Genomic DNA, 249,897 nt, shown 5'->3' on the forward strand with positions numbered 1-249,897 from the left:
TGCAATTGAGATCCAGTGTTTGAGCCATGCGGGTAAACAGTCATTTGTGCAGCTCAGATGAACAGTTTCATCCCATAAAGCTGTCATATAACACCCCGCTCATCATGCGTATGCGTCTGATTTGAGCACAACAATGTTTAAACTATGAGTTATTTCCTCTGAGAGCCATTTGATGAAGGAGCCAGAGGTTGTTCTTCAACTCTTAACGACCTTGGTGTCTCTTCAGAAAGAGCAGAGCAGTCTGTTGAGGTCTGGGCTGAGCTTGTCTTTCTCCCGATGGAGATGTGAGTACAGCTCTGGATCGATCCCCCCACCCACCCCCGTGGAGCGTACAGGCAGCATCCAGCAGCTTCCAGCAGCAGGCCGCCCCGACCAGCGCTGCCTCTGCAGGAGAGCTCGTTCTCCGGCTCCTGCAGTGCTTAATCTCTCACCCTGGGCCTCTTTTGTGCCTCTTTTGCTGTCTGTTTCATGCACAGGCCTCTGTACAAATACAGCATGGAGACAACTTCTCAATGCTATGATGGAATAGAAGCAATGTTTGCCATTTCAAAAAGGCAAAACAGAAGCTTAGTCAAACTTAAGACACAGGAAATTAAGTCTACGGTTTGCTTAAATGTTAAAATCCCATTTCATCTCTCATGACGCAAATTGCTATCTATATTTAACATGTTTTTCATGTGTATTGCAAGCAGGATGTATGTGTGAAAAACACAGTATCAACTGGAGGAAGTGTACACACCAGTGTTTTTTCAATTTCCCAAAGCTGCGGTGCAGGTTGAAGATCATTTAAATGTCGATCTGAGACACAAGAGCGGAGATATATATCATTAAAACGGTCGTAATTTAATGTGTATGTATTAATGAAACATCACACTGGCTGGTAAAAGCCCAATAACCTTTTATAAGAGGAAATGTCTGACTAATAACTTTATGTAAATTCAACAATTATGAAACCAAGCAGCTTGGGAAGTGATGCCTGGTCTCTGCTGACCTCTAGTGGAGATATGGAGAACATGCACACAAAGTATGAAACCATTGGATTTTCTATTCAACATTCACAAGGTTCAGTAGTTTTTTCTTTGTACATTTGAATATATGTTTGTTTTTTATATATGTATACACAAACCGATACCTCCTTGATTAAATCAAATCATTAAAGTTATTTCCTTTTAAAAAAACAAAACAAAAAAGAATCTTCTCTAATCCACCTGGAGTACCAGATGCCCCCATGTGGCCAAATAGTGACACTGCAACAGTACCACCAATATAAGAAACAAGCTCAGGAGTTTTAAAAATAACTTCCTGACAATATTTGTGTATTTCCTGAAAAAACACAAAACTCGAGCACTTTAAGCTTTTATAAGCAGTGCAGTATAAAAATAACATCATATAAATATTGTTTTACTCACTATAATGTATTTGTAAACAGATAAAAAGATCATATTTGTTAAGTGACAATACTATAACTATATTATAACAGTTGAAATCATATAAAATAGGTATATGAACATTAATGAAGTATTTGACGACAGAGAAAAACTATATCTCCTAATGAAGGCCATGAGTCACATTAAAGAGATCTGGTAAGTAGACCTTTAATTAAAGGGGCACTCCACAGACTTTACATATAAAGTTCAGTTCCTCTGCAGTAAAACAAAGTCGTTGTAAACAGTTGTGTCACGTCTTTTAGTCTAGTTTACGACTACATTATAGTTCGTATATATATATATATATATATATTTCTTACAAGTGCTCAGCAGGGGAGATAAAGTAAAGCTTTACTCATATATGTGAATTGTATGCTTTAATTAAAACAGACACACATAATGAATCACACGGCAGCATGTCCTAAATAAATCTTTCTTATTGTGTCAAGATTTTTCTTTTATTTTGACAGCGTTTCAGAATATCATACAGGTAAACAAGATTTTTGCAAAAGTTAATATATCCATAGTGTTGCATTTCATAAAAATAGTTGCTCCACTTGCAGTCTTTGTGACCATCAATAGTACACGGAGTCATATTTATAGAGATATTTTTGTTCAGGGTCTATACACTGCTATAACACTACACAGTGATGCTGAGCCGTTTGGGTGGGAGTTTATGGTGCTGTTTACTTTCAACACGCACATTTTTTTTTTTACACCTCCAGATGTATTTTTTTTTTCTTACTGTCCGTAGCAAACTACTTACAATTTGGCTCGATGGAGACAGCTCAGATGTGGGAAGCAGTGAGTTGTGCAAAGGTTGAGCGAAACATACGCACATCAGTTTTTTTTTTGTTTCTGCTTCAAACATAAAATGTAGAAGAAGTCCGGTCAGATGATGCATGATGATGATACAGTATGTAGGCAGCATTTAGTCTGACGAATGGAAGGTGTATTTTATTTTATAATATTGCCCTTTTCACTTCATCCACAAGTGACTGAAGGTCTGAGCTGTTTGTGCCTGGCTGATCGTTTTCTCCATATTAATAATTCCCCAAAACCGTCTGAGAGAGATTGTGCTTTAAAGTCAGTCCGCTTATTCATGGTGTAATTACGGATCACAATGGCAAACATAATGACTTGTCTCCCTTTTGCTCTTTTATTCTAGAGGAAACCTTTGTTCGGGTACTGTGACTCTTTTTTTTCTTTACCTCCTGTTGATGTTGTCTCATTCAGAGGAAAGATTTGCCACTCAAGAGTTTTCACATCTGCAGAGATGCTTTGTAAAAAAAAGATTTGTTGATCTCAAAATTGAGTTTGCTTAAGAACCCTGCCCCGAACATCAAGTGTTCAATCACAGCTTAGCAACTGTAACTAGGCGCTGCAGACCTGTCAAGCTTTGGATTTAAGCAGAGTGCATACGGCTGAAGTCTGAGCAATGATCAGCTTTTAAAGAGTTTAACTTGTTATTTTTTAGCCTTTCCAAAACCTAAATCACAGGAGCTCAAGTGAACTAGTAAGCAGGACACACATGCTAACAACTGCAACAGTTCCTTCTTACCAGTTCACCAGCTAGTTAAAGTTTTTTTGCATTTGATTAAATAAGTTGAATTATTCCAGCTTCCCCAGAGAGCGTTACTTTGCTAACAACATCAGTTCTCATCCTAAAATACTTTTTTCTATTAACGTTAAAAGTAAAAAAAAATACCGTTTGGAAAATACAAACAAGCATGAAGGCTAAACAGACAAATTGTGTAATGACAATAAAATAAGTCTGATCTTACATTTGTTTTATTTTTAATCATATTTAATTGGTTCTTTCCTGCAAAAGATTAACTGGTGAAGATGCTAACTTTTTGCTTGTGACATGTAGCTTTTCCCTCTTTTAAAAGATCATGAATGTAGCATCAAGTGGATATTTAAGTCCCCTAATTTGTTTTAGTATGAGTCAGCTGGAGACACAGTTTTCAGCCAACTCCTGGGGCTAAAGTGAGCCTGTTTATCCAGAAAGCTACATCTGATCAAACCAGTCAGTCAGTCAGCCGGCAAAAATGTTCCGTTGCCATCTAGAAATAAGAAACTGCTTTTGTTTACTTCAGTTTTAAATCCAGGACCCATTGTTTCAAGACTCACTAAGAATTGTATCTTTGTAAACTGCACATGTGCTGTGCCAGAATGGAAAGCTTGACAAGCATAGCAACAGTAACTAAGGGGGGCAGGGCTTATCAAAAAGTCAATTATCAGGTTGTCTAAAGATGTACAGCTTAACATTTATGCTGTAGGTTAAAGCCTTCAAATAGAGTCCAGAGCTCCTGTGTCTAACCTACTGGGAGCTCTGGTATGAAGATGTACCCGTTCACATCACACAGTGTCGACAGAACCACTTAAAACAAATCAAACTCAGCCGCTGACGGACGCTCTGACAGGTGTGACCTCCTCTCCTCTCATCTGGAAATGATGATAGAAACGTTTCATTTTCAAATGGCGGGCATTCGTTCATCCAGGTCGCAGGTTGTTAGACGAGCCAGCTTCTGACGTGTGATATTGATTCTTTGACGACTTTATGTCAGATTCCCAGCGGTTTGGTTTGGTTTGGGTGCTCTGTGCTGACATTTGAAAGCACCGTCTCTTATGAGAAATTCTTCATGGAATTTAATATCTTCAGACCTCATTAAGAAATCAGTAATGAAAACTATGCTGAAATGAACCACTTGCACAGATAAGAACCATCAATACCTCTGATAATAGACCTATTTCCACACACAAGCTCGTGAAATAAATCATATATTTCACTTCATCACACTCTTATCTGAAAAAATACAGTTTATTATTTATATATCTGTAAAGTCGATGTTGTATAGCAGCCTGTTTCGACCCTCTTAAGTGGTTTGGAGTTTAACCTTTTTGACTTAAAAGCCAACCTCTCTGTCAGTCTAAGGCACTCTGCCCCTCGATCGGTACCACGCGAGCGCCTTCTCTCGGCGTCCGTCTGGACACCACCGACTCCGATAGCTTTGTTCGTTAAGCACAGAAATGAGAAAAATGGATTGACATGACACCCTCGCTGAACTCGGGGATGATTCAAGCGCAGAAAGATCGTGAAGTCAACCGCAGCGAGGCCGGCAGAGACCTCGGAAACGGCAATCACAGGGCTGAACGGGAGCGTAGAAAAGAGAGAAACGTTGGTCGGGTGGAAAGTTCTGGTCCATGTCGCACCGTTTAGCCTTTCTGAGCATTGGATTAAAGTTTCCATCCAGCTCAACATAGGTTCTGTTCGCTTAAAGATGATCTTATTTACAAAAATGATCCCACATATTCATATTCATTATAATATATCTATGTCTATAATCATCTGATAGATTATTCTAGATGGATTCAGGCCCATTCAGTCTCTGTTAAGGCAAAGTTCTGTTGATTTCATCTCTGCTGTCGCTCTTTGTTTCCTTTCGCTCTCGTCAAAAACAGGCAAACTTTCATTTTTTTTTTTAACATTCCATTTCATAAAAACAGACTCCGTGGTGAAGAGATAAAATATCCAGTCGCATCCGACAGTTGCTTCCCGTCAGGAGTTTTGTATTTGCATGTTTTGTCCCCCAGGTTCTGCTTGGAGGAGAATTCAAAATATAGTTCTTTAAAGTTTGTGTCCTTTAAATGATTCCCCGCCACGCTAAACACACATTCTGCTCGCTCTTCTTCCACTTCCTTTCTTTAAAAAAGTGGATGATATTCCAGTTCTTAAGGTGGTGGGTGTAAAATATTTCTCAAAATAATTTAGAGTACAGTATCATAAATAAAACTCTAAAAACACGTGGTCCAGATCACCCTGCACCCCCCTTTGGTCCTGACTCTGTGGTCAGTGGGAGAACGGGTTAGATTGGGGGAGGGGAAGGGGATGGAGGAGCACAGGAAGATGTGGTGGGTTCATCCAGATGTGGTGTTTTCATCCAGATGTGGTGGTTAAGCTCAGATGAGTGTGGCCACTGTGTTCTGATGAAGCCGCGGTTGTTATCTGCTCAGCGTGGACGTTCCTGCTCGCAGTGTGCTGGGCAGCTTGTCTGATCCGGGGATCTTCCAAGGCCCGGGAGAGACCGTGGCCTTCCTCCCCGCTGCGCCGCCGCCGGTGCTCTTGCTGGGCAGGCTGGGCCGGCTCTCCCCCAGGCCCCGGTCCAGCTCCCTGGTCCTGGTCCTGCTCAGCTCCGATGAGTCCACCTGCTGCTGCTGCTGCTGCTGCCCGCCACCGTAACGCTCCACGTCCATGACGCTGTTCCCGTTGGTGTGCGGGAGCTTGGAGCTGCTGGGAGATGCGTTGGATTCTCTGCTGTCCCCAGTATTCCTCTCCTTGGACGTCCCTCTGGTCATCCTGGAAGGTTTGGGCTCCCCGCTCTGCCCCTCCTTGCCCACTTCCCCCTCACTAGCGGGCTGGACCCTGTGACCCATGTGGGTGGACCTGCCACCTTCCCTCTTGGCTCTGCCGCTCCCGCCGGTCGAAGCCGCTCTCCTCCCCTGGCCGGTGGGATCTGGGTTCGGCAGCTCGGCCCTCTGGGGGCTCTTGGAACGCTCCGTCCTGCCGTCTCGTGCCGCCGGGTCTCGCGGGACGTCCAGAGGCGGCAGGTGAGGCGGGTCGGGGGCCAGATGAGATGAAGGCGATGACATGGAAAGGCTGTCGATGGGAGGGGCTACTTCCGACAGGCTTGGGGAGGCTGAAGGGCGAGCATCCCATGGGGCGGCATTATCTGGAGCACACACACACACACACACACAGTCAATATGAAAACCACACATACTCTCTGTTTAAGAGCTTGCACGCATGCCACTGCACAAACACTAACTCAAGACAAACACTATAAACACAGCAATCATTGCTATTCTACAAGCTAGAAGCATTAGGGTGCATTTCGGAGCAGCACTACAGCTACTTGAGAACGTGTCACGGGGCGACGCTACTTTTAGACAACATCAATCTGCCTCCCATAGCTCTCCTTAAAGCCCCGGCCAATCTAGAACCTTGGCGGAAAATCGAAAACCGGTTTAATGAAATGGATGATGTGCCCAATAGGGTGGTGCTATAGCGAGAATGAAAACCCCTCGTGGGGGGGGGGAGAGCATCTCACTCTCTCTCTCTCTTAAGCCCTGAAGAAGTCTGAATCCAGCGCAGCAGCTGCAGTGAATCTACACAAGCTCCTCCACAGCTCTCCACTCTCACGGACTGTTAGCTTCTGTTTCTGCACCGATGGGTCTCGGTCCCTCGGCCATCAGTCATTTTCAGCGGGCCAGGCAAAGGGAGGGCAGAGGCGAGGCTAGCTACACCCGCGCCACGAGACCCAATTATAGGCAGACTCCCGTGCAGCGCTGGAGCACATAAGATCCAGGACTAAGAGTGAGAGAGAGTACCTGGATCTCCAGAGTCCTTCACCTACAGCATGCCTGCTGCAGTGGAGTTTGTGTGTGTGTGTGTGTGTGTGTTTTTGACCTAAGAAACCTGTGATTATCACATGCTGTGTTAAAGCTCTGCTTAGGTTTCTGCTGAGTCACCATAACACAAACTACCATATGTAAATGTGCTCTATATTAGAGGAGCATTACAGATTTGGGCCTGTACTCATAACTTTCTTAGACCTGCACTTGAACACAACACGGACAAATCGTCGCCTTATAAGTTTAAATGGGGAATTTAAAAGTGAATCAGTTGTCTCATTACACAGCCAGCAGACAGGGAGCAGCATTAGCATTCATTTGGAGTCACGTTTGTGTCCATTTGATGAATGTGAATCCGATACTCACTTCGCCTTATTCACTCCAATATTCCAATATCCAATATTTACAGACTCCTGAGGGAAATATTTGTCTCTTTAGCTGCTAAATGCTTCACCATGTTCACTAGTTAATCGCTAACTTTGTCTGCTGCTCTTCGGTGCTGGACGGGGAGTGTGCAGTGCGGTTTTTAGAGCTTTTTTTGGGCAGAGAACAGCTGACTGCTGCGACAGAAACAACTTTATGAGAGCGTGGAGAGTGAAACCAAACACTAACGTTTGTGAAAAAACCACAATGATGAGCTTAAACAAGCTAAACTACATAGAATGTGACTATGGCCACTTTTCTTTTTGTTTTGTTTCCAACAATTGTGTCCTTTTAATTGATAACTTTGAAGATGTCAAAGTCAATTTACTATTCATAGAAAGAACTTAACTATTCAGCCTGTGAATACAGTTTTGAATGAATTATTTGGCTGTGACGGAAGATTTGTCAAGTCTGGGAAAATCTTTGTATGTAATTCTGGGTTTGAGTTAAGAAACTGCAAGTTTTTTAATAGGACGTTTGCAGTTAGAAACTGTCGGCATTGAGTGGGCGTTTACCTGCAAGAGAAGGTCTGACAAAAGATGTAAGAAACTAAAGGTAATGATATTTTGATTGAACTTAAAGCCCTAAAAATCAAACAGACTTTTAGAGAAAAACCCTTCACAGAGGAAATGTGAGGATTTCTATTTCTAAATCCTAGAGCCTGACTGGCTTTTCCTCTGATCATACATGTTGTGTTTTTGTGGGATGACATCCTTTAGTTTGCTGGAGTGTCACTTTGATATAAAGAGCAAAGAACTTCTGCTATGTTTTAGGCCTTTGATAAATATGCGCTGCAGATCTAACACTAGATAGAGGCACAAACACACACACACACAGACAGGCACACGATAATAGTCATGCACATGCCAACAACCACCATTTTATGCCAAATATATTCCTAAAATGCTCTACTTCGTTTTGCATTCAGCCGTTCCTAAAAAGCACACGACAACCTGACACAAAAATAACTTGCTGCTCTGAACATTAGTATGCTAATGTTTTAAATAGCCAGATTAATCACCGTAGATGATTTGCATAACCTTCCAGTCTGCAAATAAAGTAAGAGTGATGAAATGCTGAATCAAGCCCCCACAGAACACACCGTGTGGGTTACAAAAATGTTGCATCTGCTTTTTGGACAGCGGGGTGGAGCTCAAAACATCTCTAATGATGGAGGACTGTGTCTCCTGGCTGACCACAGTACGACTCCCTGTGCGCATATTTCAAGGCTGCGGAACAACCTCAAGGCAAGTGTTACAAAAAGCTCTCCACGCACAGAGATAAGAAATCCCTGGCCGGAAGAAAAGGGCCAACGCGGGGAAACACCATCACACTCCATTTCCTGTGTTTAAGTGGTGGAATGTGACCGCCGAGGCCAAACGCTGATGAATGTGTATCACTGGAGGCTGTCGCGGCGTTCCCCCTAAAACATCTTTCTCTCTACTGGGAGAATGGGGAAAAGTGAGCATCGTTCTGGTGCAGAACAACAAGTGACGCTTCAGAGTTTTACTCCCCGTGCTGTCACAGAAACAAATTTCCCCTTCCACGCCCAGTCCGTGCAGCTCAGAGATTTCTCTGAGTAAATAATCTGCTGAAATATTTCACGTTTATCTCCTCTGGCTGACTGGTTTTTTTTTGGGGGCCTGTAGGTAGCTGTTGATTTATCTGTTGGTCAGGAGGAGAGTTATGTTCCCCAGCTTTACAACCTCCTGCAGCTTTAAGCCGTATTTGTTGATGATTTCTTAAATAAAACTATCAAGTCTTCAACCGTACAGGGTGTCCAAGGTTACAAACTAAGTTGTTGTGATTTGTAAGCGCTAAGTGCATTCCTGAATAGGCGGTTAGAGCAACAACAAAAAAAAACACACAAAACCACAGCACAGAAAGCCAGGGTTACATGAAGAAGAAAAACATTCGTATGATCACAAACCGTGTCTTTAGAGGGGCCCATTAGGAAGAAATAGGGGGAGCCATGCTTGTCACTTTTCATGCACATGGAGAGACTGGAAGATACCATTCCTATAGAAGGGGAAGTAACAACCTAGACCAATCAATTAGTGATAGGTCACTGAAATGGACAGAAGATAAACTAATGTTAGTCAAGATAGAAGAGACAAATGATTAGTTTGTTTTAACAGCATAGTGAAATACAGAATACAGGGAGAACAGAGTAGATAAAGATCTAACATGATGCATGCTAGAATTATGTTATCAAGAGGTAAAGTGATATTAAGACAGTGAAGAAAGTACAATTTATGAGTTAAAAGAGAGTTAAGAAATGATCTTGAAGACAAAGAATCTGGATTCACGCGTTGATACCTACCGTACTCTGGGACCTGCCCCGTGCCCCTCTTTAGGAGAAGACGGACCCGCCTGCCTCCGGACTTGATCAGCTCGATGGCCCGGGCGTGGGTCATGTTCTGGGTGCTCTCTCCATTGATCTCAATGATTTGGTCCCCAACCTGGACGACAGGAAGTGTGTGACAGAGGATAGAAGGCGATTTAACACCTAATGTGCAGACTGACATGTTTTTAATTCAGATTTTAATCTTAATAAAAACTAGACTATATGGAAAAAACAGTGGGCACAAACGAAGGAAATCTAACGCTACATCATACGATAATATGCTAAACAACAACAGATGAAGTTTGGTCTTTTATCTGCCAAACTCTTTAAGAAACTCTGTTGAGTCATTGATAAACACTTTGTGACTTCAGAGCAGCCAAGTAAACAGCGAGCACTGGATCAGGAGTGAAAGCTGCGTTTAAAGATTTTTTGAGCGTCATTAAAGCTCTTTGACCAGTTACTGTGAAGCACAGGGAAAAACAAAACCAGTGAAAGGGGCCAACGTGCCATGCACCATTTCACAACTGTAATGAAAATAAAAATATTCTATGCAATCACAGTTTGAAGAGTTAAGAACCTTATAATATAGATTGACATGTTTGTGTATAAACAGCATTTAAGGATCCTTGGAAGGGGTTAACTGTAGAAATAATTACCTGAAACACTAAATTCAAATTATATTAGGCGCTAAATTGTTGCAAAAACCCACCAGTCAAGTTCACTAAAGGAGAATATAAGACGAGCAGATTAATGAAGGTGTTTGCATTCATGCTAAGATTGAGTCAATTATGATGTGGCGTTTTTTTGCAAAATGCTCCCACTGTCACTAAATATAAAATGGAATATTAACAAGCTCCTTTGGTAATGGATGACAGTGATTTATAAGCATCACTATGGATCTATAATTCACTGGCTTTTCCCAGGGGCTCCTGTAAGCGCTAATAAGCATTACCAGCCATGAACTGCTGTCAGTCATAATTCATTCTGGCAGTAATGTCCACATCAAATTTGAATGGAATTAAGGCGGACCCTTCTCATGGGGGCTGCTATGGAACATGTAAGCACACTGTGATGAATACCAATAACCTGGCCATACCTGCAGCGGCTCAGTTAACAGCTAATGTAAATATTAACTGGACCCCCTCCTTTCTCCCTTCTCAGGCCATCAAGAGACGGCTCCGAGGGTTGACTAATAGGGAGGATTCACGGGGAACGGGACAAAAACACGCCGGCCAATTACTCTAACAAATGGAGAAGTCCTGCGGTAATGGCAGGGGTAATTTGAAAGTCAGGAGCGGACTCGAGTCAGGAGAGGGGGAGTCATTAGGTGTCATTGCGGCGGTCTGAAGAGAGGTGGAAGGCAGGACGGTTTGGTCATTATTCCTCAGCTCCTTACAGCGGCGGAGAGCGATCTCCATTTTCATCTTTAATAAAGAGGGAGCTGGAAGTTGAATGGACGGCACGTGAATGTCGAGCACAGGGAGCGCGAGTAGGAAATGAAGCAGCCGAGGCCCACGCACAACTCAGTCTCTTATTGAAAGTTTAGAGCTCAAAGGAGGTAATTAAATATGCTGAATGATGTAATAACCAATCACTTTGTACAATTTTCTTAAAAGCCTCTGAACCACCACTTGGAACAGAAAAAAGTGCTTGTTAAAATGTGTTAGTGCTCCTTACTGATTAGTTTGTGACTAGCAGGATCAAAGGAGATCATTTTTTCCCCCTTCTTAAAGATGTGACAAAGTGGATGTTGAGGAGAAATGACTTGGATTAAACTGCAGGGAGTCACGGTGCAAGAGAGCTTTTGGTTTCTGCGCCTTAAAACGTGTCAAAGCACCACCCAAATCCAAAGTGACAGGCACGTCCAATGCCTTTTAGCCGATATCTCACATGTACTTAAAGTTAAATGCAGATTGATTCCTCTCTGCGTTCGGCTGTATGGATCAAGGATTGTTGATCAAAGTGGTCTGTGCACCTCGTTCATTTAAAATATATTCAACAGAACAGTGTTGAGTTTATTTCAATATCCCACCAGCAGAGAGGCTGTCTGGCAAATCAGAGTCAGTGGAGAAAAGTAACTGCTATGTTGCTTTATACTTCCACTCTGCTACTCTGTAAAATATTGTACTTTCTAGGGTTACTTTTCAGATTTAGATTTACAAGAAAAATACAATAAACTTATAAAATACATAACTACCTCCAGTGAAAAAATCTGAGGATGTGGATTTAGAAAGAAGTGAACTGGATTAAAAACGGACTACATCTCTGATTTTGCTGCATTCATTTAGATATATTTTTTAAATAAAAAACTTTTCATTGTGTCAACGATCTAATACTAAAATACTAAATCATTTATCAGTCACAGAGGCCATTCTTCTGAAGTTTAAGTACTTTTGCCCAAATAAATTAATCACATTTTGCAGATTTAGTTATGTAGGATTTTGATTGCAGGACTTTTACTTGTGAAGGAGTATTTGTATACTAGTTGCTGGTACTTCTACTTAAGGAAAGGATCAGAATATTTCTTCCATTACTGATCAGCAGCTTGTATGCTGAATTTTATTGGAGCTCAAGAGGGGATTCCTCCTCCTCTTCCACCTGCATCAAGGCTCACTGGACTCCCATCGAGGCAGGAAAGTTATATCTCCCCCGGGGGCATTTTGCACAAATGATCTTTAATGGGTTTATTGCATATAAAGAATGTAAAGCAGACTGATGCTAAGCAGACTGAAATGCTATCAGTCAATTAAGATGAGCAGGTTGATTCATTCTGCATTGAAAGACAGAGAAAAGCTATTGTGGAAGTTGAAATATGTGTTGCTAGCAGCAAAGCACATGGAGTTAATGAGGGGGGAATTTAAAAGGCAGCATCAAGGGCTTTATTACATCTTTAAAAATTCAGAAAATATGTCTGCTTTCTCTGACCGAATAGTTCAGTAGCAACTATAGCTAGAGGGAGAATTGTGCAGCTATCCAAACAGCAGAGTGTGATTTAAGTTGGCCCACTTAAATGTTTTATTCATCTTTATCTTTCTAAATATTATCCGTTACTAAACGCAAAGGGGAGATGTTTTTTTAGGAACTTGGGAGGAGAAAAACTTAAAAAAAAAACTCAAAGAGGACGAACCATCTCTGCGTTACTTTGACAGATTATTTCGTAATCGGCTCTGAAAAAGTTGCTGCTGCAGCTTTGATAACATCAGACAATTACAGTGAGCTTCTGCCATGTAATCCAAGAAGATAGAAAACAGCTTAATCTTTAAAATGGGGTGTAGTGGCATCCTTAAAGTAAACGACATCATCAAACGTACCCTCATCCTCCCGTTGCGGATGGCCGGCCCGTCCTCGGCCAGTCGTAGGACAAACAGGTCCATCTTGTACTCCCGTCCTCCGCGGATGCTAAAACCGAAGCCCTTCACACTTTTCTCCAGCTCCACTGTGAAGAAGTCAAAGTCCTGGGAAAGCTGAGACAAGCAGCGATCAGATGCGATTAGAGTCGACGTTATCTGAGGAGAAAGTGGGCCATTACAGCGGAAAATAGACTCAAGACTCAGCAAAGAAAAATAAGTGAATGAGAATCGAGTGAATGCAAGGTAAACAAAACAAGACCTAGAACTATATTATATACATATATATTCACATTACCTTTCTCATATACGGTATGAAAGGTAAACAAGGGAGCTGCTCAAGAGGTAAACATTTAGAATATTGACTTTAAAGTATCCTGAAGTGCGTGTCAGCTGTGCACTTTGTCAAACATCAACTAGCTCTGGTGAGTCAGGCTTTCTCGATGCAGTTTTGCAGACTTACAGTTTTGTATTTCACTCTTACATTTCCATTCTTTACTTCTAGTTGGCTGCAAAATATTGTTCTATAAAGAATATAATATATTTAGGCAGACAGTGTCAACTTTAAGCAGAAATATATGAAGTACATTTGCACATAAACAGAATTCCAGCCAAGGTATATAGAGCTGTGGCAGAATGTAGACTAATTTGAGGTAATAAAATATACACAATATACACAAAAGTAGTTTACAGTTTACAGCAAACAGTTGCCTATTTACACATCCAGCAGGAACAGAGCAACATTAACATTCATTGGAGTTTTCTGGCCACCTGAAGAATTGAAGTCCAATATTAACTCTGCTTTGGTCTCCACAAACTCCTCGGGGATCTACAGTGTTTTGCCTACTAGGAAATGTTAAAGATTAGGAGTATTGCTGAGTCAGATGAGTGTTTTTGTTTTATAGAAGAGAGACAACATCACTTCTTTTCTGATATTGGCATGATGTCTCTGCCTTGGGGAGGGAGGTTCAGAAGATGTGTAATGTAATGAAACTGTGCTTTCAACCTAATTTGTTTCCCAGTGATATTGGGTGATGCTACATAGACAGACAGTTATATTATTAATCTGATTATTTTGTCAGGGAAAGTTGTTTCTGGTGTGTTCTTTTTGAACATCACTCAATGTTTTATTATATTACATTTTATTAAACATTATGAAATTTAACATTGGAATGATGTCTTTTAAATAGAAATGATGATACATAAAAAATTTGGAAGGGTAAAAAAGTTTATTGAAGCTGAAGGCTGGAAGAAGTTTGTTTTTAATGAGAGCATTATGTGGGACAATAATGGGTATTTGTAATAAACCTGAACATTTTACGTAAATTACTAAATTAATTTGTACATATGAGGTAGGATCAACATTTTATTTTCTTCTATATCTCTTTAAAAAAAAAGTATTTATTCCTTTCTTCTATGGTTTTATTATAATTCTAATAATTTGTTGGTGTTTATCAGGGTGCATCGGTTTGATTTAGTATTTTGGTTTATTTCAGTGTGATTTTGTGTTGATTGTTTTGTTTTTATGGTAACTTATGTCATGTTTTGTGATAAAATAAAAACATCCTTACTTGGACTGGTGGCAGTCGGTAGTCTGGCATGGTGAACGGCCTGGTGTCGGTAGCTAGCTGTCTGTAGTCCATCAGTGGCGGGTGTCTGTAGTCCAGCGTGGGGGGCTGCCTGTAGTCCGCCACAGGAGGGTGCCGGTAGTCCACCGGCGGCTGTCGGTAATCCGTGAACGGCGGCTGTCTGATGTCTGGTTTAACATCTTGCCTCGCCTTCACCTCTGACCTGTAACTAACACACCAATCAGAATGAAGGAAGAACTTCCGGGAGCACTTCTATTACTGTCATCATTATCTTCAGAAACGCCACAGAACTCGAGTTATGTTTCTGTGAAAATAACGCTTTCTGACAAACTGCTGGGTCACCCAGTGCCGACAGAGACGGCTTGTTTTGCTTTGCACTGACAACCATTAAACAAGACTTAAGTGAGGAAATTAAACTGTTCCTCCACACATCCCATAAAATGTTTATAATAAAAACAAGTTATCTCGGGTGCGGGCGATGCTGAGTACTGCGTAAAGCAGAGGGGGAAAAGCAATGACATTGTAGATTTTGAAACCATGTAGTTCTCGGTAAAATATTCAACAGATCTCTATGAAGACGCAATTTATGTAAATAATTTAGCAGTCCATAAGAGTTAAGTGATGTTATACAACAAGCTGAGGAGAAAGGGAGAGGGTGAGAGATGAATAAGGAGAGGAGACGAGGTAGATAAAAAAAGAAAATGTAAGTGGAAAAAGTTGAAGAATGTATGACAATAGATAAAAGGAAAGAAAGGTAGAAAGAATGGGGGCAACGGGATGAAGAAATGCTCTTCACTCGTACCTGTACTCTCAGAGGAACAGGGTTTCCCCCAGAGACAGATAGAAGGTTTGTCTATAAAAAAAAGTCTTCACTGCAGCTGTAAATCAAGACGGCTGCAAATATGACGCTGTAACTAAGCGCTAGCATGAAACAGCTTTTAATATAACTGTTTACCACCACTTTAAGAGGAGGTTGTCACACTCTGTAACCTGGAATCCTTATCGACGGTGTGTTACCTGCTCTCGTGGGCGTAGGTCTGAGGTGGAGGAGGAGCGGGCAGCTGGGTCACGGGGCTCTGGTGAGGTATGGGATTGGGCTGGCTGACAGAAGGGTTGGGTTCTGTGACCACTGGGTTGGGCTGCGAGGCGGCGGTGCCTGGCTGGATCTTCGGGCTGTGCTGCTGGGCCATGGGGCTCTGCTTCTCTGAGCTGGGGGCTGATGGGGGATTACTGATCTCTGAGAGGCAAAAAGAAGGACAGAGTATGGGACAAATCGAATAACAACATGTAATTTCAAGCTTCACTTAACAAGTAAATTAATTTTTTGATGCTTAAATCTGGTTCTGAAAAGTGAAGCCAATGCTAAATTGCCATGAACTTGCATTCTCTCTACTGGCCATCAGGGGGCGACTCCTCTGGTTAAAAAAGAGAAGTCTGATTGTATAGAATTCTATGAGAAAATGACCCTAATTCTCTCTTGATTCAAAACCTAAAAAGTAAACGTTGTAAACATGAGTTTGTAGTCTAAATCTCTAGTTTCAAATCTTCTTCTATTCAGCATGATGCTCATTTATTAAATGATGGTCCCATTTAGAGTAAAATAGATCATAAAGCAGGGTATGCTTCAGGGCGGTGCTACCTTGTGATTGACAGGTCGACAGATTGACCGTTGTCTGTGTCTTTTTTTTGTTTTTGTCTTGCAGCTTTTACTCTTTGACAGTGTGTTTCAGTTCAACTGTAACACTGTTGACTGTTTAAACAGTCTATGATTATCACCTTATAAAGTGGTTATCCAGCAGTCATGTTTCCGTCCACCTGTTAAATGTTCGTTAAATAATTCCCCTCCTCTAATCTCCGTTTTAGCCTTTTCACACTAAACTACTAATATCTGGCTCTTTAGCTTATAAATGCTCCACCATGTTCACCAGCTAGTCAGTAAATGTGTCTGTCCTTTGGTGCTGAGCAGGTAGAGTATTGTGGTTATTTAGAGCTCCTTTGCAGAAGCAACTGCCTGCTATGGACAAAAACAATGCTAGGAGAGCAGTGAGAGTGAGCCAAAAGACTTATATTACGGACAGGAGCGCTAAACAATGAACTGAGACTCTATATAAAGCTCCATAAAGCTGGGGGGAGCTGCAGATTGGGTGATAATTCTCTGTGCATTCATCAAAGGGAAAATTGTAGTTCTCTCATGCACAATACCAACAAAACAGAAGCCCACTCCACTACTACTAATAGTCCAAACTCCATATGGGTATCTTTAATGCAGCTCTAAATAAGCAGGTTATAAATGTCCATGAAGGAGAAATAATACGACAACAGAGAAGTATTTTAGGATAAGGAGGCAAACAAACCATTATTATCAATAACTATAATAATAATGAACTATATGTCCGTCTTTCAACTTAAACTGAAAGTCGTTCCTGAAATCTAATAAAGTCATTCATGCTTTTGCTTTTGTTATTTTAAGACAGTTATCTGTTCAAAGTGGTCAGAAGAGACGTGAGCACGATGTCAGCATTAGTACAAGAAGAATCACTAAGAAACCTTTTGTTACATAGTCATTATGTATTGTGTATTACTGTGACCACAGTAAGAGACGGCAGCTCTCTTAAAGCACTGGCAAGCAAAAACCGTCGACGAGAGGATTTGCAGAGAGGAACACTCTCACTCGTAAATGTGACAAGTGACAGTTAATCCTAAAAAAGAATCACATTTTGCAAAACTCATATTACAACTTTGATTTAATGGAGCAAAATCAATTACTATCATGAATCACTGTCTCGCCAAAGTATTGCAGTTTCAAGTCCTCGTCTATCATGTCCACGTGTCGTGTGTGTGTGTGTGTGTGTGTGTGTGTGAGTGACCACGTGTTCTCTCACCTTCCTGCGGTATGATCCTCAGGGTGACGCTGAGGCCCGCGTCCTTGATCAGCTTAACGATGTCGGCGTGCGGCATGTTGACGATGGACTGGCTGTTCACCGCCAGTATCCGGTCCCCCACCTTCAGCTTCCCGCAGCGGTCGGCCGGGCTGCCCTCGATGATGCGGCCAATTTTATGGGGCACAGCTGTTGGGAGGAATTCAAACACAACGCGCCGCAGGTAAAGATGCGCTTCGGCAGCAGATTGAAGGATTACGCCTTTTCTGTGCTCATACACCACTCACACACAGACTGACTGAATATGTCTCTGTCTCTCTCATTTTGCTATTCACCCCAGGCTTACGTAAGACATCCAGGTTTTTTCTTTTTTCTCTCTCCGTGTGTGTGTGTGTGTGTGTGTGTGGGCGATGCGCTGGTGCTCTCGGCAGCATAGCAGAGATGTGTGTGACTGACGTGGGAGGGCATGTATAATTGAGGAGATAGAAGGAGAGGCGCTTCACTTTTTATTGGGCCATGACCTCTTATACTTTAGTTTGGCATATATCTTGACACTATACACTCTTCGAAATAAGGTTCTACGCAGAACCATTTGCTTCTTTTTGAAGAAAGCATTTTTCAATGGGTTCTTTCTAAAACTTGGAGTTCCATTAAGAACCGTTTTCGTCCCCCAAAATATTTTGGGAGGAAAACGTTTTGCAGGGATTGTTAAAAGCATGTGTTTACAAGATCCAGAAACTGTGAACAAGAACCATAATTGTTGTTCGTTATCCTTTAAGAGCCTCAACTAGAACCCTCAGGGTGGGTTCTTGATAGAATACTCCAGAGAGAGTTCTGGTTGGAACAAGATCTGCCTGAGACCCACCATTGGCACAGTTGCCTGTTATTTACAATAGATGTATCACTTTTTATCGTCCTACTCTGTCTCGGATTGGCTTGTACTTGTTGCCTTCTTTGCTTATAATAATAATAATAATAATAATAATAATAATAATAATAATAATAATAATAATAATAATAATCTTTATTTATATAGCACATTTCCTAAAGACTATGCAGCTCAAAGTGCTGCACATAAAAAATAAATAAATAAAATAAATGAAAACAGAAAAGCTTACTATTACAGAGCACAGATTTGGATGATTTAATAAGGATGCTAATCCTCTTGTATTGTGCTCTCATATACAATTACAATGTCCTGATTATGGAGGCAAAGGTTATTTAAAAAAAAATTGCTATGCACATTGCCTACATGAATAGACACACTGATAAAAAATGGTATTTCATATCAAAAAGGTTGCCGACCCCTTCATTACAGCAAAGACGGGTTCTTTGTAAAGCCTCTCATGGGGGTTTCTAGGTTGACCCTTTATAAACGGTTCCACCAGGAACCAGGCTCTCCTAAGAGAAGCCACAGAGTCCTTGGTGGATCTAGGTAGCATTTGAGTCTGAGAGCGTTCACACGAGGTTTATCACTTGAAGCACTTGTTATGCAGAGGAGAGGATGACTGATGATGAAGCATCTACTTAACTCCATAATAAAAACGCCACTAAAACAATCACTGGACTCACTGTTGGTGGCGGCCGCCTCGGGCCTGTTGAGCGAGCTGATGATGACAAAGCCGAAGCCCTCGCTCTCCTTTCGGTTGATGATGACATCGCTGGGTTGCGTGTTGGCGGTTGACGTCCTGTCTGAAATGGTGGCGTTGGGAGCCTGGGTGGTGCAGGTGCTGTTGGCATATGTGAAGTCACTGCGTGGGGAGCTGTGCTGCGTTGAGACGGAGCCCGGGCTACGGCCGTTCTCCGGACAGGACTCACCTGCAGGGGGAGGTAGAAAAGCTGAGCATTTACACAAAGACAGTACTGGAAGAGGTATTCAGAAATATATAAATATATATATTTGCAGTCGAGGTGTACAAGGAAATGTTTATAACCAAAACAGAGAGTTCAGTCCCTCCACAGCCCAACAACTTTGCACAGTCCCTTACTTAAGCAAAAGTATTTCATACAACAATGTGAAAATACAAGTAAAAGTATTGAAATCAAAATGCTACCTAAGTAAAAGTACAGAAGTTTTAATAATACAAGGTAGTCAAAGTTAGGCAGAAAAATGTCCCCTGTGAGTGAGTTATTCATATACATTCGATTTTAAGACTTTACTGTTCTCTGATATTGTTTTTCTTTTTAATTGGATAATTCTGCTTCTTTTTGTCTCAAACACAGAGCTATTTTATATTACTATCATACATTTTGATGTAAAATCGCAATCTCAATTCAAGCATTTCTAGGAGATCAAATGCAGCCTGTCAATCACTTCATGTTCTTATCCATAAATTAAGGCAATTTAAGATTCACGACACTCTCTGTGCTGTAAAATTACCAATGTGATACATAATTGCTTTGGAGAATCTAAGGATGATTCTGCATGTGCGAAAACAATTAGTTTTTACAGTCTACTCTTCTCTCATCCTTCTTTAACTGCACAAGCTGGAGCTGAATCTCTTCCTTGTGAAGGATCAGGAATCAAACAGAAGACGGATGTACAAAACAGAAAAGCAGAAGCAACTGTCACAACGTGGTAAAAACGCATCATTAAAATGCAGCATCGTGTCAATCCAGCCAAAGCAAAAGCAGCTTCTTGCACCTCTTGCCTTTTGTGTGTGTGTGCATTCTGGCATACGGAGCAATCAAACCCTCTGCTGCTGTTGTTTCGATAGCTCACAGAGAAGCAGTGCGGTGGTTTTATGTAAATAAACAGTTATGAATTTTAACCGTTACTTCATCTTACTGAATACGAAGTCACGGCGAGATTTGTCACTATAAAAAGGTACACATGTAGTGTTCCCTTACACCAACAAGTGCCCAAATAGTTATTTTAGGAGGAGAATAACAGTCAAAATAAGAGCACGACTTGTGTAAATTGTGGGGTAGTAGGTGCAGGCAGAAGTACGGGCAGACGGAGCAGAGAGTCTGACACCTCGCAAAGTGCCTGTGGGAGTCAGACAATTAGGATAGAAGTAAGGGCCGCAGAAGAGGCCAGGCATGAGTCAGATGGTAGCCTTTGGTGAGAAGAAAATTGACAGAGAGGGCGGAATGGAGTGGGAAGAAGTGGATTGGTGAGAAGAGTGTGTGCATGTGTGTGTGTTTAGGGGGGTGGGCAGTAATAATGAGATCAGGGGAGGCTGGAGTTCACGGGGAGGAAGTGCCAAACCCAGTCTCCAGGCTGAAATGCAAAGAAACCTGAATGAGGACCAGAGAGCAACGGTGTGTGTAAGAACAAGAGTGGGCTAATGTGTTATTTGGGGGGGGGGGGGGGCTTGGGTGTAATTACTCAGAGAGATTAGTGCTGCAGTTTTTCTGACTGATTAAATGCTGTTTCCTGAATCATTACAGGACAAGAATAGTAGCAGTGAACAGAAAAAGGAGAGAGAGGTGAGAGAGGAAACGAAGAGAGGAATTCAATGAAAGAGAGAATGGAGTGAGTAGTAAGCCTCCGAGATCAATTTACAAACCGTTATCCTAAAGCTGTTCTGTAAAGGATCGACCGTGACCTTTAAAAGTCCACCCAAAATGGCATTTGTTGACAAAAAGAAAACTGTTTAGGGATAAATATATATCTCAGGATTTGAAATATATTGTAAAACTGCTTCGTTGTAAACTATGAGGTGTTACAAGAAATGAAACCAGTAAAGTCCCCACAACGTTTTTATTAAACAAGCCTCTCTACATGTTTTTTTCAAATCTAACTCCCTTTCTCTCAATAATAATTATAACTCTTTTGTTTACACTTACTGTCGGCTATATTTGTCATTGGGACTTAATTTGGGGTCATTGTGGTTACGATGCCTAACATGCAATCACAACCTGCTCATCACCCTCACTCTCCTTCCCCATGTCTTCTGTCTATCAGCTATATGTCATCAATAAAGGCTAAGACATCACAGGAAATAAGTAACAACGTAAACAAAGGATTCATCTCTTATTGAATAATGTTTCAAGTTATGATACGATTTCAGCTGGAATTCTTTTTCTTATCGATTCACTGGTGAATATTTTTCAACCGCTATATCACCTGTTTAATAATCCTTAAAAATAAAAATAGGTTAGTGTTTTCACCTGAAACTGATCCAGATCATTAAGAACTGTAAGTTTTCTTTTTTTAAAATAATAATATAGCTATATTATTACACCGTAAAACATCAGAAAATAATTGAGATGTTTGACGTTCCCGTTCATCTTGATGAGCTATTCAATTATCAAATATTGTTGTGAAATTGTCTTTAAATTAAATATATAATAGGTCATTTTAAAGCAAACAACTTTGTTATTTGAAAAAAAAAAGCCACATGTCAACTCTATTCACGCTCGCTCACCTGCAGCCAGCACCCTCCTCCTGATGACCAGATTCACCTGGCCGTTGCGTGCCGCCCCGTGCATCAAGTCAATGACGTATCTGTGTGGCTTCCCACCACGGGGATCCCATCCACGAACAGCAGCTCATCGCCGGGCCGTAGGCGCCCGTCTAGGTCCGCTGGACTCTTCTCGATGATCGCCCCGATCAATATCTGTTATTACACGCAGACTGTTATACAAAGGAAGTAGAGAACCAATGGCTGTGGATGCTGGACTAGGGTCTGTGAGTGTCACATGCAGTGGGTGTTTAGTTTGTGGTTATAGTGATACATAAATAGCTCAATTTACATTCTTGAAATATTGTTTTTTGTTACTTTAACAGACAGCAAAAGACATCAAAGCAGCCAGAGCCAGCACTCTCTCAGGGGTCAGAGGTCAGGGGGTTAGGTGTACACAGTGTGTGTGTAGCGGGTTAGAGAGGAGAAAATGACAGGGTTCCACGCCCATCGCCATACGAGCCTTCTCACGCGTCTCCGGACTCACAGGCTGCCCCGCCTCGTCCCCGCCCAGCACCCGGAAACCGAAGCCGGACTTCTGTCTGCGCAGGTGCACCTCCATGTCCTGGTACTCGGATCCTAAAGCAATAAGACCACAGACACCATTAAAAATCCTGTTATTGCCTTATATTGCTTTCAGGTTATGAGCAGTTAGTTCTTAAACACGGTCCCTGCAGAGCTGAGGTTTTTACCTGAGGAGTCCACGGGGAAAATTGTCCTTGGTTGGCCAGGTTCTGGAAAAAAAGATGTAGAAAGCACCTATAAACAAAAAACGCACGACTATTGTACATACACAGACACCCACAACTGCACACATACACAGACAGCAAACACATTCTCCCATAAAGGCTAGAACAAGGCAGAAAGGCCCTGCCTCAGCATTAATGTCACCACGGAATTTCAGCATCATCCATAAAAGTCAGGAAGTGCTTACGGCGCGTAATATACCCATCTCTTATTTACAGAGTGAGGTGGGATGCAAGCGCTGATCTGCAATCAGGGGATTCACACAACGCCATGATCTGCAAAATGAACTCAAACGCAGACAAGTGGCTGAGAATGAAAAACTGATTCCAATCGTAGCCGTTTTAATCACACCGAGCGCTCTGCTGGGACACAGCGGGAAGACGGGAGAAAGAGAATCATGGCTGCAGACAAGAGGAGTGACACAGCTGTTTCCACAGAAACCAAGTACAGGGCTTCTTATAAAGTAAAGCTGGTTTTGCAGGAGGAGTAACAAAGCAAATACTTTACACCATTCTTTTTGCAGTCAGAAATCACGTCAAATGAATTTCACATTAAGCGTTTTTGTAAGGCAAAAAGTATAAACTGACAAACCAATCTCACCTCAAGGTCCATTTAATAGCAGTTCTGAGCACATATCACCATTTTAAATCACCGATGTAGTTTGCTCCATTGTCAAGATTTGTAGCTGTTTTAATTTTCAATTTTTTTCCCCCCAACACTTCAAGGATGTCTCGTCCTGTCTCGCTTGCCGCTAGTATATTTATTGACGATTTTCTGGTCTACTCAAGCAGCCGTATATCAGATAAAAGGTCAGACATCACAGCTGTGTATGTGTCTGATAAATCTGCCACCTACAATAACCACATACCTTTCTAAAAGCAGTGACCTGTTATTCCGGATAATCCATAGATAACACTGTGAACAGTGTTAAAAGGGACTATTTCTTCAGGAGAAAGTAGCTCCGCTGGAAAAAAAACAATATTTACAGCCTCTTCCACTGGAGGCACTGACTTTTTTTGTGTTTTTTGTGACCTGATCCTTAAACCCAACCTGTTTACATAAATTATGACATTCATCTATTACATTAACATGAACCTACATTAGCTCCCAGTGCTCCACCAGGACACCAGCAGCCTCAGGTTGTGACACTGCCAAAAAAGGTCACACCCGGCTTCACCCACACCAGCTAGAGGGGTAAAAAGAGCAATCCTAAAATCTGTCTGAGCCTATTTCCCGCTGAGCCTCACCAGACCAAACCCCTGACCTTTTGTTGAAAGGAAGACAGCAGTGAATGTGACACCGATGGTTGTATATCCACGACTGAGGAGCAGGGAGACGATGAGAGAGAAAGAAAGACAAAGAGGTTTGAAGAGGAGACTTCCTGACAGCCACGTCCTCTTGAATAACAGGTGCCTTACATAAGAGTGAACACCAGACCTGTCTGTGAAAACTTTTACTATTTCATGTCAGCCGTGGCAACCTCAAAACAAAAGAAACCTCCAAGAAAGTGCAACTCATGCTGACACACCATACACGCACAACAAGACTTCATTCATATTTGTAATAATATTTACGGCGTCCATTGACTCCTGAACGGCACCAGCCTTGACATACTGGAAATACACAGGCAGTAATAACCGTTGACATTACTGAATTAATGTTTTTTTGTCTCTGTGAATTCAGAGCTTTCCTAAAACTACAAAATACCTACTATTAAATAAATTTAAAGCTCACATATGGTCAGTATTTATTTAGATAATTCCAGTATTTCAAGACTACCATTGGACAATAACGTAATTTTTTGAGGATTTGGGATTTTTGGCATCCTGTTTGTAGGTTATATTATACAATTAGAAACTTACACATGGTTGATATTATGATGGCATTTTTATGACATTGAAGCATTTAAACCTTCATGCTAGGAAACACAATCTAGATAGAGTGTATTGAATTTAATAAACTCAAAATAAAGAATGAAAAAATTCAAGACCTACATTTTTAAACTTTCTAGTTGTGGTGACGTGACCTCAGTGTTTCTTACTTTCTTCTAAAATTCTTCCTACAGCCCTGCATACACATACACCAATAAAAATAACACATATAGTAGTTTCTACTGCCGAAAATTCCCACAGGCTCTTAAGAGTTTTTATGGTGGATCCTGATGATATCGTAGCAAGAAGAAAATGACTTTCTCTACATTTTACAAGTCCGAGGACGGTAATAATGCTGGAACCAAAGCATTATGTCCTAAAAAAATCAGCTGCTGTATGGAGTGTTTACAGCTCGGTTTATGATGTGAGCCGGCCCGATGTCAGTTCCTGAATGTAAAGATCCTTCCAGTTAGTAAAAAAGACTGAGCTGAATTGTGTGGACATTAAATAAAGATCAAATGAGATAATATGAGGAATTAGTAGCTGCAGATGCTAATAGAGGAATATATATATAATATATAAAGTCTGATGACAGATCTTTTAGTTCGATAGAAACAGTCATCTCATTTGAACAAGCTTTTTAAGTTTTTTGTGGAACTTCAAAAGTGAACAACAACAAAGAACCTGTGACTCAATTTGTGCGGGTTTATGAGAGAAAGAGAAATGAATCTACTCCACCTTCCAATGAGGAGTCCATCTTACATCAGTGCTAGTGAGTAGTGTTTGTCACAATGCTGCACCTGCAGTATCAGCTCTGGTACTTACGCCTACTCTCATAGATAGCCCTGGACTTCTCATAAAGGTCATAGGGGTCTGGTTTAGCCAGGGCCAAGGCCTCGGAGGCTGAGTCTGGGACCGAGGCCCTGTGAAGATGGAGTGTTGGGAAGGGGGCGTTGTGGGGGATAACTGAGGCTGACAGGCTGGTCTGAGCGGGGCTGCTCTGGCCCTGCTGGGACTCCCACTGCTCCAGCACCTGTAAAGCACAGCAGCGGTATGAGGAGTCAATGTTTCACTAACACCTTCCCCACTCGTGACACTGGATTTTAGATCGGAAACATGACAAATTTGCTTTAATGACTTTTGACCGTTCACTAATCCCCACCACTCTTAATTACTGTCACTACTCCTGTCAATCCTTCTGTCCTTGCACAGCACACATGCATTTACAATGATAGTGATGGAAGACTAATCTCTCACAATTTGCAGTCATTTAAAAAGTGATTTAGTGGATTTTGTTGGCTGAAATGACGACTCTTCCTAATTGATTTTATCAGCTGTAGCTAGCTTCATAAGCTTATTCTACTGCTTTAATTAGCTAGTTTAATAATAAAAAAAAAAGATTAGTTTTAAAATGAGGCTACATAAGTGATAAACTGCTAGATAATTGAGGCTAAAACTCCAAGGCAAAAAATCCCCACACTCTCAGATGATACATAAAAGATGGATACAACTAGTTATCCCGAGAATGATAGTATAAAATTAATTATAAAATGTAATTAAAAATGTTAATTTCAACATAATCCTTGAATGGTTTCGATGATCGTTACAGAAAAAGAACGTTTTTTCTTTTATTCTTACGTTACAGCAGACAAACACATAGTTTAATAAACTTAAGTTTTTTTCTCCTCTGTTTTTGGTTTCTTACAACGAATAAAAAGCCTCTAAACTATTTAGCGTTAGGTTCATTAATACTCTATCGCCCTCTTTGCATCGTGTACGAATGTCCAAGGCTTGACCTGCCTAGTTACGGTTGCTAAGCTACGATTGGACAATAGCCGTTCGTGGGAGGGGTTTAGTGAACGATCAAATCATGGTGGACAGACGGGAAGCCAGGCGGTTAATGTTAGTGAGGTTAGTAGTTGAAAAACAAGCAAAAAAGTTTGCAGCCTCTATTTGCTATTAAACTCTTATAAAGGATGTGTATGCAGAGGAAAACATATAGAAGAATGTGACAAACAGATATATATGGCCTTAGTTTGGAGGGGAGTTTGGGGATGACCGTGATCATTTTGAACTCATCTCATTGGCCAGTGCGTTGGATACTCTGTTTTTATAAGTTAGCCTAGTCATTTCTTTATATCACCTAATTTACATCCCAAAAGAAAACATTTGGAAATGTGCTGTCAAGTGAGGTGACACTGACAGCTTTGACAACACCAGTCAGTCAGAGTGTCAGCCTTGATGTGTCAGATAAGTCAGGTCGCCTGAGTCACACAGCACGACACTAAGCAGATAGCCAAGATGACACGTTGACATGTCAGAAAGACGTGAGAGACGGATCCGGAGGGAGCGACGAGCTTTTTGAAAACCCAGACTGCGAGACTGGCTGCATATGGCACGCTTTAATATATCGAGAATTACAGGGCATCTGGTTCGCGATGTACCGAGAATAAATATCAGTTTCACAAAAAAAAAGCTCCGGGACGGAATCAAAAGTGTTTCCACTCTTTGTGGGTTTTTTTTCTTTGTGTCTGCTATTGATGTGAAGCACGTCTGCACAGGGCAGGCTGCTGAGACTGGGGACCTTGTTAAGGCTGAGATTAGACTGCTGCATCCTGACCTCTCTTATCACTTCCTCTCTGTCTCTTTTTCTCTGTTTGATTAAGACTGTTGAAGCAATCACACTGGCTGTGATGGTCAGATGAACAGATGACACTGCGGGCATGTCTTCTTTATTTGACATCATTATTGATTAAAAACACCTGCACATGCTCCTACATCAAGTAGCTGCTAGGTACAGTATTGGATTTGACAGACGCATCTCAGTGAGCTCTCGAGTACAGTCTGAGCTCAACTGTAGGTCGATATGACAATTAGGCAATTCCCCGCTCCCTTATTAGTCAAATTCTTCCATATTTCATCCCCAGAGCTGCTGAGGTCTTCTTGTAACAAATGATACCCAATTAAACTGAGACTGAACTCCGGTGTGCAGGGGCTCAGCAGCTATGGGGAGAGGGGAAGGGCGAGGTGGGGCAGCCAACAAATGAACAATGGGGGGTAAAGATAGAGAGAGAGAGAGAGAGAGAGAGAGACGCTCTGCATGCCGTCTGCTACTGTGTGACGTTCAAAGCTTTTCCCTCAGCGCTCAGAATTACAATTATTCTGCAGGAAACGGAGGAGGAGGAGGTTTGATTAAAATCGAGACGGAGCAGAAATGATGAGCAACGAAAAAGGAGAATTACAGGTGTCTTAAAAAGCTACACAATGGATGTTTCTTGTGTTGTTAGTTGTGAAATTCTGGTCAGAGCAGAGCCGGGGGAGGACGTCCAGGCATGAAATGGATTACACACATAGTCGCGCTAGGAGAAAACAAAGAAAGATGGGCAGAAACACTCGCGTACAGGCAAGATAGTGCGACAAATACACATGAAGACAAAGTGAATCTGGTCAAAGAGGATGTTTGGTGGATTGAGTATTTTCCGTGTGCTCAGGGACAGCAGATGATACTACAGTAGAATATTTACGGTGGAAGAGGCAGCAGAAGAAGCTGAAAGCAAGATTTTACTTAATGTGAAGAAAGGGAATAAAGGCAAGGTGAAAGATAAATGACCAGGGAGCAAGTGTAAGGTAGTGTGAAAGTGCAAGAAAAGCGTTAAAAAAAATCAGAAATATTGCAAAAATGACTATAAAAATAAGATAAAAGAGGGATGAATGCGTCTGGGCCATGCCAAAGCAGTAAGAACAGAGGCTGAGCAGCACTTTGGCTGCAGCATAATTCAAATGCCCCTCAGTGTGGATAACCCTGAAGGCACTGGTTAGGCTATGAATGAGCTCTGACTTGCAGGATCAAGAGACAAGTGATGTTATGAGCAGGCCACTTGACCTTTTCTTGTCCTGGGGCAAAGAAGAAGGGCGGAGTATCAAGAGCTAGCTGTTGTAAAAGCCACGGACATATAGCGAACCATCAGAAGAGTTAGTACGGCGAATTTCTAGATCTTACAAACGTGTAAAATTAAAGATTAAGGTAATTCTGATGAGCACATACACACGGCAGCCATTGGTTCTAAAGTGAAACTGTTTATTAATGATTAAAAAGCAGAAATGAGGATAGTCCGGGTTTTGAAGGCTGGTGCGTGTTACCTGTTTAGGGATCTTCCAGGGTGAATAGTGACCTGCAATGTTGAGAAAACAAAAAAATAATGCTTTAGACTGAAAAAGATGGTGGAAACAGATAATGAGATGGTTGATTTGATGTCAGCTGTGAAAGCCCTTTCCAGGGGGAGGATAATGAAATGAAGAATAAAAGCATTATCAACAGAATTACAGATAAACCAAATGAAAGTGAGAATGTGACATAAAAAAGTGTTTGTGAATGGTAAAAAGGAAAAAGAAAAGCACAATTGGATGAAAGCAAAAAGGCAGAAGATGGCAAATAAATATCTACGAGGCACCAAATAATTGTGAAGGCAGGGAGATAAAAATAAGAGTGTAGAAAAGGCAGAGCTGAGGATCATGATAACACAGTATGAGATGACTTGATACTGAACTAATGGACTTTATTAAACATGACAGACAGTGATCAACAGGTGGCATAAATGATATGAACTAATGAGAGGGAGAGATGAATGATCTTTTCCAATAATAATTAGGTTTTTCCGTAAGGAGTACGAATTTATGTTCTGTTTTGGGATTTTAGGTGATCTAATATTTTCTGCATTAAGAAAAAATGTTTTCTATCAATAAAGGATAAAAAGCATGAATTGAATATCATGATATTTAACCACAACTAACATATTATTGACCATTTAAAGATGACATTACAAGATTAGAAAGTATCCCCAGTCGTTGTGTGCAGCAATTTAACAATATATGCAAATAAAATGCTCAAAATAATCAATTTCTTTGAAATCTTATGTCAAAATCGAATAAGCTTTTCTTCCATCCTTTTTCCAACCAAAGTTTCGTCATATATCAGCTCCCACAGGAACAGATTTTCTGTTCTTATGTTACCCAAAGAGGCATTAGTGGATCTACCATAAGTCGGTCAGAGGCCTCAGCAATGACAGTGAAAAGGCGGCGGGATTTGAGAATGCTTTCACTTAAGTAGGTTCTGGACGACTGTGCCGCACACTAAAGTGGTTTCGGTTTGTAACACAGCTCAGCGAGGTAAAGGGCACACGTTCTCCTACGACTTTCCCATTCATCTTGCTTTGACCTTTAAAAAGGTATGCCACATTTGTGCTGTTTACAACATTGCTCAAGCACAACACCCATACATCTATCTTGGATAATCAAAGAAAACAATCAGCACAAAGCAAAACAGTAACAGCTGACATCAGTACGTGATAAATAAGTAATGAAACATGTGCTACAGCACCGATTCTATATTGAAATCCACAGGAGCATGTAAAATATGAGGTGCACACTCCATCTCCCAGATTAAATTCCTCTCCTTCCTGTCTTTCAAGTTCTGCCACGGTCTCCCTTATGGGACGCTTCAAGCATATGCAAATCGGGGGGTCGTATTACGGGGTGATTGCTTGAATTATGCGGCAGCCTTCCCAGCGTCGGCCTGGCGAGACTCCAATCACACAAAAAAAACCATTCGTCTCACTGAGCCGCCGGTGGAATGGTGACAACATGGAAATCAACAAAAGCGACACAAAGAAAATTCAGCAATGTTTGTCAGACTGTCAGCTTCTCTCAGTTAAAATAAGCCAAACAAGATTTAGGTTTATTTAACAGCTTATCTGAAACTCAAAGGATATTTTGGAAAAAGCATGACAAAAGCATGCTTTTTCTTCCCAAAAGAAGGTCAATCAATGAAAAGTATTTTTGTCCAAAGTACCCACGTCAGAATATCTTAGACAGTGCGAAGGACACAGCGGGCAAAAGAAGCAACAACAGAGCCGTCCACAGAGGAGGTGACAGAACCTGAGCGGACTAAAAAGGAGGAGCGCTACCGGGCATCACTGACCGAGTTGATCCTCAGGGTAGAGTCGCGGTTAACTCAGGCGTACCAGACATTCATTTGGACATGGGTGTCAGAGTGTCCCCATGGCTGAAAGTTGAGAAGGGACGAGAGACTTAGAAAGAGAGTGAGAAAGAAAAAAAAAGAGAGAGAGAGAGAGAGAGAGAGTGATAGGAGCTGTCCGAGGTGCTGAAAGCTCTTAAGACTCACTGCTAAGCAGCGTTGTCAGCTCGGCTGCAGGGAGATACTGTACATGAACCCTGTGGTGTCAAACTTGCAGTTAGCTTCTGAGCTAACAGGTGTCACGTCCTCCTGTAAGTGTCACTCCTTTGTGATGCATGCAGGACCAGGAGGGCAGAATATCTCATAGCTTATTCAAGCCCCATAATGAGAGGGGTGGATACCCGTTTCAACCCCCAAAACCTCAGCCCCGGCAGGTAACGATGAATGGGATCGATTAAGGTCTCGCATTCGATTTTCAATTTCTGCCCAAAACTCCAATTAAAGAGTTCTGAACAGAGAGCCTTTCTGCTCCAATGATACTAAAAAACAAAACGGACAAAATGGCACACACATACACACATCCGACCTTTAGAAATACATAAGGCTACATTTCTTCACCCATACAAAACGTAGATCTCTTTCATTTCAACGAGAGGCTAATACTAGCCCTTCAATTACTCAAATGAGACAATGATTACACTAGAATAGTGCTTGAATCATTCCCTCCTTTATGAATACGTATCACGCTTACATGAGGGAGGCAGGCAGCTTCACATAACATCCACAGCAGGAAACCGATTCTATCCACTTCTATTCAAATGCCCGTTCAATGTTCGCCTGATGTTCTAGACAAAAATCAGCCTTGTCGATGCTGTGTGAGAAAACACAAGGTACACGGTTGAATATGCATGATCTTGAAGCTCAAAACAGAACAAAATCGATTTAACCACATTCATGCAACACTAGGTAATCACTACGTATCCATTAAAACTCAAATAGGAGCGCTTGATTTGCTTAAGATGCGACCAAGGTTAGTGTTTCTACTCCTCCTAAACACAGGGAGGAGTTAAGTTTTACCTGATCTAATTTTGATGGCAATAAAGCTAAACACCATTAGCTTTGTTTAAGTTTTTCTATTTCTGTTATGATTTAAATCTCAGCGTGTCGTCCATCACGTACAAAACTTGGCTGCCTTCCCGCGGCCGACCCGGACGTGATATTGATCCCTGGCGGGCGGCTCCTCCGGGGTTCGGTAGGGACAGAGCTGTAAGTGCGAACACGGCGGACAGTCTGTGGTCTACTGGCAGCGAGCCGATATCATCACTCTCCTGCTCTCTCCTCCCTTTCTCTTCCTCTCTTTAGTTTCCAACTATCTTGCACACACACACACATCCAATGAATCACTGTCTAGTTACACACCGATTCCCTGGGAGGCTGAAGGAGCCTCAGTGAATCAAACCCTCCTCCTTCTCTTCTTCCTCCACAAAGAAGAACCTTCACCTGAGGCCTGCACGGTTGTTAGAGCGCCCTCTGGACATCCGCGTGCACACAACTGATCTCAGGCGAAGGGGTCAAACCAGGCAGCTGATTCATAATGTGCAATTTAGCCGAGATAGTACGAGAAAGGGGAGTTTATGTAAGAGCGCGGGGGCTTGTGCGCAGAAGGCCGCCTTGGGAATGTGTGCGAGAAAGACGAGAAAAAGTGTGTGCCCGGCCCTCTTGTGTAGGTGTGTGTGTGCAACCTGTGTGAATCAAACCATGTGGCTCGGCGTTTGTGTGAGCGCGTGGGCGGGCTGCAGTGAGGGAGAACGCGGCCCCATTAGTGGAAAGCTAAATGGACGAGCGTACATGTGAACGAGCTGAAAGTCTCAGCAGCTAATTACAGACCCCGTGTGTGTGTGCTGGTGTGGCAGCGAGGACACAGCCTGTTAATGGTCTAGATAGCCACTAATGAGGCTGTATGCCATGCACACACACACACACACACACACACACACACACACACACACACACACACACACACACACACACACACACACACACACACACACACACACACACACACACACACACACACACACACACACACACACACACACGTGCTGACACACACACAATAATTACTGGTGATGAGAGCCCATTTGTTGAGCCAAAAACGGCTCAGGAGTCAAACTCAAATTTAAGGGATGAATAAATATCATAACTATATTATGAGCGGGAGTTTTTCAAGGTGGTGGGGCTTAATTGACTGGATGGTTTGATCATAAAAGGGTCAATGTTTGGATGGTAGAGATGCCACAGACATGTTTTTTTGATGAGACAAATCTGCTGATCCACGGCCCGTACCGATTGTTTATCTGATGTTTTTGTTTTGTTATAGTAGCTGGTGTACAAGGCTCCAGACTTACTTCCAATACTGCTAATTTTACCTCGTAACTTTTAATTAAGGACGCTCAATTCACTGACTGAATGCGGAAAACTAAAAATCTAAAAAAAGTTTGTCATTTAGAGTGGTATTTACACAAAAAACACACTATTTAAATGACCAGAAAATCTTTTTTTGTGTCTCTCTAAAATCTATTCTGTGAAAACATCTCTTCCCAACACCTGCACTTATTCAAGCTTCTCACAAAAACTAGATTTTACAAGGTTACATTTGATCATGATAATGATAAAGTTACGTTCTTGATAATGCACAATTAGGGGCGGGAATGTAGGAGCTATTTATTTGATGTTTGTATTTAGTTATTTTATGCATAAGCAATATTGTTCGATTTATTAAGATAGCTTTTCTATTGATGGTCATTCGTTTAGTTTAATGATATTTTTGTTGTATACTTAGTTTTGGGTTTGGTAATTTATTTTGAATTGGGTAACACTGTGGGCACCTGCACAGTGTCATATAGGAGTAGGCAGGTATAGGACCAGCATGCACCGGGGTGGGCCTATAGTTTTTTACCAGAGCCAGAGAGTCAGTGACAGGATTACCTTTGTTCTTTTGTTTGTTTGCCTTATTTGCTTTGACCAAATAAATCATCAGCAACACGGAATTCTGTTTGGACGTTAACCTCTTTGCCTGCGTAAACCACAAACCCATGGTGCGTCAGTGGCCCTTCGATTTAAGATTTTTCGGACAATTGGCCACTACAGTTCTCTTTTACTGAATAGAGCTTGAACACAACATAATGTAACTCGTTAGCTGTTAGCTCTGTTATTTAGCCAAGCAGGACTGTGCCTCTTGGCGCCCCCTCGCTCTGACTTCTCTCCATTAACGCATGTACATAGGTCATTTTTGCGCATTTATGTGCATTTCAGGCCTTTGTATGTAATGTGTAAAAAAACTTAAAGAGTGAAAAAGTTGGTAAACGGTAAAAGGACGAGCATTTGTACAGCGCCTTTCTAGTCTTCAGACCACTCAAAGCGCTGTACACTACATTCACACACACATTCATGCACTGATGGCAGAGGCTACCGTGCAAGGTGCCCCCTGCAAAGAATGTCTTCTCCTTTATTCAAAGAAAAGAAACATGATAATAAGCTTTATTGAAGCTTTATCAACGTTTTCTAGTCTAACTGCTCCCGACTGCAGCTTCTCTGATGTAATTAGGGTGCTGAAATAATTAGTTTATCCATTAGCTGCCTGATTCACAAGAAAAAAAAATGTCAGAGACAAGAAAATGTTAACAGAAAGTGTCAAGGTTGTAAGAAGCTGCCACTTTTCTGTCTCTTCTGATGATGATGATGATTATACCTGTGTCTCAGAATGATGGTGGCAATGATTTATTGATGCTAAAAACATCATGTGCTCTCTGCATTACAATAATACCTCGCTGCTGCTCTTTTGGGCTGTTTTGCTGTGTCCATGACAACAGCAAGCAAAGCCAGACGAGCTTTGCTGAGCTGAGACAGTAGCACGCTGGGCTCTCTGCTTTTAATTCTCACCCTAGTTGTACTACCTTCACGACATTTCTATTTCTAAGAAGAGACCTCTCGCTTCACTTCACATCCTTTCTGTGTCTTTGTTCAGTGCACATGAACAGATACAATGCTGAAACAAAGACAGGAGGTGTGTGAGAGAGACAAATGGAAATGTTGATGAAGCCCCAAAATGTGAACCTTCCTCGCCTCGCCAGCCATTTGTGGTCTCTGATGCCGGACATTAGGAGTGTGTCGTCTTAGCAACGGCATCATAAAAAAGCCATTACAGTGGTGTTTGTTTGTGGGAGTTGTGAGGGCGAGAAATGGTGCCAATCCCTCTTCCACTTGAATGTGTATGTGTGTGTATGTGTTTTCTCCCCGAGACCAGATGCTAAGAGGCGGTAGCTCTGTCCTCCGCACAAAGAGCAAGTCATTTAAAAAAAAAAAAAAAAAAAAATGACTTGCTCTGTGTTTTCAGTAAAAGTGATGATCTGTGTGCTCGCCTCTGAACTGGGCAGTCTTTGGAGTTTTTCCAGAAACGAGAGCGTGACAGTTGTTTGGTGACGGATATCAGTGGGTTGCCTCTCTCTGTACTACACTGGCCAGCGTGCACAAGCACTTAGCGGCCCGTTCAATTAGACTGTGTGGCCACCGTCCAGTGGTGTAAAGGAAGGGGGGCCAAACGGTGGTGTGTTAGGAGCTGGAACATCATTCCGGCAGCACGGTGACAGCTTTATTACGACGGGTATTAGCTTGGCTAAACGCTCGGAGCTCGCCTTTTCTGAGGAAGTTGGGTGGGAAAAGAAAAATCAGCTGCTACTTAAACCTCGCAGTGGTTGCTGGGAGTCTGACACAGTTCTCATTTTAGTATAGCGTATTAATGTTGCTGAAAATGATTGTTTATGCAACGCAGTCGGCAGAAAGAACGTTGGCATTGTTTGTTTCTGCAAAACACAAGATAATTGAATTCTGCGATTCTGAACCGAAAATATCCGTTTCATATCAGCCTTGTAGGAACAAACAATGCAACGCGGTGAACTTTGGGAAAGGATTGGTGAGGTTTGGGCAATAAAACTACTTTAGCGACGTTTCAAACGTTGCTATTACGGGACAGATTTTTTTAATTACTTATTTTTTAATTTTACCCATCGACTACCTCTCCCTCCTGCCCTAAATGGACTTTCTCGCTCCTCTAAGACTCTGATTCCTTATCAGTTATTCAGTTGATTAGCTTCCAAATAACTAAATATTTATTTGGAAGCTAATTCAGTGGTCTCCAAGCAACATGTGAGCAGTTCAACTGAAGAATGATTTTCAGTTTTGAGATCATTTTAAAAGCCTCAAAGAGGTACAAATTTGAGGAAAAGTCTCAAACATGAACATTCTTCCAACCAAGCAATCATCCTATGAATTCCTCTTTGACTCCTGCGGGGGTCCGGACCCCCCAAGTTGGGGACAAATGCTCAATTTGCTATAAACAGCACCCTAACCCCTCACTGTATAAACATGTTGGAGTGTGTGTAAAGGAGAAACAACTACACAGGAAAAAGTCAACAAAGCTTACATCTCAAGACTTGAAGAAAAATAACAAATCATTAGCTTTGCCACATCAAAAAAATTAGATATGTGATTTTCTCCTTATATCCACTTTCCTTGTTTATCGCCATCATAAAGAAAACAATTGAGAGACAAAAAAATGACAAAGACTATATTGTGATATTGTTTTTCTCCCAGGAGGGTCTGAAGTCTCTGATCTTAATGAGCTTAAAGGCTGACTGTGTTTCTTGGTTAAATCCCCCAAAACACTGAAGACATCTACAATGATTAAAACCCCACCCAAGTGGGATATTTGGCTCCGTTTCTCAGCCTCCGTCATCTCTACACACGTGTCCTCCATATGCGTCATGCTAACGTGTCAGCAGACTGGGTGGCACGGACGTTTTTTTTCCACCTCTCGCACCCACAGCTTGTCAAGTCACAGGAAATCAACACAAACAGATGTGACACTGCACCCTGGCGTATTGTTGTGTAGTGGAGCTCAGCCACATCCAGATTCGGAAAAATGAGATGGAATATAGCATGTAAATAAGGTTGACGTTTTTCTCCACGGGCCAACAGGCTGGTTTTTTTATATGGGAGCGCTTGTTTCGACCTTCTAAAGCTCCCCCGCGAGTGAAGATCCTGGACAGATGGCGGGAGCGCTTCGCTGTTAGCTTCCTGTGCAGATGGGATACTGTGTGTTTTTATGTTTGAGTGAAGGGAGTGTGTTGACAGATTGGATGTTTTTGAGGTGGCGGCACAGAACATTTGACCCCTCCCGTGTGTGTACGTGTTTATTTGTTGGCAGATGACATTTTAGAGGTCCTGGCTTAAATTTATTTATTTTTCTACCTTTTTTGGATAAAAAATTAAACACTACTAGAAGCTAATTTCTTCATTCTGTTTCTCCTCCTCCTGTTTGTTGGCTCCCTGCTCACTGGCAGAGACACGGGCAGCCTAATAAAGAAATAAATGGTAACAAATCTATTCAGAGGGCGCCACTGACCTTTGTGGGTGAGTCTCAGTGGTGTCTGTAACACCAGGCAGTTGACATTATGATGGGTATGTGACATTACACAACACAAAGAGGCAAAATACAGACAAACTACAAAAGCGGTTCCACACAAAAAGCAAGAGCAGAATTGGTTTCCCAATCCAGTTGGCTTGGCTTCCAGCTCGCACTGCGAGTTAGTGCTGGTGCTAAAGTTCATGTGTCGTCACTGAGAGGATGCCCAGATAAATCAAGGACAGGTAAACTCAAAGAGGGGAATCATTCAACGATATTTACCAACAAGGCTTCAGAGACAGATCATATCTGCCTGGTTGATTGAGAGCCGCCGTTGCCGTTTCTGGATTTAATTAAAATCGAGCGGTTTAAATCTTCAACGTCGGAGCTTTGGCTGTGTCATCGCTGGCTGATGAACAACCTCAACACTTCAATAAGAAAGGCGAGCTCAGTTTGCAGGCAGATCACAGCGAAAACACAACTTTGGTTCTGTCATTTGAACCATGCACACATTTAGGGAAGACGTGACAGCGAAGCTTTCTTCTTTTTCTTTCAATGTCAAAAGGCATCGCCATTAAGATGCACGCTGTCTGAAGCCTTTTTTGAGGGGAAACAACACAGGCATTTCTCCACACACACACACACACACACACACACACACACACACACACACACACACACACACACACACACACACACACACACACACACACACACACACACACGCAGAGCAGCAAATAGTCGGCTACCTGTTGATTTTGCAGAGTGCAGTGGATAATTATGATTGTCAGAGGGCCACACATTCGGAAAAAACACAGGGCAGAAAGCACTTCAGAGCCATTTTACAGTATTTTTGTTGAAAAACTGTGCTACTTCTGACAGGCCTTCATTTTGGGGTTTTTATTCATGGCTCCCAAAAATGGTAAAATGTCCAGAAATTTCCACCGAAATGAAAAACCCATACATATTTTTTGACCACTTTGGGTTTTGGGTCAGTGAGCAGAGTGGAGATACTTAAGAAAAGTGAAGGAACAGTTTTCTCCCAAGTAGAAAAAAAAAGAGAAATGGGAAAGCAACTTGAGAAGAGCTCAACCATTGTTAAGCACTGCAGGAGTGCATGTTTCTGCAGCCTTTGGACTAGACACACACACACACACACACACACACACACACACACACACACACACACACACACACACACACACACACACACACACACACACACACACACACACACACTTGGCTACAACAGTAAAAGATGACAAAGATAAATAGGTGGACAGATATGCAGCTAGAAAGGCAAATATGGAGAAGGCCCGGAGAGATTCAAAGGCTCGCGTTGAGCCAAAGAAATCCTCCCACCATCCCTACCTGCAGCCATCGATCTCACCTGTTCCGCCTCTCTGAACCACCAGGATGGTCTCTGCTCCCACGGCACACTCCTTGAGAAGCTCCACCACCTGGGTGTGTACGAATCCCTGCACGTGTTGCTTGTTAATCTCCACAATCAGGTCGCCCTCGCACAGGCCCGGGCAGCCCTGAGGCTCCAGCACCTGTTTGACTCGCTGGCCCGTCGCGCTGTCCGCGATGGTGAAGCCAAACCCTTCCACGCCCTTCACCATGGTCAGGGTCAGTAGTTCCCCCTGGGTGGCCCCCGACGACGCCATGGAGACGCTGTCGGGGGGCGTGGTGCCCGTGGTGGGAGGAAGGGAGCCGTCTAAGTGGGTGTCACCCGGGTGAGGGGTGAGCAGCTGCTGCTGGGCGTTCACCTGGTCCTGACCCGGGTCCGTGACGAAGCGCGCCGTGCGGGAGAGATAGTCCAGGTAGTTGTCGTAGCCCGTCCGCCCGTTCACCATGATGGGCCTCTGCTCCATGATGCCCAGCGGGGAGATGATGGTGGTGGTGGTGGTGGTGTTGTTGTTGGTGTTGCCGGCTTCCTCCGGGTCGTAGGGCAAAGGGTAGCCGCGGCACAAGACGAGGGTGACGCTTTGGCCAATCGGCACCGACTGGAAGAGTTTGACCACATCGGCGTGGGTGGTGCCCAGGACGCACACGTCGTTGATGTAGACAATGACGTCACCTGGACAGACGGAAACATAAAAGGGCGGGTGTGAAGGCCGGAACACGGAAATTCACACAGCTATTTAGCCACAGTGATGTCAAAGATGTAATATCATTGTTTCCCATTTCCCCACAAAACTTAGTCTCGAGTTAACGTCACTAGTTTGACATATTGACTGGGTTTGGTATTAGTTTTGATTGGTGAAACAAGAAAAAATTACAGGTAAGGAAATGGTACCATGTCGCAAATAGTCGCAAATATGGTGAAACTGATGCCAAATAACAGAGACGGGACAGTGCAGTGCAGAGATTACAGCTGGAAAGATGACATTAGTACAGTCGTTCTCAAAGACTGGATCTCGTAGGAGATTGTATAAAAAAATTGGCAGAATTTCTTCCATAGTCTTTTATATAAGATTAATATCTGCTGTACATCTTTCAGCCACATGAGGAAGCCTGAATGTTCATACTGCTCCGATTATTGAAGCCTATTATTAACATTGAATATAATATGAAAAGCGATCATATATTCTGTTGACTTTACTGTTAACTTTGCCTTAATGCATTTATTTGGTGTCATTTATAAAGTATTTAACCTGTGTATTAGTTTTAAGTAACACATGCAAAAAAAAAAGATGTGATTTATCAAACGTATCTCTTTAGAATGGCTGTTTTACCTTTTCAAGATAACACAAGGCGATGCAGAAATGGCAGTAAAAACTGGCCAGGGAACGTTCATTTACGCACATATTTGCTCCCCTTTTGAATCATAGATAAGGCTTATTGTAAACTGGGTCATGATGAGTTGTCATTTTTAAAAAGTGGAGCCCCACAAAGAAAGTTTGGGAAAACTGCATTGGAGGACAGAGTTGAAGGATGAATTATAATACGCCCACTTCAGAAGAGCTGCAGTTGTACAAATGCTTTCAAATAAATAGCTGTTTAACCTTTTTTTAAAGACACAAACGGTTCAAATTTTAACAGCAGCTGCTCTAATATGTAATTAATTATCTTAGAATTAGAACATGCATAGTAAAGTCCTTGTCTGACAGACCCGTAAAAGAAACTCTCAGTGACAAACAGCATTGAGTAACAGATGCTAGTGTTAAACCGAAGGACTGAGTCTGTCTGCAGCTATTCTAGTACTCAATCAGCTTGTCTCTCCTTTGATTTCCCTTTCAGCTATAAACAATTTCTACAGTTAAACATTACCACAGATAATGTCTTATCTGCCTTTCAAGTGTAAAATAGTGCTGATGACAAGTGGCTAAAATGTTTGCCTTTTATGGGGCCAAGTGCTTTTATTTGCTCCCTGCGCTATACTGCACCGTAAATAAAACCTAGCTGACAATTAAACGTTCCCACACAAAGGCACTCTGCAGGCTTATCTTTGTCTCAACCGGATTACTAAATATAGTGTTTTTGTGCTCCGCTGTGCAGACACCATGCAGGGTTTTTAAAACACTGGGCAAGTGGGAACACATGGCACGATCCACTTTAGCGTCTGACAAACGGCATTACCCAGGTTGATTATAAAAACAATTATTTCCTAATTGCAGGTATAATTGTCGTGCTACTTTAAAGAGAGGGCAGGGTGGGAGTGTGAGTGTGTGTTGCAGAGAGAGAGAAAGTGAAAAACAATATCCTTCATCATTAATAAGGAAAGCATGTGCTTCAGTGATTGACCCTCACCTTGTTAACCACAAGCTCCACACCGTCCACTTCTCTTAAAACGTGGGCAGGAGACTATAATAGCAGTAATGGCTGAGTCAACTACACCTTTTCTAAAACAACAGGGGAATTCACTTGGATTTCGTTGAGGTGTTGGCGAGCTGCTGACCTCTAAGAGTGAAAACAGGAAGTTAAGATATCACCGAAATGTTCCCTCATTGTAAACTCTGTCGCCGGCAAACGCTTTCCAAGTATAAACGCTCTGCCGGTATTGACGGAGCGAGCTCACACCTCGAGGCAATGTGACGTGAGGGACTTTTTAATTAATCCGGGTAAACGCGGACGACATTTGCCTTGAGCACTAGTGTCAGAATCAATAGTGGCGCACACTGGCAGAAAACAAATGCCGGAGCCGTGACCTCAGAGCGCCCTCGCTGAGCCCATAGATCTCATTCTTTACGACCGGAGGGGGGGAAAATGCAGCAGACAGGTTTGGTTTTTATGTGCCAATGTTTCGTGACATCTGCCTCTGAAACTTCACTAACCCCAGTACAATGGAGTTTTATTCTGAAGGTTTTTCCTACACTTACCGAGACACTATGTCTTGATAGACCTGTTGAGTTTTTCAATGCAGTTAGCGCCAGAGATTAAATTAATCTCAATCTAAAACATTAATGTAAAATAAAACCCTGAATCCATAGAACACTAGGGCTCAGATGACAAATATGTCTTTTAGTTATTTGGGTAAAATGACCCTTTATAAACACATATGATCACAAGTGAACCAGGACAAAACAGCCCCCTCTCCATCCATTATAATCCCTCCTTTACGTCCCTTGTTTACTGTAAATCCCACTGACCCTGACCGTAAACACCACACTCACTGGGAACAAGGCCTACGCTGCTGCTTCATCTTTCAATGTCCCATCTAGGAATATTCATAATGACATATTCATCCCCGGCTAACGGGTGGTTCAAGAGTCCGTCGACATAATGAGAGGTCTCTGTGGCCTTTGTGTGTGTGTTAGGTCAAATAAGGTGACAAGTGGGCCAAAGTGCACCACGGCTGTGACAAACGTTCAGGCGTGATAAGAATAATTCGTGCAGTGATCGTGCAAAACATGCCTTTTCTGAACAGAGCCGATTGCTTGGCCTCAGGCATCACTGTTTGTAGCTCTTTGGAGAACCGCTCATTGAGACAGCTTCACACTCAACACTGACGCTTCCTCAGCATTGTCCTGAGCAATACGCCCGCCAAGAGTGAAGTAGAGGCGATTAACGGTTGTCGAGAAAATTGCTAATTAATATGTCCCATAGATCTCCAGTCTCTCTTCCTTTATCGGTTCTTGAATGAACTGTAGTGAGCGACGGAGAGCACGCTGAACCCAGCATGCCGTTTGGTGGTGTAACAGCTAATAAAGGACCCCTCTGAATACTATACACAGTGTGAACATAACACACTGCTAATAATTATGTCCTGTAGATCTCAAGAGCTCACACTCGACCTTGGGTCCACAGCGGTTGAAGAGAAAAGGACAGACACATAGACCGAGACCATTTTAGTTAGATAATAGGAAGATGATGATACATGTAAATGTCTGCTAAAGCTTTGGACATTTTTGACATGCTGAAGTGGCATGCAGAGGGCTGTGATAAGAGAGATATTTGGTACAGTTATGAGAGAGATGTGTTATATTCTAGACTTTCCAAAACCATAGACACAACAACAAAAGTGTGTGGTTTGTTTATTTACTCTCTTGTCAGCTTAGCATGTTAGCTAAGCAAACTAACGGTTAGGTTAGAATGAAAAATACTCAGACTTACTATCTCTACACTACAAATAAACAGAAAATGTTTCTTTATTTACATGTCTTCTTCATGGATCATTAAATGTTAAGGATGCTGACTACACTGGGTCATGAAGCTTTAGCCTCTGTCTTTTAGCATGTAGCATTATGTTCATATTTAAGAACATTTAAACAGTAATTCAGCTGGAAACATAAAAACCTGCTTCATCTGCTTGCAACTCCTAGTCATATTAGCCGCAAAAAAAGGAGCCTGTGTCACTCACCAAAAAGTGCAAATCTGAATTAAATCTTTCAAATGTTGTGACTTTTAAACTAATTTATATATATTTATAGATATTTATGTATACCAAAAAGGGAAGTGAAGTTTGACACAGTTTGATGTGTAGCTCGTTTTTTATATAAAATGTAAAAAACGAGTCTTATCTTATATAAAATGAGCACACTCTGTGGTAACACTGTGTGTCACAGAAGCTAGACTCTCCAGTTTGAAGCATATTGTGCCAACTAACCCACTGAATTTTGTATTAAAACGCTGCCTGTGGCATTCAAACTAAGCCTCTCCACTTCAAGCTAACGCAACTCAGCTCTGTACTCCCCCAAAAACATCACAGCTAACACCTCACTTTTCTTCTGTGGAAGACAAAACACAAAATGTCTTGCTTGGACAAAACTGCACTGCATGTGGTCCACCAGTCATAAATCAGACCGTTTTAAAAAAAGAACTTCTACAAGAAGAGCTCCAACATGTTTTCACTGGTGGTGTTATCACGTAGTGGAGACAGCCAGGAGGGTTGATGAAGAAGAAAGTGCCACAGATTATCTATCTGGAATTGGGAATTTCACACCTCTGTAGTTCTGGTTCTATGTCCGTTTGAGCTCTGGGATACTGTGATGGTGTGTTACTGCAGAAGTAGGGCACAGAGTCTGGGGAGGCTAAGTGGGGGGATGGAGGCTGGAGGGTGAGATAGAGATGGAGATGAGCTGAAGGGAGGAAGTGGTGGAGATGAGAGGAGATGGGGGGTGTAGGATAGTGGAGATGTGAGAGGGATTCGTTAGTTATTTCTGGGGGATGATTACATAAAAGAGGGAGGAATTCTAAAAGAAAGAGAGAGGAGGGGATGAGAAGACTGACCCTCAAATTGTTTTATAAGCAGCATTGTCAGGACAAGCTTTATTACTCATCAAGGGATCTATTTTGGAACGGCTGCACCGACACATTTATAAAGAAACAGACATTAATGACCAAATGTTCTGCAGAAAAGTCACAACTGTAATCTATTAGAACTATTCAAAAGTGTTTTGGAGAAGAATAATGGCTTTACTACAGAGCAAACTCCCAGACCAGCTTACTATATTTGTGATAAATGACCGTCATACGCTGCGTGTTTTCTCCAGTGTATACAGATAGAAACATCACTGCATGCTGACCAACCTGCTAGTTCTAGTCCCTTGACCTTAAGTCCAGCTGCTCTGTCCCAGTGTGTGTGTTTGTGTTTGTTTGTGTGTGTGTGTGTGTGTGTGTGTGTGTGTGTGTGTGTGTGTGTGTGCGCTGCAGTTCCAACCGCATCATGTGGCCACAGCCAGGAGTTATGGCACTCATAAAGTCCCTTTTCATGATTAATGAAATGGAAGAACAAAAGTCTGCAGTTGGTGCACAGGCATGTGAACACACACACACACATACAGATACAGAGCTTACACAACACTAGTTTAGCAACTTGCACCTGCACACACACACACACACACACACACACACACACACATGCACACAATGCGTGCGTTATGCATCTGAGGTTGTCGCCATTTCCTCTTGCATGTATTCCTCTGCATACTGTGTTCATATTTGGGTGTGTTTGTTTGGAACTTTTACTTTGTGATGGCTGCAGTGCGTCAAAAAAAGGTGAAATGAGGAAAGATGTTGGGCTTGAAAACTTAAGCTTAACCCCGTTTCTTTGGATGTTTGCTGATAAATGGACCAGATAAGGCAAAATCATACTTTCCAGCCATGTTGCCATGTATGTAGAATATCATCATTTTAAAAAAGCGAGGATAAGTTTATTTTGTGCCCTTCAGGTCCCAGTTTATCGAGCTGCTTGTGAAGGTTGTTCATTGACTGTGTGTGCTCTCATGTGGCCATGTGTTTAGTATTTTGTTCTGCCAGGTATATTTTGAGTTCATGGTTAAATGAAAAAAGAGAAATGTTTGTTTGTTTTGTATGTATGAGGGTTTTTTCTGCCATGCCTGAGGCTTACCTGTGGCCATCTTTCCGTCAGCTGCGGCGGGCCCGTCGGGGATAACGCTCTTGACCTGGAGGAATTCGTCCGGCTCGTCGCCTCCGATTATAGTGAAGCCGAAACCCATGTTGCTCTTTTGGAGTGCTGTGGACAGGAAGCTGCCTTTCAGCTGAGTGGGGTCCCGCGTGAACAGCGGCTTCTCTGCAAAGGACACATAAACAAACAAATTAGCCAAACACTACTACTACCATTTTGAATGCTTTCTAGCAAAGGCTGAAAGGACCTCAAAGCTGGTGCAAGGCGGTGCTCACAGGGTGGGGGGCATTGGGAAAGCTTATCCAGAAAGACATGGGGTGTAGCCGCAGGAAAACAACTGGCAGGGTATGATCTTAACTGCGAACGTGGAACAGAGTTGGGTCTGTGGTGCTGAAAGATGCAGGTGTGGCAAAGGAACAAATGCAACATCCCTCCTGGTTTCACATACTGAACTTTTATCCGTTCCTCTCCTCCCATGCTGGGACATAGTGGGCAGAAAAGGGTGCGGAGAGCGTCAGTGGTTCTTCAGTCCCATCCCAAAGGCTACCAAGGGAGCAGCAAAATTCGGAAAGATGACATGCTGTCAATCAGGGGGTTCAGCTCCAAGAGAGGATGGTTGAGAGGGTTAGGGAGGAACTGGGAGGGTTTCTGGAGAAGGAGGGGGGGCACCATGTGTGGGAATGAGAGGATCTCAGCCAACAAGCTTAGTTACACTCAACCAAGTCTCCCAATCGTCTCACCTCGGAGGGAGACGTGGCTGGTGTGCTGGTTTAGGTCCCTTTGTTTGCCGCCACTGGTCCAGACATAGACCGAGTGAATACACTCTCTGCCTGCTTATGCCAGGCGATTAGACGTGACATGGTAAACGCTCGCCACTCAAATCCTTAAACTGCCTCAAGCGCAAAAAGCTTGCTCGTGAGCTAGCATGCTTACAGTAAGTCAAACGAGCGCAGGCAGCCATGAGAATCGACAGTCGGCCTCCCTTTCTTTGCTTCTCTCTTGGCCTACTTACTGACAAAGTGCCACAGGGAGAAGGGGCTACTGATGGGCTGCTCTAGCACCACAGTGCAGGCGGAGGTGTGAAGTGGCTGCTGCTGCTGCTGCTGATGCTGCTGGTGGTGGTGGTGGTGATGGGGGCACATATTCATCCGCCGAGTCAGGACACGCCGGAGCGGGGAGGCGTCCGCCGAGGAGGATGTGGCGTACGCAGCAGCGGCCCTGCGACCCAGAGTTGGCGAGCAGGAGAGGTCGCCGAGGCTGTGGCAGCGCTCGGGCACGGCGCCGACCTGCACCCGGGGGGATCTGGGGAGGGTGGAGCAGGGGCTGGCATCCTCCACTGGCACCAAAGTTTGGGGTTAAAAAAAGGAGGAGGAGGGAGGTTGGGGAGAAGGGAGGAGAGAGAGCCTCACTGGAATGTACACAAAGTGTAACCACGGAGACGGGCTCTCGCCTCAGAGCGGCGGACTACTACGTTTCTATGGAAACAAACCTCCACTTCACCAGTTCCAGACAGTTTTTTTTTTTCTTACTAGCAGTGCGTCCCACTGCTGTGGCTGGTGGAGAGTGAGCACTGGAATCAGGTAGCAACAAACCAGTCATTAAACAAAATAATGATCACATTTAAACCCACATGTTCACCATTCATATGACAAACAAGTATTATTATTATCAGTCCCACCAGAACGCTGCCGTTCCTCGGACTGTTTGACTGACGCTTAAGAGTGAACTCATTGTTGCGTCTTGCTGTCAATCAACATAAAAATAGCCTTGTTCCTAACAAGAAAATGGGCTTTGTGGCAACAAGCAACACATGTGCATCAATCATCTCCTGAAGGGGAAATGAAGAAAGAGTTTTGTTTCATATTGTGCATACTATATTGATTTAAGATCAATTTATATGAAAATGGCAACAAAAAAAACTTAAATATTATGGTGTACAAATTGAAATGTTTAAGTTCACTTAGATCTTGGTTTTTATTCAGATTTCTCAAGTATTATACAGTTAATGTTCTGTCAGTGATTTATGAATTCTCATGTGGACATGAAGATCTTTATTCCTGGATTTGGCTTGTATGATTTTTCGGTGTTATGTAAGCCCATATTTGTATTCAAAGCTTCATATAAAGAATTCATTGCTGTTGTGACATTGAAGGTGCCACATTACACCTATCCAGTCAGAGAGGTTAGTGACTAGTAAAAGTTATTTAGTTTGAAAGTTGTTGTTGTCAGTTACACAAAAAAACACACTGATTTCAGCAACTTGTCGGATCACCGTTATATATCCAATTTGTTATAAATACGTGTTTTTAACATGAATAAAATCCACCAAAAATGTTTAAGACTGCAACCATTTATATCAAATTATCTTCATATTTAAATAGACTTGGTTATAATACATTTAAAAAATGTGCAATACATCAATATTTGAAGCTAATGAGACACTTTCTGGGGCTGTGAAAAAAAAATCACTGAAACTGAAAAGGTTTATCAAATGACTAGCAAAACTTAGCTGTATTAACTTATATATATATATATATATATATATATATATATATATATATATATATATATATCTCTGCAAACATAGAGACAGATAACAAGTATGACTACATTCTCTCAGAATAGAAAATGAATGGGGTTGATCCTTTAAAAGCTCCTTGGTCTTACCTCTGTAGATGGTGGGAAGGGGCAGTGAGGACAGACCCTGGCTTTGCATCTGCTGCTGCTGCTGGAGTCTCCTTTTAGCCTCCAGGACTGGGTTCTCAAACTGGGTCCTTCTATTTATATGGCTGTGATGATAAAAAAAAAAAAAAAAAGAAGAGATTTCAGATTTCCCTCTCTCCTGCTGCATAAAACGTAGCCCCCCCCTTCTCAGCACAGATCAGATCTAAAAATCCTGGCACTACAGCAGCTATTGCTGTGATGATTAATTAAACGGTCGGTCCCACAGATTATGTAACGGAGCTGCAGAATGGCCTTGCTGGGGTAAAAAAAAAAAAAAAAAAAAAAAAAAAAAAGAACAAACGACTGACTCTGGGCTTCTTCTTCCGGTTTTATGAGCAGAATTATGCGAATCACATATTGGGAGGAAACCTACACATGGGAGAGTGACTTCCTTTAACGTCCCACGTCGTCCTTAATTTAGTTTGCAACACTGAAGATCCACTACAAATAATGTAATTTGCCAGTGTGAAATAATTAGTCATCATTAGAAACTTTCCTCAATGTGGAGTGGAGAGGCTGCATTGTGGACACACACAAACAAACACACACACACACACACACACACACACACACACACACACACACACACACACACACACACACACACACACACACACACACACACACACACACACCGTCTTCCTCCTCTCCTTATCTTTTAATGAACGCCCCAGTATCATGGTGCTAATTACAAAACAGCTTGACTATATTTATTTTTACATTGTTACATAATTTCAAGGTCTCGCTACTTCTTTCATGATATTTACACGACAACAGCGAGACAAACAGATGATCTTGAGTGGGGGAGTGCAACACATAAGACGGAGAGTAGTCAAGTGTCATTCAGGAGGGTTTTTTTCTTTAGCAAAGTCGAGCCAAATGACTCCCCCCTGTAATGTCTAAAAATAGAGAGGAGAGCATCCAGCCAAAGATATGACACCTCTGAAACAAAGAGGGGAGGTGCAGTTCAATACAGAGCACATGCTTCTGCAGCAGTTGCTTCTGAAGATGATGAACAGACATGCAGAGGGGTTTAAAAAGCTCCGGAGCTAAGCTACAGATATAGATGCTGTGAGTGTTTCCATCAGAGGGATCACACAGAAATATGGATAAGCACACAGAGACGAAGAAACTTCCTCCTGCAAACAAACAGCGAACCGTCAGGAAAAAGGCAGACGGAGGGAGCAACTGCTTCCTGTCTGCAGCGCCAGTCTGCTCCGAATGAATATGATTAATACAGCACCAAAAGAAAAATCAACAGCAAGCCATTACATATTAAAGATGCACCAGACTTACTCAACATAGTAGCTGCCGTAAATGGGGTCATCGATTTTCTCCCAGCCGTACGGAAGCTCTGTAGAAAAAGGACAATAATGAAGGGCTTGTTTATTCAGTGAACTTGCAACAGAATATTGATCTTACATGAAAACATCTTTGCGGCAGAATTAGTTTACAGCATCATTTTATTGTCGGTAATCACCAGGATTTTGACGGTGCGATAAGGTGTTAACCGTTATTCACGCTTGTGAATTTTCTGAAATCTTATCTTTTATAAAAAAAAAAGTATTGGATGGCGACAAGACAAAAAAAAAAAAGTGTGTTTCTCAGCGGCTTGTCACATTGATTGATTTAAAGAGGCTAGTCGCTCTTTTAAAGCTGTGCATCAGATGCATCCCTCTCCATGACAAAAAGTAGCAAAATAACACCAAGTATTGATAGATCAAGTGGCTGAATCAGTGAAATATTAATGCTCTGCCTCTTTTTCCGTGCTGTAAATATTGTGTTTTTGATGTGAGAACGTTGCTTAGATTATCAGCTCAAAGTAGGACATGCACAAACCCTGAGGTTGTTGAACCTCCACAGTATCAACTGGTACACATTACTATGGGTGATTAACAGTTAACAATGCAACTGCCGACAAATAGAACATGACGGTCAATTATTGACAAATGACAGACGGATCAAAGAGCAGAAATGCTGTGAGAAGAATTTGAGACATATCAAAGTATGAATATCAATGCTCGAACTTGGATTTATGTTTTAAAAAGGAAAAAGTACGCACACTGACATGAAACGAGGAGGATCTATTAGATATGTTGCACGAAAACAATAAATGGGGTCATCGTGATTTATGGTGTACTGCCTTTGAAGGAAGAAGCTCTTTATTAATGAATACACTTTTGGAAGGGGACATCAATTTTTCAAAATCAATTTCATTAAATACTACTATTTTGTACAGTTTTGGATCCTCCCTGTAGGATTTATGTTTCTTCATGAGTTGCCCAAAGTTATAATATGTTGGTTTGAATTATAAACAATAAAAGTAAAAACATGACTGCAAGTCTGCAGCCGTGTTCGAGGCTCTGTGACACAGTAACAATGCCAACTCTATGATGTTTAGCGTGTAATATTTACCAAACAACAGATTAGCCTGCTTGCATGCTAACATATGCCAACTAGCAGTAAACACAAAGTGCAAATGAGGCTGAAGGGAATGTCATTAGTTCTGCAGGTTTTTGTCATAAACCAAAGTTTCGAGCAAACTGATGGTGGTGCCAATTGAAAAGTTGGATGATCACTAATGCTTTTATTATTTATTCTCTCAAATATCTTCCCTTAAATATCTGTAGCATATTTCACAACCATCTATTCAATCGTTGTCGACGCATTTCACTCAGAACCGCAAATGTCAACTTGTTGGTGACGCCAGAGGAAAAGTCAGGGGATCACCAAGGTCATAAAGGTTCATCCTCTGGGAAACATGAATATCCGAACAAAATGTCACGCCAATCCATAAAGCAGTTGCTGAGATATGTTAAGTCTGGACCGATGAATGAACGTTGTGATCAAAAGAGCAAAGTGGCTAGCGTGGCTGAGAAGGACCTGCTAAGATGCAGTGAATAGCTTTAACTTGGCATTTCTAAAGTGGCCTGTAACTTTTATAAAACTGTATGAATTCAAGGTCATAGATATTTCTGCTCTCTCAGCCTCTTTCAGTATGTGGACTGTACGGCTGAACATGCCGCCTTTGTTCTCAATGATCAAAGCTGAACTTCCTTTTGCCCACAGCTCCCTGACAAAACACGGCTCTTCAAAAACACGTCTAATAGGAGTCCCCTGTTTGCTTTCCAGGATATGAGAAATTTGCATTAAAAGCATATTCCCAACTGGAGATGTTTTAAGCATAATAGTGTGATCATTCATAAACCCACTTGGGGAGATAGCTCATATGCAGCATCTAAGCTGAATCCAGCACCAGAGCTCGGGGACAGCGTGTTCCAGTGCAGCTCGGCTAAGAAGCAGACCGGCTTTGATTAGCGACAACGCAAAGTTAATCAGGACGAGAGCGGAGATAAGAGCAGAGAGGAAACGCTTCCTAATCAGAAAGGGAAGCAACCAGAGGGAGCGCTAGAAACACCGGACGAGCTGCACGAGGACAGCTTGAGAGAAACACACACAGAAAGACAGCCAAGAAACAAGCCCCGAACATACTCTATGGTCATCGCATACATTTGTTTTTACTGCTTGGCCTAGTTTCCAAATTAAAGAGATAGCTGTGCACACTCCCATCCCTCCCACACACAGCAGAAGTATCAAAACAATGCTGGTGCATTGCTCGTGCACGAGCCATATGCTTCTCTGAACCCCTGCCCCCATACCCTCAAAACAAATGATTAAACATTCAGTAGGAAAGACTATTTTTGCCTGCGCACTCACTAAAATGATCACACACACACATACACACACACACACACACACATACACACGCACACGCACACACACACACGGTTGTGAGTGATATAACAGGTTGACAGCCCATGGGAATACCTCCTGTGAACATTCCTTAGCCCCATCTCCACTCATTAAATATGAAAGAGAGTGTTTCATGTTCTCACCTTTACTGGGCGCCGCACACACACATACATTACGTTACTTACTTTACACAAGCACACACTTACCCTCCCCATCATTTTGCATATGCACACACACACACACACACACACACACACACACACACACACACACACACACACTACCACACAGACGCACACAAATGCAGGAGATCAAAGGGCTGTCGTGCATTTCGGCAGTCTTCCTGTGAAAAGCTTTTTCTGTTAAAATGTCCACAAGAAGAGCAGCAGGAAGCCAGAGAAGTCTCTGCTTTCAGGAGAAGGGAAAGACAGACTCGGCAAACAAAGCTCCACACGACGCCAAGGAAAAGACTGTGGGTCTCATTATCCGTACGTTAGGCTCGCTCATTTCGGTCAGTAACGAGGATGTTGTGCTCAACATATTAAATGCTGAAATCTGGGAATACGGCAATGAAGAAACACAAGTGATCAGATGAATCGGACAGATTGTAAACAAGACAACTAGTCGCCATCCATCTCGAAGTGGATGGCGACACACCACCTGAAGCTCAACCTGGACAAAACCGAGCTACTGTTCCTCCCGGGGAAGGGTTGCCCGCACCGAGACCTGTCCATCACCATTGATGATGCCGTGGTGACGCCAACTCGGACTGTGAGGAATCTGGGCGTGACCCTGGACGACCAACTGTCGTTCTCAGCAAACATTGCATCGGTCACACGCTCCTGCAGATTCCTCCTCTACAACATCAGGAGGATTCGCCCCTTCCTCACTGAGGAGACGGCGCAGGTGCTCATCCAGGCTCTGGTCATCTCCCGCCTGGACTACTGCAACTCACTACTTGCTGGAGCCCCGGCGTCGGCCATCAGACCTCTGGAGCTTGTCCAGAAAGCTGCAGCACGTCTGGTGTTCAATCGCCCCAAGTTCTCTCACACAACTTCCCTTCTCCGTTCTCTACACTGGCTCCCTGTAAGAGCTCGCATCCAGTTTAAGACTCTGGTGCTAGCCTACAGGGCAGTGAAAGGAACAGCTCCTTCCTATCTCCAGGCCATGGTCAAGCCCTACACCCCGCCCGACCACTTCGCTCTGCTGCCTCGGGGCGATTGGTTGACCCGTCGCTCAGAGGTCACTGCGGCCCATCCACCCGGTCACAGCTTTTTTTCTGTCCTGGCCCCTCAGTGGTGGAATGAACTCCCCACTGACGTCAGGACAGCAGAGTCGCTGCCCATCTTTAGACGCAGGCTGAAAACTCACCTCTTCAAGAAGTACTACCCTGAGCCTTCCTCGTAGCACTTATTGCATTCGTATCAGTTCGCTGCACTTATTGTATTCGTATTCGTTTATTGCACTTATCCTATTCGTAGTAGTTTGTAGCACTTATTATATTCGTATTAGTTTGTTGCACTTATTGTATTCGTAGTAATTTGTTTCTGCACTGTACTTTAGCTCTGGTTTATGCTCTTAGATGCTTGTTTAAGAAAGGAGATGCACTTATGACTTCTGGTGACTAGTAGTTCTCTTGAATACCTATGTTGAATACACTTATTGTAAGTCGCTTTGGATAAAAGCATCTGCTAAATGACTGTAATGTAATGTAATGTAGTTGATCTAACCCGGTAAGTGGGTTCCGTTAAATCTTCCACTCTTAGAATTTCAAAACATGTTTAATACATGTTAATCATCTTTCTAATACATTTATCATGTTGTTCTTTCGCATAACTCACTATGGAAGTATAAAAAACAGGCTCAAATAATTCCATGGGACATACATTTGAGGGTCAAGGGTTATATTCTCTATCTTTTAAGGGGTCCTTGGCTGAAAACAAGTTGTGAACCTTTGATCAAAATCACTATTTTTTGGTTGAGGTAAGGCCAAAAATGAGGGAAAAAGATGTTGAGAATTTCCAGAAAATGTCAAAATATTCCTAGAAGACAATTGCAAACAGAAATGACATAAAATAAGACCTAAATTGTGGTAAAAAAATTAAAATGTCTGCAGCCACTTCAAATCAAGAGAATGTAACTTTGAAAAAAGAAGGAACAGCATGTTTCTTCTCTTGGAAATAAAAACTGTTGATTCGTACGCAACCAAATGCCGTGTTGCTTAATTCAATACACTCCAGGGGTTTTGCTGATGCAGCTTTACTTGGTCTGGTGTGACTAGTAGCTTATTATGGCAAATATCATCAAATATTACAGAGCCTGATCATGAGCTTTATGTCTCTCCTCCACTGCTACTGTTGCTCTAAGTTTTAGAAATGAATTCCATACATGATCCTGTATTTGTTACTCGCGGCCACAGTGGCTACTATTCCTGCAGTCTGGCTTTCATGTGGTGTCATTGCTGCACAGACTCTCATGTTCACGTACACAACCCGAAATTATGTTACTTTCATTGAGCAGTGATCTAATAAATGCTCAACTTGGGTGGATTGTCTCTTTGGCTCCGCTGAGTGTCTTCTATAACCTCTCTGTCAGCAGCCTGCGATGGAGAGCTAACTCGGGACAAGGAGAGTCTGTGTGTGTGTGTGTGTGTGTGTGTGTGTGTGTGTGTGTGTGTGTGTGTTTATATGAGTGTGTGTGTGTGTGTCATAGAAAGCCAGCACTGCTTATCACTGCCATGCTTCATGCATCCACGGAGGAAATGTCTTGTTGGAGTGAAATTTCCAGGTAGGCGCTCTTATAACGGAGCCCCAAAGCGAGTGGAAAAAATGTTTGCAAAGCTCCAGTCATGCAACAACATCCATCCTGCAGTCACAGGTGGAGGGCCATTTACTACCAGCAGGAGGCATCCTGGCATCTTCCCCACATTTACTCCCCCCCAGTGCCACTCAATGATATCTCTCCTCTTCACCTTATTTCCCCTCCGTCTCCATAGCTACTTCTTTCCTTCCTCAAGTATCCGCTCATCTCACATGCAGTCTCACAGTCAGAGCCCGCCTTTTGATTTTTCTTCATGCTCAAAAGCTTGTGCATTTTTTATTCTGTTTTCTTTTTTTTCTTTCTTCTAATTTGGTTTGGTTTGAGGAACAGGTGGGCAAACCAAACAGCCCATGTCCTGTTTCCTTTTTTCATTTGTTCTCTTCATCCATCTTTTGAGGAGGAATCCGGCTGAACCAAATCACTTTCACTTTTTCAAGAAATTAATAAAAAAGTCCTTTCTTTTTTCCTGGATGCTGCACTGTGCATTGGCTTCACTTATTATGTCACCGTTAAATGCAAGCTGCAAGTTTACTGTGAAAAAAATCACCACAACTGATTAATGAATGTGTGGGCTGGTCCATATGGGCACAAAATCCACTGGCTAAGGTGTGAAGTTTTGGAACACTGATTTAAGAACACACATTTGGCAGCACACACCAATAGAATATACGATATATATAGACTTCCAAACACATGAATTTAGTGGGCTGCTGCTTTTGAGCACTGGTTCACACTCACCTACTGCAGAGCCCTTTTCTTTGCAAGTACAATCCAAACTCAATTATCTAAACCTCAAACTGAAAGCTAAGCTGGGAAAGTCTCTGAAATGCCACCACAGACAAAGAAAATGTGACAAAGTTACAACTCTGGCCATAATTATCCGAAACCCGAAATGTCACTGAAATCACTGATTCATACTTTAAGGGAGAATAACTATGATGTTGATACCTCTTTAAAATAAAATGCACAGTGCACACTGGTAGGTTGCTTCTGCGTTGATGGAACCCTAGAGGAATATATTAGAATCATTCCGATTTCTAAACCTTTTTGGGTTGCAGAGGTCTGTTGAGCTACTAAGTCACTTGAGGCATTTAGTCAGACTTCACACAGCGCCTACTGGAGCCAAAAAGGTTTTATACGTTTTTTGACATATCCTTCACAGTAGTACTCCCCAACACCTTTAAGTTTCATGTTTTCTAAATCGCAAAACTTCATGAAACTTGATGTTTTGCAAGGTATCCGTGTGATCTCCATTTTATTATCATTATTAATAATCCTATTTGATTTTTTTATTTGCTAGCAGACCTCATGAGCGAATGAGGATATCTGTTTCTATAGCGGAGACAGAACCTGCTGCCCGGTTGCCCAACAGAACATTAATACACCCAGACCACCTGTGAATTCAATTCCCACCATGTTCAAGGTGATATATAGCCGTGTTTGCAGAAAAATGAAGCCATTTATTTTAAGATTATCCAGGGTTGCAGGTCCACCGTGAAGATCAGCAGAATTTTTACAAGTGGAAACCTCAGCTAACCTTCTGAGGCTCTAACAACCTCTACTGTATAAAAAGCAAACACGACAGAGTGCTTGATGACGCACTCTTTGCATTCATCCTTTTATTCTTATCACTATTATTTGCCTTTTCAGAAACCACTTACAGACCGGGCTAAAATTACTGATTGTGACTCAGACGTGATATTTTCAGAGGATATGAAAATGCTGATGAACAGAAGTACATGTTTCCTGAATCAGTCCAAGCAATGATTTATAAACTCGGCTCCCTCCTCAGTCAACAAAAGGACCATTTTCCCACATTTGTGCTGATATTCACTCTCCTGCCTGTCACAAACAAAAGCACAATCAAAAGGATTTAAAGTAAAGAAAAAAAAGCTGACTGCCCTGTCAGATGCAATATTTTCTGAGTGTCGCTGAGCTTGTTGTTGGTTAAGCATGAGCTCCTTATGTTTCTCTAGAGGGGGGGAGTGGAGTTAAGAAATAAAGGTAGTTTAAAGGACAGAGGCTGCATGATGAGCCTTTTATGTTAACTTAAAGGCCACCGTAGTTCTCCGACAAGCTTGGAAAGAGGGGGGCATTTAGTTAGCTGCAATCTGCAACCTCACCAATAGATGGCACTAAAACCTACAAACTGCTCCTTTAAAGTCCCTTTAAACTGCAATAACATTGATCTGACATTGTCGCACTAAGATCTTGGTCATGATCAGCATCAGACTTCAGGATAATAATACGAGGCGTATCCATTTGATTGATGACCAAAGATTTAACCACGATTCATGACTCAACTTTTGCCTGGGTAAACCCCAAATTGCACAGGGGCCATTCCTTAAGACTTGACCTGAGACTTGAAAAACAAAAACATACAGTCCTCATGGGACAATAAAACATAAAACAGGGGCAGGCAGACATTGTATAGCCACATACCTTAAATATGTATCTATAAGGCTTTGGCAATGAAGCTCCTGTATGTGCTGACACATGCTCAGTACTTACATATGTTACTATTGTAACTACATAATCAACATGCCTAGGCTCCCTGAGGACAAGTGCACAAGCTCAGTCATACTAATAGATGTCAGAAAATCATACATCTGTTTCCAGTGTGATGAAACTACAAAGGCTGCGACAGGGTTTGACACAGATTGATGCACTTAGATATTGCCTCATATTTTCACATCAAAAGCCAACTGACATCAACCACGAGTGCATTTGTTTTCCGACGGGGGGAAAAAGAAGGCTCATGGTTCAAGTCTTTTAGAAGATCATTAACAAACCAATACATCTCCACTGTGACAGGAAAAGTCAATGCAACAGCCAAGGCGCTGACAACAAATCAGTTAATTGCGTCACTTGCCGGTAACAGTGTCCTCCTCTGGTGAGTTATGCTACATTTCAATGAGATACAGTTTGTTTTTTCCCCACAACTTGTTTTTCTTGTTAAAAAGCACCTGTGCTGCAGAGAAATGCATGTCCTCACATTCCCCCTACCGCACGGTCCCACTGGTCTCCCGTCTCAGAGCGAGCAGACAATAGTTAAGCTCCAGAATGAAAATGAGAAAAAAAAAAGAAAAAAAAGCTACAAGCTCGTAGCTTATCAGGACATTCCAGGGACAGAAGGAGACGTACTGAACTGTGACCTGGCGCTTATTCGCTCCTCTTTTGACTCCAAAGTTCTGGTTTATTTGGCGAGCTCTATGTAAAAAAACGTACAGCTGCACACAAAAACACGCATACTTTCTCTTCTTCTGTTTTCCATCTGCAGTATTGCGCCACTAAACGGTCTCACTGTCCCTGTGGGGTCACGAGTGGAGCAGAGTAAGTGCTTTCTTTGAGAGACCCTTTTGTCAGGTCTTAAATAGGACAATTATGTAAAGTACCGTAGCTTGTTTTATAACAGCTTCCTGGATGCTGTTGATTAGATAGAATTATGTATAAAGATGAATTTGGATTCAACTAATTTCCAACTCAATTGGAGTCAAAACAGACAAATAAAAAATAGCTGAAGTCAAATTGTCTTGCAACATACTGAGTTGAAAGATAATTTGAGCATAATCAAATTCAACATATGAAATTGTATCAAATTAGTCAGACAGGGGTCCATTTAGTAGTAAAAGTGGAAAATATTGATCAAATATTTGAACACAAAGTATGTACAGTAAGTGTTAAACTGTTGAAACAATCATTTGATTAGTCAATTGACAGAAAAGTAATCTGCAAAAATGTTGATAATCAAGTACATTTATAAGTCATTTGTCAGGAAAGTAGGACTAAAAAATAATCAAGGTTTCTGCTTTGTTCAACGGGAATATTTTGAGCTGGACTTTTGTTTTTTAAATCAATAGCCAAATTAACTTTTTCGGGTTTTGGACTGTTGGTTGGACAAGGTTGAATGTGTGCTGTGGGAGATTATAAAAGCATCTTTTGATATAACTTGTGATACTTTTATCTGAAAATTGAGAAACATATCGTAAATAAAATAACCAGATGGGAATTAGCACTGTTGTGCAGTATATATATTAAAGCTACTACGAGGAACTTTCAAACTGGGTTGATTTTGGCGGCCCCTGTGGACAAAACCGGTATTATCTCTAAGCACCAGAGTCCCTTTAGAAAATCTCTCATTTAACAGTCTGCCTTGCCCGGTCCTGGTTCTGGTTCTCCCGTGCCACTAGGAATCACTACTTGTGTAATATGAAGTTGTAATATGAAACTCAAACAAGCAGAATGATTGATTGTTCCTTTTTACGGGGCAAACAGACTCAAACAAACCCAACAATGCATCAGTCCGTTTCTCAACACTTTCTGACTTTACCACAAAATATGTGGGACTCGGCACCAAGCACATTAATCCCTACTGATGTTGTAAATCCTTAACACAGTTCACAAATATAAAATATGTATTATTAAACAAAAGGCTCAGACACTTCCTAGAACAGCTGGGCACTGTAGTTTGTAGCAAACATTACTCAAACAAGAGTAAATAGCGTATTTGTCATGGACTATTTTTAGCTGTGGATTAATACATATTTGGTGCTCTGCTGAGTTCTTTTGGCAGCAGGACGGCGTATGTGGGTGTCGAAGAAAAGTATATTTCAGGTCCAATTCTGTGGCTGGTTCAGATGAGCTTTATGCACTGCGCAGTGGAGACAGAACTCCACATCAAGGTTGTAGAATTCTCTGTGACTACAGTCGGTTCTGGTTAAGATTATATACAGGGTTACAGGAAACAACAGTAAAACAAATGGTGTGGGTTGAGCTAAGCTTCTCAGGGAGGACAAAGGATCTTTGATCAATCAGCACCCAAGATATGTATTCCACTACTACAGACTTGTGAGCCGGGTCTGAGAACCCAACTCACAAGTCTGTAGTAGTGGACTTGCATAGGCTCAATACACGTCTGTCTGGCTGGCCTGAGCTCTTTTCACATTACACCAAAAGGTTTTACTCACAGAGGTTTGTTAATTAATGTAAAATAGTTTCTGGGTTACTGTTACAGACAGAACGGGCAGGAATACAAAGGCAATGTAAAAGAATACAGTTAATACAACTTAAAGATATCACATGTTCTTCTACATGGGAAAGACTCAAAATAAACTGATGAGCCAACGTTAATATTAATGTAGGAAAATGTCCTTCATGTACCTGTATTTTCAATAGATTTTGTACCACAATGGAAATCTGTGAGATATGCTACAGTGTATCAAGTTATGTATCTTGATATTACCATAACAAAGTCCTACACTGAATCTTATATTATGATCTTGATATCATGTTGATTCATAAACAAGCTTGGAAGTGTTTAAAAAAATCCATTGCAGCTGATCCACACACACTCTAACAGCTAATTCAGCATGCACGTATCACACACACACACACACACACACACTGCCACACAGTCTTTTTGAATCCTCCTTCCAATCTCCTGGCCTCAGGCTCGCTCTGCTGGGGTTGTTTCTCAAAATACACCCATCAATCATTCTGCAGACAGCCTCGCCCGGCCCTCCCCGCCACTCCGCTCGCGACTGCCGCAGGAGTCTCAAGGTGAAGGAGGGCGCTGCGTCTCTCCGTCTATAATCACTCACCTGTAGGACTGCACGCACACACACACACACCGTGGAAAGACGGTGTTCTTGCATTCAGTGTCCCCTGAAAAACTTCTGCAAGTCTAAGGTTCCACTGAGATGGCTCAAAGGACAACTGAGTGAACAGGAGAGGTGACATTTCCAAAACTGGAGCCTTGTAGCATCCACATGGACATACTTGATGAAGTATCGGTGGAACTCACACAGAGAACTTTTTATTATAAAACTGCAGACGGGAGAAAAGAAATACGAGTAAAAACAGGAGCCCTGCTAGATGTCCCCTGGAGAGAGGACAAGATGGGAGTTTGAGCCCGACGCCAGCTTGTGAGAAACCAGAATAACTTTTGCCTGTGAAGCTCCTCACATGACCAGAATGTAATTACACGTCCAGGTTTGGTGCTGTCTGTTTTCATTCGAGTGAAGCCTGCTGGGACGCCGGCAGACAGAAGACAAAGGACACTCTAATACGATTAAAATCCTTCAAACCTGAGCATCTTCAAAGTAAGAGTCCCCTTATGTGACTACGTTTATTCATATACTGTACATCCGGTGGCTTTTCTTCCCCCGGATGTCGTCTGATGAAACACGATGAAATAGTGACGAAAAACATCTTACAGTTTTGTCTGATTTGAATTCACTAGTCAGACTTGTCAGGGGGATTCTCGCTACCTGCTTTGGCATACCTGAGGTAAAAAAAAAAACAGGCTGAATAAATAAAGAATACAGTGGAGCAATAACAGGCATGCTAGGTTTTCTTTTTTCTCAGCCAACAAATATTTGGCAGGACAGGGAGGACAAAACAAAACAAGCAACTTTAAGAGAGGAGGGAATTAAAGCAAACAGCGAGGTTCTGTTTGCCTGTCCTAGTTCTATCTGTCCACCAAAACAAGAAGAGGAGACAGGAGGACATGAGGGAAGGGGAAGGGGGGGACGACGACAAAGATGGATGTGGAGGTAGAGAGAGAAAAGGTGGGAAAGATGGAGGCAGAGAAAAAATATAGTGTGAGTTATGTAACAACGAGGCGTCTGTGATGTCGAACGCTCCGTCTTCAGTAGAGCCGTCGCTGCTTTGAACGCACAGGAATGAGCGCTGAGCTGAAACACACATCCTCTGCTTATTTTCACTGAATCTGGTCGTATGTGTTGACTTCCAACATGAGAGGGAACAAGTTGTCTTTACCAGCGGTGGGAACGTTTACTCATGTACTGCATTTATGTACAGTTTTGAGATACTTTACTTGAGTATTTTCCATATTATGCTACTTTATACTTTAATTCCATTTTATTTCAGAGAATGTTTTTGTTTACTCCACTTTCTTTGTTATAGTTATTGTATGTTAAGAGGGTAAAAATAGATTAAGACATCAAATATGTGTCTTATAATAAGATATATTGTTATAGATTAAACAAATCACCAGTGTTTGAAGAGGGTGATAACAATCCAATGATATTATATTTAAAAATATAACAGTAATTCTGCATAATTAGTACTTTAAAGGGATAATTAGTCCTCATTCCATCTGTAATAACAACACTGTAAGTTAATTGCTGAGATGTCCGTTTTATGCATCCATCACAGTTCACAGTACAACAACTTCCTGCTTGAACTTTGACCTACCAAACTTCTTTTTGACAGGACAAAAAACTGTTTTCTTTCTATTAAGAGTATTTTGTGGTGTTGCTAAATCTAAGTAAAGGATTTAAATACTTGTTCCACATCTGGTCTTTACTGTGCACCAATGTGTGTTCAACTCAACACCCAGTGTCCCACTTGATACTCTATCTCTCCTCCTCTTCCTCCTCTTCCTCCTCCTCTCAGCCTGTTGTCCCGTCACAGCTCGCAGACTCCACCCTGCAATCCTGTTAGCGTTTATCAGAGCATGGCTCCGGTCCAAACAAGGACTCACACATCTACCTTCTCCACCAATCAATAGCAAATTTACAGAGACAGCTTTTCTCTCCGCTCAGCTCTCAAAGGGTCATCCGGTGCCGCGAGGGCTGTGGAAGTTTGGAAAGAACACCACACCTCTCATAATGCTGCTTACACAAACCCCTTAAACTGGAAACACACTTTTACTGCTGACAGTCAGAAAGGAGCAACCGCTGAACAGCTAGGTAAACACAGAGGACAACAATCTAAATGATCAGTTATGTCACAAAACAAACCCCTGGATTTATGTGAGAACAAGAAATCTTGCAAATCAGAAACAAACAGACCCTCAACACAATCTGCAGCCTCGCTAGCAGCTCTGTGAAGCTTACACAGGGATGCTCTGAGCTTAATGCTAACATCCTCATGCTAGCATGCTCACAATTACAATGCTAACATGCTGATTTTAGCAGGTGCATGTTACTTTAGCGTGTTGGCATGCTTATTAGCACTACACTCAAACTACAACTGAGGTTGATTGGATTCTCATTAGCTTTTGAGGGATTTGTATACAAACCAATGTATTGGAGGAATTAAAATCTTAACCTGATGATCGTACCAAACCAACAGTTTAGGTCTCACATTGCTAAACAATTTATCTTCAAACATTGTAGTCCATAGCCATGACATATTCAGTCTGGACCACAGTGGATGACCAACAGACCGACATTGCCATCTTTAGAGCTATGCTGCTAGAAAAGCTAATCATGTTTTTCTGTTTATATTTGCACAAAAAAGGTAAAGAAACACCACTGAATGACTCTATTTCCAGACAGTCAGCACCAACTGACTCAGAGTGTGACAGCCTTGGTCCAACATTGTCAAAATTATAAATATCTATTGGCCAAACAATTGCAACGTGTGTCTACACACGAACAGAAGCCACCATTAAGAACTACATTCTCTCCATCTGGGACTAACTGGATTAGTTGCCCAACTAGATCAATAACAGTCCTCACAAATATCAGCACATCTCCTCTGGTTGGTCCTTGGTGGATAAATAGGATTGGAAGTGCTGGAGATAAAAGGCAAAATCAAATTTTGAGTAATTCCTCACAGGCGTCTCTGTCTTTGTTTCTGTGTCATTTCATCATGTTGGAGATCCGTCTCCCTTTAATGTCTTAAGATTGAGAAGGAACGGGGGAGATTCAGCGACAGCGACTTTTTGATTAAATGCAAGATCAGGAAAGTAATTCTAGTGCAAAGATAAAACAGCCGATGTGTCAACAGGAAGCAGTCCCCATGTTTAATGCCATCACACACAGTGCAAATGTTTTCAGACCAGGTGCCATTTCTCCTTCTCTCACTCTATCTTGCTGCAGTCAAACAGTGTCAGCAAATAGCTCGTAACATTTGCTTTGTCCAGGCGACAACATCCGGGTCTGAAAAGTGAAGCTAATGCGTGAACTTGCATTCTTTCTAATGTCCATCAGGAGGCGACTCCTCTGGTTGCAAAAAGAAGTCTGATTGTAAAGATTGTACTTATCACTTGATTTATTCCCTCAGTAAACAATGTAAACATGAGTTTATGGTCTCAATCTCTAGTTTCAAGTCTTCTTCAAAGTAGCATGATGTTCACTTAGTACATTTTGGTTTCATTTAGAGTAAAATAAACCATAAAACAGGGTAAGCTTTAGGGCATGGCTACCTTGTGATTGACAGGTCAATATCACAGCGTTGTCGGTCTGAGAGTTGTCCGTGTTTGGTCTTAGAACTTTAACCCTTTCACAGTGTGTGTTTTTGTTTCAGTTCATGGAAGTTAATTGTTGTTTTAGTCAGCTAATAATTTCTTATTCAATGTTTGGTTGTACGTGGCTCCACACTTTTGTGTTCCCACAAACCAAAATGGTGACGGCCTAAATGGCAAACTCTTATCCTGCACAAGGCACCAAACGTGTACAATGTGAGATTCAGATATTATTTTCTGTGAGACTGTACGTAGTCAGTTCTTTGTGCTAAATGCTAATGTCCGCATTCTAACTTGTTCCCAATGCTAACATGCTGTTGTTTATCGTATTCACCATCTTAGTTTGGCGTGTTAGCATGCTAACATTTGTTGATTAGCCCTAAACACAAACTACAACTGAGGGTTGATAGGAATGTGATTGGCTTTGCAGGTATTTGGGTATAAACCAAAATACTGGAGAAATCTTAACTTGTTGGTAGGCTAAACGATAGTTAAGGGATCACCAAAGTTATTACAGTTCATCTTATTGGCAGCATAAATGTCTGTCCCAAACTTCATGGCAAACCAGCCACTATATTTGAGTTTGAACTAAAGTGGCTGACTGACTTTGTTTTATTTAACTCGAAATGGAATTATTTGGGGTTTTGGACTGTTAGTTAGAGACTAAATAAGGAGTTTGACGGCATCACCTTTTGGTCTGGGAACCGCACATTAAACTAAACAAGTAGCAAAAAGATTAATTAATGATAAAAAACAATAATTAGCTGAAGCTTCACTCACCACTGAAAGGTCCCACACACCTGACACACAAGGCAAATCAAAGCAAAAGACTCATATGAAAACTGTTTTCAGGAGTGCTTGTCCGTCTCTCTGTCTGCCTTTGTGAGCGCGTGTCAGTGCCAAATGTATTTTTAGAGAAACTCTATCTGTGTGGTTACACCTTTACCAGGAATATGAACACAAACACCCCCACCCCTCCCATCGTGGACACACAACACTCACTCAGACTCACACACTAAAAAAATGAAAAACGACTGTCATTTCTCATTTGTTGTCTCTGTCCATCTCCAAAATCCAGATCCAGTCCTCCTACTCAGCTCCTCTACCTCCTCGTCTATAACTCAGGCGATATATCTCCTCTCGGTTGCACACATAAAGAAAAGACGAATGGGGAGAGTGAGGGTGAGGGCGAAAGAGATAGATGACACACTCGTATTTATGTACGCTCGTCTAAAAAAGCCGCTGCATTGACATTCATCCTTCTCCTTTCTTTCTGGTGTATGTTTTGTCGTGTGCGTGGGCGGGTGAAGGACACTCCACATCTCTCTGAGAATAAAGAAGTCTTTGTAACCTCCCCGTCTCTCTGGACCTGGGCTTTAAACACACATATCACGGGGCTTCCTATCCGAAGCGATGGGTGTTAACACACACACACACACACAAACCAACATTGTTACTGTGTAACTCCTAAAAAAAATTAAAATCCAACGCCAGCTCACAAGAATCAGCAAATGGCCCTCCAATGAACTGAAGTCTTGTATGAAATCATCTCACTATGCATCTCGTCAGATCAACAGGCAAAGGTTTAAAGCTTAAAAAATGTATGCTGCTGGGGAACTTGTGTAATTAAAATGGATGAACACGAGGAGCAAAAAAAAATCAGAAGCAAAGGAAAAAATAGGAGATAAAGACGCAGTACTCACCATCCTCTTTGCATTCCTCGGGCGGCTTTGCCTTCTTGGCTAGCCTCGGGTCCAGCCACGATGTTGTCTTGGTGTTGTGGCTGTGAAGAGACGACAGAGAGAGAGAGAGAGAGAGAGAGAGAGTGAGAGGGAGTGTGATAGATGGTGAGAGAGAAGCGACTTGGCAGAAAATAGAGAAGGAGGTTGGTGGATTCTTAATTCGGCCGGAGAATCATTTCACAGAGGAAAGATGACACTCCCTTATGTGCCTGCCTCTAACAAAAGTGACGAGAGAGACGGGAGAAAAAAAAAAAAAAAAAAAAAGCTTTACGTTAACAAAATGACAATCAATACTTTTAATTTGCTTACTGTCTCTCATTAGCAGGCAGAGGAGGAGGAGGGGAGGAGAAGGGGGAAGAAAGAAGATAGAGGGGTGACTGAGGGAGTAATGGAGGGGAACAGCTGTGGGCTTGGCAGATTCATCCAGAGCCTCAGGCACAGAGCTGGATCCAGATCAGTTATGGTGTGCCAGGGAAACTCGACGCAGCCCCACAGTTCAACTGAAACTCTGGGGCCACAATGGCCTCCCTTCATGGTGACAGTAGGGAGGGGGGAGGGCAGGGGAGGAAGGGTGTAGACAACGTGCCAACGGAAAAGAAACTGAGGTGAGAAGATGAGGGAAGATGATCCCGTAAAGAAGCCTCCTTGTATCTTTGTTCTTTTCAAGACTTTCAAGATCTGCACACTGTTAAGTTCCAGATGGTATCTTAACTTAAATGTATTAACCAGCTGAATTTTCTTTTTTTGCAGTTAGGCATTTAAGACAGATCATGTGTATGCACTGATGAGAAGAATAATAATATATAAAAAACACAAACCAAAACAACAAAGCTCTGTAAAATATGAATCTATATTAATGTTACAGCTGGGATAATGATGTTTTTTGGCCGAAGCAGAGCTAAAAACAAGCTGAAAACTGAGACATCTCAAATATTACCACTTATAAAGTTGTCAGGTGAAGGTGTTTGCAAACTGTTTACACAACATGAACATGGGTCCACATTTATTCTGAGTCATGTGTCCACATTACAAATGTAAATCCAGTATTTAGTCTCATTTTAGCTCTGTTTTGGTCTCCACCAACTCCTTAGGAAGATATTTGGTTCTTTAGCTGCTACAGTTGATGTTCGAATATCTTTACCAGCTATCCGCAACCTTTGTCTGTTTTCTGTTGTTGGAAACGTAGTGTGAGCATTTGCAGGCCATAAAACCAAAACAATGAGCGTTAACAGGCTAAAAAGCTCCATAGAGCTGTAGGGTTTGGTATTATAATTTGTGGGTTTGTTACTGAGTGTACACCTTTCACGTTAATAGTCAATTAGTCATTGATAATATGTAAACATTTATTAGTTACCTGACTGTTTAAAAAACATTTGCCAATTAGAACTAAACGAAGTATAATTGAGGCTGATAGGAATGTCTTTAATTAAGGTATTTATATATATACAGTACCAGTCAAAAGTTTGGACACACCTTCTCATTCAACTACTTTGAAGAATCTAAAATATAAAACATATTCTGGTTTGTTGAGCATTTGTCTGTTTACCACATAATTCCATATGTGTTCCTTCATAGTTTGGATGTCTTCAATATTAATCTACAATGTAGAAAAAATTAATAAAATAAATAAATAAAAACCATTGAATGAGAAGGTGTGTCCAAACTTTTGACTGGTACTGTACATCTACATATATATATATTGTAAATTTTGAACTGAGGATGGGGCTGCATGAAACGTTCATGCATCATCAAAGTTATTTCAATTCATCCTGGGGGGAAAACATGAATGACCCCAAAAAATGTCACATTAATAAATCCTATATTTGTCGAGACATTTCAATCAGAAAGTAAAAAGTTCAACCTCGTGGTGGCTTTGACCTTAAGTATGGAGCGACAGGAAAAGTTTAGATATTTTCACCTGGTCCAAAGTAGTGGACCAACAGACGGACATTGCCATCCCTAAACACAGATAAAAGTGGGAGTTTAAGGCCCGCGCCAAATACAGAGCCAAATAAAGTACAGTTCAAGGTAAGGTAACGTCTGTTTTGCTCTGCTCTTGATTCTTCTCCAAAGCATTTCACTCTCTTCCTTCCTCTCTTCTACCGCCATGCATTACTATTTATAGTATAAATATCTACGTCTACTGCATCTTTATGGTCCTCCCACTCAGCTTCTTTTTTTCTGCCCAGTCTTTACTATTTTTAATCACTATGGCTTTATTTTCCTTCCGCCTCCACCTCCCTCCATTCCTCTCCTCAGCCGCCTCACTTTAAGGGCTGCAGGTAAATAAATTGATCTCGTATGGAGGCCAATCAAAAGGCAAGCATCCTCTTGGCAGCTGCTATCACTTTGGCACGGCATCACATACTCCTGGAAAAAAAAAACAAAAAACTAGAAGCTACAAAATTCAGTGGGCTAACTGTGTTAGTTGTGTAATGTGCTTGGTGGGAGTGGGAGCATGAGGTTTGTCTGTTGAGGGGTGGAGACATATGGCGAGTAGTCTGCAGTGGTGGAGGGAATTAAAAGTCTGCCTCTGTGGCGAGTAGACGTGTGCCTGGCTGGATGAATATCACAGCTGTCTCATTTGTTAGGGCGTCAAGCAGTTTATGATGCGTTCGAGTGCACTGGGATTCAATCAATGCTATGGAGAAATTTTGATCTATTGATTCAATAAAAAACAATTTCTGTTATGGCTACATTAATTGATGCTACACAAGAACACAGGTCCGCTTCCATGAACATATTATTCCCTTTCCAGCTACTCAGCTCAGCTACTCCATTACTCTTAAGTAACAAAGACTCACCTCCACCGTTTTACTGCGGCTGTAAAAAGCTAACAACTCCAATGAATTAAACTTTGGAGCTAACACAGTTCTGTGCAGCAAGGTTTTTCTGGAGGACCTCTAAATCTCATTAAATCACCGAGCATTAATTATGGTCTCTGTGTGTGTTCATTTGTGTGTGTACACAGGGGAATATAGAGAAGTACATTTAGTTGTTACCGAGCACTAATGCAGTAACTCAGGCGCCATTTCATTTTGTTACTGGAGAATGAAAATACTAACTCATCTTGCCATCTCTGAAGGACTTGAACAAAAAGCCAAGTTGTTCAAGAACAATTGCATGACTGTTTCCCTTTATACTTTTTTGATTATAGCTTTTTTTGTTCTTTAAAAGCCACACTAATCGATAATTATATATCAACAATGGGTCAAATGAAAGGGGTTATTTTTGGTAACAAACCCAACTCTACACTTTTCTTTATCTTCAAGAAGTTTAGAAGCATCTTTAAGCTCATTGTTTGGACTAAAACTTAATTTCTTTGGTTCACCATCAGCAACAAAACACCTCTTCTTGCCCAGCACCAATGAAAGGCAGACGATGTGAACACAGTGGAGCATTTAGCTGCAAAACAGCCACATATTTCCATTCGCAGTCAATGGAATTCAAATACAGAGCTAAAAGGGAGGTGAATATTGAGTAATGTTTTTGTCCACCATGAAGTCTACTATTTACTCTCCACTTAGCTCTGTTTTCATCTCAACTCCTCAGGAACATATTTGGCTCTGTAGCTGCTACAGTGGATCTTCAAATTTCTTCACCAGCTAGTTGCTATCTTTGTCTCTGCCTGATGTTGTTGGAACAAGGCCTGAGCATAATTGAATATATGAATATCTTTTCAACCCAAAGCCTTTTTTGTTTCACCACTTTAAAGTTGCACAAATCAGTATTTAACATCATCCAAATATAAAGATTTAAAGGAGTATTTTAGCATCTTTAAACTCACTGTTTTGGTTTCCAGGACCTTAATATTGTTCTGGTTCACTCTCACCGCATCATTTCCAGATGCAGGAAGGGAATGAATTGAATGCTAACGTGTATCCATAAAATAGGTAACTGTTTGCTAACATGTTCTCCATATCAACTTTATAAGATTGTAATATGTCATTGTTGTGTTTACAGGTAACCATAAAATCACTGAAAGCTGCTTTAAAAGCCGCTAAGAAGATTGCCTTCCATCTGGTGAGTTTTTATGACCTATTGCAAAGAGTTTTATGAACACCTGAGACTAGAATATGCAGGTTTTATCAGTGATACAGTATGACGGTCCTGTCTCAATGAGACAGTAGATGTAACCATGACACTTACTCTATGAAGTAGACCTCTCCTTTTTCTGTGTATGCCATCTCCCAGTTGTCCGGCAGTGGCCCTAGCTCGTCGTTCTCGTCTGGTTTGGGCAGCGTCATTTTCGGGGACTGTCCGTCTTCTTTGGGCGCCTCAGGTGGGGCCTCTGCTGGGATGCTCTGCGGGGCCGTGTCCCCCGAAGCGTCTGTGCTCTTGTCCTCATGTTCGCTCGACTCTGAGGTGACAAGAGAGCAGGATGTGTCAGACACGAGTTTGTCGCTCAGAGAGGAGAGGGGGGTGGGGGGGGAGTGAAGGACGAGGGAGGTGAAGCGAGGACACATGAAGAGAAAAAAAAATCGTTAGGAGGCAGGGAAAAGAGACTGATTGAGAGCCGGGGGTTAGGATGGAGACAGAAAAAAAAAGGGAAAGAATGATTAGAAAAAAGGTGAGTAGAGGCGGTGACTCAGGGGAGAGAGGTGAAGGCAGGAGAGGGAATGATGGAGGTTAACAAGACAGAGAGTCGAATAAAGCAAAAAGAGACAATAGAGATTGGGAGAGAAGAAGCTGGCTGTGATGCCCTAGTTTGAGTTGTGGCAGCACATTCACACACTGAGAGAGAAATGGTGTGTGTGTGGAAGAAAGAGAGAGAGATGGAAAGTGTGTGTGTGTGATTCCCAGACGAGAGCTGCAGGAGGGAAGTGGAGAGGGGACGAATGAGAGCAGGGGATTGAGAGATAATCTATGGGAGGGAAAGAACGAGCGAGCTATCTGCTTAGATCACAGAGCCTGCTGCGCTCTATTGATTCCCCTTCAGCTCTCCTGGTCAGCCCACACTCCGTCCATCTACAGAGAGAAAACTCCTCCTGAGCCGAGCACAGCGGCCCACTTTAACATCCAACACGGCTCGCTGCACAACCCGGGAGTTATCGAGCATCTCAGCCCCGATAGGAATCAGTTAAAAAATGTTATCTGCATTTTCCCCTGAAGCTCAAGGGAGCACGGTGAGTGTCATCTGCATCATTTTGAGTGAGTGTAGATAAGAACTGGGCAGTGGGCTAGCTGAGATCCTTAGATAACGCCCACAGTAGTCCTAAATCAAGTCTGAAGAGTAATAGAGATTGTGTTTTTTACCATGAACTGTATATAAAGATAGACAATATGAAAGCTCCCCCAAAAGTGAAGCTAAATTATCGTGATCGCCCCCCCCTGGTGGCTAATTGTAGTAAAGATATGGAGTGCATTTAAGTCCCGCCCACATATCGCTCTCCATTGACTTTTCATTGCTTAAAGGTACCGCCTTGTTATTTTCGTCTGCTAGCAAACAACAGAAGAATGCCGCGTAGAGAAACCCAAAAGTTTTTATAAGCTGCTGAACTGTAAAACTAAAGAATACAGGCCATAAAACATGAGGCATCAGCAGGAAGAATGGGATAACTGTGGGATCCTGACACTCAGGACGCCTTTTGTTACATCTGCCGCAAGCATTTTGTCCAAATGCCAGTTTTAGGCTAACTATATTTCTGTCAGTATACAGCTTGTGTTGTATTGGAATGTTGATACATCAGAAAGCTATGCAGTATCGTGTTGCAAGTACCTTAGCTAGCTACAGAAACTATGCTAACACATAGCTGTCATTTGCTGGACGAGTTATTCTTTTAAATAACTGGAAATCCAATTATATGAATTGGCTTTTCTTTCATCTCTTTTTAGCCTTTAAATAACTTTCACTTCTCTTTTGGGAATATTTATTACCTTTTTTTCTATGTACCTTTTAATTTTATACTTATTTGTTGTTGTTTTTATCTAATTCCATGTATTTGGATAATCCTATACTTGATTAACATGACAAAAGGTGTCATATATTGTATATACAGTTATATTACTGTTACATATACAAGTCATTTCATGTTTTCATTTTACAATAAGGGTAAATCTTGTTTTCAAAATAATTTTGGGCATTTAATTAAGCATTCTGTTTTTCCTGTTTTATATTCTGTAAAGCACTTTGTATACAGTAGGAGAGGTGTCATACATTGTAATACTGTTACATATTCATAAACAGTGAGACTGTTATTCTATGTTTTAATTATGCATATCCTGTTTTTATCTAATTCCAGCATTCAAATTATCATATAAAGCATTTAATAAACGAGGAAAGGTGTCATGTATTAAAAGTGTTATTACTGCTACATATTCATCTAAACCTAAAAAGTCATTTTATATGATATTTTTGCATTTAGGGTTAAACTTGTTTTTGAAATAACTTTGTGCATTTAATTATTTAGTCTGTCTTTTCTTTCTTTTGTTCTGTAAAGCACTCAGTGAACATGGGTAAAGGTGTCCTACATTGTATATAAAATTGCATTATTGTTACATATTCATCAAAAGTCAGCATGTCATTTTAAATGTCTTGAATCTAATTTCCTGCATTTAAATGACTTAATTCTGCATCGGTCTTTCTTCTTCTTATTATGGTAAGTACTTTATTAACATTTAGAAAGATGCCATATAAATAATCTTTATTACCATATTGTACAGGATACATTAGCATCTGCATGTATGTAGTTCTCTAGCAAATTAAGTGTCCTACCTTGTTTGAGCTCCCTGCGGTATGAAAATCAAAATCTCATCCTTTTCATAAACACTTTGTCTCTCCGTTCTGTTCTGACTGCTTTGAGATACTCGGCTGTCCTGAGGCAAAGAAACCAGCTTTGAAAGTCACAGGACCAAAGCATGGTTTTGGATTTGGAATCAGTAAAATCAAACTCATAAAGCCTCTTTTATGATGGTCTTTTTCATGTGATCATGGGATGCATTCGGAGGGTTTGTTTGACTGTTTGAAGTGTGTGCATGTGAGGGTGACTGTGTGTGTCTACTTTGATATCTAAACAATGCAAAAAATAAATAAAAAGGCGCATCCTGATGTTTCTTATTCAGCCAGGGCCTTGTTCAGAAGGTTGTTGTTTAAGGAAATACCTGTGCAAAGAAAGGTCTCTTTCTATTATTTATACCTAAAGATGTTTGGCCTCGTTGCATGCTGTGTTAAATGTCACTCTTGCCTATTTTCAGGATTTACAAGGAGCGCTTTGGACGACACCCCGATTCACGAGAGAGAGAAAACACTTAATAAAAATGTCCCTTGTTGTTTAATAAAGAGGGCTGCTGTTGAATTGGAGAGCAATATAGTATGTGTGTATGCCCTCTGGCTATCTGGGCCGAGACACTGCTCCATAATGATACCTAATAAATGATACCGGATTCTAGAGAGAAACCTCGCTAATGCTTTAATCATAAACGGTTTGGTCTGCAGAGGAAATCACTGTGAGAGTGAATTACAATTCACACTTTACATACCATGCCGTTAAATAGCACGTAAAGATATTTGTGTAGCCAATTAAAAGTGATAATCTGCCATAAAATTTTTCCAAGAAAAAACAAGTAAAGGCAATCTGTTAATGTCTGTGTTGCTAGGCAGCCGCTCTACAGCCTGTTGCTCAAGACTAAAAACAAAATTGCGGCCCGACCTGGAGCGTGACCTCTGACCCGGCTGTCATGACGAGGCTTCTGCCTCAGGCGACCTCTGCCTCTGCGCCTGTGGGGGTCGTGTTACGGGGCTGACCTGGGGTGACGGCGACACCGTTGCCGTTGACGACGGGTCTCTCCTCCTCCTCCTCCTCGGGTGGCTCGATGCTGGCTTTTTCCATGTTGCTGACCGACTTGTTACGCTTCCTCTTGCCCTCGGAGGTGGGTCTGGCGCCCGGCAGCAGCTGGTCCGTTACATTTAGCAGCAGAGCGCTGGGCTCGGCCGGCGGCTTCGGGGTGCCGTAAAAGTTATCTGGAACGGAGGGGAGGAAGAGTTGTGAGACATTTGGAGGCATTTGATATGCTTAATGCTTTCATGTTGTATTTTTAGCCAAATGTCTGTCTGTTCGTGTGCCTGTCGACCACTTCAGTCTTAAAGGGACAGTTCAAATAGACATGTTTCCTCTTACCTTTAGTGCTTTTTAGCAATCTAGATTGTTTGTTAAATCTAGTAAATTTGAACTGCTAAACATCAGCATGTTAGCATGGTCATTGTCAGCTGTTTAGCATGCTGACATATATTAAGCTGAAAGCGCCTTTGTGCCTTAGAACAGCCTTATAAATGGGCTAGCATGGCTGCAGACTCCTCTCATCTTGTTTCATTTTCTCTAAAGTGTAACAAGTGAAAACGTTGTTATCAAGAGGGAACAAGGACAAACACGATTTTTGAATAAAATCTGCATTTCCATTTAGATGTTAAAGGAAAACACATTGCAACAAAGATAACAACAAAGCACATAATGTAAATGCAAAGAAAGAGAGAGAAGTGGGCGAGGAATATAACAGCAAAAAAAGCCTGGAGATCGTAGAGAGTAAGGATGAGAGAAGTGATAACATTCAGACAGAGGAGGTTTGTGACACCTCTGAACCAGCTACAGGGGGGTGAGAGGTTCGGAGCCCTTGACAGCCCGTCAAGCTCCACGTTGAAGCCAGCTGATCCATGAACACACAAGCTGGGAGCTCAAGATCGCATCACTTCTTACAATATTAATGATAAAAAATCTGCACGTTTGCAAACAAAGACTCTGACATGCACAGATCTGTTGTTGTCTTTCCATCTTTTCCTCTGCACATCAATCACTTATCAGACCATGCACAGGTTTACCTGGCATATGATTGAATAGTCAGTGTATCTCTAAGTTTCGGTGTCTGGTCAGAGCCAACCACCCACCTCTGGGAGCTGCAGTTTTCCACTTGGCTCGGACTCAACAGCCCGATCCAGTCTTATACGTTAACTTTGAATTTTACTATCCATCCGTTTGCCTGCTGACAGCAGCCCTCAGCCTCCATCAGTCATTTTTAAAACCACATAACTTATCTACTACTTTTAGGTTCACTGTAAAGATTTTCTTTCTATGAACAATTTGAATCTAAAGATAGAAACATGCTGCAGGCTAAGTGTGAGGATTATGGAGGGAACTATAACTTGTTTCTGGGAAGACAGTTAAATGTTAAGCTTTTAAAATGTCATTTTTCAATGAGAACAAACAAAACTCCATTCACATCTTTTGTAATTGCTTTGGCAGCAGAAATAGCAGCGGATATATCAAAACCTCAGCAAATCAAACTGACTGTATCTGCATGGGGGCAAATAAGGAAATTGTGTTTTTTTACGAGTGAACTGACCCTTCAAATTAAAATGTTTTATGTTTCCCTTTGGCTTGATGAAGGTACCCGACTCTCAGGCTTGTAAAAACTGTTTTAAACAGAGTGAAATAACTCCAACATATGTTGGAGTCAAGCTGCACCTCGACTGATATTTTTACCTTCTGAAAAACATTTCAGAGGTTTTAACACAACAACAGCGGGGTTTTGAGCTTGAGAGATGCAGATGCTGGAGTGAGATGTCAAATCATGTTGTCCAAAGCCTGAGAGATGCTTTTTTTTCTTTTTTAAAGATCAGACACAACCCGTCTCCGAGGCTTTTTTAAATCCGCGAGCATGAAAGAAAAAAATTGTCTTCGCAGAATCAGATGAGGGGACATCAGCCACAGTTCAGGTCTGCAGTAGTTTGACCTAAACTAACTCTTCAGCTCCACTCTTAGAGCAGACCCGTCAAACCTGAGAAGACATTGTGTGTTCACTGGGCTCGAGTATTAGAGACAAACTCAGACAGTTTTTTGGGGACAAGAAGAAAAGAAAAGCCAGACAGATTAAAAAAAAACAAAAAAAAAACATCAATTGGAAACATCAAGTTCACGTTCAGGAAAACATGAAGGCTGCAATGAAAAATGGAGGAGAGAGCAGCTGTAAAAAGATTACGGCGACTGTCGGGATTAGAACCACAGACGCAAATCCTGGAGCCTTAACAAGCCGAAGATTTGCCTCTGAGAAGAAAGAAAGAGCAAGTCCAAGTGCTCCACGTGTGAACTTAAATAACCGGCAGCGGCGTCACAGGAACCTGGACCTTTGAAGTTTCAGTAAGTGGTGGAATCGCTGTCACATCTGACAGCCGAACTGATTTCAGTCTAGACTCTCACTCACATGCTCGGAAAACTGAGAAATTGAAATAAAAGGCTCAATTTACAAAATCCCTGAAATGATTCTGGGTAGGACAACATAGAAATGCCAAATCATGATCAAAGTCACAAAACAAACTTATTTTGATGCTTTTATATTTTTCAAAACAGTCCTTTTCATCATTCTGAGATCAAGAGCCTGATTGATAATGCTCGGGCATTTTTATTTTCCTCCAGCGTTTTCATTTTAGAGTTATCACTTAAATTTCTAGCGAGGATGTCAAATATATTCAACACAAAACACATCCATTGTACCCTTTCAGAGGAAAGAACGTTTTCCAAGGACCCCTCTTTATGAGATTGGTACTCTTAGATTGGATCTGTTTGTATTCTAAAACTTCTCTACTGAAATACATGAGGCCTGTTTCCATGTGATGAACAGGAACACATGTCAATTTGAATCATGTTAAAACCACTTTCATTCTTTTAAACAGAGGGTCATTTTATTCAAATTGCATTTGGACTCAACTTGACAGCATTTATATATTACAAGTAATTGATATTAAAAGCTTTCATAAATTGAACTGTAACAAGAGTGGCGTAGTCCTAATAAATTCAGACATTTAAAATTACCAATTTAAAGTCCCTCAACTTAAAAAAACAACAACTTGTTGCTGCGTGTCACAATCATATCAGAGTCTGTATTGGTCCAAAAGGAAAGTGGGTGGGAGTATTGGACATAATAGGCTGGTTTTATTGGCGCAAATGTTCTCCTTCTGTAGATATGCACTTTTTAATGATGCAGAATTCACTGTTTTATAGTTCATAATAAATCATTTTGCCGACCACCGACAGAGTGCTATGGACCCCACTTTGAGAATCACTGTTCTAGTGACCCTGAGCACCGACTGATTCAAGAGTGGTGGACAATTAATTATATATTTGAGATTTCAAGTTTAATGTGAAGGCTACCTGTCTCATCTGCAAACAAAATATCTTTAAAGAGTATGAACTCAAGTGACAGAACATAGTTGAAGGTACAAGGGAGAAAAGAGGGAGTTGAGTTTCTCCAATTTGGTGTGTTTTTAGGTGAAAAGCATTGTTTAAAAAGGTTTAAGGCCCCTATTGATTTAGAGCCACAACAAACAAGATCACTCAGACAGAAAGGTGAAAATGTAAACGTATGTTCCATAACATAACAATACTATATTGCAATATTTCCAAATGATACCCCATGCTTCCTGCTGTGATTCTAAGTTGAGAAACATTAAGGATACCATTAAAAGAGAAGAAAAAAATACTTCACAAAGTACTTCAGTAATTCCTCCCACAGAGTGACGAATAATGAGATGTCACGAGTTCATTCCTTCTAAAGGACACGCGCAGCAGGATCTGAACCTAAGAGCTTCCTGTTCTTTGTAATAACAAACTCAGACCTTTCTTCTGCTCTAACGGCAAAATGATCCTCAATGCAGCCTTCCTTTTAAAATTTCACCCCCTTCTGCTTTCCTTCCACGTCTAATTGGCCTTTAAATTATTAAAATATATAAACCGCTCCACGGCAGGCCGAGTGACCACGCAGAAGAAACTCCATCTCCATCTCCATCGTCATCTCCCTGTGGAAGGCAGCTCCCATCGCTGAAAGGATCTAACGCCGCTTCTGGCAACCGACCGTTAAATTGGCCATCTGCCATTTTTTCATTCTTCCCCTCCTTACTCCCTGCAGTGGAGAAAGTTAGCTGCAGTGAGTTATGAATGCAGGGGTCTCCTGAGCTTTAGAAGCAGCCAGGCGGTCCAGAGGGGCTGCATTTATTCGAGTGGTTTAAAAAAATCCAAGCCTCGGGTCCGTCTGACCACGAGAGAGAGAGAGAGAGAGAGAGAGAGAGAGAGAGAGAGAGAGAGAGAGGGATTTGATGGTGTCTGTTTGTTTTGATTAGCCACTGCAGCTCTGGCTCAAGGGCCAAGCCAAGAGAGAGCCAGCGTGAAGGTACTGCATGCATATATATGTGTGTGTGTGTGTGTGTGTGTGTGTGTGTGTGTGTGTGTGTGTGTGTGTGTGTGTGTGTGTGTGTGTGTGTGTGTGTGTGTGTGTGTGTGTGTGTGCGCTGGCCTCTCTTCATTCAGAAATTATAGAGGATTCCTTTTTTAGTGTCCTACATGACTGAATGACACTCTTGTCTATACAAAGCCAAAAGATGGATGGGTGGAAGCACACTTGCAGCGTGTGGATGTGGAGTGATGAGCCCGTCTTCAGCATTCATTCAAACCGCTGTCACTCAAAAGAGAGAGAGAGAGAGAGAGAGAGAGAAAAAAAACAGCCTGGGGTGGCCGGAGTCCCATCAAAAAATGTGGAATATCATAAAAAAGAGGGAATGGCGTGACTCGACCAAATCCTTACCTTCATATGTTCCGCTCTCTAGCAGGGCTCCACTTTTCTCCAATTCCATAAACCGGTCAATGGTCACGAAATTATAATCCACCCCCGGGACTTCTCCCTCCTTGGGCTGCCTGGTTGTGCCTGCAGGAGATAAGCGGAGAAGGAGTTAGAGCCGCTGGAGCTTTGGACGCCTCATCGCTGCTGAATTAGAAGGAGACTTTAAGTAAGAATGACTCATTGTCGAGTGTTTTTTTTTTTTTTTTTTTTTTTTTTTTTAATGGAAAGATCAGAAAACACCAGAGCTGAAAACACGCCGACCCTGACCCAGCTTTATTCATTAAGTGCCCTCTTTATTCCTTTTTACCACTTTTCTTTCGTACACAGCGGAGATTGAATGTTTGAGCGGCGTGTTTTCAGGGCGGAGAAGTGGCAGAAAAAAACGTCTCAGGAGCTAAGTGATGCAATTTGGACACCAAGAGGAGAAATCATGTCAATTTGCATGGAGATGTCAGCATGTCGAGGGCTCCCTGACAGGAAATGCAGTTCTGAAAGCTGACTGCGATGAAAATATTTTACCCCGTAAACGCCGAGTTTTAAATCTTAACTTCCCTGACACGCTTATCACCCCTCCTCCAGTTACTGAAACAATGAGTGCCAGTGTATTTACGCTGTTAAACTGAGGTACAAACGACTTCCTAAATACTTCCTCATCACCAGATGCTAATTACACTTGTTAGAGCTGATCCCGGCTGTGATAACGCGCAGACACTTTACCCCTGAGGTGCAGAATGGGTTTTTCACATCCGAGCAAGGGTTGTTCACACTAAAAGAGGAGCCCCGTAAAACACACTTGATAGGCCCTCAACGCAGCATATTAAGTATCCATCTGTGTGTTTTAAAGTGAGCAGGGGAACCACTGGGCCACTGATCAGCCCTTGTTGGTGGGCGTGGGGTGATTTGACTTTAAAAGGCCAACTGACATTGCTCCTGGATTACTACACAAGGTTGGAACAATGCCTGTGCTGTCACTGGGCCGGGGAGAGCCAACAAGTTTTTTTATATCTTTGAGAAAAACACTAAAATTAGACCATTTATTGCAGCCAAAAACTGTAAAGAAAACAGACATTATCAGATTGTTTACTTTCTGAACAAATAATGTATGACAAACGCTTCCATCAGGAAAAATAACAACATTTTTCCTTTTTATTATCAAAACCATTCAATCCTACATGTCTTATTTATAATGTTGAAAACAATTATTCGTTTGCACTAACCAGAACCGGTACATAACATTACATTTTGTGCTTCTTAGTGAAACTGGGAAGCCATGAATGACTTGGCTGAGAACAACAGTCATGTGACAAAAACTGATGAAACCTCAAGTGAACTACAGTCTGTTTACACAGAGCAGAGAGGAGAGGACAAGAAAGGGTGTCAAAATGTAAATAGTTCATCATGTTTAACACAAGGACCTCCATTTTTTTCCATATACTGCCAACAACTGTGAGCACTTATTTTTTTTTGATATATAATCTTTTTTGTAAAATAAATTATCAAAGAAATCAACTTGCGTTGTCTTTTTTAATGATTTATGGCATTATAACTGTGTTATACTGCACAGAAGACATATTTGAGTTCTTTCTACATCTAGCAATGATTGTGCTGTTTCCATATTGGTGCAGGACTTCTATACAGGTATATACAGGTATAAAAAAAGCCAGTAACTAAAATGTGTCAGGTGCAAAAAATGCCCTGAATGCTGAAGAGCGTTAAAGTCGGAACGAAGAGCAGCCGTGATAGATTGTGATTGTTTAAATACAGGGATAATGTCACACCGTTTCAGACAGTCTCTCCTGGAAGGGATTCATAGTGTTGCACTCTGTTCTTCAAATGAAAACTGAAAGAAATAGTTAACAAACGAAACAGATGACCAGAAAGTTGTCGGACACAGCTTTACTCATTTCGATTAGGGAGGGGGGAGGTTTCTGAACCTGTACAACCATTAGACAAGCCCTTCTGTAGCGGTGTACTGCCCCTTTAAGAGTGCACAGGAGTATGTTTGAGATAAACTAGTTTGTCTGACCATATCTGAAGGAAACAGCCACACTGCATCACAGTGAGGGATGACTTGTGATCATTATTAAAACAGGAACAACGGCGCACACTTTTAAACATTTCTCTCTTTTCTCTGATGTCACAACTGCTGACCATCCCTGCATCAAATGAAAGAAGATAAGGTCCATCGCACCTAGGTGGTCCGATGTTTGAAGAAAGTTGAATCCATATTATTGGACTATTATTGGATTTTGATTAAAGACGTCTGAACTTTTCATAAGGGGAGGCATAACATCTTTAATCAAGACTCTAGTTCTGAGATATGGTTTCCACTTTCTCCAGACAGCATCAAACAATGTAATGATGGAAAATGAATGCAAATGAGGCCATTAGGCTGCCCACCAAGCCTTTCCAAAGTCGCCTTGTTAATATGCTGATTAAATGGTCCTTAAATGCAGAAACTTAAGCTACAAAAGGCGTTAAAATCAGTCCGTCTGATGGAGGCTACCGCAGTTGAACCCTTGTATTTGTTTACAGAAAAAATTCTGTCGTAAAAGTCGCTTTCTTTCTCAAGCAATCAAGGTGTCAAACACGACTACCGTATTGAATAAAGTGGCACCCCGTATGCACTCTTTCAGACCTCCAAGCAAAAACTTACCGTCGACGACCTTCAAAGTCAAAACATCAAACTGGAACCTGCTGACTGAGTAATTTGATCTTATAAGAGCAAAATGAGCAGCAGGGAATGCTGTAATTTGCTGGAAAAGCTGTTGTGTAAAATGTATCTGTGTGTGCGTGTGTGTTAATGTGTGTTTGTGTTGCACCTCCAGTGAAGAGTTTCTTGATTGTGTCTGTCTGCATGGGGGCTTGTGTACCCGTCAGATTAGCCTCGATGCAGGCAGAGACACTGACTGAGCACACACACACACACACACACACACACACACACACACACACATTTCAAAGAGGACCTTTGATGTTGCAGAAACTATATTTAGCAGCATCTTCTGCCGGGGACTTCTCTCGGGTGACAATTTCTAAAAAGGAGGCGACCAAAGGAGGCGACCACAATGCCTCTCGGTTTCCAGTCCTTTGTATGTAGGTCATGATCCTGCGGTGCAAATCAGCGATTCTCAAAATACGGCAACCTCTGTGAAGTGCAACAACAATGAGTTTGGATATTTTTAGAAAGGTGTATAACTATTTACAATGCCTTGATTACAGCAAATTGGGAAACTCGTTAAGGGTAAATACTGCATCCATCTTTTTGTCAGCCTACAGGAGATTGGATTCTCAAATCCTCTCAGGTGTGGTTTTGGAATTGGGCCATTTCAGGAGTGTGGGAACTAAAAATAAGTATTGATGGGTTTTTTTGCACAGACACCCTCCCTATTGGTCAGGTTCCTGTTAAGTAAGGACACGGAAGGACACGGAGAAATAAAGAAAGACAAATGAAAATAATAAACTGAATCTTATTCAGTATTAAGCTGTTATGGTTCAGCAATGAATTCTATGCAAACTGGAGCTAATGGGCACCGCCTCAAAAAAAGTAACTACATCAGAGCTTTGGTGGCAACAGAGAATATGATTGGTCTGCCTGGATTTTTATGTATTTTCCCCTACAAATATACAATGCAAATGGAGATTGTTGATAGGCAAGTTAGATAATTGCTTTATACATATTAAATACATAATTAACAGTACTTTGATGTAAATATCAAAGAATTTAACATCAACACAAAACGCTCTCAATGTCATGTAAACAACTTCAGTTACACCTGAAGATTTCACTATATCAAACCCAACTTTAGTAGTAAGCATCGTCAGTGGCTGAGTCCGCCGCAGCATTTGCGCAAGGGATTCATGGGAAATTTTAAGTACTGGGCAAAATTTGGAGGACACATGCAACATGTGCATATATCACATTATGACATAATTTAGCTGAGCGGAACTGTTGTTGAAGAGGAAACTTATTCGGGTCAGTACAAATATAACTGAATGGCTGAACAACTACGAATCAACAAAAATAAACTCTTGGACCGACAGTAACAACAAGTGTTGCCAGATCAACCGGGACAGAAATCTTAAGAATGCACAAAAACACAGATATCATTTTTCAAAAGTAAATATGAGAAAAAGAAGTTCACTGATTTCTAGCCAACTCAATCTGCTATCTGCAGGTTTTAAGTAAAACTTCAAGCTTGAAACTGCAAATATGCCTCTTCATCTGATCATTACTTTAGCTATAAGTGATTTCTCAACAATGGTTTGGTTTGTAGAAAGCAGAACTTCTCATTATCTCTCTTTATCACAAAGTGAAGACAAGAAGGTAGTGATTTCTTTGGGGTACACTGCAATTAAAGCATGCCACAAAGCGGCAACAGATGCGATCCAAGGCTATAAATCAATCCCTTCACTGGGACCATCACCTGCCGTGCACCAGTAAACAGAAGTATAAATCCTCCTTTAGACTTTACTGCTGCTTTTAGCAGTCTCCACAGACAACAAACAGATCAGGCCAATGAATAGTGAACAGGTGAACAGATCATTTGTTGCAGCTCTGCAGGAAATATTCATGGGGAACTGTTTCTTCTCTTGGGATGCAATTCAACACACGAGGCAGAAAAAAAAAAAAAGGCCACAAAAAGACAGACAGGGAGGGAGCGACGATAATGGCCGTTGAGATTGTGATAGTAGGAGTAAGAGGTAAGCACGGGTAGAAACAGGTGATGTATGAAGGGAGGCAGCAGGTGTAATGGATGAGAGAGCTGCTTAAGTTCTAGCGTGGGCTGAGTCTCTCGTAGCCTTCAGCCACCCTGCGGTTTTTACAGTGCGTCCTCGAAGCCCGATTCAACTCCACAACCACGGGCCACAAGTCCAACTCTCACTTGTGCAGCTGAGTACCACTACAGAACGCCCGGGTCACAACTAACACCTTTAGTGATTTGACACCATATTGCTCCTACAGGATACATTAACATCGCTCCAAGCTATCCCTATGTTAATAAAAAATACAAAAACACTGTATTAAATAAACGACCTCTATGCTCAAATTCACATTTGCACATTGCACATTAAAAACACTAGAACCTGAGATAACTCTAGGTAATATGAAAAGGCTCAACGGGAACCCAGACAATCTGTGGAAAGCGGAAACATCGGCCTCGATTTGAAACAGCGGATTTATATCCAGAGAATATCCGGAGGCATCGCAGAGACAGATTGTAGCCTACTGTGTATTCATGTCAACACGTGTGTAAAGACCCCCAGGAAATGATTAAACCATGAGCATTTAAACTAATAATTTCCATACAGTAACGTAGCAGGGTGTGAAGCAATTGAAACAAAAAAGAAAAATAAGATGTCTCTAGTGTATTGGTTATACTAATGCTGAATGGTAGCGCTTGTAGTGTGATGTCCTTCTACTAAATACAGACAGAAAGCCAGAGAGAGATAATATAAGTGACATAATGCATGACTAATTAGAAAGGTGCACTCAGTAGCATGAATATAACCAGCAATCAGGGATTGGAACATAATTCAGGCCGGATGTCTAATTTAACACTGAATGGACCTTGTGTTGATGCTTGCATGCATACGTGACCAATTAGTGATGACAGGAAGAGATTCTGAGTGAATATCTGCCTCCTTTAGTTTCCGCTTTGATTTATCAATTCCATTTTTAACACTGGCCTGGCATTGTCGTCCAATAAGCTGGCCAGGCCACCAGGAAATTTGCCCAGTTCTACCGAAGGCCAATTCAGGCCTGCTCACAATTGGTTAACCCCCCATCTAGACTACAAGTGTATCAGATGTCAGATGTGGTCAGATACGCTCTCGTTTCAATCTATGCAGATGACAGTACGCATATAAACCTGAGGGTTATGCCCAATAAAAAAGACATGGAGTGGCTGCGTTGCTGGCAGCAGAGCAGCGGCTAAGCGGCGACGATGCACTCAGAGATATGTAGTTCCATTAGCTGTTAGCTGTTAGCCAAACACACTGTCCAAAACCATAAAAGTTAGCAAACGTTTTTCACCTTCATTGTCTCCGCGCAGCAGCGATGCAGCCAGGTGCCGGTTTAGAGTAATGCGAGTGAGCAATGATCAAAAGCAGTATCAAACAGGCTGTAAAAGATGTGTTGAGAACATGTGAGTCTCAGCAACCACGCAAGGTCCTTGTGCATAAAGCTTGAAATGAGCACCCAATATATAATGTAGTTTGGTACAGCAGAGATTAGCCGTGGACAGATACATAGATGCACACACATCTCCCGGTGGAGATAATAAGCAGATATATAATGTATAACTTTTACAGGCTGAAAGGTAAGGGTTTTAGGGAGAGAAAATTAAGAGAATGAGAAACGAGACAGAATGTCAGGTCGTCCTGTCCTCACATTTAGAAACATCACAACTTCTCTTTCTCAACCTGGAGCAGCTGAATCTGACAAAAACAACCTTATTCGAACACATTAATGCTACAAGTCTGGGTTTTATACCTAGATTTGTGTATATTGTTTTGGTGGCCTTGCCATTAGTTCCTGATAATGTTGTTTTTTAACCGCATTCCCATCAGCCTCTGCTGTGCCAATCAGCAAGTGTTAGCATGCTAACAAACTAAACTAAGATAGTAAGCATTATACTTGCTAAACGAACAATTTTCTACTTTAATTGTTAGTTGAACTCAGCAACAATGACACAGATAATTGGTAGCAGTGAAAGAATACTTAAATTAATTAAACAACTAGCACCACATATAGTTTACTGTTATTGCTGTAGCTTTGGGTGGACATTAACGATAAGCAGCTTGTTAGCATCTTTCATTTAATGCCTTGCCTCTGGTTTAAAATACACACACACAGCAAAATACAGGCCTTGTGAGAAATTCACTGAGTGTCTTTTATCAGTTTAGTGTAGTATATCTGAATGTTATGAACTATGTGGTCAGTGATTGAGCAACTATGTAGCCTGGATGACGGCCAGAGTGGCAGAATAAGACCGTATTCATCCATCTACTGCAGTGCATCATCTCTGTTTAAGTCTCTTTTCTCTCTTCTTTCCATTTTCTCTCTTGTTTCTATAACCATCTTTTTCTATGCTAACTTCAAATGCACAGGATTGAACATTTCATCCTGCAATGTTGTGTCAAAGCATGAAATCAGTCTCTAACGCTCTAATCTATTTGGATCGGGACTTTTAAGGGAAAGTAAGTGTCCCTAAAGTCTTTGTACATTTGGTGTATTACAACCATTTGTTGCTGCTGATAAAAAGAAAGAGCAGTAACATTCAGCTTACATTTAGACATGGTCTTCATTTGTGCGTCATAGAAACAAGGGTAAACTGGAGTCAGGGGTTATAGACAGGCCTCTAGCCTCCAGCGATGTTCGGCACCCCTCTTCATACTTGTATAACAGCCCAGTGTTGTGGACAATTGCCTCGGGCCGGATGTCTAAGGCAGGTCCTGCCCTTTTACACCCTAAACCCTCTGTTATGACCGGCCACCACACTGTCAGCACAGCCCATTGTAACCACCCTAATCCAGCCATTAGCCAATTAGGAAGTGACGGGCAGCCGTAATACCCTTGCATTAGAGGGATGGATTAGTTCGCCATTCAGCGCCTGCCTGCCGCCTCTGGGCAAAATGGACTGATGGGGAGGACGGCGAACCGCTGCAGCGCGCCACCGGAAAGCTGCTTTCACTGCACTTTGGCTTCGCAGACAGAAAAGTGTGGCGATGTGCTTATTCACCGTTTTCACTGATGATGCAATGGCGGTGTCTTAATCAACTGTGATTACATATCATTTAGGTGGTAATAAAGTCTATTGAGCAGGGAGTGCAGAGGAGGCTGCTGTTTTCACTGAGCTGATAATGAAAGCTAATGTCACTGCTTTGCACTCTAATCATATTGACTGGGAATGTTTCGCTTCCTTGGCAAAGCGTAGATTTAAAAAAAACAAAAAACTCACTTTTGGTTCTTGACCAGAGATCAGTCTTTTTTCCCCACACTTAATGAGATTTCAGGTTCATTCAAGTTCAGTGAGAATGACGATGTGTTGCTCCCAGGCTTATTGACAGCCAGTAATGTGGGATAGATTGGAGGAAGCCAGGTAGCGAACCACGCTCCCCCCTACCCCGTGCCTGCTGGCCCTCCGCCGCCCTCCCCTGAATGCCATTAATAGCTGTGCCCTCCAGGAGGTGCTGAGTGGACCGCCTGTAACACAGCCAGAGATATTGATGGCTGCATCCTCCACCCCAAGGAGAGAGGAGAGGAAAGGCAGAGCTGAGAGGGATGGCTGATACAGAGATATTGAAGAAGCAACAGGGGCAATGCATAGGGGGAATCACTATAAACACTACAGACCACATATATAACATAACAACGTACTGTAATCTAACCAAGGGGGTATGTCATCATTTTATATCTGCAATTTTCATAACAAGACTTTCACAAAGTGTTTTAATTGTCATTAATGAGACAAAGTAGCAGGAATTCAGTGGAGAAATTGTAAGATCTCTACTTACGTCGTATGAAACTGTATTTATTCGTGTTTCCTCCGTGCAAATGATCTCTTGGGTTTAGCTCTCTGCAAATCACTTTGCATGATATTCCCTCTGCAACTGTTTTGTGTTGCTCTTCAACTCACAGTAGCCGGAGCTCATTGCCTCACAAATTCACAAATAATACTTTCTGTTCTACAAAATGGGATTGTTTTTTTCAAACTGAATTAATATTGCTTGCATATCTAAAGGGAGTGTTTCCTCTTTGGATCTAGTGTAATTAAGGAACATTCATATATAGGTACTATAACAGAGTTCCAAAGATCCTAGTTGTTGAAAAAAAAAAATTCACAGTGACACTGTTACTGCAAGCTCATGTAAGAAGATCAAGGAGGGCTGCTTGAAATCTAATTTATTCAAACACACATGTCAGAGCGAAGCGGGAGCAGATGCCTCGGGTTCTACCGAACTACATCAAGTAAGGACAGATTGTGGTATCTGATAATATAAATACTCTGTCAAAATGTGATAGCACCTTCATGTAAATGGGCTGAAAACCTATTAATGCAGTTAAATAAGGTATTTTGATGATGAAGTTCAACATCATATGATATTTTCTGCAGATCTGACATCAGTAGGAGTTTAATATCTTGTGTGCATAATTAGATGTAATCATTTGAGCTATAAGTCACAATAAGTTTGAAACCATCAGTTGTATTATTTCAAGTTAACAACATATAATAATTTAATGTGATTACATTTAGAGTTTTCTTCTAAACGAACAGAAAAAATACATTTATTACCAAAACGCTTTGTTTGTCTCTTTGAGATTTAACAATTACATTGAATGCATTTCCACTAACTGTCAATCAGTGGAGTAGCGAGACTGCAAAAATGTGAATCAAGGTGCTCCTGTGTGTGAGATACAAACTAAATGAACTCTGCAGAGTATCTAATTATAAAGTAAAACGAGGAACTTTAATTCTGTGTTGATTTTGGCGGTTCCTGTTGACTAAAGTCCCTTTAAAAAAACTCTAATTTTGACAGTCTGACCTACACAGTTCTGGTCCTGGTTATCAGAGGCTCCACTAGTGTCTACGCCAAAGGAGTTTCTTGTCTCCTGCATGATTTTCATCTAATTTCACCTAAATCTGACCGGTCGGCAGCAATGACATGCATTAATAATAAGTATATAGAAATAGCCAAATGTCTCATTGAGGGTCTTGTTTACTTATAAAGGTCATCTAGAGGTATCAGTGTTAAATTGAGACTGTTTCATAACCAGCAGAAGTTCCCTAAAGTAACTTTAAGTAACCATATAATCAGTATACACAGATATCTGTTGTGTCTATTCATGCAAGAACAACCCCAGAAGAAGTCACCTTCACCCAGACGAAGGTGTGTATATATGAACTAAAGGCTGAGTGATTTATTTTGTTTTCACTAGAAAGTGTTTTCACTTGCGGCATAAGGTTAAAGCCACCTTTAGTTAATATGCATTCTGTCATACAGTATACCTCAAAGAAGGTAGTGAGACAGGAACAAGAGGGCTGCTGAGCTCAGACCAGTTTGAGCCAAAACTGTTAATCAATCGACACACAAATAATCAGCAACTACTTTGATTATTGGTTTATCCTTTAAATCTGTTTTTCAAGCTCACCTTTCGTTGCCATATGTGATAGCGAATTGAAAATCACCATCATTTCAAAGGAATTTTCCATCGTTTTATGGACCAAACAAATCAACGATTAATCCCCAAAACAAATGGCCCATAAGCTGATAATTAAAATAATGAGTGGGTCGCCGTTACCCTCCTGATACCAACAAAACGCAGATAAGACAGAAGCATGAAAAACATCCTCTGGTTAATGGCCACTAATGACACTTTCATCTCAAACTGATTGAATACAAAGTCCCCGGCCCGGTGCACATGTTCCTCTGGAGCCCACACACGGCAGTCAAACACTTAAAGAGAGTGATAAACTACGACAGAGTCCGTGACAGCGGCAGATCGGCTCGTCATCGCAAAGAGCTCCCTGCTTTGATTAAGTGCTGCCTCAAACATATTCGGGACAAGATGTGGCGGCGATTTCCCAAAAGTTGGCAGCAACGATTAAAACCTGACGTTCCAGGATGTGAATCTACTGTTGGCCTTATCCCACACACGTGACACAGTATGCAGCCCGGATAAATATACACAGAGTAAAAACAACCTACCCCTACACAGGGATGTCATCATGATATCTGTTATCATTGAGGCATGAATCAGAGCTCCTCTATGCTCGTTTCCGTCTCCTCTCGTGGGAAGATGTGAATGGCTCCTTTCATCGCATCCCAAGCTCCCTCTATTTTCTTCTTGTTCCTCCAGCGCCGCCACTAAAAAGGATCGCCTTTGGTCTTGCTCCGCATCCCAACTTCCATGGGAATCAAAGCCCCCATGTTTCGCGGTTGGCGGGAGGGTAGAAAGAAAAGTAGAAGGGCAAAAAAAAGGCGCCCTAATAATTCAGAGCTGTGGAGGAGAATCTTGACAGGGCGGCAGCTGAGCGAGCGTTAACGACGACCGGCTTTAATCTGGAGTGATCCACTAAAATATATCGTAGGAAACAGAGGAAGGCTGTTTCATTTTCGCAGCAGCTACTCCAATTTCTTTTCCTCACAATCCAGGGAGGACAGCGGCGTACGTTCACACACACACAAACACAGCCGTCAAATGGCAGGTACAAAGAGAGGAGAAGAAGAAGAGCGAAGAGAAAGAGACCACAGAGATATGGAGAGATTAAGGGAAAAGCTGATGTCATCCGTTTGGATATGTGTGGCCCTGGGGTGTGTGTGTGTGTGTGTGTGTGTGTGTGTGTGTGTGTGTGTTCAGTGATCAGGGATGTGAACGTGCTGCTTTGTCACCCTAATCCCCCCCCCACCACCACCACCCAGCCAGGACCACGCTGGCTCAGGCACATTACCACCCAATGACACAATCTGTTTGTCAGGACGGCCCAGGACCGCTTAGCCCGAAGCCAGTTCTACCAAAATCACAACCCGACGTGTTCCTTAAAAACTCAGATCTCCATCCAACACCCCCTACCCTCCCCCAGTCCTCCAGCGTCAACAGCCGTCAGGGAAGCCAATTTGTGTGTTTCCAGTCTCCTCTTCTGATCCAGCGAAGGGGATTTGAACCAACCGCCTGGTGGGTCAGAGAGGCTGGAATAATCATCACACTCCGCAGGGCGGTAATCACCTCATACGGAGACCTCTTGGCCCTTTAATACCAGAAGCTTAGCTATCTCGTACTGCCATCACCCTTGACCCTTTCATGCTATTGGATCTACAGCGGCTCTATGAGTGTGAGTTTGTGTGTGTGTGTGTGTGTGTGTGTGTGTGTGTGTGTGTGTGTGTGTGTGCGTGTGTGTGTGATAGACCTTTGAAAGCCTTACCTCTACTGTAAGAGAGACAGGAGATTACATCAGTGTGGAATATGCTATTATTCCTGCGGTGTGTAATGTTCAGCTTTAGAACGGAGCTAAGATTACTTTGTGTGTAACGTGGTGCCAGTTTTATCATCTTTTACTTGCCAAAAAGCTTATTTTAGGCAAAAAAACCCGATTGTTATTAGGTTTTACTATTTTTTAAATTGAGAGAGTAACCATCTAGATTCCCAATGTGGGACCTGTTTATCCAATTAACGCCTTTTTGGAAATTTGCGCTGACGTTTTCATAGCTCAACAAACAAAAGCACAAACAGTGTTTTTAAATTACTCTCACTGCCAGAAAGGGGTAAACACAGGTCTGTCTGCACAGAGAGGTATTAAAAATAATGATAACAATAAATTAAATCAAGGACCACCAATTTGGTGATCTTTCTAGCTAGCTATAACTAGCGCTAGATATTATAAAACGGGTGCTTCAGTGCGTTATAGACACAGTGTGGTCAGAAAGGTGCTTTTTCAACACACAACAACATCAACAGTGATGACACAGCGTCCTGGAGTACACCTGTGCATCACCGCGGCTAGGTGAGAAGTTAAACCACTGGAGGTCAGGAAAAACAAGATTTATTTTAAGGGGCTGTTAAGTTACTCTGTTATCATTCAGACACTGTGTTCATGTTAATTGGCCTCTGTTTGGGAGGTTGATTTCTTGTTTTGTTTTTCTCTAACCAATCAGTAGCGAGAGGCTTTTTCATCCTTCAAACATGATCAAAGAAATATGCAGATTTAAGAGTTGTTATCTCTCTAAGGCGATTTACGACAAAACAACATGCACAGCTCTGTCAATCTCACCCACAGTGAAGATGTCCCAATTCTTCATCCTGCCTAATTAGCTCTGATTGGTTGATTGCACACAACCACCTATAAGACTAAATCAGACCTAATTGAATCACTGGACATATCGAGTCGTGTGAAGTAATTGCAGCACAAATCAATGACAAAAAAAAAAAAAAAAAAAAAAAGAAGCTTTATGCAATCTGAAATTGTTTGGGTTTTATCTATATGTACAAAATGCTTCAACATGCACACAGCAAATGTCTGTACATGAACTAATAGAGGAGAATGTTAGCATTCCAGGCAAATATTAGCTATTAATGTCAGAATATCTAAAGATGATGTAAAAGAAAAGAACGCATGTTTCTCCTGGATTTATAATCCTGTTGTTTGTCACATTTCCATTTGAGATCTGTGGCGTTAGGCTTCTACTGTCAGAGTTTCCATCACATTTTGATTGATGTAAAGAGGAAGTATAAACTATGCTATTGCAGTCTCAGGTTGGATGGTATCACATTATATGCACTTTAACCATGGATACACAGACAACAAGCAACTGGATGACTTTTTATATAAGAAAAAAAAGTGCTAAAATTGACAATTATGAAGCAAAATCTGAATTTATTCAGGAATAACTTTAACCTTGATGGACATCAGAGAAACATAAAATCACTGGAAAGAGAACGTTTGGGGACTTACTAGAGACGTGAGCAAAAGGACAAAAATCCTGTGTTTCTTCCTCAAGTTGTGGGCTGTCGCTAGAAGATTCCCCTGCGTTGCAATTAAACCGACAGTGAGGAGGATGACCTCAGTAGGAGAAAAAACATTTTTCGCTGGGACTTTCCTTAAGTGCTGTCTGTGTACACTGTGTTGACGCACTCTGACTTAAAAAAGCTCTAATGATGGCATTTGTGATAAATTAATAAAAACTCCTGTGGCTTTAAGGGAAGCAAAGTTGACGTCTCAAAGAAGAAGCATTGATTTTGTTGTCAGTGTTGCATTCAGAGCTTCTGGGAGTTTTCATGCTTCAACTAAAATTCACTCCAAAAGTTGTTTGAAGGATTTTTAAAGTATCCAAGCTAATACAAAGCCATGAATCATGATTGGTAACTTTTATAAAAAAATGACTGCAAATCATTCATGACTCATATCCTCTTTCTTACTTTCTCACGGTGAAATAACAAAGAAAATGCTTCCAGAGTAACGTGCTACACTCGGTGTAAACAATGTTTTTTAGAAAAATATTTCCATAAATAATAATACAGCTTGTTTCAGACAGAGTCGCCCCTCTGAAGGTGGACTGAAGAATGGAGAGGAGCGAGAAGGTGCAAGGTCGTGAGTTCAACAAACAAAGAGGCTATTAAATAAGTCTGGTAGTTTCGGGGGCCATTTTTTCTCAAACAAACAGAGCCATCAATTTACTCAGCATGATGGACTGAAGCGGAAACACATGTATTTCATATAACTAAATGAACTGCCACATGACCAGCTAGAAAACTAATTATCAGTGATGGATTCAAATGACTTGTACAAATCATTTAAAAGCAAACATTCACACTCAGGCTCTAAATGTTTCTAGCTTGATACAACTTTCGTCTCTACACCTCGCTGACGCTTATGTTGTAAACTGAACAGATTTGTTGTCTCTAAAAGGAAAACTCTGGTTTCATTTTCATCTTATTTCATATGGCCATAATTCCTATTGTTGTTACGCTATACATGACAAATTTGGGAAAGTACAAAAACTTCAATCGTATCGTTTTCACACTTCAGTATTGGATTTCATTATTTGGGTTAAACAAACAAGATATGACAGGAGGCTTGTTGTATGTTTCTAACTTTGGAGGGAAAATTGCTAGCGGTTCTTCTGTGTTTGCAGTCTTTAAGCTCATGCTGGTTTAATTACCTTAAACAATGACTGATGTGAGTCATCTGTGTTTGTTTGGGTTTTAGTCATTCTGTAATATTAACTAACCTCCAAGACAATTATATATCGCCTCTAAATATGAGCTGTGATTAAGACTCGGATGTTGTCGCAAACGCAGTTTATAAACTGAAAGCTATTAATTACTATAATTTATGTGATGAACACTGCATAAGTTAAACTAAATGTCTTTTACTTTGGTGAGTATAATGTTATTATTATTGAAAGAAATGATGGCTAGAAATATGACAATTTGGAGCCACATTGCTCTGTAATCAACTGGAATAATATCTCACTCTCTCTTGTAATGTTTGTGTGTTTGTTATTGTATGATGGCCAAAAACACAATCTGGATTATCATCAAAATATACAACTTCCTTGGCAGCGACTCCTAAATAAATATACTTATAGAAAATCGAATCAAACAGCAGAGCATGCATTCACATATCTCTGCCCCCCCCTCTCACACTGTCACTCCCTTACAGTCCCACTTTGATACAAGTATCCATTCATTCAGGATCCAATTACTTGAATCGCTCCGAGGCCCCTCCCACTCGTCATCCATCTCCGATTTGCTCGGCCAATGGACGGCACTCTCCGCACGGCAGATCAAAAATCCCGTCTCCGCAAAATAATCCCTCACCAGAACGCTGCTGCCAACGCCGCACCAACTTTAATTGGATCCTTTTAATGGCGCTCACTATGGCCACTTTCAACCATGTAATTAGGTTTCTCTTCCTATAGTGTTTAATGGTTGAGGGATGGGCGATGGGTGAGTCGGGCAAAGGGGAGAGGTAAAGAAAAAAGAAAAAGGCCAGACTTTTAGTTTTACACTGGGCTTAATCCAATTTCACCCAGAGAGAAATCATCTCATGCCGTATATACTTCTTCAATGGGGTTTTTATGGGCCACCATATAAACCATAAAATAGTGTTGAATATCCAGCCTCATCGATTTTTTGGCTGTGAGCGCAGTGGCCTTACCTTGCTTTTAGTTTCCCTTTTCTTTTGCCAACACCTTTTCCAACTGGCTCCCATGACTGATGCCAAGCTCGACATGGGAAAAAAACCCAAAACTGATTCCCTAAACGCCGCCAAAAACTCCCCGAACAGAATGCAGATGAGGGGATTTCCGGAATGATTAATTTCTGCCACTTGTGAGGCGATTAGAGAGAGTCAATCAAATGAATAATATATGTATAAGAGCTCCATCAAGAGGCAGTGGCATAGTCGTGGTGGATGAATGGATGATGGGAGAACACTAAGCGGCTTAATGGCAATAAATATAAAGAGACACACCCGCAAGGGATGGAGAGAGAGAGGGCTGACAGAGAAGAGGGGTGTAATGGCATTATGGACAAACAGTGGATGGATGGGTCACTCACCTGTCCAGGTGAGAAAGGACTTTGTGTGATTCTAGGTGACTGCTCTGACAGTTCATACCTCAGCAGCAAAATAAATGAAATGTTTGTTTACACCTGGAAGTCGATCCCAAACTGCTCTCATCATGAAGACTGATCATCTTGCCCTTAAAAATGGCCGCCGCCAAAACCACAGCAGGGCAGTTCATCACCGCCCACAGCGGGGGAAATGATTAGATAGCAATTTCTAAAAGGTTGTCTGATGCAACGTTTATGTAATGATGACAAGTTTATGACTTGTGAATACATCAAGCACTGGAAAACCGGGAAAGTAGATCCGACTTCGAAAATCCAACTTAGATAATATAGAAGTGCCAGAAAAGTCTCACAAACATCGACGTCTCACATCAGCACAGTCCATTGTTCACAGTAAATAAACGCTGATGCAGGGCTCAGCAACAAGATGCCATGTTAAGACTAGTTAATCCAGAAAATGTACTAAGGTGGGAACCATCTCACTTCATTCTCTTCTTTGGTGAGAGTCTGTGTGCACAGTTCTGAATGGGGCGAGATGAGGATGTTGGAGAAACTTCATAATAATTTATTTTAAAGATAAAAAAATGACAATTAACTTTGGTCTTTGTAAAATCCAACCAAATTTTTTTAATATCTGTCTTTTATGGAGCCTCCCAGCAAAGCATTTCACACGATTGTACTTGTATAACTGGGGTGACAATAAACATCTTAAATCTTGAATTTAACATTATTTGATAACCATTTATACATAAAACTATTTATATCATTTATATAAGTGTGGAGTTTTGGTTGCACAAAAAATAAGCTTATTTCATATGGGCTTAAGGAAATAAAAGATTTTGACATTACTGACAAACTCTTTATTGATTTAAAGGGAAAATCGAATGAAAAAGATTGGCACCTGCAGCCGAATGCAGCTCCAAGCTCAAAATACGAGAACCACTTCAAAGCAGCATTTTTCAGCTGAGGGAAAGAGGAAGTCTGTGTGTTGAATCCATCAGAACATATGTGTCTCTCTGGGAGTTAGAGGAGAGAATTCTCAATCACCTGTGTGTTTCTACTTCCTCAGGGATGCCAAGTGGCTTCTGTAAAAGTCAAGAGAGGAAGCATGCAATCAGAGAGAACGAGAAAGAAAGAAGACAGAAGGAGAAGAGTGGCAGTGAAAACAAGCGTTCAACAAACCGCCACGACACTGGAAAGCATTCTAAGGTTACAATGTATGCCATGAAACATACGGCAAGCATAAAATCCCCCAGCACGACCATCTGGCTGCGGCTTAATTAAATACACTTAATCACATTCCAGCATATGCAACACATTGGTATGCCACGGCGGTGCAGCGCGGGAGGGTTAGACCGAAAATAAAAATCCATTTTGATTAAGACAAAAGGACAAATTCCTGAGCGGCACGAACAGCGTCGTCACAGCCACGGTGGCGGAGTGTATATATATATATTTTTTTTTTTGCAAAAAACAATGGCGCTCAAAGTGATTCGTTCATCACTCCTGTTATGTTAACCTTTTCTCCATCACACACACACACACACACACACACACACACACACACACACACACACACACACACACACACACACACACACACACACACACACACACACACACACGTCTGAATGGCAGGTGAGTAGAACAAATGTGCGTGTACTTCAAAAGGTAAACGCATATGCTTGTGTGTGTGTGTGTGTGTGTGTGTGTGTGTGTTGGGGAGGAAGTGTTCAAAAGTGTAACTGTGCATTTATATGATTATTATTGTCAGGGTAGGCAAGAAAAGACACCATGTATTGTACTTCTCCCCTGATGCAATATGATCAATTTATTTGCCGATTGAAGGAAAATACTTCACATTTAAATCAACTGTGAAAAAGTGAATTTGGCTGCAGTGTTTGAGAGGATTTAATTATTATTATTATATTCCTTTATTGATCCCCATGGGGGAAATTCGAGTGTTGCAGCAGCTTAACTACACAGACACAGACAATAAATACACATACTATACAACATGATAAAGATAGAGAAATAAGAATAAAAATAAAAATAAAAATGTACAGTATATCCACATGGGGGGGGGGGGGGGGGGCATTTGGACTGTGTGTCTCCGCTGTTGTTATACAGTCTGATGGCAGTGGGCACAAATGTGGGCACATAATAAACGTTTCCATACATTTAAACACATTCATTTAAGTGTCTCTGAGTCGCTTATCTCTTAAGGCCATAATTTAGACCAACTGACCCTTAACGAGCAAATAAGCAATCAACGAATTACCACTTAATTAAAGGGACATTAGCCTTATTAACACTGTGTATGAAATGTGTTAATGGCGCAAAAATAATGGACTTGTTGATGGGCTGGAAAAAGATAGGTTTGTTGGTAGATCAGCAAAAATGGCGTTTCCAAATGATCTCATCAAAAGTTTGGTAAAAGTTAAATAAATACCAATAAATATAGTTTTTTAAATAAAATCTGTATAATGAGCCCCTTGCTGGATTAATTTTATTGAATGTCTTTGGGCACATATGTGTGTGTCTGCCAATAGTGCATGTGTATGAAACTAGAGTTGTGTGTGTGTGTGTGTGTGTGTGTGTGTGTGTGTGTGTGTGTGTGTGTGTGTGTGTGTGTGTGTGTGTGTGTGTCTGCTGGCAGATAGCATGCAGCGTGCAGCTTAGCGTTCACCTATCTAGCCTGTCCCTGCGTGGAGCTGATGGAAGCCCCTTATCGCGGACCCTCAGAGCCCCACATCCCTCTGCTCACACAGCCTGCAGAAAAGTCAGGCAAAAATAAGATAAAATATGCAGAAAAAGGAAGAAAAATACCCTCCCAGAAACTGATATATATATTTTTTTCCCCTCCCCTGGAGATGTGGCATCCATTCTTGTTTGTTTATGAGTGTGTCTGCCTAGACCTTAACGTCCTGGATGGGTAGAGAAGACGGTCACAGGGAGACTTAAAGGCGATGAAGGGAGGGAGGGGGGTTTTGTTTTTTTGATACAGAATGAAGTTATTACCAGCTGGTGATGGATGATACTTGGAAGGCAGAGGAGGAGAAGGAAGTTGGAAAAGGCAGAGAATAACAAAAAGTTAAGTTCTTATGAAAAAGAGGAGACGGGGAGAGAACAAGACGTGGGAATGTACAAATCCTCACAGTTTTTTTTAAGTGAAGAATGGGATCTGAACACAATCAGTGCAATGTGTGAGTGTCAGGAATAAAAGATGGGTCAACCAGGCATTTCTCTTTATCGCTTATAATCCGGTGGGGGGAGGTGATATAGAGCAAAGCATCATGGGACGTTTGCTTCCCCGAGTCCCAATAGACCAGACAGCTCATTTTCACCTCAGAGCTGCTTTGACTTGAAGAAGAAAGAGAGTTTAAAAAAGGAAACTAATGCATGAGAAAAATGAAGAGAGCAGGACTCTAACAGGGAAAGGTGAAGTTGATCAATGATTGGGCACAAAAGAGTTATTAGAGCTTGTGATTTCTCCTGAGGCAGTGTGAATGTTCCTTATTTCGCCAGGCAGAAGTTAAACAACAGAAGTGAAGAGAGAGAAGACAACAATGAAAAACTAAGAGTTTATGGGTTCTGTTCACACATCAAATGATGAATGTTGAGTCAAATGAACAAACAATTTTAAATATTAATTGATTATTCGAGTCGTTTTTCAATGAAATTGTTAAAAACTACGCTTGTTTGCTTCCTTGCAGAGTTATCAGAGCTTCAGAGTGAAAACAGTCTCGCGTTGAAACTGCACACTGGACAGTGTTGTTTGAGATACCAGTAAGACAATGAAATATGATCCAGAAAGTCCAGTTTGAGAGGCAGATGTGTTTAAAAGCTTTATAAGATGCCAAAACTCACAAACAGTCAGATTACACAAACAAAATATAATTTGTTCACCAAGAACATCTTTAGAGATGCTGATTGTTTGGATTTTTTAATCTTTGGACAAATGCAGGCTAGCTGTTACCCCTGTTTTAGTTCTTTATGCTAAGCTAAGCTAATTGGCTGCTGGCTGTATTAGTATTTTTCATACAGACATCAGAGCGGTATCATTGTTCTCAACCAACTCTGAGAAAGAGAGCGAATATGTGTATTTCACAAAACGGTCTAACTTTTCCTTTAAAGTCTGAGTAAAATGGAAGCTATAGTGTCTTTATCTTTCGTACTGTGACGTATTCTCCACTGGAATGAAATATTTGAGCGCTGTACAGTAACAAGAGGGATTTAAATCAAATCCTTTGCATTTGATTGGACCATTAAAAGTGGGCGGGATTAAAAATGTAGCATCATATGGCGCTACAAAGGACTGCAGCTTCACACATTACATTACAGTCATTTAGCAGACGCTTTTATCCAAAGCGACTTACAATCAGTAGTATATTACATATCATTCACCCATTCACACACTGATGACAGGCTACCATGCAAGGTGCCACCATCAGACTCTAACTAACATTCATGCAACATCCAGTCCACACCGATGGCAAGCCTTCGGGAGCAACTTGGGGTTAAGTGTCTTGCCCAAGGACACATCGACTGCCGAAGCCGGGTATCGAACCACCGACCCTCTGATTGGAGAACTACCTTGCTCTCCACTACGCCACAGCCGCCCCTCCTTTGTTGCTAATGCAGAGTAATTGATCGATTGATTGAAATCGGTTGGTAATAGCTTATTTAAGCACGTCATACTTAGTTTCACAGGAAGAAAAGATTTAGAAATGTATTTTTTGTAAATATTATTGAATTTATTGTTGATTGGGCATGAGATCTAAAAAGGGATTCAAATTAATTTCATCTCCCCAGTGAGTAAAGATGCCAAACATTAGCAGTTTCCACGCAGCTCAAGAGCAATCTGATCATTTAAAAAGAAAACATCTTTGGGTTACGGATCGCTCAGCTGGCTGACAAAACAAGCAACTGAAGACGTTACCTTGGGCTCGCTGAAACTACACTAAGCATTTGACACCTTTTTTTTTTTTTTTTTTTTATATACCAGAAAATGTATGAACCATTGCGACATCACTTCTTTAGAAGCCAAAAAACGCTCTTCCTCCCTGAAGAGATCTGAAGTGATGGATGAGGGGAAGTGATGGAGAGGTTGGGGGGGGGGCAGCATCCTGCACACCTGGCCTGATTATCCTCAGAATATCAACCAGGTCGGCAGATTTTGACAGCACATGTTGATGGCTGCTTTTCCGTTTGAGTGACAGGTGGGAATGGCCCTTAAAAAAACTGACGGATAGGTGGGGAAAAAAGCTGAACAGTCGTCCCGAGAGACGAAACAGGTTGACAGGCTCAGAGAAACTAGTTAGACTGAAAGCTTGGAGGGGAAAGTTAATATATAAGTCAATGGACTGTGTGTTTACGTCAACTGTAAAGTTTCTTTAAATTACATCAGTATATTAAAATGTTACCGTAATTGATTGAAAACCTGTTATTTATGCTGTGAAAAAGTCATGTATGTGTTATTTTAGTGAGCGCATGGGTATTTGTTCACATGAATTAATAAAAATCGTACAAAACAAAGAAAATGATGAATGATAAATAAACCAACCATGATGAAAACTTGTGCACAAGCTCTATTTGGTGCTCACGCTGGAAGCATCTTGTGCCCTTGATGTTTTAAAGCTTGGCCTTGATGTTCTTTTGCGGTTTTTTTCTCCCTTTGGCGACGACTGCACTGATCTCTTTCCAACATAAAATAGTCAGACAAAAGGGCCGGAAAAACAGTGGAGACTAATTAGGAATTCTGGGGTAAAAAATGAGGAGATGAAAGGGAGGAGGAAACAAGTGAGAGCCGGGGAGAGGCTGAAGTGGGCATTTCATTTGAGATAATACAATTCAAATAAATTGTTACTGTATCTTACAAAAGTGGGGTGAGTCTGGATCTGCTTTACGCAACTGCAAATTGAGAGTTAAAGCAGAGCAGAAAAAACAACTCCGGTAGAGCTTAGAACGTATCAAGTACATTTTAGTGCAGCAAATTTGCAGTATTTGGATGATAATTCGTATGGATTTCAAGGTAAAACCTCAACTGCCAGTTCTTAAACTTGATTTGTCATTTAGACTTCCATATGTTATTCAGTTTAGGTCTGTAGCTAATTATTATTTTTATTATTTAGTCTTTAAAACGCCAGAAAAATTACCACAACCATCAAAGGCGACATCTTGGAATAGCTTGTTTTGACCAAAAACTAAAATCTAACAGAAGTCAAGCTGGTGTCTGCATTTCAAAGGGTAAGTTCTGGGTATATCAATAAATATTGATCACACAAACACAAATCACTGGAGGACATGGGAATTTCAAATCTGCTAAATTGTATAGATCTTTATATTGAATAATTGTGACCCGTGTCAAAACTATGGTTCCTTTCCTTCTATCAATAAATGTTTTAACACCATAACGGAGCTGCAACGAGTGATTGTTTTCATTATGAATCAATCAGTTATTTATTAAAAAAAAAAAAGAAAAATGAAAGAAAAAGGCTCTTAATTCCTTGTTTTGTCGAAGACTCCAAAAGCCCAAGGTCATGAATTTCTAATGATAAAAACAAACAAACATCCTTTCATCTGAGAAGATAAGAAACAAGCAAAATGATTGACATTTTAATTGATAATCAACACTGTCGTCGTTTATTCCGCACAAATGGCTTCATCAACTTCTTTCCCTGGTGTTGAGTGTTGAGTTTGCATGTCATCACTGGGAGGTAAAAAAACCATTATGCTTATCCCAACTGGAAGGCAATGCATATTAATGCGCCCCTCTCATTACGTTTCATTAATCCACATTGGGCTTTTGTAACAGACATTCTGTGTCATGCTAGAGACGGCTCATAAAACACTGCCAAGGAGAGATACCAAAACAACCTTGGAGAGAGAGAGAGAGAGAGAGAGAGAGAGAGAGAGAGAGAGAGAGAGAAGTGGTGGGGGGGAGACAAATAGGGGAGGAGAACTGGGTTTTCTTCGCCTCTCCTCCTTTTGATCTCTTATTGAGCAGAAGATGTGTGTGAATTTGAATGCGGAGGGGAAAAAAAAGGATGTGGAGGACAAGTGAACAAGACGTATAAAGACAGAAATGGAGAGAGAGTAAGACGTATCTGTTCCAAACCTATTGCACATCTCACTCCAACCCACTTTCATTACAGTCTAATCCGTCCGGCAGCCACGATAAAGCTCTCTCTCTCTCTCTCTCTCTCTCTCTCTCTCTATCTCTAGACTTGCATCCTCTCCGAATGACAGCGGCGTCGCTACGCTTTTTTTTTACACCATGCTGGTCCTCATTTGCACTGTACCATACTGTGTGCTCCTGGGAGAGCATCTGTCACCACTATTATAACATGCTGTGTCAGTGTGTGGGCCTGCTTCTGCCATGATAATCTTGTCTGTGTGTGTGTGTGTGTGTGTGTGTGTGTGTGTGTGTGTGTGTGTGTGTGTGTGTGTGTGTGTGTGTGTGTGTGTGTGTGTGTGTGTGTGTGAAAGCGCATGTGCATTCCTGCTTAAGCAACTACTGCTTCTGATGTGCTGCAAGGCTTTATTAGCTAAGTTAAACAAGTCTTCAACTCCGTCTGCTGCTGCTATCGAGCGTGCCAGCGCCGATGTGCAGAGAGGCTCCAGCTTTGGATGGATATGCTAAAATGTGTGTGTGTGTGTATGTGTGTGTATGTGTGTGTATGTGTGTGTATGTGTGTGTGTGTGGACTTCTCTGTGAGGTTAAAGAACTAGCGAGAAAGGAAACAACAGAATGCAGAGTGTGCATTTGGGAATGTCTTGGCAGCAGTGAACAACAGTTGATTCCCCACAAATGAAATTCTTCACATTTGGCAGAGCTCAGAAAGAAAATAAACAAAGTGCGTCCCGCGCTGATGTCTGTAAGGAAACGATATATTCGATCCACACAAAACTGTTTTGATAGAACAATTTGAAGGCATCAACTTGGGCTCTAGGAAAGTGTGAGGGATATTTCTCACTACTTTCTGAACTAAATAATGGATGAACTTATTGTGAAACAAGACTAAGAGTCTCCAGCCATGCTAGCAGCTCTGTGAGGCTGGACTCGGGCAGAGCAGCGCTTTGATGCTAACGTTGAGAAGGTACAATGTTAACCACGCTCGCCATTTTTGTTTAGCATGATAGCATGCTAACATTTGCATACAAACGTCACTGCTTTTCAAGTACTGGTGAAAGTTAAAAGCACCTCATTGCGGTGCTGGAGGAAAAGTCAAGAGGCATCAGGATTCATCCTCTGGAGACCATGAATGTGCCAAACATGGTTGGTAATCATTTGATTACTTGACGATGAAGATTAAGATTAGAATTAGATTAGATAAAACTGGTGATATAAATCTTCATTTTTCATTTCTAATCCATCTCTTCTGCAGCTCTAGTGCCACTAAGTCCTTTCTCTGCCTGGGCAGCGACTGTCTTCTCATTAAAGATTTTGAAATATGGTGGCATTTCACAGGCAGCTGTCACATGAAAAAAACAAAACATCCGAAGGTCGAGGGGGGAGTGTACGAGCGGAGGTTAATTGCCGCTGTTCACAAACACGCATGCATGAACCCACGGCTGTAGCCAGGATGTAGAGACACTGAGGTCAGGAGTCTAAACTTACCCCAATGCTAATGAGATCATTTTGGCAAGACAGCAAATAAACGTAGTGATTAAAATGTGTTTAAATGTGAAGCATCATGGTCTAAATGCTCTTTCTAAGTCATTCCTAAACTTAAACGTAAAACGTAATTTATGTTATTCTAATACTTTGTCTTTAATTTAACTAAGTGTTTGCTGGATAAAATGGGGGAACATTAAAATGAAGAGTTGCTAATTTCATGCTCCAACAGTCAAAAAGAACTTCTTCAAAATCTTTGTTTGTTGGCGCTACAGTTCTAAAGCTGAAATATTCAGTTTACTGTCACATGAGACGAATAGCCTTGACATTTGAGATGCTGGAACACCAGATTTTTGGCATCTTTCCTTAAACAAAACAAACCGAAATGAGTAACTGATTATCAAAATAGTTGGCGTTTAATACATTTCTCTTTTGATTAATTGTTTAGCCATTTTTGTATCATTTAACACCCCTTAAATCCTATAAAATACTCAGAAAACAAAACCTCCTCAGCATCCTGAGCTGACATGTGGACACACACACAGGAATGCATGAATCTTCCACAGGATGTATTGAAGAAAGACATGGTGGGGAGAAGAAGATGGAAACTTTTTTCTTTCCTCACAACGGCACCACCCTGCTGCGCTGCGTTAGATAAGACATGAGAATGAAAGAGACGGGTGAGCTTCGGGTTTTCTGGTTCACAAGGCCATTGTTCATTATCAGCCTCTCCTTGATGAGTATCTGCTTTCAAAGAAAAGAGATGGGTAAGAATCAAAATGGCAAATTATGCAAAAAGCACTCCGGGAGCCAAAGGAGTGTCATTCTGCAGAACGCCTCAGATCTGAGGGCACAGGTGGAGTCGGAGTGAAGAGCAAGAGCTTCGCTAAAAAGTCACAGAGGAGTGGATGACCTCCGGGGCGGAGCATCTGGACCACTGATGTAGAGTTAGCAGAGAGAGAGAGGGAGAGGGAGAGGGAGAGTGAGAGAAAGGTGAGGGGCTTTGGCTATCTGTGATCTGTCACAAATTGAAGCAACACTCTAAGAGTCTTGATGGGCCGTCTTTGATGCACCAGTGAGTCGTGATTACAGAGCGCGGTCCCAATTCATCCCACATGGGTCAAACCATTCATTCAGACGGGGGACATTAGAGGCTAAAAGAGAGAAATAGAGGCCCCCGGAGGCAAATAGACCCATATTAGCCAATTAGCTTCCCCTCGCTGGACTACATGGGACAATGACGTGTGGGGTTATTAGCTTAGTGAAGCCCTCCAGGTTGTAATACAGAGTGGTCATTACCTCGTCGGGGGGGAAATGAAGGCTGAGGTCTGACGGAAGGATCACCATTATCTGTTGTTTGGCTTCATCTCTCAGTGAGGGGTTCCTCACACAGGTGGAGGTGAATCGTAAACCCAAACCTGCCACTAATGTGATAGATTAGATTTTATACCAATGGGGACAGTTCTTAGCTCTTGAACTCCTACGAACTCTTTGGTTCAGCTGAACTTCAGAGCTTCACAGTTTCTTTTTTTATATCGGTAAAGTTTTTTTTTTCTTTTTTTAAGATATTCACATTGCTATATCAAATGCATGCAAAATAACAACATTAAATTCATTGCAAAGTGTGTTCAAAGTTTATAGAAGATATCAGACAAGGCTTTTTATCTTTAATGTGTTATTATTATGAAGATTTGATGGTGAAAGATGTTAAGGGATGAAAACGCAGCACTCTGGTCCTGGCTTGTAGCCTATTTCCTATTTTTTAGCATACACGGTTACTAGTACAAGGGTATTAGTAAACTTTAAAAAAATCAATATGTAGTTGGTCAGAAAGGGGCTTGTCCAAGTGTGCTTCCTTTAATCAATCCTTATCTTCTCAGCAAGTCACGTTATTCAGGTATGTTAGGTCTTTTATATAAGTAAGACAATCATGGCATGTTGAAATAATTAAATAATAAAAAATGTCTTGCCAAATGAAGATAAGAACCCAGACTGGCTTATTGTGGGAAAATGCAAAGAGGAAGAATGTGAATAAGCACAAAAATACCAAACTCAAACAATGTGGTCGGTCAAGTTGACTTTAAATAAATGGTAATACCAAAGATCCAGTCATCAAAGCTTCCATATGTGATCCGGTTTGCGTCTCTTTCCCTGTTTTTGAGTCATACGGGATGTGAATTGAATTTATCTGTCAATGTTTGCGTCACGGTCAGTGAGTTATTAGTTTGTTTCAGGCCTGCAAGGAAAGCCATAAAGAAAGGTGAGAATATATTGTGATCTGATATTCAACCTCTCTTGAAGAAGAGAGAAAAAGATGAACATTCTTTGCAGTCCAGTGTGTACAATGCCACATCCAGACAAAGCAATACCTTTAGAAGATGTATTTCTGCCACGATAAAGTGCTGAGCCCAGACTACAGAGGTGATGTTCTCTTCTAACTTGGACGGAGACAGAAGGGGCAGCATGTTATTGTAACTCCGTCTTTGTACTCTGTAAATAAAGCTGCTATCTGGACCGCTGAGATTATGTCCTAGATTTCACTGAGCATGAATTATGCTGCGAGGATGACACCAACAAAGCACAAACGCTGCTCAGCCCGCTTTTACCCAGGCAGCCTCTTCTTCACCAAACACTTCTTTCATTCCTTTTGTTTGGTATGAATGAGCTTCGGGGAAAGCTAATAAAAGCCTCAAAGCTTCAAGCGCACGTTCTCTTTTTTTTCTCCCTGAACCTGGGCAATGTCGACTGATTGCCATTTTGCCTGCTGTTAGTCCGCCGTCGGATGTGGAAGCGAAACATCTCGAAAAAGTCTGGGGACCGGTCCTTCAAGGGGATGCAAAAATGAAGACGGAGAAGTCCCTTTAACTATGCATGCACACGCACTAAACTGCATCTCTCAGTCAACAGGAGTGGGAAGAGTAATAGACCATGAAGAAGAGAGAGAGCTGCAGAACAAGCAAGGCTTTGATGTGGAGTGACTGACGGGGGGGCCGAGGCTGAGACTTCACCGGCGTATTACCACGGATTTGGAATAGACAGGAAAAAGGAAAGACGGGACGGAGGAAGTAAATATGGGGGAGGGAATTACGGAAAGAGGAGCACTTAAGAGGGATGCATGGCGTGAGAGATGAGCACGAGAAAAAACAACGGAGACAAGAGGATGACAGAGGGAAACATCGGTTCACAGTATTTCTGAGCCCCGTGCTTTCATCCCCTTTTTCACGGCAGGAAAAAAATGATTCAGCTTGGCGAGCGAGCAGTCAGGCGTTGGAAGATTTCCGAATCCGAACACGGGATGTGAAGGGAGAGAAACAGAGTGGAGTGAAGTTGTAAAAGTCACAGGAGCGAAAGATGGTGGAGGAAAAAGAGACGGATGACACCAGCGAGGGGCCTTGAGAGGAAACAAAAAAAACATGTTTGTGGAAGGCTGCTGAGAAACTATTAGCTTTACGTTTAAATCATTCATAGAGACAGCTGCAAACACAGCACTGGTACATAAGACGTGATGCATATTTCATGGGTTACGTTACGTCCATGCTTGAAATCAAGAGCTACGACGTGGAGGTTCATGACTGGCCCGTAATAAAAACACACAGTCATGTTGAATTAATGAGAGGAGTCGGTGGAAGTGACAAAGCGGCAGAGGGGTTAAAAGAGGCTTAGCGTTTCCTGCTGGGGCTTGTCGACACTGTGTTCACACCGGCCGCCGAGAGCGCCGGATCCTCATCCGCTTTGACAGCACTCGTAAAGAAGCCATTACGCAAACATCTCCTATGGGGCTGACCACACAGCTAGAGCCGTAGATCAATCAGAGCTTCCCACAATCCCTGCAGGAGACGTGTCAGGGAGAAGACGGGGCGGAGAGACAGTATAAGAATAAAAGGAGCGTTTGGTTTTCACAACCACCAGTTAGTGTATAAGAGATGTTACTGTCCAATGAGAGGATTCTTTATGTCTAGTAATCACAGCTCCCCTTAAATCACAATGATCCACGTGTTTGAAAAGTTACTCAGAAAGCGATACAAGATGGAAAAGAAAAGGTTTTTTAAAGTTGGTCAATTTAATGTTTAGTTACAGGGTTATTTATAAGAGCTGTTTCAGGTAAATACAAATATAAACATGTATGTACCTGCTTCACACAGTGTCTTATCTACGGCTGCAACTTTTCATATTCATTCAATGTGTTAATTGTTGTTTTATTTAGTCTATAACAGGGTTTTAAAAGTAAATCTATTAAGAAATGTAAAAAAAACACAACACATTGTAATTGCAACATGAAAATAACTTCATATAACAGATTTTGTTACTCCTACACTTTATTTTTCTCTTACTTCAGTTTAGTGGATAATCATTCTATAACTTCTGCATCTACAGTCACCATCATTTGGAGGATGTAAACAGGAAGTATCATGTTGCCATGTTACAGTTAACAGATACCTGGGAAATATTTACAACTTAAGTCCCTTTTTAATTTCTTTATTTGTTGAGATTTTCGCAAATTGGTACCATTAAAAGTCAAACCAGTTAGCCATCAGCGGTTCCTGTTTGCAATGTTCCTATGGATGTACAGACATATCACTGGGTTACGTTAGTACTGGAGAAAACTTAAAAACAAGATGATTCCCTGGCAAGATCTGGAGTTGTTCAAGTGTCTTAAGTCACACTGAATCTAAACATATGTGGTACCATGTCTGTGTGTTCAGATTTGATTTATGACTCAAAAAAGGAGTGCAAACTTTGACGCAAATCGCAGCAATTTCACATCACTCGGTTCCTTCGCCTCACTGTTCTTCTTCTGTTCCTCTCTGGCCCATCACAAGTTCCCAGAGCACTTAGTGATGTCTTCACATTGCTTGTTTTGTTCCGACCATCACCAATATATTCTATTTAAGAAGCTGTTTGGCACTTTTGCTTATCAAAAGTTTCTTAACACTAGTTATATAACCGACCAGCTTCACTTCCTGTGTAACCGGAGATTGTACCGGAGTGCCTGGCGGTTCACACCATGGTAAGTGGTAAATTTCACCAATTTCCACTGCAAACTGCTTTGCTTGAAACCATCTATTTGTTTTTTATTAACTCAAGTTATCACATCCTGCTTGTTTCTCTTCTCAACATGAATAAGTACCTGCTGGGAACATATTTTTGATTCGGGGGTCTATGCTTATTTGAGAGCAAAGTTGGCAGAGTCCTTTAACAAGTCATAGATAAAGTGACAAACGCTCATCTCCTCCTGTCTATCATACTATGTCCACTAAAGTTTGTAAACTGGGAAAATTGTGTAAAACCTAAGAATTGTTGCTATGGTTACCTTCTGTTGAACTGTTGGGCATTTGACTTGCTTATGGCTATGATTCAATATGCAGTACTGAAAACCTGAAAAGCAGCCATCATTTGCACTGCCAAGACAATTCCCTCCATGTCTGTTATGGGCGGCTCTGCAGCTGTGATTTTAAGACCGCAGAAAACAACACATTCCCCAGTTAAACACAACGTTTAACCTCATGTTGACTATTTATGATACAGCGGATAACATTAGCTGTAACTTCTGAATATCTGTTTAGTCCACAGCAGTAATCACAAACATACCCTCTCCTTCCGGTTTCATAAATCTGTGCTCTACAGGACTTTTAAACCAAACAGTCATTGATTTACTAAAGTGAATTTGGCCACTAATGCATCTGCATATAGAGAAGGTTGAGATGATTATTGAAATAATTGCTCACCTAGATTTAGATGGTTTGAAATATCAAGCCAAACTGATTTGTGCACTTCCCCTCGTCTCTCTTTCCACTTAAGAGGAGTAGTTAAACACTGAAGGTTTTTCTCTTTCAGCCATTATTTTAAAGTCAGAAATAGGACAAACGTGTTAATGCCACAAAAGCTACTTAGAATTTTCTTCTCTGCTTTTACTTCAGTTACAGCGAGAATTATATTTTTGACTTTTAGTCAAAGTCAAGCCAATAGAAGTACTTGAAAATGAACGGCTACGCAGTACAAATGGTCAAACGTTGAGTCAAAATCACGTTGGCAGAAATCAGACTGACAACCCAGTAAAGCCGTTTATTTTAAGCTGTGTAAATAGATATAACCTGAGGGTGAAACAGAGAACAAGCTCCGTAGGATTCTATATTCCCCCATACATGCTGATCATCCATCAGGTTGCAGTCCAAGACTCCAATTTACAGTGAAAAACACGGCGGGAAAAGACCGGCGGTTTTTCTAAAATACAGTTCTTCAGGAGAGCGCGGGTGGTAAGAGGGAGGATCAGAGGGTAAGAAAGCAAAAAATAACAATTTAATAAGCTCAACCCCCAGGAAAAAAAAAGAGGGCGGGGAAAAAAAGGGAGCAGCTTGTGAGAGTGCTGCACAGCCGAACAGAGCCTGACAGGTCTAAATGAATGTTAGCCCTGGCCAGGTCTCAGAGCTGAAGGTCTACATCTCATCACCTGAATAATTCACCTGCTGGGCTTCTGATTCACCGCTCGGCCCCACTCCGTCGCTGGCCCCCGCAACGGCCTCATCATTGTCAGGATCGGAGTTGTCGGTCAGAAAAATAAAAATTCCCCGGGTGAAGATATACGACTTTTTATTACAGAGCCAGAGCGGGATTGATATCCAGGCGTCTGAAGTGTTTCGGTCCAACAAAGTTATTCCTTCTGCCATGTTTCCAAGATGAAACCAAACGGAGGAAAATGATAACATTGTCCATTTATGATGCATGATAAATATACTTATAATGAATTTTAATCTACTTATAGCACTGTATAATCATATTAATAACCACTCATAAACATTTATTGTGCATAACAATAATCATTTCACATTATAAAGCATTTTTAAATGATTATAATGATGATTATTGGTTTTTTTCAACGATACTGAAGCGTTCTCTATGAGCCTTACGTTGTTGCAGGAGTAACCTGAATAGTAACACATAATAATCTTTAACATAATGCATCATAATATTTTTTATAATTTATCCTAATGTAATTAGAACTTACTTTCAGTGCTAATTATTTGCTTTAAGTCAAAGGAAAATTAACTTTACTCTAGTAGCATTGTTCTTGCATAGATTTAATTTAATTTTTTTCACTTAAGTTAAAGCAAACAATGACTACATTACAATCATATTAAAATGCATTAAAACAGTGCAATGCATAATAAATTATGGAAATTATAGTACACCATGATCCCTGCAACATAAAAAGTCAGTGTTATGATACCGGACCTTATAAGTCATTCTAAAATGCTTCATAATGTGTTATGATTATTGTTATGAATCATTATGAATATTGATGGGTGCTTATAACTATATTATTATTATGATTATGATGCATTATAGACATGGTCTTTATTGAAAGTGTTTTTTTACAATAATCACATTTAAATGTTGGAAGAGTTGACTGCTATTTACTAACAATCCTGATTTATGAGAGACACCCAACACCATTCATCACGGCTGGTTGCAGGAGCTCTTTCCTGTCTTAGTATCGACTACAGGATGAATATCACAATGTGAATAATGTGATTACTTAAATCACTAATGAGCTTTGATGATCGATGATAGTTTGCTCAAAGGGTTTTAGGGTCAATATCGAGCTGTTATTGAAAATCCAATATCGTCTTTACTGGACACCTTCAGTGTGATGAAGTGTAGTTGATTTCAATGGAACTGATTTATTAAGACGTAAAAACAGAAACAAAAGCACAACCAGAAGATTTGAGCCAGTGAATGTATTTTGTCTCAATGGTCGAACAGATCGATCCTTTCACCTCTATTGAAGATTAACTCTGCTTTCTTTCTAACTTTGCACTTTGTTCTATTGAATTGTATTCGATTGTAGAGGTATAAAACCAGTAACAGTCCATCTTCTAATGGTCCCATTCAGCTGCAGCCAAGAATACTTTTTGTTGAAATGAAACAGTGGATGAAGACGTAATAGTCTGTTCAAAGACAAACAAAACAATCAGTTTATCAGGAAGGCTTAAAAAAATACAAAAAACCCCAAAAAGAAAACGTTTCTTTTGATGAAATCTCCATAGACTGTTTCCCTCTCCATTACCCCCCTCACAATGGAAGCCAAAAGTGCTTGTTAACCTAATATGACAATTACTCTTCAGCGGGGCGCTTTCTTTCCACGCGAGCAAACCTTAAAAAAAGCTGCACAAGTGAAAGCAGTTAGCCGGAGTGGTATCGGCTCGCTCGCTCTGTACAGTGTTGATCAAACAAGCCGGGTTTTTTCATAATCGTTATGTGACGGTCCGATGAACATGACTGCCATGCGATGGTCTGATGAACATGACTGCCGGGTACTTCATCAAGGCTTTAGATAAAAGAGTGGGGAACTCTCTTCGGAAGGACAGACAAGGCCAAAGCACTTTTGATTAAAGGGACCAGTTCACATGAAAAACCCAGGAAAAAACAATGTGGAAACGGCAGCATCACTCGCATTTATCATGTTGATGTTCAAACAAAAACATTTGAGGTCAGTTGAGCACATTTATGCTTATTAATAAAACTACATTTTCGCCCAAAAAACCCTCCACATTCCAGATTTACATAAATGAGCTTGATTTACTTTATATTAATCAAAGCAGATGACAGAAACAAATTGTCAACAGAATTTCTTAGTGGCCGAGGTGGAGATGAAAACACCTGACATGTTATTTAGCAGTCAAATAACCCGGGGTTTCTGTTGTGCTCAAGGATTAAAAGAAAACAACCTGGCAACAAATTACTGTGTACAAGGAGTGAAACAAAAAATGGTTTGACATTAGACTTGAAAGGAACATAATGGGGTGCAGGCAGTACAAAACACACAGGAGGAGGCTCCAGAATACTGAATGAGGACGCAATGCAGATGAGTGCGCTGTTGGCAGAAGGTGTCAGCGTTCGGTAGACTGTTGTTGTAACTGCTGACCGGCCATCCTGATCACTCTTCTTCTCACTCGAGGTTTAGAGGGCAGCCAACTTCATTAAAATAGAATAATTTGTCATTTTTTTTGCTACTTGATCCTTTTGATAAATTCTGCTTCATGATGGGAATTACATTAAGTGAGCGACTGCACTTTCTCATTTGGCATTTATTCAAATTCAGATCTCTCCAAAAGCCAAAGAGCAGGAAGTGACTCCGATGTTATAAAATGAGAGAGCGTGTAGACTTAGTAATATTTCACACATTTAATTTACGAGACGTAAGTAAAGGTTTTGTTTAATTTGATTCTTTTAGATATTGATTAATTTGAAGATTATTATGTTGATTAATTGACTAATCATTTTGATATAAAATGTTATAGAAACTAGTGAAAAATGCCAATTAGCATTTCCCACAGACCAGACATGACGGATGCAAAATTGCTTTATAAGATATGACAAGAGAAAAGCATCTAATTCTCCTATTTGAGAAGCTTGTACTGGAGATTTTTTGTAATTTTTGCCTGAAAAACAACCTGAATTTATTATCTATCAATCGAATAATCAATTTAATGAGTAAAGATTACAGCTCTAGTTGAACGATGAATACTTATCAGAAACACAATTCCAGCAACAATGTAACGATGTTAGCCATCGCATCAGCTGTTATACATCTGTCAACATTATTTCCATTCCAGAGTCTTTTTTCCAGGACATTTTATACCATCAACCATTGTTCTTCCTGTCACTGTAGCAAAATGGGATTAAAAATTTTGACATGAAAAGAACTGTGAAGTTTGCAGATTACCGCCATCGGTCGGATTACATGCAACGAAGAATTAATAAAGAGAGAAAATCAATCAATCACTTTCTGTTCAACATCAGTGAAAAAAAAGAGATGTTAAAAATAAGGTTGGAGCTGAGGTGGAGCAAGTTAACAGTTTTAACTTCCTGGGCATCAGCACTGCAAACAACCTTACATGGCAATCACATATCTGCATCCTGTGCCAAGAAAGCTCATAAACAGATGTCCTTTTTTGAGTTAAGGTCCATTTCCACGCCAAGATTTTGTTAACTGTTACAGAGGAGCGATAGAAAGCAACCAGACTGGAAACATTAGAAACTGGACAGGAGGCTCTACAGCGGGTGAATAAAACCGCCCAGAACATCAGTGGTACCCATCTCTGATACATTAGTGATATTGGTGACAAGAGGTGCCTGCGCAAAGCCTAAAGGATATTAAAAGACAATAGCAACCCCAGCCACCACCTGTTCACCCTGCTGCCTTCTGGTAAGAGATAGAGAAGCATCAGCTGCCGAACCACCAGACTTAAGAGCAGCTTCTCTCCCCATATAAGATTGTTCTGCTTTTTGTTTGTGTGTTTTTTGTTCTGTAGCAATTTTGGGACTAAAAACTGCATTTCGTAGCACAATCCTGTTGTACAATGACAACAAATGAAACCTTGATCTTCAAAAAGCTAACCCTTTTGCAAAAGCGGACAAACTTCATAAAGTGCTAGCTCTCAATGCTGCTCTACATCTCTCTCTCTCTCTACAAGTATTTCTCATTGTCTCTTTTCTCATGGCTCCTTTGTGACGTGCCCACTTCAACAAGGTGAAACAAAATCCTCAAATCTGTTCTTAAAGAAAGTTTGCTGGGCCTGTTCTTCTACTGTCACTTGCAAAGCGGGGAAAGGAGTGTGAGTCAGAGAGTGTTAGGGAGCAGAGGATTCAGTTGTCAAGAGACATAAACCGAGGCCGATGCCACGGCGGCATTCAGCAGCGACGAGGCTCGATATGCATTTTTCTTTTCACAGGAGCACAAACTACTTGACATTTGGATGGACTGTTTTCCTTCTCACTGCTTTCCCCCCTTCCCTTCCTCTCTAATGTGGGCAGAAAAAGGAAAGAGCATGGGAGCATGTCAGCGGCACAGAGGAATGGAGCAGGGGAATGGACATGTGCAACCCAGCCTAAATGATCCCATCCTGGGGTGAAATCAGGGCGTAGCACAGGAAGTTTATCACCAATGCTCATGACAAGACGTCTGCATCCACAAACATGTTGTACGATCTTTTGATGCAACTCCTCTTTCATCACTCAGCTATCTGACCGACTATCTTTAAATGGATTCAGATGGGGTAAACAGACAGGTGTAATAACCTTCCTTTCTCCTTTGTCATGCTCGTCCTGATTCCTCTATCTTACTCACAGACTTTTTCCATCTCTTTTTTTTTTTTTCTTCGCGTTTTCCGTCGCTTCCCATCTTCTCATTTTCACTTCTGTAGCCCGTCTTTCTCCCCCTCCGCTGATGGAAATATTCACATACCGGGTCACACAGTGCTTCTAACAACTTCACAGACCTTTTTCGTCACAATAGATTTTGCTCGGCGAAGCACTGATTTGAGAGGAAAAAAGAAAAACTGTCTGCACTGCACCAAATGCAAGAAAGCCTGAAGGTAAACAAACACATTTAAAACAGGTAGGAATCATTGGATGCATAATGTGGAGACGGACTGGACTGCAGAAAAACATGGACAAACCTGCACCTGATTCTGACCTCACTTAGTCCTTCGGAGCAAGTCCAAGTCAAATTAAAAAGCAACTGCAGGTCAAGATACAAGTCTCAATTAAAAAGCCTGACTGGACTACCCTGCAGCCTGAAAGTTTCCCTGTGCTACTATTACTTCCAATTCTTGAAGCGTTCCGTCTTGTAAAACTGAAACATTAAATACTTCCATTTATGTTTCAAGCATAATTGTGTTTGACAGTCGCATACATCTTTTTGTCTTTTTGACCTCCTCATCACGACGCTCCTATTAACATTCTTGGCTGCTTGACAAACGATCCCGTTCTCGGTCTGTTTCTGCAGATTAAACGCTTTGGAGGAGATCATTTTGACTCGTCTGGTGATTTCTATGGCGGCGCAGAATGTAAGGCCGGCCTGTTACTGAGTTATTTATTTTTCTGCTGCTCAAAAGTTGAGTCTGTCAAGTTAAAAACTTCAGGGAGTCAAGTTTTAAGTCTGAAGTCTACAGATCTGCTGTGTGTATACATCTCATAAGTTATTTAGAAGCAGAAAACTACTAAATGTGGGGTGAACATGCCTCAACCACAGCAGCTGAGTGTGATAGGCTGGGAAAATGCATGATCTTTTATGTACTTTTATGTCTATACATTTGTATTCATTTATTTAATTATTTGTCATTTTAAACGTAAAATGTTTTCCAGTCTTTATTCATCTGTTGAAATGTTTTAATTGTACAAAAAATGTGAATTTACTGTTTTCATTTTTTTTTTTTTTTTTTTTTTTTTTTAAATGTGCAGCACTTTGAGCTACATAGTCTGTATGAAATGTGCTATGTAAATGAAAAATATTATTATTTTTATACATATCCACAATACCAACCTTCTCTTGTCCTTAATATCTTCTAAATGGACAAAATCATTTTCAAAAATGCCATATTAAGGAGCAACCAGGCCTAAGGGTCAAAGTGTTAACTATATAATCTATAACTTCCCTGTTTCACATCTGGCCAGACATTTGTTTAATATAATTTCCCATCTCTGTCTGCCCCTTTTTCTTGTCTAATAATGGCTTAAAATGCCCCAAAAATCCACACAAGGAGACTTTAATCTCTTTTGGAGGAAGATGTGTCTTAATTTCATACCTAAAATCTGCACCCCGAGCTTTGTCTTCCTCACGTGCATCGATCTGAGCTGTCTGCCGGCGTTAATCTTCCAGCTTTTTATCTGGGCCAATCACTGGGCCAAACTCGTTTATAGTACGGAATGTCTAGACGTCGTTTCACACACTGTTCTCGTTTCTCCGGGCTGTCACATTAAATACTGTGAGGTCCTCTGTCCTGTTGGGCTTTAGACCCGTTAGATTTCTATATCTGCACATTTGCATGGCTGTAATTGCACATGTGACAAATATTCTGCCCTGTTTTTGGGAACAACATCCTGGAAACACGGTTTCAACTAGCTTCTCATTCTGTATTCTGTATTAGAGGCTTGGTCCAGTAGTGGTTGCAGATGAAAGAGCCATTAAGACTGAACATAAACCTTCAAGGAGGAGCCCTTTAACTGTGGTTCCCCTGAAGCCAACACTTATGCAGTGTAGTTTATATTTCTGGCACTCCTCCTCTCCTTTTAGCTGCTTCTCCTTCATCCACCTCTCCGACGGACATCCAGCGTTTTTATACGCCAGATAACCTGCCTCCTCACTCACTTCATTTGCCATCCGGTTTCTCCCTTGTTGCTCTTCTAGCTTCATTCGGCACGTCTCTTTTAGCTTTTTCTCTTCTCTTTGATACAAACACACACACACACACACACACACACACACACACACACACACACACACACACACACACACACACACACACACACACACACACACACACACACACACACACACACAAATCTGGACAGACACACACACACACACACACAAATACACACACCATTCTCAGCAGTCCAGTCAGTCAGAGTTATTCAAGAGTGGAGAGCATACTGGTATCTGATCACTGTGACTGATGGTGTTGTTCACTTCAGAGGAAAGTAAAAGTTAAGTACCAAATATTGTTTTCAACATAAATGTACAACCTCAAATAGGCACATAGAATAACATGACAGGTTTTCAAATCGTTGTGCTCGGGACGCACTGCTCAGGTAGATATCTGGCAGGTACTGACTCATGCCATTATTCTGGCACATGATTTATTTTTTGCTTCATGCCACACATGGAGGGTTTAAGAAACAAAGCATTTTGCCTGCCTGACTGACAGATTTTGTTGATTTGGACATTCATCCTGGATATTGGTGCTTCTAGCAATAAGATCTTTTCAGTTAAATAGTTTCTATTTGTCAGTTTTAATTGTGTTTATTGTTGTTTGTCACTACTTTGTTGTGCTGTAAAGTACAGACAAAGTGAACGTCGTTAAAAGTCCATGTATGAGATTTTAAGATTTTTTTATGAAGTTGCTGGTGTTATTGAATAATATTCATTTCAATTATCTATCAGTTTGATATTTAAATAGTAATACAAATAAGATAATGAATGTTTATTTATATGATTGTATTTGTTACATTTTGTTATACATAGCTAGGAAAGAAATGTGTTAAGTACCTACATATGAAAGAATGACCCCAGACACTTCAACACAGTGAGGCATTCAACTTATTAATGATGAGCTGAAAGACGATGAAAAGCTAAGTAGAGCTTTCGAATTACACCGTTTTTTGACCCATTGTTCAGAAAAAAAAAAAAAAAAAAAGCTTCAACTCTGTGTTTTGTGACCTAATAAAGTGGCAACATTATGGATCTAGGACACAAACACATATTTACATACAACATAACATCATCAACATCACATAATTCAACAGAAACATAATTCCTAAAGATTTAACTTGATTTGCGAGCTATTTTTTTCAGGTTAAAAAAAAGCCTCTTTATTTGATGGAAATTGCATCAGAGTCATAATTTAGACCATTGTTTGTCATAATCCCCTTCTGCAATGTGGATAAAGATCAGTTCTGTCAGCTTTTAAGCACTGCTGCAGAAATTACCATACTTCTGTACGTCTACTTTCTCATTTTCAGTTAACGTTCTGAAATATGTTGTTTGCCATCAGTGAAACTGTCAGCGGTGGAACAAAGATAAAAATGCGGTTTCATATTTATGCACCAAACAAGCGGAATGAGATTCAGTAAAAAACTATCAAATGAAATGTGCTCATTTAATTTTCATAGTTCACAGCAGCACTGAAGGAGTGCCACCCTAACTGCCCCTGTTTGTGGTAAATGTGTCATCTCCTTCCTCGATTCCTTTTAGATTGATATGACTGCTCAATGTTTCTCTTGTTTTCCTGTTCTTTTCTCCTCCTCACTGACGGCTACTTTGCATTATGAAGAATCATCTACTTCTCATGAATACATACAAGTATTGCTCGCTGGGAAATTTCTTTGCCAAAATAAAGAGATTAATCAAAGAATCACGTGCAAAAACACACAGGAACGGAAAGAAAGAGGGACTTATGCGCATAAGCAAATATGAAAACACACACAGATGCACAGATGTGCAAACAAACAAACTGAACTCCTTTGCTTTGTCCGATAGCAGCCGTAACGCTCTCATACATCTTGAGCAGCAGCTTATTGGCTCTGAGCCTCCGCGGGGAATCGAGACGCTGTTCGTGTTCCCTTAACTCACAACAGCTGACCTTGAGGGAACCGACCTGGGTTTTGGACAAATGAGTCACTGCACCGTGTTCCTACTGGGAGCTTCTATTAAATAGATCTGTTTACCAAGTGCAGAGGGGGTTTAGAGACCACATATGTGTTTGTCTTTGCAGGACGGGAACACATGTTCATGTTGCACTTTGCTCGGAGAGTCCCCGCTGGCTTAAGGAGCTCTTTTCATTTGAATTCTGACGGTGAGAGACGAGGAGTTGCATGAAGCAGACAGGAAGCACATGAAGAAGAAGAGGAAGGATGGAAGGAAGAAGTGAGATTTCAAAGAACTCCGACAACAGTTATCAGTATGGGGGTATTTATAGTCATCAAAGTGATGTCCCTTCATGTCACCTTGAGAGTCATTGAGTGAAGTCTGAACGCCTCTGAGCAGAATATCTAATGATTAGAGGAAGCAAAAACAACGGCTTTTACCTGCTCCACCAGCCCACCACCGATGATTCCTCCTCTCCTCAAGAGGCTCTCAACCACAAAACAAACAGGAACCGAACTGCTACAAGGACTCAACTCTAAAACCCCTCTTTAGCTGGAACGCTGCCTAGTACACACATAAAAACTGCCCAGAATATGAGCTAAATTACTGTGTAAGATGAAGAGATGCTTCTCATTACTAACCTCAAAACAAAGAAATGAAAGCTGCAGCTTTAATTGATTTTTTTTTGCAAATCTGTTAGCAAACGTTTGCCTGTTAACATATTTAGCAGCAGTTTCTACAAAAATGAATGAGAGCTGGGTTTAATAACAGTGTTTGTTAGTATGTCTGTGATGCTGTTCACAGATTACTTCACTTGTAAAATATGTTGTATTAAATTGGCTTTTTATCAGGCTCAATTGAAAGAAGTGTCTAATTCAGGTACACTACGCATCAGGAATAGCAATACCTGTGCGAACAGGCTGTGCTTAATTGATTTGTGCTTAATTCATCGGTAGGTCAGACATTATTTCTGGCTCCGGAGTGTTTTTATATTTTCCTTATTTTCTGATACTTGAGAGAAATAAAAATCTACTCAATTAATAAAAAATAAATAGCTACCAGCTGGTGATTTTATATCGTATAACAAGCTAAAACTTATTGCACTTAAAAGTCAAATAATACATTATCCATGCATAGAAAGCATTACTTTGTTTTAAGTATATATGCATTGTTTCAGAATTAGTAGAATTTAGGGCCCTCAACTAAAGGAAGTTTTTTTTCAACCTATACTCTTACAAGTTTCTCCACAAAGAATCAAGCAAAATCATTGGCATGTTACGACACATATTCCCAGTTTACAACAATATTTAAAAGCATTTTGATCAATTGTCAGGTCCGAAGTGTCAAACATACCTCACACATCTTTTACTCTTCAAACGAAACAAGCTAACAGCACCAGTATATTAACAGCAAAGGCAAGCTAACGAGAGTTTTGACAGTAAGCTAGTTCAGTTAGCTACGCAGCAGTTACGCTTAGCGGCATTCAAACCAAACCAGGCTTTTGGGGCTGACATTTGTGTGACATCATGACAGAGTTGTTCAGCTCTGGAAAAGGTCATCACAAACTTCCATCCGTCTCTCTTCCATCTTCACAGTTCCACGTAAAACAGCGATATGCTACAATGCTACAATGCTACATGGTAAACTGGTTTGGTGTATAACCAGTCTTACTGGGAATAAATATATACTAATCTCTATAAGAGTCTGTGTTTCTAGGCTTAGGTTTGAATTTACAAAGCGCTGGTGGTATCGGCACTTGGTTTCATGTTAAGAGTAAAATATGCAACTTAATCTAGTAGCACACATAAATCATGGCTAATACACACAGTTTATACAAGGCTTCCTTGTTGGCAGAGCTTCTGCGGCTTGGCAGGAGAACAGGCTGCATATCACTGGTCTGTATCAGAGTACGATGCTCTCACATATATTCAGAATTAAGCACATGTTTGACCAACATGTCTGCACAACCCACATAAACCCACACAGACAGGTAAGACACCGCTAGAGGTCTCTCTGCATGGGCGAGGGCGTCGCACTGTGGAAAGCTCATTCCTTTCAAGCAGACCCCAAAGAGGAGGGGGTGGATGGAGGAGATGAGAGGACGGAGCCACTCTCTGGAAGTGGAGCTCTCTGACAGAGAAGCAATGACAGCTGATGTGAGCCGAGCCTCTAATGCCCTCCAGACCAAGACTTCCTTTAAGGTTTACGAAACACTGCAGGTGCAGCAAAGTCAAACAGCTCTGTGAAAAAGCCGTTGGAAGGGGTTTACTGATTATTTCAGCCTTTTTTTCCCTGTTAAAAGCAGACATTTCCATCACAAAAAAAAAAAAGTCAGTTTCAGAAAGTCAGAAATGAGATCCTGTCCAGAATGATATCCACTGAATGAAAATGTCCTAATATTAGGGATGTGTACTCTTTTAGGAAGAACATAGATGAGGATCTAGGTTGGAACCATTATGTAATATTGATTTCCCCTAAAATTAAATAAGGTGATAAAAGAATCAGAAAAAGAACATGTTTGCGCTTTGTGATAATTGAGTTATTGATTGTATGAAGGAATCTTTTTTCATATTAGGTGTTCCACATTACATTTATAGCTACTATAGGTATAAATATGTTACCAAATTATCTCTAGGAAAAATGTATTATAATAATAAATAACATTACATGTATTACAATCACTGATAAAGAGGCGATGACACTGACGTAGTCTTCGATTTTCGACCACACAGAGACATCTGTGCCAGTAATGATGTCAAACATTGTAGCTCTCCGTTTCATCTGCATGGTATTACATAATGACAGAGCCGGGGCCGTTATGTAATCAGTGTTACTGTTGTGCTAGCCTGGTTTTTAATTGGAGACTGAATTGAGGACTAAAGGGAAGTAGAGGGTGCTGCCCTGGTTATAAGGGTAAAAAAATAGGGGTAAAAATGTTAATTTATACTACATCCATCCATCCATCCATTTTCCGTAACCTGCTTATCCAGTTAAGGGTCGCAGGGGTGCTGGAGCCGATCCCAGCTGTCATTGGGCGAAGGCAGGGTACACCCTGGACAGTTCACCAGTCTGTCGCAGGGCAATTTATACTACATGAAGCTTCCAAAGTGGACAACATAAATTAAAGGTTCAGTGTGTAGGATTTGGGCCCTCTAGTGGTGATGTTGCAGTTTGCAACCAACTTAAGAGTCCTGTGTGGCAAGAATGTCAAAGCAAAAACATACAAACGTGAATGGCCCTGAAAGATTACAGAAACATAAATATTCTTATTTTCAAGTGATTACACACAAAAGAAAGAATTTTGCATCTATTTTTTTGTGATATAATAGTAAATATGATAGTAAATAATAAATGTAGAAATGAATATGCAAATGAAGCACTAACTTATTAAATATGTGCTTATTTTGTATACATTTTCAGTGTAGATATTTGAACATTGGATAAAGTCAGGTTCAAATTTTTCTTTTAACTTTGTTGACATATCCAAGTTTAGTTGTGGATATATTTATCTATATCGTTTTATCGTTTTATCACTCCAAAATCAGAAAATATTGTCAGCAGCCATAAAAAAAAAAGTAATTTCGCCATGTTTTTACCATGTTTTCAGGTATAAAATGTTCTATTAATCAGGCTATGAATGATAAATGAATAAACCCCTCTGTGAAAACCCTTAAGAAACAATGATAGGAATGAAAGTGGAATGTTTGGTGTATGTAAGTGCTACTAAAGTGGAGATTTCTGGCTAAGAGTCTGAGAAAAAACTAATTTTGAAGATATGTATTGTGAAATTACACACATTTTGTAAGACACCTCAAGTGAATAGAATAAAATGTTAATTAATAGATACCACCATGAAACCTACACAGTTGATTACAAACAATAAGACAATTATTTTAGAAATTGTTAAAATATGAAAATTAGGTATTATCTTATGAAATCTTGTGGTAAACTTAGAAGAACACTACAGACGCAAATAGACGGAGTAGGAAAATAAACATGGATGTTGTCTTTCCAACTGTCTGAAAGAAGACAGTTATGGAAGCAAAATAGCTAAATGAAATTTAAAAAAAACAATGTTTTTACCTGGGGTGTCTCTCCTTCATCAAATATGTTTTAGCGCCTGACTAATGGTGAATGTGTAAAATGTGGCCTATAGGGGAGTTTAGCCTCAGAAAAACAGTTTTAATCTTAGAATTCAAGTTCATTCATCCCCTCACAACTTCTAAGCTTTACTTCTGCGTGAACACCGTCAGTCGATTTGGACAAGACGAAGTAGAAAAGCTTGTTTTTTCTCGGAGAAGATGTTTTCCCACTACTTTGATGTTATCATGCCAAAGGCTGACGAGAGCGCTGGACATCAGGGTCATGTTTGTTTTCTATGAATCCTCCACAACAAGAAAACAGAGAATTTATGATTTGTGGTGGTGGGAGAGGATGCAAAGCAAACTTTAAAGAACAGCAAAAAAATATATTGACGTGATTAACTAGGAACACATCTGTCACTGTTGAAGATGTTTGAATCTGTCTGCAAATTCATGTCTTTAATGCTGTTGTTCTAATATTTTAAAGTGTCCTGTTATGTTGTTGGTAGCCCCCATTACTAAAACTTGTTCTTGTAGCTGGAAAATATGACCAAAACTATGTTAAAACAAATGATTGTGTACGATTTTTGCATACATAAATGCATGTACTTCCTTTACGTGATAGCTCCCTTCTGATATATTTGTCTAATTCAATTAAAGGAATAGTAGTTAAAAATAATAGGAAATGTGCATTTATTTCCTTTCTTGCTGAAAGTTAGAGGAGAAGATTGACACCACTCTCATATTTGTCCGTTCAATATGAAACCAGATTGGTATCAAGAGGTTAGCAGTATCCCATGGTTACGGTATTTATGCTTAGCTAAGATGAGCATCTCCTAGCTTAAGATTTTATTTGTATCATAGACAAATCGATCTCCTCATGCAACACTCAGCAAGAAAGCGAATAAATAAATAAATACATTTCACAAAATGTCAAAGTATTCTTTAAAGTTAAGTCATAAATGATAAAGATACTGGAGTATTTGATCGATTCTATTCTATTGCTTGTAAGGGATTCTTCACCTGCCATATCTGCCTGTCTGCATTCATCTTTACTTTGTGTTTGAACATGTGCCCGTGTGTGTGTGTGTGTGTGTGTGTGTGTGTGTGTGTGTGTGTGTGTGTGTGTGTGTGTGTGTGTGTGCTGCAAACCCCTTCAAGCGTCTGAAATAATAAGTGTGTGTGTGAGAGAGAGAGAGACAAACAAAGAAAGTGTGTGAGTGTGTGTGGGCTCATCAAAGAACAGCAGCAGGTTGAATCAACTCAAGGGAGGCATGAAGAGCAGCGTATATTCATCATTAGCTTCTCAGCTCAAACACACACACGTATGCAAATATACACAATGCACGCATGCAACGTCTGCCCCCCCATCCTCTCCCCAACCATCCTGCCCACACTGTCGTCAGTGAAACCTGCTCTGAGCAGTAATCCTCACGGACTCCTATAGAGTCATGTTCAGACAGTCGGCAGTCTACATCACTATGGCGATGGCCTAAATTCCTCCTCAGTGTGTGTTCATATTCATGCATACTGTGTGTGTGTGTGTGTGTGTGTGTGTGTGTGTGTGTGTGTGTGTGTGTGTGTGTGTGTGTGTGTGTGTGTCTTGCTAGTCTTGTCTTTGTGTATGTTAACAGAGCTTGTCTCTACAGCACCATGTAAAAAAGACAGAATATGTATGTGTATAGTTTGCATTTGTCTGGACAAACGAGAACATATTATAGGATGTTTGGTGATGACTTCCAATCGGTGCTGAACTAGTGACCCAGCTGGTAGGACAAAGATAGATCAGAAAGTTTAGGGTTGGATCGTCTTCATGATGGAAAGAAACCAACAACTGTTGTTTTTAAAAGATTGGATGCAAATCTCAAAATGTCTCTTGGACGCACGGAGGTTTGTGTCTCTTGCATTAAATTAGTAACATTCCAGTTGGAGGGCCAAGCATTCTTTCATTTGAAAATAAAATACCAGGCAATCTTTAAAAAACCCAGAAGGTTGTTTCACAATACTCACTGCTTTACTGTTAACATTTTGAGAAACCCTAAATATAGATTAATCCAACAAATAATCTACATATACAGTATAAATTCTCCATAAACAAACTGTTGGATTATAAGAGAGTCATAGCTTGGGGAAATGTGTGAAATAAATCTGTTTTTAATGTTTCTTTTTCATCCAGGTGATTAGAGGAGTCTTTGAAGAATCTGAAAATACCTTCAGAACACCAATAAGTGGCCTTTTGGGTTTCAGAAACACTGAGGCTTTGCTCTGTGAGAGGCAACAACTGGAGCTATGCTATGCTCCCTCCAGCTTTACTGCAGAATGTAAACATAGGTCACTATCAGCATTTAAACAAGCTACCGATGCTGTTGTCTCTCTGAGCAATGTCTACTTATTGAGTGTATACTCGTTGTTAATGGTCTCGTCTAGTTAACAATGCTGCTGCTGCTTTGATCCAGTGATCTCATTAAACAACAGCATCTCTTTGACAATTAACACCAAGTTTATCTTTGCAGGTTAACAGCATTAATATTGATCGCAGCTGCAATGCATATTTACCATTCCAATATGCTCTCCTTTAGCAGTGAAAATGCCAGTTGTTGTCTAATTAATTTGCCTCAGAAAGGGTTTATAATGTGCTCGGAAAAGGTTGCACGGAGCTTGATCTCGAAGCTCTCTGACACGGAGCAGACTGAGGACGGCTTCACACTGCGCTCGGCTTTTATCAGACCGAACACAGAGATGAGTGTGTAGGACGAGCATTGTGTTGGAGAGCCACGCAGAGGTCACAACAAAGTCATTGAGAAATCGCTCCATTTAACTGAGGTAAATATGGTGAATTGATTAGTGGAAAGAAGTTAGAAAAAAGCAACAATGAGTAGCTTGATGAGTCTGACAAACCTGAAATAAGCCAGAATAAATGATCAGCCTGTGTGGATTCAAGATGGCAGGAAGGTGGAGGGTGTTTGATAAGACATGGGCACCAGCTTTGAGACATCTATACGTTCTTTTATATCCCTCTAATGTCTTTATTGAAGGAAAAATAAGATTGATGTTTTTTTTGCTGGATGGCAAAGCTCTCCATTTACCAGTCAATCTATGTTACAATCCTCACCTATGGTCAAGACCTTTGGGGAGTGACCAAAAGAATAAGTTCGCAGATACAAGCTGATGAAATGAAATTCCTTCATTGGATGGCTTTGCTCAGTCTTTGAGGCACGCCAAGAAGCTCAGACATTCGGAAGGAGCTAGGAGTTGAGCTGCTGCTTCTTCACGTCAAAATGGACCAGCTGAGGTGGTTCGGACATCTGATCAGGAAGCCTCCTGGACGCCTCCGTTTATTTTTCTGGTTCCGTCAAACTGTTAAGAGGCCCCAAGGTAGACCCTTAACATGCTGGAGAGATTATATATCTAGTTTGGTATGGGGAACGCCTAAATGAGTGCATCTGTCCCATGATTTCGGATTTGCTCCAGAATTTCCTTCCTTGGCTCATGCTACACCCTTCCACCAAGCTCTGTGAGAATCGGGCCAGTATGTAATCCTGCTGACAAAAAAACAAACCAATGCGGAAGACATTAACTTCTTGTCGGAGGTAATAATCTGATGCAAATTGTGCTTGACAATTCTCAAGCACAATTCTTAAAAAAATAAGAATAAATCAGATTTAATGAGCCTTAAAGAAGATGTTTTTTTTCTTGTGTGGCACATTATGCAGTTCAGTGTTAGTGTAGAAGCAAAGGGAAAAATATTTTCTTCAGATATGACGGGGGTATTGGAATGTGAACCCGGTCTTAACATTCATGGTATATGAGTGTGTTTCCTGGATCAAAGTCATTATCAGGTGTGTAATCTCCAAATCCAACTTCTTGTCAAGTTCGTGTAGCTTAACAACGGAAGAATGAAAACAAATGAACGGATAAAATGAAGCCCTGTTTAGCCTTCTGTTCCTCTGAATTGAACATAATGGCGCTCTACCACCTGTGCGTGTTGTAAATCATCCTTTTCCATTTTCTTCTCTAAATAACAAGTGACCTGTGTCTGGCTCCCCTCGCTGCTAAAGTCTGCAAATAAGATGTCTGGTTCCATCTGGGAGTTTATCGATCGCTGGTCCTTGAAGAAAACATTTGATTTAGATTTTTTTTTTTGCGCCAGGTGGTCCAGATAGGTAATGTGCACTTTAATAATCTTTACGGTGACGCTGATTACGGAGAAGCAATGAGTTTATAGTCTGACGAACCTTCCGCAGACCAGCGCTGACATCACGTCTGTCTCCATGGCGATGAGGGAGAAACGTAGGCTGCTGGTGTCTGGAAGCAGGCCGTGTGAGGGGAGGAAGGGAGACGGAGATAGAGAGAGACAGAGGAAGAGAGAGTCGGAAATCCTCTAGGAGAGGCGTGAAGGAACATAGTGTCAGGAAGCTACCGGCTCAGAATACTAATATCGGAGGCTATAGATGGACAGGCCGGCACGTGCACACACATAAACACACACAACCACAAACACACGCACCAGTCAGGGGCGTGCATGCTGCCGCGGTGTCTCTCTCAGTTTTGTCAACAGTCAGTCGGTATCAAGTGAAAATAGCCTTTGAGCACAAATGTCACCGGAGCCAGCGGTGACATTAAACCCTATTGGACTAAAGCTTTAGACTGCTCCCTCCACAGAGAGAGAGGGGTGAGGAGAGAGGGGAGAGAAAAAGGGAAAAACAGATTAATATGATAACCTCTTGACACATAAAGGTGTAAAAGAGAGGCTGTAGCCATTTTGTTTCACTTTGTGCCAAACTCAAAACTCTTTAACACCTTTCGAATGCTCTACTCTTATCATCAAACACGAGAAAACAAAGCGGTTCTGTTTGTGAAAGTGAGCAAGTTATTTAGAAAAAAAATTATTCTTTGATAAATGCGGATTAATCTTTGCAGAAAAGTTCATTCAATTTCCAAGTAATAATTTAAGATTTCCATTTCAATACATCTCAGTGAAGTCACTATTGTTGAAAGAGGTTACACGATGGTGATTGATCCTGTTCTCCACTGATGAAAGTATTACAATATTTATAGTTTCTGTGCCGACATTCAGGAAAAAATTGCTGTATTAATTCACTGCTAACGCAAACCAAACATTGACACAGCTGCAGCTTCACATTAAAAGCATTTAACTGGCCAAACACAAGTTGACTTTCATCATGAAGTATTCACAGGAAATGCAAAGTGTCTTTCAGCTAGCTTGACTCTGACCATTCTATCGTTCGTCAAAAGAACAACTACAAAAGAAGACAGCAATCATTTTTTGACGGCGGATCAGTTTGAAATATGGCAGGAAGCAATCGAACAAGAAGCAGCAGCCACAGCGAGCTGTTAGATGAAAAGCTGCAGGGGACGGGATGCACACCTCTAACTTTTCAGCCAGGAAACCAACGACTTTCATTTATGCTGCAAGTATGACTCATGATGTGTGCAGCATCACATCTTAAAGATTTCCACTTTAAAGCCCAATCCAATAGTGTGAGGACACAACGAGCTTTGCCCTGTAAACATGGCCTCATGATGATGACGACTTTTGTGTTGGTTGGAGTTGACCGGGTAAAAGAAAAGGGATGTGAGAGCAGCTATAACAGATTCAAGAGAGCGTCCTCACGTGGAAAGCAACAGCTGCTCTGAATCTGTTTTCAGAACATAAACATCTGAGATGATGTGATTCTGATCTGTTATGATTTCCAATGTACAAGTAGGTAACTATTTCCCTCTGAGCAAGAGTACAATATTACTGATCTAGCACAACCTGATGTAGATATCAACATCCAAAAGCATAAAAGGAAAAATGAATTACATATCTTTCGGTTATGAATTGGAACAATATCAGGTCGATACGACATTGTGTCTAATGTTTTTCATCTAGACCTGAAATGTAGATGAATGGCCGCCTCAGAAAGTCGCTCAATGGTTGGGTGGGTGTTGAGAAACACAAACTAACAGCTGATATACTTTCATTCATTTTCACTCATACTTTATTTCTTTCAAAGGACATTACTCTGACGGAGCAGAGAGCTACACACAATAAATGGCCATGGGCACATAAAACAGTAGAATATGAAAACAACCATATTGCATGAAGACACACTTGTAACATGCACCACTGACAGAAGATAAAACAGGCCATCAGATCAGTGCACACTCACGTATGGTTAGAAAGCAGGACAGACCAATAATAACTGAGGGGTGTTTCATCCCAATATGATATTACATTGATTCTTTTGACAACAATATGAAATGCTAATATCACAAAGTCTTGATATCCGATTCAATTCAATTTAGGGGACTGCGATACGAGATGAGAGGATGGATCGTATGTGTATCTAATTTAATCAGTTATATTTATATCAACTCACACAAAGCAACAACAATATGAATTGACAATTTTATAACTTGGCTCTGTGGTAAGGAGATGTGCTTGGATGGAATTTCAAAAGAAAGATGATAATGAATCGTTTATGATATAGCAGATATGTGATTTATCTTTAATCCAAAGATCCGTGAGCTGCGGACAATCGCCCACTCTGCATATTAAAAGTGTACACTCTATATCTATAAAACATTAACCCTTTCCCCTAATCCCCCTCCCAAGACATTCTGCAACACCAACATAAACACTTATTCTAATGCACATATATGTGTTTATTGTTCATACTGCAGAGTATCACTCAATGTTGTGATGTTTTAATGGACTACATGCCAGTGGAAGAGCAATCCACTCGGCGCTTTTATCATAACTGCCACTTAGTCACTTTAAGATGCATAATTGCCATGTATTTTGGTGTGGGCATGTTGTCTATTGTTCTCTGTGCCAATGCTGAAGACAGATTTTCATTTTATGCAAATCTGATGGACAATAAAGTCATCTGAATTTGAGATCTTTTTGTAGCAAAAAGGAATAAGAAGAGCTGCGTTATACTCTTTGTATTGAACCCCAAATATAAAGTGAGTGAAAGGCTCCTCTAACTAGAACAGTAGTTGGGTACGACTTACATATCACTGGAGATTCTGTTGGTCTTTTGTTTTCCTCCTGGTATTTAAACTCTCCCCACTTATTCTCAGTCATGGTGGGTTCATTTTGTCTCAGAGGTGATGAGGGGGTTTTTAACAAGTGGAAAGCTGACGTCAATGCTTCCCCTCTGTATTGCACACCAAACCTCCTCTCTTGTGCTTAGTGTGTGTTTGCGGTTTTTATCCCACAAGAAGATAAACATAACTGTGAACAAAAGCAACATTCAAAAACCGGCATAGAGGTAATGTTTTTTAGAATAACAGAAGGGGCATGTGAGACTGCTGCTCTATAGTTCACAGATTTGTCTACAGGATTCAGGACTGGGTCATTCAAGGATACTGATTTTCTGCTTTTCTGCTTTTTGCTGTTAAGAAATGAGGATTTTAATGACAGAGATTGGGGCTAGTGATACAGTAAGTGATTAATGTTTGGACCCTGGATTCAACCTGAATGTCACACAAGAGCTGTGACACAAATGATGCACGGCGTAGAAAAAACAAAACAAAAAACGAGGCCAACCGTTCAGGCTTTTTGGCTACAGCCTCCAGAAGAATGGTGAGGAAATCCGTGCGATATCTTCTTGTGTATTTCTCAACATCATCGACCTATTTGTTTGGTTAAGTCATCCATCTAAATATAGGCGTCGGGGGTGAGACAGGGAGGAGAGAAGAGGAAGAGGCAGAATTATCAAAGCACTTCCTGGTTGAACTCAGTTTGAATTAAGGGGCGGAGAAGGATGGCGACAAGGAGAATGCGAGACAAAGGAATAAAGGAACATAATTAGCTGATCAAGCGGAGCAGGCAAAGCAAACAGAAACCCGTTGGCCTGTTTGCTTTCACGTTCTACTTGACTGCAGCACGTCCTTTCTGCTTCTACCTGCATTTATGCTCCAAATATCAGCAGGCTGCTGACAGTCTCTGAAGTACGGAGCGTTATGTTTGCATTTCTGCAGGGGAATGTTGAATTCAGCAGATGGACACTGTAATGTATTGTACAAGTTTACTGCAACAAACTCTTTGGCTGGTTCATCAAAGTGTCCTCTGCTTGCTGTCTCTTCTTGTTCACATCTAGAAGCACAGAGGTATCCTCTGTTAGGGGCCGTTCACGTGCCGCATTTTTCGAGCCCCATCATACATTATTTTTAAAAGTAGACGCAGGGACGGCGCTCTAAAAAACGACAGCGGCACCGTTGTGATGCGGAAGTGTTCGCAAGCGGCTATGTTTCAGGGTTCCTCGCATGTCGTATGACGAGGAACAACCAATCACAGCAGGCAGATATCTGTTCTTTTCACCGAATATATCAGCCTACGGTAAATATATATATTGTAGAGAAGTAAATAGGTTTAGTGACAGAGCTTTACGATCTGTCCCACGGACAATTTTCACAACATCCGGTTGAAAGGTCAACCAAACTGACAACAGACACATCAAGCAGTAAAGCTTTACAGTGCTGGGAATTCATTTTTCTTTGTTTGGACTTTGTTACTACTACTACTACTACTACCGCAGTAAATTACGACAACTTCCATCATCATCGGCCTTGGCCGTGGAGGTTTTGGTTGCTTAGTAACGGCAGGCGTGACAGGATCGCAACCTCCCGAGCACCGAAAGAAAAAGGATGAAAATAGCACAGCTGGTGTTTTCTGTTGTGTTTTTGGACACAGCACCTCCTTCACTGCAGAGTTGTTGCACTTTAGACAGCTTTTATGCATTGTTTTTTTTTTCTTATGTATGATTTTTTCATGTGTGGGTGAATGTTGAGTTTACTCCGTGCATGTGTCTAGATAAAGCCGCTTGTACATATTTAAGACCTCTTGTACGTGTGCGTGCATCTTCTATCAGTGTTGTTCCTTCCAAAAGGGACAATGCTTGTGCACCTAATCCAGTCCCAGTGCTCTAATTGGCTAACTGCAGCCATTTTCTCTGCTCCGGGGAGCGTGGAGATTAGGGGGAGTGTGTGCTCTGAGCTGCCCGGCGCCTAAATGAGTCACGGTGTGGGTACAATGTCTCGCCGAGGGATAGAAGGAGCACGCCCACACTCACAAAATCAGACCAGAGGAACTTTCTCCAGAATCACCGCAAGACTGCCGGGCCAGAATCGACATGATGTAGTTTTTCCACGTTTCTTCCGTCTGATGTCACACACTGAAACTCTCCCGTGAAGCTTTGCAAAAATCTGTCCGTGTGAGTAGCCAGGGCCTTGTTTGCACTCGCTCACCTGAGCTTACCTGCCTCCTGCTGAGCGACGTCCTGCCCTCATGTTAGTATCAATAATGAATGTGGCCCCGCAGCTAAACAGCCTGTTACTGTGTTCACAAGTGCTCATGGCTCAGCCAGGATTCTCCACACTTCTACTGTAGGCTCATAATGCACTGTTAAAGATGTGGATTAAATCAGCATGCCCAAGTCTAACAGGAGGATTAAAAAAAGGCTCCTTTTTAAGCTTTAATTTGGTCTATTTTAAAACACAGTGACTGATAAAAAAAGATCTACTTAAAAAAGATACAAAAAAGTACTATAGTTTCATGGTACAATTAGAGACGCACAGTTCGACATAGTGAAATATACAGATGCTAAATAAAGAGAGAAAAGAGTGTTGGGTAGGTCATCTGTATTAATCGGTGTTGTGATTTATTTTTAATGGATTGTTGAAACGTTACATCCCTTGTTATAATGCTGAATTTTCAAATTGGGTTTGTTGCAATATAATATTGTATTTCTTTGAATGGAGAGAAGCACAATCACTAAATGCAGACTTGGTCACTCTCCAAACATACAAACAATGCTCACACTCTTTGTTTAAAATACCGTTCCAGTTCCATATTCGTCACTTTTTGTCACACCTGGCATTAACATGCGTCTTTGGTGATCCAGTCACAAGTTTTCAGCTCCAAGTATGTCAGTAGAATACGCAGCAATGCACTTCCTGTGCCTTGTCTGCCCAAAATTAACAGAAGAAGAAGAAGAAGAAGAAGAAGAAATCAAAACCAAACGGCAAGATATCTACAAACTCTTAATATACCTCTATGAGCTTTTTCTAAAAAGTTTCAGACATCTTGGACAAAGCCAGCTCTGAGATGAGATGAGAGAAAAGAGGAACAAAAAGGATCGGCGCCATCGCCACCTTTTATTGATGCATTTTCCTGTCTCGTTTTGTCAGTGACGCATTAGCGGTGACACTGGTTTGATGATCTCCATGCGTTTTGGTGGATTTACACTTGTATTAAGCGCTGTCCACTTCTGATCCGATCGCCCCCAGACGCATATTAGTTCCAGGTGTAAACAGGATCTTTGTCTCATAGATGTTGGAGTGGGCAAAGCAAGCAGCTCTGACTGTTGGTTGACAGACACCTGGCTGTTGGCAGAGCTTCTGCGGCTTGGCAGGAGAATAGGCCGCATATCACTGGTCTGTATCAGAGTACGACGCCCTCACTGGCACAGACAACACATTAGAAAGGAAGCACGGGCTCGTCCAACATGTCTGCACAACCCACATAAACCCACACAGACAGGTAAGACACAGATAGAGGTGTCTCTGCATGGGCGAGGGCGTCGCACTGTGGAAAGCTCATTCCTTTCAAGCAGACCCCAAAGAGGAGGGGGTGGATGGAGGAGATGTGAGGACGGGGCCACTCTCTGTTGTCCTTGTTTCTCTGTCAGAGACCTCCGCTTTCTGAAAACGTGAGCTGAGCATCTAATGCCCACCAGACCAAGACCGGCACTTTTAAGGGGGTCTCTGAGTCGAGTCAAACGGCACAGTGGCAAAAACAGCCAGCAGGCGCTCGCTGATCGCTTAAGCCTTCCAGTTCAAAGAAAACCTCTTCACCGCAACAAAAAAGCCCAGGAGCTCTGCTTCAAAATCACCCCAAAAAAACGTTTCTGTTCACTCAATTAAGAGAGTGGGGAAGTTATGTGTGAATCTGCTCCAGTTTGAGAATAAAAAGATCTATTTACATGTGTAAGTATCTACCAGGAGAGGTTGAAGCTAATCCCATTAATCAGCATAATTGGCTCATAATTGTCTCTCGTCGAGTCCCTACAGATGACATCACTCAAGCCTCACCATTACTGCCAGACAACTTAAACGCACGCTCACTGTCCCTGCAGAGATGATGCAGGTTTGATCTACTCTCTGCTGTTACAGGAGCGACAAAGGCCTGTGTGTCTGTCCGTGGAGGTCAACGCCAGCGTTCACATGCAAACAAACAAAAGCATATACCTTGCAGAGAGTCACGCTGTTATCCAGTAAACAGGCCATGAGTAAATAACCGGCTGAGATGAACGCTGGCTGCAAACTCAAGACACAAACGTCTGCCCATGTATCCAAAAATACGACTTGGAACACCAGCGCCGACAGAATTCAATCATTTTCTCACTGCTATGTGAGTGGAAGTGCGTCTGTGTGAGTTCAGATATGTGTGAGCAGGTGGATCAGTTCGACAGAAGACTGTAATGAAACCAGACGTGAACACCTCACTATGGTGAAGGATGAGCGTTGCCTCCGGGAATCGGTCCTTTCTGGTTCTGAGCACTAAGGTGGCTACTAGAACAGACATGTTGGCCACCTAACACACTAGGGCTCAGGGCTCATATGAATCCAGTACAGAGATGCAACTATCAGAACTGAATCCTTGTTAATAACTTATCAAATATATCTTCTTATTACAAGATGTTTCAAGCATCTGCCAAGCACCAAACGGCAAAACTGAAGTCAGCAACTCGCATGTAAGAAAAGCATTTAGCAGCTTAAGAGCCAGATATATCCTCCATGAGACAAATACAAAGCTGAAAGGAGAGTAGATGTTGGACTTTCTTTAAACCCAGGCTTGGTGTGGTAGCGTCAACCCCTGTAGATTTCGGCGAGCTACTAGCACGCACAAAGGCGAAAAAGAAGCAAGAAGAAAAACAAGTGTTTACGGCAAAAAGCTATAAAACAACCTCTACAATGCCAAAGAGTAACTATAATTAACTGTAAACTCATATCTTTGAATGCCCTGTAAAGAAAAAGGTCAAGTATTATATGCATTATAATGACACAAAGTTTAAACATCATGTAAACTTGATTTTCAGAACAAGTTTACACACTTAAAATGGGATTCAGCTGGGAATTTTTCTGGAACGTGCACCTTGTTCCAGCTTTTCTACAGCGAGTATAAACTAAGTTTATAATTCAACAAGTGTCTATAGAGAATGTAATGAGTCTTAATGAATGCCAGTGCTGCATAATGTTTGCAACATCAGCAGAAATAAGCAAGGAGAGATACAAATTCCATAACTGATGAGTCAGCCCCAGAGACTGGTGAATCTTGGGTAATTCCTCAGCCTGGATCCAGATCCAAAACAGAACCGGCTCTCAAGAAACACTTTATTTAACACCTTTCTGGTTCTGGATAGCCATTCAACTGCCTAAAATAAATAAAAAAAACTGTGAGTGAGTCTGCCTTTGATGCGCAATTGTGTGTGTGTGTGTTTCTGTGGGCAAATGTACTGTACGTTTGTCTGGGGAGGTGCTCTACTCATGTCAAACAAAAGGAAACACGCACTAGCTCTTTGTTGATCAGTATAACAATGTAACCTTGAGCTACCAGAGCATCTTCCTGGAGCACTGGAGCGCATTGCAAAAACAAAGCAAAGAGCAATTGATGAGAGGAGATGGAGAAAGGGAGGCGGAAGTAAGGGAGGGAGGGAAAATGGGGGAGCTGAGTCAAACAAACTGTCACGTATTTTGTCTTCAGTAAACTGAAAGGTGGAGGTGGAATATTAGAAGAGAACCAGGAGTTTTCTGTGGTGGGAGAAAGTGGAGTTTATCAAAACAACCGGCAAATGGTGCAAAAAAAAAATTTGTGCGTGGAAGATTCAAACACGTTCTGGAATGTGGTTTTTGGAATTGGGGGATAACATGAAAATTCAACAACTGCCCATTTTTATACTGTACAGTGGAGAGATTCTGGGGCATAGCGGGATTACAGTGAAACACAGCGGAGCAGAGGAAAAACAATATAAACAAAAGCATGACTGAGAGATAATTTACCGAACGCAGTGACAAACATGATCCGTCTGGCTGCTCGTTTGATGATCGGGGTTTTCGCTGTGAAATAGCTACGAGGTATTTGAGGTCTTGAACATCACATTAGTGTGGATGCTAGCACCATGACTCCGAGCATTTGGATTTGACACAATACCTGCTAGAGCTCCTGGGAAATCTTCCTCTAATCAGAACCTCTTTGGTTGGGGGACTCCCAAATCTTCTGTAACTGCACATATTATTATTCAGTACAAGACATTCAGGATTGAAATATAATGTTCACTTTAACCTTTAACTTTGAACAGAAAATATAAGCTAAAATTTAACCCCATCAAAAACTAAGCAATATCATTACAATTGAATTAATTAATAAAGGAAAGTGTTAGAGTCTATGTTTAACCTGCCACCCTAAAGATTTATTTAAAGGAGATATGAAGGCTTTTAACACCTTTATATGAACATTTTAATGAATAATTTCACAATAAAACAGAAAAAGCAAAAAACACCCCTGTGAGGTTGTATTGAAGAGGTAAAAAGGAGAAACCATAGAACTGTTGACCTCTGATTCTCACAGTTTGCTTCCTTAATGCAGGAATGGAGTGGCCCTTATCATAAAGATGAAAAGATTTGTCAAAGTAAAAGACAAAAAAAAAAAACAGGTTCCAGATCATAAAGAAAAAAACCTGCATCACCGGTTAAGAAACATATTTGATTTTATTGGCAGTTCTGCTTTAAGAGCACTTCAACGTTCAAAGCTACAGCGTATACATTGTGCCTAACTTAAAAGAAGAACTTCATGGTCAACCTGCTCTACCTGGAATACCACTTCAACCTGCGGAGGAGCTACTGTATGTATCCATCTGGTTTGAAGATAAGATAAAACTTTAACCTCGTGGGTCAACTGCAACAGAAACAGGACTTACAAGAAAAAAAAAGAAGAAAATAAAGGACTGAGATATAACGATATAAAGTAGTCAAACAGAAAACGTGTATTATCCGTGTGCTGTGGACCCTAACATGTGTTTCCACTCAGATGTTTGCTTGTCCAAGACATTTGCTGCACTGCACCATGCCCTTTAGAATAAAACAGACCTGCATCTTGCACACTGCTCGTTTGAATTTTTCACGGCCTGCGAGTTTCTTATGAAACACCCTGCAAACTGCACCTGTGTCAGTCGAGGCCTGAGCCTTTACATCAAATAGCTTGCAGGAAAAGTTTCAATCACTCCACTGCGTAGTCCTGCCATTTTAGATAAGTGCGTACACTTTTTCTGCCGTAATATCATTACCTTTCAAATTGAATGTGCACCGCGTCAGGCTTAGTTACGCCGGATCGCGGCAAATAATGACACAGACAATCTGACATTATGATAGCTTTCCCTCATTCGCCGGGTCACAGTTTGAGATAGCGTAGCAAGCCTCTGCACATTCAATTCCCCCGTCCCACTGATGTGGCAAAGACGGAATATTTCATTAGGGGCTTGGATAAACAGAAACAGAGCTCCGATGTGTGTGTGTGAGCACGCTCCCTAAGCAGACTAAGCACTTGTCTTGCTATTACCTAAAGCCACAGAGAGCAGCGGCGGCACAGATTGGATCTCTGATTGCAGAGACCTCCCAGACTAAATCATTGCTGGAGTATTACAGAGACATGATGGTGAAAATCAGCCCTGACTGCAGGACGTTTTCATGTTTCTAAGAAAATTCTCTGACAACCCTTTGGGCATCGTGGTCAAACCGAGTGCAAGGCCTAATGCCTTTACACACCGAGGGGCGTGACGAATGTAGGACCAAAAAATGTGGAATGAGAATGTGATCAAAACTTTTCAAGAAAGCATTGATGCGAATTTGGAGACGGTATATGTCAATGGCTTTTATTGTGAAAGGTTACAACTGAAGGAGTGGATCTGGTATGTTCTTCCTTTGTCATGATCTGTATATGTCAATGGCTCTTATTGTGAAAGGTTACAACTGAAGGAGTGGATCTGGTATGCGCTTCCTTTGTCATGTATTGTATATGTCTATGGCTCTTATTGTGAAAGGTTACAACTGAAGGAGTGGATCTGGTATGTGCTTCCTTTGTCATGTACTGTGTATGTCTATGGCTTTTATTGTGAAAGGTTACAATGGAAGGAGTGTAACGTTGTTGGTTGAAGGTTGCTCAGAGAACTTGATATGTTGATCAATCATCATGACAAAAACAACAGTTAAGAAAATATATATTGGGGTGCGAATTAAGATTTTCTGCAATCTTAACCTCAGACACTAACAAAACAATCTTCAGTGAATTTTATCTGAACCCTGGACTCTGCTTCGGTCTGTTCCTCTCTTCCTCGGTCCCTTTCTCTTCCTTGGCTTTAGCATCGGAGTGGAGCCAATTACTCATTCAGCCCCAGTAATTAACATGAGGGATGGTGAAGCCTAATGCTGCTAAGACTACAGAATTGTGACAGTGAAACTGTCTCTAATTAGACAGACCCTTGGGATTCTCCTCGCTAGTCTCTGGCCTCACTGACTGTCTCCACGATGGATGCGGTTAATCGCTACGACTGAAACTGTGTCACTTTAAAGCCCGCTGTAACTTGTTGAGGAGTCAGGTGGGGAGCAGTGACGGAGGAATGCAATTTCATGACGGGAGATGATGTTTACAAGAGAAACACTCCTGGTCATGCTTTCCACTTTGTCACATGTCATAATCACATGGCAAATAATAGGGCAGTTTAATTAAATGCACACAAAATGACAGTTAACTCAACACATTAAAGCCACTATGTGTAGTTTTCAAAAATGTCTTGATTTAGCGCCCCCTATGGTAGAACTAAAACAAAATTGCAATTGGCAACAGTACATCCATTTTTATTATGAAAGAAAAATTAATCATCGTGTTATTATGACATGTTACGCATAGGGGTTTCAAACTAATATGTGTTGGTTTTTTTGTAACCACACACATTTGGAATCAGTTCACTAAGTGCAGTCTAACGGCCGTAGGAGATTGATGTTTGCATGATCCAGTTTAAATCCATCTAAAATAAAACCATAATAGCGAGGTCAATCATTCTGTGTGCAGCGGTGAGCTAATGCTTTGGTTTTTGCCTTTGCAAATTAGCATAACAAAATGTGTTTATTCATTTAAATTTGATGAAAACATTTGATTTTTGTATTTTTTTCATTTATGCCAATTTAAATTCTTGTATTAATTAATATGGTTTATTGACATAATAATGTAGGTACTGGCTGTTCTATCGCAGAGTTCAAAGGGTTAAGGATCAAAACACTGAGCGACAGCAGACTAAGCTGTGCTCAACAGAAGTAATTCTACAGATTGATGAATAACAGAGATTTTTTAATCAAGTTATTCTACTCGTGATTATGACCTTGATACAAAATAACATGATTAAGATGTTTACATGGGTGTAATCAGAGTACTGCCTTCCTCTGGTCATAATCTAATTATTACAGTACATTTGAATTCAGAATATTTGTTTGTGTGTGTGTGCAGCTCCACTGTAGACGGAGAGATCCGGTTCACGGTCGGCCAAAAGAAACGCCTTTTTGGCCACGAAGGCTCTGGACATGAATATTAAGGCTGTGGCTCTGCGTGTCCTCGAGCTGCTCTGTGGACCGAATCAAACACACCTCTGTGTCCTCAGTCTGCTGTCAGTGCCTGAACCAACAGTCTCACAGCGATGGAAGGAGGTTGACAGACAGGACACATCAAACATCACTCAAGACCAACTATTACTCTTCGTATGAGTTTGAAATAAACCTTTAAAAAAGACATTCATATATGTAGAAAACTCACTAAGAGGCTAGAAAAGCTAAAGTTATTTCATTGACCGTTTGCTAAACTCCTGGCTCTCTAATAGTGATTGCCTAAACATAGCTTAGCAACCGTAACTAGGTATGTCAGGCCATTTCTCCAAATATCAAAATGGTGCTCATGGGGCTGTAGTTCCAGCGACAATCAGTGTTTTTTGTTCCTTTTTTTGGGAAGCTTAGTGTTCAATTCCACCAAACTCACGTCAACTTGCTCACCACTAAAACTTTATTATAACTATCAATAATAAACGGTTAATTGATAGTAAAACTTAAGTTAATAATGATTGTACTGTCAACAAACAATGAAATGATCATTAATATTGTTTATTAATTATTAAAGTCATGTTTTTATTTGTTATTTTAACAGTTAATTGTTGCACACAATATGACATTTTATTAATTATATTAAGTATTTGTTATAGACCACCAAATGATTTGCAGACTTTTAGGGTATCGCTTGTAAAACATCTAAAACCGCCGATACATATTATTTGGATGGCTATTTTAGAACGGCAACCGAAGATTATAACACATAGTTAATCATTGATAAATACTTAATATAGTATATTAAAAGTTGAAATGTTTATAAAAAAGTGTACTATTGTTATCAGAATGCGATTGTCATTGTCTCGTATAAGCCAAGATACAATAAAACATTTTAAACTCATTATTTTATATTACACAAACCAACGATTAAATTATGTATGTCGTCACTAATAGTTAGTTTAAATTATTAATTATCATTTCATTGTTTGTGAACAGTAAAATAACTATTAAACTATTTTCCATTTATCAATTAAGGCTATTAAATAAGTGCCATCACAAAACGACATGCTGCTTAGTGGTACCTGCAGGCGTTTCTTCATCAGTCATTGTAACACACATATTGTATCTCACCTCCGCTTTAGAGAAGTGAGAATCAAGAGCCTCCTTTGTATTTTGTATTTTTGCCAGTGGCACCACCATGCATTCAGCAGGCGTCTCCAATCATCAGTCACAATGTTCTTGATAAACACCCTAAATTCTAATCTCTGCTGTTTCATTGTTTAAAAAAGGGAGGAGGAAACTCTTCTGTTGAGTTAAGGCTGAGTTTAAAATGATGGCCAGAGGTTTGCAGTTCCATTTAGCTCTCCAGAGATAAGGACCGGGGATTGTCGGTTGACTACGCTTTGTGCACTGCACCTCTCCCTGCTGTCCTGCCAAAAATGGATACCAAGCATTAAGAGGAAGTTTGGAAAAAACACTTTATTTTTTCATGCTGGGTTCCTACAATACTTAAGAAAAACACTCAATGAAAGGGATTCCTCCCCCTGCTGGTTCAATAAGTGTCTTTGTTGGCGGGTGAAAAGGCTTGGAGCAATAACTTCAGTGGCAGGAAATAGCAGGTGTCCCAGATATGAACCAGGAGGCATCCTCAGGCTCTGAAGAGTGAAGCCAATGCAGAAGTGTTTTAAACTTGCATTCTCTCTACTGACCATCAGGGGCGACCCCTCTGGTTGCACAAAGAAGTCTGATTGTAAAAAAGTCTATGAGAAAACAACCCTACTTTTTCACTTGATGTATTCCCTCAGTAAACATAGTAAACATGAGTTTATGGTCTCAATCTCTAGTTTCAATCTCTTTCAATACAGCATGATGTTCATTTAGTAAATGATGGTCCCATTTAGATTAAATAGACCATAAAGGGCGGGGCTACCTTGTGATTGACAGGTCGCTACCCCTTTAGTGCTGTATAAGGGGTCTCCTCGCCTTCTAAATATGGTAACTTTCGTTCATTGGTTGCAAAAAAGCCAACATGGTGACGGTCGTAATCAAAGATGGCAACGGCAAACGGTAAACCAATGGCTGAGGTAACGATGACTTAAGTCCACTTCTTAAATACAGTATATGTTATGCACCGATTCTCTCAAGTCCCAAGGCACATTTATTGCTGAACAGCTGAACATGAGTTAATAGTGTGAAAATGTGCAGCTAAGGTGTGAGGATCAAGAGGTTGAATTTTCCCATTAAAGACTAATAAATTAAACCTTTTATGAATCTCACGCTGCTCAATATGTGATTTGTCAGACATGCTGCGCGCCAACAGACGTGGTCCCAAAGAGATTCTCTGATCAGCAGAGCTGAATTTTCTTCTTCTTTGCTCCCAGGGCTCTGTGGTGGCAGTCAGCACCGTGTGAGTAAGACATACTTAGACGACTCCTTGTGGACACAATTAAGCTATCGAGGACACTTTTTTTTACTGTCCTCCTCACCGTTTTGATTATCTTCTTTTTAAAGTAGCTGTCATTTTTTTATCACTACCACCTCAGAGATCCTTCGGGCTGTTGGGTGTCATGGGAGCAAAGAGGTTCATTGGAAGCGAGCTCCGTTAAGATCCCACCGCTGAGCCGTCAATGACTCAGCTCTGATTCAGAAAAAACGATGAATTAGTTACAGTAAGTGGCTCCATTCAGGTTCAGGTGCAAGAAATGCGTTTGAATATAAAAAATGTTTTTGTTAATCAAGATGACATTCTCTCTCTTTCATTCCCCGAATAGATATGAGATCATTATAGCGAGGACAATGCAAGACTTTCAAACAACAGCATCGTGGTGAGGTGACCGTAGGGCCACCTGATGGATGTGTCTGTCTGACACCATTACTGGACAGACAAGGGTAGAGGACGGCCAGAGTCTGGATGGAGGGGGGCTTTTGTGTGATGAAGGCCAATTAGGGAGCAAATTTCACACCTCTCCTCTGTCTCGTCTGTAGGGTGCATCTGCCGACGAGCATCGGGCATCGTGTCACGCTCACCGCCCGGCACATCCACATCTGTGTCCCGCATTGTCAGTCAAACCCTTCCAACCCTCCCTCACCTCCAGTCCACCCACACACACACACACACACACACACACACACACACACACACACACACACACACACACACACACACACACACACACACACACACACACACACACACACACACACACACACACACACATCTCCATCCACATTTCAGAGCACGCCTCCTCGCTCAAAGCCGGGATGAGAGATGGCAGACAGGATATTGCTTGTCACCTCTCTGAAAGAAGTCAGGGATCATATGGGTCGTTTTTTATTCTGAGCTCACGAGTTTAAGGAATTCCTCCATCAGCCGTGGGTTCGAATCCCATTTCCAACCAGCGGTACCGGGCGAAACGGTGTTTCTACACTCGTGTGACCCTGCAGTCTCCATTTGCAGAAAAGTGGTAAGAAGGAGGCAGACGGAGAGGAAGAGGAAGAGGAAGGGGGGGGGGGGGGGGGTACTGAAGGAAAAGAAAAGTGGGCTGAGAGTTTGAGAGGAGTGGAGCCTTTGACGCAGACTTGGGGGGTGGAAACGGTTGCCATGGAAACCCCACCCTGCCTTCCAATGAGTCAATGAGTAAGTCAGGGGAGATAAAAGGGAACAGGGAGTACATGGAGGGGATGACAGAGAGCGAGCTTTGGAATCAAGGTATTTGTCTGATCTGCCTAACCTTTTGTCGGAGGGAGGAATATAACGAGATATATTAATAAACATGTAAAACAAACACCAGGTGTTATTGTTTCTCACTCAACAACACACACACACACACGCACACACAAAGAAAATCAACCTACAATTCACCTCAAGTCCTCCTCTATCTTAAAAGCCTCAATCTGCTCCTCATTCATCTCCATGCTGGGCCCCAGCTCAGAGCTCTGCAGTGAGGGAGGGCCCCCCCCCTTCACCGTCTGGGAGACTTCAAACTTCTGGCGGTTATTAGGTTTCTCACAGAGATGCTAAATAATGAATGAAGGGGCCACTGGGGAGCTGTTAGTCTTTTTATTATCCTGATTATTACTGTCATCCATCAGACATCTGGCTGTTAAACAGAAACACAGATATGTGACAAAGTAAGGAAAGAGAATCGGGACCTGGCAGATAACATCGTGTAGAATTCAGCTTTGAAACGTGCTCGTGCAGGTGAGGCAATGTTTGGAACATGTGCACGTGCTGATGATGCACAGCGAAACAAATTTGCAGGGTTGCAGCTGAAAAAAACTGATAATGAAAGGACGAAGCAGAAGATAAGGGCAACGCAAGAAGACACACAGAGATGAATATTTCCTGCTATGCCGCGAGACTCGGGCGACGATCAAACACAACAACTGTGGATATGCAGATGGACTTGCAGTGTCTCTCCGTCTCTCTCTCATTAGTAAACACCATCAGCATTGCGCGCAGTCGCCCCGGCCATTAACACAAACTTCAATGTCCCCGCGGGCATCAAACTCCCCATTAACTCTCAGTCAGCAGCTCCACTTCCTGCTATCGAGGCATATGTTGTTTACGCATGCATGTGACAGGCTAAAGCACACAAACACATGCATTAAACGTGAGCACTGACAGGAAGTGCAAATTCAACAAAGCGGTTAAAAAAAAAAAAAGAGAGACATGCATTGGAGCACTTTAAAGACAGATGTGGGAACATCCAATCACACCCTTCATAAACTTTAAGTTTCCATTAGCGGAGTGTTCACTGGGATGTTCTGTTTAAGGGGCGCTCTGTTCTGTCTTTATATGCTAGCCAAGCTATTATCACTGGAAAAGCATTATGGCGAGAGGTTAAAGGGTGGCCAGTATGGTTGAGCGATAACACAGTATTCTTTTTGGCTAAATTGTTTCCAAAAATGTGCATTAATTAGCTTAAAGTAGAACACAGTACATTCCACGGGCACTGCACTTTTTTTCTGTTGTCCAATCCATAAATTTCACATCCGAATAAAATGGCAAAAAAGAAAAATAATGTGCACTAAGTAGCAGATAAGGACCGGTTTCAGACACCTCAATGGTTAGTGAGGCCATTTAGAGAAGGTTAAGAGAAAGGGCAAACGAGAAACTGACAGCGCTTCTCTTCACCTTTTTCACCTGCTGCTGACCTCCTAATCATCAGCTCTATTACCGCCAGACGGTCAAAGACAGTCACCGCTCCCCACTAAGTGCTTTACGGTGTCCGAAAGAGCTAGAAGGAAGTGCTCAGAAGAAAAGAAGAAACATGAACTATTGCGTGTGCTTGGATGAGGAACAGAAAGAAAACAAGACGAAAAGGAGTGCAACCAAGAAGAACACAAGAAAAAAGATCTAATGAATACATGAACCACTGAGTAGTGAGTTATATAATCCGGATGACCTTCATATATTTTTATTACATATTCATTTCCAGAGGCGCTGTGCTTATTCATATTTGATTCAGTATTTGGGGGGGAAACATGAGAGACACTTGTGTTTTTAATCTTTCAGTTGATGTGCCCGGCCTTTAAGTTATTTACTCTAAATACAGGCATGCGAAGTCAAACGCTGGGAAATTAGTTCAAATACTTTAAACTGTTTTCATATATATATATATATATATATATATATATATATATATTTATTTTTTTTTTTGAAGCCCGGCTCTTGAGGCTTCAAACGAAAGCACACACACACACACACTGCCTATAAATGTGTGTGTGTGTGTGTGTGTGTATGTGAGACAAACTGTGTGAAATTCAGCTTATAAAAATCTATATATTTCATTGCCGCGTTTTGCGGTTCAATTCTATCTAAATAATTCAACTGATCTCGAGCAGTGTAGCCCACTTAGGCGGCTCAACTAGTCACACACACACACACACACACACACACACACACACACACACACACACACACACACACACACACACACACACACACACACACACACACACACACACACACACACACACACACACACACTTGCCTATCTCTCTATCTACCGCCAGATCAAATCTACGTGGATTACCAGACGTAATAGGCCTGATTTCACATGGGCTCAGGCTATTAACACTTTGACCTTGGATTTCAACCAGGCAATTTGTCTCAGAGCTGGCACCGCCTCAGATGCCCCCGCTGACTCCGTCCGCACTCCAACATTGGTATGGATGGCGGTCACTTTCCCACTCTCCACCCGTCAGCCTCCGTCCCCGTCTCTTCTTTACCACTCAGCGGTTACGCTTACATTTCTTTGATGAACTACTTCAGCTCTATCACTTGTAATTCCTCTTTTTTCTCCTTGGCCCCTTAGTCTCACTTAGATTCATCACCTGTCAAAGGTCTCACCAGGCATCCATGTGTCTTTATGTTCCTTAAATTTAAATAAGTGCGCTCCGTCTTTTCCTCCTACTTGGTGAAAAAGACAATCTCTCTTAATCGTTTGTCCACATACGGCCCTTTTAAAGTCCTATTTACAGCTTGTATTACTACGATCTATATCTGGATAATGATACCTTATCAGAGGTAGGAGACCTTTCACAATGTTGGGCAGATATTTGTTCTTAGTAACATGATACTGCTGACAGACTGCTATTACACTTGTCCAATCACAATGCGAGCCAGATTAAATTCAAATGTGGTATGGCTGTGGTTTAGTTTGAGATGTAATTTTCAACATGTTTAAAAAAAGAGGCATTCTGGGGTTTTCAAACCATCATGACATGGACTACATAACTTTGTTTTTTATGTCATTAATCATGAATGTTGTACATAAGTCGTAGCCGTCTGAAGACTTGTGTTTGACCAATGAGAGTTATTCAATGCAGCAAACTCTCAATAAAGTACTACATCCAGAGAACAGGCTTTTTATTACCTGGGATCTTGTGGCCTCAGAACTAAATTTAGACCCTGGTTCCTGTGCTCCAAAACACATTAAAAGTTCTTGATATCCTTATAAGGCTCTTGGGGTCCCTGTAAAACATCCTGCAGAAAAAGGGCTACAAGGCGTCAACTGCCATCAGTGTGTCATTGTACTAAAGGTTGCTTTATGTCACTTACTATATTCTTTCATTTGATCTCCTATATGACCAGGATGGTCTGTTTCGGATCATTATATTCTTTCTGGAGAGTTCTGGCTAAAAGTGTAGCACCATGATGTCATATAAACAAACACGGACAGCTAAGGTTGACACAAAAGCATCTAATTGCAATTATTTTTGAATGATATTGGAATTTAGATTTGATTTGCAATATTCGAGGGAATGATAAATTGAATCTTTGTAAGTGAAAAATATATTAAAATGGTTATGGTGTGATTATTGCAGGAATCTGGCTTTGTGAAGATGAACCGCTCTATAAAGAGATGTAAACCGCTCATTCTAAGGTTACAAAACACAACGACTCGCCAAAGGTGATTTTACATTTAGGAAAACCTACTTATTAATATTCTAATACATTTCTGCCAATAGATCCCCTTTAAATGCTACACACTGTTCCTTTACATTTGTAGAATATGATGTGTAGGCCAAGAAATCTCCACAGCATGACACCATTTAATCTAAAATGGTATTTTGACACGCCTTTAACAAATATTGAGCCTTCTGTGATTTGATAATTGCACGTGTATATTGCGATTTACATAAAATGTGTATTATTTGTGCAGCCGTAGACAGCATATATTAAAGGAGGAAAGGTGTTCAATCAGAGGAACCGAACTACCCTTGGAACACGAATGTGCATGTGTTTACCATCGAACACGGATCCATCAGGTCAGATTTAGCTCAGTCAGGACTAGTTCTCTTCCTGTCAGCAGCCAATTGTTGAAGCTTCATAAATGCATCAGTTAACCTCTCTCTCTCTCTGTGAAACAGTCTCTCTGCAGTCCATTTACTCATGTGGCTTTCATAGTCTGTGGCCTCCTCCCCCTTTCCCTTTTGTATCTCTCCCCCTCTATTTGTTCTCCCATTTGTTCTCCCTCTTTACCGTTCACCTCTTTCTCCATCTCCGATGCCTCACCGGCAGCAGCTCTGTGACTGGTTATCAGAGAAAATTACGCCTCTGTTGCAAACAAATAACTCCTTTTATTTTTTTCTCCCATAGTTTCCCCCGTTGTATTCTGTTCAGAGATGGGAGACGAAAATGTGGCTCTGGTGAAATTGCCGTGCTCCTGGCCTTGAAGAATGCACCTCCATTAAGGATTCAGGGGAGCGTTAGCCAACAGACAGCTGGACCTAATGGCACGACTGGGCTAATGCAGAGCTAACACACACACACACACACACACACACACACACACACACACACACACACACACACACACACACACACACACACACACACACACACACACACACACACAACACACACACACAAATACACACAGATAAGAGCTTGTACACACACAAATAGACAGTCTTAATATCACAGCCTATTGACTGATGGCAACGAGCATATGTTCAGCAAACATGGCAAACAGCAATCACAAGAATATGGATTAAACATCAGTAGGTCTAAGCTCATACTATCACTGGGGGGTTTAATAAGACAGATAAAGGCCACACACACACACACGCACACACACACACACACACACACACACACACACACACACACACACACACACACACACACACACACACACACACACACACACACACACACACACACACACACACACACACACACACAAAAAGCACAGAAGACCCACATAGGAATTGAGTTTGAAATGCTTTCCTGAACAACAAAATCCCTCCAAATAGTATCTTTGATTGTCTACAAAACTCAGCTGCTCAACTGTGTGATGCAGTTTAATGCGGCTAATTGGAGACGGAGGGCTGCAGTCAGCGCTTGATTCTTAGGAATCGACCTTCCAGACAAGCCTGATTCCAGCTAAACCGACAGCTAATTGATTACCGCCACGGACAGGAAGATGAGACTTTTGGGACTGAGGCCAACGGCAGCGAGGGAAAGAGAGCAAATCTCACCGCTCACTCGTCTCAGACGCTTTATTCAATGCATGCTATACTCTTTTGTTTTTTTTAGAATGATATGGGTTAATGAAAAGCAAGAAGCATGGTCGGATTGACCTGTTGGCGAGAGAATCTTGACCTTACGCTAAGCCGGACTTATAGCCACTAAGCCAAGCTGTCACTGTTACCATGGAGCCCACACTGTCACTAACTGCACTCTCTGAATACATATTTACAGAGAGAAGCAGACAAAAGTGTCTTAAATATGCAACAGAGGGTTATATCTAAGACGTCAACCTGATTCAGCAGCAACAACAGGTTTAAAGGATGATATTAAAAGCTAAAGCCCACAGATCGGTAGATAGGTCTTAATTCAGTGTTACAATCATTAAAGAGCAAAAGCAGCACGTGTAGATGCTCAGTATACAATCAGAAGCTAGCATAGCATAGAAATGCTAACACTAGTTAACAATGTGCTAACGTACTCTGCTAATAATAGCTCCACAGGTTTTTATGTAGAAACGTAATGTTTTAGAAACTTATATCTCCCTCAAACTTCTTCAGGTAACAAATATCATGAATACACATAGTATTAATCAAGACTAGCTCCAAATCCACAAACCAGCCTGAAAATGAGCTGAAATATCAGAGAGTCTGTGGAGCAGAGCTTGATAGTTGTCTGAATTCTGGCCGAGGCTACACTATGATTGGCCAGTCTGCGTTTGCTGGGAATAAGCAAAGGGTCAATGGACCCCCATGCCTGCTGTCCTCAAGTTGATACCATACATACAGTAGCAGCTAGGCAGTTAGTTATTTTCCCTGGAGCTCTAAACACAAACCAGTACCTGGCCTCAGCTTTGCTCTAAGTGAGTGAGTTTGTAGTAATTTTATACAAAACTGTTGTGATAGGATTGACAGTTCATTCTTTGAACCTAAAAAAAACCATCTCAACTAAATGGACACTTATGACACAGCACGGCTCGACTCAACTCAACTCGCTCTTTTTTTGTTTTCCATTAGCAAAAGAAGCAGAAGTGGTTTTTTTGGTACAACCTTTGTTGAGGTTGCAAGCGAGCTGAGTCGATACTAGAAGGTAGAACAAAAACACAGCAGACCGCTGATTAATCAGAGAGAAACGTCATGAGCGCTAATCGGTTCATCCTGCAAATAACTCCACTTTTAGGGAGTCAGTAGCGATTGCAATTCCAGACAAAAACATTTTAAAATGTCAGCCCCATGCAATTGAAAAAGGGCAGAGATTCCTGTTTGGATGCCGATGTAAGAATTCTGTGAAATCCGGGTTGAAACTGCCTGAACTGAGGGAGTATTATCTTCAATTGAAAATGAAATAGAGAAAAGGACTTGGTACTAAAAGTTATTCAAGTTGAGTCGAGCTTAACCATGCAGAAATGAGGCATCATAAGTTCCTTGTTCTGGCGCTCTTCAGCCACATAAAACACTGTTCATCTGCATATTGGGTTTAAATGTATAGGCCTTCTGGTAAAATAGAATGAATGAGTCAGTGGCACTCCAGTTGTGGTCGTCAGCTGTGTGTAATATGATATGGTATGGTATTAACAATTGCATATTAATCTAATGATATAATAAAACCACATTTCGACACAGGAGCCTCGAGAGGACTCAAGTGTTTCCCTCAAGGCTGTGAAGGGAGGAAGGTTGAGGAAAAAAGGGTGACTCACAGGGGACGGTGCGGAGGTAGAGGTTGTCCCGGATGATCTGCTGCAGCTCGTGGTCCACCGAGCCTTTCTGAAAGCGCAGGTTGAGGTAGTGACGCAGGTCCTTGTCTATCACGCCCCCTGGAGGAACACAAGGGACAGGAGTCAGTAATCAGAATCACACCTCCCCCCACTTCAAATCAATCACTCCCGACATGGAAGGCTGCTTTTTCTTTTTTTCTTTTTTCCTTTTCTCTCCTGTAGAAGTTGAGAAATGGTTTGAGGATGAATAACTTCAGCCAGATGTGATTGTGAATTACCCAAGAAATAAATTACTCCACTCACTCGGTTTCCTGCGCAATTTTCAAAAACTTTCAACGGCAAGCTGAGGAAGCTGAAAACACACTGCGGCAACAAATGACCCAGAAACTATGAAAACCACAGCAAACAATTTGAATTCGCCAAAATCCCTACAAACAAACACGACCAACACTAATGAACGCTCCCTGCTCTCTCTTCTCCAATTCAGCGTCTGTCAAGCAGCCGCCACGGATTGGTGGAGGTGTTAATTGGAGCGGTGGCCAAACACGTGTGGAGGAATGTCTACATATAAATGACCCGCGGACTCCTTCCCCGGGGGGCTATTTTTACTTCCATTCTCCTCTCCCTCGCCCTCACCTGAGTCCTCCCCCCTCTCTCACCTCCCTATCCTCTCTGTTCTCTCTCCAGCACTCCCAGTTCTGTGAACGGATCTCTACTTTAAAACCAGTAAATCTCGCTGGCTCAGCAGGACAGAAGATAAAAAAAAATAAAAAAATAAAGTGATGGAAGCGACGACAGAGAAATGGAAGGCAAGGGCAAATCCCATGGGGAGTAAAAAAAAAAAAAAAGGGAGAGCAAGCATCAACTCCCCCCCCTCCCCAACAAACACTCCATCTGTCTACTCTGCCACACACTTATACAATCACATATCAAATGGAGGGAAGAAGGACGGGACGGATGTGTGTGTGTGTGTGTGTGTGTGTGTGTGTGTGTGTGTGTGTGTGTGTGTGTGTGTGTGTGTGTGTGTGTGTGTGTGTGTTACTTAAGGGACTGTGCCGCTTTAACCAACACACTTGTCATCCCTCGCTTCTCCTCTGCAAAGAAGGAGAGACAGACGGAGTGGAGGTGCACGCATGCTGGGAAGACATTCGTCTAACCTTCACCATCCTCTTTAAAGCGGCAACTTGGCATGGTGCCACATAGCATTTAGCCCCCCCCTCCCCCCCCTCTCATGTTTTTTCCCTTCCATGATCCTGAGGCAGTGACATCCGAGCATGGAGAGCACACACGTAAAACACACACATGTGCAGACAGAAGCATCTTATCATTAGCACACATGCAGTCGACCGTGAAATTGCCCAGACAGAAGGTGGAGGAAATCAGAGCAAATATGATACATAACATAATTTAAAAAATGACACAGTTTGGAAGTTTTTCTTCATATTGTGGAGATGTGTTGTTAAGCACGTTCTGCTTCTTCTGTCGTGTGTTCCCCTGATTTTCTCGCACACACCTACAAACACACACGCACAAACACACACACACACACACACACACCATCGTGCCTTAATCCATCAGAGCTGAACTAATTCACCGAGCGCTGCATTATAATCATGCGAACCCTGAATAACAGGGTCTGTGTCTCTGTCTATGTCTCTGTCAGAGACGTGGAGCAGCGCGACCAGCCAATTTCACATTTGCATGAGAAAAGAAAGCCAAGCCAATGAATCTGCATACTGAAAAGGTGAGCAGACTCAGAATCACACATGCACACACACACACACACACACACACACACACAGACACACACATACGTATTAACAAGCTAAATGGCACCTCTTGTGCGGACAGCGGTTGGGCAGCCGGTACAGTGTCAGATCCTTCTCTCCACAGGTTTTTGTGATGCAAATAATCCCCGCTGGAGGAAATCTTGCGCTGGATCTTTCCCCGTTGGTGTGTGTGTGTGTGTGTCCCCCTTTTCCAGTACTGTCCTGTCCCTCAGGTCCACAACTCTCTGTTGTCTCTGTGTCTCTGTTTGCCCCAAATCTAGCCAGCCAGCCCGGTAAAAAAAACCCGATTCACCTCTCTCTGCACTCCGCCGTGGAGAGGATGAAACGGGAGAGAGCCGAAGAATGGGTGACTGAGAGACACCGAGGCAAAGAGAGAGTGTGTGTGCAGAAAAAAAGAGAGAGAGAGAGAGAGAACGGGAGAAGTGTGTGTGTGTGTGTGTGTGTGTGTGTGTGTGTGAGCGCGACTGTTGGAGCGAGGCTCTGGCGGTGGGGACCAATCTCACCGAGATCCCTTTTTTTTTTTTTTTTTCTCTCTCTCTCTCTCTCTCTCTTTGGATCCCTCCAGATTCTCAGGTCCTGCGATGCCCCCCGTCTGCAGCGCGGGGCACTGCATCTGCTTTAACTGCCTCTCTCAGATTAAAAAAATCACCCCCCCCGGTTTATTGCGTCCGCATGGCCTGGATCTGACCTTCCTCCACTGTCAACGACCACATGATGAAACTAAACATTGTGATTCAGTCAAACACAGAGATGTCTCACTCAGAATTCCGACTAATTAGTTTGTTTAGGAACCAGTGACTTTCTGGTGACTCCTCTCCGTCGCATATTTCCACCCATTCTGGTGATGCAATCTCTCTCTCCATTTGTCTCCCTCTTCTCTTCTCCTCCTTTGGTAGAGCCATATATTCTTTCTTTATTTGTGTACTTGTAGAGACATTTGCAAGCCCAAATACACAGCTTGTTTTTCCGAACTGCTACGTCGCAATGGATCCGAAAAAAAATATCAGATTTTATGGGGTGTTGCATCAGGATTGAAAGCGATGAAAACACAGAAAACATAGTGAGAGTGCAGACTTTTGACATCTACATAAGATGTGTTTTTTGAGATGTTTGGGTAGAGAGAGAGAGAGAAACAGAGAGAGAATCCAGTCACGTCATTAGGTTTAGTATAGTACCTTGTTGGACCCCCTTCTTATTAAGTGCCGTAAACGTGATTGAGTTGTGATGTGATGGTTGTGAGTGAGAATCCCAACAGATCAGAAGTTTCTGAAATACTCAAACCAGCCAGTAGACCCCAAGAACCTTGTTGAAATACTCGTCTCCCCCATTCTGATGCTTGGTTTGAACTTCAGCAGTCATGACTATATCTACATGCCTAAATGAATTGATTTGTTGCCACGTGATTGGCTGATGAGATATTTGTATAAACAAGCATTCGAACAGGTGTACCTAATAAAGTGGCCAGTAATGCTTCAGAAAAAAACGTTTTATTCATTCACACAGATTAACAGAGGAAAGCAGCTAACTCTCATCCTGCTTTTGTTTGATAAATGACTCAAACCAGAGGTTCTCCAACTCTGTCAGTTATTACAAAAACACATTAAGGCCTCACACGCCATCATCGTCCCAAAAGTTGGATTTTATTTAAATAATATAACATGAACTCCATTTTGTGAAACTTTCTGATGTGCAAGTGAAAAACAGGAGTTAAACTTCTCCCAAACTGCCAGAGTTTTTAGACACAAGACGTTCCTGCTGTATTGATTGCAGACTTGAGAGGAAGACAGGCTCCTTCATATTTTGTGTTTAACTGACATGTTTGAATGGCGAAAATTTCCAGTTTGACTTCTCTAACCCGTCAAAACATAATCGGCCCATCTTACACTTCACGTGTCATTTTAACTGTGTGAATAAATCTCAAGAACATTCATATTCTCGCAAGCGTCAGAGCCATCTTTGTTTAGTCATTGGTCCAAAATAAATTCACTCAAGTTCACTCATAGTTGAAGTACGTCAGAATGAGATGAGGTTCTTTTCACAGGCTCTGAGCAGCAGTTAGAAAACACACTGGTGACTTCAGCTCTCCCTCAATATGGACCAATATTTGGCAAAGTATCCAAAAATAGATAGTGTGTGTGTGTGTGTGTGTGTGTGTGTGTGTGTGTGTGTGTGTGTGTGTGTGTGTGTGTGTGTGTGTGTGTGTGTGTGTGTGTGTGTGTGTGTGAGAGAGTCCTATCCTAGCAGCAAAAAAACACTGGTCTGGAGTCAGTGAAGCGTACCGGGGTGAAGGAGGTCATTTAAACAAATGTGATGCTCACTCTCGTTTTTTCTCTTGAGGTTGCTCCTCATCAGTTCTTGCGGCTCCAACAGCGCCGACGGGGGAGAAGGGGAGTTCGGAGGGGAGAGACCGCCGAGGCTGAGGATTGACAGAGCCTCAGGAAAATACACGAGCCAATCAGCAGAACATGACGACAACCCCAACGGTAGGACCAGCTCATGCATTTCATTCCCATAATATAAAAAAAACACGACTCGTCCTCGCACCTTTAAGTTGCAAGTCTCGCATGTTCAGAGCTACACGCCTCCACGATAACGGTTTCCTAAACAGATGGTTGGATGGGAATCATTGTTGCTATGTGAAGCAGGAGCATCCAACATCTAAGCTCAGCAGGTGTCATGAAATTCCCCTGAGAGACTGTGAGAGAGAGGGCGACAGAACAGCCTGTGGAGAGTCGAAAAAAAATGAAAAAAATAAAGCGAGCAGCTGGTTCCTCGGGGGGATGGAGGTGCTGTGCTGCCTCCAACTCTGGAAGAAACTAGCAGAGCATCTCCTCCTGTGAGCCGAGTTGGATGGAGCTGAGACGGAGCAGCACTTAACTCTAAAGAGATGGCAGCTCTGAACACACGGCCTTATGTTCCCTGCTATTCATTTGCTTTTGTCGATGTAAACGATGTTTGCGTGCGCGGTGAATTATGCATGGCGTATTGACTTTTGTTTGTGGATACTACTGCTGCTGCCACGAGAACAACAACTGCCGACACTACACGAGTGCTGTTGGGTCTACTGAGACTGAAATGAGAGGTCGATACTTTTTAAGTTCTTAAACAAATGCTGCAAATCCAATGGTATTGGTCTTTTTCAATGTATGGATTCAGCGCACTAGCATGCATATAGAAACACACACTAAGTATTAAACAAAGACTTCAGCAGCATTGTGACAGTTAAGTCAAAGTCTCCCGCAGAGGTCGGAAACACCGTCTACTCCATCAAGAAAAAATCCAGAGTGGATTGTGTGCCGACATGCGTCAGAGCTTGGAGCACCGTCATCAGAGCGGCGGCGACAATATTTATCACGCCCTGCTCTGAGGGCACCCAGCGGCAGTCACATATATAGCATTATCCCGCTGTGAGTATATATGTGTGTGTGTGTGTGTGCGCATTTAAGTCAGAGGGAGTGCCAGCAGACAGCTGTTTGGATAATCAGACTAATTAAAAGATCAGGATGGGCTTAAAAACATCGCCAGATCCACCAGACACACACTGTGCTCTGTTGATTAGTCCTCACTGAAGGAGGATGAAGCCAACAACGCTGTGGTGGAAGTGCTGGAATCCATAAAAAAAACAACTGGCTTTCAGATGGGTTTACACACACACACACACACACACACACACACACACACACAGAGACACACACACACACACACACACACAATTTGGTTTATGTGACACACACACAGACACACACACACACAGTTAAACAACAGGAAAACACACACACACACACACAGAGACACACACACACAGAACAATTTGGTTTATGTGACATCATAGTCACATTGAAATGTTAGTTAACTGTTGGAAGACAAATTAGGTTACATATGGGTAGTTAAACAAAGGAAAATTGGAAAAAAAAAAGTGCGCCTTATAAAAAAACTACTGTTTTTGTACCTTTTCGCTCCCACAAATTATTAGTATTTTGTTGTTTAATTTAAAGGACTCGTTGCTGAAGAGGAAAAGCCCAACTATGCTCGGTATTTTGGAATCAAACAAACGACAAAATCCTTGTACAAAAAGCTCCTGTTTCTAGTTGTGCTATGAACTTTTTACACAGAAAAACAATTTCCCCCACAATTTGCCTTTTAAGAAATTGCTCAAATCAGTCTAGAACCACACACACACACACACACACACACACACACACACACACACACACACACACACACACACACACACACACACACACACACACACACACACACACACACACACACACACACACACACTCTCCAAGCCCCACAGGTCATTACGTAGCGCACCCTTCCTTCTGTCGCTTTAATGCTGACCATCTCCAGTTCACACATTGCCATTGGAAATTCACTCAGCCCACCAGCTGCCTGAAACGAGTGTGTTTCTGATGGGTAGATCTGTCTCCTGGTGGTGGTGGTGGTGGTGGTGGTGGGGGGGCTGGTCCATTTTAGCCTGGGAATGGGACGCTGAGAGTGCCGCTGCCGGAGTAGGGAATGGAATGGAATATGTCCTTCACGTGTCGTCCTGCCGTCCAGTGGCCCCGCTAAGATTTAGATTGATAGTGAACAGAGTGTGAGAGCAGACTGGTGCCTCACGTTTCTGAACCTGCCGTGTGTTCAAACACATATGGCTCCATTTATACCGATCAAAATGTGAACCGTGTCCAGATTTGCTATTTGGAAAGGGACCAATCCAATCACACATTTAGAGGTTATAGGTTTTTGCATGAAATGTTTTTTTCTGTACCCTGATCTGATGTCAATTTTGTCCCAAACTACTGTATGTACAGGTGATTATGTAGGTGAATATTTGACTATAAGGCAGGGTCATCAAGTTTAACATCCTGACATCTGTATTTGGTGTTTTTGCTGGAATAACGCTGGCTGAACTTCATTTGAACTTGCCTTTGCATAAAAGCTCGATCACACAATGTGCTCCACCTCCAATGAGGGAACTAATCTGCGTGTATGTTGGATATTGGGCGCGTACCAGCTGTGATTTGCATACGAGCAAAGAACGGGACGAACACTGACGATCCCCCTACTGAGGCTTTAATGAGAGTCTGCATGTAGTAGGAAACTATGTAGCAGTAAAGTACTACTAACACTGGAAATGGATTTCACCACATGAGCCTGTGTGTGTGTGTCTGTGTGATAGATATAGCTCGTAGGAAAGCTGTAGTAAATAAAAGGTCTTTAGTTTTTTTAAGGATGGATGTCTGAAGAAGATCGATCCACACAGTGTGGTATCCATCAATACCTGCCGTGATATGTGCCACAGGCTGTGTGAGGATTCCTACAGAAGCCGTGAAAAGTTTTTTTTATGTATAGAGAACGGTGTGGTTGCTGCCTACGTCTAATTCCGTCCCCCCTCCAGCTCTCAACAAAAACTGTGACGGGTGTCTTAATAGAAAAACACTATTTTCTAACAAGCGCTGCACTAGGTGGTGTTTGTAACTGCAATTGGGGCATTACGTTGTTGTGTTGGTGATGTAGCCAATCAAGACAGTTTCCCTGAAAAAGCTCTACCTGAACTGCCAGAAAGGAAGAAAAAGAGCTGTTTACTTGTAACATTTTTGCCACCACAGCAACACAAAAAAAAAAAAAAAATCACAAAAAGAAAAAATTAACTTTTTCTATGCTGTTGGAAGTTTTCAAATTGTTTTATAATGCCAGCTTGCGTTATAAATGATATCGCAAATGTGAGTCTGCGTTTGTGAAAGTCGTTCCATGTGTGACTGAACTACAGCGCCACTGTGCAACTGTTTACACCCGGTGAAACGTAGGGAACGTTTTTACCACTTAATCTAATACAAAAGTTCAAATAGAAATGTTTAAAACACAATATTAATTAATTACAAAACATCTGAGAACTTGACTGTCACAAATACAATTCATAAAAGCAAATCATTTTTTATCAGGAAGTAAAATGAATTATATATAATGATAGGCTGTATTATAAAAGATTATTGTAAAAGTTTGAGCAGGGATAAATTAAAATACAATTATTTATTTTAAAAATGTATTTTTATATTGGGATCATATAAAACAGAAAACTACAAATGAACATTTAATATCCAGGAACTTACATTATGGACACCACTGACTATCCCTGTAATAATTGTCATTTTTTCCAATCATATGATTATTAGAACTGCTAAAAATGTTAGCTTGATGGCATGCCGCCACAGTACACATGCACGTGTGTGATGAATGATCATAATCAAGATGAAACCACCTCCCGTCATTGGCCTCCACAGCAGATATCATGATGTTATAATAAAAAACGAAACAATTAAACACGTTACACCGTCCTCTGTACCCATGTCAGTGATATTTAAGCGTCTAAACCTCTGAATCCTACCTTATCCCGAGCACAGAGCTAAATTTGGCGGCTCACAGTGAGTGGCAGTTTTAGCTAAAAGCCACTGTCTGCTGCTGCTGTTAAGTACTTCAGCTCTCAGGTTATGTCTCCAGGTGTATCACCCAGGAGAAAGGCCTGTCTTAAACACCGAAGAGAAGCTGAGTCTGAACACAACGAGCACACGGGCCAAGATTTGGGGAATGTGGAAGTGAATTAAAGGATTCACCTACAACATGAATCCTACTGAGAGACGGTCTTTGCACATCTCGCTGCCTATTCTTTCCTCTGAATCTCCTCTACAACGTTCAACCCTATAAAGACTTCCATTAGCTCATTTCAACCTCCGCCCTAAAGCAAATGTTTCAGCTTAGCTACAATATCCGTATGTGTATCTGCTACCTGTGACTTTTAAACTGCTTCCTTTGGGTTCCACTTCGTATTCTGACCTTACATTACATTACATTACATTACATTACAGTCATTTAGCAGACGCTTTTATCCAAAGCGACTTACAGGAAGTGTATTCAACATAGGTATTCAAGAGAACTACTAGTCACCAGAAGTCATAAGTGCATCTCCTTTCTTAAACAAGCATCTAAAAGCATAAACCAGAGCAAAAGTATAGTGCAGAAGCAAATTACTACGAATACAATAATTGCAACAGACTAATACGAATATAATAAGTGCTACAGACTAATACGAATAGGATAAGTGCAATAAACTAATACGAGTACAATAAGTGCAGCGAACTAATACGAGTGCAATAAGTGCTACGAGGAAGGCTCAGGGTAGTACTTCATGAAGAGGTGAGTTTTCAGCCTGCGGCGAAAGATGGGCAGCGACTCTGCTGTCCTGACGTCAGTGGGGAGTTCATTCCACCACTGAGGGGCCAGGACAGAAAAAAGCTGTGACCGGGTGGATCGGCCGCAGGGACCTCGGAGCGACAGGGCAACCAATCGCCCCGAGGCAGCAGAGCGAAGTGGTCGGGCAACCTTACCGTTGCACATTTTAGCTCCTCTTTTAAACAGCAAGTTTCTATATGGCAAGTTCCTCAATCACTGCTGCCATTTTCTAATGTAAAAGCTAATAACTAACCTCTCTCCTTTGGAAATAGGTACAACATTCCTAAGAGGTCACCATTGCTGGGGCTGCAGACCAACCAGCAGACACCACAGCTGCATGACATCTTGATCTAGACAGCATTTCGTCCTGATCTGTATTCATTTGAGCATCTGTGTGATAAACAGCGCATATTAAGCTACTACAAACTATAATAGACTGTGAAATTCTGCCAAATACAGCAGTGTGATGATATTCACCCAATATGTTCCTTCTACCTCCTCTCTCTCTCTCAGTTATTTTTGCTATTCTCTCGAGAAAAACAACTTCTCCTATTTCAGGAGAAGTAACGTAATAATCCTCAAATGGTGTTATCTATTTGTTCTTTTGCAGTGTCAGCAATTTCAAGGAGCAAACGGGTAGGGCTTTGTTTGCTTGATACAGTTGGTGTGAATGGGTTTAGACTGACAACAGATATCAGGTTTATCAAAGTCCTGCCATCACATAAGTGCATGTTTGAAACTTATTTTCCAATACACTGGGTTGTAGCGTATTGGTGAACATTGTGCGACCAAGCTTTACTTAACCCTTCTAGGGATGCACCAATCTGACCTTTTTAATACCAATACTGATACCTATGGCTTTGCTTATCGGACGATTATGGAGTACCAATCGGATGCAAGTGTTTAATTAATGGACTCGGATTATTCTTTTATGAGTAAGGAAACATCGGGCGCTTAAGAAGAGGGCATTGAGAGTTAAAGAGGTGTTGGTAAGATAAGGTGATTTCCAGCAGGGAGAAGCAGACTTCCATGGGTGAGGAATCACACAGCGGGGAGACATTGCTGACAGAGCTCCCACATCTCAAGCTGCTCCCGCATAACAGCTTTGAAGTCCAAGAGAGTGTGAAATAGCCTCACCTTGGTCGGCCGGTGGAATAGTGCAGACTCGACATGCTAATGTCACTGTGCCGACAGCTCAGTCAGGAGGAACACCCCCCCCCTCGCTTAACATGACGTGGATCCATCTGCTGTCGCTGCGACGGAAGACACAAATAAATTCATCCACGCTGACAGACTGGAGGCTCTCAGGCACATGAGGTGGACAGAGTGGTAAAAAAAGGGCCAAGCAGACAAACTCTGTGCTTAACAGTTTGGTTACCTTGACAACAATGTATAAGACCTCGCTAGGAGCCAGTCAAGCACAGATCTCACACCGTTACATGATTCATTTCACGTACTCCCGTTTTGTATATCTGGGTTTGTCTGTTTCCTTAGAACAAATGCATCAGACATAGACTTCAAACCCCTTCAGCCGTAACATCCCGAGTATATACTTTATAGAAGTTTGTTATATTTGTTTTAATAAATATAACGCCTGATAAATCAAAAGACAATGTGGATCACTGGGCTGAACTCCAGGAGCTTAAAGAGGTGATGATTACAGCTGAGAAGACATAAAGGGGGGAGAATGAAACTGAGATAATCAAGGAACAGTAAGAGAAGACGACATGGTCGACTAGAGCTTTCTCCCCGAGAGAGAAGGGACCAGCAGAGATCAATACTTTGTTTCTTAATTGGACTTAAAAGCCAGAGTTTGCATCCCATGAGAAAGCCAATTAACTTTGCAGAGTCTATTTTAATGGTGGTCCGAAAAGCATTGGATAAATGATGCATCAGCATTGTTTCCCACACATAGACTTTATTTGAAAGTATATTTGGGGACTAAATAAGAGCAGCCAGACATGTTTGAGACAAACCCCGGGTTATCCAAACCCCACGTTCAACTTTGACTCTCGTTCTGTGCTCCTACATTTTTCTGTGGAATTATGGAATATTACTGATATTTTGGATGCGCTCACTTTTGGGCTTTTAAGTCCAAATAAAGTCCATCCATGCTTTAGCTGTCTAACTGCATGGAGGAGACTGGGATTACTATTCTAAGTGAAAGGCAACATCAGGCTTGAGTTAAACATTGCTTTCCAAACTTTGTAAAACAAAATGTAAAAAAAATATTAAAATTCATAGATATAAATTTGCTGATTTGTTATTTATTTAAATAATTAACCATCATCAGACCTGCCCTTGGTCCCTGGTACTTGTTCCAGCTGTTTGAGTCAGTACCGGTCCAATATCAGTATCAGTGCATCTCTAACAAGAAGCAAACAAACGCCTAACTAGTTTATGTTGCGTTACGTTGCCATCTCCCTGAAGCTTGATCGATGTCCAGAGTCTGATTGAACTGAGTTAAGCCGACTCCTAGTCATTGGGTTGCTAGCTAACAGCCTGATCCATAATGGCCGCCACCTAACTTCCTCCTAAGCAAGGTCACTGTTACAGCACAGCTCTCATTAAACCTTGCTGAGGCCAATTTTAATCGAGCTAACCCAATCAGAGCCCAGGAGCGCTCCGCTCTGCTGAGCTCAGCAGTGCTGCTAATACAAGCTGATGGAAGAAGGATTAAAAACAATGTTGCTGCTGAATCACACTTTGCATATCCCACGTTCCCCGCCATGTTTATTTGCACTGGCAGAGATGAATCATGGGAAATTGTGCGGCGGCAGCGTAAGCCGCTCATGTAGCTTTTTCTGCGGAGCAAAACCCGAGCTGAGATAATATTCTATGTAAATGTTTCCTTAGCGATGGTAATGGGGTAAAGTGGTGAGCTGTTGAATATTCCTTTTTAATTATGTTTTAATGAACTGTGACAATGTGAGGCTCAGAGGGGAGATGTCGATGAAATATTTGATTGGGATTGAATTTCTTAAGGGGGGAGAAACTGCAGGAGGCCTGTACAGCGATGTTGGCCTGATTTCACATGCACACACACACACACACACAAACAAACAAACACACACAAACAACGACAAACTCACACTGCATTCACAAGAGCAAAAAGTAATCCATCAAGTCTTTCTCTCTTCACACACACTCGGGGATAAAGTGAGTTACTAGTTCTTTCTCACTGACTCACACTCAAACACTTACATACACACACACACACACACACACACACACGCACACACACACACGTTTACATCTCAGATTTGTGACCTACAGAGTTACTGTAGCTTCAACAATTCCCTCCTCCTCCTCCTCGCACAACCTGCGCTGTCAGAATGGCCGCCACACACAGCCAATCACGGCAGACTTCAAAATACTTTTTCTCCCAATTGCATTTGGCAGCCTGACTCCAGATCAGAGCTTACTGCATTTTAAGGACAAACCAATACATCGCAAAATGCACCAGAGAGTTCACACAGACAGACACACAAAGAGCCGACACACGCCTGCATTTTTATGGGGAGCGCAGACTAGAAGCTGTGTGTGTGTGTGTGTGTGTGTGTGTGTGTGTGTGTGTGTGTGTGTGTGTGTGTGTGTGTGTGTGTGTGTGTGTGTGTAGATAATCCTAGGTAATCAAACTCCAAGAATGGACCCTTGTCAGGTCAGATCTCAACAGGATTTCAACACGAACGGCTCTCCGTTGGCGTACAGGAGACCGCCTGTCAAGCGTTGTGTGGAAGTTTTTGGGGAGGGGAAAAGCGTTCGGAAGCCTTGAATGCCTACAGTGCATAAATAAGCAGCCGGTATCTGGGACAATGGTCCTACGTAAAAGGTCATCTGCATAGTTTGAAGATGCATCTTGTAAATAAACTGCTTCACATTTGCATAGGAATGAAGCTATGTTTAATTTTGGTCTTAACTAGGCTCACCATTTGTTGTGGAGAGACTTTGACTCAGTAGTGATGTCAGTGGCTACAATAAGTTTATATATATATATGTGTCATTGTTTTACTTCAACAATGGGTTCAATGACTGTGTGTAATGTGAAATGAGTTGCTCTTAGTGATGAAGCCACAGAGAACTCACCTCAGCTCTATATGTAGCTTTCTATTGTCTTTCAGCTTAATACTTATTATTGTTAATTTACTGTTTTGGTTCACTGCTCGATTCATCACTTTTCAGCAAATCTCTGATAAACCCAACCTGCTCAGGACCAAACATCAGATAAACAAAGTAAGCAACTACCTGGTCAACATAGTCAGCAAGAAACAGCTACATATTTATTTATTTTCCTTTGAAAAGAAAAAAAAACTGTTGCTGTATATTACTATTTGTTATTTGTTTTGTTCCTCAACTCAGCATTTCAGCTCTAAAATAGATAAAACTCAAAGTGCAGCATACTCACTCCAGCATGGAGCATGGTAAACATGGATGAAATCCCTGCCTGTTAACCATGTGACTTCATTTTATGTCTACTGGTTCCCCCTGAGACTCTGACCAGACTCTGACTTTTGTCACATATACTGTCAGCTTCCTCCTGCATGTAACCATGTGAGTAAACAACTGGCTCATCCAGGTCAACCCTCTCAGTTCAGCCAGTGCAACCGGTCAACCGTCTCAAATCCTCCCACGTCACCCCACCCCTTATGGAAACATCCGAATCACAGGCTGCCCGTGGCTGTCTGCGCTGGAACCAAAGCGCTGGTGTTGGCACAAATAAAAGGCTGCTGAATAATAAATAAATAACTCAAAGCCAGTATCTTCTCTCACGGACTGGGAATTACTAAGTTTATCTTTCAGTCTCTTCCGACAAACAATCGCATCCCCACATGGCCTTTCTGAGAGCTTCTCTCCGACATGATTATTGTTGACCCAGCGGATTGGACCACTGCTCCATCATATCAGTACATCCTGGCATTTCACTGCTGCCTCCCACCTGACATTTATGCTATTTTCATTAATGCCATTTGGTATTTTTGGTAAATGCCATTTATTTTGGTGGGTGGGGAGCAGAAGAATGCAGATGGAAGCAGCAATATCCTGATGAAAAAAAAAGAAAAGAAAGGAAAGCAAGTAAAGTCTTGTTGATTCCTTGTTAAATCAGCTAGAAATTGTCCAGTTAGTGGATCCATAAGAGACTGAAAAGTACAGCAATGTCAGGCGGGCAAACACAGGCCATTTCATCAGCCGAGGCTTTTAGATTTGGAGAGGTAACAATTACCTGTGAAGCCCTCAAATAGAGTTAGAGTGAGTAAAGAAAAGAAAAAACGACATTCAAACAGGCCGGTCTATTTTACCGATAATGGCGGTAAAAAGCTCATTGATTTGTCCTGCGTGCGGAGAAGAGGTTAATTACAATCTCTGCAGCGGTCAGCACCACGCGCTCCTCTGGAGGTAACAATGAGAGACTGAACACCTCTCAGCATGTAAGTATAGGTGACGAAAAACGTAAAGGACGTTTTTCACGGCATAAGCTTGAGGCCAATTTTCGGGTCGGCACAGGAAATTGACCTCGGTTTGAAGTGCTACAGCAGAGCAGCTGATGAAAACCGAAACTCTCTGTTTTTCCACCACTGATCTTTACCGCCCATTGATTGTCTAGGGCTCCCTGAAGAGCTGGATTTTGTTCTTGAAAGGGAGAGAGGGCATTTTTTGGGGGGGCAAACAGCACTTGACATAAAGGCTTTCATGACTTCAAGAGCGGAGGAGAAAAGGACCTCTCTATTGAGCGGCTTCAAAGCTCAATCTTTGATTTGAGCTCTGGATGCTTTCCATGTTTTCAATCTCATTTTGATGCTGAACAACATGACCTAGTGGGTTTTAGAACTGGGAGACGCTCCTCAACAGAGGAGGAATTATTTGCAGTACAGCCAAGAATGGAGCACATTATATTTCATGATCTAAGGAAGAGAAGATCTAATTTTTTCAATGGAAATTGTCGATTTTCAAACGTTGCAGCGCGGGCGGAATGTTCAGATGAACGTTCGCTGGATGACGTGAAGCGGCCGACGGATTTTTTGCCGGTGGGTGAGCAGGAATCTTGGGCGCCGGCGCCATAAAAAGAGGACGTAATGCTTGCGTTGCAGTGACACATAGCCGGTTGAAAATCGGCAAGTTTCCCTCTCATCTCTCCCTCGTCCTCCTCCTGATCCAATAGGTGATGGAGGTGTGTGTGTGGAGCCACCAGTCCTCTGTAGCTCCATACCGCGCTAAACTCTAAGCCCGCCCAGTTTAAAGCAGTCCAATCAAATGTAAAGGATTTTATTTAGAACTCTCTGGTAACCTTACACTGCTCAAGTCACAATAATGGTATTAGCCACACACTTGGGTAGTCGCTAGCTATCTAGCAAGTTACGTTACAGCATTGGTGGAGGGAGACAAAGCGCCAACTGTAAGAAATGGAAATGATTTAAGAGGCAATGGATTATTTACAAGATATTATCAAATGCGTATTATTAAGATGATATCTATATTTCATCTTTTAAACATCACGGTTGTCGTCGATATATTGCAAACCCTATTTTTGATATGCTGGTGGAGGCGTTGAGAATAAAGCAATTTAATGTTTATTGTGGATGTGAACTATTACTGTTGACAACACTTTTCAAAAGAGTGACCCAAAACAAGCTATTTAAAAAGACACCACTTCTGGAAACTTATAGACGGATTAACGGATAATGAAAATAATAAGATGTTGTAGCACTTTGTTTACGGATGTAAGCAAAAAAAAAACATGTTTGCATGTTTTAGTAGTACAAGTTCAGCTTTTCTGTTCTTTTCTATGCACCACGAGGGGAAATTCCACCTGTCACGTCCCATCACTGTTGCATGCTGGTTCACGTAACCCAAGTAGCTGAAGGCTGCAGAGGAGTCAAACTCCCACGGACAGCTCCATCAACTGGTTTGCCGACATCTCCCTCTGAATAGAAAACTTTTTCTTCCCCCCCCCTTCTCTTGCAGTCTCAGACCCGGGACACAGATTCATGCAGAGACGCCCCCCCCCCCCCCCCCCCCTCCTGGTCGCCCCGAGGCCAAGTGGGAACACGCAGCATGACATGCGATTGAGTCTCCAGCTCAGAAGCCCTCCGCGGACGTGACTTCTTGCTCCGCAGTTCATCAGCATCAATGTCAAACCTTCCAGTGTCTGGGCCAGCGAGCTGCCGGGATTTGACCCTCTGACCTCTTTGAATTAGTCTCTTCTTCAGAGATGTTTACAGAGGGAGCAGTGCGCCGGGTTTTCCAGTTTCAAACGAGGTGAAGCCAAGCCGCCAGATAATAAATTGAGCCGCCTCATTGCGTAACACACTCTTTTTCAGCCTTGATATTTCCTCTTCCATAGATCTTATTATACCTCTGCTCTTTTCTCCTCCTCCTGTACGTCTCCCTGTCTCACCCACCTTCCCCTCCATAACAAGAGCGGCATCTGCAAGAGAGCTCTGGAGAGAGGAGAGGTTCATCAGCAAATGGCTCCCTAAAACCCGATCTATATGCAGATGAAATAAATATTGATGTGCTGCCATGCTCTCGTCCTGTTTTGCCTAATTGATGCCAGCGTTCCTGTATGGCTCGTTCTAGGTATGACTATTGGCAAGAGGCTTGCTAGGCGATATGACTTGTCGCAGGCAAAAAAACAAAGCTATAGTAAGTGCTTAAAGTGAGCAGGCAGACTGAGAGACAGACGGCATTACACAGCCCCCTGAAACAAAGCAAACAAATGAAGTGAAGTGACACACAAGTGAGACAGAGAGAGAGAGAGAGAGAGAGAGAGAGAGAGAGAGAGAGAGAGAGAGAGACTGCCTGAGATGATTCATTGATGGGTGGGTGTGTGGAGAATACAGATATTGACTTCCTTAGAATATCTCAAAGCACCAGTCATCCTATCTGGACGGCGTACAAATGCATTTCAGCCTGAAACTAATATGTTTTTGCATTACTACACAATGATTCTGGTAAATATATTGTAAACTGGAGTTATCGCCTCATGGTTGAGTGCCTCCACCAACAAGTCATGTTGCAGTTTATAAACCATGTCCCTCCTAAATGTAATCACGTTATCCTAACTGACATTTTTGTGACATTGTCACGGTTAGCATGTCAATATTTGAGCTATGATCAAAAAGCGTGTTTTGTGAGGTCACAGTGACCTATGACCAAAATATTGGAATCAGTTTAACTCCGAGTGCAAGTGGACATTTGTGCCAATTATGAAGAGATTCCCTCAAGGTGTTCCTGAGATACCTTGTTGGAGAACATGAAAACATTGTTTCTTTGGTAAATGGCCTGATTTGTCCTTCTGATGGTCCAAATCCCAAAGATCTTCAATTTACAGTGATATAAAGCAAGAAAAGCTGCAGGTCGTCATATTTGGGAAGCTGGAACCAGAGACTGGTTTTAGCATCTTAGCATCAATGCTAGCGGCGTAGCTCTATAGATGCCAATGCTGTCTGTCTGTCAGTTCTCCATACCTACAGAAATCATGACACTGCCATATGTATTTTGAGTTGAGTGTTAATTAAATGGTCTGCATTTACATTCATGTTGTCTTAAAATATGAATTGTCTGATAAACATTATGGCAATTCATCTTAATCATCTTTCAGTTAACAGATCATTTGATCAACTTGTTGTTTTTGCTGTAAATACAGTGATTCAAAGATATTGGAGAGTTGACATTCTTTATTTCAGCACATCAGTCTAATTGGCATCTTCCTCAAATCGAGTTACCATCTAATTATCCAACGGACCGTGTCTGCTGCGCTTCAGCGAGGCTCGCTACCAGGCATGTGATCAAATCACTACCGATCCGCAGGTGACTGTCATTAGCTGAAGGACCTGAAGGAACGTTGTCAAGCACACAACAATTAAGGTAAAAGCGCCAATTAGTTTGACTGTGTCTGCTGTCGACGCACAAAACGGAAGGAATACATTTCAAGTGCCCCATGATACGCTCTCGTTTCCACTCTTATTAAGAGGTTTAACGTACACTCGAGAGCCAAAAGATACAAGCTACAGGAAATCTGAGCATAGTATATGTAGAGAGGGAGTTTCTGCTGTACTGGGGTCAGTCCTCCGAGCTGTCACAATACCGCTGCTTCAGTGCCACACACTACGCTGTAGTACAAATCTTTTTCAACGGGAGCAAAAATGTCTCCCGACGTGAGAAAATGTATTATCTTGTGAAAGTCACCGTCATAATAAGTGTGAGCCATGCAGGCTGAGCGTCACTCTGTTTTAATTAGCTGGAACCTCCTACAATGCTGTTTATCTCTTCTGAATGAGACACATGTGGCGGTCCATCAGAGAGCTGTGTGCATACACTTAAACGATTTAGTTAACGGACAGAAAAATCAATCACCTGTAATCAATCAATTTAAAAGGTAGCCTGCAGAGCAATCTTGTAGACCGATACAGTTGTACTTGCGTTCAATTGTTCTCACCAAAAAGCACAGAGGTCTAACAAATGTAAATGCGTTTTCTTCCTCGTAAACATTTGCAAGGTCGGTTTTGGAATATTATGAAACCTGCATTGCTTACATCAGCGAGTTTTCTTTCCTGACTTTTTTTCTCATAACTACATTTCATGGCACGTTAAAGCAAGAAACTGTCAAAGTAAAAACCTGTATCGTGTTCCGTCGGTTGCGTGTGCCTTGGCGTGAGTCGGCACTACAACATTTGGAGAGTGGAGTTGGAGTGGGGTTATGTTAGCAGCTACTAGCATAACTCACCCAAAACCCCGCATTGTGAGTAATCGATGGGCAAGGTTTTTACATAGGAAGAAAAATGTGTCAAAGTAAAAATACATAAAACATATTTTTATATGCATCAATTTCTTTTTTTTAAACTGTCCATCGAGAGAACGAACATTTTTATAATGGCAAAGGTAAATTGACCAAATACCTGTTGGCTTTTCAGCTCAGAGACATTTTTGGCTACGAAAACTTGCATTTGTCTTTTTTTGGGGGGTATCTATAGATCTAACAATTTATTGATCGAAAATAATTGTTAGTTGGAGCCCAAGCTGAGAATATTCTTTTTCCCAGGTTGTGTAGCAGAGTTTTTATTTTATTAACATTGATCTTATAGTTGAGAGTTATAATTCAAATTTGCCTAATTCACTGCAGAATTTGATTAAAAGTGCACTTATTTGGCAGTGATTCATGCAATTACTTAATAAAGACCAATGCGTCCTACAGGAAGCAGCATAAAAAGAGTCACACTTGGATTAGCACCCTTATCAGAAAAATAAATCACTCGCTGCTCAAATGATGTTGATATCAGTGACAATGAGCATCTAACACAAAGTGTGCTGTTACGTTGAGCATCCCAAGTTGTCCAGTGCTGTGCTCCGGCACTGAGCTGTGCAGAGCAGAGAGAGAGCCTGCAGCCCTAGTCCTATTTTCAGCTTCAGTGGGCAGAGAAGAGCAGAGAGCCGGGCCAACTCAGGGCAGACAGGATCGACCCCAGCGCCGTTTAACCCTACACACACCACATAACACACACTCACGTACGCACACAGAGTGGCTCGTTTGAACCAACGCTGCTCAAACACGAGGTGAAAAGCATTATGGTAATGGTACGTATCTGACATGAAATATATAGCGTTTATGATAAGAGTTATAAAGTACATTAAAGAGCCCGAACGCCTATAAGGTATTCACAGATAACAAAGTCAGAGACTACAACCTGATTTGTCAAACCAGAAACATCATTTTTAAAAGAAAATGTATATATTCTATATTCTTATTTTATTCTAGGCCACCATCGTCATATCAGCTTTTGAATACTCATAAAGATGGACGGATTACTCTGGCAGATGCTGATTTTCCTTATTTCCTTCTGGAATAACCTTAAATTTATCAAATGAATCATTAAATAAATCATTAGAAGGATATATGTTAATGCAGGCCAAAACAAGTGTTATGATAGCTGTTTAAAAAAAGAAGAAGCTGCAGACAATTGCATACTGCTCTTTAAAAAAAAAAAAAAAAAAACATTGCAAAGTAATTACTGCAGCGAATGTTAAGCTGTGTAAAAATGCATCGTCATCAGTGGACTCTGCTGCATCATTAACTAGCCGCCTGCTGTTAGCCGTCGACACATATGGACTCCCAGGCAGCCTTACAAATGGCTATTTGGCTCATGATTGATCGGCAAGTGAAACGTCATCTCATTTTGCCTCATTAGAACGAACCAATCACATCACATTAGTGTCAACGCCATTGACACATGGCGCTGTGGTGGGAATACAAGCACCCCCACACACACACACACACACACCCACACACACACACACACACACACACACACACACACACACACACACACACACACACACACGTGGCTACAGTGTCAACAACTGAAGAAGCTAAAGAGGGACAAAAACACTGTTCGTTATTTATAGAGCTGAAAACAATATTTTGTGGACTGGAGTTTGTCTAATGAGGCAGTAAGAGTTTAAGATCATTTAAATAATTAAAATAGAGAGCAAAAAATATAAAGTCCTTCCAGAGTAATCAGTGACTACTAGCAGTGATTGACTAAATCCTGTTGCACCATTAAAACCGGAAATGTCTCATCGGTTCCTGCACACTGCACAGTAACCCTGTTTAAACTCTTAGTAAAAGTGATTTAGGAAGGTGTTAGCTAGCTAGGTCGCTAGCAGAAAAAGCCGCTGGCGGCGTGTGTGTAGCTAGCGGTTTCCTGGTAAGCCAGCGAGCCACACAGTGCTCTCTATTTGTGGAAGTACATTTAAAAGTAAAATTAATTCAGTTTGAACTGAGTTTATTAATTGATTGGAGGTAAAGGGGAAACAAATATATAATACATTTCATCCAACTGGTCATTAAAAAGGTAAAAGAAAATGTAAAAGGTTTATATTATTTCTTTTTACACTCCTTCACTGCCTTCTTGAATCATGTGGACCTCTAAAAAGCAGTGTGAGGAGTAAGATGCACTTTTCGCCGTGCGGTTACATGATTTATTTCCTTGTTAGAACAGAACTACAGATCTGCTTCACAGTCTACGGCTGAGGGAAAGGTCGGGATATTATCGAGGCTCTTTGTAAATGTGTTTCACATTTTATGTGATTCCACCGTTTTACCATTCGGGCCCACCATTTCTAATATTAAAAGGCCGTGAAACACCTTTTGTCTGTAAAACACTATCGATCCTTTGGAGGAGAGTATTTTGTCTTTTCTTTTTTACCTACTTGGCTTCACAAATCAAGTGAAAGAGAAAAGGACAGCGACTCAGAGTCGGTATTTGGGCTTCAGTGTCATATTCAAGGACACATCAGCATGGTGCAGATGTTTGCTGGGTCATCTGAGGTGTGTCACGATTTTCTTATTTTTAAACTTTCTCATAAAAACTCCACTAAAAAGGCCACAGGGGTCTTGTATTTGTTGCAAAAAACCAAACTATGTCAGAGCCACCTTCTTCCATGGGGTTTGATTATACCTGTCACCATCTTTTCCCTTTTTATAGTGAGCGATCAGATCTGAACACGAGCTGTTAGCACACGGCATTAAACATTTATGTGAGGCTGAGAGGCTGTTTAAAGACCCGAACCACTCCTCATCTCTGATTTGTATTCTGGCTGCTGACTTAGCCGAGCCGAAACAATTCCTCAGCCTCATGCTTCACGTCCCGTTTCTCTCAATTTTTTTAGGTGAATGCAATTTTTTTTTTTTATGCATGCAGGTGCGTGCTTGTGTGAAAAGAAGGCTGTGTAAGCATGAGAGTCAGACTATGTGTGTGTGTGTTCAAAGTCTACATCATGTCTGTGTGGGAAAAAAAGAGGGGGGGGGGGGGGGCAACATCTGACTGCAGCTCGAGACTGCCATCTATGGGGACTGACAGGCTCAGATGATGGAGATCCAGCACGAAGATGAAACACAATCACAGTGACTGCATAGTAATGAGGTTTTGGCTTCCTCTTAATGCAATATTTTCAAAATAAGAGCATTGAGATTCATGGCTAAAAGGGCTATAAGAGAAAATAGTACCTCAAAACACCAACAAACTGGAATTTTGGAAATGTTATGGGTTCAACGACTGAAGTTTGACTACTTAAAAGTTTCTTTGAAGATTTAAGCTTCTCTGCAATAAACAAGAGGACTTTTATTAATGGTAGGTAATAAAAAAACACCACAGGCTTTTTTAGAACCGGGTCCTCAAAGACCCTCGTGGTCTGGAATACAATTTTCAGCCCTGAAATATGGGATTTCACAAAAATATGTGCTTTTTGTTCAAAGACAAAACAGGAAAATCTGGACTAGCAAAGTCACTTCTTACAGGAGGCTGTTAAGGGAAAAAATTGTTGCTTCTACTTGAATCCACGAGCAAGCGACTCACAGCTGTGAACTGATTCTGGCTGAGTACATTTGTGCTAGCGTGTTGTTGAGAAGGCCATTTTATTCAGCCACTCCTGTGTCCATTTCTCATTACTTGCGGCTTACCTCTTGAGTCCTTTATAATAAGGCCACCGCTGAAGACGGTAATCACAGTCTGTCAAATGCAGCGCAGGGGAACAATGGCTCATACTTTATATAAACACAGCAATTTTCTTCAAACTATCAAACTCGCACTGCAGAACAATTTGACTACACTACCTGCTCTGGAAATAGGGCAGCGACGGCGAGATTGTATAACTCAACAAAAGGGCTGAACATGTCCATTAGGATGACCCGCTAAGCTCCGAGATGGGGAGTCGAGAAAAGTGTTGGGAGAGTTGGGAGAGTGCTGCCATTTCCACTCACACACACACGGAGGACTTCTACCTTTTTTTATTAGAGAGCTACACTGAATGTCCTTAATTATTCAGGCGCTCTGAAAGCGAGGTCTTTATATGGTAAAACAGAGCAGACGTGATAATGCAGAGCTGTCTTCTCCATGCCCGAAAAAGACTTTGATGTCTTTTTTTCCATCCAAAGGGATAAGAAGAAAAAAAAAAAAAACGGTTTTATACTGATGTCTTTTTGAAGATTTAAAAAAAATAAATGAAATTTTAATAGTGGAATAATCACTTCTGATAAAAATAAGACTCCATCTTTTCACTGGCCTCCCTTTCACTTCTCCTGCTCAGCTCTATTATCACTTTCCTTTTCACGTTTAATTGTGTGTAACCCAGGGAAGTTTAACGCTCTAATATATTGTTGTCCTGTTTTGATATAGCTTAATGTAACTCAGGTTAAGCAGTTAATTATCTAGCCAATCACGGACCGCAGTTATGTGATAAATATCCGGGTTGGTTCAGGTTACTTCCTGTTTCCTTTGCATTCCATTCCATTCCATGTGCATGAGCAAGACCCAGAATAAGAAATAGAGATAACTCTTCACTCGTAGCTCTAGGCAACATCTCTCAGGTGTCCTCCCTTCAAAGTCAATGGGCGTCATAGTAAATCCCATATAAAACCCCTCCACTGGAAAACAACACACACCTATGAATCAGCGAGTTATTTTAGGAGGCACTACGTCTCAATCTGACTCCTAGATCCCAGACACGGTCCTCATTCCTTTTTGGTGTCAAACTTGTCGGGTTCAATTACATGGAGCAAGCGTTCTCCCGGCGCTCCTGCGACTTCTGTATCCTAATTGCTTATAAACAGTTCGGTGGGCCGGCGCTGCTGCAGCGGTGACGCCGCAATTAGTTCACAAATAAGTGGCTAATATTTGTAGTACTCGCGACTCCGTGATTGTTCATCTCCTGGAAGGTGGCGCAGGGGGGGGGTACGAGATGCTTGCTCAGCACAGTGGAAGGAAGTGAATGTGGGCCTGGGTCATATTTCACACATGGCAAAGATTTATAGACAACTGGAAGACATAAACATTCACCGGAATATAAACACTTCTTTTTTAACGGCACAGTGAAATTTTACAAGCAAACACAATTTGTGGACTGCAGACACTGATTAAAATACACAAGTCAATCTGAAAATGTCTACATGAGGTTCATTGCAAATATCCACTCTGCAGCGACACGCCGCAAAGAGTCCATGAATGAGGCAAGTGTCTGTGGTTAGTTCAGGTGTCTGTTCTGACAACAGGACAGTCGAGTGTCTGTTATCTAAAGTGCTAAAGTCAAGTGAAGTGAAGAGAACGTTGTCGGCCGGCGTCCTGATGGATTGAGTGTTTTTGTGTTTTTTCCTGAGCTAGACCAGAGAACATTCGTTTGAACCAGAGAGCTAATGCTGTTTTAGGCTTATTGTCAATATTTCAAGAAACTAAGTGTTGAATTTGAGAAGAGAGTTTGGGGTCACTGTAATTGTGTTAAGGCAGTCATATCTCAGGGGAAACACTCCATTGTTTTTGATTTTACCGAAAATTTTTAAAAAGAAAATCATAAAAAGAAAATGGAACAGGTTGGTTTCTTTAATGCCAATTTACTTGTAATATAAATAACTACACATAAATTCAGGGACTTCTTTTTCAATACAAAAGTTTAGTACTGAGCCCATGCACACAATATAAACAAGATACATACGTTGAAAATGTAATGTTATTGTTGATAGCAGAAATATTTTAATTACAAAATTAGTGACTGAAGGTTTTGCATCACACATTTGCAAAGAATGTATAACAATGGCACCCAGTTTATTAATTTTAACATAAGTTAAAATAATAATTAAATTAATGTGATTTTGTCTGAAATTTCCATAATCTGATAAAAAATGAATATCAGAAAATATTCAGATTGCAATAATGTTGATAACAGGTGAGTATTGTGCAACATCTATATTAAATGATTCCTTTAATTTGATGATGTTTTATACTCAGTGCTACGGACTAATTATGATCCCAAGATAAAGTGTTAAAGTTAGATTTTGCTGTCTTATTATTTGGGTTTACAGTGTATCTGCTCAGATATATACACAAATAACTTGTCTTTTTGTGGGGAGAACATCGGCTTCGGTTATTTTTCATGAGTCTGCTCTTGAGGTCACCTTCAGTAGTAAAAACGCCCCGAGGCTTCCTCCTCAAACGGGCCAACTGTCTGCGACACGGAGCCCCAAAGGCCCCGTAATCCTCCACCTGAGACTCCCAGCAGAGTGGATCCTCTCTGAAGGTTCTGGGAGGAGTTGTGACGGTGTTGTTTATCACTGCGGTGCGTTTATTCAAGACAAATGACACTTTACGTTCCCTTTGATAGCGTTTCATATCCCGACCGCTCGCCGAGTACAAAGAGAGCTCCTTCAGTGGGGAAAGAACAAACGCATTTTATTTTCCTTCTTCTTCCTGAAAACAAATCAGCTTAATTTCCACTCAGACGGATGCTGGAGGCAAATCACAGCTTGCAGCTTTAAATATCATCATAATACGTTCACCTGACTATTGGGACACTTTAATTTGCCTGCCTCTGTCTTCAGAAGCAAGACGATTTTTAATATTCTCAGAGTTTTCAATTTCAGCATTAGAGGCGTAATGACGTCTATTTTTCATTTAGATTGTCGGAGGACCGAGGAGTCAAATGTTGGAGTGCGAGAATAATCATTTGGATAAAGGAAGCTCTGCTCAATATATATATATAACAGCAGAGGATTGTCAGACGTGAGCGCAGAAATACTAAATTACATTGTGTTACTTCATTTTGAATGAGCCAAACGTGTGTGTGTGTGTGTGTGTGTGTGTGTGTGTGTGTGTGCGTGTGTGTGTGTGTGTGTGTGTGTGACAGAGAGACGTTCTGTCACACACATATAATTCTTTACTGTAATAATCACTGTCAGAAATACTGGCCTTGATCTTCCTGGTTACTTTAACCGAATGAAAGCGATTTAATGAGTTTTTATCTCCAGAATCAGAGATGATGAACACTACAAAATCTGAAAAGGTGTGCAGACTTTTACTATTCAATGTTTATGACAGTGAGCAGCAACTGATTACATTCACCGTTGGGCCTTTATGGGCTTTAGTTTGGGGGGGGGAAGGATGAGGATGCAGCTGGTGCACAGAAACAGAAGAACAAGAAATCCAGCTGTTTATTTTAATGCTAAAAAATAGGTAATTTATTTAACTAACTAAATAAAAAATAAAAAAATAAAAAATAAAAAATAAAAAAAATTAAATGTAATAAAATAAAATAAAATAAAATAGCGTTTGCAACTTTAAAGTTTAGCTTGTTTTTTTTTTTTTCTTGACTGATTCTGGGTATAAACCAGTTCATACTCTATGCATTTTCTTTTGCTGGATACCTGTAACTATGTCTTTACCAACCATAGCTCTCATGATCTGAACAGAGAACAGTTTTCGTGAATTTAAACTGTACTCTTAACTATAAGGTAGCATGCTGTTCATGGTTTGTGTTGAGCTAAAGTTAGCACTCATTCGCTGGTTGCCTCGCGAACTGCAAAAACCAGGCCCTAAGACTTTTAACCTATGCATTTAGGCAAATAAAAACTTCCTGGAAAAAGTAAAGAAGTGACTGTAGTCATGTTTAAACACGACGACAATCATTTTCTGCAACCAATACGCTCTCATTTTAATGTATGCAGATGTCTGCGTCGGCTCTCCGCAGGCTATTGCTGTTACACTGCTGTATATTTAATGATTCTGTATTGTGCAATCCTTATCTTAATGTTCAAAGCGTTTTGAAAAAGTGGTATTCACATTGTGTTATAGGATTATGAGGGGGAAACATAAAATAACTGCACACTGCTCAGGAAGTTTGGCTGCTCCTTTGTTGCTCGACAACAAAAAAGCTTGCAGCAGACAAAACCGGTATAGACAATCGTTTGAATGTTACATGAACGCTGCCGTTACGCAAGCTTGGGATTTGACCACACATCATGCTAGAACCTGCTGGTGAGAGTCTACTTTGGCACATAATGTTTATAGTTGATGAGATATTTCATTCTGGACCAAAGTCGTGGGCCCAACTACCCACAGACCGACATCCATCCATACATTCTGCTGCTAGCATCGCTAACAACGATGTTACAGTTGGATCGGTTCCTGGTGAAGAAAGTCTCAGGCATTGAAAGTCGTGTCAAATGCAGTTCAGCCAAATACACGAGCATCCTCCACCATAATGGAACCAGATGCAAAGACCGTCGAACCAACGAGCTTCCTCTCTGCAACGAGAAAACAAACTGCACTCTGAATGCATGGCACATTATCGAAGCGGCGCCGAAGCTCAACTATTCTCGGTGAGAGAGAGAGAGAGAGAGAGAGAGAGAGAGTGGGCGTCTTGCCCTGTTTCTGCAGGGCTTTCATAGCGGGATGAGCAGAGCAGAGTGTCTGGCGCGTTGAATGCGCCGCACACATCTACAAAACAAAAGCACAGCAAATTGCGTTTTTATTCTCTATTCACAATTCTCTCCGCACAATCGCACACACACACAAACAAACGCACCCTCTCTGTCTCTCTCTCTCTCTCTCTCTTACTCCAGCAGGAGAACTTTGTGGTCCTGCATCTGGTGTAATTGCCGGTGTCTTTGCTTCAGCAGCGGTGCCTTTGACTGTATCCTTGACACTCTGACTTGCTTATTAAACGCTGGCAACAGGCGAGCCTCCTCTTTTTAGTCCCAGTTAAGCCTCCATACTGGCAGAAAGGGATGGCAGCCAGGAAGTACAGACATGACGATAACACGGAGAAAATTAACAGAAAGAAACATGGGTGAAGGAGCTGAAATAAAGGAAGAGCTAACACTGAGAAAGTACGAGAAAAGACACATTTGAGAATAGATTACGAGTGTGTGTGTGAGAGTGAAAAGCAGTGAAGCACCTGCAGGCTGAGACTGAACTTATTTCACTTATTTCAGCTGTGTTTCTGTCAAACTATCAAGCACATTTTAGGGCCAACTTTTGAAATGTCACAAAAAAAAAAAGATATGAATTACTCCCATTTGTAACAGAAAGGTTAGAGTGAATAAATGCATTTTTCCTGTGCAGCTCTATAGAGGCAAAATGAATCCTTAAGATAAAATGGAGCTGTGTTAGAATGATTACTATGAGGCTCCTGTATCGCAGGGTATACAGGAGCCTACACACTCAAAGGGCCACACCCTAGATCTGGTCATTTATAGTGGTCTCTGCCCTGACAACTTTCAGACAAAGGATATCTGTGTGTCTGATCACAAAGCGGTTTTATTTAATGTGGTTTTACTACATCCTCTAACAGTTACTGACAGCTCTCCTGTCCGCCGCCGAGTTTTTTCTGTCTGCTAGCAAGTTTTCTGAGCTTTTTACTACTGCTTTTTTAACTGCTTTTAATCCTCATCTTCATTTAGAGGACCTGGTATCCCTTTTTAATCACACCTGACAGAACGTCCTGGACTCTGTTGCCCCCATGAAAACCAAAAGGTCGAATACAACACCCCAGCCATGGCTAAACGAGGTCACCAAAGACTTAAAAAGAGGCTGCAGGAGTAAGGAACGAAAATGGAAAAAAACAGGCTTACATGTTTTTTATGAAATTTGGAAAGATGCGATGAAGTACTATCAAGTGGCAGTTAAAGAAGCAAGAACTTCCCTCTTCTCTAATTTAATTACAGCAACCCACTCAAATCCAAGACTTTTATTCAGAATAATTGACTCAATGGTCACCCCCTCCCCCTGTCATTTCACTGATGCCTCACAAGAGCTGTGTGAGCAGTTTTTAAGTTTCTTTGCAAACAGAGTACAGGACATTAGGCAACAAATTTGTCCCCCAGACCGTGTTTTACATGTTAGTAGGGATATTCTAAGTTATTTTAGCAGTTTTAATCCTGTATCGCTTTCCTCTTTAGCAGAAACCATATCCCATATGAAATCAACCACGTGCAGCCTTGATTTTATACCAACTAAATTTCTCAAAGAGGTTATTGACACAGTCGGGCCCAGTATTTTATTGATTATTAATAGCTCGTTAGCAACAGGAACTATTCCATCCAGTCTTAAACATGCTGAGGTCCAACCACTTTTAAAGAAACCGAATCTTGATCCCTCGGTTCTTAACAATTTCGGGCCTATTTCTAAACTTCCGTTTTTATCAAAAGTTTTAGAGAAAGTTGTTTCAACCCAACTTCTAGCTTTTATGTGTCTTAATGATGTGTTTGAGAAGTGTCAGTCAGGTTTTAGAGCTTTACACAGTACAGAAACGGCCCTCCTCAAGGTGTCCAATGACCTCCTTTTAGCAGCTGACAGGGGGGAGAGCTCGATTTTAATCCTTTTGGACCTAAGTGCAGCCATTGACACGGTAGACCATGCCATTTTAATCAACCGTCTTAAGAACTGGGTTGGCATCAAGGACTCTGCACTTAGTTGGTTTTATTCTTACCTCACTGACAGAACCCACTCGGTCACCATAGGTAATTACTCATCTTCTACTTCTAACATTACCTGTGGTGTACCGCAAGGTTCTATTTTAGGTCCAATTTTATTTTCCATATACATGCTCCCCCTAGGTCAAATCATCAAACGTCATTATGTCTCTTTTCATTGCTACGCAGACGACACACAGATATACCTTCCACTGAAACCCGATGACCCAAGAAGCCTAGCTGCTATTATAGACTGTCTTAAGGATATCAACTGTTGGATGGCTCAAAACTTTCTTCAACTAAATAATTCGAAATCTGAGATCATTTAATTTAGTCCCCCAAACCCCATCACTCCTATTGTAAATGCACTTGGTCCTCTGTCTTTAAATATAAAATCCACGGCAAGGAACTTAGGAGTTCTATTTGATTCCGACTTCACTTTCAGACCCCACATCACAAAAGTAGTCCAGTCCTGTTTCCTCCAAATCAGAACCATCGCCAAAATAAAACCTATCCTCACTCCCCCAGACCTGGAAAAAAATCATACATGCATTTGTGTTTTCAAGACTGGACTACTGTAACTCCCTCCTCTCTGGCATTAACCACAAGTCACTCTCTCGCCTCCAACTGGTTCAGAACTCCGCAGCTAGGCTTCTTACTGGTTGTAACAGACGACATCACATAACCCCAATCCTGGCTTCTCTTCACTGGCTCCCTGTTCATTTTAGAATTGATTTTAAGATTTTGCTGATCACTTTTAAAGCATGTCTGGGTCTGGCCCCGACATACATAGGAGAAATGTTGACCACGTATGAGCCAGCTCGCAGCCTTAGATCCTCAGGTGGGGCCCTTCTGGCTGTTCCAAAGTCAAGACTGAAAACCAAAAGCGACTGTGCTTTTGCCACAAGGGCCCCTCGGCTTTGGAATGACCTGCCGGAGGAGATAAGGCTTGCAGAATCAGTAATCTCTTTTAAATCACTTCTTAAAACACATTTTTACAGATTGGCTTTCATGTGATGTCGTCGTTTTATCGTTTCATTTTCATTTGGTCTTATATTTGTTTACTATATTTTACCAATATCACTTGATTTTATTTTATTTATTTATTTATTTATTTTATTTATTTTATTTATTTTATTTATTTTATTTATTTTATTTATTTTATTTATTTATTTCATTTGTTTATTTGTTTGTCACTTGTTATTTCATTTTGTTTCTTATGCATTGTTTTGCTGGCTTGTCTGTCGAAGCACTTTGTAAACCTTGTTTTTAAAAGGTGCTATATAAATAAAGTTATTATTATTATTATTATTATTATTATTATTATGGGGAAAGTTGATATTGTTCTCTTTTTCTCAGGTAATGTTGACCATAGTTCATGCTACCTGAAGATAAAAACAGCAGAATACACATGATTTACGCTCCAGTGACAAATGCAAGCACCTCATACATAAGAGTAACATCGGCTGTGACCTTTCTGGGATGTTGTGTAGTACCGACGACATTTTCCCCGACTGCCCAAAGCCACTTCTCAACTGTTCAGCCATGAGATTGATCCATTTATTGGAGCAAACGTACCATCTTTACTCTTTAAATTCCTGCCTTAAAAAATAGCTTTTTTTCCTGTGAGGCTCACACAGCTGTAGCACGCCGGGTTGTACTACTGAATGGATTGAAACACAGAGGAAGTAGAGAGCACAAGAAATATGATTAAACAGCGACAGCCTTCATATCCCTCTCAGGCATTACTTCCATCTAATTTGTCAGTAATTAGATGACCAGGATTCATCCTACTGGGTGAATAATTGCTCACAAAAGATGATGAGACCTTCTCTGCCCGCCCAGGTAGTAACCATGGCGATGAAAGTGGAGCACTTATGTGAATGAGGAGATGTTGGATCAACACACGAAAACAAACATGGACACTGGAGGGTGTGTATCTGTTCCTCTCAGATGATATGGATTTCATACAGTCGCTTTGGATAAAAGCGTCTGCTAAATGACTGTAATGTAATGTAATGTAATACATGGTCCACATATCTGATCGTAACCGTATGTAAGCCATATGGATAAACTCATTTATCACGCCCATGTCATTTTATATGAGAACATACAGTTAATGCTGTGGAAACTCAATTACTATTAGTGATTTAATTGCAATAATCTGATTAAAATGATGCTGAAATCTACACTTCATCATAATGCTGATTTGTAAAAAAAAAAAGTCTGTTTTCAAGACGCAAAACAAACAAGTTTTTAAAATGCTAGTTTTTCTAAATGGAGTCTGGATTAATCGGAGCTAGGCTATGCTAACATTGAAGCTGCTCCATCAACAATCAAAACAAGGTCCATGCATAATTACGGCATGTTTATCTACTATCATGGAGCTCTGGGTGCCACCAAAGACTGCTAATATATTTTATATTCTATGTCTGATTCATCGTCAGGACGTCAGTGATGACAGGAGGAGAATCTCACTGCTTAAAGGCTTGCCCAGATTTATCGAGCAAGTTGAAATATTTTGACTTCCAGAAAATACGCAAATTTTGCCTTTTTGCATTATATCGTGTTGCGTCATTCGCATCGCCCAGCCTAAATGTGTGGCTTTGCATTGACTTTATGTATTGCGCTAACAGCTAATGGAACTACTAATACACACACACTGCTCTACCTAGCAGACAGCTTGGTAGGTTTTATTTTAGTTTTTGCCAAAACTGTATGGTGCGTCTTTTACGCAACTTCGAGCCGATTTTTTTACAGGTGTCTTGAAGGGGGGGTTAGCAATTATGGGTTGTATTCATTCAATCACATAATACAGCAGTGGTCATTACAGACACACCTGGAGGAGATCTCCACTCTACTTTTGAATACTTTTTTAATCAATGAAGCCCTTTTTGACTCCTTAAGGACTTTCAAACTGGATCAAACTGTACACACCTAACACACACAAACATAATACCTTCACATGCAAGAGCTCGCTGTATTTGAGAATTATCTGTGAATAAAAAAAAAAGAAGAGCTGTGGGTCACTTCATAAGCCATTTGGGGCTAAAAGCCTCTTGTTGTTGCCCAAACACCAAGCAATAACAGTCCATTAGCAGAGCTGCATATGGTAACATCTGGAGCACACACACACACACACACACACACACACACACACACACACACACACACACACACACACACACACACACACACACACACACACACACACACACAAACAAACAGCAATCAACACAAACACAGACACACACAAGTGGCATCTCATCCCAACTGGGCGAGGAACTACTTATGGAGTCGAGATGCGATGAGAGCCCGCTATCACCGCTAACCCCCACAGCTCTAACAGATGATGTGATGATACAAACATGCTGACACACGTAGCCTGAAGACTATGGAGATGAATGGAGATGGCTGACCATGCTGTATGCATGAGGCAGCAGCCCACAGTGAGACATTATACATTTAGATTCGGATGCCTCGGGGGTCTCGAGGGAGCTGTTATGGTTGGAGCGCACAGCAAATATTGTAGTGGTTAGCAACAAAACATTACCATTGAAAGCAGTTATTTAACAGATATATGTGTGTGTGTGTGTGTGTGTGTGTGTGTGTGTGTGTGTGTGTGTGTGTGTGTGTGTGTGTGTGTGTGTGTGTGTGTGTGTGTGTGTGTGTCACAGCATGCAGTACACCAGATGACAGAGCTTTGGGGGGTACGGATGTTGAAATGAATTCTGAGCAGCTTTGTGCCAAATCTTTGAATACAGATTTTTTATTATTTATTTTTCTTGTGTTTTTTAAGACAAAAAGCTTCAAACTGGATTTTTTTAAAGATATTACACTTCTTTTGGATTTAAAAGGTGATACGTGTAGACTTTTAAGTACAACCAATGTAAACATCATCACTGAGGATGTCATTGAGATTCTGGTTTACAACCAGGAGAAAGATTTTATTCACAGCGCCTGAGAGAAATCAAAAAAAAAAAAAAAAAAGGCCGAAGCAGAGCTAATGCTTTCAGAGCAGATGGATGAATGAGTGGAAGGCTCATAGCAAAGTCATTTCCAGCATCTATATTCCTGTCAGCAAAGTGAGAGAGAATAAAAACTGCCAAGAAGGGAGATTTTCTTCTTTTTTTTTTTTTTTTAGAGGAAGCAACTGAGGTGTCCAGTAATGTCAATAGGAGGTTAAGCCGAGGTTGTGGCTCCCAGGTCTGCCATGAGATTCCCCAGAGAGAATGTCAGTGAGTGGGTGGGTGTGTGCTTGCATAATCTGCACGGCCTATATATGTGTGTGTGTGTGTGTGTGTGTGTGTGTGTGTGTGTGTGTGTGTGTGTGTGTGTGTGTGTGTGTGTGTGTGTGTGTGTGTGTGTCAGTTTCTGCAGCACTTAAAAAGGCAACGTCTACCAGGGGGTTAAAACGATTTGCCGCGCTGTGACATAAGCCAGAAGCAGTCGACTAATAGAGCCAGCTGCTTGGAGAGTCAAGAAACACTTCTACAGATGCTAAACCCTGAATGGTGTCCAAACATTACAATACACAACTCTAAAATCTATCGATAAAAAAAAAACACAACTTTTCCCACGCACCGCAATATATTTCTACCACTTTACGTACTGTATTCTATCCAAAAGAAGCTGCAATGATGCTACAAGCAGACTTATAGATGTGAGAAGATGTATCCATCACTGCTATGTGAATTGATATTACTTCCAAAAATGTACTTGATAAGAGGGACAAGCATAAACCATGAAGCCTTTGGCTCTGATGATAGAAGTAGCACAAAATAAAGATACAAATGTAACTTAAATTCCAAGACGAGGCTCAACATTCCCAAACTCATGACTCCTATTGTGCCTAACCAAATATTTAGTTTCAATTCAACAGACAGAAGTGTTTGTAACTGTGTGTGTGTGTGTGTGTGTGTGTGTGTGTGTGTGTGTGTGTGTGTGTGTGTGTGTGTGTGTGTGTGTGTGTGTGTGTGTGTGTGTGTGTGTGTGTGTGGTAAGAGACCGAGAGCTGTTTGGGTGACCTTCTTTCAACCCGGCAGGAAAAAAACAAAAGTAGCCACTGCAAAGGTAACAAGATGCAGTATTCATGGGAAGATAACAGCCTGCAACCATTTGACATTTTTCAGGAAAACTTCCTTCTGAGAAACGTCTCCTGCCGTCCTCGCTTTCCTTGGAGCCGCAGCCCGCCGGCCTGCACTCCCCGTGTGTCAGATGAAATTTGGAATGCACTGCTTTCTCCAAATCAGATCTGCTGAGAGCAGCACCTCCACTTGATTGAATCCCGACCCTACATTTTTGGTTCCAAAAGACTGGCAGCACCAGTGCACGGCCACGCTGTCCAACGGCCATCTGTGAACGTGAAACCGGCGTTTGATGAAAAAAGACGGCGAGCAAATTTGACATTCCTTGGATAAATAAACGAGGTAAAAACAAGACTCTAAAGCCATGCTAGCAGCTCCGTAGGGCTGTACTTACCACATTCACCATCTTAGCTTAGCATGTTAGCATTTGGCAATTAGTCGGACATTGCCTTCCCAACAGCTCTGCTGCTAGCGTGGCTAAAAAACTCTGTGGATTTAAAGCCAAGATAAACCAGCCTCATCAGCCTTAATGGAAAGGAGTGTCTGAACCAGGGGAGAGCATCTCATCCTCCCTAATTGAGGCCCCGAAGATTTGCTCTATTTGCATGCCTGTCAGATTAACGCTAATGGAGGCAGGTTTAAGGGTAATTGCCGCAGGAAAAACCTGCAGAAATCAGCATAACTTGAGATCGCTTCCCCCCACAAAATAAATACAGAAGAAAACACTATAAAGTGAAATCAAGAAAGACATTTGAGCTCAATGTTGGATTTCAAGCACCATGAAACCAATAAGCTTTTTGCAAGAAAGCTTTTTGAGGTCGGCCGTAACGATCCTCCACTCGAGCAGACACCGTCAGCGGCGTGATGATTACCTCTGCTCGCTGGCTGTCAGGTGAACAGCGACTGAGAGCGCTCAGCAGTGAATCACCACGTTATCACTGAACTAGGAATACAAAACGTACTTTTGAAAATTTTGTTGATTGTGTGACAATCTGGGGTTGGTTTTATTTTTTTCATTTCCCAGCCTCAGCCGTCAGCTAAAAACCAAGTCTTACAGCTAAAACTAGAATCTTGACAGGTATGCATTTGCCTAAATGAAATTCTTTGACTTGTGTGAACAGTAGCAGATATTAAATTGTTCTGTCAAGAGAAAAACTGGACCAATATTAAATATCTTGTCTCTGCCATTGTTTTGCCATCATTGGGTATAAAAGAATCATCCAAACTGTCCAAAATGGAATTAGAGTGTTTTATACAGTTAACGACATCATCATACTTGATTTCTAGACTATGAAATATTATTGGGAACCAATGTACAACGCTGTCTAAAACAGTAAACCCAACCAAACGCCACTAACCAACAATATAATCATAATTTTCAAAACTTCACGTGCATTTTTTGTTTGTTTGTAGTTTCATACACACAACCCCCCCCCCAGAAATGGCAAACGCCTATCAATACAAACACATTGTGACAGATTGCCTTCAACCCACTGTGAAGCGTATTCATTTTGACGGGAACGGTCTCTTGTGTTCAGAGATTAAAATATCGGATCTGAAGGGAACAGCACTTTGTGTCAGCGACTGATTTAATGAGCGCAGAACTAATGATATGACGTGATGGAAACAATATGCAGAGGATACTTTGTACAACAAGAGCAGCGTGTTCAATCATCATCAAGACTACATTTAGTCTAGAAAGATTGTGCTGCGTTCTTTAAATATTTTCAGATATTTAAACGATCTATTTAAGTGTATTTGATCTGAAGGGAAATTAAAAAGCATTTTTGCTTCCTTTTGGCAGCACCAGTCTGAATTCAGTGCAGTGCCTTCAAACTGTCCCTCCTTAGGTAAGTCCCCGTGATTTACCAGAAGGCGGTGAGACACAATCGTTCGTCTCTATTCTCTCCAACTTAAATTGGGGAGAGCTGTTCCTGCCGCAAAGAGATTTTAATTAATCTAAGCCAATAAGAGACAGGGAAAGAATGGCTTACATGCTGCTTCCACGGGCGGAAACAACAAAACAAACCCTCCGGCTCGAACTGATTTTTTTCTTTCTCACAGCTGAAACCTGGGAGATCGTCTCATTGTCCCCCCTCCCCCGAGTGAGAACAGGAGATAGGGAGGTCACAGCACCGAGAACGAGAGCGGAGATAAGACGAGTGAGCACATATTTATTTTATTTTATTGACGCGGTCGCTCCCAAGACGGCGATTGCTCAGCCCCGAATCAATGCGATCGTTGTTGGATGTTTCAGAGCTTTGAGACTATGGGCACAGAGTCAACAATGCAAGAGTATGAAAGAAATGTCAACAAAAGAGAGGTGACGATAAATAAGGTCGCCGTTTTGTGGCTCACGGTTTATCTCAACTGCTGAGCACTTATTAATGAGTTTAGGGCCTGTAGTCGTCTCTTGTCGCACTGGTGATTAATCTGCCCATCTGGGGGGACGGGGGGGGGGGACAACGACTAGAGACCCGATGGATCATTCCTGGGTCCCAGGGCTTCTTGCTGCTTTGTAGCCCTGGCGAGGCCATCTGGGCCCAGAAGAGAGCTAATCAGTCACAGGCAAGCCGCAAGCTTGATCCCCATGTGGCCCCTCTGATCACACCCGTCAGCACCCGAACTGGAAACAGAGTAACTTTAGTCACCATGCGAGATACATGCCCATCTGTCTTCCTGTTGGTTTGCAAGGACTTATGAACAATGTGCAGGAATTGCTGTGGAAACTAAAGCGTGAGTAAGGACTGAATGAATGTAGCTGACACTGCATTTTAGAATCACAATGATTAAGAAGTATATTTATTGTGGCTTCAACATGATATTGATATCTGATCAACTTCAGTTTTTGTAGATAAACTGATCTGGCAAATCATATTAGTATGTGCTTAAGACATTGACATGAGGCCTTCAATTGACAACCAATCCACCAGTGATACTTTCATTGTTATGTGCAGAAAATGTAGCTATCAACTTTTGAAAAAAAACCCATCAAGCTAGGGTTGGTAATGTTCAGAAACAAGAAGAATTTGAACTGAAAAAGCAAGTCAACAACTATTTCCAATAAAAGTAGCTTGCAGCAATCGCTCCAAAACTTGCTCAATTTAGTGAAAAAGTTGCCAAGTCAACAGCACTGATAGCCCCTCCTTTCAGGCCTCCCTCCAAAGCCACCCCCCAAAATGATCATGACGACAGGGCCAACAAACATGGCTTCTCCAACCCTTGCTGTGACTTGTGATTGAGTTAACCAACCATATCATAATTAAAAAAAACAATTCATTTTCATCATTTTACACCACCAGAATAAGCCTGCATTAACTGCAGGTTCCGCTCAGCATGGCACACATTATATAATGTGATTAAAATCTGTTCAGGACATGCTGCTCATTCATCAATCAATTAAAAGGTGAAAGACACCAATTATACACATGAAAGTCTGTTTAGAGGACTTGGGGAGTACTTCTGCATATGAGAAAGACTTCAGTGGCTCCAGAGAGAGACTGCCTCAGGAGAACAAACCGCTTCATGGTGATGTCACTTCAACCAATGAGTGCATCGGTCGGGTCAGAAGACTCTAAGTTTGAAAAACGACAAAAATATAAAAAGGAGTGGAGTTCAAAATAAATAAATTTACCTCTGGAGCTCGTTCCTCATCCCTGCTTGATGCTAGCTACTCGAGGCTACGCTAGCCGCTGCTAGCATAATACACACACACTTCTCCATATGAACTTTTGACAGTCAAGCTGCATTATGGGTTATGAAGGCGCCGGGTTCTGACAAGGAAAAAGGAGTGTGCAAAACAAATAAAAGACGTATCTCTGGTTCGGTTGCATCAATCTGATTGTTATCAAACTGATTATGAGTCAAACAAAGTTATAGGAGTGCAATGCTGAATTAGAAAAAAATATATTTTTAAAAGACAAGAAGACAAATATTAGTATTTCTGCTTAACAAAATGATGCATATTTTACTTTTAATCACACTTTTTTCTAATGATTAAGTAGATCATTTTACCCCCTATAATTATTCACATACCAGGTTGATCGTATCACAACTGGTAGATTAAATACAACCCTGAGAGCTCCCAAGATCAAAAAGGTTGGGACACACTGAGTAACACACAGAGGTTACTCAAAACATCAGCCCTCACAGAGGCAATCCTGTAATGTTCTGGGTCAAGTTATTAATATGGAAGACACTACAATTACAAAAAAAAGAAGAAGGAAACTCTCATTCAATGTGCAATTTGTTATGCCTCATTAAATCTCAACAATCTGTTTTAAAAATGACTCATTACATCCTGGCTCACAGAGCTGATTTCAGAGATTCATTACTGGAAGACTTCAGACACGAGGCAGCAAAAAATATTCTGAGAACAGAGGATGTGTTCAAAGATGGTAAAGAACAACTGCCGTTTAACCTCCAGATATCAGAGCTGCAGGCACTTGTGATAATTCCTCTCAGTCCTAATCTTTGGAAAGAGAAGAGGAAACAATATACTGCCTGAACGGTTTCCGCTAAAGCTTGGATGAGGTTGCACATCTGTCATAAGCGCTTACTTTCCTTTTGTTTTTGCCTCAGCTGCATTCTTTACATTCCAGCGACTGTGACTCCCTTTGACTCGTGAGAGGAGGGAGGAGGGGACCAGACCTCCCCCTCCGGACTGACTCTGTAAACTTGGTTTAAAAGCTCCGGCTAAGGTGTCACGGAGCAACAACGCAGCAGGGAATACTCAGTTGTTTTTCCCCAATCAGAGCTTAGAGTTAACCTCCTCATCACAAACTGTTGACCTTCATCAGGGTTGCCTTAGAGTATTTTTTTTATTCCCATTATGGAAAGTTTGTGGTGAGAAAAGTCAGCTCACACTGGAAAAATAAAGGGAGGAGGGTGGTGAAGTGTGAGGTCACCAGATCACATTCACAAACTAGAAACGCCACCTCACTGTTGTGTGCCTCCACCAACAGGTCCAGTTGCAGTTTAAATCCATGTATGTGCAAAGTTGATCACTTCATCATTTTATTATTTTAGAATAGTCGTGTGAAATTGTCATAATTAGTGTATAAATTCTTGAGTTATGGTGAAAAAATGTGATTCGTTAGAACACAGAGACCTTTGACCAACAAATTATAATCAGTGCATGCTTGAGACCAAGTTCATGTGCATGCCAAATTTGGATAATTTCCTTTTAGACTTTTCTTTCGATATCAGACAGACAGACAGACAACCCCAAACACTTAACGCCTCTGGCCACAGCTGTCACCAGCATGCAGATCTAAAAACAAAGGGGTAGACCATAGGGAACTTGAATTTCTTTTGAGCCTGAAAGTTCATTTTTGACCTTTTGGGGTATCAACAGATACGTCAATCGAGAACCTAATCTCTTATACAATGACAACCTGGCCCCGAGGTAGCGACAGAAGGCAAGACATTGGAACATAGATACAACTAATGCAATAAACAACTTAAGACAAAATAAAAAACTGCAATATAGGATATGCAACAATATCTATGTACTGAGAAATAACTTGAAGAGCTGTAAATGAGATTTTAAAGGAAAGTAACAAAATGAAGGTGTGGAATTTTCGCATCTTTTGCAACTTGTTATACAAACCAATATACAACCACTAGTTAAATGTGACATAATTCTCCCCTGTCTGCGTGGGTTTACTTTGTGATCTAATGACATGCTTCCTTCTCTTTTTATTTCATTCAAGGAAATGCTGGATCCTCTTCAGACAGACAATCAGACACTGGTTCTTTTTGGAATTAGATCTTAAATCCCTGGTTAGTCATCTCATTAAGGCAGGGAAACAGAAATCCAAGAAATGTAGCTAATCTGAATAAATATGTGTGTTTGCTAGATGACAGCATCTGCGTACTATTAAACTTGATAATTTTAGTAAAACTTCCCAAATAGTTAATGTGTGGACATTTCACTCAACAATATACAAACGAGACCAAAAGAATATTATTATTTAAAATGACAGCCTGGCAACACAGATATCTGACAGATACAGCAAGATAATCCAGATATTTCAAAGCCAGAGCGAAGACCATGACTGACTGGGAGCTGCCGTGTTTGGCGGTCAACATCAGCTGCTAGAAACATTTTAGTACATTTCTTGTATAAAGAGTTTTATCTCCGGCCTGTGGGTGCAGAAGTATGAGGCTCTGAAAACTCAAGAGACAACCCTTAAATCTCATCTCTCCGGTCTTAAGACATGAATCTCAACACGCCTCAGGCCAAGCTGCTGTGATCATTTGCCCAAACCGCAGTGCAAAACGGCTTTCTACAACAAGTAGAAATGCCTCCGGGCTGCACAGCGGCTCTGCCGGAATGCCTCGGACAGCGCTGTTTAGGGAACTGTGTATATCTGTTTGACCTCATTAGTACCGCGGGCCAGAGCTGTGGAGTCCATGTGCCAAGTCTGTACTCTCCCCTGCTACTTTATACACATCCCTGGAAGGAAGCTGGTTTGCTGGAATGAATCGAGGGGAGGCTGCGGGTAAGAGGGTCGAGGAGAGAAAGAGTGTTTGTGTTTATATGCACACGATTACCTTACACTGCTGGCATGTTGATAAGCGCACCACAGTTGTAAGATGATAGGATTTGGGTGTTGGAGCCGGAAAGTGACAGAGTAAGAACAAAATGACACACACGGCAACCTTGGCATGCTAATAACATGTTGTAAAAGTGAAAGACTGACTGTGACGGCGTCACTTGCTCATGCAGAGCATGCAGTGTTAAACACACACACACACACACACACACACACACACACACACACACACACAGTGTGCATTATATTTTGCGGACTATGTTGCTTTTTTACTGGTCTATTTCCTTGAATACAAAAATCCCAAAAGGCAGGAGCAGAAATCCACTTGCTCTTTTTGCATGCAGACTTGCACACATACGGTAAGCACACCATATCTCCCTCACAAACCTGTGTGTGACTGTTACGGTGCACAGTGAAAAACAAACAACTGTAATCTCTGACGACAGGAGGCCGAGACTCGCGTTCATCCTCCAGCACTCGTGAAAGGACTTCAGTGGAGAGCGTTTAAAAACGTCTCAGTGCTTTTCTGCGGTCACCGTAAGACTTAACTGAAGAAGACACATTCAGTGTGTACCAGTCAGGTAAGTACAGGGAGATGAAACAGAAAGGGCCAAATTGGTTCTGACAATCCAGAGGAGGTGGAGGTCTTGGTAGCCGGCAACACTGCGTTGTTGGCTACACCTCATACGTATGAAGTAGACACAGCAGAGTTGCTCTCTATCAACGCTAATGTCGTTGAAGGTGACACAGTGTCATTTACGAAGCGGATTCATCAAGGGCCAGAAGTTAATGGCTGTGACTGACCTGGAACCACATCAAAGGCCCTCCACTGCAATACTGTGTCCAAGCTGAGTAGGGAGTTGTTTAAATGGTGAAGTGGCGCCCGAGCTCCAAGCAGCTGCTACAGAGAATTATACTCAATACACAATACACCGTCAGCTGGAGCTCTGGTGTGTGGATGTGAGCTCGGTAATGCGCCGCTGAGTGGTTCTATTTAATGCTCTCCTCCGGAGGCCCTGGCTGCAGGCTTAGGGCGGCTTCATAGTAAACAGGGGTCCTATTTAACCCTGAGATCCAATTATGTTACTGGCAATCAACCAGACTTGTAGCCCCAACTGTTACAGACTGCAGGCCCAGAATTTTGGATGAACTGAGCAGATTAGCAGGATATGGATTGTGACCAAAAGTTTGATCCTTCCCCGATCCTTTGTTATCGTTGACAGCTTTTTGGTGGATCGTGCAAAATACTAATTATATGACAAAAAGGTGTCAGCAAGCTTTGTGAGCAAACTAAACTGTTGAACAATTAACAATCAATTATAAAAAAAAAAAGGACAGTTAAGGCAGCAAGCCCAAAAAATATGATGTGTCCGATATACTGGTTTAATTTCCCGTACAATACAAAAAAATAATAACATTTTTCTCATACTTAACTGGTTCTGGTAACAAATGTTATAAATACCAACTGGACTAAAGAAGAACATTTTCTTATAGAGCAATTTGCATTTAAAAGACGTCCAAAATGTATTATTTGATGGCACAAGTATGTATGTGGAGCGGGTGGTATTATGTGACTAAATCACAGTGGGTTTTCAGTCTATCCATCCCATCCCGTTCCATCCATCCCATAAGCACTAGGTCCCTACGAACCCATTCTTTCTCATGCATCTTTTTCAGAGGCGGTAAAGCTGTGGCTGGCACCGTCCTCCCATTAGGGACCAACTCGGCGCCAAGGCTTTTTCCTGCAGCATTCGCTCACAGATACAGACAAAAAAAAAAAAAAAAACCTACCATGCAACTCCTCTCTGCATGAGGTCCGGGTGTTGCAATGGACAGGATGACAACACCCACAACAACCACTGGCACAGGAAGAGAGGAGGGAAGCGCCATGAGGGGAGGTAGGGGAGCAACAGAGGGAGTAGTAGATGTGGAGAAGCGATCGGAGCGATGGAGAGGAAGCTCAGCAATGCAGCCCTCATTTGCCTCGCCTAATCAGAATAACAATGTCTGCTTTCAAGTTGGAATAATACAGACCCATCACTCATCATAATGGCTAGGAGTATGGCCCGGCCAGGCTAAGCCCATACAGTCTGCCACAGGAACCAGGGGGAGTTCTCATGTGATAGTCAGCCTGTGGATTGAAGGAGCGGCTAATGGAGGCATTCTGGGCCACTGGACTGAAGCCAGAGGCAACTGGACATTTTAATGAGCTTAGAGAAACCAGTGATACAATGGAGCGGCATTGGATTCCACCACAGCAGTCAAGACTTTTTGAGAGAGCAAACGATGTTAGGGTGCGTTGCCATGTGAGTTCGGCAAAGTCTATCAAAAGATCGCTCTAAAAATTCCATTCTGTATTCGGTTATTGTCTTGTTTATTTTTGTTTTATTATGATTTCAATTCGCAGGGTCAGGACATATTGACAGAGAGCAGAACAAACAATAACCTAGAAATTTAACCATTGACAAATAAAGAACAGTAAATATGCAGGAAGCATGCAAAGAGAGACCTGCACCAATGAGGAAGTAAAAGAAAAGAATACGGTTTGACCCAAGTGACACAAGAATATAAAGGAAACCGAGCACACAGAGTGTGAACAAAAGGCTCGTTAAATAAAGGGGAGATAATGCAAACAGCTTATTATTCAGCGCATGAGCTACAGTTACTCCTGTGGTCGGTGCACAAAGTCGTTTTCAACTGTGTGCTTGAACAAAACGAGAGCTAGGTTAGATTCATTCTCGACGAGCAACAGGAGAGTCATAAACTGTGACCTTTCCATGTAGTTTCACAAAAAAACAGACAAAACAAAAGAGGCACAAATCCCGTATTTATGCCCAAGGATGAAACTCGGAGAGCGAGAACAGAAGGAGGATAATTGTGCCTTCGATTTTTCTTTTCATTTTCCTCATTTCATTTAGGTCTGTTTTTCCTACCTGCCTTCACACTAAAGAATATTATCAAAAGAGAGAGCAGCATGAGAGGACGGGGGTGGGGGAGTTTAGGAAGAGGGATATTAATGAAGGCAGAGTGCAAACAGCAGCACAGGAGGGAAGGGAGGGTAAAACCAGGGCGTTCTTTTCCTTAATTGTTGGAGGAAGTCGGGCAACACTTGACCTGCCATCCCACTTCTTAAAGGATGTTGCATTCGGGGGCAGCAGGGAGAGAGGCCACCCACTCCCTTGACCTCGGTCTAATTACTGCATACCTCGTGGTGGATAATAGCAACTCTGTGGAGACTCATGGGAGAGATGAGGACGCCGCGGTGCCAGACGGCGGCCTGGTGACGTTTGTAGCTCCCTGTGGTTCAGAAGCAGCACAGCATGGCTCTGCTGCCCCGAGGGCATCGAGAAAACTTGTGGGGAAAAGTGTAAGTGTGTGTTCCACATCCTCCGCTTTTCTTCATCGCTGGCTGTAAAATGCACTCGTCCCTGGCATAAAATGTAGAGATACGAGTTTTTAAAATTCAATGGATTTCAGGACGGAACGCTGATGTTGCAGTAGCCCGGAGCGGGATGAGTTTTCAATCAACAGTCGAGTCTAAGTTTCTTTGCTTTCTACTACAAACGCCGAGCTGGGAACGTCTGACTCAACTGTGCTGGGAGGATGGAGGCAAAGAGGGCATATTTTGGACAACATATTTTTACCGCGCAAGAAGCTCCAGAAGCATATAAAAAACAAAAATCAATGTTTAAAGAAACCAAGCACAGGGGAGGAAATAACAGCCAAGAGCCATGGGTTATTTAGAACAGAGCACCACCACAGTACAGTATGGCCGACAGCCAAAAGTCGAGACTTCTGCATTTTACCCTGGCAGCAGGACAAACAAGACTGCCATCTCACACAAAACATTGATTTTAACCTCTGCAAACTTTGCATTTTAAGCTAGACTGCAAAAAAAAGGAGTGTAAAGTGTAAAATACACAGCTGATTTTATTCAGGCTATTGTTAACTTCATCTAATACTACTTAGTACAGGTTTAGTCTCAGAGAAGTCCATCTTTAGTACTTTACATGATGTGACATTTGCATATGTTTAGAAACACAGCAAATGTCTTCATTTTTCCATTATTTGATTAATGGTCTATAAAAATTGTATGTAAAATAAAAATTGTACATAAGAAAATGCCATTCCTATTTTTCCAAGTCCAATTTTTTCTATCTTATTCCTTGTTTTAGCCCGAAAATAGTCCAAAAACCAAATATAATCAATTTATATATTTATTTAATGAAAATAAACTAGAGCTACCACCTCACACAGTGTGCCTTCACCAACCAGTCGAGTTGCAGTTTACATCCATGTCGGTCCAAAATGTCACCACCTCATCATTTTATCCTTTTAGACGTTTGTTTGAAATTGTCATAATTAACATAGACAGGTATGCAAAACGTCTTTTTACCAAAGAATTCTAATAATTTCATCCATGTGTCCAAAAAAACCTTTGTGTCAATTTTCAAGAAATCCCTTCCAGGCGGGAAGGGTTAACGTCAGAAAGCTGGAAACACAACATTTTTGGCAGTTTTGCGTGATAAATGATAGACAATTAATTTATAGTTTAATTTGTAGTTTATTTATTTTTCTGACGGCCGAGTACTCCAACAAATCGTTTTAGTACTCGATTTGGATGCAATTCTCTTGGACCAACTTAGAAGTTCGAGATATCAAAACACCCAAACCTTCACTCAAAAGCAGCATGATCTCAGTAGCTTGGTTGGTCTTTTGAAAGCTGATTTCGTGGAGTGATATCACAATGAACCTTATTTCCTGCTGTAGCCTCTTAAGCATTGCTGCTGTCATTACAATAAAAGTTGAGTCAGTGACAATAGATCTTCTTCCTCCTTTAGTTGGCTTGGATAGTGAAAGAGGCGTTGGGTATTACCATGGCAATCACACCACATTAATCCTTCACATTGTCATCGTTGACGGCGACCTGCAACACTCTTTGTAGTCGTAAATGTGTCATTTCAGTCGAGACGCAAACGTCAAGAGCGCAAAGCAAGTTGGTGACAATTGAGATTTATAATAGAGGGTCTGACTCTGTGACACATTTGAAAGATTAGTGGTCCAACTGTTTGCCAAAAGATAAAAGATGATCTGACTGAGTCTGTGCCAAGTTTCAAAGTGCTCTCTTCCTAGCATTAGAAACTCAAACGTATAAATAAATAGTCTCCAAAAGACATCTATGATTAAGTAGCAGACTGTTGTCCAACTCAAGTATACTATTATTCATATACTTCAGAGTATGGGTGATATAACTTTATTATTCAAATTATGACTTATGTTTCTCTTATGGCGGCAATCACTATGCTACTCAACTGTGACGCAGACTTCATTTGTTTTTTTTCAATTTCTAAGATCTCACAAATTTAGTTTTCTAAATCAATTTAATGGCCTATTTTATTTATACAGTTCCATATCTGAATAATCAAAACAGCAATTAAAGGGCCATTGTGTAGCAAATTAGGGGATCTATGAGCAGAAACGGAATACAATATTCATAAATATGTTTTAATCACTGTATAAATCACCTTAAACTAAGAATTGTTGTGTAGTCGTTAACTTAGAATGAGCCCTCCATTGTACTGGTTTTGTGCTCAGCGAAAGGCGTATTCAGTTGGTCGCAATGTGCAATGATGCCACCAAATCCTACACACTGTCTGTTTAAACCCTAAACTCAAAGAAGCATATGGAGAAATCAAATTGTAGTTTTTTTTAAGATGCATAAATTACTATATCTACATGTCTTTTGCAAATTAAAGCAAACCCTGGTTTATAATTTTCTTCTCTTGTGAGAAGAATTATGAGTCGTACTTTTGCAACTCGTGCTGTACTGAATCATTTTGTCTAAATACTGAAAGAAGATAAGATAAGATATTATACAATTTCAACGAAAGAAACAAGCTAAAGTAATGACAAAGTGATGATTTAATCCCCTTTCAACTTTTCTGGTGGAGGGAAAAAAATATATATATATTTTTTTAAAACAATGACATTTGTATTGTTTTTCATCACATAAAACTAAACCTCATCTTTCAAACAGATAATCTTATTACTGCAGCATTTGTCGCTTTGGAAGAAACGTCTCATTTGAATAAATCAATGACAGAATCGAGCAAAGCCAAATCTAACAGAACTTAAAATGATGTACAACTGTAACAAAGAACAGGTAAAAAAACAAATCTGTTGCAAAGGAAGCGAATGCTGATGGCCAGAAAACACAGAAAACAGCACCGCTATGGTTGTCAATCAAATTAAAACCAGAATAGAGAGAAAAGGCGAAAAATAGTGTGTCTGTCAACTCTCTTTCCTCCCTCTTTTCTCTCAGCGTCTATTGAGTTTCAGGTATGCGTCTCTCCATCTCATGGCCATGGATGTCTTTGAGATGGTCCCTCGCTCTCTGTCTGGCGGTTAGGAAAGGCATGAATAATGTCTGGCGAGCACAAGGACAGACAGGCCGAGCCGCACGGTATAAAAGTCTCTTCATCTCCCAGACCTATTTAAACATGCCACTCTCAGGTCCCAGCGGAGAACGGGATGAAATGAGTGTGTGAATGGGGAAGAAGAGTGAGAGACGATGCTGCATATGTAAAAATCAAAAAACCAAAAAAACTCCCAGGAGTGGAGATGGGAGCTGGCTTAAAAGCAGCTGGAGGTGACCTCGCTGCGGGCAAAACCAACAGGATGGAGGACGGTTTGGTGAAAGGAAGCTAAAGGCTAGTATGGGACATGACAGAAATCCCCAAAAAATGTCTAAACTATCCACAGATAATAGTGGCCTGGAGGACTCGTGGATCCTCAGAGGGAGACAGCGGAGTAAGATGTGATTAGCGTACAGACTGTTGCAACACAGAGAAAAGAGGCGGCTTTTTATTGAATAGTAATGCTAATAATGTGCCCCGTCGTTTCTTGTAGGATCTATAATGCCCCGGCGGTAAATCAATGTCTTGTTTACAGTCTTATTGCAGACTCTCTATCTTGTCACAAAATGCTGCTCCGCCACTTTTGGACTACAGTCCTTGCTTGTAACACTGCAGTAGGATCAATAAATCAGGCTAATAGTGTGTTTTTTGTTTAGTAGTGGTTTCTGTTTGATCGTATATACTATACGTCATCAACATCTGATGGCTCCGGTGTACATTTTCTTTCTTTCTTACTTTCTTTCTTTCTTTCTTTCTTTCTTTATTGCATGACCGATCAATAAAACAGCTTTTTCAACAAGCGTTTAACCAAAACAGGATTGTTATTAGACCCTTTAAGGTAGCTGAAGTTTGTTTTACTACACTTTTTAAAAAGGTCTGTGCATTAAATATAGAGTTTTAGCTTCAGTGCAGTTAGCCTAGCTTAGCATAAAGACTGGAAGCAGGGGGAAGCAGTTAGCCTGGCTCTCTCTAAATTTCTAAAATACACCTTCCAGAATCTGTAAAGTTCTGTAGTTCTCTAGTGAACATGTGTGTTTTATGAGGAGCTACATACTGGAACTATTTCTTAGCAGGCAACAGTCAAGATCAATGACTTTCTAGTCTTTGATCACAGATTTATCTATTAGCCTATCACATATATCGAAAAATACACAATCAATCGGGCCTTTAATTGCGATTTAACCAGCTAAGACACTGAACTGACGGGCTGGGCTTATGAATAAACTGTTGTTCCCTTAGAAATAGTTATGTTATTCCTTAAATCACTTCGTTGTCTAGTACGGGTTAAACTAAAGAGAAACAACATGTTAATGCTGTAACTGAGCCTTGGTGCTCCTGGTAGACCAGCAGGCAGGTAGCTAGGCTAGCAGTTTCTCCCTGAGTCAAGCCTTTATGCTAAGCTAGGAAAACCACCTCCTGGCTGTCGTTAATGTTAGCATGCCTGGCCATCTAGCTTGTTACCTACAGTCGTAGCTTACTGGCCAAGAGTTAACATATCATGAGCTAAGTGCACTATTTTGTGGTGTTACAGGATTTCTCTAAGAAATACCCATTCAGGACTGACACATCCATTGCTCTAAATAACATAAATAACCTATTACATTTGTTCTAATACAACTGTGCACATAACACGAAAGGTTACAGCAATACAAGAACAATGCTGCTCTCTTTATTTCCATTATCAACTTCTTTTCAATAACTTTTAATAATCAGCTAGTGTGGACTTTTTGCCTGAGACATGTAGCTTTAGTCTTATTCCACAGCAGGATATCATGTGTAGCCATGAAATGCATAATTTGGGTCCTTTTGCGGGTCTCTCATTTCCATTGGAATCAGCTGGCAACATTAATAAGTGAAAAGCTTTTCGTCCAACTCATGTAGGAAATGTAAATTAGATCAGCTAGCTTACCAAAGGGTCAATTCCAAATGCTACTGTGATTCCATATTGGAAAAAAAAAGTTCTTCCTTCTGAGCTAAGATTTGCTGTGTGTTTCTTTCAGGGGAACCAGTATGTTTTGGCAATCTTTTGTTGGTCATTGTTCACCATTTGTAGAAACGATTAGCCTTAAAAAAAGAAAAGAAAAGCCCTAATCCACTCAGATACACACACACACACACACATTCATCCATGTAGAATAAAAAGACAAAACTGTCTGATCCTTGCCAAGAGACGAGCGGAGAAAGACGGACCAGCCACAGCGGCTCTCAGAAAGGCTTTAATCGCTCCGTATTGATTGCTCTCTTTTTTTGGCGAATCAGCAACAACTGGTGTGTGGGCCGAGGAGTTGGCTTAATATTCCCTTCTCTCTGTTAGCAGGTCAGCCAATTTCACCCTCCCCAATGCCTTCCTCCAAAATATCCCATTTAGATCTCATTTATATTCGTACCACTGGCAGTTTGAGGCTGTAGGAATATTAACTTTTCCCCTACATGAAATATGAAATCTTACTATATATCCCTCTAAAAAAAAAATCATAGGGTATCCAAGGGAGGTACGGCTATGAATGTTTTTGCAGTTTTAACAGCAGCAATCCATAGCCACTTAATGATTCACCACAGCTTCTGGACCCTGATGTTTACTCGGGCTTCATCATCTGCCTACAGGGCTGCTGGGTCGGCACTTTTCCTCATTGGGACTTTGATAGGGTTTTGGTGGGGAGGAGGGCCCTGAAGGAGGCTCAAAACAAGACTGCTCCACGGGCATGGAAAATAAAACTTGACTCAAGATGACAACATTGATTTCTGGCAAAGATGAGAGGCAACCATCTTTGGGACGGAGGAGGTGTCAACGAGATTGGACGTTTTTGTGACAAATGAGCCTTCCTATGAAGAAAAATGACACATCCCTGGTGTCACTCAATGTAAGACTGTGTTTATATCCAGAACGCTGTAGATAAATCATTCACAATCAAGGGCTCAAAGTGCTATACATACACACTAACAGCTTAGGTGTCAATGTTAGTGACAAAAAAGCTAAACAGTTGAGTCTTTCACTGGATGTATCATTATTCACAGCCTCACGCTGCCAAAAAAGCTTTTTTTCGTAATTGTAGGATTGCCAAAATCATCCATCAATCACTAAGCTACGCTCTCTCTCTCTCCTCTACCGCATCTGCACAGGTAAACACACACGCCATCCTGCTTACACTGCAAACTGTGGCCAACATGTGGATATTATTGCCGTTCAGACAGAGAGTAGGCGTGTGTTTGGTGTAAGAGAACTCCACATTCCTTGTAAACATGAATGAGAAGTTTAATCCTCCTTCATTCAGCGCATCAAGAGAGCCGGAATCACCGGTTCAAAGTTACTGTGAGTGGAATATGGTCCAGCCATCTGGAGGGATTTTCACATGAATAACTAAATATCACACCTGTTTGTAGTCACAAGATTTGCCTGGTGCTTAAAAAATTTGCCAACTGACAAGATAAGTAGGGCTATCCTCTAAGTCAAATCGTCTGTAGGGGACCCTTCAGTGCTGTATATGTATTTTTTTTTTTAAAGAGGCTATATCTATGAAAACGTTGCGCTTTTGTAAACACTCTAATCATAAACACGTTGGAGGTTTAGATATTAACAAATGATCATTGAAACTCAGCCTCAGCTACACTTTGTGCTTGAACCGCATCAGCAAATGATAGCATGCTAACACGCTAAACTAAAATGGTGAACATAATCAACCCTGTTCCTGCTTAACACTAGCAGGGTAGCGTTGTTATTTGGAGAATGTTAGCACGCTGATGTTAGCATTTAGCTCAAAGCACAACTGTGCCTAAGTTGTTGTGCCCGCTTCTCAAATATGAGGATTTGTCAGATTTTTCTGTTCTGATCTTCTTCTTTTTTCACTGCTGATCAGACTGAATGAACTATTTGAAGGCAACACTTTCGGTTGTGGTAACCTCTAATGGCCATTTTACTGTATTTTCAAGGTTTTCTTATGGAGAAAATGATTATTTAATTAATGAGGAAATTAAAAAAAAAATCAATTGATTGTGAAAATGACTGCCAGTTAAAATCAAGCTGCACATGGCCTTGAATTTCAATCCTGTGTGCAGTGAGAAAAAAAAGCTTCTCTTACAATAACACAGTGCACTTAGATAGTATAAAAGGTTACATACGTTCCTGTACATGACGTGCTGCAGTGTGTCCGTTCATGAAAGCTATAAAAGCTTTTTAAAAAAGGACAAAAGCAGCTGACTTAAAATAAACCTGAGCAGATGGATGAAGGACACAGATGTAAGGATTGGAAGAAGCCGCTTTGTAGGAACATAAACAGACACAAGAACAGATACTATTTGTACACACCGCCTGCCATTCATCTATAATTCATTGTAATGAAAAGGTGTTCTCAGTCTTCTTTTTGCTCCAGATGCCATTCACTTATAGAGTCTAGATAATGGAGAAGGTCATAAAGATTTCTGCCACAGCTTTTAAAACCGTTCAAAGAAAAAAATAACACTTTACTTTCAATAAATGGACGGCTGCAGTGATCCATTGATACATTCAGTTAATGTTAATTCTAGTGCACATGCACACAACCACACACACACACATGTATGGTACACACCAACAAAAAGTTTGCAGCCTGCCTATTCACAGTCCTTGGAATACATCCACTTGCCACAACAACAGATGGCTGATGTTGACAAGGAGGGAGAGACAGTTATATGTGTGTGTGTGTGTGTGTGTGTGTGTGTGTGTGTGTGTGTGTGTGTGTGTGTGTGTGTGTGTGTGTGTGTGTGTGTGTGTGTGTGTGTGAGTGATCATCACCTGTCCCTAGAGGTGAGCCTGGCAGTCAGACAGTGTAACGGAGGCAACGACAACAGGCTCTCTCTTCACCAAAACCTCTGTCAAGCATGATTGGACAGCATGTGGTAAGTGGTGCTAAGGCCCCGGAGACGTGCTAACACACACACACACACACACACACACACACACACACACACACACACACACACACAGGAGGATAGCAGTGTGTGTGAGTCTGTAAGTCTGTCACACTCTGTGTTACAGTTGCTGGTGCAACTTAACAGACGGGTGAGTCGGGCCGCCATGAGAATCGTTACCGGACGCCCACGCTAAACAACGTGTGTCTGACTCGACACAACTTCTCAGGGATTGCCCTGTTCTGTCTTTTCAAACCCCCCCAACAGACTAGTGACCAGTCCCGGATCATCATCACTCCCATCAGTCATGCTATTACTTGGACACACGCCGTTGACTCGATGGTATCATAACGTACTGGTTTTCCCTTGAGCTGGTGCGCTGCCATCTTGTGAATTGTTTCTTTGTTGTATGGATTTTTTTATGGTGAGGATTCCTGTCTGCAGAACAATTTTATCTGGGGAAAAAAATAAGGCTGACCTCAGATTCAGCTGATGGTTTTTAAATGACTTTATCCTACATATTTGTTTTAACACAGGGCTTCACAAGACTGTGACTCAACAAACATAGGAGCAGTTTTAGTAAAGGATGACCCAAGAGGACCGGAGACCTCATTGAGCTTATTACATCCTAACAGCACATAATAGAAACAAGGACGTATATGTCAACATTTTGATGTATGAATAGTTAGTTAATTTGAAAACTGGGCTACAAGAGAGGACAATCGACTTTGATAAACATTTTGTGGGTTCACAATATTAAAAAAAATGAAATTAGTGTGCACAGAAATATTTTTGAAAGGGCAAAGACACAAGAGACAGCAGCTGAATACAATGATCAGTGTAATATCTCCAAGAAAGAGCAGTGGCATCACAGCGTTATTTATTAGATTAAGGCTTTATTGACCATGGTTCCACTAAATCCTCATGGGACTTTTTAAGATTGGACGCAACAACTTTCGCCACGAAACTCAATAATTCAATGGTTTGCGTGGCGGCAAGGGCACACAAATGCCCCGCAAGACCAACCAGACATCAGGAGGAAAACGCACACCGCCTTCGATCTGAAAGCCCCATCGCGCTAAAACTTGAGGAGAACCAGTTTTGATTGAAATAAAAGCCTTTCTATCTTATTAGGGAGCTCTGATGACCCTCTCCGGTTCTTGCAGAAATTACCCTGTCACTTAGCAAGTGACTCAGCAAAACTTATCAGCAAAAAGTGTTTTGCAAGACAGCAAGAGCCAAGCAAATGCTAGCATGTAAGAAAGGCGTCCTAGCGGCTCAGTTAAGTCACGTAATGTACTGGCTTTGTTTATGACTTGGTATGAATACTTAAGACAAAATGGAATACAGGTCATAAGAGTACACAATCTATTTACATAATGTTGAGCTAATTTGCTGTCTTTCACATGCACCAAAGTGCAAAGCGTCCTTTTACAAATGACAGTAGGTCTAACACAATCTACAATCAACCCATGTTTGCAATCTGAATAGCAACACGTGTGATATCCAATTCGGCCTCACTACACAAACCAGTCATTGGTCGGCTTTGGTATAAAATGGTGAACAATTGAATTAACTTATACGACTGTAAAATGACAGTTTCTTTTGGGGTATTGCCATAACCTTCAGTAGATACTGTTGTAGACTGGAGGCCCTCTGAATATTAAATGAAATTCAACTTAAGATCAGAAATACCTGAAAAATGAGTGCAGAGTGTAGGCTATTGAATTCATATTTAAATAACTCATCTATTTCAAGGCATTCAGTCCAATACTTGAATCTGGGACAAAGTGGTGGACCAGCAGACCGACCGTCAGGGCCATTCCTAGAGCCAACGCTGTTCTAAAACCTTTTTAAAAACTAGATAGGTGCTGCCATTTCTGCCTCCTCCTCATGCTCCGGCTGCTGTAATGACTTTCCCCAACAATGGCTAACGCTAAGTGGGTACCCGCCAAGTACACCGACCGCCTTCGGCTGACCTGGAACTGTCTGCCCTCACCTGCATCCCACACCACTCAGCGAGGCTCAATCAGCATACAGTTTTAGCAGCCACACCGGAGAACAGCCGCTGTAAAGAGCTTCTCACTGTAGTGGCAGTGAAACTTGCAGTGACAGCCTCCATAGCCGGCTGTATTAATCTTTCACTGGAGCTGAAATAGGAAGCCGAACTGGGGCAATTCAGAGAGAGAGAGAGCGATGGAGAGGGATGCAGGGAATGATATAAAACTAATTTATCTTAATGCGTTGGCAGCAATATTTATGAATTACAGAGAGAGAGCGACAGCTTCAATGTTTACTCTTCATGCAGATCATCCAAGGTAAGACTGAGTGGAGAGAGAATGGATCTGGAACACTCGTGATATACTTGCTTTTTACCACCTTGCAGGCGGCTGCGATGCATTGCTCGCTAACTTGCCTGCTTGCTTTTATGTGTACCTGGAGGATTAAAGATATCCACTAAGCAGCAGATAATGATTTGAATCTTGAGCTTCGATTTTGTCCAGCGTCAACATAATGGCAGCACTCGATGGGGTTACTATAGTGCAGGGGCCCCGACTCCTTAATTGTGATCAAACTGTAGTTCTTAAGGGAGCTCCAAGTTGATCGCTGTGCATTCCAGTTGAAAGGTAATTTGCATTTGCTCATTTAGACCGATAACGTCCTGCTGCACTTGCTTCACATTAAAAGGTTTTCATGCGTTAATCTAATAAAGACTTTTTATTGTTACTCAATTACAGAGAAAGACTGAAACAAATACATTGTTTTTGCAGTGGCACGAACAAAAGCATCACTATAAGCCGAGGTTTTTCGAAATATGTGGGTGTTTTCAGTGGACCAGTTTTAAACATCGCAGGGAGTAAAAGTGCAGAAGAAGAAAACAGCCACAACGTGCTGCAGGCAACAGACTCTCACTGCCGTTTGTGAGAAGCAGCACACAGCTGACACTCGTGCAGTGCGCGCATCTCTACATTCTGCAGTTGCCCGTGGCATTGCATGATGCAAGTATCCAGACTTGAATGTTGACCAGTTTCATCAAAATCTGCAGCATTTCACAGAGTGTCAGTCTTTTACTTTGAAGGCTGGTTTTGCAAAGAGATAAGGGTGTTTAAATTCATGCCGTGCCTTAGCTTCGCCTTGACAAACTGCTACAGCGTTTAAATGACAATCAGGCTTGAAAACAGCAGCAGAAGCAACAAGCTTCATGAGCTTAACCAAAGCTTTTTCTCCATTGTTGTAGTCATCTGTTTAGAGTCTGGTGCTGACATTACTTCCTGACAAAGTACCCCCACCATTCATGGGCTTCATCTTGCTAACGCATAGCACAAGCATTGTTATGAAGTATTGCAGGATACATCCACCGATCCACCGATTTGACTTTTTCTCGATTCCTCAGGTTATCTGCAAAAGCCAAATACCTCATGTTCCATTTATCACAATGGTCTGGCTGATACATGATCCCCTTAAAAAGGTCAACAATGGCACCAATTGGTGAATACCTACAAAAATGGTCATCACGCGCACACAAATATGAAGTTTAAAATAAGTATATCGGTGCTTTAAGAGGGTTAAACAATGCCACCATTGACCTTTACTGGCATCAAATCTACAGGGGCCACATTAGCCACGGGAAGTAGTCTCAGTCCCATCCTTACATTATCCATAATGCCTTGCTCTAATGAGAATTCCTCGTGTCTCCGGGAATGTAATTGTGCCCTCTGTTCTCTTATATACCCATCAGTGTTTTGTGGAGATCCTAATTACGTCCTACAGGGCGGGCCTGATTGCTGTTGGCAATCTAATCTAATCCTCACCTCACAGACTAATGAAACACTTAATATCGTGTGTGTGTGTGTGTGTGTGTGTGTGTGTGTGTGTGTGTGTGTGTGTGTGTGTGTGTGTGTGTGTGTGTGTGTGTGTGTGTGTGTGTGTGTGTGTGTGTGTGTGGGTGCGCATGTGAGAGTAAAATGGGTTAGAGCCTTAGGATTTGAGACGCCGTGAAAAATTAAAGTCATATTAAAGTACGCAGTAAGTGATTAAATACATAAACATGATTCATGATCACTATAACAGAAAGTGAATCGTGATGAGTGTGCTTCTTTTAATTACAGAGAAGATCGTAATGAAAGTTGGCAAATCAGACCAAGATACCCCAAGAGAGAAGGGACGGCACTTTTACAGTTGTGACATTGGTGCAGCAGCAAGAGTGGAACTCAATGTATTATTCAAAAAGGCCAGTAAAGACCTCTTGAGCTTGACCATGTATTTAAACTATTCAGTGACAGTTTCATTGGCACGTAGCCAGTCCATTGTGAACCCAATATCTGCGAAGGTTTCAGCTGTAAATGCTGGCAGTTTGTCTATTTCAAGTGGCTCCTGTTAATAAAAAGATAGATTTTTTTAAAAGAACATACCAAGCAGCTGTTCACTCAGTGAACAAAAACCGTCACCTTAACTCAAGTACACTTTTTGTTGTTGATGTGACAAAATGTGCTCAGAATTTAAAAGAGCACTGCCCCGTAATTACTGCTGGATGTTACTTTATCCTTCAATTACATTTGTGCTCAGAAATGCGGAACAATTTTCAAAGCACAACCCCAATGCTGGATGACAACATTTTTCTGTTGACACTCATACGCTCTAGCAGTTATGACAATAACCTGTATTTATCTTAATCTCAGTGATTTGTCCACCATCTGTAAGGCTGAGTGGGAAAACAACATTAAGCACAAGCAAAATGGAGAAAAAGATCTGCTGGAACAAGTTAAAGAAGTGATGTTAGCATGCTCGTAATTCAAACACTCTCTGCAGCTTCTTCTGACAGTTATGTGACAGTCTTGAGTCTCTATGGGCACTGGCATTATCTTTTGTAGAAGAAGGGGTGTAAATGTCAATTTGAACATGTTTGATGACACTTCTGTTTGTGTATTTGTTTGACATGTTGAGCTACTCTGTAGTTCGGGCTCATCACCAAGGTTTTTGCTACATTTATGTCCTAATTTGTTGTCTTTTCATCTTTATTACTGGAGCACTTCTTAAATTGTGACAGTATACACTCATCGGCATCAGAAAAGGAAGCATGGGAACTGGATAAAATGCAGCGGACCTCCAGATGATCAGCGCCCACTGCATCTTCTGACCACCCAGCCAGACGACCCCAGGGATGATGGGGAAGAGAGCCCAGATGGAAGCTAAGCTAACACAGCTAGGACCTTGGGCTACTCTACTACCCAGTGTGCGCCTGGCTGTCTGATGACAGGGCGCAGGAACACCAAGATAAGCAACTAAAACTTAAGGCTGACTCAACATCGGGCAGTGACTGGTGTGTCCGCACCTTTGCAGACCACATGTTTTTCTTACAACTATATTTTGTGAAATCCTGTGTTGCAGAATGACAATAAATGATCTTGTAACCTTGAACCTTTTTGTGTGCAGCTGCTGTGATTTTAAGGAGAAGGATCAGTCAGTCTCATCATGCAAAATCTTGCCAACATAGGAAAACAATGGCAGACAAGTATTAAGGGCTGAAAGGCTTTCAATGAATCTGTCAATGCATTATTGTCTTGATACTAATGTATTTATCAACTCGTCTTTTCAGTCCTAAAAATATTCTCAAATACAACCATGTTTACGCTTTCAATAGACCAGGTTACAGTGTTTAGTTGTAAATGATACAGTCTGGGATCAACCCCAACTGCTACATGATGGCACCCTGCTATGCTACAGTCATCCAGCTAATAGGAGTGTTATGTGCTACTACATCTACTGTCTTGTCATGTGGAACATTACGCAGCATTTTAAATAAAGTATGGAGAAGCGTCGTTGTGGTTCTAGAGCATGCAAATATATAAAAGAAAGCTTTGAAGAAACGATTGTTTTATTGCACACACACTTTAAAGAATCATAAAGACTAGCGTAAAGCAGCAGAGCAAGCAGACATGTATCATCTGTCAGGCCTGGATCATTGTGATAATACTGTACTGTAGTCTTTGACTTTCTCTCCTCTATAAGGAAGCCAGTGAAACAGATTATAGGAGCTGATGTGCCTCTGCTGAGAAGTGAGAAATATCTGTTATTGAACACCCTGCTGTAAGTAAATTGAAAGGGTATTTCCCCCGATAATATTTACTTCCATACATGTTTACTAATGTACATATCAACCATCTTAAAAACAACTTGACAGCGTCAACAACCGATCGAGCAAACACCAGCTGAGCAACGGGAGAATATCAATCACTTTGGCAATCACTGGAGGATATGAATATTTCATGTAGACAAAAAAAAGTAACACATTGGTTTGATATAGGCTTGGCTGCCTTTATGAATAAATCCCTGGTGTGATGTTGAACGCACACCCACATCCACACCATCACACACACACTAACACACAGACTAAGACTTTGATCCAAAGCCTCTTATGGAGTTTTGGCTGATTTTTTTTTTTTAGCCCAAAAATCTGAGCCCACAGATCCTCCATCTTAACTCACAATGCAAGACAGCGTCATTAGCTGCAAGGATCAAAGACAGGGACGGCCACACGAGTGTGTCCGTGACATAAGAGCTTCACATCCAGAGAACAAAAGTTGACAAGTGATAGATGGAGTTGGTGCAAGTTTGGCAAAATTCACATGACTTGTGCTCTTTTTTTTTTTATAAATGTGAGAGTCAATATGGATGTTGGCTGCTGTGTGAGATTAAAAAATGTCTCCAACAACTATGGACGGCAGAGTCTTGGCTTCATGTGCCTGAAAAGTGAAACCACATCACTTGTTTAAGGAATCCACTGCACTTCATGTTCGGAAAAAAAAATATTCCTGAGGGGACTTCCACTGTATCCGTGACCTTATCATACTTTATGGTATTTTTCATTTCTTATGACACCACTATAATGTTGAAATAGGGACTTGGAGATTTGCTTTAATATTTATTCAATATCCTCTCCAAATTCAATTTAGTCCACTTAATGTAGCGCACATTGATAATAAATATTGCTTTCTTAAATGTCTGCTTTGTAAGTATATTTGTGATTCAAAGGCTAATAAAAAAAAAGGAACAATTTTCTCTCCCTTAAGAAGGAAATCATCTTTCAACTCCAACTATCCCCAAAGGTTACCTTCCACATACAGTATCACAGACATTTATACATCTAGAACTGCAACTATCGTCAAATATTTTCTTGATCAATCATTTGGTCATGTAAGAATGACACAAAACAGTGAAAAGTGTCCATAATAATAAAAGAAATTCCAGAAATCAAGCTGACATATTCAAACTTCTTGTTTTGACTCATCTAAAGTCCCAACATCCCAAAAATACGGCTTAAATATATATATAATATAAGGCTTAAACTAGATCATTTTCGTCACTGTTGCTTTAAAAACAATTAATCCATAAAAATCTAAATTATTGCCGATTAACTCTGTGTTGATCAACTAACTGTTTCCATACACATAAATAATTAAATATATATTTACAGGAGATGGAAGCTTTTAAAAATTGTGCTGAACTTTTATGTGCATGTGAAGCAGACTTAATTTGGGAAGAAATCCAGTATAATCTTATCCAATATCTAATCTCATAGTTTCTCATACCTATGATATTAGATCCTCTGTAATCTTAACCTGTAGTGGCTCTATGACATTTAGACAACATCAGTATGGTACTATATATATATATACATTTAGACAGCATCAGTATGGTACTATATATATATATACATTTAGACAGCATCAGTATGGTACTATATATATATATATATATATGTGTGTGTGTGTGTGCACTACCTGTATTATTGTGCACAAGGCTGTAACCATACTAGTGTACTTGCATTGCGTGCTGGAGTGTGTGTTTTCTGACTGTCCCAAAATGTAACACACCCCCTTAAAAAGCTACACCACACAGCAACCAGAGCCAGAAGACGTCCAAAACACCTTTTCACCACAACCACTGCGGAAAGAAATATATATATATATAAATATATATTTTTTTATATTTATATATTTATATTGGGGCTACAGAAGAGTTTTAAAAACAACAAAAACACCACATAAAGTGAATTTTCTCCACATGGTTTGTTTTTAGCATCGAGCATTGGGGAGGCTCTCAGTTCTGGGAGACAAAAGCCCTGCTGTCACAACACAAAAGCGAGTCAAGAAGATAAAACAAAAAAACAAAAAAAGTTGGTGTGAATGCATAAAAATAAAAATAAATTAAAAAACCTCACCTTGTTTGACACACTTGAGCCGGACTGGGTCTTTGCTGTGTTTGACCACAGCGTGCACGTCCCTGGTGGTGAGTCCGGCCACCGGGGTATCGTTGACTTCCAGCAGGAGTTCATCCTGGAGGAGTTTGCCGCTTTGGCACGCCGCTCCGCCCGGGAGAAGCTCTCCGGTGACGGGGAACTGTCCATTCTCTGCGCCGCCCTTCAGCTCCAGCCCCAGCTCCCCCTCCTCACTCCTGCAGAGGACACTCTCATGGACTTTGTTGGTCCAGTGGTTCTTCCTCTTCTTCAGGCTCTTGGACATGGCTCAAACAAGAGGGGGAAGAAGAAGAAGAAGGAGAAAATAAATCACATGAGTGCGGCCGTGGAAGAAGTTTTTTAATCCTTCTTTTGAAGTCCTCTCCTCCCTCCTCCTCCTCCTCCTCCTCCGGTGGCAGCGCAACACTGTAGCGCGTCCAGCTTTTTTCAGCAGTAAACGCTACTTGTATCCATGTCGGAGTGCGCACACACACTTACACACACACACACACACACACACACACACACACACACACACACACACACACACACACACACACACACACACACACACACACACACACACACAGCAGCTGGATCATCGGTCTGCCTTCGCGTTAACTGGGAGCTGCTCAACTTGTGACACCTTCAAGTGACGTCTCAGAGATCGGGATTGACAGTTTTGCTGTTTCAAAGACAACCAAGGGAAGAAGTAAAAAAGCAATTTATGGGGATTTATGAAATATCTTGAGCTGATAATGTGAAACTGACTGGTTGGAGAAAGCATGGGAGATATGTAACAACAACAAAAAATAATAGTTTAAATATTTGTTTTCTAAAAAGTCAAAAAGTACATGTTGACTTACCTTCATCTGGAGGGACATTGAGTCTTTCCTGTCCTTGTGTGTCACTATTATATCAGCAAATTCATTTTAATGTGATAAAAGCAACTATTTCAACATATAAACTAACTCTAATTATCTCTCTATAAAATGCACAAAATAAGCTTTTCCATTAGCTGCTATCACCTGCAGACATTAATTCATATTTGAAAAGTACATTTTACAAATTATTTGTTGCAGTTCTACCAATTTAAAATCATTTTTTGTTTGTGCAAAGCTGGAAATGCGTCAGTTAAATAAACAAACAAAGCAACTTATCAAAACACATTTAGACCATCATTCATTTTATAACTTTTGCTGCATCAAACATTGTCCTGTTTGAGTTTATTTCTAAAAAAAGTAACAACCCTTAGTGCCGAATTTATTCAAATGCATCAAGTAGAATGTGTTTACAACTTCGAAACTTTGTAGTTTACAAGTTTACGAGGGACACCTGAAGGCAACATCCAGCTCCAACCAACCCAACTGACCCGGATGTGAAGGCTAGAAGAAGAGGAGGAGGAGGAGGAGGAGAGAGGCAAGGCTTTCTTTTCCCAAATCCAGCTTTCCATGGGAGGAAAAAAAAGAAAGGAAACTAGAGAGAGAAGCAGAGTAGCGGTGTTTCCACTGGCATGGCAGCAGCAGAGCAGCAATAATACAGTTTTTTTTAATACCACAAATATGTCTCTTCCTTTTGACATTTTTCTTACAGACACTTCAAATGCTGCAGATTGTAAGCTTCAGAAAGTTCAATCATCTGACTCAACTCAAATTGCTATTTTTCCAGCCGCGTAGTCATTCCTTTTCCCTTCAAAAGTGGGACTACATCAATTACAGTCTATTTCTGGTTGGACGCGGCCCTACAGAAGGTCACCTGATTCAAACACTCTGTTGCTTTCAAACACATTTTACGTCTTCTTTTTTTTAAAGGTGAACTTGACAGAAAATAGACTTCATTTTCTTGAACACCTGAAAGGCCTGTCAAGGGCAGCAAGTATTTCTCAGCTTCTTGTCAATAATGATATTCGGATTTCAGAAGGATATTTGGTTCCCTCAAACAGCTTTTGTGATGTCATAAAGTCTGTTTGCTGCTATAGTTTCGTCATTTGCCGGAATAAATCTCTTGAAAATGAAAAATGTCCTTGTGTTCAAAGAGACAAGAGACCTGACTGAGAAACATCCATCTTCAAACAAATGTGGGCATTTTCCTCCACTTGGTTGACATCTTTAAACATATTTACAAAGCCTCTCCTAACATCTCTTCATTTTCAGTAACTGAGCTCATGTTCGGTAATGATAGTTTGCTGCTTTGCTGCCGTAATTGTATAGATATACGATGATAATAGCTATGCTACGCTGCAGAGTTATCTGTCGTGGCAAGTTAATCCCCTTTTGAGCCTTAAAATCATGTTTTTCTCATAACAAGTGAAGAATTCCCAGTAATGACTTGAGATAAGTGCACTTCTTTCCCACACAAAGCCCTGTTCATAATGTTTCTAGAGAATACCCAAACTTGTGTAAACAGTGCTCAAGTTATTGGGATTTTTTATATTAGATTACTGTTTCAAAGCCATCTGCACACAATTATAAATACAACTGTAGTGGAGAGATACTGGGGATTTTATAGAGTTGCAGATTACACCAAAAAACATATTACTAGTACAATTTACTAGCTTCCCAGAGCTCTTATCCACATCTTATTGCCTTAATCAGCAAACATAATCTAAGTGTAGAAGTTCAGTCAAATTTTAACGGTTGAAAGAAGTAAAAGACAGAATGATTGACAGTTTAAAGCTCTGGAAAAAGCAGGGAAGTGGACATTGAGTTTGAAATATTTTGTAAAAATACACACTCATCTCTTATGGGCCGGTTGAAATTCTTCAATCAGACCTGAGATGAGCGGTCAGAGTAAGACATTATTTAATTTTAAAGCCAAAAAGGTTTCCATTGGAAAAGAGGATCTAAAACAGTCAATTACTGAAAAATTGACTTTTAAGGCTTCATCAGATTCTTAGGTTTGTTTACTTATATTTTGATCAGATAGTTTATTATATAAATTAGAAAACATTTCTTAGTTTAAAGAATATTTCAATAGGGCAAAGCTTTATATTTTGCACAGTTGGATGTATTTTCTTAATAGAAAAAAGTGCTAAAAATATCTATAAATAAAATAAATTGACTTGATATCATATAGGAACTAATGCCCTTAATTTCTTATGAATTTAGTTTTTGTTGACCCAAAATAAAACAAATTTAAAGGAATAGTTTAACATTTTGTGAAATATTATTTCCCTTCTTGCTGAGAGTCAAATGAGACGATCGATATCGCTTTCATATTTGTACACTAAATATGAATCAGGTGACAGCTGGTGATGGTTAGCTTAGCTAAGCATAAAAACTGGAAACAGCTAACTGACAAAACCCAAACTGTAAAAACAACAATTTGTGGTTTCTGGATTAAACTTCTTTTTTCCTTTGGATAGAGCCACCTAACTTCATATTTCCCACAGATGACCTAACTTCTCATCAACTAAGTGAATAAGCACATTTCTCGAAATGTCAAACAATTTCCTTAACTTTATTCAGTGAAAAAGTCCAGGAATAAGCCCGTCAAACATCCACCATGTGCAGGAATTTAACAGGAGAATGTGAAATCCCCAAATTCCCGGACAAAGACAGTGTCCTCTGTCGTATTAATGGCCCAGCTTGTGGCGGATTTCTTTTAATCACCCTCAAAACAAAAGGAAGAAAAAACAGATATCAAAAAGAGACAGAGCTGTAATTTATCCTCAAAACTATTTTGCTGCCCTTCAGCTATGATGACAACAAAGACACAGACAATGCATCATTGTCTCCTCCGCAGGATTTAAACTCTGCATTCCAGAGGTGGGAGCACGGAGAAACTCAAGAGTGGAGCAATTAAACAAGAGAAAGAAAGAAAGTGAAAGACAAGGGGAGTACTTTAACAAGGGCAAGGAATTCTGGAGGCAGTGTTTGAGCAAGGAGAGGAATGCTCTGCGCGTGGCAGAATAAGTGGTCGGGAGGAGGAGAGTGGAAGGACTGGGAAAACAGTGTGGGGTCAAACTGGGAGAGATATGCACCATGAGCCCAGCGTGGGTTAACGAGAACACCACTATTAAACATAATGTGCATGTTTAGAGAACAACATTTTCTGCGATTCCTGTTCATGTAATTACAACTTTCTCCTGGAAATGACACACACACACACACACACACACACACACACACACACACACACACACACACACACACACACACACACACACACACACACACACACACACACGCACACACACACACACACACCGCACACACATACAAGGCAGCTTCAGCTCCATTCTGCAGAATCATATTTGCAGGAAATCACACTGTTCAGCCATCAGTCACATCCACTCGGCCAGATGGGAGTTCATTGGCTCAGCCGGCGATGCTGCCCCTGGGATTTGCTATACACTGCTCTGCTACATGATGTAATGGTTATGACAGGCCCTGTCGCAGGATAATCAAAGCTGGCCGGGAATAAAGAGAATATTGCCACGATGATGGCACAAGAGGAAGTTATTGTCCACTTTGTGTGATGTGAACACGGGGACGTTCCAGCTGCGGCGGAGGGCCATTGTCAGGGATTTGGCTGCTTGTATTTACATACGGGGGTTGAAATATTGAACAGAAGCTGCTCTCTCCGAGTCAGTTTGTCTTATTCCGGTCCAATACGTCGGAGGGGTCTTACCGGTTTGTTTTCAAAGACATCTGCTCGACCTTGCAGGCACAGGAGAGGTTCAGTCCGTCGCTCTTCATCTCACTTTTCTTGACCTCCGTGGAGGATTATGGGGTGCCAAGAGATGTGCAGTTGAACCTGGTATGCTGCCAATGACATCACCGGCTTTGCTGGAACTGGCAGAGAAAGGTTGGGAACACTGGATAGTGTGGAGGCAGAAGGGAGTCGGTGGAAAAGAAACCCGATTATTCATTTTCTGGCTGTTTTTTCATGGTCGGGGGCTTAGTTCCAATCTTAATGCTACAGTACACACTGGTGTTTAAACGGTCTTGTAACCCCAAGCGCAAAGCCAGGTCCATAAAATATATAGTTTTCAGAGTTTGGTGTGGAAGAACTTGATTGGCCAGGTTCTAAAATATTGTTAAAAGCATGAATAGCAGCAGATTAATGACAATAAATTTGGATTGAGATGTTCACCAATAATACACTTAATAGGTGCCCACATACTTTGTATATTCATTTTATTCCTCTCTTCCAAATTTCTGCCAATTTTTTTCTTACCTTATAAGATATGTAAATTACCTTGAAAGTCTGTTTCTTGTAATATTTTTGGCTCATAAAAAAAAGAACGAAGCCATAATTAAACTTTAATCAGCTTTGAGTCGATAAAACAAGTTTATTTTACTTTTAAAAGATTAAATATCACATTTTTTCTCTGACTGGTAAAGAGTTGAATATATAACCGATAAAACAACCTTGCTTAATTAAATTCAGGCATTTTGATGATGTAGTTTATGAAAGCAAATGTGTTGCTTTATTTAACTAAAGTAACTAAGGACTAATGTCAATCAACAATTGACACAAGTTACAAGCTCCTTTAGGCTTCAAGCAAGTGATATAATCTGCCTGAATAATGAAATAATTCATCTTTTTTCATGTTGAAATGTAGCTTTTTCAACAGCTGTCCTTCTCCCACATTCCTGACACATGTTGAACTGCGAAAGTGTAGATAGAAATAGGATTTTATCAAATTATTGGACTTTCCACTTGGATCAACACAAATAAAAGTCAAAGAAAATGGTCTCCAGCCACTACATTTTGAAAATCTGTACAGTATGAACACCCACCAAGGATGACGACAGAAAGCAGAGTGGCTTACAAACTATTTCTTGTCTTATTTTAAAAGAGCCCTGCTTCTTAATAAAGCACAAAGCCTCTGGGAAGTTACAGTAGGATCCGGGGCCTCCTGCTGCTTTCTGTCCACAGATAATTTAGTCTGTATCACAGTGTCAGTAAATCAAAGAACCTCAGGGTGAAACTCAGGGGCTTCTGTCCCCCGGGTTTAATGTGATTGCCCTCTGCATGATTATAATCATGTTTCTACCTTCAGTTCTGACCCATGTAATGATCGTCTTCCCTCTGCTGTCTGATTCTTTCATTTTTTTTTTGAATCTATGTCGTTGTTATGCTCATGGGGAATGATTTAGGCAGCGTTCTGGAGTAGTCTCTCAGGAAACCACCTCCGCCAACACTCGATATCACCACCTCACCCTCCTCCCACCCTCCCACCCTATCAGCCCAGACAGATAAGTACCTTTTCCCACGGCGAAGCCTTTTAACTGCCTCGGAGCCTGAAAAAAAAACCGCTCGCTCCTTCAAAAAAAAAAAAAAACAGCCTCTGCCTCCCCCTCCTCGCTGGGGGACAGTTACATTCACACTATCGCAGTCATCCGTCTCCACCAGTCGGTCTTCACACGGCGCATCATCCATCAGACGAGGGAGGGGGGGGGGGGGAGCGGTGACACTATTGCCATGCAATCAACAGCGTGACAGCTTGATGGACTTTCACGAGCCGCCTCTCATATCCCGTCACAAAGCATATCCGACAAACCTTGCAGAGACGGGTCATCAAAGCAGAAGATAGTGGATTTCAGTCTGCTAGAGATTAGGGTCTAATATTTTCTCATATACAGCTCCGCGTAAAACGCACCTTTATTTTCTCATGAAATTGGTTGTATTTGATAGATACAATCTGATTCATCAGTTTGGGGGATGATGATTGGATGTTCTTTCAAAGCTGGAATATGCTGGATCTCAAACTTTATGGCTCAAGGTGTTTTTTTGCCGCCCAATAAAAGCACATGCACATACCTCTGCAAATTTACTGCACAAAGATATTGCTGTGTAGATAATGGCAATGTAATATATAGATATTTTGCATTCTCTATCTTTTTCTTAGATGCAATTTAGATGATGTTGCTGTATCAATCAATCAATCAGTAGTGGAACAGTGAGTGCTTTATTTCAGGCCAAATGTCCATTTTTATGATACAAAATTCTCATGTAATTTTCTGCCAAATTCAATCTGAACATGTTATCATATTTACATGTGGACATATTTATGCTGTCAGACATATAACTAATATTATAAAACCTAGGCACACACAATAGCATCTTCATTATCCTCACATACAGCACTGTACGTTTCTGCATTCTGCTCTTTATATCTGCACCGTATATAAAAGGGGCTCACAGGAAAACCCTGATCAGCCAGACTTTTATATAAATTGGCCACATATGAATATTCATCAATGAGCAGAGTGAAAACATATGATCAAATAATTACTAGTACAAAGCTAAATACAAGCTAAAGTCCACCCTGCCCGTCTCCATTACTGACTATAGTCACATTCAGTACTTCACTGTCTGATCTGCATTCTGTGTTCAGAGTAGACGTTCACACACTCCTCTCACACTCCTCTCACACTCCTCTCACACTCCTCTCACACTCCTCTCACACTCCTCATGATTGATCTGATCCAAAAGCCCAGGAGGCGTAAAAAACATTCTCAGTGGAATTATGATGAATGGTAAAAGATTAGAGTGATAATTTATATGTTTGTGCCACGCTTATCATTTGTGAAGATAAACAATTCTAAGCTGCCTGTAATTCTCCCAGTCACCTTGGACAGGATGATATGCTTATGGTGGCTGTATGGTTATTATTAATCTCACCTGTTTCATCGTCTGTGGTTGGAACTAACAGCACTTTCCTTTTTCATTGTCTCTCCTCCTGACTACTCACAGTTTAAGTAGTGAACATATGAAAGGATTTCTTTGTGTTAAAACCAACATCTTACACTATTGAACTACATGATTTATAAGTAATGATCACACTGTTGACACTTATCAGGTCACCGCTGTTAGAAGGTTAGGGACTACAGATGAAAAATAGCCTCTTGACTAACTCTGGCGCATTTACAGAAATGTTTCATTAATGTGCACTGTCCCTACCGAATAAACCAATACAATAGAAAAATAGAAAAGATCTGGTTCTTTGACAAAAAGTTGAGAATACAAGCCACATACAAACTTAGAGTTAAATAACTTATAAAAGAGAAATTTACTTGATTTCCCAGGGTGCATTTCAACAATTATCCAATCACCAGGCTTGGATTTCTGTAACACACGTTGAGAAAACAGACAATATAACCTGCAGTTTAAACCTCTCTGATTTGCTCCTTTGAGCTGAGCATCATGGGTACTGTAGTGTTTAGACCCCGTCTGCCATGGACTAGACCGGAGATTACAGTGTTTCTAGGTTAAATTACATTCAGAATATTGTGAATAGAAAAAAATCTAAACTGGGAAAATGGAATGGGGAAACTTTTTTGGGGAACTAGTGGCTGCTCCCACTTAACTCTGTGTTATAATTTAACAATGACTGATATAAAGACTGCCCAACACCAATGTGGCTAGCCATGTTTGGTGCCGAGCTGTTGTTGCAAATGTCCAAAAATGTGTTCATTAACAGTCTAAAATGAGGGTCTGCTATTCCTCAAAATAGTATTTGAGTGTTCTCTATATCAACACAACAGTCAGTGACATACAAAATAATACAAAGCTATAATAACAGCGCACTAAATAACAGTTAAAAAAAACAATTTATACTTTTTTTTTATAGATTTTATACCAGACCTATTTTAGAGCATTTGAACTTTTAACATTTACTTGTGGGCGTTTCATATGAGGCATGCATAATCCCAAAATTGAAGTCGATCATTCAGTAATGTTCCAAAACCGCTGCACAAACACCACAGCACCATGGTTCAGGACTTAGAACACCCTGACAACTGCTGAGGCAGAGGGGGCATCCAAAGTTCGAGCAGCGGGCTGAGGGGTCAGGTATTGCCTGCAGCTAGAGGCACCGCCGACACCGACTGGCACCTCGGAGAAGGAGAGGGGATTAAGAGAGCAAAGTTGATCTCAGTGGTTCTGAAAATAACAAAAGAGCAGAGTTGAGGAGGTTACCGGAGCTTTCTGTATCCCTAGAATTAATATTCAGACCTTGTAACTATATAAGCTAGTGTCCTTTTGCCCTCCCTCGTAGCTGTTTGTCCTGAGTGAAGGAGTTGTGTTTAAAGACACATCTCCTCGCCTCCAGCTAATGGACTCTCAGAGCCTCCGCTGAATGATTGGGCTAACCCCGGTCGAGTTTTTTTTCGCAGAGGCCCTTTTTTTGGTATTCCGGTCACAAAGCTCCATCTAAAGACCCTCATTGATCAGCTGCTCCTTAAGATCCTCTCCTCTCGTTCGCTGAGGAGTAACTGTTACATCACTGTCAGAGGGAAATGGATAAATGGTCATCTGATTTATGAGGGGCCGGCTGTGTCGGTTTCAATGTGTTTCTTATCTTACAAATGTTTGTTTTTATATATTGTACTCTATAGATGAAAAAAAAAAAAGGTATTGGAAAATAATAATTATTATTGTTCAGTGAAAGAGATAGAAATTGGTGGTACAACTTTAAACATAGTCATAAATATGTGAACAGTATAGAAACCAATCACTCCAATTATCTATTATTTATATATTAGATATAAAAATCTAGACTTTGGCCAAGTCATTTCTGAGAGAGGGCGTTCCCATTGGTAGCTCTACAAATGCAGATGCACACTTACGTTCCTTCAGTAAAAGCCTGCAGAAAAAGTTCCAGCATTTGCACCAACTGCCTATAATGTAAAGCAACCCCCCCCAAAAAAATGACTTTTAAAATGAGAGTCTAAAAGAGAGTCTGACAATAAACTCAATGAAACATGTGTCAATATCAGCTAAAGTGGTTCAGAGATGGGTTGAAGAAAATGTTGCTAATAGTTTAGCCTTCTGTTCTGCTAACCATAGCCAAAGACTGATGGCTAGTTCAAGTTCATGTTCATGTAGCTCGCCAGATTGAATAACAGTATCTCATCTCAAATGGTTTGCAAAGAAAACAGGACGGTTATTCTCATACAATTGTCTCTACATAACCGCATCAGGATCAAAATTACTATCGGGATGATTCGTTTGAAATGAATGACTAGTACTTCCTACAGGTTACTGTATTTGACTATTGTACTCTGGTGGGAGGGGCTTAGGACAGAGAGGGGATAGCGCAGGAGGAGAAACTGCCTACCCCACCTTTAAATGCCCTTTGTTTCCCCATTACAAATAACTAAGAACACTGTGTGCTATTTTTTAAGAAAAGTTGCTCCAATTCTCAAAATGGACACGTATTTTTTGGCAAAAAAAAAGTCTACTTTAAAAAGGTGCAGGATCTGAGATTGGGAGCCAACACGCACGCACGCACGCACGCACACACTCCACTAGAGTCATTGTAATATTGAACAACTCAGGAAAACACTTGAAACCAGGACCAGGGCCTTCAGTTTACTATTTACACCTGTGACATTTCAAAATGTTTATATTTTATTGCTCAGATTGATTTTGCTGCATTATTTTCACACTCTTTCAATGACATTTCGTGTCGAATTAATTAGTCAAAATTATTTGTCAGCCCAAAATGTCAAAGCGTGATGCATCTCTACCTGCTGCCTCATGAACTCACCTGAAGGTTATGTTCTCTACCAAAAATGAGAAATTCCACCTCTGATATCAAGGACCCTCACATCCCCTTTTGACTAACTACCGTGACCTACAAAACTCCAAACCACATCTTTCTCCAAAAACCTGCCACGTTCATCAAATGCCTTATTTTTATTCATCCCTCAAGCCCCCTTTTTGACGAGGTAGCACCTAGCTCATTTCACTCCACTCTGCTCACCTCCTCTGTCATGCAGATGCAGCCCACGACTTAATTATTCATCCCTGATCTATCCGTTAACAGCAGACTACACTGTAAGTCACTCACCCCCCAGTCAATAAATATTCTCTTTGCTAAGATTAGACGATTTTTGCATGACCTAGATATCAAATCAAGCTATTGTTCCGGCTCCGTCGTGCTACATTTTCTCTGATAGTGAAGGGGAGAGGAGAGAGGGAGGAAGAGGAGAGGGTGAGGCAGAATGGATGCGAACTTAAACCAATGCTTCAGTTCAACAGTGACCCCTGCTGTAGATTGGAGACTGGTTTTACTCGCCTTGGGGCGGACGGTGTATGGGGGGGGGGGGTTGATACAGAGGGATGGGGTTTGTGTGCCTTCAAAGTGGCTTTTTTCACCAAGCTGAAATACTCTGTACAAGTACAAACTGCTTCTTCTCCTGTCTGCAACTGTTCAAATTACACGCCTGTTCTGTGGTGTCCCAGCTCCTTCAACAGAGAAACATTAAAGGATCAATTTTGCTCCCAGCGTGCACTGCAGGAATGGAGGTGCTGGTAACTACAAAATGAACATGCAATGTGTTTTAAACATCTGCATAACTGCTATCACTAATTACTACAAAAAATGTTTCATGTACTCAAGAGCTTGTCAGCGTGAACTGAGGATCCTTGATGATATTTTTACAGCTTTAATATGCAGTCACTACCACAAACACCCTTTTTGTTCTGAAATAAATTATTCAATTAAAAAACCTGTCTAAAAATAGACAAAACATAATCTGAATTTAAGGCTCACTCACTATTTCTCTCCCGGGCTGCCATCAGGAACATACGATTTCAAACACTACTATTGTCATTCATATTCATGAATTGAATAAATTAATAGAAATAAATGGATATTTGAGTGAGAAGGCTTCAACAACCACTATTCCATCTTCCTGTGAACCAGCAGTGGGAATTAATGACTGTATTTTACATAATACTTTTTGGTATTTATTTCACTAATATGTCTGCCTTTTGCATTTTGTAAGTAATCGGTTTATTCCTTTGACATTTATTTCTATTTTGTGCTTCAATTTTGAGACGTAAGACACCTAAAATGTATTGAGTTCCAACCCACAAAGCAGCAACAGGAACTCTGATTTGATTTAGAATAGATTTATGTTTAATTTCCTTTTTTAATTTGAGGTTTAATGCACCATTTAAATGCTATTTAAATTCATCAATTCCCAACTAGATTTTGAAATGTATAAGTGTTTTAAATTATCATAATAAAACACTTTAAATATCAAATTAACTTGGATTGCACGATACAGACTCCATAGTGCTCCCACTGTCTAACAGTGCATGTCAGTGTGGTCGCCACCCGTGAACGTCAGGAATCCAGGACACATAATCCAGCCCTAATCCTCACCTTGACCCTTTGTCTGAGTGACAGGTGTAATCTTGGTTGGAGGTGGGTGGACTGCTGGTTTTTGAAGATGGAGTGGGGGGGGGGGGGGGGGCAGTCATGTCAGGTCAGAGGGGCCAGTTCCTCCGGTGTCTCAAGTCCAGCCCCATACAGCCGCAGCCTTGTCACTGCGAGCAACATGCTTTATGCTTCCCCCGCTGCAGGGGAGCAAGAGCAAGAGTAATCACTGGTTCAGAGGCAGCGGTGAAGATTTAGCCCTCCTCTTACCTTCAGCCCAAACCGTCAGTCACTCAGAATAGAGCAGCTGCCTGGAGGCTGCCAGTGGAGGTTTACATCATCCACATATCATATCCCCCCACCTCCCGCTGCTAACCACTATTACGCCGTATGAATCAATGTGTCAGCGGGGGGGGGAATATTCATGAAAGGCAATTAAAATAACTAACAGATCCATCAACCATAAACACAGGAGTTGACAAGATTACCATCGTGATGAATATGTATCAACAGGAACGGCAAGATCAAAGTGTTCTTCCGCCGCTAAAGCACAAGCGGACCCCCTCCGCACAGCAAATCACGATGTCTGCTCAGTGATAATTTTGTTTAAATGATGAGGATGTTGGTTTAAAAAACAGACACCGGGGGCTCGTGGGTAGCCGTGGCTGCAGGTGGAGGGAGGGTTGAAGTGTTGGTGCCCGCAGGAGTTTGTCCAATCTCCCTCCAATACGTGTACGAATGAAGCCCTAAAGCTCGTCTAAAGGCTTCGAAAGACAGATTAAACAGAGCAAACTGTGTTCCAAGAGTAAAGTGGAGGACCAAGAACTACTAATATGTGGTTGAAACATTTGAAAAATGTGGGCATTTACCCCATCAAAACAGAAGATGGTACCAAGTTGCATGTTGGGAACTTCAGGATCCCCTTTAATATGGGCCAAAACAATATTAACATTATAATTTTCACGACAGTCAGATGTGCTTAGTATTTATGTTGTGGACAGGAGTTTCTGATATTGTAGCTCATGAATGTACTTTTGCTCAGAAATATCAGATGTCAAAGATGCCACGCTGTACTTGAACACACCATTTAGCAGATCAGTCTGACCCATTTATCTGCATTACAAAATCACTTAGCTGAAAGAAAACATGACAATTATTTTCCAATGGTTAACCTGCATATTTACATCTTTTATAGAAGAATTAAAAAGGTAAATAATGTAAATTGCCTTTTCTAAATGTGCATTTGCTTTTTGTATATTATGGTGGCTGTTTTCATTATGGTGACAACCTCCCAAAGGTCAGAGTTCAGCCACCACTACTGCACCAACATCACCGGCGGTATGCAAAAACAACTACAGTGTGTTAAACTGTAAAAGGAAGTGGCACAGACAGGAAACAGAGCGAGACGTATGTCAGACTTTTACAAAGTCCATTAAAAAATATCATTACATTTGCATATGACCCCCAAGAGAAAGGTTGTTAAAGCTCGGCAGATAATTTGGAACAATCCGTGGAGTTGAACCCCGATGATTTCATTCAAGGCTAAACTCCGCCATCAGCATTCAGAAAGGATGAGTTATTGCTTTGTCTTGGCCGAGCCTTCGAGTGCCAACCAAATTAAAATTCTGATCAGAGCGGAGGACATATAACAAGAGAAACTACTCCTGCAAGCGGTAGGAAGGAAGGGAAACTAAAACAATGAAGGGGCCTTGAAGCTGGTTTGGATGATTTTCTGTGACATAATGGGGTATAGCATCAGGGATCAGATGAGGCTCTGGGGGAGCCAAAAAGGTCAAAAAGGTTCCTACAAGGATCCTCACTACTTCACTGTCATCACCCTCTTAAAACGAGCTCCTGTGCCGACTATCTGGATCCTCTATTATCCATCCGAGCTGATATGTGAGTGAGGCACAGAGCAGATAGCCTCCCATGCTCCCCATCTGGCTGCCGACACACACTTTATGTTTACCAATGAGCTAACGGAGGAGAGCGGCGTCATTCAGGGCGACAGGTAAGGGTGATTTGCTCCCCGAGCCTGTCGGTTTGCATCTTGTTTTTTGCCAGTTTCACCCCGGTGAATCGAGAGGAGGAGAATCGGGACGCGACAAGGAAGTTCTCCTTAATATCCGTGTTCCAAATAATGACTGCTCCTGTTGTAGCTGAACATGTCTTGTTAGTGAGCAGAGGCATGGCTGTATTTTCTACTTTTGTTCAGATGCTTTTATCTGTAAACTGATTATTTGTCAAGCTAAAATAATGTGTTTTTCTTCTGTACACTGGATATTAAGAATGAATCCAGTGTTAACTATTTTACTACTACAGTGGGAACCGCATATATGGATCAAAAGGTTTATGACAGAATCATTCCTATACACATGCAGTTTAAATGAGTCACTTATTGTAATCCAGTAATCCGTTTACAGTGTTTTGGGTCTTTTCATACATCACAATATACAGGGAAAAAAATTTAACTTTGATTATTCAATTTTATTTTACTCCCATGATACTTTGATTTTAAAAACTTCTGTTATAGCTTATGTGAGTATTTTAAAAGAATAACTTTTTTGGCCACCTGTTGAATGCGAGTCTGACATTCACGCTGAACCACATAGTGAATGTCGCCTGTTGACAAAGCAAAGGGCTAGAAGAAGCTCAAAAGCTGCATGGAGCTAAGTACTTTCAATTAATTTGGTGTTATAATAAAATCAAAATAAAATATATAGATTCACTCTGCTTTATATGACCGTATACGCCGTTACAAAACAGAGATTTTAAGGTTTAACAGGATTTCAGGCATCCTTAAAAAGGCCAAATCTGTCTTTATGCGTTAAAACAGTAGAGGAACAAGGATCCATTCGTGCTGCATTCAGGCTCCGTTCACCTGAGCTGGCCCTCTCAGCCAGGGGCTCAAATCCTTGGCTCCGTCAGGCGCCACCGCTCTGATTACTCTCTGATCCAGCTCATAAGCAAACCAGCCTAATTCCAGCAGCTCAGATATGACACCTGAGGGGGCCTTTGTGTCTTATCTCAAAGCGAGGTGCAACCATTTAGTGACACACACACACACACACACACACACACACGGTACTGAATTGTTCCGTGGAATAAAGAAAAGAATTACAGGCTAAATGGCGGCGATCCAGTGAACAGCGCTGGTTCTTATCAGAGCGAGGCAGGGCACTGGAGGTTTGTTACCTCGGCTGAGGGTGAAATATAGCTGGGGAAGGCAACGAACACAGATGTTGGGCTGTCTGCTACATCACATTTCATTGCAGAGAGGATGAGGCAGATAAAAATTGAAATTCATCGTACTGATCCAGGCATTGTTCTGGTGAAATATGTCACACGCTGTCTTTTTATGTGTGTTTATGGATGTTTCACACAGGTATAACAATCACTTTGTTTCTCTCTCTCTCCTCCCCCTTATTTGCAGTCAGTTTCTATAAAAATAAATACCAAATCGTACAGCAGTCTCAGTTATGAGGGGGGAGAAGAATCCCCTTCTTATACCATGCTGACAGATTGCTTTCTGCACCAGCAGCGATGGTTCCCTCAGAGCTCCATCGCTAATTCAGTCAGACGTCACACACGACAGCCTCAAAAAAGAAAAAAACATGAAACGCCTCAATCTTGACAGTCAAACTGAAACTGACGCCTGCCGGCATGGCAGGCAGCAAAAGCCAAACAGTGACACACACACACACACACACACACACACACACACACACACACACACACACACACACACACACACACACACACACACACACACACACACACACACACACACACACACACACACACACACACACACACAGTCATTGCCCAGTGAGAGCCACGCATGACACCCACAGCAGTGTATCCAATGTGATGAGCACAGTCCTCATCACGCCACACAGCACGAAGAGTCTGGTTATCACACACAACACTTCCCGCTGAACGCCGAGCATAACAAGTGAGACTTAATTCAGCTGAACATGTGTGACTTTGCTAAGCAGCAAAAAAATAAAAAACACAAAGAAAAAAGTGTCTGACATAAGAACAGCCGAGAGCTTTACTGTCACCTTACTGTCAGCTTTTTACTTTTAGGTTATTTATTGCAGCGATTCTGACAGGAAATAAGAACACCTCTCAAATTTTAGGGCTTGTGTTATCAGCATTAGTCTGAAGACACTAGAAGAAAAACATGAATATATGACACAGGAGTTATGTACAAAGTAAATGGATTACAGAAAGGTAACCTGAGTCGAAAAAAGTTTTTTCTCATTGTGGTTCCTTCTGATGGATACCCGGAGCTATAGGACTTTGCCAACCATAATTACCATCATTTGAACAGAAAACAGAAAAAGATCATGGTAACTTAAATCTAAAACTCAATGCTTTCAGGGTGTTCCTGCAAAAATGTAGTGCGCAAAACTCTTGACTCATTGAAAACAATTCATGTTTTTAGATCATGTTATTACTCCGATGACAGTAATGGGAAAGTTGAGGGTTAATGCATCCAGCCAACCCTTCATTTGTCCATGTACCGTCACACAATGCAAGGTGACTCTATGCTTTTGAAATACAACCCAAAGTGCAACTTAATAGCAGGGGTACAATTTACCTTTAGAATAAAAAAAAGTGTGAGGATATTTCTGAAATGAAAAAGAATCTCAGAAAGGTCTGTGATGCATTGGGGTTCATTTTAAGTGGGCACAGTCAAATTCCCACAAACATGTAAAAAGTATAAAAAAGAATCAGTCTGCGATTGTATTATTATTCTGTATATAATTGAACCCACAGAGTTAATTGTGTAGCTACACAGAGTACAGAAAAGTAATTTAGTAGAGGGTGCGTGTTCTCCCCCATGGCACTCAATGCAGGAAACAGATGAGAGGGATTTTGGATGGATTATGAGCATTAGCACTACGCTACACCCACCCTGGCGGGCTTTATTATTAGTTGGCTGAATATATCATTATGAACAATGTCTTGGTTAGAATGTGTGCAGTGCAGAGTTGTATCTTTAACCAAATACCAGCTAGAATTCTGACAATTTAGATCTAAAAGATTATGAAACATGGAGAGTGAAAACTCCTCGGGGAGTTGTAACACATCACTAACATGAAACCATATTCAAAAATGTACATACCCACACATGCAAGAATATGTCCTCTCATCATTTTGTCAATTAGGGAGGAGAAAATAAAAAAAACTGGCACTTCTCTCATTCCAGCCTTATATTTTTCAGTGACCTACTTGCAAAGAAAATGCTAACATGAGATGGGAAAAGGCATGAATGACATCTCGTGTGAAGAAGGGAGGTGGGATAGAAGCAGCAAGATCAAATTTTCCTTTCTCATCTGTCAGGGTGTATACAGTATATTGACTCACGTACTGTATATATATTCTCTGTGTGTATTGTACTTTGTTCCAGCTGCTCCCCACAATATCTTACCTATCCCCATTATCTTTCTTTTGGTCTGTCTCTCCTGTCCTTCTTTTCCCCAGAGGGCGAGGCTCTTGCTTCTAAAATCTGCTTTATTGATTTTATTTCTGTGAGAGCTGGTCCCGTCTTTGACAGATGAGACTCTGGAAGATATTACAACCCACAGTACACCTCCTCTCCAGGCCACACCGAACTCAGATGGATGACGGCTACCAGAATTTGTTTCGTAGTTTTCTAGAGTTTAATTCGCATTAACAGTGTCATTGCGGCAGAGCAGCTTGTTGAGCAAATATGATGAATAATTGAATCGGGTCTGCACAAACATGGGTCGTGATTAAAAAACTGACTGTGACAACATTAAGAGCTCGGAAAACACAAATCAGCAGTCGCGGTAGAAAATGCAGGGCACAGACCGGAAATGTGTGGGGTCCAACAATCGCGCCCTGAGGGACTACTTGCATGGTCAAACTGGCAATTTAAAATACAGTACAATTAAATGAAGGAATTGTGGCTGTAGGATATAGAGGTGAGCTGTTTGTTGGAGGCGTTTAGGGACAGTCAGACTCTCTGTGAGGAATGGCTTTTTACTTTTTTACTTAAGACTGTAAAGCAGGAATACCAATGAGATATTCATAACTAGGACCGCAGCCAAAACAAGCTTTCAAAGCCTCCTTTCTAGATGGGCTCTGAAGTCCCTGCTTAGCTCAGTAATGAGAAGCTGGAATTAAGCATCGAAGCTGAGAGAGACGGGTTTGAAGTGCCGGAAACGCCTCTTTGCATTTCTCCCTCTGACTGTAGGTAGGGGGTTAAGTGGGTATATTAGGCTAAGATCAAAAAGATTATCATGATGTACTGTGAAGTTGCACTTGAGACGAAAAATGCCCCTTGGTAATGTGTCATTACAGCTGCACAGAGCGAGGCAGACTTTTTTAAGTCTTGGATGTTTTGAGCCTCCCAATAAATAATGTTATTAACAGCTATAGATCTCCGCAGAGCCTCACTTTCTTTCATGTCAGAATCCCAATGTCTGTATTTGCATGACAAGTGCAAATGTTATGCCAAAGTGCTAATGGTATCAAGAATTAAGTATTCATATAAATGCTTGCAGATTTATGCATAAACTCTTAGTAATATATTATAACTTTATTGACTCTATTTAATGCATAACACAACTTTTCATGTTGTATGCACTCTGTGTTGGCTTTACTCTATTTGGGCTCAGAGCTTAAAGGACAAGTCTGGTGATATTCTTCTGTTTAGTATTGTCTGTGGAGCCAAAAACTAATATATCTCATTCCTGATTCCTCTATGCTTGTTGTCCAAAAACTATTGAAAAAACATCAGTGAGCCACACTGTTGCACTTGGTAACATGTTATTATGATCCTATCCTCATTATGATGAACACAGGGACTGTATTTTATTTTGAATCAAGTATATTATTGTATACTAATTGTATATTAGTGTATATTAATCAACTGCCGGAAATTATCCCCAATAAATGCGCTACTTATCCTGTTTGAGAAATATTTACTAAAAAGTATAGTGCCCAGGTGTAGAGAAATGATTTTGCCTTTTGGAAAGATGTTACTGCTTTCCATTTTGGTCTTAATTAGAAACAAAAAAGGCGAGAATCCAAGACAAGTCAAAATGTATTAAGATGGTCTAACAAGCTGCTGGTTTAAGTCCTTACATGGGATTTGTTGACAATAACAAAAATATAGAATATTTTTACTTCATGGTAAGGTTTTTAGCTGCATTTCCTGCTCAAATATTTATAGCCGTTCAGTTTCGTGTTTCATTCCGTTTTGTCAAGACGGATAAAAGGTGCATTTGTTTTTACCCTGACATACTTGATGGAACATATTTCTTTTGATGCATCATAAGCCAAAGATGAGTTGACTTGTAGAGCCTTGGGATTGTAGCAATGTGCTTCTGTTGAGTGTTTTTAACATGCCCCACATTTATATTAAACAAACCAATTATGAATGCACACTTAGAGGCAGGTTAAAAGCGGTACAAGCTCATCAGTGAAGTGTAGTGCGTCAAGTTTCCCTCAAGAGGGCAGGGTTCATGACACCACGGAGACGCCGTGAGGACATTCCTGCTCTACGGAACCCGTCGCTGCCTGCGGGCACGATTTTCTTCCCTTTCCGTCAGGGCACATGATTTGTCTCGCCTGTCACTAACGCCAGCTCTGGAAGCAGTGAAATGCACTTTGCTGCTCTCTAGTCAAGCATCGGGAGAACAAGGTATAGCAGCATCCTGAGTGGGTGTCACTCTGGCTTCAAAGGCACAGAGAAGTCTGACTGAGCTGCAATTCATTATCAAGGAAATGTTGAGGGGCTTTGTTTGTCCTCTCAGCTGTTTCTCACTTGAACGGAGCTACCTTGCCTCCTGCAGTGTTTTGTTTGTGCCACTTCATCCTCCTTTCATGTCTCGCTTGACCCACATCCTGCACTTTCCCTGTCTCTCCCTCCTACGTTGCTTGTTTTCTGTCACCTCTTTACATTTCTATTTTATATTCTTATCTCTTCTTGTGGCTATGTGCTTATCAGTGAGAGAAACAATTAGATAAGACTTGGATTGTTTGAAGTGGTGAGATACCGGAGGTAATTTGGACATTCCAGCTCCTGCTTCGCCCGATATAGGAAACAGTTTAACACTTTTTGGAGGTTTTTCAAAGGACAAATGCTAAGATTACTACCACCATCTGACTTCCTGTTAGCAACTGTCCTGCATTCCCAGATCTCAGCAATTATCAACATTATCATAAGATAGAATTGATAATGGTTATAAAACAGAACTATTCTTCAAAGGAAGACATTTTTGAGAAATCTAAGGCTTCTTGCCAAGAGAGAATAAATACAACTCTCATGTTTGTGCAGTGCCAATACGGATCTCACTGCTTTTCTTGGCAAGACCCGCCCTGTGTATAACTCAAGCGCTACGATTGGCCAGGCGAGGAGGCACCAGTAACCTGATTTGTTCATGTCCGAGGTCAATGCCAAACCTTGACCAATAGTTTTGCTTCAACTAGCGACGCAGGGCGAGCCTTACCAAGAAAAAGAGTGGGATTCATAATTCTGCATCTGTGCACTATGAAGCTAGAGCCCAGAGATGATTAGCTTAGCTTAGTTTAGCATGAAAATTGGAAGCAAGGGGAAACAGCTGCACAAATCTCATTATTTATTTAATAAATTCCAGTGTTCAGGCATTGTATTTACCTGTGATTATCCCTGTTATGTTACAAGTAGGCCAGTATTTATAACAGTCTCCCCGGTTAATTGATGACAGCAAAAGGTCTGAGGAAACAATTTTTTTTTGCGGAAACACCCCGTCACCAGCCTACAAAAGGTCAAACGGTGTGCTGATCGTAAAAAGGTCCTGTCACAAGACACCGAGCTCACAGCCAGGCCGCAAATTGCCCGCCCCGAAGCGCTGCCATTCCACTTCAAATCCTCTTTAGGGTGCCAACACAACTGGCAACATCTTTCCAATCTCCGCTGAGTGCCATCCTGCTCTTATCTAAAGCAGCGAGCGATAGCGAAAGCGGCAACAGATCCATGCATAAAAGATGAGTCATGAAATAATGTGAAAGTGCATATGAATGAGTGCCGATGAGCCGATGTGTGTGCGTGTGTCTGTTGCGATGGACAGGAAGAAGACACACTGCACCCACTGCTTCTTTTATCTACTCCTTTTTTCATGCTTTGTCTTTCTTTTTCTTTTCTTTTTCTCTGTGTCACAGGGATAAAAGAACAAAATAAAAAAAGGCAAAATACATCCAGCAACTTCCTGTCTCAATCTGACCATGTTTCATAAAGTGGACAGGTCGTGAAGGTGCATCATAAAAGGCCGGACGAGGTTTTGTTTGCGAGACACGGCGAGAGAGAGAGAGAGAGAGAGAGGGCGTCAGTTCAGCTATTCTAGAGACATTTTTTTTTTTTTTTTTTTTTTTTTTTCACAGGGAACAAGGGGTGAAAGTACAGACAAGGTGAAGTGCAGATGAGATATAGACGACTCAAGAGAACTGCAAACACGCCAGACTGTGTTTGTCCCGTGTGTGTGTGTGTGTGTGTGTGTGTGTGTGTGTGTGTGTGTGTGTGTGTGTGTGTGTGTGTGTGTGTGTGTGTGTGTGTGTGTGTGGATAATTATTCATCTACCTGAAACCACAGAGGAGGGGTGAGGATGACAGATTTCTCTCCCCTTGACTTGACGGCTTCCGGTCTCTGTGTGGGCCGATAACGGGGGAGCTTACTAATTAATTACCTATTGATGCCTTTATCGTCTGGTTTAGCATTCATAACAGTCAAACACCAGTCAGGAGGAGGGGGGGGGGGGGGGGGGGTGCTGATGCTCTGTGGACACCATCAAAAAGTCAGCTTTTTACTGCAACACTGACGATCTGCTAAAATAGCATCATCTTCAAACTTCTATTTATAACACTATTTATAATAAATCGTTCATAGTTTTTGAAATCCTTTGCAAAAATGCATAAGAGCATAACACATAACAAAAATGAAATGCCACATTCCCATGCTCCAACATGGTGCAACACAAATTCTTTACAAAATGTGGTACTAGCACGTGCAAAAAATGAGAGTCATTAAAAAAACAACAACGATATAATTACAATGAATAAAGTTAAAGGTTGAAAAAACAAATCTCCATCGTGTTGAGTCATTCACATATTCACACAGAAATGTTTCATATTGAAATTATTTGTTATAAGAGTGACATTATTTTTCCTGGTTTCAAATAGAATTTTCTTTTCATTTTTCACTTAGAGATAATTACTTTTTTCCCGTAGCAGATCAACATGCCTCCCCCAATAAACTGACTGTCATTCCGGTAAATTCCTTAAAACAATGAAGCTTGCATCACTTTATCATTGCAAGAAGACTACATCACTAAAACGGTTTGATTTAAAATGACTTTTTAAAATGGAATGTTTTTTCCATGGTAACAACAAAAACAGGTAATAAATACAGTTGATTGTGGAGGTAATATAATCTTCACTCATTTCTATCATAGCAGGAAAATCACAGGTGCCATTAACAACATTAACAAAGGCTCAACTCTTAAAGGTTAATGAGTTCGAATACCTTTGTATTGCCCATGTTGGCTCACTGAAAAGTTTTACCACGACAATAGAACTAAGCCTTCTACTTAGTGACAAGTCTATTGTGTTAAGAAAAACCTCTTGTTCAGAAGCCAAGACCAAAGTCAATACCACATGTTCAGTTCTATTGGATAAAGAAACTCTACACATCTGCCATTTCAATGAAAAAACTGCAACCAAGACATAAAACAAACAATATGACAGCTTTTTGAATTTTGGACACAATTGGTCTGGAAGATAAGATAAGCTAGCTGATTTGAGAATTAGAAAGAAAGTTGTCACAGAAAGTTCCTTGGCAGAAATGAGTCTCCATCTCTGCAGCTCTTCTGCTTCCACATTATAATTAAAGTGACAAAACTAAACCATTACTGGGAGGACTGGCAGCCTCTGTGGGCCGCTACATTACATTTCCACTTCCGTACCAACGGGTCGGGTTTCGGGGGAAATGTGCTGATATGCTTTATCTTTTTTTTGAGCTACAAAGTCTCAAGCTGGATGTTTTTTTGCAACAGTAATCTGCAGAGTTTCTAGAAAATATAGTCTTAATTTGGAGATCCTCTAAATGTTTTAGCGTTCCTAAAAACCCTGAACCCCTAACTCTTCGCCCCACCTGGTCGGCAGTGAAGAGATTATAAAACTTGGGATAAATGGCACCAACTAAACCCCTCGAACTACTGCAATCTTTATGAACTAGATATATACAAGTAGATCTGAGAAAGCTGTGAGAGTTGGAGAAGTTTAAAGCGTAGATAAAAGCATGACCTTCTTTAAATCTGCAGAGGATAACAATGTTTTGATGTTTGAATTGATTCTCAGTTGAGAAAAGTGGATTAATGTCTCTACCTGCTGAAGTCACTTAGGCATCTAAGTGTCCCCTAAAGGTTTTAGGCCTCTGGCTTTATTTGGAAGGACAGACCTCAAAGAGAAAAAAAATGTTGTCATCATCATCGGTTTGTCATAAATGGCTGTAAAGGGAGAATTATTGCTCTGGGCCAATCTTGTTTTTCACAGTCCTTTGATGTTGCATGGTGATTGGGTTTGCCTACCTATTGCTAATCTCGTTGCTTAATCTGCATGATATTACACATACAGATGACTGGATTTACATGAGATGCTCCGAGCACTTTGTTCATCAACCTGGATAAATATGCCTGCCATTGCAATCAATCGTTTGTCATGTTTGGGCTATTTTGTTCTTTTTTTTCCTGTTTATTATTTGAATATTGAGGATTCTAGTCATTCCTTTTCCGTACCATACCTTGTTTTGAAATACTGACACTTGTTTCTCAAGCTTCCTGCAATATATCAAATAAAGGTTGGAAATCACACTGAACAATGTGTTACATGGAATTAACCTGAAACCCCTTTTTTCCTAGAAATTATGTTTATATACTATTGTGTTAATGAAAAACATAATCCGAGTAGCAGTACGTTTCCTTCAAAAGATGTCCAGAAGACAGGGTTGGAATAAGTGACATGATACAAAAAAAAACCCAAAAAAACAGCTGAACAGCTCTTTAAGTCCAGCCACAAATTCTCAATTGGATTGAGATCTGGGCTTTGACTTGGCCACTCCAGAACATTCACCTTGTTGTCTTTGAACCATTTCTGTGTAGCTTTTGCTGTATGCTTGGGGGTCGTTGTCTTGCTGGAAAATAAATCTTCTCCCAAATCGTAGTTCTCTTGCAGACTGAGTCAGATTATCCTCCAGGATTTGGCGATATTTTTCTGCATTCATGTTCCCCTCTACCTTTACAAGCCTTCCAGGGCCTGCTGCCGAGAAGCATCCCCAGAGCATGATGCTGCCACCACCATGCTTCACGGTGGAGATGGTGTGTTTGTGGTGATGTGCAGTGTTTGGAGTTCGCCAAACACAGCGTCTAGTCTGATGGCCAAAAAGCTCAATTTTTGACCAAAGAACCTTCTTCAAACCTTGGAGTCCCCCACATGCCTTTGGGCGAATTCCAGGCGAGATTTCATATGAGCTTTTTTCAACAGTGGCTTTCTCTTTGCCACTCTCCCATACAGCTTCGACTGGTGAAGAACCCGGGCCTCCCTCACCAGTCTTCTTCTTGCCCGGTCACTCAGTTTGTGAGGACGGCCAGCTCTAGGCAGATTTAAACAAGTGCCATACTCCTTCCATTTCTTAATGATGGATTTAACTGCACTCTGTGGGATGTCCAGTGAGTTGGAAATCTTTTTGTAGCCATCTCCTGACTTATACTTTTCAATTATCTTTTCTCTGAGTTGCTTGGAGTGTTCTTTTGTCTTCATGTTGCAATTGTAGCAGCAATACTGATGAACCAGAGACTGGACCTCCCAGACACAGGTGTTTTTATACTACAATCACTTGACACACATCAACTGCACTCAGGTGATCTCCATTTCACTAATTGTGACACTGCTGGCATCAACTAGCTGGACCTCTGTTGAATTAGGTCAGTCACTTTAAAGGGGGTGAATATTTATGCAAACACTTATTTTACACTATATATTTTTAATTAATTGACATTAGTTTGTAAAAAACTTTGACATGTAAGAAGCTTTTTTTGCAAATTCTTGTCAAAAAAGCCAAATTATATTGACCATGATTTCATGTATAAAAGCAACAAAAGGGGAAAACATCCAAGGGGGGTGAATACTTTTTAAAGGCATTGTAAATATGCAACTGACTTTGGCCGATGCTGATGCGGTGGTCGACATTGTTTCAAACAAATGACAGAACATTACATCACTATACCAGCTGTTATTGTGATTAACCAACTGTCAGATGCAGACATAAAATACATTGCTTCTCAAAATGTTCACATCAATGGGCCACTTGGGTAACATATTAACATGACATATTTATTTTTAAGTAACATCTTCAAACATAACAGAGAATTCATTCTACTTTTAACAGGCTTGGTCGGATGATGATTCCCCTGAGAAAATCCTGTAAAAATAAATTTGACCTATTTCACAAGTTGCAAAACAATGTAATCTATGTAATTAAATTTGTAGTGTTGAAGGAATGCAATTTGGCTCTTCCTTGCATGACTGACGCTGAGCAATCATTGCAAATAAGAACTTTGCTATCGTCATGAGAGCCAATCTGCACAGCCAGACCTGCAGAAATATACAACTGTCAGGACTGAGGACTGAGACAAGGACAGAGACAAGGGCTCGGGACAGGGATATCTTTTCATTTAACCAAATGAACAAGAGAAAATGCAAATTGATAGTTTTTAAAAAAAGTTTTTAAAAAAAGAGAAAGTGGTGGCAAGTTTTGGTCTTTCCTTTTTTTAAAAACTCCAATATAAATAAAATGTTTATATTAAATGTTTAAAAACTGGTGGCAAGTTTTGGTCTTTCCTTTTCAGAACATCATTCAATTTCATAACCCTTTGAAAACAACTATAAAAAGGGGAAAGAAAGGAAAATCATCCTTCGAAGGAGTAGAAGTTTTAATTTAATTTACCTTCACCCAATACTCATTATTACCGAGCAGAGCATGAACGCATCGGTAATCTCCCTACGTTAGCTGTTAGCTTCGATGCTGCTAACGTTACTAGCTCTCCTGCCGATATCAACACTGATTTGTTGTTCTCAATGTAACATTATCAGGAATCGGTGGAGCATTTATGCATATTTTTACTGAATATCCGCCACTAACGATCAGCAGTAAAACTTTATTTCACTCTATGCTGGTTAAAATGTGTAATTAATTTGCAATTCAAATGGCTGCCAAACCATTGGGGTGAATACCTATAAATAATGGACTTCCTGTTACACCACCTTTTCTAGTAAACTTACCCAAAACTCGCACCACCTGCTGGCTTATGGGTCGATCCGCACATCACTACCACCTCATCCTATCGGCCTGTCATATAGGAGGAAACGTTCATTTCTGCCCCTGTTTCATTTCAAAGCCTTTATCTTTCCAACACTGATGACGTGCCGATGTCATCTGTCATCCCTTATTCCAATATTACAAGAACATCACGTACAAAAATGTACTAAATAGCTTGTGTGTAATGTGTGTGTTACCATCTGAAGCTATATTTTAAGCCCCTGCACCTTGTCTTTCCTCTCCAGGAGAAGCCGACAGCTCATCTCGCTGAGTCATGACACTCTAATCCACAGAGATTACTGAGAGTCATATTAGGAATCAGTATCAGAGCCACGACCTCCGTCTGGCTTCAGAGCAGTCTGGACCAATGGGGATGGTTAAATCATCCTCATCCCGGGCGAGTCCTAAAATTTACCCAAGTGATGCTGTATTCATTTTCCTCCATCTTCCAACCTGCTCACCTCTACTTTTGGAAACTCTTTGTCCCTGTGAGAAACCCATTAGTGATCTTTATAAGATCGCACTGAGCTCATCCTTACACTGGAAGATTACAGGAGCAGCTCTTTTAAGAAGAGGGTGCAGGAGGTAAGGAGAGAGGCAATAAAGTGATATCCTGTATGTGTGAATGTACAGACAATGTTCCTCATTGTTTGAAATCCTCTGCTCCACAGTGTTGGCCACTGTTCAGGCCCAGTGGAGCAGTTTAGAGGTTCCAAACCTCTACCTATATGCGATAGGATGATTATTCATACCCTAATCCTTCAGTCTTGGGATTCAAACTGGCAACCGCCCCGTTAGTTGGCACAGATGTGGGCGGAGAAGCACAGCGGTGTCTAAATTGCTTCCACGGGGGCCATCCACGTTGTTTACACAAGTTACTCGTGCTTATCACAAAGTCATTACAGCTTGAGGCCCATTATAAAACCAAGCAATGCCCAAACAACAGAGTGTGTGTTGAGATGCAAGGAGCGGGCAAACGGGTCTCGCTGTGCAATGGTGTGTTTGACACTTAGATGACTTCTGTAGTGTGTGTGTGTGTGTGTGTGTGTGTGTGTGTGTGTGTGTGTGTGTGTGTGTGTGTGTGTGTGTGTTTCTGTGTGTGTTTGTGTGGAAGTTAGAGGGTGAGCTTGTGAGGAGCTCCTCCAATGAGGAGAATGTGTGTTCTGCTCACGCTCCACTGAAGCATGAAAAACGCCGAGCCGGCCGGCAGCCAAATCAACACATACACGCATGCACGCATGCACGCACGCACGCACGCACGCACGCACGCACGCACACCGTTAAGAAATTTGAACCTCTTCTTCATTTAAGATGTGACCTCTACGGATCAGAGGAGAGGAAATCAATTATTAAAAACTGTACATCTTGTTTCTTAAGGTCTTATGCTGCTTAATTAGAGTTTTTAATAATATAGCTTCAATCAGTATCAGAATATTAATGGCTATTGGCTTTGAAAACAATGTTTGTTTATCCTGAATATATGTGATTTTTGTTCCATTGATTGATTTATCTAATTGTCCTACACCACATTATGCCCGACCTGTGTGAGCTTACAAGACAACAACAACAACAACAACAAGCGAGCTGATGTCTATCCATCTGACGAATTCATTCTCTTCAAGCTCAAAGCTCAGAAACAGAATCCTCAAAATAAATGACTCAACAGATCGATAAGAGGAAGTTTCTGGCGAGTGTCCTGAGACAGCAAAAAATAAGTGTCTCTGGCAGCTCCAGTGGAGTGAAGTAGCCATGCTGCCACCTGCTGGTGGAAGAGACCAGTTGGGTGCGAAAAAAAAAAAGAAACTTGATCAAATCAAATCAAATTTTATTTATATAGCGCCTTTCGTGCAAAATTGCAATACAAGGTGCTTAACAATACAATGAAAATACAACAATACTGTGAAAATAAACGGTAGAGAGAAATAATAATATAGAAACATGGTAAAAATAGAAAGAACAGCAACAGAGTAACATTCATATACATAAAATGTATAAAACCAGTATAAAACCAATAAATGTATAAAACCAATAAAACCAGTAGTAGCACAGTAATACTGATAACAATGGATTAAGAAAATGCTAAACTAAAAAGGTATGTCTTAAGATTTCTCTTCAAAGTGTTTATAGATTGTGATGCCCTCAGCTCTTCTGGCAGGCTGTTCCAGAGGCGAGGACCATAGACACTAAATGCTGCCTCACCGTAGTTCTTAGTCCTCACCCAGGGAACAACTAAAAGGCCAGTGCCAGAGGACCTGAGGGATCTAGAGGGAGTATACGTTAAAAGCATGTCTGACAAGTATTCAGGCGCTAGTCCGTTCAGTGATTTGAACACCAATAAAAGGATCTTAAAATCTATTCTAAAACTGACAGGCAACCAATGGAGGGACTTTAAGACAGGTGAGATGTGTGCTCTCCTTCTGGTCTTGGTAAGCACGTGTGCCGCTGCATTCTGAATTGTCTGGAGCTGATGTGCTTTTGTAATCTGTTGCACAGGGACAGAAAACACAGAAAATCAATAAGCAAGACCACAGCAGATACAAAAATAAACACTTTACAGAAATTGAAAAGCCTCAGGTGTAAATCCACTCTTCTAATCTGGGGAAAAAAGGCCCTGGAAGAAGCTCACGCCATCATGCCGTGAGTCGACTTCTGCTGTGTCAACAAAGTTTAAAATCAAACACTCTGGACACTGCATCCGTCATTGACCCAGCGGAGGGTCTGAGGCTGAGTGACTGTTATATATCGATCCAGCAGCTTCTCCTCACCTCCGCCAGCGATTCTCGCCGTAGTTAGTTTCTCTTATTGATCTCGGCCCTCTCACCGCATCAGCAGCGATCGACCCATCAGCCGCCTGATTGAAGATACATTTCACCGCCATATCACAACCTCGGAGGTCGTCTACGGCTTAATCCACTTATGCTTTCCCTAATTACTGGAGTGTGTCAGAAAAAAAAATGGAACGCGGGCATAATTCGATTCCTATTTTCTCAGATGTGCCCACCGCACTGAAACATCTCATAATATGGGCCATACACCACGTTCTCCCCCCGCGGTGGCCTGTGGGCAGCCACGTGATGTGACTCCCAATGAGCGTCTCCGTCTGACAAAAGAGCCAAGGACGATCACTCCGAATGGGAGGCAGTTTGGATAGATACGCAATGGCAGACGTGATCCCTTCTGTTGGCAAACAACGGGGTGTTGTTTCAAGGCACGATCGGGTTGGCGGGGGAGGGGAGGAAGGGAGTGAAAAACAAACACACCCCGTGGCATCAAAATCGATGAATTGCGCTGCAGCTTATCCGACGTCCATGCGGCGACCCATACGGGGAAGACGGACAGGCGGCAGGAAGTCGGGGGACAAACTCTGTTTCACACTTTCACTCATTCAATCAGTCGCTTCACTGTCTCTCACTCAAATCCATTTCCCTTTCTTGTAGCAGGGAGACACGCTGGGAGACGCACGGCCGCATGCCAGCATCAAAGCCACAGACGACATATTGATTCCCGAATACGGACTTACCGATTTAGTTTCATTGGGGTAACAGTACTTTTCATCTCGTCAAACTGCTCGGCTGGAGCAAAAACTGCTTATTTTTAGACACGGGGAATCCTCCATTAAGCTTCTATCCAAAGCACTGCCTCGCTGAGGGGGATCTGGCAAACAGGAACTGAATGGTGGAACATCAAAAAACAATGTTGTATTTCAAGGGGACATCTGTTCATTTTCTCTGCCTCCCTTAAAAAAATAACTTGGGGGGCCTTTTTTTTTTTCTTTCGCTGGGATGAAATGGTTCTGTGGCGAAAGCAGGAAAGTGGGCTAAAGAACAAATAGAGACACACATATGCATCATCTGATGGATGTCAACCACGCGTGTCCTTGGTTGATGTTCCGTTTCCACAGCAACGGGGGGTCTTTATCGTCATCACATGGAGAGCTGGGTTATGCCAGTGCAGGATTGCTTTAAATAGCTGTCAGCAATTCACGACACAGCGTGATTAGGCCGACTGTCTGTGCCTTCACCGTCGTGATACTAATCCCTATTTATGCAACAATTTTCTAAACAAAGCCATGAAGGTGCTTCATTTTCCAGAGAAAAGAAAAGCTGGAATGAGTGGCAGAAGAAAAACAAGCAGAGAGGTATGGTGGTTCCAAAAGAGGAAAACGTAAAAAAAACACGAACAGCTTCTTGTGCAAAGATGCAACAAGTAGAATAAATAATAAACAAGGCTACTGAAATAGAACCACAAGAATGTGGAAATACACAAACCAGACTGTAGAAGAGTTTGTGTGCTGACAGCTGTTTGTTTAACTAGAGCTTTCTTACAGAATCTAAGCCTGGGTTTTAGCTAGTAAAAGACAGATTTTCTTTTCTGCCACTTTATGGTGACAGATGAGAAGATTAAGTATGAAAAAAGAGATCCCTATCTTGAACTTGGAAAGACAATGTCGGTTCCCAGCTGGTTCAAAAAAAGTAGCAGGTTTCCCTTGACCTTAAGTGTGATATATTCTACAGGTTGGTCTTTCATGTAATAGTAATTAAAAAGGGAAAGTTCACACCAAAATCAAAAATACATATTTTTCCTCTTACCTCTTGTACCTTAAGACCTTAAGTCTTTAGATTACCTTGAGTAACCGGGTCGTGATTTCTGGAAACAATGCTGCTGACATTCCAACGGGAGATAACTCCGACACTCTGCACCTCAGACCCAACGATCTAGTTTTATAAATAGCACTAAAAGGTAAGAGGAACAATTTTGGAGTGAACCGTCCCTTTAAGTAAAAATGATATATTTTGGATAGACATATCTGTAATAACAGAGCAAAGCCCTACACCCCCGCCCGACCACTTCGCTCTGCTGCCTCGGGGCGATTGGTTGCCCCGTCGCTCAGAGGTCCCTGCGGCCGATCCACCCGGTCACAGCTTTTTTTCTGTCCTGGCCCCTCAGTGGTGGAATGAACTCCCCACTGACGTCAGGACAGCAGAGTCGCTGCCCATCTTTAGACGCAGGCTGAAAACTCACCTCTTCAAGAAGTACTACCCTGAGCCTTCCTCGTAGCACTTATTGTATTCGTATTAGTTTGTTGCATTTATTGTATTCGTATTAGTTTGTTGCATTTATTGTATTCGTATTAGTTTGTTGCATTTATTGTATTCGTATTAGTTTGTTGCACTTATTGTATTCGTATCAGTTTGCTGCACTTATTATATTCGTATTAGTTTGTTGCACTTATTGCATTCGTATCAGTTTGTTGCACTTATTGTATTCATATTAGTTTGTTTCTGCACTATATTTTTGCTCTGGTTTATGCTTTTAGATGCTTGTTTAAGAAAGGAGATGCACTTATGACTTCTGGTGACTAGTAGTTCTCTATGTTGAATACACTTCCTGTAAGTCGCTTTGGATAAAAGCGTCTGCTAAATGACTGTAATGTAATGTATTGTGAAGCAAAAGCTTGAAGGTAATCAATGGGATACACCAACTTGCTACGTTTTACTTACGTTCTATGGATTATGCAATGATGAGTACAATGGTTCTCCCTAAAACCGTCCGAAACCGGAACAGAACTGGTTCAAGAACCAGAGCTGATGTGGTGGAAAAGGGTAATAGGAGGCTGTACTGAGATACATCCAGGCTTTAAAGTAAATGCTAACATCAGCATGCTAAAGTAGAATGTTAACCATGTGGAGCCACCAGGAACTGGTGAGTAGGGCAGGTGTAGCCAATTATTGATGTGAGTCTCCGCCCACATAACAGGACATATAAACACAGGCCTAGTCATGGCCAGCTCTTGTTGTCTGGGGTCCTACCACTTCCTGTTCGTGTTGTATGTTGGCAAACAAAAAGACATGTAGCAAAGCCTTTGATCACATGGCCATCGGTATGGTTGTCAGCTGCTGTTTCTATTTTTCTTTAAAACAAATAACAAAACTGTATGATTCACACCATTACCAAAAGCACGAAAAAAACAACAACAAAAAAAACTAAAGTCAGTAGGATTCATCCTCTGTGGACCATGATCCAATCTAATCTAATCCATCCAGTAGTTATTGAGCATTTCAGTCTCAAGTCTCCAGAGCCACATCGCTAGAGTGGCTAAAAATGACAAAAAACACACATGTATACATACAAATTATTATAGTTTGGTATGATAATTAAGTTTGGTATGATAATTAACAAAGAGAAGGTGTAGTAATGATACAAACTAACTGTTTCCGGTAAATTTGCTGATTTATTTTTAAATGATGACAGTTTGTACTTAGTGACAGACTTAGTGACAGACTTAGTGACGTACGTAGTGACAGACGTAGCCAGCTTTTTTTATGCCGTGTTTAGTTGAGTCATATTCCATAATTTAGTTTTCTCCCTCCTACACGAGACATAGCAACATGACTGCAGGTTAATTGGCGGTTGTAGAGCCTGCGGGAGGGGGGAGCTTTTAGCTGCCTGTTTTTGAAGCCAACATCATTTCTTTCTTCTTATTTTTGTTTTTGCACAGAGGATTGTTTTGTGGGTTAATTTGTGCTTACGCAGACCTTTGCTCAAGTACATTTTACATTTAACTAAAAATGTTCTATGAATAACTTGGCTCCTCTTCAAATGCAACAAAAACTGAAGGCAAGGTGGAGGTTTACATCAGGTTTTAATGAGTTTTTACAGCTGCAGCAGTCAGAGAACAGGACACACACCATCAACTGCGGCTATTTATACCGGCATAATTCAGTTTGATGAGACGCTCTTCAAAAGGCTTTTTCTGTATTCAGAAACATGGCCATTGACTCTTCTCTTTTGTATTGGCTAGTTTATCATTAGCTTGTTTTCCTCTTCTGTTTTTGACCCTGCTTAATCAGATCCATAATCTCTCTTGCATATAAAACATATGCAAGTGAGCTGCTGCAGGCTTCAAAGACTCTGCTTTTCTGACAATTTACAGTCTAAGCAGTAAAGTGATGGACGACAACAAGTGTAATCCTGACAATGTCAGGCTTTTGAGAAAAATGTATGGGTGATGAAGATGGATTAATTAAGAGAACACAAAACACCTCTCTTAAACAATTCATATATACCATTTCACATATACGACCAAATATATGGAAATTGCATTAGCTGAGGCAGCAAACTAAAGTCAAAGCTGCTTCTTTCAAGCTTTACCAGCTGACTATTATATTCTGGTCATTCAGAATACAGGTGCACAAGGCCGCCTTTATAACCTGACTGAAGTACTATACTCTAACTGTTCAAAAAGTATATTGTATTAAGGTTTATCTTGCAATACTATGTTTAAGAAAATAGCATATTTCCAGTGCACAAAATTCTATTAAATTCCAAATTCACATTCACATAATTTCAGAATTATGAATAATAGTGTGTTTAAGTTATTTGACATAATTCAATGTATTCTGACAAATATGTCAAAAACGTATATTTTATGATATCAACATATAAGGAAGAGAGTTAACGTTTTAGGGCTCATTTAAACTATGTTCTATCTTTTGTTGTCTCTTTTTTAAGTTTTTATGTTATTTACTATAATTATATAAGTATGGCAGTTGTAGCTACTATATAAAGTATTTTTTTTAAAGGACAGAAATAAATGTTTCTAATAAATGTTATCTAGACCTGTAAATATATGTTTTTTTTAGCTAGTTAAATATTTATATTTCAATACTGTGCACTAATATTGTGAAGCAAATGCATTTCTGTTTTCTGCACGAACACACACACACACACACACACACACACACACACACACACACACACACACACACACACACACACACACACACACACACACACACACACACACACACACACAGATATACCCCCTATGGCCACACATCATCTCCTCCACACTGCTTAGTAGATGAGATTATGATGGAGTTGTGGGTGGGGGCTGACTCATGCCAGGAACATTAATCAGAGCTGTGGCAACATCAAGGTGTTGTGACATCAGGTGCATCTCGCAGCGAATGGAAAACGCAGGAAGTGACAACACTCTAATCCAATAGCATCTCAAAAACACACAGTTATGATATTACAGCTCAGGAAATTCAGACTAATTGGGAACCACAGTGTGAGCTCATGCTTCACACGGATGCAGCGCTGCAGAATGATCTCTAGAGGGAGCTAAGAGTATGGAGGAGACACAACGTCCAAAGTCAAACTATTCTGAAAAATCTTTCCATCACATTTCATCACCACAAAAGCCAACTAGCTTTTGATACACTTTCAAAAATGTCCAACTTAAATAAGAAAATGTTATATTCTTATTAAGACAAGTGGAAAAAATAGGATTGGTTTCATTTGTGTCTGGTGTTGCCTCCCTTTCTCTCCCTTTCCAAACTGTTACCATGTTGAAACAAGGCCGAATAAAATGGATCGTGGTTTGATTGGAAAAGAAAAGAACATTTTGACTTCAGTAAGTTTTAAAGAGCAAGGTATCCCGCATTGGAAATAAAGTTGAACAGCCTCAGAGTGCTGGCATGCTATCGCCCCCTTTTAAGAAAAGTAAGATTAGAAAGTCAGAGTTCGATTGAACGCGGCGTTTAATTGGATAATGTTGCAGAGCAGCACCCTGCTAATGTGCACACCACATAAAGCCATTAAGTGGATGCCGGCCGAGATGTATCCACTCTGACACTGTTTACTGTTGACAGTAGGCTCCTCCTCCTCCTCCTCCCTTTCTCCTCCCTTTCACCCCGTTAGATCACACTCTGCTTCTGCTCAACCAGCCTGACAGCAATTTCCGGAAACAAAGATGAGGCGGGCATTTGTGTGTGTGTGTGTGTGTGTGTGTGTGTGTGTGTGTGTGTGTGTGTGTGTGTGTGTGTGTGTGTGTGTGTGTGTGTGTGGATGTGTGTGGATGTGAGCAATCACAGACTGATAAATAATTAAAAGCTAATTTTCTGGCATAAAACATGGATGAACAAAAATTATTTCGAAAGACAGAGAGAGAGACAGAGAGAGAGAAAGGCTGATAATTACGGTTCCTATTGATTATGTGCTTTGCCTCGGAGAGATTTGTTTCCATTTGTAATTAGGCATCGGACTCCACTGGAAGTGCCTCTAAATGACCATTTACAGGATTAAATATAGATGAGTGCTGGTCTGAAACCCCGCAAGCCCACACTTCCTGTTCCATTAACAACTATATCTGTCTATGCTCCGCGTCATCAACTGGTGAATTCACATGTAGGCTTTTTTATTCAGCTGAAAGCGGCACCATCAGCTTATCAACCATATGTAGAAACATTTGTGCTTTTGAGTGGATGAATCTCAAAAAGCTCTTTTTCTCTCAAAGGTACTCGGAGCAGGTAGTGAGGTCAGGTGATGTTCAGAGAAGACGCTCCCGCTGCAGTGACATTCACGCGGATGGAAGTGCATTTGTCTAGATCGCAAAGAAGCGGGACAACAAAACAATAATTTTGTGCCACGATGTTATGAATAAAGAGTGATTCATTCACAGCGAGAGCAGCAGAAGGCTACTGCCCACGGACAGGCTGAGTAAGGGGGGGGGGGGGGCACTCAGCAGACAGTAGACTCACACAGGGATACGACAGGAGCTGCTTCAAAGCTGTCGTGAAAATCCCTGTTTGACCATGCATGGCTTAAAAAAAACAGGAATCTATTAGTCTCTTCCTCTAGCTCAATTAATTCAATTAATGACTTGTATATAATGAGAAGAATTAATCAAGTATTACAAAAAATAATAATATTGTGTGGACGAAATAAGAGACTGTCACTTCATTTGAAAATGTATGATACATATGGTATGGCAGGGCTCCAGAAGGGCATGCGACCAAACCAGACCCAACATCACGGGCTGAGGTGAACATCTGGAGGCGATGGCCCCTTGGACCACCGAACTCGCCCTTCTGACCCAACATCTTTCATCTGACATAAAAAAAAAACATTTATCCGCACCTTCATTCCTGTTAACAATCATTTAGATCATGTGTGAAGAAATTACATTACATTTACATTACATTACAGTCATTTAGCAGACGTTTTATCCAAAGCGACTTACAGGAAGTGTATTCAACATAGGTATTCAAGAGAACCAGAAGTCATAAGTGCATCTCCTTTCTTAAACAAGCATCTCAAAGCATAAGCCAGAGCAAAAGTATAGTGCAGAAACAAATTACTACGAAAACAATAATTGCAACAGACTAATACGAATATAATAAGTGCTACAAACTACTACGAATAGGATAAGTGCAGTAAACGAATACGAATTCAATAAGTGCAGCGAACTGATACGAATACAGTGAGTGCAACAACTAATACGAACGCAATAAGTGCTACGAGGAAGGCTCAGGGTAGTACTTCTTGAAGAGGTGAGTTTTCAGCCTGCGCCGAAAGATGGGCAGCGACTCTGCTGTCCTGACGTCAGTGGGGAGTTCATTCCACCACTGAGGGGCCAGGACAGAAAAAAGCTGTGACCGGGTGGATCGGCCGCAGGGACCTCTGAGCGACGGGGCAACCAATCGCCCCGAGGCAGCAGAGCGAAGTGGTCGGGCGGGGTTGTAGGGCTTGACCATGGCCTGGAGATAGGAAGGAGCTGTTCCTTTCCCTGCCCTGTAGGCTAGCACCAGAGTCTCAAACTGGATGCGAGCTCTTACAGGGAGCCAGTGTAGAGAACGGAGAAGGGGAGTTGTGTGGGAGAACTCGGGGCGATTGAACACCAGACGTGCTGCAGCTTTCTGGACAAGCTCCAGAGGTCTGATGGCCGACGCCGGGGCTCCGGCAAGTAGTGAGTTGCAGTAGTCCAGGCGGGAGATGACCAGAGCCTGGATGAGCACCTGCGCCGTCTCCTCAGTGAGGAAGGGGCGAATCCTCCTGATGTTGTAGAGCAGGAATCTGCAGGAGCGTGTGACCGATGCAATGTTTGCTGAGAACGACAGTTGGTCGTCCAGGGTCACACCCAGATTCCTCACAGTCCGAGTTGGCGTCACCACGGCAAATTCACAATGTGTACGCCTGTGGGAACTAGCAACAAAAAGTAAAACAAAAAGATTTCGGGTGCACATAAATTATGTGCTGGTGCACCAGTGCAACCAATGGTCAAAGTTGGTCTGGAGCCCAGTATACTCTGTGGCCTCTGTGTGCTCCTATTGGCCTCCCCAGTTAGGGAATTATATAAACAAATAAAATAATCAGCAACATTTTCTCCTAACTCTCAACTTTTCCTTTAAGTCAACTTGCAACCTGAAGCTTCCAACTCCATAACACTCAAATAAAGTTTGCTTCGTAAATTCTGAAATGATAAGAATAAAGTGAATGTTTATTTTCGTATGCTGATGAAGACTGTGAAATATAGTCAAAAGTGGATGGAGATTTTTAGTGGAGATTGTTCCAAAATTATCACAAATTAACTGTTAAGCGGTTAAATGTATCGGCTTTTATAATAATACTTGACTCATAACAACTTCTTAATGTGAGACCACATCCTCTCTTACTCCCATGACTCAGGGAAACCACACTGCTGGTATCCAGTGGTGGCAAACAATGAGTTACCAGTCATGGCGGAATATATGACTATAAATGTGACAGTGCTTGTGTGTATCTCTCTCCAAACCATGGCCCATGTTCACACTGAGGTGATGATTGAAACTACTAAACCACCAGTAATACTGAGTTATTTTTGGACTGGCAACGTGATATTGGAATTTGTGTGGGGAGAGTTTATGCGTCTGTAGGAGGGACGGCTCCTCTAGCTCCCGGACGGCTCAACCTCCTCTAGCTATGCTAGCTATAGGAGGTTGAGCCGGCCGGTCCACCGGTAGCGGTACCGTGAAAAACACCGGTAATCCGGCACACCGGTATACAGGAGGATGAGCCGTCCAGTGAAACATCCGTGAAAACATCATGACATTGCGTCACTGCACCGCTACTGTGACAAACATGAAACATTAAATAAAGAGAATGAAACATTAAATAAAGAGAATAAAAGATTAAATAAAGAGAATGAAACATTAAATAAAGAGAATAAAACATTAAATAAAGAGAACAAAACATCAAATAAAGATAATTAAAAATTAAATAAAGATAATAAAACATTAAATAAAGAGATTAAAACATTAAATAAAGAAAATAAAACATTAAATAAAGAGAATAAAACATTAAATAAAGATAATGAAAAATTAAATAAAGAAAATGAAACATTAAATAAAGAGAATGAAACATTAAATAAAGAGAATAAAACATTAAATAAAGAAAATAAAACATTAAATAAAGATAATGAAACATTAAATAAAGAGAATAAAAGATTAAATAAAGAGAATGAAACATTAAATAAAGAGAATAAAACATTAAATAAAGAGAACAAAACATCAAATAAAGATAATGAAAAATTAAATAAAGATAATAAAACATTAAATAAAGAGATTAAAACATTAAATAAAGAAAATAAAACATTAAATAAAGAGAATAAAACATTAAATGAAGATAATGAAAAATTAAATAAAGAGAATAAAAGATTAAATAAAGAGAATGTAAAGATAATGAAACATTAAATAAAGAAAATAAAAGATTAAATAAAGATAATGAAACATTAAATAAAGAGAATAAAACATTAAATAAAGAGAATGAAACATTAAATAAAGAGAATGAAAAATTAAATTAAGAGAATAAAAAATTAAATAAAGAGAATGTAAAGATAATGAAACATTAAATAAAGAAAATAAAACATTAAATAAAGAGAATAAAACATTAAATAAAGAGAATAAAACAATAAAGAAAATAAAAGATTAAATAAAGAAAATAAAACATTAAATAAAGAGATTAAAACATTAAATAAAGAAAATAAAACATTAAATAAAGAGAATAAAACATTAAATGAAGATAATGAAAAATTAAATAAAGAGAATAAAAGATTTAATAAAGAGAATGTAAAGATAATGAAACATTAAATAAAGAAAATAAAACATTAAATAAAGAAAATAAAACATTAAATAAAGAGAATAAAACATTAAATGAAGATAATGAAAAATTAAATAAAGAGAATAAAACATTTAATAAAGAGATTGTAAAGATAATGAAACATTAAATAAAGAAAATAAAACATTAAATAAAGAGAATAAAACATTAAATGAAGATAATGAAAAATTAAATAAAGAGAATAAAAGATTTAATAAAGAGAATGTAAAGATAATGAAACATTAAATAAAGAAAATAAAACATTAAATAAAGAAAATAAAACATTAAATAAAAGAATAAAACATTAAATGAAGATAATGAAAAATTAAATAAAAGAATAAAACATTAAATGTAAAGATAATGAAAATAAAACATTAAATAAAGAGAAATAAAAAGATTTAATAAAGAGAATAAAAGATTTAATGTAAAGATAATGAAACATTAAAAATTAAATAAAGAAAATAAAACATTAAATAAAGAGAATAAAACATTAAATGAAGATAATGAAAAATTAAATAAAGAGAATAAAAGATTTAATAAAGAGAATGTAAAGATAATGAAACATTAAATAAAATGTTAATGCACTTACTACCGCATAGCCAGCACTTAATTTATCACCCACACGATAACAAGACCCATCAGTCCAATACTCCAGGTCCACCACATGCAATGGGAGAGCTTGTAAATCTGATCTAAGCCTAGAGTATTTCTCTGCTTCTTGAACACAATCGTGTGGCTCACCATCTTCTGGAGTTGGCAAATTCTCAGCTGGATTTACCGTAACACACCTTGCTAGGGTAACATCTTCCTGCTCTAAGAGCCTATGATAGTCTCTGAGCCTAGACATAGTCAAGTTGTTCTTACCATAATTCAAAAGATTTCTGAGACCATGATGTGTAAGAATTGTCACTGGATAACCCATTGTTACAGATGATGCTTTATTGTACATTAGAGAAACTCCCACCATAGCTCTGTAACACAGTGGTAACCCTAGCTCCACTTCTGAATAAGCCGTGGAGTAATATGAAATGGGTTGAGGACTCGTCCCCGTACCCGTTGGTTGACAAAGAACTGCACATGCATGTTTACCCCCAGTAGAAGTCGATACATATAACACAAAATTCTTAGAGTAGTCTGGAATTGCTAGCGCCGGAGCCTCTTGCAACTTCTTTTTTGTTGTTTCAAATGCCAAAAGGCC

General features: G+C 41.1%; 1 protein-coding gene across 1 annotated transcript; it reads right to left on the reverse strand.

Annotated features, from left to right (window-relative positions):
* Window positions 1-1,610: 1,610 nt before the first annotated feature.
* On the reverse strand, window positions 1,611-209,701 carry magi2a (membrane associated guanylate kinase, WW and PDZ domain containing 2a). Its single transcript, XM_054624389.1, is given in 23 exon segments — window positions 1,611-6,160; window positions 9,589-9,727; window positions 12,924-13,076; window positions 14,531-14,756; window positions 15,566-15,785; window positions 17,431-17,616; window positions 19,000-19,245; window positions 21,801-21,896; window positions 21,899-21,992; window positions 22,300-22,415; window positions 22,529-22,570; window positions 25,280-25,487; window positions 28,595-28,626; window positions 38,282-38,971; window positions 44,684-44,866; window positions 47,369-47,490; window positions 48,722-48,779; window positions 64,919-64,998; window positions 69,107-69,317; window positions 72,702-72,917; window positions 77,522-77,641; window positions 148,815-148,931; window positions 209,257-209,701. Coding segments are annotated over 23 exon segments (4,584 nt in total). The 5' UTR covers window positions 209,558-209,701; the 3' UTR covers window positions 1,611-5,432.
* Window positions 209,702-249,897: the final 40,196 nt, after the last annotated feature.

This window comes from Anoplopoma fimbria, chromosome 23, assembly GCF_027596085.1.
Source record: "Anoplopoma fimbria isolate UVic2021 breed Golden Eagle Sablefish chromosome 23, Afim_UVic_2022, whole genome shotgun sequence".
In the NCBI taxonomy this organism is placed as follows: Eukaryota; Metazoa; Chordata; class Actinopteri; order Perciformes; family Anoplopomatidae; genus Anoplopoma; species Anoplopoma fimbria.